Source organism: Sinohyriopsis cumingii, chromosome 19 (genome assembly GCF_028554795.1).
Source record: "Sinohyriopsis cumingii isolate HCF-2022 chromosome 19, ASM2855479v2, whole genome shotgun sequence".
In the NCBI taxonomy this organism is placed as follows: domain Eukaryota; kingdom Metazoa; phylum Mollusca; class Bivalvia; order Unionida; family Unionidae; genus Sinohyriopsis; species Sinohyriopsis cumingii.
The window spans coordinates 22,003,236-22,288,534 of record NC_142979.1 but is presented as its reverse complement, the minus strand read 5'-3'; the positions used below and the strand labels follow the sequence as shown (position 1 = coordinate 22,288,534).

The window sequence follows — 285,299 nt, the reverse complement described above, 5'->3', positions numbered from 1 at the left end:
TACCCCCACCCCCCTAGAAAAACGTTAAAGTCTGTGGTCTTTGAAAAAGAAGGGGACATATTAAAAATAAACCCCTACAACCTCCTCCATGTGGAGGAGGAGGATTAAATTCAAGGACACAAAACAGGAGATAGACCGGTCTATCTGATAGGGCTGAAACCCCTCACATCGACACACACACCCCAACAGAAAAGAAAACTGACAAATTCATCCTAGAGCCCCTCCCTAGAAGAGGAAATGAGTGGGGATACGTTTGTCATAACAAAACCCAACAAACCATCATTCCGCCGGTTAAGACAGTAATCATGACTAGACAACAAAAAAAACCCCAAAAAATAAACAAATGACACGGACAAAGACAACGACAAGAACAACGATTTGGTAAAAGACAAGCTGGAATTGAGCACGACGGACGAAACAGACACAGAACATGAAAATGATTTTAACTTAATAATCGAAGAAATAACTGATGAGGAAATTCAGAGATCTAAAGACACTCTGGAAATAGACCAGAGCTTTCCAAAAATATAAATAATTTGATTCCAGGCAACTTATATATATTCTAACACAATTTTGAATAGGAAAATATTATTAAGTGATACGGCACCTGGTAAAGTGTAGCAAAAATGGAGGGAATAAACTTCCAAATTATGACAATCAATAGCAATGGGATAGACAAAACAAAAGTAGACAAACTGACCAAAGAAACGAACATTGCCGTGATTTTGCTATAGGAAATTCATAATGGGATTACACCGGAATTAAAATACCTTTGGAAGACAAACAAAATTCAGTAGATATTTGTAGTGATTACATTAATGAAGACACCAGAGGACGGGTGGCCATAGTAATAAAAAATAAACAGGGCTTAAGTTGGGAATTAATGGATGTAGGGACGCATATTACATATTAAGATATATCATTGGCATATAACCAACGTATATTTCCAGCTAACAGAAGTAAAATAAATATAGCTTTTATTGAAAACTTATTCAACTATTTGTTACTTTTTTCAACGAAAAATTTGATTTGAGGGGGATTTTAACTGGGTATGTGACGAAATTGATAGGACAACTGACTTAACAGTGAATGATAAACTTTTTAAATCTGAAATGTTAAACCTATTTAACAAACACAATTTATATGATATATATAGGAGTAGTGAATGGGGTGAGATTAGCGACAATGGGAATTAGCATTAAAAACACCCCCCTGGGTAAGATTAGCGACAATGGAAATTTAACATGTGCAAAAAACCCTGGGTAAGATTAGCGACAATGGAATTTAACATTGGAGAAAGGAAAAAAAAAGGAAATATCCATTCTAGCGACAAAGGCATTCGAACAATGGAAAAAAATATCGATTCTAGGGACAAAGGCAATTGAACATGGGGAATAGAGTTTGGGTTTGTCTAGGGACAAAGGGGAATTGAACATGTTAGAAAAAAAAAACTACTTTAGGGACAAGGGGAATTGAACATGGGAATAGAGTTTGGGTTTGTCTAGGGACAAAGGGGAATTGAACATGTTAGAAAAAAAAAACTACTTTAGGGACAAGGGGAATTGAACATGGGATTTAAAAAAAAAAAAAAAATTAAAAAAGGGGTAGGCAATGGAAAGTCAGTCTCTTTTCGAGAAATGTGGGTGGCCCTGAAAAGGGCCTTTGGTTTTATGTTAATATTAACATAGACGGCATCTGTCACATCTTCTTCTTAAACTCCTTCTAACTGCAGGTCCATACACAAGTACCTTCTTGAGGCATCCTTGTCTTTCTATGTAAACTCTTCTCATCCATAGACTAGTATCTGTCCTATCGACAACAGTCCACTTGGATCGGACATACCTGGGTATGTCCGTCCTGAACATCATTGTTGACACAAGGGTGGAAGATTGAACGTCGGTCCACATCTTGAGGCTCCGAAAACAGGTGAGTGACTGCACTGAACTGCGCTTATTTATAAGGAGAGGAAGGATTGAAACGGATTGAGTTCATTGACCAATCCAAACACGCGTTACAAAATTCAGTCAGCCCGCATCCAATCCGAAGAGAGCAGTCTGTGACGTCACGTGGTCTATATAGATTCGCTAGCGCCTGTGTGCAGTCAATCGATGCGAGACAGTGATTCAACATGACGGAAACTCAGAAAACGATTCAGTGGGGTGCACCAGCAGTGGAGACCGCCCAAGGGAACCCGGACTTACTTTCAGAAGAGGTACATTGGGATTTTGTGGATTTTCTTACCTCGCAAGAATTTGTTCCGGAACCTTCGTCTCATTCTTCATTACCGCAAGTGGAGAATTTTAGACAGAGACAGAAAGAAGAATTGGAGAAATTTATGCAACGACAAAAGGAAGCGGAACAAGCTTTTCTCCTACAGCAACAGCAACAGCAACAAGAAGAGGTAAGAAAAAAACAAGAAGAAGAAGAAGTAGCAGCAAAGAAACAAGAGGGTGAAAATCAAACGGCCACGGTACTGTTGGACATTTTAGCGGAGTTAAGAAGTCTGAAACAAATGTATCAGACTTCTTTATCACGACCGAAGAGAATACGACCTTCCCGAGCTAAACACGCCAACCCTGTGACTAAGCCTATCGTACCACCCTTAGTGATTTCAACCCAATCATCATCATCAGAAGTAGGCCTCGGCCGTGGCAAAGGCTTAAGGCAGTTAAAGTTGATTGCTTAAACTCACCCCTACACCAAACAAGGCCCTTTTCAGGGCCACCCACTTCTCTCGAAAAGAGATAGCCTTTCAATTTGCCAATAACTCAAAAATCAACAAAAAAAACCCATATTACCCTTATAGTACATGTCTGTGTATGAGTGCGTGAGTGTAGCTTCTTATTTAAAATCAAAACTCAAAGACACTTACCTTATATAATTAATGTATTCTTTTCTCCATAGTTACAATCCAATTCACAATTCACAACAGAACACTTTATAAATTACATTCACTTCTTCTGTTTCTTTTTTTTACTCTCTCTTTTTCTTCAATTTCTTCACCGTCACAGTCTTTTCCTCCTCTTCCTCCTCACTTTCTTCCCTTCTTCTTTTCTTCTTCTGTTTCTTTTTCTTCACCTGGCTGCTTTCTTCCTCTGAAGAATCTCTCTCTTCTTCTGAAGAATTCCTCTTTTCTTCCGACTCCTCTTGTTTCTTTTTTGGGCAATCTGGAGACCAATGTCCTTTTTCTTGACAATAATAACAGGTATCTTGACTTTTGTCTTTTCTAGCCCCTGTTTTTGTTATTTTTTGACGGTCTGGACACTCTGAAGACCAATGCCCTTTCTTCTGACAGCTATAGCAAGTATCTTGACTTTTATCTCGAAAGGAAGGAGAGTAGTTCGTCGGCTGGTCTGAAGAGAATTTTCTAATGACCCCTCGCAAAGCTCTGATGAAACGTTCCATCTGGGTAGTCTCTTCCATCGTTGTGCTCGGTTAGAGAGTGAAATGAATAGTGAAAGGATAAGACACACACCCTTTTTATATACGCTGGTTTGCCATAACTATAAATTAGTCTATGGTGTTTAAACTTGAGTCATTTGACGTTTTGCACTCAAGATGAAACGATCCTATTCATTCGAGAAGAAAGTAAGAGGCAGAAACGTGATCTATCGCCTCGTACCAGAGCTGAAGTCTTCGCACAAATTCATGCCAGTGATTTTGAAGAGGACATGAGTGAACCAGAATCCGAACCCTCTAAACAAAGTTCACCTCCCTTAGTCAACCCTGAAAAGTACTATTCCATTCGAGAGACGGAAAAGCGCTCCTCTAGAAAATTTAGAACCACGGCTTACACCTACACAGTGAAGTTTAAAGATTTCAAGTCCGACGTACCATTGGAGAAAGCAGAAGGGTTTATCATCGAGATGTGGGATTCTTTGCTCACCGCACTCAAGCGACAATGTCAACCCAAAGAAGACGATCGCTTGACACTATCCATATATCACGACAGCTTGAAATCCCCTGTTTGGATCGAGTTTAGCAGACCCGCAGAACTAACCCCTTCCAAAGTCATGGACAAGATTCAACACGTACAACAATCTAATGACCAGTTTGACATCACCGATGGTAAAGCCACACTGAAAATGGCCCACGTCTCTCCTCCTCAAGGGACCGGACAACGCAATAAGGTGTTATTGGTGAACGACCTTCGCAACACCAAAAAGAGTCTCGTCCAAATTCACAATTCTCAAGACCAGATGTGTTTAGCCCGAGCCATCGTTGTGGGACGAACCTATGCCAACAAGAACGACACGGTAGAATGGAAAAGAGCCTGGAAAACTATTCAACGATCCGATCGAGCCAAACAACGAAACGAAGCAGAACTCCTGTTACAACAAGCCGGACTGTCCAAAGACACACCCTGTGGCAATCCTGAGATGCAGAAATTGCAAGATGTCCTAGCTCCACGATACACCTTGAAAGTGCACCCTCAAGAAATGCGCGGACTTCTGTTGTTTCGAGGGAAAGACTTTAAGGACGGAAAATACATTCATGTCTATTATCATGATGACCATTTCGATACCATTACCACTATCACTGGATTCCTGGGATACAGTTATTACTGTGAGAAATGTGACTATGGCTATAACAATCGAGAGCAACACAAACATTGCGGATGGAAATGCCCAGGATGTTTGGCCTATCCACCCTGTCTGAGCGAAGGACAAAAAAGAGTACATTGTCCTGCTTGTCTGTGCACGTTTGTCAGCCCTGCCTGTTACCAACAACATCTGAAGACGCAAGGTTCACAGCAGAAATGTGCTTGTCAGCTGCTGAGATTGTGCCCTACGTGTCGACAAGGCCTACGTACCAACAGTACCAAGACACACGTATGTTCAGGGGAAAAAAATGTCACATTTGTCACCACATCGTGGACCTGCAACACGAATGCTACGTGCAAAAATACCAACCCCCACCAGAGAAAGAGGACGGTCACAAGAAGAAAGGCAATTTCATCTTTTTCGATTTCGAATGCATGCAAGAGACTGGCATTCACATTCCCAATTTCTGCGTGGCTCATCGAGCGTGCGAGAAGTGCATCCTCACTGCAGCAAGATTCCTGGAGGGCGTGAAAAAATCTTTCGAGGACCGAACACGTTAGCCGATTTTGCCCAATGGGTCTTAGATCCCATCGACAAGACGTGGAGCCAAGAGGACATCGAACGTTACGGAGATTGTCATCGTCATGCCACAGTGATGGCTCACAATTTCTCCGGATACGATGGACAGTTTCTTCTCAGATACTATACGGAACAAGGCACCGAACGTCCTAAAGTGACTTTGAACGGAGCCAAAATCATTTTCATGCAAGTGGGACAAGTGCAGTTTAAAGATTCGATGAGCTATTTGGCCATGCCTTTGAGTCGAATGCCTAAAACGTTTGGAATGACAGAAATGGCTAAAGGGTACTTTCCACACTTTTTCAATACGGAAGCCAATCAACATGCCGTTCTACCCCATTTGCCTGAGGCTCACTATTACGACCCCGACAACATGCGTACCGAACAACGAGAAGCTTTCTACGCTTGGTACCAGACTCACGCCTCCGACCCTTTCGACTTTCAGGAAGAAATGCTAAAGTATTGTCGTTCCGACGTGGACATTTTACGGCGTTGCTGTGGAAAATTTCGAGAACTGTTCATGGAACACGGAGGGGTCGATCCTTTGAAAGAAGCTTGCACCATTGCCAAAGCGTGTTCCTTAGTGTATCGACAACGATTCATGCCTGAAAACACCGTGCTGTCATCAGTCCTCAAACGACCCACTATGTCAAACGTAGTCCTCAAACGACCCACTATGTCAAACGTCAATACTCGGTCAAAGCCCTACGTGGGTTACATTACTTGTGCGACAAGGAAGACAAATGGATTCAGCATGCCCGCAACGGAGGGGGCGAAAAGACCATCGGAACGTATTCGGTCGATGGCTGGGACTTAGAAAACCCCAAGATCGTGTACGAGTTTAACGGTTGCTTATTTCACGGATGTCCCGTCTGTTACCCTGATCGTAGCACTAAAAATCAGTTTTTACAACGAACCATGGAAGACTTGTACCAGGACACTTGTCAGCGACGCCTAAAGTTAGAACAGCAAGGATACCAAGTGGTGGAAATGTGGGAACACGAGTACCAACCTTGTCAGCACACCCAGGAAGAACGGGCCTTGACGGGAACCTGGGTCAGCGTAGAATTGTTCAAAGCTCTGGACATGGGATACCAACTGTTAGAAGTGTACGAAATTTGCCACTTTCCCAAGACACAACAATACCACAAGGGTGACCCCACGCAGAAAGGCATTTTCGCCGACTACGTGGATGCCTTTTTGAAACTGAAGCAAGAAGCCAGCGGCTATCCTTCCAGGTGTCACACTTCCGAAGACGAAAAGACATTCAAAGAGAAATACTATGAACAAGAAGGCATCTCTTTAGACCACATCGAGAAAAACGAAGGCAGGCGGTCGTTTGCCAAAGTGATGTTAAATTGCTTGTGGGGTAAAATGGCACAACGTCCGTGTTTACCCAAGACGGAATATTTGACAGAACCTTCCCGCTACTTTCAGATGATTCACGACAAAACCAAATACATGAAACACGTGGACGTCGTTCGCGAGGATTTGATCTTGGTCAATTGCGAAGAAGATCTGGACTTTGTACAAGACGACCCCTTTGGAAATGTCATCATTGCGGCTTACGTGACAGCTCATGCTCGCTTAAAATTGTACGAAGCTTTAGAACTGTTAGGGGAACGCGTCCTGTACTTTGACACAGACAGCTGCATTTACATCCATCACCCGAGTCAACAGCACCCTGACATCGAAGGAGACCGTTTAGGAGCCTGGACAGACGAACATCCCGACGACAAGATTCTAATTTCGTCAGTGGTGGTCCCAAAAATTACGGCTACGAATACCGGGACCCACAACGAGAATTGCACACGACGTGTAAAGTGAAAGGATTGACTCTGAATTATCGTACCAGTCGTGTGGTGAACTTTGGGGTATTGAAAGAAGCCTTGCAATCGGGAGAGGATGGAAACTTTAAAGTGACCACCTATCAACCCAACAAGATTGTACGTTTACCCACTCACCACATCGTCAGTCGACCCTTGGAAAAAGTCTATCAAATCGTGTACCAGAAGCGAGTGCGACTTTCCAATCATTTCACCTTACCGTATGGACACGTCGGTATTGGTCTGTATATAAAAAGGAACCCTAGGTAAGATCGATAGTTCATTGTGACTACCAAGACCGAGCGAACAAGATGCATACTTTTAGAGAAACTCAAAACAAGTTTAGACAGGCACAATTCAAGTGTGGGGCTTCTGAAGTGGAATGCGATTGTGAGCCTTGCGACTTTTCAACCTCTGTTAGTGACGGTGCCAGAAGAACCCATCACCCAGGACGGGACTGTCGTGGACAGGCCTGAAAGACCCTTTCGGGAGGACACTTGTGTGACCTTACCCCCTATAGAACTGGTCAGAACATTACCCAAAACATGTTGTACAGACACTTGTGTTTATTCCACGTTGATGGTTATCATGTGCCTTTTATCCTTGTACTTAAGCCTTTGGCTTTTATGTATTTTTTTGTCTTTCGTATTCATGTTTGAAACATTCAATAAACGTGTTCTGAAAAAAGTATATAAACTCTGGTCTTGTTTGTTTTCGTGTCACAAGTGACATTCCAGACACTATGGCTACCTCTGCTGTCTCTGCTCCCTCTTCCTCTACTGTCAAAGTCATCGACGAACACTTAGATCGTGCCAGTTGGGAGGCTTTGTATCTTCGTCATCTCTTTAAAATGCTCATTGCAGGACCTAGCGGTTCAGGCAAAACCGAATTCGTCAAACGTTTGATCGAACATAAACATCATTTGATCGATCCACCACCTCAGCGGATCGTGTGGTGTTACAAAGAGTGGCAATCGGCGTACAGCCTCTTGCGAGAAAGTCAAGGCGATTCCATCGTGTTTGTGGAAGGCATTCCTAAAGAAGACGACGGCATCGTGTCTGACTCCCGTCAAACCCATTTGGTCATTTTTGACGACATGTTAGGAGAAGACGAAGAAGAAATTAAACTGTGGTTCACGCGCAAAGGGCATCACCGTAATGCCAGTGTCGTTTACATCACCCAAAATTTGTTTCAACAAAGTAAAGCCAATCGCACCATCAGTCTCAATGCGCATTACGTGGTCTTGTTTAAAAGCCCTCGACATAAATCGCAAGTGCAAGTCTTAGCCAAACAGTTAGGGACACCTTGGCTGACTCAGGCGTACGACGATGCCACTCAAACTCCACACGCCTATTTACTCGTCGATTTGAAACCTACGACCCCCGAGGATTTGCGATTTCGTACCCACTTGTTTCACCACTGGTGCCAAGACGGAGGGCCTGTCCTGTACACGTCTCCGTCCTCGACTTAATTTCACTCCACAAAAAAAATCTATAAAAACCTCAGACCCTTTTCGTCTGTCTCACACACATTTTGAACATGACGTCCCTTCAGTCGCATCTTCCCGTCAAATTGATTCGTGCCTTGTATGGCATCAGTCGCGAAAAAAATCCACAAACACGAGCTCGTGTCTTAGAAGCTAGTCTCAAAGAAGTCTTACGATGGTTCACGGTGACGGCACGTCAATTACTCCAAGGAATCATTCAGATTCCTCATCAAACCAAACGTTTTTTTGATCGAAACAAAGTCGCTTTGACCCAACTGGCCGATCCCCGCATCGACACTCAAACCAAAAAACAAATCATTTTGAAACCTGGAGGGAGCGGTACTCTAGGAGGGGTCATCATTCGCTCACTCTTAAGATGGGATCCTAATGCCCCCAAACTTCTCCCCAAGAAAAAAGTCAAACGAAGCTCCAAGAAGAAGAAAAAGACCAGGTCCCCAAAGAGAACTTCTCCAGTGGCGGGACCCTCCTCTTACCAGACGCCACCCCGGAAAAAGAAAAGAAGCCCCCAGAAAAAGAAAAGTCCACAGAAGAAAACTAGTCGCAAGAGGGGCACTTCGGCCAGGACGCAACTTTTCACTCGCAAAGCACGACCTGCCACGGCGGTGACTGCGTCTTCGGCAGCCTCAAGTTGATCCACTTCTCCGTTGATGACACCAAGAACTGAAGAGTACTTGGAGACGTTGATCACACCAAGAACATCTCCGTTGATGACCCCAAGAAGAACTTCCCCAGTGGCAGGACCCTCCAATTTAGTGGCAGTGGCTGCTGCTCACAAAGTACCTTCTCCCAAAATCAAAGTCCAAGAAAGATCGGGCATGTTACAAAGTTTACTGGATTTGTCCAAGCAAGAACTGGCTCGATTTAGTCCGTTACGTACCCCTGCACGACGTGTCATGCCTGTCCTCAAACTGATACGACGTAAAGACAATCAGTGGCGACGCGTCCCAGTATAAAAAAGGTTTGTGACCAAGTAGGGGTATCAGTGTTTTTGGTGCTGAAGACTCAAAGATGTCGCCCTCCAGAAAACATCCCTCTTCTAAACAGCCCCAAGGAAAGAAAAGAAAAGGTCTGCCTCCTCGTTTAGTTAAACATGGGGACATGTTATCTGTCCTGTCCAAAGCTTCTCCACCCCTACGAAAACAACTCATTCAATCGGCCTCCAAAGAGGTCATCGATACCGTGTGCGAATGCTGCTTGAACGTCTTGAAAGGCACGATCCCTTTGTCCAAACACCAGAAACAATGCTTAGGTAAACATCGTCACGTTCTTCGCCAAATGGTTCAAAAGAAAATTCCCATTCGTCAAAAGAAGAAGATGTTGGTCCAACGTGGAGGCATTTTACCCCTCTTGTTAGGTCCCTTACTGGAAGGAGTCTTGGGAACCATGTTGGGAGAACTGGTGGGAGCAAGATAAAAAGGCCCTCGGAAGTCCCAATACCTCAGAATCGATCCCTGACAACCCCATGGAAGGACGAAAACTAGCTTTAGTGCCTTACAAACGATGGATGGAATACCATCGGTGGCAAGAACAACGCACCCCGCATTTACCTCCCAATCCCCATTTGAGCGAGATGTCCCAGTTACAACACGAATTGCAGTCCTTGATGGATCTCCAAGATTTGTCCGAAACAGAAAAATCGCAAAAGTACGATCAACTCTTGCAACGACTGCAACTCTTTCACCAGAAAGCTTTAGACGAAACAGCTCTACCCACTTTGAAAGATTTTAAGACCTTGATGAAAAGTCCAGCACCATCACCAGTACCAGTACCAGTTCCAGTACCACCACTACCAGTGACCAAGACAGAAAAAGGAGAAGAAGAAGAAGAAGGGCTTCAAACTCCACCGAAAAAGTACGCAAGTTAACAACACCACCTACCTCCAGAATTGGATGGATTAAAAAGATGATGGCCACTCCTTCTTCATCACAAGAGAAAAAGAAAGTGAAGACAGAAGTGTAGACAGAAGTGAAACAAGAACCGATATCCCCCGCTCAGACATCCTTCTCTTCAACACCTATTGCCGGTCGCACACGCAAAGCACTGCAATCCAAGAAAGTACCCCAAGAGAAAAAGAGTTGCATCCTCCAAGAGTGGGTGTCTGATTAACACACAAACACAAAAAAATGGAAAAAGTCTTAGCCAGCATTTACTACGATCCCTCTCATCCTGCAGGTTACGCAGGAGTTCAAAAATTGTATCGTGCTGCCAAAACTCGATTGAAAAGTCTCCGTTTACCTCAAGTGCAACGATGGTTACAAGAACAAGCTACCTACACTTTACACAAACCCATTCGACGCAAGTTTGCCAGAAGTCGCACCCGAGTGGAAGGCATCGATCATCAATGGCAAGCCGATTTAGCCGATGTCTCTCATTTGGCCAGCTACAATCGTGGCTACAAATATTTGTTTTGTGTCATCGACGTCTTTTCCAAATTTGCCTGGGTCGTGCCCTTGACTTCCAAATCGAGCAGCGAGTTAGTGCGAGCCCTGCAACGAGTGTTGAAACAAAGTGGTCGTCACCCTCTTCGATGGCAAACGGACAAAGGTACCGAATTTCTGAACCAAGCTTTCCAAAAAGAATTAAAGAAACGTGACATTCATTTTTTTACCACCGAGAATCCCGAAACCAAAGCCAGCATCGTGGAACGTTTTCAACGCACTTTGAAAGAACGCATGTGGAAATATTTTACGCATCACCACACTCTAAAGTACATCGACATCTTACCGTACCTGGTGCAAGCGTACAACCAATCTTACCATCGAAGCATCGGACGTGCCCCGCAAGAAGTGACTCCCGACAACGAAGTGTTGGTGTTTGAGCGCCTGTTTGGTACGTCCCCGACGAGGGTTGTCCCCACGAAAAGTGGAGAGTTGACCGTAGGAGATTGGGTGCGCATTGGCAAAACCAAATGCACTTTCGACAAAGGTTACTTACCTAACTGGACGACCGAATTGTTTCGTGTCACTGGACGAGTGCATGGCCGTCATCCTGCCCTCTATAAATTGGAAGACATGAACGGAGAAGTGCTCAAAGGAACGTTTTATTTGCCCGAGTTAGAACGTGTCACCAAAAAAGAAGACGACGTGTACGACATCGAACGCATTCTCGAACGCAGAACCCGTAAAGTAGGCAAACGAAGTGTCAAAGAAGTAAAGTACGTTGGAAAGGATATCCACCCAGTTTTGATTCTTGGATCGACGCTTCGCAAGTCATCGACTAAAAAAAGAAGTGACCATCATGCCCTTTCACACAGACGCAGCTACGTCGACCACTCCTTCACCTAGTTCTTCTCTGCAAGATTTACAAAAACAACCCTTGTGGCTGTGGTGCGGAGAACGAGTGCCTAAAACGCAAATCGTCTTTTTCTGCCAAATCTTCGTGGTGTATTGTGTCATCGGGGCAGCCATTGCCAATTTGAGTTTGCAACAAGGAGACAAACAATTGTGGACCATTTTATTGAGCAGTTGCATTGGTTACCTGCTTCCTAATCCCTCCCTGAAATTCTCTTCGAACGGGAACCACGGGAACCTTGTGTCCAGTGCCAGTGCCAGTCACCACTCCAACAACAACCACAACCAGAACCCCATTTTGGGCGGAGACACGCCTCTGACGTCCAGTAACCCCTCGGACAGCCACAGAACTCTGAAATTATGAGTCACCAAAACCAATTTTACTTAACCTTACCCAGTGACAGTTCCATGGAGGTGTTTCCCAACAACACGTTGTGCTGTTACATGGCCAAATTACCTCAGACCATCCCATTAGATCACGAAGCCCATTGGGAAGTGGCTTTAGTAGAAATCATTCACCCGACCCAAGTCCTCAATGTCCTTCCCGATCAAAATGTTTTTGATGTAGAAGTTCATGACGAACAATTGCAACAGTACTTGGATACCTATGGCAAATATGACAAGAAAACCCCTGGCACAAAAAATCAAAAGTACACCACCTATCACTTGTTCATTCCTCCAGGCTATTATTTTAGTGGTCAACATTTGGTGAGCACCATAACCTCCAGATTTAATGTCGTGTTTCTAAAAGCTTTGGAGAGTGTCAAAAAAAGTGTCACCATGGAATACCACAAAGCAGCTCGTCGCTTCTTGATGAAATTTGACGGGAGTAAAATCCTGTCCATTTTATTTTGTCCTGAATTGTTTGACATGTTGGGCGGAGACATGGACATGAGAATGGCCATGCTCAAGAAAAACGAATTACCAATCGTTTACGACAACGAGTCTTTTAGCAAGTTATTTCGTGCCCCGGTAGAACTGAACCAAGGACTGAATTTGATGTTTGTGTATTCCGATGTGGTGGAGTACAACGTGGTGGGACACACCTCCGCACCGTTACTGCGTGTCATTCCTTTTAAAGTGTATTCTGCCACGGTCACTGACGAGGAAGGTGGAAACACTTATCACGTTCACCGCGAATTTGTCCATCCTCACTATTTGCCTGTCAGCAAGTCGTATTTGGACACGGTCAACATTGCTATAAAAGGAGTTCTGGGACAAAATATTCCATTCACCAAAGGAAAAGTCACGGTGAAACTCCATTTTCGAAAACGGTTCTCTCACGACTCGTAAGTCATGTATCCAGTGTACCGAGGGGTTGCTCGACAGCGAGGACGCGGTTTAGGAGATATGTTAAAATCGGCCTTTCGTTCGGTGGCCCCGGTGTTGAAACCGATGGTGACACGCGGATTGCACGCCTTGAAAGATGCGGCACTGACGCAAGGCAAAGAATTTCTCCAAAATGTCATCATCGACAAACAAAACCCTAAAGAAGCCTTCATGAGGGCAGGCAAAAATGTCTTGCTGCAAACGGGCAAAGACCTTTTGGACCGACGCGAAACACCTATAAATGCCCTGCACGCTACCGAGTCAAGCATTCAGCAAGGACAAGGCAGAAAGAGACGACGAAGAAAACACCCTTTCACCAGACTTCACACGTCTAAAGCGAGAAAGACAAAGAAAAGAAGAACCGTTCGAGACTTAGACGTTTTCGATTATTGAGACACAGAACAAAATGATGCACCGAGAGTCTTGTGCTTGTTCCAAGTCGGAACTGGATCTCTTTGCCATGCTCCCTACCATGATGACGATGCAAGAATCCCAATGGGTGGAATTTCATCCCGTCTCCTCTTCGACGGATTCCGCTCCCATCGAGTTTGAAATCAAAGGACAACCCGAAGATTACATCGATCTGAATAGCAGTTACCTGTATTTGAAAGTGAAAGTGATCAAAACGGACAACACCAATCCAGGAGGCGATGCTAGAGTAGCTCCTGTCAACAATTTCATGCATTCCTTGTTCAGTGGAGTGGACTTGTACTTGAATAACAAACTGGTCATCAGCAGCATGGTTACTTACCCATATCGTGCCTACTTGGAAAATCTCTTGACGTACGGAAAAGAAGCCAAGAATACTCATCTGGATGCTTGCGTGGTATGGAAACCTGACACGGCAGGTGTAGGCACGTTTAGCGACACAGTCTTGACAGAAGATGACAATCCTCACAATGTGGGGTTTAACGAACGTCGTAAGAAAATTCTGCAAGGGCGAAGTTTAGAACTGATGGATCGTTTGCATTTGGACATGTGGTTACAAGAAAAGTATTTGCTGAACGGGGTGGATATCCGTCTGAGACTGAATCGTAGCAGTGCCGCTTTCCATTTGATGGCCCATGCCAACGAATACAAAACTATCATTCAAGAAGCCCGACTTTACGTGCGTCGTGTGGAAGTGTTACCTAAAGTGGGAAACGACGTCAGTCAGACGTTGAGCAGAACGACCGCCAAGTATCCGATACGACGCGTAGAAGTGAAAGCGTTCACCATTCCCGCTGGACAGCGATCTATGATCGAAGATCATCTGTTTCAAGGACAGTTACCCAAGCGTTTGGTTGTTGGTATCGTCAGGAATTCAGCCTTCAATGGAACCCACGATCAAAATCCTTTTGAGTTTCAACATTACAATGTGTCCAAGATCGAAGTCAGTCGCGACGGCAAGACCTTGTGTACCCGACCCTTTGAGCCCAACTTTGGTGTCGCAAAGAATTATTTGAGATCGTACTTGTCCCTGTACGAAGCCACGGGACAGTTAGGAACCAACACCAGTCACGGTATTTCGTACGACGATTATGCAGGAGGCTATGCTTTGTGGGGTTTTGATTTCACTCCAGACCAAGGCAGCGACGAGGGACATTTCCACCCTATAAAATCGGGCCAGATTCGTGTGGAACTTCAGTTTGCATATCCACCTCCAGATCACACAGTGAACGTCCTCCTGTATGCAGAATTCGACAATACCATAGAAATCAACAGTTTGAGAGAAGTCATTCTAGACTATTAGAAGCCATGGAAGACTGTTATCCCTCTTTGCCTAGTGGAGAAACTTTAGACATGAAATGTGAGGAGACCGTGGAAGGAGAATCCGAAGACAAAGACGAAAAGGACATCATGATCAAGTCGAGATGTCCAGAACAAGAACAGCAATTGGTCTCCTACTGTGCTACATACCTGGCAGACACAGTTACGATATGGATGAAGCATGATTACTATGAATGTCAAAACATCAGTCAAGAAGAAAAATTCAACGAATATCTGGACGAAGCTTGGAGTCTGTTTAAAAAAGACGTGTTACATTGGTGGTATAAAGACTTGCGTGAACATTTCTGTCCTCCATTAACGACTCAAGAAATCCATTACATCAAAGCCCTCTTTGACAAATTCAAAGAGAAAGTCGAGATCGAAATTGATCACTTATTATCAGCAAAAGAACATTTAGTGACTTATTTTGATCATGATTTTTCTAGAAACGATGAGAAAGTAAATCGTTGATTTTGTGACTAGTATGCTTATTTTGTTGTCTTCAGCTAGGAAACGTAGTGTCCATCCATGACTCAATGACTTGCAACAGTGGAAATCACAATTTCATTCACAACGTTGACAACCCTGTTTAAAGTAGAGTGTAAATTGAAAAAAATGTTTGTCATTTGAAAAAAATGTTTGATGTTATATTGTTGGATTATTGTTAAAAAATGTTAGAGTTCTTGGTTAATGTTAAGTGATTTTGAATAAAAATGTTGTGTTTTGAAAAAAATGCCTTTGTCTTTTGTTTGGCTATAAGAATGTTGATTCATGCTCTTTGACTTCTTACTATCCCTCTCATGACACTGATTGAACGTTGCGGCTCGAAAACCGTGGAGGGATGTTTTCCTTCACGTCCGCGCTTTGACTTTAAGAACCGGTGGGAGTTTCCAGTCTAACCATCCATTGTCGACTCATCCTCCTACGAAGATGTGCTCCAAACTAGCTAAGCTAAACGAAGCCTACGTGAATTTGCATAGGGTCAGACACAGTCTGATACCGAAGCCAGAAGAGATAGAGAATGTGAGAATGCTAAAAGTTACTGAAAACTTGATAGAAGAGCTCTTCAGAGAAGAAGTGAACAGGGAGAAAGAAGAATGGACAGAGAAGTACAGACTTCAGAGACAGCAGCAACAACAACAACAACAGCAGCAGCAACAGCAGCAGGAACCTGAACCTGAGAGAGGCTTTGTCGATTGTCGTATCGACACCAAAGAGTTCTTCTTCTCTTTCCGAAGAAGCAGACCTATCGTCAGAAAGTCTATCCTCAGAGGACATCGCATTCTTAGAAACTAAAAAGAATGCCATAGCAAACAAAAAAAAAAAAAAACAAAAAAAAACAGCCCTTTTCAGGGCTACCCCAATACTCTAGAAAAGAAATGACAATCGATTTGCCAATGTGTGTAGGTAGAGTAGTGAGAATATAAACACTGACTCTTTTTTATAGTGTGAGGGTATGTGTTTGTGTATAGGATTGTGCGTTTGTAAATGCTCACGTACGTTGGTGTGGATAGTAGATTAAGATCATGTTTTTTGGGCTGTTTGACGTGTGGGGAGAGTAGATTTGGGGTTTGATTGCTTTGCATATGTGGATAGTATATTGAAGTGATTAATGAAAAAAATTTTTAGAATAGAAATGGGTAGTATAAAAAAGTGAGTGAGTGTTTCTTTTAGGTCCGCGCGTTGTTTGGTCATGATCTAGGTAAGATCAATTTTATGTTTTTAGTGGGGATGTTTTCCTTCACGTCCACGCTTTCACTATAAATTGAAACTCGCTGGACAGTCTAGCTACCCTTGTTGATTGATCAACAATAAAAATGAGTAGCAGACTTGAAAAACATTTTGAACTCCAGATGCACCTGGAATATGCCAGATGCCTCCTGAACGAGCTGGCTGCGGAGGCCCTTGTGGAAGAAGCCAGGATAGAACAGGAGGAGGAAGAGAGAAAAATGAAAGAAGAGGAGGAAAGAAAGAGAGAGATCAGGTGTCACCCTATGATGAACCCTGTGTGCAAGGTGACACCTAAGGCAAGAACATCTCCCCAACCTGTAGCTACACCACATTTACAACAGGAGGTAAGGATGCCAATTCATCCTAGAATAAGAAATAGAAGAAGAGAAAGGGAAGTCTTCACTATTCCAGAGACAGAAGATTGGAATAGTGAAGCCACTCAACCCGCCTCTGCGCTTACAGCAACAAGGGTGAATTGGCAAGGAGACTGGAGTCGAAGATGTGTGTGTGGTGCCAGACCAGGAAGGTGCCAGCATTAGATAGGTGCATCTGGAGTTAAAAAACAGCCCTTTTCAGGGCTACCCCAATCTCTAGAAAAGATATAACAATCGATTTGCCAATGTGTGTAGGTAGAGTAGTGTGAATATAAACACTGACTCTTTTTTTCTTGTGTGTGTGTGTGTGTGTGTGTGTGTGTGTGTTTGTAAGCGCTCACGTATGTTTGTGTGGATAGTAGATTTGGGTTTGTTTATTGTTTCTTAGCGTATGTGGAGAGTATAGTTTGGGTTTTGTAACCGCTCACGTACGATTGTGTGGATAGTAGATTATGGATTTTGTTTATTGTTTCTTAGCGTATGTGGAGAGTATAGTTTGGGTTTTGTAACCGATCACGTACGATTGTGTGGATAGTAGATTTGGGGTTAGTTTATTGCTGATTCACTTATGTGAATAGTATATTATATGAAATGAGAAAGTAGGGGGATGTTTTCCTTCACGTCCGCGCTTTCACTATAAGAACCCACAGTATTCGTCGTTCAAACCATTCTACAAAGAATAAAAAAAGAAGATGGCTTCGAACCAGCTCGATAAAATGAAAACATTGCAAGACGTCCTGGACAATTTAGGTATGATGGAGCAAATGTTAGTGAGGTTAAACGAGGATCACTATTCTTATAGCCCACATAGAGTGAAGATGGAGATTAACAACTTAAGAAAAGTAAAGGAAATGATAAGTGCTGTGATGAAAGAAATAAAGGAGGAGAAGGAGGATGAAGAGGAAAGGATAAGGATAAGAGTATGGAACGAGAAAATTGAAAAGGAAGAAGAAAATGAGAAGAGGAAGAAAGAAGAGGAGGAGAAGCAGAAAGAAGAGAAAAAGAAGGAAGAAAAGAAAGAAAAGAAGAGAAAGAGTGTAGGAGAGAAAATAAGAAGCTGGTGGAGAAATAGAAGAAATTAGAAGAAGAAGAAACCCAAAGGCCCTTTTCAGGGCCACCCACATTTCTCGAAAAGAGACTGACTTTCCATTGCCTACCCCTTTTTTAATTTTTTTAAAAAAAAATCCCATGTTCAATTCCCCTTGTCCCTAAAGTAGTTTTTTTTTCTAACATGTTCAATTCCCCTTTGTCCCTAGACAAACCCAAACTCTATTCCCATGTTCAATTCCCCTTGTCCCTAGACAGACCCAAACTCTATTCCCCATGTTCAATTGCCTTTGTCCCTAGAATCGATATTTTGTTTTCATTGTTCGAATGCCTTTGTCGCTAGAATGGATATTTCCTTTTTTTTTCCTTTCTCCAATGTTAAATTCCATTGTCGCTAATCTTACCCAGGGTTTTTTGCCCATGTTAAATTTCCATTGTCGCTAATCTTACCCAGGGTGGTTAATGTTAAATTTCCATTGTCGCTAATCTTACCCAGGGGGTGTTTTTAATGCTAATTTCCATTGTCGCTAATCTCACCCCATTCACTACTTATAGGAAATTAAATCTGGTTGACGCGAACACACATATCAATACAAACAGGGACAGTGAAGCATGATATATAGATTTTACGAGCAAATTTCAATCCATTGATATATGAAAACGCTATAATATCCGATTTTTAATTATCTGATCACAAAATAGTTTATATTGAATTAAAAAGTTCGGAATAGGTGTAAGTGGGATCCGGGACATTGGAAATTAACATAATTTTAAACGATGCAGAATTTGTGGATATAATACAAAATGTAATTGAAGATTTTAAAAATGATGGAACTGCGGACATAATAAAACAATGGAATATTTTAAAAGACACAATACAAAAGAAAGCAATCCAGTATTCTAATACAAGGGCAGAAAAACTAAAGAAATATAAAAACCAACTAAAAATAACCTTAGGTATAACAACAAATGAGGAAGATAGGAAAATAATTGAACAAAAAATAAAAGAAATCGAAGAAGAAGAAACTAAAGGGATAATAATCAAGACAGGGAAATTTACCGAAATATATAATATAAAAAGCCCATAGCTTATACAAACGGGAAGAATTAAGGTAAGGAGGGGGAAATATTAGAAGAAAAAATAGAGTTGTAAATGTAACATATAGAGGAAAATCCGATATCCTAAATAGCATCTACTAATTTTATAAAAATCTATATACAACACAAAATACTGATCCTGACACAATCGACAGCTACCTAAATGAAGTCGAATGTGAGATGATATCAACAGAACGTAATAACGTATGTGATGATGTCATGTTCGATGAAGAAATATCAAACAATATTGCTGCACTTACAAAGAAGAAATCACTGGGGAAAAATGAAGGACGGTCTCACCGCGGAATTCTATAAACAAATTCCACGGTTAGCTAACGCCGATACTAAATGCTTTGTACAATAATATTTTCTTAAGCAAAAGGAAACAGATGTCAAAGTCAATGCGGGAGGGAATCATAACAATTCTTTATAAGGGGAAGGGTGATAGAGAGGATATTAAAAACTGGAGGCCAATTTCGCTTTTAAACACAGATTACAACATTTTAAGCAGAAGAGTAATGACTGGATTAGGAAAAATCATAAATGTAAATCAAACATGCGGGGAAACAAGGCGGGACATACAAAGTAACATTTTAAATATAAAAACAATCTTTGATTATATAAACGAAACAGGATCGAAAGGTGCCGTAGTACTTTTCGATCAAGAAAAAGCTTTTGACTGATTAGAACACAACTATATACAAAAAGTACTTGATAAATTTGGCTTGGTGACAAATTTCCGTAAGTGGACTGAAATCTTCACGGGAATAACCTCACGTGTACAGGTAAATGGAAAATGCACGAAATAATTTGATAAACAAAGATCAGCGAGGCAAGGATCCCCACTGTCAGTGCTATTATACCTAATAGCAATTGAAATTCTAAGCCACAAAATCCGAAATAACACACAAGTACAAGGTATTCAAATTCCTAATTTCAAAGAACTTAAAATGCTCCAACATGCTGATGATTGAACCATCTTTATAAAAGATGCTAAATCTTACGTTTATTTACAGGAAGAATTGGAAAATTTCGGTAAAGCATCTGGTTCCAAAATAAAATCATGACAAAACCGAAATACTAAAATTAGGTAACTGGCGCGGAAACCACACACCTACTGGGAGATAAAGTGAAAACTCTAGGAGTTTTCTTTGGGAAAAATAATGAACTAGAGAACTATAAACACTTAGTAAAAAAAGATTTAAAGACACTGCAAATACCTGGGCTCTAACGCCACTATGCATCATGGAGCGTGCACAAGTAGCAAAAACATATTATTACTCAAATATAAACTACACCATTAAATCAAAAGACATGGAAAATAAAAATCTGAATAAAATCGATAAATACATAATAGACTACATATGGAGTTATAAAATGCACTACATTATTAAAGAAACATTAATAAAGAGCAAATAATAGAGGGGGACTGGGGATGCCCAGAACTCTATTATTAAAGGTTTCAAATGTAATTAATAGATTTAAAAAAGTACAACCTGAACCTAAAACAGCTTGGGAGGTATTACATATCTACTGATTTGGTTTCACAATGAGAAACAGACCGGAAATATATAGAAATAAGAAATTTACAAAAAACTAGAAGTTCCAAGACGATTTAGATATATAAAAGAAATATTATTAAAGTATAGGGATAAATAGAACTATGGCAACTATACACAAAGAACACTTACCAAAGGATAAGAGAAGACATAACTAAAAATTAAAATGTAGAGTAGAACAGGATAAATAGGGAATAAACTGGACTCAAACTTGGGCAAATTAGGCAAAATTAAGGTCTTTAAAAACACAAAGTCTAATTTTTAAATATTTACACAACGCTTGGCGCACGGGCGAAGAAGCTGTTAGACGTCGCATGATTAGAACAATACCTAAATGTCCGCTATGTAAAATAGAAAACTTCACCAAACTACAAACGATAGCACAATGTGACAAAGCTAAAAATAATAGATTACTAATAATCATGGAAATATGCAAAGTATACAAACATCATAGAAACAATATCTTATATTTAAATGTACAATATGAAACTAAGGTAATTTGAAAAATAATAGATTACATTATTAAAACTATGCTATCATGTGGTCTAGTAATAAGAATAATAAAGTAGTTGAATGACTCATACTATACTAGGGGAGGGGGATGGGAATGGTGCTTCGGTTTACCGCACATGTAGTGGTGCGTTCCGTCAAGCACGGGCTGGAGCCCCAGTTTCATCTCTCTCTCTCCTCACGGTTAAAAAATGTTTTAATAAAAGTTTCTAATACAAAAATCCACAGCCACACTTTCTAGTATTGGATTTTAAAAAATAACTTAAAATCTTAAGCTTTATTACCTATATAAATAAATGGCCTCGGAATTGCGGTTTCAAAGTTTACGAACTTTATTTTAAAACATTCTAGAATTCGTTTAACAAATGACATTAAGTTTTCAAGACTGACCGGATGCTTATACTTTAAGCAATGTTTGGGTTTTGTAACAATATGATCGTAAACTATTAAATCTCAATTACCTCAGGATTTTGCAAACCAATACACAAACTAAGAATCTGTCAATTCTGTATAATTTATAATTCAATTAAATTACAACATTAAATGTAAAGTGTTACGTGGGTGGGGTGGGGTGTTGAACGGGAACAAGGGGGCTGGGATGGGATGAGAGGCTTTGGTTTGCTACCCACTAGGGGTGTACCACCGCCAGAGCGCTAGCTGCAGCCCTCATCTCATCCCTCAGATCGGATATACAGCTTCCCTTGAACATAACTAAACTTCTAAAAATTTTTTAGGAATATTAGTATTCTCTCTCTCTCTCTCTCTCTGTCTCTGTCTCTCTCTCTCTCTCTCTCTCTCTAAAATATAAAGGGTAACTCAATAGCATAGGACTAACAAAATACAAAATATAATTTTTTTAGTATTAGGAGTGAAACAGGCGGCCTTCTTGTGGATAAAGTACGATGCATAAACATTGCAGGGCTATGTCACAAGGCGCTACGCGAAGTGGACAGACCTGCGAAAGAGTATCAGAAAAACCCACATGAAGTAATTAAACAATACAACAAACACACGGGCACTTATAAGATACCCTCTATTAAACCAACTAACAAGTCTATAAACCATTTTGGAACTTCTTTTAGATTATAAATTAAATAATAGATAGAAGACCTAACTCGAATCGGGAGAAACACAAATAAATAAAACAAGTGCGGACCCCGACTCGAATACAGTCTGCCTCATTTTGGAAATAGACTTTAATGCGAGAAACGCCACACCATAGTCACTCACATAAAACACTTGGTTTTATTTTAATTTCAACTTGTAGTACACCGTTCATCTCGCCAAATTCTAAATTGCAAATAATTTCAAAATTAAGTAAATTTATACCAGGACTTACAAATGAATTTGTAAAGTCCATATAAAAATATATAATAAGACAGTTGGGACAAATTTGGCAAATAGTTTTGCTGTCCCTACATACAGACTATATAGCATACCCACACTATAGCATTGATACACATAGCATACACGGGACATAGGAGATCCTTGGCAAACATCACTAAAATTCAAGGACAGAAAATCCGGAAATGGGGATGAGACCCATGTTTCAGACTACTACCCTTTAGAAAACACCAGGATTCAATAACTTCCCCGTCAAAATTTAGTTATAAATTTAAATTATGATCAAAATTCTTTTTTAAAAACTTAAACAACGACACACATCTTGGGGTATACAAGAATACATGAAAACACTTTATTTTTGGGGTTCAGTGGGGGGTTGGCATCTGTCTGGTGCCCCCCCCCAAAAAAAAAAAAAAAACAAAAGCTGGGGCAGAACTTAGACGTAGATTCTAAGGAAAGACAAAGCTTCGAAAAGGTCAGTAAGTTATTTGCTCTATTTTTGCAGAATATTACATCATAATTGTAATTATTTGTGGTATGTACTCTTAATTACTAGGATTTTTTAGTATGTAGAATTATCTTTGTAGTGTTTCATTCAAATGCGTATTTGAGAAGTAGGCTTGAGTTTTACGTAGAGAATAATTAGATGCGAGGCGGAATTATGTACATTGTTAGCTTGTGGTCAGAATTAATCTTATAATTCGCTGTTAGGTTATTTCGTAGTAAACCAATACATTTATTAATGCGTTATGTTAGAATTTACACATGCTTGAATTGTGAATTTGGAAACATGGCTGAAGTATGTAAAATTAGTAACAATGGATAAGTGCATATATTTGAATGTTTGTGTACTTTGTATGACTTGTAAGATAATGCGTATGATTATTGTGATATTGTTTAGTATAATATGTACTGATGTGAAGGAATTTATTGATGTATGTATAAGAAGTAATCAATACCGTACGGTATTATGACGTTTGTTTTAGTAAACAAGAACGTATGGATATCTCGATGTTGACGAATGCGTGACCAAAGAAATTTAATAGCCGTTAGCTGATGAGAGGCATTGTGTAGTGTGAGATGAGAGGGCTAAGGAAAAAGATTGAACCGTACTTGTGTTTTCACAGGAAGCATTTTAGGGGACAGAGAACTTCCGGTTCCATTGGGTCCAAAGTCTTCAAGAGTTGGAGTCGGAAATGAGACTGTAGCCGAGACGGTCGAACTCGACAGAAGTGTAGTCGTTGGGGAGAACGTGGAAAAGGAGGAGGAAGAGCCTAGAGAAGGTCGAGGATGAGGAAGAGAATGAATTTGGAAAAAGGTCAGGGAGGAAGAGGAGAATAAATTGGGAGAAATAAGAGAGGGAAAGGTTACAACATATGAGTAGAAATACAAGGACGGGTGGAAATAAATCTCACACTGCCATCAAGTGATGCAATAGGCTTATTAAGGGGTCGAGCGGAATTAGTGTAATTGGAAATTGGAGTCATTTGATTATTGAATTGTTATTAAATTGTTATTCATTGAATTTAAACCTTTTTCGGTATATTTAACCATCTAAACGTCGGCATTGCTGACTGGGGCCTCAGAGCTTTACGTCTATCTTTCACTAAATTTAACTTCCAACAAAATAGAACCTGGGTGGGATTTCTATAATAGTTTAAATACAATTTTGATAGCACCCCACTCCAACCATATAGTTCGACACAGTGCGATGCGCTTTGAACGGTAAACTGCAAAGATTTATATGGAGTGTTTTGGTCATACTTCATATATTTCATGATTGTGAGCCCGTGTCAGCTTTCAAGTTTCTTCAACTTAAACACTCTAATTTTGTAAATCATAAACATAAAGAAAACGAATAACGTTTACAAGACCTTGAAAAGGAGATATACTTTCATAATTATATTTATTCATGTTAACATGGTTTATCGTCCTTAACTTCCGTCAAAAAGTACTTTCAGTACTTCTCTATGACTCACATCGCTAGATTCTGCTCATTATTTCACCTAATGTTTTGACGACCACAGTAGTGAATGGGGCCACCCTAGCCTCAATGGGAATTAGCATTACAGAGACCCCTGGGCCACTCTAGCCTCAATGGAAAATTAACATGGAGAAAAATCGTGGGCCACTCTAGCCTCAAGGGGAATTTAACATGGGAAATAGTCTTGGGCTACTCTAGCCTCAAGGGGAATTGAACATGGGATTTTTTTAAAAAATTTTTTTTAAATTTAAATTTAAATTTAAATTTAAAAAAGGGGTAGGCAATTGAATAAAGTCATTCTCTTTTCGAGAAATATGGCTGGCCCTGAAAAGGGCCTTTGGTTTTTCTTCTTCTTCTGCTTCTAATTTCTTCTTTTTCTCAACCAACTTCTTATTTGCTCTCCTACACTCTTTCTCTTCTTTTCTTTCTTTTTTTTCTCCTCCTCTTCTTTCTTCTTCTCTTCCTCCTCTTCTTTCTTCCTCTTCTCATTTTCTTCTTCTTTTTCAATTTTTTCGTTCCATTTGCGTATTCTTATCCTTTCCTCTTCATCCTCCTTCTCCTCCTTTATCTCTTTCATTACACCACTTATCTTATCCTTTACCTTTCTTAAGTTATTAATTTCCATCTTTACACGATGGGGACTATAGGAATAGTGGTCTTCAACGAGTCTTATTAACATCTGCTCCATCATTCCTAAATTGTCCAAAACGTCTTGCAATGTTTGCATTTTGTCAATTTGGTTAGAAGCCATCTTCTTTGTAGAATGGTTTGAACGACGAATACTGCGGGTTCTTATAGTGAAAGCGCGTACGTGATGGAAAACATCCCCTTAAAACATAAAATTGATATTACCTAGATCATGACCTAACATCGTGCGGACGTGAAAGAAAACATCCCCTACTTTTCTCATTTCATATAATATACTATCCACATAAGTGAAGCAACAATAAACAAACCCCAAATCTACTATTTACACACGCAAATCATTAAAACAAAATCCATAATCTACTATCCACACAATCGTACGTGAGCGGTTACAAAACCCAAACTATACTCTCCACATACGCTAAGAAACAATAAATAAAATCCATAATCTACTATCCACACAATCGTACGTGAGCGGTTACAAAACCCAAACTATACTCTCCACATACGCTAAGAAACAATAAACAAAATCCATAATCTACTATCCACACAATCGTACGTGAGCGGTTACAAAACCCAAACTATACTCTCCACATATGCTAAGAAACAATAAACAAAATCCATAATCTACTATCCAAACAATCGTACGTGAGCGGTTACAAAACCCAAACTATACTCTTCACATACGCTAAGAAACAATAAAGAAACCCATAATCTACCATTCACACAAACTTACGTGAGCAGTTACAAACACAAACACATAAACACATACCCTTGCACTATGAAAAAAGAGTTAGTGTTTATAATCACACTACTCTACCTACACACACACACACACACACACACACACACACACACACACACACACACACACACACACACATTGGCAAATCGATAGTTATTTCTTTTCTAGAGTATTGGGTAGCCCTGAAAAGGGCTGTTTTTTTTAAACTCCAGATGCAACTATCTAATGATTGCACCTTCCTGGCCTGGCGCCACACACGCATCTTCTTCCCCAGTCTCCTTTCACCTTTCTTCTGGGGAGCGAAGAGGGAGGATGATTCGCTTCAGCACCCCAATCCTCTGTCTCGGGAATATTGAACGACATCCTCTCTTCTCTTTTCTTTTCCTCCTCTTCCCTCTGTCTTCTCTCCTCCTCTTCCTTCTTTATTCTTTCTTCTTCTATTATAGCCTCCGCAGCCAGTTCATTTACCAGGCGCCTGACATATTCCAGATGTATCTGGAGTTCAAGAAGTTTGCTTATTCTGCTACTATTCATTCTTGTGTTGATCAATCAACAAGGGTAGCTAGACTGCCGAACGAGTTTCAATTTATAGTGAAAGCGCGTACGTGAAGGAAAACATCCCCCTAAAAACATAAAATTGATCTTACCTAGATCATGACCAAAAAAAAAAACAACAACGCGCGGACCTAAAAGAAACACTCACTCACTTTTATATTCTACCCATCACTATTTTAAAATTTTTTATAAATCACTTCAATTGACTATCCACATACTCAAAGCAATCCAATCTAACCCCGAAATCTACACCTCAAACACCAAATAAAGAGATCATTTTAATCTACTATCCACACCAACGTACTTGATCACTTACAAACACACAAACTCACAAACACATATCGTCACATTTTTTTAAAAAGAGTTAGTGTTTATTTTCACACTACTCTACCTACACACATTGGCAAATGGATAGTTATTTCTTTTCTAGAGTATTGGGTAGCCCTGAAAAGGGCTGTTTTTTTTTGTTTGCTATGGCAATCTTTTAGTTTCTAAGAATGCGATGTCCTCTGAGGATAGACTTTCTGGCGATAGGTCTGCTTCTTCGGAAAGAGAAGAAGAACTCTTTGGTGTCGATACGACAATCGACAAAGCCTCTGTCAGCTTCAGGTTGCTGTTGTTGTTGTTGCTGCTGTTGCTGCTGTCTCTGAAGTCTGTACTTCTCTGTCCATTCTTCTTTTTCCCTGTTCATTTCTTCTCTGAAAAGCTCTTCTATCAGGTCTTCAGTGATTTTTAACATTCTCACATTCTCTATTTCTTCTGGCTTCGGTATCAGACTGTGTCTGACTCTATGCAAATTCACGTAGGCTTCGTTGAGCTTAGCTAGTTTGGAACACATCTTCTTAGGAGGATGAGTCGACAATGGATGGTTAGACTGGAAACAAACCGGTTCTTAAAGTCAAAGCGCGGACGTGAAGGAAAACATCCCCCACACGGTTTTCGAGTCGCAATGTACAGTGAGTGTCATGAGAGGGATCGTAAGAAGTCAAAGAGCATCAATCCAACATTCTTATAGCTAAACAAAAGACAAAGGCATTTTTTTCAAAACACAACATTTTTATTCAAAAATCACTTAACACTAACCAACAACAACTCTAACATTTTTAACAATAATCCAACACTATAACATCAAACAATTTTTTCAAATCACCAACATTTTTTTCTCAATTCACAATCTACTTTAAACAGGGCTGACAACGTTGTGAATGAAATTGTGATTTCCACTGTTGGAAATCATTAGGCCATTGATGGACACTACGTTTCCTAGCTTGAGACAAAAGATAAGCATAATGGTCATAAAACCATCGATCTACTTTCACATCATTTCTTGAAGAAGAACGAGGATCAAAATGAGTCACTAAATGTTCTAAGGAATAGCCCAGGCTTCGATGATGCAGAAAATACACGCAATATTGTCCACACACCAAGGAATCTGTGCCTTGTAATTTCACATTATTGAATCGGGTGGTCTGAGCATTTCTTCTCATAAAGTCGATGATATCGTCTTCCAAAGGGGGCAATCCGTACGAATCGAAATATTCCACACATCCTTCTTGAGGAAAGTAGACGGCTACCCAGTGGGTTCCTGGGAGATGACTGTCGTCCGTGTTGATCACGTAAGCTTGATGGTCTTGAGGTTTGCGATGAGGGAGTTCATCTTTAGCACAGACGACAGGATTCCAAGAAGCCGTATACGAACTGTGGTTCAAAAGGTAATAAAGTTCCCAGGTATCCATTGATTTGTGTGTGTTTTTTTTCTTCTTCACAGGTAATAATAAGTCGTCAATTCGATCCTGACTTTTTGCTTGAAAATGTCTGACGAATAAACGGTTATTCGTTCTGTTTCCTCACTCTGATTCAGGAGAGCTTCGATACGATGGATCTCTTGAGTGGTTAATAGTGGACAAGAATGTTTACGCAAGTCTTTATACCACTGATGCAACTCGTCTTTGTTCGAGATGAGACTCCAAGCTTCGTCCAGATACTCGTCCAATTTTTCTTCTTGACTCAACATCAGGCATTTATCGTGTTGAATTTGACTGGGATGATCGTTTTGACATCCATAGCAATTTTTCTTGATCAATTCCGTCATTTTGTCGACCAAGTGTTTGGCAAAACAGGAGACTAAATGGGCTTCTTGTTCTGGCCATCTTGACTTCATCATGATCACTTCTTCTTTTTCCACGGTCTCCTCACATTTCATGTCCAAAGTTTCTCCACTAGGTAAAGAGGGATAATAGTCTTCCATGGTTTCTAGTAATCTAGGATGACTTCTCTCAAACTGTTGATTTCTATGGTATTATCGAATTCTGCATACAGGATGACGTTCACCGTTTCATCAGGGTCTCGGTCTTTAACTGAATTTCCACACGAATCTGGCCGGATTTTATAGGGTGGAAATGTCCCTCGTCGCTGCCTTGGTCTGGAGTGAAATCGAAAGCCCACAAAGCATAGCCTCCTGCATAATCTTCGTACGTAATGCCGTGACTGGTGTTGGTTCCTAACTGGCCGGTGGCTTCGTACAGGGACAAGTACGATCTCAAGTAATTCTTCTTGGTAAAGTCAGGTTCGAAAGGTCGGGTACACAAGGTTTTGCCATCGCGACTGACTTCGATTTTGGACACGCCAAAGTGTTGAAAGTAGAAAGGATTTTTTTCGGCAGCTCCGTTGAAGGCTGTATTCTCGACGATACCAACGATCAAACGTTTGGGTAACTGTCCTTGGAACAGATGATCTTCCATCATGGATCGCTGTCCCTTGGGAATGGTGAAGGTTTTCACTGCCACGCGTCGTATGGGATACTTGGCAGTCGTTCTGCTCAACGTCTGATTGATGTCGTTTCCCACTTTAGGTAACACTTCCACACGGCGTACGTAGAGTCTGGCTTCTAGGATTTTGGTTTTGTAACCGTCACTATCAGCCAATAAATGGAAAGCGGCACTGCTACGATTCAGTCTCAGGCGGACATCCACCCCGTTCAGCAAATACTTTTCTTGCAACCACATGTCCAAATGCAAACGATCCATCAGTTCTAAACTTGTGTCGACTCCCGTGATTCTCTTTCTTCGTTCTACAAATCCATCATTGTTGTCTTTCTTTTCATCAGTTTCCAATATTTCAAACTTGGTAGGTTCGTCAGCTTCCCATACCACACAGGCATTGAGATGAGTGTTCTTGGCATCTATTCCGTACGTCAAGAGATTTTCCAGGTAGGCACGATAAGGGTAAGTATCCATGCTGCTACTGACCAATTTGTTATTCAAGTACAAGTCCACTCCACTGAACAAGGAATGCATGAAATTGTTGACGGGAGCTACTGCTTCATCGTCTATAGCACCTCCAGTCTTATCTAGAATTTTGACTTTCAGGTACAAGTAACTGCTATTCAGATCGATGTAATCTTCGGGCTGTCCTTTGATTTCAAACTCGATGGGAGCGGAATCGGCCAATGAGGAGACGGGATGAAATTCCACCCACTGGGATTCTTGCATCGTCATCATCGTGGGGGGCATGGCAAACAGATCCAGTTCCGTCTTGGAACAAGCGCAAGACTCTCGGTGCATCATTTTTTTTTTGTTCTTTCTCAATAATCGAAAACGTCTAAGTCTCGAACGGTTCTTCTTTTTTTGGCCTTTCTAGCTTGAAGTCTGGTGAAAGGGTGTTTTCTTCGTCGTCTCTTTCTGCCTTGTCCTTGCTGAATGCTTGACTCGGTAGCGTGCAGGGCATTTGTAGGTGTTTCTCGGTGACCCAAAATGTCTTTGCCCGTTTGCAGCAAGACATTTTTGCCTGCCCTCATGAAGGCTTCTTTAGGGTTTTGTTTGTCGATGATGACATTTTGGAGAAATTCTTTGCTTTGCGTCAGTGCCGCATCTTTCAATGCGTGCAATCCGCGTGTCACCATCGGTTTCAACACCGGGGCCACCGAACGAAAGGCCGATTTTGACATATCTCCTAAACCGTGTCCTCGCTGTCGAGCAACCCCTCGGTACACTGGATACATGACTTACGAATCGTGAGAAAACCGTTTTCGAAAATGGAGTTTCACCGTGACTTTTCCTTTGGTGAATGGAATATTTTGTCCCAAATCTCCTTTTATAGTAATGTTGACCGTGTCCAAATACGACTTACTGACAGGCAAATAGTGAGGATGTACAAATTCGCGGTGGACGTGGTAAGTGTTTCCACCTTCCTCGTCAGTGTTCGTGGCAGAATCCACTTTGAAAAGAATGACACGCAATAACGGTACGGAGGTGTGTCCCACCACGTTATACTCCACCACATCGGAGTACACAAACATCAAATTCAGTCCTTGGTTCAGTTCTACCGGGGCACGAAATAACTTGCTAAAAGACTCGTTGTCGTAAACGATGGGTAATTCGCTTTTCTTCATCATGCTCATTCTCAGGTTCATGTCTCCGCCCAACATGTCATACAAATCAGGACAAAATAAAATGGACAGGATTTTACTCCGTTCAAATTTCATCAAGAAGCGACGAGGTGTTTTGTGGTACTCCATGGTGACACTTTTGTTAACATGCTCCAAAGCTTTCAGAAACACGACATTAAACCTGGAGGCTATGGTGCTGACCAAATGTTGACCACTAAAATAATAGCCTGGGGAAATGAACAAGTGATAGGTGGTGTACTTTTGTGTACGGGTTTTCTTGTCATATTTGACATTGCTATCCATCCACTGTTGCAATTGTTCGTCATGAACTTCCACATCAAAAAAATTTTGATTGGGAAGGACATTGAGGACTTGGGTCGGGTGAATGATTTCTACTAAAGCCACTTCCCAATGGGCTTCGTGATCTAAGGGGATGGCCTGAGGTAATTTGGCCGTGTAACAGCACAACGTGTTGTGGGGAAACACCTCCATGGAACTGTCACTGGGTAAGGTTAAGTAAAATTGGTTTTGGTGACTCATAATTCCAGAGTTCTGTGGCTGTCCGAGGGGTTACTGGACGTCAGAGGCGTGTCTCCGCCCAAAATGGGGTTCTGATTGTGGTGATTGGAGTGGTGACTGGCACTGGCACTGGACACAAGGTTCCCGTTGGAAGAGAATTTCAGGGAGGGATTGGGAAGCAGGTAACCGATGCAACTGCTCAATAAAATGGTCCACAATTGTTTGTCTCCTTGTTGCAAACTCAAATTGGCGATGGCTGCCCGATGACACAATACACCACGAAGATTTGGCAGAAAAAGACGATTTGCGTTTTAGGCACACGTTCTCCACACCACACCCACAAGGGTTGTTTTTGTAAATTTTGCACAGAAGAACTAGGTGAAGGAGGAGTGGTCGACGTAGCTGCGTCTGCTGTGTGAAAGGGCATGATGGTCACTTCTTTTTATAGTCGATGACTTGCGAAGCGTCGATCCAAGAATCAAAACTGGGTGGATATCCTTTCCAACGTACTTTGACTTCTTTGACACGTCGTTTGCCCACTTTACGGGTTCTGCGTTCGAGAATGCGTTCGATGTCGTACACGTCGTCTTCTTTTTTGGTGACACGTTGTAACTCGGGCAAATAAAACGTTCCTTTGAGCACTTCTCCGTTCATGTCTTCCAATTTATAGAGGGCAGGATGACGGCCATGCACTCGTCCAGTGACGCGAAACAATTCGGTCGTCCAGTTAGGTAAGTAACCTTTGTCGAAAGTGCGTTTGGTTTTGCCAATGCGCACCCAATCTCCTACGGCCAACTCTCCACTTTTCTTGGGGACAGCCCTCGTCGGGGACGTACCAAACAGGCGCTCAAACACCAACACTTCGTTGTCGGGAGTCACGTCTTGCGGGGCACGTCCAATGCTTCGATGGTAAGATTGGTTGTACGCTTGCACCAGGTGCGGTAAGATGTCGATGTACTTCAGAGTGTGGTGATGCGTAAAATATTTCCACATGCGTTCTTTCAAAGTGCGTTGAAAACGTTCCACGATGCTGGCTTTGGTTTCGGGATTCTCGGTGGTAAAAAATGAATGTCACGTTTCTTTAATTCTTTTTGGAAAGCTTGGTTCAGAAATTCGGTACCTTTGTCCGTTTGCCATCGAAGAGGGTGACGACCGCTTTGTTCAACACCCGTTGCAGGGCTCGCACTAACTCGCTGCTCGATTTGGAAGTCAAGGGTACGACCCAAGCAAATTTGGAAAAGACGTCGATGACACAAAACAAATATTTGTAGCCACGATTGTAGCTGGCCAAATGAGAGACATCGGCTAAATCGGCTTGCCATTGATGATCGATGCCTTCCACTCGGGTGCGACTTCTGGCAAACTTGCGTCGAATGGGTTTGTGTAAAGTGTAGGTAGCTTGTTCTTGTAACCATCGTTGCACTTGAGGTAAACGGAGACTTTTCAGTCGTGTTTTGGCAGCACGATACAATTCTTGAACTCCTGCGTAACCTGCAGGATGGGAGGGATCGTAGTAAATGCTGGCTAAGACTTTTTCCATTTTTTTGTGTTGGTTGGTGTGTTAATAAGGCACCCACTCTTGGAGGATGCTACTCTTTTTCTCTTGGGGTATTTTCTTGGATTGCAATGCTTTACGTGTGCGACCGGCAATAGGTGTTGAAGAGGAGGAGGATGTCTGAGCGGGGGATATCGGTTCTTGTTTCACTTCTGTCTTCACTTCTGTCTTCACTTTCTTTTTCTCTTGTGATGAAGAAGGGGTGGCCATCATCTTTTTAATCCATCCAATTCTGGAGGTAGGTGGTGTTGTTAACTTGCGTACTTTTTCTGGTGGAGTTTGAAACCCTTCTTCTTCTTCTTCTTTTCCTTTTTCTGTCTTGGACACTGGTACTAGTACTGGTACTGGTGATGGTGCTGGACTTTTCATCAAGGTCTTAAAATCTTTCAGAGTGGGTAGAGCTGTTTCGTCTAAAGCTTTCTGGTGAAAGAGTTGCAGTCGTTGCAAGAGTTGACCGTACTTTTGCGATTTTTCTGTTTCGGACAAATCTTGGCGATCCATCAAAGACTGCAATTCGTGTTGTAACTGGGACATCTCGCTCAAATTGGGATTGGGAGGTAAATGCGGGGTGCGTTGTTCTTGCCACCGATGGTATTCCATCCATCGTTTGTAAGGCACTAAAGCTAGTTTTCGTCCATCCATGGGGTTGTCAAGGGTCGATTCTGAGATCTTGGGACTTCCGAGGCCTTTTTATCTTGCTCCCACCAGTCCTCCCAACATGGTTCCCAAGACTCCTTTCAGTATGGGGCCTAACAAGAGAGGTAAAATACCTTCACGTTGCACTAACATCTTTTTTTGACGAATGGGAATTTTCTTTTGAACCATTTGGCGAAGAACGTGACGATGTTTGCCTAAGCATTGTTTCTGGTGTTTGGACAAAGGGATCGTGCCTTTCAAAACGTTCAAACAACATTCGCACACGGTATCGATGACCTCTTTGGAGGCTGTTTGAATGAGTTTTTTTCGTAGGGGTGGAGAAGCTTTGGACAGGACAGATAACATGTCCCCATGTTTGGCTAAACGTGGTGGCAGTCCTTTCCTTTTCTTTCCTTGGGGTTTTCTGGAGGGTGACATCTTTGAGTCTTCAGGAGCACCAAAAAACACTGATACCCGACTTGGTCACAGGCCTTTTTTATACTGGAACGCGTCGCCACTGATTGTCTTCACGTCGTATTAGTTTGAGGACAGGCATGACACGTCGTGCTGGGGTACGTAACGGACTAAATCGAGCCAGTTCTTGCTTGGACAAATCCAGTAAACTTTGTAACATGCCCGATCTTTCTTGAACTTTGATTTTGGGAGAAGGTACTTTGTGAGCAGCAGCCACTGCCACTAAATTGGAAGGTCCTGCCTCTGGGGAAGTTCTTTTGGGGGTCATCAACTGAGAAGTTCTTGGTGTGATCAACGTCTCCAAGTACTCTTCAGTTCTGGGTGTCATTAACGGAGAAGTGGATGAACGTGAAGCTGCCGGAGACGCAGTCACCGCCGTGGCAGGTCGTGGTTTGCGAGTGTAAGGTTGCGTCCTGGCCGAAGTGCCTCTCTTGCGACTAGTTTTCTGTGGACTTTTCTTTATCTGGGGACTTTTTCTCTGTTTCTTTTTCTGGGGGCTTCTTTTCTTTTTCCGGGGTGGTGTCTGGTAAGAGGAGGGTCCTGCCACTGGAGAAGTTCTCCTTGGGGACCTGGTCTTTTTCTTTTTCTTCTTGGGGCTTCGTTGGACTTTTTTCTTGGGGAGAAGTTTGGGGGCATTAGGATCCCATCTTAAGAGTGAGCGAATGATGACCCCTCCTAGAGTACCGCTCCCTCCAGGTTTCAAAATGATTTGTTTTTTGGTTTGAGTGTCGATGCGGGGATCGGCCAGTTGGACCAAAGCGACTTTGTTTCGATCGAAAAAGCGTTTGGTTTGATGAGGAATCTGAATGATTCCTTGGAGTATTTGACGTGCCGTCACCGTGAACCATCGTAAGACTTCTTTGAGACTAGCTTCTAAGACACGGGCTCGTGTTTGTGGATCTTTTTCTCGACTGATGCCATACAAGGCACGAATCAATTTGACGGGAAGATGCGACTGAAGGGACGTCATGTTCGCACTGAGAGTGAGACAGACGTAAAAGGGTCTGAGGTTTTTACAGATTTATTTTATGTGGAGTAAAATGAAGTCGAGGACGGAGACGTGTACAGGACAGGCCCTCCGTCTTGGCACCAGTGGTGAAACAAGTGGGTACGAAATCGCAAATACTCGGGGGTCGTAGATTTCAAATCGACGCGTAAATAGGCGTGTGGAGTTTGAGTGGCATCGTCGTACGCCTGAGTCAGCCAAGGCGTTCCTAACTGTTTGGCTAAGACTTGCACTTGCGATTTATCTCGAGGGGTTTTAAACAAGACCACGTAATGCGCATTGAGACTGATGGTGCGATGGGCTTTACTTTGTTGAAACAAATTTTGGGTGATGTAAACGACACTGGCATTACGGTGATGCCCTTTGCGCGTGAACCACAGTTTAATTTCTTCTTCGTCTTCTCCTAACATGTCGTCAAAAATGACCAAATGGGTTAGACGGGAGTCAGAGACAATGCCGTCGTCTTCTTTAGGAATGCCTTCCACAAACACGATGGAATCGCCTTGACTTTCTCGCAAGAGGCTGTACGCCGATTGCCACTCTTTGTAACACCACACGATTCGTTGAGGGGGTCGATCGATCAAATGATGTTTATGTTCGATCAAACGTTTGACGAATTCGGTTTTGCCTGAACCGCTAGGTCCAGCAATGAGCATGTTAAAGGGACGGCGAAGATACAAAGCCTCCCAGCTGGCATGATCTAAGTGTTCGTCGATGACTTTGACAGTAGAGGAAGAGGGAGCAGAGACAGCAGAGGTAGCCATAGTGTGAGAAATGTCACTTGTGACACGAAAACAAACAAGACAAGAGTTTATATACTTTTTTTCAGAACACGTTTATTGAATGTTTTTTTTTTAAACATGAATACGAAAGACAAAAATACATAAAAGCCAAAGGCTTAAGTACAAGAATAAAAGGCACATGATAACCATGAACGTGGAATAAAAACAAGTGTCTGTACAACAACCACATGTTTTGGGTAAAGTTCTAACCAGTTCTATAGTAGGGGGTAAGGTCACACAAGTGTCCTCCCGAAAGGGTCTTTCAGGCCTGTCCACGACAGTCCTGTCCTGGGTGACGGGTTCTTCTGGCACCGTCACTAACACAGGTTGAAAAGTAACTTTTTTCCTTGAATAACTCTCCTGCATACTGGGCTACCTCTAGTGTCCAAGCCTCAAAACCCTGGTCTCGGTGATGTCCAACATTTGACTCCTAACCAATCTGGTTTCTTCTTCGTCAACGACATGGTAAGTTACTTCAATGAACAATGAACTATCGATCTTGCCTAGGGTTCCTTTTTATATACAGACCAATACCGACGTGACCGTACGGCAACGTCAAGTGATTGGAAAGTCGCACTCGCTTCTGGTATACAATTTGATAGACTTTTTCCAAGGGTCGACTGACGATGTGGTGAGTGGGTAAACGTACAATCTTGTTCGGTTGATAGGTGGTCACTTTAAAGTTTCCATCCTCTCCCGATTGCAAGGCTTCTTTCAATACCCCAAAGTTGACCACTCGACTGGTACGATAATTCAGAGTCAGTCCTTTCACTTTGCACGTCGTGTGCACTTCTCCTTGTTTGTCCCGGTATTCGTAGCCGTAATTTTTGGGGCCGCCACTGACGAAACTTAGAATCTTGTCGTCGGGATGCTCGTCTGTCCAGGCTCCTAAACGGTCTCCTTCGATGTCAGGGTGCTGTTGAATCGGGTGATGGATGTAAATGCAACTGTCCGTGTCAAAGTACAGGACGCGTTCTTCTAACAGTTCTAAAGCTTCGTACAATTTTAAGCGAGCATGAGCTGTCACGTAAGCCGCAATGATGACATTTCCAAAAGGGTCGTCTTGTACAAAGTCCAGATCTTCTTCGTAATTGACCAAGATCAAATCCTCTCGAACGACGTCCACGTGTTTCATGTATTTGGTTTTGTCGTGAATCATCTGGAAGTAGCGGGAAGGTTCTGTCAAATATTCCGTCTTGGGTAAACACGGTCGTTGTGCCATTTTACCCCACAAGCAATTTAACATCACTTTGGCAAACGATCGCCTGCCTTCGTTTTTTTCGATGTGGTCTAAAGAGATGCCTTCTTGTTGGTAGTATTTCTCTTTGAATTTTATTTGGTCTTCGGGAGTGTGACACCACGAAGGATAGCCGCTGGCTTCTTGTTTCAGTTTCAAAAATGCATCCACGTAGTCGGCGAAAATGCCTTTCTGAGTAGGGTCACCCTTGTGGCATTGTTGTGTCTTGGGAAAGTGGCAAATTTCGTACACTTCTAACAGTTGGTATCCCATGTCCAGAGCTTTGAACAATTCCACGCTGACCCAGGTTCCCGTCAAGGTCCGTTCTTCCTGGGTGTGCTGACAATGCTGATCTTGGTTACACGTTTCGGCACAAGTATGGCACAATGGAAATATCAGTTTGCCTTGACAATGGTGAGGTAAGACGGGATGGTATAGGTTCGTGTGAGGCAAAACTTTACACTTGATCAAGCCTTCGTATTGTCGAATGTTTTTCAGGTCGATGTGTTCCGTTAACAATTGCGGGTGCCCTACAGGAAAGCGACAATATTTGCACACGTAGGGATACAGCGAACACACGTCCAAGTATTTGATTTCTTCTCCTTTCTCTTCGTCGGCTTGGTACAGCAAACAGGTGGCATTGGTCCTTCCTCCGTACAAACTATCCCTCGGGTTCAGCGGGTCCATGAACTGGTAACCTTCCACGAGGCGTTTAAACTCGGGATCGGTTTTCATACGGTGATCGTACTCGTGTTCCCACATTTCCACCACTTGGTATCCTTCCTGTTCTAACTTTAGGCGCCGCTGACAAGTGTCCTGGTACAAGTCTTCCATGGTTCGTTGCAAAAACTGATTTTTAGTGTCACGGTCAGGGTAACAGACGGGACATCCGTGAAATAAGCAACCGTTAAACTCGTACACGATCTTGGGGTTTTCTAAGTCCCAGCCATCGACCGAATACGTTCCGATGGTCTTTTCACCCCCTCCGTTGCGGGCATGCTGAATCCACTTGTCTTCCTTGTCGCACAAGTAATGTAACCAACGTAGGGCTTTGACCGAGTATTGACGTTTGACAAAGTGGGTCGTTTGAGGACTGATGACAACCACAGTGTTTTCAGGCATGAATCGTTGTCGATACACTAAGGAACTCGCTTTGGCAATGGTGCAAGCTTCTTTCAAAGGATCGACCCCTCCGTGTTCCATGAACAGTTCTCGAAATTTTCCACAGCAACGCCGTAAAATGTCCACGTCGGAACGACAATACTTTAGCATTTCTTCCTGAAAGTCGAAAGGGTCCGAGGCGTGAGCTTGGTACCAAGCGTAGAAAGCTTCTCGTTGTTCGGTACGCATGTTGTCGGGGTCGTAATAGTGAGCCTCAGGTAAATGGGGTAGAACGGCATGTTGATTGGCTTCCGTATTGAAAAAGTGAGGAAAGTACCCTTTAGCCATTTCTGTCATTCCATACGTTTTAGGCATTCGACTCAAAGGCATGGCCAAGTAACTCATCGAATCTTTAAACTGCACTTGTCCCACTTGCATGAAAATGATTTTGGCTCCGTTCAAAGTCACTTTAGGACGCTCGGTGCCTTGTTCCGTATAGTATCTGAGAAGAAACTGTCCATCGTATCCGGAGAAATTGTGAGCCATCACTGTGGCATGACGATGACAATCTCCGTAACGTTCGATGTCCTCTTGGCTCCACGTCTTGTCGATGGGATCTAAGACCCATTGGGCAAAATCGGCTAACGTGTTCGGTCCTCGAAAGATTTTTTCACGCCCTCCAGGAATTTTGCTGCAGTGAGGGCAATGACTGAAGATAGGTTCTTGAATGCACTTCTCGCACGCTCGATGAGCCACGCAGAAATTAAGAATGTGAATGCCGGTCTCTTGCATGCATTCGAAATCGAAAAAGATGAAATTGCTTTTCTTCTTGTGACCGTCCTTTTTCTCTGGTGGGGGTTGGTATTTTTGCACGTAGCATTGGTGTTCCAAGTCGACGATGTGGTGACAAATGTGACATTTTTTCTTTCCTCGACATACGTGTGCCTTGGTACTGTTGGTACGTATGCCTTGTCCACACGTAGGGCACAATCTCAGGAGTTGACAAGCACATTTCTTCTGTGAACCTTGTGTTTTCAAATGTTGTTGGTAACAGGTAGGGCTGACAAACGTGCGCAGACAAGTCGAACAAGGCACTGGTTCTTCGCTCAGACAGGGTGGAGAGGCCAAACATCCTGGGCATTTCCATCCACAATGCTTGTGTTGCTCTCGATTGTTATAACCATAATCACATTTCTCATAGTAATATCTGTATCCCAGGAATCCGGTGATAGTGGTAATGCTATCGAAATGGTCATCGTGATAATAAACATGAATGTATTTTCCGTCCTTAAAGTCTTGGCCTCGAAACAACAGAGGTCCGCGCATTTCTTGAGGGTGCACTTTCAAGGTGTATCGTGGAGCTAGGGCATCTTGCAATTTTTGCATCTCAGGAATGCCACAGGGTGTGTCTTTGGACAGACCAGCTTGTTGCAACAGGAGTTCTGCCTCGTTTCGTTGTTTGGCTCGGTCCGATTGTCGAATAGTTTTCCAGGCTCTTTTCCATTCTACCGTGTCGTTCTTGTTGGCATAGGTTCGTCCCACCACGATGGCTCGAGCTAAACACATCTGGTCTTGAGGGTTGTTAATTCGGACGAGACTTGTTTTGGTGTTGCGAAGGTCGTCCACCAATAACATCTTTTTGCGTCCAGTCCCTTGAGGAGGAGAGACGTGGGCCATTTTCAGTGTGGCTTTACCATCGGTGATGTCAAACTAGTCATTAGATTGTTGTACGTGTTGAATCTTGTCCATGACTTTGGAAGGGGTTAGTTCTGCGGGTCTGCTAAACTCGATCCAAACAGGGGATTTCAAACCGTCGTGATCTATGGATAGTGTCAAGCGATCGTCTTCTTTGGGTTGACATTGTCGCTTGAGTGCGGTGAGCAAAGAATCCCACATCTCGGTGATAAACCCTTCTGCTTTCTCCAATGGTATGTCGGCCTTGAAATCTTTAAACTTCACTGTGTAGGTGTAAGCCGTGGTTCTAAATTTTCTAGAGGAGTGCTTTTCCGTCTCTCGAATGGAATAGTACTTTTCAGGGTTGACTAAGGGTGGTGAACTTGGTTTAGAGGGTTCTGATTCTGGTTCACTCATGTCCTCTTCAAAATCACTGGCATGAATTTGTGCCAAGATTTCAGCCCTAGTACGAGGCGATAGATCACGTTTCTGCCTCTTACTTTCTTCTTCTTCTTCTTTCTTCTCGAATGAATAGGATCGTTTCATCTTGAGTGAAAAACGTCAAATGACTAAAGTTTAAACACCATAGACTAATTTATAGTCATGGCAAACCAGCGTATATAAAAGGGTGTGTGTCTTGTCCTTTCACTATTCATTTCACTCTCAAACCGAGCACAACGATGGAAGAGACTACCCAGATGGAACGTTTCGTCAGAGCTTTGCGAGGGGTCATTAGAAAATTCTCTTCAGACCAGCCTACGGACTACTCTCCTTCCTTTCGAGATAAAAGTCAGGATACTTGCTATATCTGTCAGAAGAAAGGGCATTGGTCTTCAGAGTGTCCAGACCGTCAAAAAAGAAAAAAAAACAGGGGCTAGAAAAGATAAAAGTCAAGATACCTGTTATTATTGTAAAGAAAAAGGACATTGGTCTCCAGATTGCCCAAAAAAGAAACAAGAGGAGTCAGAAGAAAGGAAGGATTCTTCAGAAGAAGAGAGGGATTCTTCGGAAGAAGAGAGGGATTCTTCGAAGGAAGAGAGGGATTCTTCAGAGGAAGAAGAGGAAGAAAGAAGACAATTCTGTTTAAAAGAGGCAAAGAAACAGGAGAAGAAAAGAAGAAGGGAAGAAAATGAGGAAAAAACGGTGAAGAAATTCAAAAAACAGAGAGACTAAACAAGGAGAAAGAAGAAGTCAATGAACTTTTAATTAAAGTGTTCTGTTGTGAATTGTGAATTGGATTGTAACTATGGAGAAAAGAATACATTAATGATATAAGGTAAGTGTCTTTGAGTTTTGATTTTAAAATAAGAAGCTACACTCACGCACTCATACACAGACACGTACTATAAGGGTAAAATGGGTGGGGTTTATTTTTGAGTTATTGGCATATTGAAATTGTATTTCCTTTCGAGAAATGTGGGTGGCCCTGAAAAGGGCCTTTTTTCTTTATGGTGTAGGAGTGAGTTTAACCAATCAACTTTAACTGCCTTAAGCCTTTGCCACGGCCAAGGCCTACTTCTGATGATTGGGTTGAAATCACTAAGGGTGGTACGATAGGCTTAGTCACAGGGTTGGCGTGTTTAGCTCGGGAAGGTCGTATTCTCTTCGGTCGTGATAAAGAAGTCTGATACATTTGTTTCAGACTGCTTAACTCCGCTAAAATGTCCAACAGTACCGTAGCCGTTTGATTTTCACCCTCTTGTTTCTTTGCTGCTACTTCTTCTTGCTGTTATTGCTGTTGTTTTTTTCTTACTTCTTCTTGTTGCTGTTGCTGTTGCTGTAGGAGAAAAGCTTGTTCCGCTTCCTTTTGTCGTTGCATAAATTTCTCCAATTCTTCTTTCTGTCTCTGTCTAAAATTCTCCACTTGCGGTAATGAAGAATGAGACGAAGGTTCCGGAACAAATTCTTGCGAGGTAAGAAAATCCACAAAATCCCAATGTACCTCTTCTGAAAGTAAGTCCGGGTTCCCTTGGGCGGTCTCCCCTGCTGGTACACCCCAATGGATCTTTTTCTGAATTTCCGTCATGTTGAATCACTGTCGCATAGATTGACTACACACAAGCGCTAGCGAATCTATATAGACCAACTGACGTCACAGACTAATCTCCTCGGATTGGATGCGGGCTGACTGAATTTTGTAACGCGTGTTTGGATTGGTGAATGAACTCAATCCGTTTCAATCCTACCTCTACCTATAAATAAGCGCAGTTCAGTGCATTGATTCACTTGTTCTCGTCGCTTCAAGATGTGGACCGATGTGCAATCTTCTACGCTTGTGTCTTCCATGATGTTCCGGACGGACATACCCATGTATGTCCGATCCAAGTGGACCGTTGTCCACAGGACAAACACCAGTCTGTGGATACGTAGGATCTACGTAGAAAGACAAGGATGCCTCAAAAGAGTCCTGATTTACGGTCCTACAGTGAAACGCAGCCTAAGGACAAGAAGAAGACCAATGCGGTGCCCTTTATGTTAATGGATACATTAACATAAACCCAAAGGCCCTTTTCAGGGCCAGCCATATTTCTCGAAAAGAGAATGATTTTATTCAATTGCCTACCCCTTTTTTAAATTTAAATTTAAGTTTAAATTTTAAAAAAAATTAAAAAAAAAAAAATCCCATGTTCAATTCCCCTTGAGGCTAGAGTGGCCCAGGGTTTTTTCTCCATGTTCAATTCCCCTTGAGGCTAGAGTAGCCCAAGACTATTTCCCATGTTAAATTCCCCTTGAGGCTAGAGTGGCCCACGATTTTTCTCCATGTTAATTTTCCATTGAGGCTAGAGTGGCCCAGGGGTCTCTGTAATGCTAATTCCCATTGAGGCTAGGGTGGCCCCATTCACTACTGACCACTAGGACAAGTTCCAGTTATTAAGTGAGTCCAATAATGTCCTTAAATCTTAATTGTACAAACTGATCAAAATATCAACTTTTATCGATTTATTTTTTCTTTATTCCACACTGTTATTCAAACAATGAATACGCGATTTGACTAAACTTGAGGCGTATTCTACCTAGGCCTGCTCGCTAGACTTGATAGGTATGAATGTACAATCCCGGCTATACAGTACCGTGTAAGTTTAGTTACCCCAAAAAGACACGCAACAAAGATAAAGCTAAAAAAGAAATGATAAAATCCAGAACAACATAGTCAATCTGTGTCTCTCTCTCTCTCTCTCTCTCTCTCTCTCTCTCTCTCTCTCTCTCTCTCTCTCTCTCTCTTTATATATATATATATATATATATATATATATATATATATATATATATATATATATATATATATATATATATATATATATAAAGGATGCGTGATAATATAATGACATTACAAGTTGAGGAAAATATTATTATACAGGTCAGATAATTTTTAATTCGTTCGTCCTTACTGAGATTCAAATCTGAGTCCGCGGGGTAGATACCAATCGCCTCCCCTGCACGCACTAAACCCCATATCCCCTCGATCATGCATAAATCCCTAAGAACGTGTGGAACATAGCGGTATATGTGAACATTCCTTCTCTACGAACAAACTCGCATGCCTATTCATAGATTTTACATTACATTAACGCTGTGAATTTAGCTACGTCACCTTAGTTATTTTTAAATGTCAATGCAACTGTGAAGTATTTTTTTCATCTGTTTTTTTTTCATTCCTTTTCGAATACAGATAATTAGATAGACATCCTAAACAAAGACGCTAGTAAAAAGCCACGCGTTGGTAACGTCAAAGATCACATCAGAAGTAGCAAAACAGGGAGTTTCTTACCATCTACAGTTTCTCTCTTCAAGTTTTTTAACTGTGTTAACAAGTATTAAGAGTTTGAAAATAATTAATTATTACCTATCAGAGGTTTGGATTATCTCGATATTTTATGTCTTAATTCATGACTAACTTGATACCTGACTCCAATAGCATAAATTTGGTATAATTTAGCTGTCATCGAACGATTATATAGATTTACTACTTTATTACGGTTTAACGAGCGTTAAATTATTTTACTTCCACTAAAGCTCTAATGTTCGCCTCGTCGTGTTGGCGACTACAGTTTATAGTAATATTGTCATGCATCAACTATTAATAAATAACCTTCGCCAAGTAAGATAAATGTGCCAAGAACGCTTACTCGTTCCATTATATGTCATTTTTTGACATTTGTTAGCGTGTTTTTTAAATTTGTTTTTACCCCCACAGTTTAAGCGCAAGGCATATATAGTTTTCATGTTTTTGGCACGACCCGTTCTTCGTCCTTCGTACCTTCATACGTAGTTGTTATCACTTATCTCCCTAATCGTCCCAAACTATTCCCATGAAACATTAAAAACCCATCCATCTCATGTTCTGGTTAGTCTTAAATCAAAATGGTATGGCTTAGACATCCAGTATGACACCTCAGCGACATTTCTGAAAATCGTATTATCGTTACTTGCTAAAATACTCTTTATGATATGTTTGGTCCGTAATGACAATGGTGCCAATCATGATTGAGTAAATATCACCCGCGTTCGGGAAATACAATTAAGGTTGCTTGTTTGTATTAAAATGTAAATGATTTTATTCAATTTTAAGGCTATTGCAGCAATTTTTCAATTTTCATGACATTTTAAAACTTGTTTGGACCTATTTTTGACAGAACTATTTAAATACAATGAAACAAAATAATAATAAAAAACTACAAAAAAACCTATAAAAAAACAACTTGAAGTAGACAATTGAAAATTCCCTTGCGTGTTGACATGCATATACACGTGACTTGATTGGATTATCATGTTATTACAGCACTGTTGCACTTTTTTCTTCTTCTGATTTGTTTTTGAATTTTGGACATGTGCTTGTTTTGGTCTTGTCAAGTTTTAATTTTGTGTTTTATCTCGTGTCTTAGTTAATGCTTACCTGTATTTCCAAATGTGTACAGCGTTGCCACCATTGGAAAAGTTTTATACTAGCTTTCAACTTTCCCAAGGTTAGACATACTTTATATTTTAAACAATTACTCCAATTTTCCAATTAGTTTTCTGTGTGGTTTTCCTTCAGATCTATGAAAGCACTGATATATTTCTTTTAAACAATTCATAAAATGTCAATATTTGTGTTTAAAAAAAACTCTAACATGTTCTTTGTACAAAAAAGTTTCAATAGATTATAGCGCATCAATTGGTCTTCTCTTTACCAGTATTTTGCAAACGCTTAGTCACGCATTTTATTTAAACTTGAAGAATAAGTTTTAGAGATTTTTGTAAGATCAGTTCTCCATTGAAATAAAAATAAACAGGTATTTCCTTGAAACAATCTGCACTTAAGGAGACGCCTCAACTTTAATATTAACAGACCTCTAACGTATTCATGTTTTACAAACTATTTCAATCGATTCTAATGCTTTTATGTTTTCCCCCTCCCAAGGTCTTCTAAATGTTTATTGAATTCATTTATTTTTATGTACGTATTAGAGCGTTGAAGGGAAATCAGTTTAAAAGAAGGGCATAGGCTCACTCTCATGAAATACATCAAGTATGAGCAAACACTCGATACAAATCTTTGATGTTAACCGTTCAAAAAGCATTTCACAAACGAATACATTCAGTCTGTGTTTTAAAAGACTATAGTAGTTAGAAATCTTAATCTTATGAAGCCATTTGTGGCACAATGTTGAAATGTTTTGAAGGTATGGATATAATTTAGGAGTTAAACGGGTTCTTATATTTAAATATTTGTTACAAATAGAGCGTAGCTCTGGTCGGTTGTTTTCGATCATCGCGTTTTCCGAGATGAATATTAGTTATAAATACGGATTCGCTAAAGTTTATTTATGTGTGCAGATCTTTTCATAATTTAGTGTGCACTACGACGGTGACAAAATCGATGCGTTTTCCAAGCAGCAGTAGTAATAGCATTAACAGTAATATGAGTTGTTGTCATCGTAGTACTAGTTGTTGTTGTTCCATTGGCATCGTATTAATTAAGGGGCTGAAGGTGGGGGGGGGGTATATCGTGCGGAGAGATCTCGAGGAATGCAAGTTTAAATAAAATGCGTGACTAAGCGTTTGCAAAATACTGGTAAAGAGAAGACCCAATTGATGCGCTATAATCTATTGAAACTTTTTTGTACAAAGAACATGTTAGAGTTTTTTTTAAACACAGGCATTAAGGGGCTGAAGGGGGGGGGGGTATATCGTGCGGAGAGACATATATAAAATTGATGGAAGGAAAGCAAAATCCGTTAGAAAGACCAGAAAAGTAGAAAACAAACAACACATCCTCTGTATTGTCTTATATTTTCGAGAAGCCCATACATATTCCCTGGCTCGAAGACGGAGTTAGCGGAAAACCAGGAGAAAAACATTAACGGCGTCAGGATGCGAGGTGGAAGAAATAATTCAAATCCAAACGAAAATAAGAAAAGAGGAGAAAAAGAACAACTCTTCCAGGCAAATGGACCTGCGAGAAATACCCAAACAAGCAATAGAATATGCAGAACGAAGGGAAACTCTCTAGTGAGAGATCCCAAACGTATACAAGAAATCAGAAACACGCATAATAATAAACAAAATCTAAAACAAGGGTAAAAGACGGAGGATGAGGGAGAAAATTAAGATAGGAAAGGAAACAACAACTTATAATTTATTGATGAAAAGAAAATTGCTCGTAGATAGAAATGAAATCCTACAAGAAGTTCATAAAAACTACGAAAATAAATATACAAAATTGGGTTATGCAGCCAAAAGTATATTTCCAATAATATATGGTATATGGTGAATACTAGAGCTTGGTACCATGACAAATTTTTGTATAATGGTATACCGCAGTATTTTAAATTAGGTACCAACAATTTAATTGTTGAGAAAAAAGAAAATAAACTATCTCGGCTCAAAGGAAAATTGCAGCCCAGTTTGGCATCTCCCTACCCCCACCCCCCGAGGAAAATTAAATGGTCAGTGCAATACACTTAACGTAGATGAATTTGTTATGTGTATGTTAAGTATAGCTGACAATCGGTGAATGTCATTTTGCTGACATTACAATGATTGTTGACAATCGGTGAATGTCATTTTGCTGACATTACAATGATTGTTGACAATCGGTGAATGTCATTTTGCTGACATTACAATGATTGTTGACAATCGGTGAATGTCATTTTGCTGACATTACAATGATTATTGACAATAACAGGAAGTGTTGACACTGAAAACTGAATTTCCAGCTACGCTATAGATGTAACAGGTAGACAAAATTTAAATGGGATTCTAACACCTGGTACAAGAAGTGTATCAGGGAGATCCAGTAAGCATAAAGCACAAAAACACAGCACATAACAAAATATTTAGTGGATTGGAGAAATTATGTAAAACTCAGACACAAAACTGATGCTTTCCTGAACTTCTTCGGGTGATTCTTACTCTTGCCAATTTATACAGGTATTTAACACATTAACTTAAGCTAGTAAATAACGAAACGAAATGACATTTTTTGTCTTGTTTTAATCCGAACATTTTCCAACAGTTGCATTTGGCACAAATATGTTTCACAACACCCTATTCGGCCGAAGTGTTGGCATATTTGACACGTGTCAATCGTACTTAAGGATTGATATAGTTATATCTTTAATATTCCAAATTAATTTTTGACAGATAATACTTTATTTTATAAGAAAACAGTAAAAAAAAATTTGAATTATTTTGTCGTGAGAGATGAAAACATTATTTTAATATCATTAAAGTTTTAACAAGATTTCTTGGGAACTTTCGTTCCGTTATTACTGACGGAAACTACCGAAACCGTACAGTGAAAAAGTACCGTGGCACGTAACACCTCTAATCGTTCTAGTGTATGCACAACGTAATTATCCATTCAACTTATTCAGCTCAGCGGTATGCAGTTTAGAGCCCGGTTTGTCATTTTTGTTTTACTATTGTATTTTGTCTACTACTATTATTTTTTTGCACACTGCCACATTGCGAAATTTATCACGGCCATGCCTGCTCCGGCAATAATTATCTTCAACAACCTTGGTAAAAAATGAGTGGACGTAGGGAAGTTTTCTCGGTCGAGCTGGAAAATAAAAGATATATATCTTGTTAGCAGATACATATTTTGTTTGGCCGATTGCCACATATCAATTTTGTTTGGCCCATTGCCACAGATCAATTTTGTTTGGTCCATTGCCAAAGATCAATTTTGTTTGGCCCATTGCCACAGATAAATTTTGTTTTGGCCCATTGCCACATATCAATTTTGTTTGGCCCATTACCACAGATCAATTTCGTTCGGCCGATTGCCACAGATCAATTTTGTTTGGCCCATTGCCACGATCAATGCTATTTGCGAAGGGCATACATACCTGTCTTTGTTGCAAGAAGAATTACCATTTAGTGCTAAAACTATTTTCATTATTAGATAATTCTTTACGTTTTGATATTTGAGTACCGTATTTTGTTTCATTCTTTAAGATGAAAGATATGCAAAATAATTAAAGTAATTACAAATGAGTTTATAGATTGCTGACACTTACATGATCAAGACAAACAGGATAATGTTAATTATGGAAGTAGATGCCACACATAAACAAAGATAAATGGCAGTTTTGAAATACAAAGTAAACATTGTTACTTTTAGATTGTATTTAGAGATAGTTCAATCTGTAAACTAAACATATGATTCTATACTATAGAACTCGCAACAACGTTTTGATTCATAGCTTTACAAAACCAGTCCGTGAACAAATCGCAGGAAGCTCTGAAGGTACCACGGCAGTGTGCAATAGACCTGCAAATGCAGGCAAGGAAGAAAGAAAAAAGAAACGGCTAAAAATTTCAAACATAGAATGATTAAACGACATAAGGACTACAGAAATAAAATATAGAAAAATTTGCCATACAATATATTTGAAGAAAGACAGACGTACGAACTAAGTCAGTAACTCATTAAGACATACTGATAAGATAAAATATGAATAATGTATTTGATAGAAAAACTTTGAAAAATATATAAAGTCAAAGATGCATTAATAATACAACATATTTAAAACGTACGGTAAAAATAGACAATAATAATAATAATAATAATAAGACATGCACACCAGCGACTGACTAATACTTACTATGATAATGAGGTGACTGTTAAATCAGGAATGTGTGTTTGCTTGTACTAAAAATGTTTTCAGCACCGACTAATTTTTTGACCGGGTTATATATGTACACAAAAGGCGAACGTTTACGAACGTCTACATGGTTAGCTTTGCATACGCATGGAACAGGTATAGTTGAAATTACTGCGGCTATAATGCGAGAGTGCAATCACCTTTGCGATAATCATAAAATCATTTTTATTATTATTTTATGTCACATTTGTTTCATGTATCAAACTATAAAGCTAGTGGCACGTGCTGTACAGGACCATACTTGTTGTTGTTGTTGTAGGGTTTAACGCCATTTTTCAGCACACGATAGGCTATACATGGCGGCCAGTTTTAATGGTGGAGGAAGAACCCAGGAAAAACTCGGAAAGAACCATCGACCATCGAGAAGCTACTGGCAAGCTTTCTCACATACCCACATTGGAGGACCATAGTTTATACCACTGATATCTAAATGCAAAGATTTAATATTTTCTAACCCACTTGAACTAACCCCCAGACGGTGATCTATAATATCTAAAGTTTTCCAGCACCAAGTTACACCAACATCTATGATATCCAAATAAACATGAAAACACATGTAGATCATATTATCCTCAAGATTTTATAATAAGAAGGCGAAGAATGACAGGCTGGTGTTACAATGTATCAGTCTTAAATATATGTAATACTCTCCTCACGTATCTTTATAACAAAATGACCGAAAGAAATGTGTATTTTGTTTTTATTCAGCTTAACTGTAGAGGAACATTGACTTCTACTTTACTTTTCCGACATTTAACATCAAACTGGGCTTAGCTCAGATACTTCATGATTGACCTGTTACACAGCTCGTACGTGTTTACAGTGTACAAGCACGCCGTTTTCAGTAGTTATATCAAGACGATATTTGACTAAATTGTGATCGTGTTAGGTTTGGTAGACATATTCTTAAACACTTCATATGCGTTCAACCACACACACGCTCGGACGCGCACGCATACAACGTTTTGGCAATAGCGAAACAGTATATTTTCTAGGCAAGTGAGTTTCCCTGAAAGGCCATGTGGGATAGTTCTACTTCTTCTTTGGCCACCATTGTTTCCATCAAGTCGTCCAATACTATTTTTGTTTTGGTACTTTCTTTTCTTCCTTGTATTTGTACTTGTATGATTTATATGTTGTAGGTTTAATTGCTACTTCCCTACGTCAGCGAATACATTTATATTAACTAGTGAATGAATCATATTATTCAATCACCTGGTCTACAATGGCGAGCCCGGCTGGACGGACGTAAAAGGGGGAAATTTTTGAAAACCAGAAATAGAAGACATTCAGTTCACGAGCAACCGACCGATAACTGGTAACAGTTCTATGTATCGTCAACTGAGAATCCTCCAGCTCAAGTGCTCCTCTGTGATAGATTAGCTAAACCTGCAGGAATTTCAAGTTTTTAGATCTAGGTCAATTTCTTTTTTTTTAGGCAAGTGTTTGGGAAATATGTGAGAATCCACAATACACTAGTAAAAAACGTCATCTGGATTAGTTTATTCCCCTAGAATGCGGTTACTCGGCCGGGGTTCAACCCGCGACATCCCGCATCCCAGGCGGACACTCTAAGCACTTAGGCAACAGGAGCGCTATGTATGTATGTATGTATGTATGTATGTGTGCATGCATGTATGTGTGTGTGTGTGCTTGAGTATTATACGATCATTTTATGATTATATACGATTTTCTAATGGACTTAATGCACCTAATCACTACAATTACCACATATTTAAGTACAGCGATACATAGAAATAGATTACCAGACATGTACCGAGACAGCTATGCACATAAACAGAAACAAACCGACATACATGTGTAAATAAATGCATAAAGATATGCATAGTAAACACTATGACACAAATATTTGCGAAGATTCTCAAAATTACCGGGAAAATATTTTCTAAATGTATTGCGAAAATTCGCAATGATCCCTTATGAATATTTACAAAAGTATTGCGAAGATTCGGAAAAGTACTGCGAATATTCTAAGAGCATAAGTATTGCGAACATCGTGAAAATATTACTTTCTTTTTTTTTGGGGGGGGGGGAGTTGAACATTGGCAGTAATGGATTTTTTTGTATTTTCGGTCTCATTCGATGCCATTGTACAGTCCGTAAAATGAGAGGGACATCCATTAGTTAATATAGTTATGAGACACAGAGACAAAATTTCGCTGCCACTTTGTTCCCAGTTTCGACGTCTTTGCTTCTAGCCGGTCTAAAAGTGTTGATAGATGAACTAGGCAAACCAGATTATTAAAGACGTTGTTCACATTCTGTGACCTATTCCTTCTTTTCAAATACAGATAAATTAACAGACGACCTTGAAACGATGCCCAATAAATAAATGTTCAAAAGCAAATATTTACATAGAAGGATCAATATAGTCCTTGGACCTTTTTGTCACTTATCTACCATCTGCAGTAATTCTCCCTACGTTATCTAGTGTGTAACCAATTGTTGAAAATAACTAATTATCGTTTAGTTTGAATTAACCTGAGCTTTTATTTCATGTCTTCTTTCGTGACTTATTTAATGCCTGACTACGCTCGCTAATGGCGTAACTTTGGCACCACTTAGCCACGATGGAATAACAAAAACAGATTTTTACTAATTTATCAAGGTTTAAAATACTTTAAGTTCTTTCAGTTACTCCAAAGTGCAAGAATTGTCCTTGGGTGGTGGTGGTGAGGTTCATGGTAATTTTGTCACGCATCGATCGTCAAAAATCAATTTTCGTAAAGTAAGATAAACATTTCTTCAGTTATATTAGATCGTCAATAACCACAAACGATTTTCAGAAGTTTGCATTTTTCTCAAATGTGTATTGTGCCACCGCTGGTAAAGAGAACGGAACTTACTGTTTTGGTGTTTTTAATTGGTGTTTGTCTGTGATTGGTATTTGTCTGTGTTTGGTTTTTGTCTGTGATTCCATAAGTTTTAGTAGTGCAGAAACTATTAACTTAGAAGCACATAATAACAAACACTTAGCCAGAAAATATTAAAAAACAATTTTTAATTGCTTGTTTTATATTTTTTAACAATCTTTGGGACTTTTTATATCTAATGGTCATACACCAAAATACACTAAAAATGTCTATAAATTAGCATGTTGTCCGTCCGTCCGTCCTCACGCACATGTTTGCTATTGTAACTACCTGTATGATTGCAGAGAGAGAGAGAGAGAGAGAGAGAGAGAGAGAGAGAGAGACAGAGATAATATTATATTTCATAGGCTATTGGATATATTTCATTCTGGGTACAAACCAATCCACCCACTCCAAAACCCCACAAAATGAAACATATCCGGTACTAACAAAAAATTCTGTTTGTGTTAAATGTCGAATGTGTTCCTGGGTCGAGGCTTATTAAATATAGCTAACTCTTCAGCACACACACACACACACACACACACACACCATCCAAAGTTAAGAACACCTTGTTAGAACTGGATTCGCTGGCTGATTATATAAAATATCACCACTTTAAGAGAGCGGTTGGGTCTCCATGCCCTACTATGCTGAAAGAAATCATATTTTTGACACTTCGTCAGCTATTTCACCCTTTTTGACCACAAAGCTAGTCCGATTTAGAAAATGAAGCATGCTGGGTTTTTTAATTTTTGGCAGTACAGAAGACAAAATTTCGTAGAGACATGAACGGTGTCGTGTGAAATTTCTTCAACGAAAGATGAAATACATGTCAGTAAGGCAATGCGGTTTACGTTTATATTTTTTAGCTCACAAAGTACTCATCGCAGGGCATGATGGGAGTTTCTGTATGCGATATATCGAGCGAGCAATTGACAATTAAGTTACTGCAGTTGTACTAGCAGTATTAGCAGTAGTAGTAGATGTAGTAGAAGTAGTACTGGTTGCAGTAGAACTTGTAACAACATTAGTTGTGACCACTGGCGTAATAAGGGTCATTTGCGCCAAAGGCGACGATGATGACACAAAGTGCATTTGGAACTCCAAGACCTGTGGCAATAATGATATTGGCGCCTCAAGAAATTGGGCGCCCTGGGCAACCGTCCACTCCACCCCCGGCCCTTTGTACTCTGCTGGTCCTAACAACTTTTATAAGCGCCGGCAAGCACAATCAGTGGAGGTGGGAGTAGTAAAGTGGGGCACATTAGGGACAATGGGACTTAGCATTAAAAAGACCCCTGGGTCAGATTAGGGACAATGGAAATTTAACATGGAGAGAAATCGTGGGTCACTTTAGGGACAATGGGAATTTAACATAGAGTTTGGGTCTGTCTAGGGACAAGGGAAATTAACAGGGGGAATAGAGTTTGGGCTTTTGGGATTTTTTTTTTTTTTAAATTTTTTTAAAATTTAAATTTAAATTTAAATTTAAATTTAAAAAAAGGGGTAGGCAATGGAAAGGCTATCTCTTTTCGAGAAATATGGCTGGCCCTGAAAAGGGCCTTTGGGTTTTCTTCTTCTTCTTCTGCTTCTAGTTTCTTCTTTTTCTCCACCAAGTTCTTATTTTATCTCCAACACTCTTTCTCTTCTTTTCTTTCTTTTTTTCTCCTGCTCTTCTTTCTTCTTCTCTTCCTCCTCTTCTTTCTTCCTCTTTTCATTTTCTTCTTCTTTTTCAATTTTTTCATTCCATGCTCTCATCCTTATCCTTTCCTCTTCATCCTCCTTCTCCTCCTTTATTTCTTTCAACAGATCACTGATGATTACCTTCATTTTTCGTAAATTGTTTATCTCCATCTTCACTCGATGGGGACTATAAGAATAGTGATCCTTGTTTAGGTTAACCAACATTTGCTCTATCATTCCTAAATTGTCGAGGACGTTTTGCAATTTTTCCATTTTGTCCATTTGGTTAGAAGCCATCTTCTTTTTTTATTCTTTGCAGAATGGTTTGAACGACGAATACTGTGGGTTCTTATACGAAAAGCGCGGACGTGAAGGAAAACATCCCCCTACTTTTTCATTTCATATAATAAAACCCAAACTATACTTTCTCATTTCATATAATAAAAACCCAAACTATACTCTCCACATACGCTAAGAAACAATTAACAAAATCCATAATCTACTATCCACACAATCGTACGTGAGCGCTTACAGAACCCTAACTATACTCTTCACCTACGCTAAGAAACAATAAAGAAACCTATAATCTACTATTCCCACAAACATACCTTAGCTCTTACAAGCACCAACACACAAACACATGCCCTCACACTATCTTAAAAAAGAGTTAGTGTTTATAATCACACTACTCTACCTACACACATTGGCAAATCGATCGTTATTTCTTTTCTAGAGTATTGGGTAGCCCTGAAAAGGGCTGTCTTTTTTGGAACTTCATGGACACCTGGTTAATGGTGGCACCTTCCAGGCCTGGCGCCACATACACATCTTGTCCCCCAGTTACTTTTTACCTTTTTGGGGGAGAGAGCAGAGGCAGGATATGTCGCTTCAGAATCCCAATTTTCGCTCTCTGGGATTCTGAAATTTCTTCTTCTTATCTCCTTTTCCTCCTCCTCCTCTTCTTTGTATCTTCTTTCCTCCTCTTTGTATCTTCTTTCCTCTTCTTCTTTATATCTTCTCTCCTCCTCTTCTTTGTTTCTTCTTTCCTCCTCCTCTCTTATCCTTCCCTCCTCCACAATGGCTTCCGCGGCCAGTTCATTTAATATGCGCCTGGCATATTCAAGATGCACATGAAGTTCCAACAGTTTCTCCAGTCTCGTGTTCATTTTTGGTGTTGATCAATCAACAAGGGTAGCTGGACTGCCGAACGAGTTTCAATTTATAGTGAAAGCGCGGACGTGAAGGAAAACATCCCCTAAAAACATAAAATTGATCTTACCTACATCATGACCAAAAAACAACGCGCGGACCTAAAAGAAACACTCACTCACTTTTTATGCTACCCATCACTATTTTAAATTTTTTTTATAAATCACTTCAATAGACTATCCACATACGCAAAGCAATCCAATCTAACCCCAAATTTACACCTCAAACACCAAAAAAAGACATCATTTTAATCTACTATCCATACCAACTTACTTAACCACTTACAAACACAAACACACAAACACATACCCTCACAATTTTTTAAAAAAGGAGTTAGTGTTTATTTTCACACTACTCTACCTACACACATTGGCAAATCGATTGTTATTTCTTTTCTAGAGTATTGGGTAGCCCTGAAAAGGGCTGTTTTTTTGTTTGCTATGGCATTCTTTTTAGTTTCTAAGAATGCGATGTCCTCTGAGGATAGACTTTCTGGCGATAGGTCTGCTTCTTCGGAAAGAGAAGAAGAACTCTTTGGTGTCGATACGACAATCGACAAAGCCTCTGTCAGCTTCAGGTTGCTGCTGCTGCTCTTGTTGTTGTTGTTGCTGCTGTCTCTGAAGTCTGTACTTCTCTGTCCATTCTTCTTTTTCCCTGTTCATTTCTTCTCTGAAGAGCTCTTCTATCAGGTCTTCAGTGATTTTTAACATTCTCACATTCTCTATTTCTTCTGGCTTCGGTATCAGACTGTGTCTGACCCTATGCAAATTCACGTAGGCTTCGTTGAGCTTAGCTAGTTTGGAGCACATCTTCGTAGGAGGATGAGTCGACAATGGATGGTTAGACTGGAAACAACTCCGGTTCTTAAAGTCAAAGCGCGGACGTGAAGGAAAACATCCCCACGGTTTTCGAGTCGCAACGTTCAATGAGTGTCATGAGAGGGATAGTAAGAAATGAAAGAGCATCAATCCAACATTCTTATAGCTAAACAAAAGACAAAGGCATTTTTTTCAAAACACAACATTTTTTATTCAAAAATCACTTAACACTAAACAACAACTCTAACATTTTTAACAATAATCCAACAATATAACATCAAACAATTTTTTCAAAACACAACATTTTTTATTCAAAAATCACTTAACACTAAACAACAACAACTCTAACATTTTTTAACAATAATCCAACACTAAAAGTTTCTCCACTAGGTAAAGAGGGATAACAGTCTTCCATGGTTTCTAGTAATCTAGGATGACTTCTCTCAAACTGTTGATTTCTATGGTATTATCGAATTCTGCATACAGGATGACGTTCACCGTTTCATCAGGGTCTCGGTCTTTAAACTGAATTTCCACACGAATCTGGCCGGATTTTATAGGGTGGAAATGTCCCTCGTCGCTGCCTTGGTCTGGAGTGAAATCGAAAGCCCACAAAGCGTAGCCTCCTGAATAATCCTCGTACGTAATACCGTGACTGGTATTGGTTCCTAACTGTCCGGTGGCTTCGTACAGGGACAAGTACGATCTCAAGTAATTCTTCTTGGTAAAGTCAGGTTCGAAAGGTCGGGTACACAAGGTTTTGCCATCGCGACTGACTTCGATTTTGGACACGCCAAAGTGTTGAAAGTAGAAAGGATTTTTTTCGGCAGCTCCGTTGAAGGCTGTATTCTCGACGATACCAACGATCAAACGTTTGGGTAACTGTCCTTGGAACAGATGATCTTCGATCATGGATCGCTGTCCCTTGGGAATGGTGAAGGTTTTCACTTCCACGCGTCGTATGGGATACTTGGCGGTCGTTCTGCTCAACGTTTTACTCCACCACATTGAAGTACACGAACATCAAATTCAGTCCTTGGTTCAGTTCTACCGGGGCACGAAATAACTTGCTAAAAGACTCGTTGTCGTAAACGATGGGTAATTCGTTTTTCTTGAGCATGGTCTTTCTCATGTCCATGTCTCCGCCCAACATGTCAAACAATTCAGGACAAAATAAAATGGACATGATTTTACTTCGTTCAAATTTCATCAAGAAGCGACGAGCTGCTTTGTGGTACTCCATGGTGACACTTTTGTTGACATGCTCCAAAGCTTTCAGAAACACGACATTAAACCTGGAGGCTATGGTGCTGACCAAATGTTGACCACTAAAATAATAGCCTGGGGGAATGAACAAGTGATAGGTGGTGTACTTTTGATTTTGTGTACGGGTTTTCTTGTCATATTTGACATTGCTATCCATCCACTGTTGCATTTGCTCGTCATGAACTTCCACATCAAAAAAATTTTGATTGGGAAGGACATTGAGGACTTGGGTCGGGTGAATCATTTCTACTAAAGCCACTTCCCAATGGGCTTCGTGATCTAACTGGATGGCCTGAGGTAATTTGGCCGTGTAACAGCACAACGTGTTCTTGGGAAACACCTCCATGGAACTGTCACTGGGTAAAGTTAAGTAAAATTGGCTTTGGCGACTCATAATTCCAGAGTTCTGTGGCTGTCCGAGGGGTTAGTGGACGTCAGAGGCGTGTCTCCGTCTAAAATGGGGTTCTGATTGTGGTTGAAGTGGTGACTGGCACTGACACTGGACACAAGGTTCCCGGGGTTCCCGTTCGAGGTGAATTTCAGGGAGGGATTAGGAAGCAGGTAACCGATGCAACTGCTCAATAAAATGGTCCACAATTGTTTGTCTCCTTGTTGCAAACTCAAATTGGCAATGGCTGCCCCGATGACACAATACACCACGAAGATTTGGCAGAAAAAGACGATTTGCGTTTTAGGCACACGTTCTCCACACCACAGCCACAAGGGTTGTTTTTGTAAATCTTGCACAGAAGAACTAGGTGAAGGAGGAGTGGTCGACGTAGCTGCGTCTGTGTGAAAGGGCATGATGGTCACTTCTTTTTATAGTCGATGACTTGCGAAGCGTCGATCCAAGAATAAAAACTGGGTGGATATCCTTTCCAACGTACTTTGACTTCTTTGACACGTCGTTTGCCCACTTTACGGGTTCTGCGTTCGAGAATGCTTTCGATGTCGTACACGTCGTCTTCTTTTTTGGTGACACGTTGTAACTCGGGCAAATAAAACGTTCCTTTGAGCACTTCTCCGTTCATGTCTTCCAATTTATAGACGGCAGGATGACGGCCATGCACTCGTCCAGTGACGCGAAACAGTTCGGTCGTCCAGTTAGGTAAGTAACCTTTGTCGAAAGTGCGTTTGGTTTTGCCAATGCGCACCCAATCTCCTACGTCCAACATTCCACTTTTCTTGGGGACAGCCCTCGTCGGGGACGTACCAAACAGGCGCTCAAACACCAGCACTTCGTTGTCGGGAGTCACGTCTTACGGGGCACGTCCGATGCTTCGATGGTAAGATTGGTTGTACGCTTGCACCAGGTGCGGTAAGATGTCGATGTACTTCAGAGTGTGGTGATGCGTAAAATATTTCCACATGCGTTCTTTCAAAGTGCGTTGAAAACGTTCCACGATGCTGGCTTTGGTTTCGGGATTCTCGGTGGTAAAAAAATGAATGTCACGTTTCTTTAATTCTTTTTGGAAAGCTTGGTTCAGAAATTCGGTACCTTTGTCCGTTTGCCATCGAAGAGGGTGACGACCGCTTTGTTTCAACACCCGTTGCAGGGCTCGCACTAACTCGCTGCTCGATTTGGAAGTCAAGGGCACGACCCAGGCAAATTTGGAAAAGACGTCGATGACACAAAACAAATATTTGTAGCCACGATTGTAGCTTGCCAAATGAGAGACATCGGCTAAATCGGCTTGCCATTGATGATCGATGCCTTCCACTCGGGTGCGACTTCTGGCAAACTTGCGTCGAATGGGTTTGTGTAAAGTGTAGGTAGCTTGTTCTTGTAACCATCGTTGCACTTGAGGTAAACGGAGACTTTTCAGTCGCGTTTTGGCAGCACGATACAATTTTTGAACTCCTGCGTAACCTGCAGGATGGGAGGGATCGTAGTAAATGCTGGCTAAGACTTTTTCCATTTTTTTGTGTTGGTTGGTGTGTTAATAAGACACCCACTCTTGGAGGATGCTACTCTTTTTCTCTTGGGGTATTTTCTTGGATTGCAATGCTTTGCGTGTGCGGCCAGCAATAGGTGTCGAAGAGGAGAAGGATGTCTGAGCGGGGGATATCGGTTCTTGTTTCACTTCTGTCTTCACTTCTGTCTTCACTTTCTTTTTCTCTTGTGAGGAAGAAGGGGTGGCCATCATCTTTTTAATGCATCCAATTCTGGAGGTAGGTGGTGTTGTTAACTTGCGTACTTTTTCTGGTGGAGTTTGAAACCCTTCCTCTTCTTCTCCTTTTTCTGTCTTGGTCACGGGTACTGGTGGTACTGGTACTGGTGCTGGACTTTTCATCAAGGTCTTAAAATCTTTCAGAGTGGGTAGAGCTGTTTCGTCTAAAGCTTTCTGGTGAAAGAGTTGCAGTCGTTGCAAGAGTTGACCGTACTTTTGCGATTTTTCTGTTTCGGACAAATCTTGGCGATCCATCAAGGACTGCAATTCGTGTTGTAACTGGGACATCTCGCTCAAATTGGGATTGGGAGGTAAATGCGGGGTGTGTTGTTCTTGCCACCGATGGTATTCCATCCATCGTTTGTAAGGCACTAAAGCTAGTTTTCGTCCTTCCATGGGGTTGTCAGGGGTCGATTCTGAGATCTTGGAACTTCCGAGGCCTTTTTATCTTGCTCCCACCAGTCCTCCCAACATGGTTCCCAAGACTCCTTTCAGTATGGGGCCTAACAAGAGAGGTAAAATACCTCCACGCTGCACTAACATCTTCTTTTTTTGACGAATGGGAATTTTCTTTTGAACCATTTGGCGAAGAACGTGACGATGTTTACCTAAGCATTGTTTCTGGTGTTTGGACAAAGGGATCGTGCCTTTCAAAACGTTCAAACAACATTCGCACACGGTATCGATGACCTCTTTGGAGGCTGTTTGAATGAGTTTTTTTCGTAGGGGTGGAGAAGCTTTGGACAGGACAGATAACATGTCCCCATGTTTGGCTAAACGTGGTGGCAGTCCTTTCCTTTTCTTTCCTTGGGGTTTTCTGGAGGGTGACATCTTTGAGTCTTCAGGAGCACCAAAAAACACTGATACCCGACTTGGTCACAGGCCTTTTTTATACTGGAACGCGTCGCCACTGATTGTCTTTACGTCGTATTAGTTTGAGGACAGGCTTGACACGTCGTGCAGGGGTACGTAACGGACTAAATCGAGCCAGTTCTTGCTTGGACAAATCCAGTAAACTTTGTAACATGCCCGATCTTTCTTGAACTTTGATTTTGGGAGAAGGTACTTTGTGAGCAGCAGCCACTGCCACTAAATTGGAAGGTCCTGCCACTGGGGAAGTTCTTTTGGGGGTCATCATCGGAGAAGTTCTTGGTGTGATCAAAGTCTCCAAGTACTCTTCAGTTCTGGGTGTCATTAACGGAGAAGTGGACAAACGTGAAGCTGCCGGAGACGGAGTCACCGCCGTGGCAGGTCGTGGTTTGCGAGTGTAAGGTTGCGTCCTGGCCGAAGTGCCTCTCTTGCGGCTAGTTTTCTGTGGACTTTTCTTTTTCTGGGGGCTTCTTTTCTTTTTCCGGGGTGGTGGTGGTGTCTGGTCAGAGGAGGGTCCTGCCACTGGAGAAGTTCTCCTTGGGGACCTGGTCTTTTTCTTCTTGGGGCTTCGTTGGACTTTTGTCTTGGGTATAACTTTGGGGGCATTAGGATCCCATCTTAAGAATGAGCGAATGATGACCCCTCCTAGAGTACCGCTCCCTCCAGGTTTCAAAATGATTTGTTTTTTGGTTTGAGTGTCGATGCGGGGATCGGCCAGTTGGACCAAAGCGACTTTGTTTCGATCGAAAAAGCGTTTGGTTTGATGAGGAATCTGAATGATTCCTTGGAGTAATTGACGTGCCGTCACCGTGAACCATCGTAAGACTTCTTTGAGACTAGCTTCTAAGACACGAGCTCGTGTTTGTGGATCTTTTCTCGACTGATGCCATACAAGGCACGAATCAATTTGACGGGAAGATGCGACTGAAGGGACGTCATGTTCGCACTGAGAGTGAGACAGACGAAAAAGGGTCTGAGGTTTTTATAGATTTTTTTATGGGGAGTGAAATGAAGTCGAGGACGGAGACGTGTACAGGACAGGCCCTCCGTCTTGGCACCAGTGGTGAAACAAGTGGGTACGAAATCGCAAATCCTCGGGAGTCGTAGGTTTCAAATCGACGAGTAAATAGGCGTGTGGAGTTTGAGTGGCATCGTCGTACGCCTGAGTCAGCCAAGGCGTTCCTAACTGTTTGGCTAAGACTTGCACTTGCGATTTATCTCGAGGGCTTTTAAACAAGACCACGTAATGCGCATTGAGACTGATGGTGCGATGGGCTTTACTTTGTTGAAACAAATTTTGGGTGATGTAAACGACACTGGCATTACGGTGATGCCCTTTGCGCGTGAACCACAGTTTAATTTCTTCTTCGTCTTCTCCTAACATGTCGTCGAAAATGACCAAATGGGTTAGACGGGAGTCAGAGACGATGCCGTCGTCTTCTTTAGGAATGCCTTCCACAAACACGATGGAATCGCCTTGACTTTCTCGCAAGAGGCTGTACGCCGATTGCCACTCTTTGTAACACCACACGATTCGTTGAGGGGGTCGATCGATCAAATGATGTTTATGTTCGATCAAACGTTTGACGAATTCGGTTTTGCCTGAACCGCTAGGTCCAGCAATGAGCATGTTAAAGGGATGGCGAAGATACAAAGCCTCCCAACTGGCACGATCTACGTGTTCGTCGATGACTTTGACAGTAGAGGAAGAGGGAGCAGAGACAGCAGAGGTAGCCATGGTGTGAGAAATGTCACTTGTGACACGAAAAACAAACAAGACAAGAGTTTATATACTTTTTCAGAACACGTTTATTGAATGTTTCAAACATGAATACGAAAGACAAAAATGCATAAAAGCCAAAGGCTTAAGTACAAGAATAAAAGGCACATGATAACCATGAACGTGGAATAAACACAAGTGTCTGTACAACATGTTTTGGGTAAAGTTCTAACCAGTTCTATAGTAGGGGTAAGGTCACACAAGTGTCCTCCCGAAAGGGTCTTTCAGGCCTGTCCACGACAGTCCTGTCCTGGGTGACGGGTTCTTCTGGCACCGTCACTAACACAGGTTGAAAAGTAACTTTTTTCCTTGAATAACTCTCGTGCATACTGGGCCACCTCTTGTGTCCAAGCCTCAAAACCCTGGTCTCGGTGATGTCCAACATTTGATTCCTCACCAATCTGGTTTCTTCTTCGTCAACGACATGGTAAGTTACTTCAATGAACAATGAACTATCGATCTTGCCTAGGGTTCCTTTTCATATACAGACCAATACCGACGTGACCGTACGGTAAGGTGAAGTGATTGGGAAGTCGCACTCGCTTATGGTATACAATTTGATAGACTTTTTCCAAGGGTCGACTGACGATGTGGTGAGTGGGTAAACATACAATCTTGTTCGGTTGATAGGTGGTCACTTTAAAGTTTCCATCCTCTCCCGATTGCAAGGCTCCTTTCAATACCCCAAAGTTGACCACTCGACTGGTACGATGATTCAGAGTCAGTCCTTTCACTTTGCACGTCGTGTGCACTTCTCCTTGTTTGTCCCGGTATTCGTAGCCGTAATTTTTGGGACCACCACTGACGAAACTTAGAATTTTGTCGTCGGGATGCTCGTCTGTCCAGGCTCCTAAACGGTCTCCTTCGATGTCAGGGTGCTGTTGAATCGGGTGATGGATGTAAATGCAACTGTCCGTGTCAAAGTACAGGACGCGTTCTTCTAACAGTTCTAAAGCTTCGTACAATTTTAAGCGAGCATGAGCTGTCACGTAAGCCGCAATGATGACATTTCCAAAAGGGTCGTCTTGTACAAAGTCCAGATCTTCTTCGTAATTGACCAAGATCAAATCCTCTCGAACGACGTCCACGTGTTTCATGTATTTGGTTTTGTCGTGAATCATCTGGAAGTAGCGGGAAGGTTCTGTCAAATATTCCGTCTTGGGTAAACACGGTCGTTGTGCCATTTTACCCCACAAGCAATTTAACATCACTTTGGCAAACGATCGCCTGCCTTCGTTTTTTTCGATGTGGTCTAAAGAGATGCCTTCCTGTGCGTAGTATTTCTCTTTGAATTGTATTTGGTCTTCGGGAGTGTGACACCAGGAAGGATAGCCGCTGGCTTCTTGTTTCAGTTTCAAAAAGGCATCCACGTAGTCGGCGAAAATGCCTTTCTGAGTAGGGTCACCTTTGTGGTACTGTTGTGTCTTGGGAAAGTGGCAAATTTCGTACACTTCTAACAGTTGGTATCCCATGTCCAGAGCTTTGAACAATTCCACGCTGACCCAGGTTCCCGTCAAGGCACGTTCTTCCTGGCTGTGATGGCAAGGTTGGTCCTGGTTGCACGTTTCGGCACAAGTACGGCACAAGGGAAACATCAGTTTGCCTTGACAATGGTGATGTAAGACGGGATGATATAGGTTCGTGGGAGGCAAAACTTTACACTTGATCAAGCCTTCGTATTGTCGAATGTTTTTCAGGTCGTTGTGTTCCGTGAACAATTGCGGGTGCCCTACAGGAAAGCGACAATATTTGCACACGTAGGGATACAGCGAACACACGTCTAAGTATTTGATTTCTTCTCCTTTCTCTTCGTCGGCTTGGTACAGCAAACAGGTGGCGGGGCCCCGAGTGGCCGAGTGGTCTAAAGCGCTCTTCGTTACGGATCACTGCCATCTCACCTCTGTCTGCGGCGGTTCGAGTCTAAGATTCAGCCAATGTGGGCATGTGAGAAAGCTTGCCAGCAGCTTCTCGTGGGTCGGTGGTTCTTTCCGGGGTTTTCCGGGTTCTTCCTCCACCATTAATACTGGCCGCCATGTATAGCCTATCGTGCTGAAAAATGGCGTTAAACCCCACAACAACAACAACAACAGCAAACAGCAAACAGGTGGCATTGGTCCTTCCTCCGTACAAACTATCCCTCGGGTTCAGCGGGTCCATGAACTGGTAACTTTCCACGAGGCGTTTAAACTCGGGATCGGTTTTCAAACGGTGATCGTACTCGTGTTCCCACATTTCCACCACTTGGTATCCTTGCTGTTCTAACTTTAGGCGTCGCTGACAAGTGTCCTGGTACAAGTCTTCCATGGTTCGTTGCAAAAACTGATTTTTAGTGTCACGGTCAGGGTAACAGATGGGACATCCGTGAAATAAGCAACCGTTAAACTCGTACACGATCTTGGGGTTTTCTAAGTCCCAGCCATCTACCGAATACGTTCCGATGGTCTTTTCGCCTCCTCCGTTGCGGGCATGCTGAATCCATTTGTCTTCCTTGTCGCACAAGTAATGTAACCAACGTAGGGCTTTGACCGAGTATTGGCGCTTGACATAGTGGGTCGTTTGAGGACTGATGACAGCCATGGTGTTTTCACTAAGGAACACGCTTTGGCAATGGTGCAAGCTTCTTTCAAAGGATCGACCCCTCCGTGTTCCATGAACAGTTCTCGAAATTTTCCACAGCAACGTCGTAAAATGTCCACGTCGGAACGACAATACTTTAAGATTTCTTCCTGAAAGTCGAAGGGGTCAGAGGCATGAGCCTGGTACCAAGCGTAGAAAGCTTCTTGTTGTTCGGTACGCATGTTGTCGGGGTCGTAATAGTGAGCCTCAGGTAAATGGGGTAGAACGGCATGTTGATTGGCTTCCGTATTGAAAAAGTGTGGAAAGTACCCTTTAGCCATTTCTGTCATTCCAAACGTTTTAGGCATTCGACTCAAAGGCATGACCAAGTAACTCATCGAATCTTTAAACTGTACTTGTCCCACTTGCATGAAAATGATTTTGGCTCCGTTCAAAGTGACTTTAGCACGCTCGGTGCCTTGTTCCGTATAGTATCTGAGAAGAAACTGTCCATCGTATCCGGAGAAATTGTGAGCCATCACCGTGGCATGACGATGACAATCTCCGTAACGTTCGATGTCCTCTTGGCTCCACGTCTTGTCGATGGGGTCTAAGACCCATTGGGCAAAATCGGCTAACGTGTTTGGTCCCCGAAAGATTTTTTCACGTCCTCCAGGAATCTTGCTGAAGTGAGGGCAATGACTGAAGATAGGTTCTTGAATGCACTTCTCGCACGCTCGATGAGCCACGCAGAGATTAGGGATGTGAATGCCAGTCTCTTGCATGCATTCGAAATCGAAAAAGATGAAATTGCCTTTCTTCTTGTGACCGTCCTCTTTCTCTGGTGGGGGTTGGTATTTTTGCACGTAACATTCGTGTTCCAAGTCCACGATGTGGTGACAAATGTGACATTTTTTCTTTCCTCGACATACGTGTGCCTTGGCATTGTTGGTAAGTATGCCTTGTCCACACGTAGGGCACAATCTCAGGAGTTGACAAGCACATTTCTTCTGTGAACCTTGTGTTTTCAAATGTTGCTGGTAACAGGCAGGGCTGACAAACGTGCGCAGACAAGTCGAACAAGGCACTGGTTCTTCGCTCAGACAGGGTGGAGAGGCCAAACATCCTGGGCATTTCAATCCACAATGCTTGTGTTGCTCTCGATTGTTATAACCATAATCATATTTCTCACAATAATAACTGTATCCCAGGAATCCGGTGATACTGGTAATGGTATCGAAATGGTCATCGTGATAATAAAGGTGAATGTATTTTCCGTCCTTAAAATCCTGGCCTCGAAACAACAGAGACCCGCGCATTTCTTGAGGGTGCACTTTCAAGGTGTAGCGTGGAGCTAGGGCATCTTGCAATTTTTGCATCTCAGGAATGCCACAGGGTGTGTCTTTGGACAGGCCAGCTTGTTGCAACAGGAGTTCTGCTTCGTTTCGTTGTTTGGTTCGGTTCGATTTTCGAATGTTCTCCCAGGTTCTTTTCCATTCTGTCGTGTCGTTCATGTTGGCATAGGTTCGTCCCACCACGATGGCACGGGCTAAGCACATCTGGTCTTGAGGGTTGTTAATTCGGACGAGACTCTTTTTGGTGTTGCGAAGGTCGTTCGCCAGTAGGACCTTTTTGCGTCCTGTCCCTTGAGGAAGAGAGACGTGAGCCATTTTCAGTGTGGCTTTACCATCGGTGATGTCAAACTGGTCATTAGATTGTTGTACGTGTTGAATCTTGTCCATGACTTTGGAAGGGGTTAGTTCTGCGGGTCTGCTAAACTCGATCCAAACAGGGGATTTCAAACCGTCGTGATCTATGGATAGTGTCAAGCGATCGTCTTCTTTGGGTTGACATTGTCGCTTGAGTGCGGTGAGCAAAGAATCCCACATCTCGGTGATAAACCCTTCTGCTTTCTCCAAGGGTACGTCGGCCTTGAAATCTTTAAACTTCACCGTGTAGGTGTAAGCCGTGGTTCTAAATTTTCTAGAGGAGCGCTTTTAAGTCTCTCGAATGGAATAGTACTTTTCAGGGTTGACTAAGGGTGGTGATGGAACGTTTCGTCAGAGCTTTGCGAGGGGTCATTAGAAAATTCTCTTCAGACCAGCCGACGGACTACTCTCCTTCCTTTCGAGATAAGAGTCAGGATACTTGCTATATCTGTCAGAAGAAAGGGCATTGGTCTTCAGAGTGTCCAGACCGTCAAAAAAGAAAAAAAAAACAGGGGCAAAAAAAAAGAGAAAAGTCAAGATACCTGTTATTATTGTAAAGAAAAAGGACATTGGTCTCCAGATTGCCCAGAAAAGAAACAAGAGGAGTCAGAAGAAAAGAAGGATTCTTCAGAAGAATAGAGGGATTCTTCGGAAGAAGAGAGGGATTCTTCGAAAGAAGAGAGGGATTCTTCAGAGGAAGAAGAGGAAGAAAGAAGACAATTCTATTTAAAAGAAGCAAAGAAACAGGAGAAAAAAAGAAGAAGGGAAGAAAATGAGGAAAAAACGGTGAAGAAATTCAAAAACAGAGAGACTAAACAAGGAGAAAGAAGAAGTCAATGAACTTTTAATTAAAGTGTTCTGTGGTGAATTGTGAATTGGATTGTAAAAAATGGATAAAAGAATACATGAATGATATAAGGTAAGTGTCTTTGAGTTTTGATTTTAAAATAAGAAGCTACACTCACGCGCTCATACACAGACACGTACTATAAGGGTAAAATGGGTGGGGTTTATTTTTGAGTTATTGGCAAATTGAAATTGTATTTCTTTTCGAGAAATGTGGGTGGCCCTGAAAAGGGCCTTTTTATTTTGGTGTAGGGGTGAGTTTAACCAATCAACTTTAACTGCCTTAAGCCTTTGCCACGGCCAAGGCCTACTTCTGATGATTGGGTTGAAATCACTAAGGGTGGTACGACAGGCTTAATCACAGGGTTGGCGTGTTTAGCTCGGGAAGGTCGTATTCTCTTCGGTCGTGATAAAGAAGTCTGATACATTTGTTTCAGACTTCTTAACTCCGCTAAAATGTCCAACAGTACCGTAGCCGTTTGATTGTCACCCTCTTGTTTCTTTGCTGCTACTTCTTCTTGCTGTTGTTGCTGTTGTTTTTTTCTTACCTCTTCTTGTTGCTGTTGCTGTTGCTGTAGGAGAAAAGCTTGTTCCGCTTCCTTTTGTCGTTGCATAAATTTCTCCAATTCTTCTTTCTGTCTCTGTCTAAAATTCTCCACTTGCGGTAATGAAGAAGGTAACGAAGGTTCCGGAACAAATTCTTGCGAGGTAAGAAAATCCACAAAATCCCAATGTACCTCTTCTGAAAGTAAGTCCGGGTTCCCTTGGGCAGTCTCCCCTGCTGGTGCATCCCAATGGATCGTTTTCTGAGTTTCCGTCATGTTGAATCACTGTCGCATAGATTGACTGCACACAAGCGCTAGCGAATCTATATAGAACAACTGACGTCACAGACTACTCTCTTCGGATTGGATGCGGGCTGACTGAATTTTGTAACGCGTGTTTGGATTGGTGAATGAACTCAATCCGTTTCAATCCTGCCTCTACCTATAAATAAGCGCAGTTCAGTGCATTGATTCACTTGTTCTCGTCGCTTCAAGATGTGGACCGATGTGCAATCTTCTACGCTTGTGTCTTCCATGATGTTCCGGACGGACATACCCATGTATGTCCGATCCAAGTGGACCGTTGTCCACAGGACAAACACCAGCCTGTGGATACGTAGGATCTACGTAGAAAGACAAGGATGCCTGAAAAGAGTGCTGATTTACGGACCAACAGTGAGACGTAGCCTAAGGACAAGAAGAAGACCAATGCGGTACCATTTATGTTAATGAATACATTAACATAAACCCAAAGGCCCTTTTCAGGGCCAGCCATATTTCTCGAAAAGAGATAGCCTTTCCATTGCCTACCCCTTTTTTAAATTTAAATTTAAATTTAAATTTAAATTTAAAAAAATTTAAAAAAAAAAAAAAAAAATCCCAAAAGCCCAAACTCTATTCCCCATGTTAATTTCCCTTGTCCCTAGACAGACCCAAACTCTATGTTAAATTCCCATTGTCCCTAAAGTGACCCACGATTTCTCTCCATGTTAAATTTCCATTGTCCCTAATCTGACCCAGGGGTCTTTTTAATGCTAAGTCCCATTGTCCCTAATGTGCCCCACTTTACTACTGTGGGGGTATAAGCCTGCCGCAGGGTTTCACCTCTAAACATGTTTTGGCGTTATATCTTAATAGCTGACCAACACATGTTCGCCGCAACCTCACCCCCAATAATTCTGCCAGCGCCCCTGACAGAAGGAGCAATATTAGTAACATTAGCGGTAATAGTAGTTGTAGCAACAGCAATGATCTCATACCCTGTTGATACACAAAGGTGAAGAAGCAAATGAGATATGATATAGCTGTGATTTTGGAGAGCGTTTGTCCTGGAGGTATATTTTCTGTATGTAGTTTGCAGATGATCTAGTAATGTTACAGTTGTAGTTACAGGACCTGATATTATTATTATTATTATTATTATTGATTATTGATTATTGTTGTTGTTGCTGGTGTTGTTCTTGTTGTTACAACTCTATGATCTTTACCTAAGTAACAGGGAAAAGCAAAAGGTTTTTGCAAAATTCAAAAATAATTTATTTCCCTAGAATATATAGTGATTTAAAAAAAAATAATACAGTATTGCAAATTAAATCCCAAATAGCCCAAAAGCTTCTATCACCAGTGGCTTTCGAAATAATATCGAGCGCTGAAGCTATTGATGTGCTTGTAGTTTTGAATGAGTTGATATACCAGTGGCTTGAAGTGTGATGATGCCTTAAGAGTTTTTCAATTGATCACATTAACATAATCCAAGATATCCTTGTCTGAATTAACTATAATTCAAAATGAATGTTTCTGTCCAAGAATATTATTGAACACTTTGTAAGTAATAATTTGAATAAATAATAATTTGAATAAATAATTCCACTCAAATAAAAAGTCTGAACACAAAACGCAAATAATTTTGCTTTTAATTCTTATCAACAATGAATAAGTTTCAAGTAAACACGACTGTGAAAAAGAACTAAGATGCAAAATTAGAACCAGGATGTAGGTTCAACGTTTGTTTCTAGAAAAGTCTAAGTTGTAAACGGATAAAATCTGTTAATAATATAACAAAACACATGGTAAGCGTCAGATACCGCAGGTTTTTCCATGGGGAATACCAATATCATAGACACAGACCCACATAAACATGTTTACCTTTATTAATAATGATCCTATTAGTTAGCAAACAATCCTGGAGAAATATTAACCAAATATTTTTTATTTGCAAAAAAAGAAAAAAAAAAAAACAAAAACAACAACACAACAACAGCATCAGTGTGTTAAGACAGGTACACAGTGAACGTCATTTTGAACATGGTCAAGTCAAAATTAATATTATATATAACAAATGATCATGTAGGGACAAAAATATAACTAATAAATAGAAATTAACTATACATAACAACTCTCCTCATAATATAAACTTCTACACTGAAGCCTTCTTTTAACTACTAGCCAAATATACATATAATTAAAAATTATGTAAGTTGAAGTCTTATAAATGACACAAAATATACATGAATCAATATGATACTTCTATACACTTGAAAGTTAGCCTGCAGTTAGATTTGGTCCCTTAATGTGCCTTGTGTCAATATTGTATTCATGCAACATCAAACTCTAGCTTAATAATCTCTAAATTTTGCTGTTCATCTTCCCAATAAAAGTAATGAGATTGCCATCACTGAATGTAATAATTAGAGTGGGATATGAACTAATACGCTCTTCAAAATATTGCAAAGCCAATATCAAAACCAGACATTACTTCTTGATTGTGGAATAATTGCCATATATTTTGAAAAGTACAAGGCGAACTAAATATTGCAAAGCCATTATCAAAACCAGACATTACTTCTTGATTGTGGAATAATTGCCATATATTTTGAAAAGTACAAGGCGAACTATTCATCCCAAATAGCATCACATTATATGTTTAGTCCATTCGGAGTTACGAATGCCAAAATTTCCTTTGCCCTTTCCGTGAGTGAGATTTGCCAGAATCCTTTATAAAAGTCAAATCTGGTGACATTTTTTATTTCTAATTTTGTCAATGCAGTTATCGATTCGGGGCTATGGGAATGAATCTGATTTTAGCACACTATTCACTTTTATATAGTCGGTTCAAAATGCGGAAAGAAACATCTTGTCCCGGCATGTGGTGAACTCCAGTCACTTTTACATAGCTTTATGAAATCATTCTCGAGCAAATACTGAATTTTTTCAATCATTCCTGTTTGAATGAGTTCATCGTGTACCGATGCTGTTTCACAGATATGGAATCCACAATTTCAACATCACGGTAGATTTTATTTGTTCGTGTCGGAACATCTAAAACAAGTGTTCCTGTTCAATAAGTCCACTCTTTTCTTGTGACTGCAGATGTGAAATGTTTTGGTTCAAATCTGAATTCTGAAGACCGGTTACACCAAAGTCGCTTCAGTACGATTTCATTCCATTGCTGAAATCTTCACTGTATTGGACAGGTACAGAAAGATTAATTATATTTACACCTATGCATATTTAAAACCAAGAGATCTGAACTCTCTCTGTGTCTTGAGCTCTAGCTGAGTAGCTATTTTTGTCAAAACTTTCTAAGCAATGTTCCTTATCACTGTTTATTAGTTCTACATAAGCAGAGAATCCATAATTATTAGAAAAGTGTCACTACGTTATCCCTTAGTTGTTGTATACTACGACATAAACAGGCAAAATGCTGAAATGGATCACTAATTTTACGGTATTAGTTAAGAGATAAAGAATATGTGGTGGAATATAATTCTAGCAGTGTTGCTTTCTTTAGCTGTGTCAGCTTTACAAAAATATAAAAATCCGAGTTAATTTCTTGAAACCAGAGTATGTTTTTCACATTGACGGACGGGTTAACCAACAATTCCGTGACAGCCCCATATGGAAACATATCGATATTTTGATGCGTCTCAATAGTATTGAGAAGATTCCGTTATCTTAACATTTCAAAAATATATTGGATATGTTATTGGAATATGTTCATAGAGTAAAGGTAATATGGTATGCACAGATTATTTAGATAATGCCTGAATTGGGAGATTGCAGTGCAGGGAGACAAAAACGTTCCCTTTTGTATTTCAGCTGGAAGTCTGCATATTCCAAAAAAATGGATCTACATATAGGCAAGACTTGTACGCTCATTCTGAGACAATATATTGAATTTTCAACAATATATATTTTAGTTTTTGGCATTGATATATTGTTCCGAATCTAACCGCCATATCATATAAAAAAGTACCAAAGATGTCTTGTACAATATTGTATTTGTGATTTGATTTAGACTAAAATGTTAAATACTTATCGACACAGCGAAACGAGAACCAACTATTCTTCAATTTTTCACGCAATCACATGATCACCGTAGTTTAAAATTTCTTGTTTCAGTTGTTCCGTAGCATCTGCATTGATCTCAAACTGTTGAGAAGGGCGTTGTAGTCGCTTTCGAGCAATCTCCAAACATAACTGCGTATCCCTTTTTCCAAAAACGACTCCCACTCGTACGATCTTCATATTCAAATAGCTCTAAGTAAGAAGAGAACTAGTTGTAATGAAATATCTCGACGTTTTAAGCATGGACTCACTCATCAGTCTCCACAAATAGTGAAACATATATGCAAAGGTAAAACAAAAAGTCTGAATGATTTTTCTTCCTAGTAAATGCACTACTGAGATACAACTAGAGTGTAAGCTCACTATTTACTTATGAATCCTACCCTGATCTTTCCTTCTGAGGCCATACAGTGACATTAATACACTTGCATTTGTGTGAACTTCTGGCGTCTATCATATTATATTCAATATACGAATATTTTCACCATTTAAGATACATCATACGGTAATTTTTCTTTTCTGACAATATGGAATTCACCAGAGGTTCTCGTAAGGAAACCAAACAGCGAAGCAACACCATCAAGCATTGCTGCCAATGGTATTACAACAATTGACCCGGTGCAGATCAAAACTTTCCGAATTAAACCGTATCTTTTTATACTGAATGATTTAATTGATCCGAAGAAAAAGAGAAATAATATAAGGCCACCTATACTCGTAAAGATAACGTTAAGAAAAATAGGCATTGGCGTTGGGTATATGAACGAACATGGAATATTAATTATATTCGCTAACAAAAGAAGCCAGCCTAGATCAGTTGGTATCAAAAGAATTTTGCACTTGAGCGAAATTTCGGGGCTAAGCAATGCATACATATGCCCAATAAACCATCTTTTTCTCTGCTTAATATAGTCTCCGATGGTAAAGGTGCTAATTTCCCACATTTCACCTTCCACAAAATTAAAAGAATATCCTTTTTTCCAGGCCATAAAAGCAAAAAATATATCTTCAGCTATGCTTCCTTTGGGTCCAAAGTCGAATCCAATTTCCTTCTCAACTGACTGTTTCACTAGAATATAGGAACCTTTGAAGCCAATGGCAGGACAGTGAAGGGCCTTGAAACTGAATCTCATCATTCCTAGGTCCACGGCTACTCTGACACTGTCAGCTAACGTTGTCCACCAATTTACTATCTCCTCGTATGCATACGTAATAACTCCTTGGCCGATAGATCCCGACTCCAAGGCAGCAAAGTTAGCAAGCCCAATTATAGATTCCTCTGTAAGAACAGTTTCCTCATCTAAGTGCACAATCCAGTCTTGATCAGACAAAATGTCAATCTCCTTCTCCAAACAATAATGTAAGGCTCTGGCCTTGAACAAAGAACCTTTTGGAGTGCTGTAATTTCGAGGCACAACAATCTCTCGGATCAAGTCAGATTTTGGCAGGTTAATTTGATTATCAGTTACAACTTCGAAGTGGAAACTAGATAGTCCCACTTTGTAACAGGCCTCGATATTCCGCTGTACATTTTTAGTGACCAAATAACGACACAGTCCACGTGTGACTACACGAAAACAAAGGAATGGGATTTTAGATTTTGGAACCCTTAGCCTGGTTGGCGGTGGCCACAAACTAAAAAACACCAGTCCAAGGATATTCATCACAGCAAATGGAACAGTGAGGATAGGAATCACATTTAGAATGTATAGGAAACCTGTTGGAATAAAACCATAGCGTTCTATTGGGTTAATCGTACAGTGTACACTAGATGATACAAATCTGACAAGGAAGTTGACAAGAACAATGCAGAATATCATGCATAGCACGGAAATAGCGTGCAGTATAAACGAAACAACGCATTGTTGATCAATGTATCTCAGAATAAATTTGACTCTCTCTTTAATGGAAGCTGTGCTTCTTGATATTTGCGACCTTCTCCATTTCGTCATGGCTGTAACTCGACTGGAATATTATTATTCTGCAATATATATATATATATATATATATATATATATATATATATATATATATATATATATATATATACACACACACACACACACACACACACATATATATATATATATATATATATATATATATATATATATATATATATATATATATATATTACACAAAAATCTCTTTGCTTGAATTTACTGTGAATGTTAAAACAAATCATTTAGCAAACCATTCGTCAAACAACATAGCTTTTATATATTCTTACATCACTTCAGATCATTAAATAAATGCTTACACTTCAAGAATTACAGAATTACAATCAAACAACACCAACAACATGTCTAACCACTTATAAATACTACTACCACTGCTCCTGCTGGTAATATTTTGCTGCTGTTGTTGCTTTCTACATTTCATCAAAGTATATATTATTAGGGTCCCAGTAATACACTTTTTTCTGCAACATATGAAAATATATGTTGTGTACTGTTTCCGCATACAGCATGGAGCTATTACAAAATTCAATTGATTTCGAAAGCGTCTTTGGACGTTACAACCATAAGACAGTGTCTGTAGTATTTGAGACCTTTTCAGGTTTAAACAACAATGTTGCATTTATGAAAATATATCATACTGCTAAATTTAAATACATTATCTTACTATTTATCTCATGCTAATGGAGGCTGAAGTACCACAGTGGAGTAATAAATGCAACAAGCAAGAAATGTATGCTTGAGAGGATCTGAGTATATCCTATTGTCAGATGCCGAGTACAAGAATTCTGACCAACAATGATGGTCAGTGCCAAATGATTGGCTTTTTACCTGATCGACTCATGTTGATAATACCTAATATTAGATTTTTCTATTAACTGCTTTTTCTCAGAAAATCAATTTTAATTTGACGTAACGAAACTGTTTTTTCTAAATCATTCCTACTAAAACGTAAACGATTTGCCACCGCGATCCAACTAGCACTGTCAGATTGCACGTTTTAAGTTATTTTCTATTTGAGTTCTGACACAAGGCCGCTGTCTCTATCTCCCATGATTTGAAAATCATGCAAAATACTGAAATGCGCAACCCAAGGATGATTAATGAACGAAAGAAGTCAAAGCGTATACACGTTCTTTAGCCTGTATAAGCCTATTTGACAACCAGCAGTGCCGAGTTGATGGATGATGCTTCGCTGGCTATTTGCTGTGACGCTACATCATCCGCGACAGAGGCAGATTCTATCAAAACGGTCGATCCTACTCGACTTTTATTGTCTGTAAATACGCAACCACACGTTTGTTTTGTGCTCGGAGTTGTCGATGATTTTCTATTTCCGATAGCACTATCTCAAACACAGCCGTCTAATTATTTAACCTCGATAGCCACCGAATACAAGTTACTAATCGTGCTGATACTGCTTTGTAAAATTGCAGGCAGCTTTGAATAGACACCTGTCCGTAATGTAATCGTATCGGTGTTTTCTAGCACCGCCAGGGACATCTGTTACTTTAGATATAGCCTCGACAATAATTCCCAGTGGTGCACCTACGATGGTTGCTCTTGTTATGACTCTAGACACACCAAGTCCAATAGCTGCTCATGCGGCAACAGCAACACCAAACAAGCGAGATTATATTTTATGATATTCGTGGTTCTCATAGTCATTTCATCTCATAACTGTTGCCCCGCTTCGAATAATTTTTCACGTCGGTAACATTTAGGGTCTATCATGTTCATCTATTAATACTACTACTGCGCCTTTCAATTGCTCGACTGGCAGCCCCTTGTTTACACTCATGAAGTCCAGGTACGAGACGCACACACACTTCTATCAATTACCATTTTTAACTGTAATACTTGTCATACAAATTATAGAAAATATCAGCCTCGGAAATTTTTAAATTTCCATCGATTGTACGTTCAGGCGGTTTTGCACCCCTTTGATATAAAAACACAGCGATTACGTCTGTACCTTTTACATCTAATCATCGTCTTTGCCCAATAACTGTTACTCGAACAAGTGTGTCCTTCTTGAATAACAGTCGAGATCGTTCATGTTTCCATTGAGTCAATGTTGGTGTAAAATTTCCAAAACAATCCTAGAGTGGTTTTGCACCTGGTGGTGCAGTGAACTTGCTGGCGTGTGCCTATGCGATTAGGTCAAGTTGACTTCGAGTTGGTTGTGGTATACCAGGGGGATTCTAACGGGCGATTTTTACTTGACCCTAACCAACATTATGAGAGTTCATACGAAGGTTTAGTTGGGCCGTCTTGACGCAGATATACATCGAAAAGTGAAGCAAAATTGCTGTCGTTATTAACATCCGCTCTCAGCTGATCTAACAGGCCGACGGCAGATACCTCAACCTCCTTACCGCGGTCAGAATCCATCACTTAACAAATAATAATGAAACTATTCTTAAACACAAACGCCTAAGACGGATATGTATCTGTCAGGATATAAGTTGATTGCTTCAAATCCATAATAGCACCGTGTCGTCAAGCTGGGTAACGTCCTTAAGCGTTTATAGATATGTATTATATTAAAGGTACTTTAATGTGGAATCTGTAAGTGCTTGTGGGGTTGCTGAACGCTCAAGTGTACACAACGCTTTAACAACAAGGTGACCACATAATGAAAGCTCGATATATTTCAGGAAATCTAGGTTAGTCTATAAGAATCACACTAATTAAGAATTTACACATTTCAAAACTTAGTTGAAGCAAATCATGACTGATATGAAACTACAGTAATCGATGAATTTAAAATTTCACTTTGTAATCGGATAATAAAACCTTCTCCCAAATATATGGGCTGTAATACTGTAACATTTTCAGTATTGTTTCTATCTGATTTTAAATTCTGATGCTTTTAAATTCAGCTATCTCTTTTGAAACAACTTTATAATCGCCCAGGTGTGTTTGTTCTTTTAAACAAAAGATATTGTATTGTGTATTATTTGTCAAAACATTTCAATGGAGTAAATTAAGAAATATAAAAGCCACAAAAAGGGCCTTTCGGTAACGGTTTGACAATGCAAATTTGATAAATTGCTATAAAATATTGTCAGTCTATAAAACTATTCTAAAGGAAATAGACAATTTTGCGACATAAAATAAGGCTTCGTTATTTCTGCTTATCTAATTAATTCTATTAAGATATTTTACGACATAAGGAACTCTTTAATAATTAAAAGGAGATATGAATAAATAATTTTAAAAAGTAAAAACAAAAAACATATTTCAAGGCTAAGTTTTAATCTACCATCGCTAATATGAAAACGTATTGATTCAATCGGTACTTACCGTTACATTCACCCCTCACCAGTACCAAGCACGAAAACTACCGACAAGACTCGGTTTGTGGACTCTTTTTTATGTACAACACGTATTATGACTGCAAAATACGTCATCCATGTTCAGGCACCTCTTGTCAAAAGAAAAGGTATCGTTGATATTTGAAATGAAAACAGGTATACGATTGAACAAAAAGAACTGTAAAACTATTTCGTGCTGAGATAAGAGCCTTTTTGATAATAAATTCTATGGTTAAAGTCTTCAGGCCTTTTCAATATATATATATATATATATATATATATATATACATGGAGTATATGTACAGTTAGGAATATATATACAGTTAGGAAAGACAATTCAAGATTTGATATTTTTAAAAATAAATTCTTTCATATCCGCTGCTGAATGCTGAAGTTGAGCCGTTGTCTGGGAAGAGACATATTTATAAACCGTATGAGTAAAGTTGATTACAGGGTTATAAGCGAAAAAAAGTAAATTTTATTTTATATTTGTTACATCCCATTCGAGTTCGTATATCTTCTACTGATGAAAATATCATTCGTGTGTGTGTGTGTGTGTGTGTGTGCACGTGCGTGTGCTTGAGTGCATATTTGTGCATGTATATTAGTTAAATCAAATTTTGGATAACTTGGATGTATTGATTATCATGGTTAGGCTTGTCTTACTGAAATTTATGTCATACCTATATTTAATTAAAATAATTGAGCTACCTAACGCTTAAGACGATGTCAACCTGGGTATTGTTGATTATACATTTGTCATGACTTCTGGAGTATATGTACAACTTTTATTTTCATTTTCGAAATAAATATTTGAGTTATTAATTAATGCGCTTGTCAATTTTATTAAAATAAACTCATCGAAGCAGTAAAGATCAAACCTTAATGAAACACGTATAAGAAGAGAAAAAAGATGAAATACCATAGTCCAAATACCATAGTCCAAATACCATAGTCTAAATACCATAGTCCAAATACCATAGTCCAAATACCATAGTCCAAGGTCAACATGCTGCTCATGTTGGACTGATAACAAACTAACAAACGGTTCCACATATGCGACCACTCAGATGTAGTTTGCTATCTGCATATATATATATATATATATATATATATATATATATATATATATATATATATATATATATATATATATATATATATATATAATGGTATATATATAATGGGGGGGAGACCGTTGCTGCTCAGTGACCAGCAATAAGGGAAGATATTGCTGCTGTTTAATGGTGCCATTTTGAAATTAACGAGATCAGTCTTAACATACGCTGATCTTTTAACAGACTGCGAGTCTCAATAAAGAATGCTTATTTGAGAAAGCTTTGGAAATATATAATTATTCACATGCAAGGGTCTACGATTGGAAAACTGCACCCGACGTTGAGAGGTGCGTCAGACACGAAGCTTGCCAGATGTCTAGGGCAGATTTCTAAACCTGATGGGGAAGTTTCCTTTCCATCAGCACAAGATACGCTTTACATGGCGGCCAGTATTAATGGTGGAGGAAGTACCCGGGAAAACCCCGGAAAGAACCACCGGCCCACGAGAGGCTACCGGCAAGCTTTCTCACATATCCACATTGGCCGAGCCCGAGACTCGAACCCACGCAGACAAGGGTGAGATGGCAGTGATCCGTGACGGAGAGCGCTTTAGACCACTCGGCCACTCGGGGTCCCCCGAGGCATACTGAAAGTATTTTCTTCTCACAGCCATAAACGAAAACGAGGATGAAAGCCAAAACGGCACACTGAGAATACCGATGTAACTATGAAACAGCTAAATAGTCATTGCCATTTTTCTCACTTTATGATACACCTTAAATAATTTAGTTTCACAGTGCACATATAAACCATATCAGTATTCATTAAAATGTGGTAAAGACCGTTGAAGTAACGGCAATACACACTGTTCGAATACTGTACATGAGATATTCCAAAGATGATACAACGTGTACAGGTAAAAGTAAAGACGTGATTCCACGATTAAACGAGAAAGTTAACAAAATCATGAGATAGTTCTTGATTTAAAAAAAAACAAAAAACAAAACATTATGCTTACGTCTATATCGACTCCAAACACATTATACACGTGACTACATCAATCTCTGCAAAATACCATGTTCGCAGGACAGTTTTTTTTTTCAACCGCTAAACATTTCAAGACGTAAATGTGTTGCAATTAAATGTTTGTCCTAACTTATTGTGAATGAATGTTACTGTTGAATGGACGTCACTAATCCTTCACCGGTGTTCTACACCGGAAACTGCAATCATATAGATATAGTAATGTAAGAATTAATAGTAGCATATGAGTGAATGACTCTGCTTCAGGAACATAGTCATTACCTTTATACACATATATTATAGAAGTATTTCCACTATTTAACCTGCTGGTTTCTAATTTATTTTCATTTAGTTCTTTTAGAAAGGAATTTAGTCGAAATACCTTTGCAAGTAATATCTATTGATCTTAAAATTACTATAAACTTTATATGCAGCTAATATGAGTTATTCAATAAACTTGACAAACTTTTCGCGTGACAAGGAGTACCAGTAACGCTATAATAATTAAAATACGGATTATGTAGCCATTTATCAGTCGATCATTACAAAGCTCCACCGATTAGAAAGTACAAATCCACTGAAGCAGAAGATCAAGAATCGAAAAGGAAAACCATATCCAATCAACATCTACGTTCCAAAATCTACAAATAGGAAAACCATATCCAATCAACATCGACGTTCCAAAACCTACAAATAGGAAAACCATATCCAATCAACATCGACGTTCCAAAATCTACAAAAAGGAAAACCATATCCAATCAACATCGACGTTCCAAAATCTACAAATAGGAAAACCATATCCAATCAACCTCGACGTTCCAAAATCTACAAATAGGAAAACCATATCCAATCAACCTCGACGTTCCAAAATCTACAAATAGGAAAACCATATCCAATCAACCTCGACGTTCCAAAATCTACAAATAGGAAAACCATATCCAATCAACCTCGACGTTCCAAAATCTACAAACTACAAAATAATGAAAAGAAATGGCTATTTCATTTGCCGCATTCAGTATACATTTAAAAATATATATTACGTTTAAAAAGTTAAACGACCATCATAAGGTGAAACGTTTAATCATCTGGTGTTGTCCGTCCGTCTGTCTGTTACTAATTCCATTGGTGCACATTAATTCGAGTTGCCCACTATCTGCATTCACAATCTTTGTTCATAACTTGAATTTCGGTTAAAACGAATCAAGTTGATATTTGGATCAAAAGCTCAAAGGTCAAAGTCACTATGACATAAGAAGAAAAAAAAATGTTTTGAACGATAACTTGAGTTCTCCACCATTTACAGGTGTCTCCTTAGTAGATTTATGGCTTGAGGCAAGAAAAAATTCAGTCGATTATAAGGCGAACAGATCAACGGTCGCTGTAACTGAAAGAAAACCAAAATGGTTTACAATAACATTTTTTTTTACATCACAAATAGAGACAAAGCATTGAGGATGGCTTACACTTTCTGATATTGGGTCAAAATTTTAAACGTGTGGTTATTCTGACTGAAAGTATGTGTATATATATATATATATATATATATATATATATATATATATATATATATATATATATATATATATATATATATATATATATATATATATATATATATATATATATATATATATATATATATATATATATAATGATAACAATAATGAGGACTTTGTATAGTGCGTAATCTTTAGAAGCTCTAAGCGCTTTACAACATTAGACAGCACCTATAACGTAAATAACATACATAATAATATGAATACAAAAACAAACACCATGAAATTAGAAAACAAAAAAAAAATGCTAAAAATATTTAAGTAGGAAAACTATATTAGGTCTTTAAGTTTCTTCTTGCATAGAAATTTCAGTCATCAGTATAGTTGACTATAAACTCGATATGAGTCATAAAACAGTCGAATCGTCTGGAAGTTTCCTTTGTAGCTTTAAGCAATTGATCTGATCACAGTATAATTTCTATTGGTATGAAACATGTTGTGATGACAGAACTTTGTGTCTAACGAATGTCTTCTCCAGGGTCGGGTAACTCTGGGTGAAACTGTTATCGAGGGTTTCAACATAACTGAACGAGTAGTTGCGCCTTACAGAGGGGCGGACGCATGGTCGTCTAACAAGAAGGGAAAGCGGCACGACACGAGGGTATTATTCTCTGTGTCGAAGGAAATGTAGAATCTTGCTACTCTTACCTCATTTGTGAGCTTTAAGCAAATCATGAAATTATTTAATTTTGTATGAAGCTCTAGACGACACAACAGTGGCGGCGCGAGGTCTCAGGGCATCCGAGAGCAATGTTATTTAGTGACGCACCTACTTTGCTAAAGAGACCAATTTTTGTGTCTGTTGCCATCCCCACTCCAAAGTTTAAATAACAATTGCCCACGCTATACTAAAGTAAAGGTGACATATTATGAAACATTCAGTTGCAAGAAAGGCTCACGACGTTACCCTATTTGCCTTGCTCCTGGGAACAATTAGCCCTTGTCATCCCCCAACAAACCTCGCGCTGCCACTGTTACACAAGTTTCATTGACCATAGGTAAGAAAACACCTGATCATTTTTCTCATTAGATTTTTGAATTTGTTTCTCATTATTGAAAGAGGAAAAAAAATACGTGCGATATAAAATTTAAAAAGCCGACACAAGATTTGGCATTGGGAGCATAATTTGGCAGTTAGTGTATACTACTTTCAAAAAGGACAAAATATAAGGTAATCAAATATAAAGAAATAACACATTTATAGTTTAGGTACTTTATACCCATAGGAAGACCATTTCAAGTTTCAGTTCATATTGGTTATTGCTTAGCAGCAGTGGCATCTAAGAAGGCCTAATCTTTATGGCAGCCAGTCAGAATACGTTGCCTGAGATTATGAGCAGGACTAGCGGTCTTCAGATAATATTATTTATACGAGTTCGAGCCTCTGGCCCCATTTAATTCGCTGCAAAATCTTATCGACTTCAACCTAAAACACCTCAGTATCTCCCTGACCTGGCAGTGAGTGGCGTTATGCCCGTGTGCTGTAATGTTTATGTGATTTCCATATACATCTGTGCCTGTTTTGTATGCGCGTGCGACGATTAAGGAATTTTAACCCGTAACTGCCCTGCTGCTGAACAAAGATAATGGACAGTCCACCGTGGTTAGTCTTGGGATGTTCTAGTATTACAACAATGCCCCATTGCAAGTATACTTATGTTGCACCTCAATGTAATCTTAGTATGTGATCTCGTGCAAACTGTTGGAGTTTATTCACAGTAGGCATAATTGTATAATAAAATCATTGTGTAATTGTTTATTCAGGAAATTGCATTTTGGCATATAATTTTTACATGGCTGACATAGCTGATTACGACATTCAACTCAGATGCGTCTACACAGGAATGGTCGGGAACTACTATTGTCAGGGCGTCATTTGAGTTAGTATTATCTTTTCTGTCATCACTATCTCCGTTGGTCGGATGTGGGAGGTAGCGGTTTCGAACCTCGGCCGAGTCATACCAAAGACTTACAAAAATGGTACTAACAGCTGCCTCGCTTGGTGCTCAATGTGACTGGGTGGGACATCATGCTACATGTCTGCGGCATGATGCCCCATTGCTAGACATCACTATAAACTGCCACAAAGCATATGTTATAGCGATAAGACTGAAATATTGTTCAAGCTACGTTAAAAATCCAGATCACATACACACTATCCCCGTTGGGTATAGGAGGCATACCGCAAAGTCAATGTCTTCAAGCTATCTTGCACATTATCATGATATGACCTTTAACGTTGTTCATTATATTCATCATCTAGTTTTCGGCGTGCAGGTTCTAACGAAATTCCTTATTTGATGTAGTTTTCAATGGGTTCTGAAAACTTATACATCTCTTTCAAGCGTCTTTGATAAACCGTTATGATACATTAGGGTTAAACAGCGACTTGAGCTTTTCTGTTAATGCACAAACACACCACCCATCGTTTTAATTCCCGTATCAAGCTCAGACCAAACTCATTCATACTAATACACACATCAAGCAACAATATCGACTGTTTTTATCTGTTTCTTTTCTTGCTTTTTCAGTGCAAACGAAATATTTTTAAAGAAGTATAATTTGGAAGGATTCAAAGCTACACTTACCTATTGAAGCCTTAAGTGGTGTGACTTTTTTATCATACTTTTTATGACACTATCGACAGAAGGCAATCTGTATAGGTGATGCTTTACTAGGGTCAAATTTACTCCTGCCTAGTATATAATGTACAAGAAAATACGAACATAATAGCTCCATATCTATCCTCCCATAATGCAGTAGTAAATCAGTCTACGCTGTTTGACTGAAAATATAAACCGACAGAACGACGTTACGCATATGTGTGCAAAGTTCGCATTTGTTGAGCATTATCGGCACGTGAATATATCAATATATTTTACTGAGTTTTTTATACAACAAATTGGACTAACCACTGTGTTCAGATTTCAGTTTCATAGGCACCGTGTTGGCTCATACACATACACACATATGCATAACGGTGCAAAACTAGCACCTAACTAGCCTGAGCGATTTCGACTCTAAATGAGTCTCTTTCAAAGACAAATACAAGGCAGAGACAAAACAAACAAAAATGTCGTCATAAAAGTTTCTTGTGCCCACTCTAAATTGCATGTTTTATAGGAAACAAACACACCCCTGACTCAAAGACACAGGTATTAAATGTCTCTTATCATCGTCTGTCTATTAATGCTATAGCATAAGCCCCCCACCCGCCCTTTTATTTTGTACCCCCCTAACGATTTTTAAAATGATAAGCATCAAAGATATTTTTAAAAAACCTGCACAAGTGCAATTTTCTTCTAAGCTCTAACCTGATTTTTGCCAGCTGGCCCCTGACACTATCAACGTAGTGGCGTTTCGAATCAAACGAGGATTCTTTCAGCAACATGCTCGCCATATTTGCTTGATCCAGCTTATGTTTTCAAGCATATGATGCGATGAACTTCGCCATCTTTAAAATACTCCATAATTCCGTAAATTTTGGATTTACATATTGTTACACGCACACGGGTATTTACTTGACCGAGCGGTTGTCAAACCCTGGCGCGATTCTCGCTAGAAGTCATAAGTTTCCCCGACTTTCCAAAGACTTCCATACAACCTCAGTTGTAAATCAGAAAGCCTGACGTGTCTATTCTATACCTAAATTTTCCTCTAATTAATGCAAGACCACAGATAAACCAAACTGCCAACTATCTATCAACCGTACATCTGCGTGTTTTGGCTTCATTATGTTTCTGTACCACCAACCGTTCACGCCTTAGAACATATATGAGTACTCCCTAACAATGGGAACTATTTTAACTCCGCCACCTTAGGCCACTCAATGATGCTTTCCAGGCACATTTCGCCGATATAACTGCACCATATTCACCCACATGGCGACATAAACGGTGTCTGTCAAGTCCCTTTTTATTTATTCCCTTGTGTAATTTACCGGTTTAATACCGTAAGTACTATCCTTGCAGTCACGCTACCAATGTATACCACTAGATTTTAATATGTACTATTTTACGACAGGGACATTCATTCGGTTTTGGTCGGAATTCACTACTAGTGAACCAGGACATCATGGAAACACACTAACACTTCACCCCGTGACGTTTGCTCCTATTCATTAGCTCATTAGTTCGGGCCAGGAATATTTCCATGGCGCCGAATTCCAATAATCAAACAAGTAATCACACAAATCTAAGAATTGCTTAAAACGGGGCACTACAACCAAGTGCACATACTCTAAATTTACTACAATATCTTTTAACAAGGTACACAATATTTAATCGTATGCATTTATTTATTTTTTTGGGTAGAAATAGTAAATCTAGACATTGCAGATATTGGACTCAGACGACACAGTTTTTACTGACATAGACTGTACAAGAAACCAGAAAGCAGAAAGCGAGTATTCTGTTAGCTTGCTTACATAAGGAACATCCTTTTCCGTTGAAACGCCAGTATTTCGGCAGAACTGTACATGAAGCTAAATGTTGCTTCTAATTTTCGTTATTAGATGAACATATTGGAGATTAAGTAGAGGATTTCAAAGGGACATTTATTCACCTGTCATTGCATCATTTCTTCCACAGTGCCATACAGCAATATTTTTTTTTCTCCGTGTAATGACCTCTTCGTAATGTTTCATTTATTTTCTTTTCATTGCGGTCTAACTTTCAACTGCCTTTCAACATTTCAGGACACAAGAAACACGCTAACCTCGTGAGTATTGAGAAAGAGCCACCTTTAAATTTTATAAACTACACTAAAGGCAAGAGAAATAACCATGATATATGTCGATTTCCACTTTTTAAGTGGTGCTTCTAAGATATTTAGATAATAAGCATAGACATATACATATATCTTCAGATGAATTAAAAGACGAAAAGAGGTAAGACTATAATGAGTTCAACCCACTAATCAAAGTCAGATTGTTAAAGTTGTAAAATATCGTAAAGATAACAGACATTGACACTTGTTGCTGATCTGACCTTGACCGAGGTACGAGTTTCTTCATCTGACGGAGTGAATGTGTAAGCTGTATACGAAACCCCTCTCTATACAACGCATCGCAGCAATCTCTAGTGAGATATTTTGTATCATCGGGGATTTCCGTGAATCATCAGTTATTTCCGTTATAATTCAGTATTAGACATCATCAATGATTGATGGTAAATAATAGAAGTGCATCATCAGGGATTCTTTATCGTTTGTGTCAGGGATTCATCATGGCTTCTTACCCCCTTCCTTGAGTCTTGTGACACTATGAAAGAATCGTTACTACAGCTCCTCCTCTTCTTCTTCCTCCTCCTCCTCCTACTACTACTATTACTTCTACTGTTTTTCCTACTACTACTAGTACTTCTACTGCTACTACTACTACTAATAATAATAGTACTTCTACTTCTCCTATTACTTCTACTAATAGTACTTCTACTTCTCCTCCTCCTCCTACTACTACTACTAACAGTACTTCTACTTCTCCTCCAACTTCTCCTACTACTGGTACTTCTACTGCTTCTCATAATACTACTAATAGTACTTCTACTTCTCCTACTACTACTACTAACAGTAATTCTACTGCTTCTCCTACTCACCGCTCCAGCTGCCGAGTTGTTAGAGCGTCCGCATCAGATGCGGGAGGTCGTGGGTGCGATCTCTGGCCGAGTCATACAAAAGACTTTCAAAAATGGTACTTACAGCTGCCTCGTTTGACGCTCAGCATTAAGAGGTTAGTGTTAGGTCTGGTCGGCCTGGTGCCTGGATAATGTGACTGGGTGGGATATCGTGCTGCATGTCTGCGGCATGATGCCCCAGTGCTGGACATCACTATAAACTGCCACACTGCAGACATCGTAGCAATATGACTGAAAATATGTTAAAGCTACGTTAATAATCAAAATAACACACACACACAAACGCGCGCTTCTCCTCCTCCTACTACTACCAGTACTTCTACTTCTCCTACTACTGCTACAACTAGTACTAATACTGCATCTACTCATGCTGGTACTTGTACACCGTTAAAACTCAATTATTAGTCAAGGGTCGGCTGCCTCGCTGTAACTTTGGCGAAATGAACATATTCCTGTTGCTTCTGTATGTTATAGTCAATAATATGTTAAAAGTGGCCGTTAAAAAAATCACTAGTACCACCGGCAACACTGTTACTACTACAACTACTGCTACAATCAATACTGTTTTGTGGTTAATAAGAGTAGTGAAGGTTTCGGGACAAGGTAAAATATTCTATCATTATGCATTCCCGTTGCATTTTATGCAATTTTAAAAGGAATTCCATGATGGCGCAAAATAAATAATTAAATAAATAAATAAAGGAAAAGGAGAAAGTGTTTTCATGTGTACAGATTTATTGCAATTTAAACACTAGAGTGCAATTATTACTATAATTATAATGGTGGCATTAGTAGCTTAAACTCTTATGACAATGCAAATCACAAGATGTCACTATAAAACGTGTTGCTAAAGGGTTGATGTTTGGCTTGATTGAGAAGGTTTAACTTCAATTTTCCGTACCTAATTGGATGTACGTTGCGGATGGTAAATCTGGTGGAGGAAGAATCCGAACAGACCCTGCTGACATCTTTCAACCCAAAGCAAGATACTGTAAGCTTTCTCCCTAGATTCAAACCCACGCGGACAGAGGTGAGATGCGAATAATCTCTAAAGGCGTTACCAACATTATTACGCGAGTCCCTGCTAAAAAAAAGTTAAGTGTTTGTGTGCCATCACAATTGCCTAGCTTTTATCTTACTATAATCAGAAGGACGTGAAATGGATGATTTATATGAAATTTGGACACAAGATCCTATGTTCCATAAAGAAGTTTTCTAGCAATAACTGAAATACTTACACTAGATGTGCATTTGTTCTTTGTGTGGGTGGGTGTGGTGTATTTTTAAAACCATTTCTTTTAGTTCTCCAGCTAGGAAGTAATTTGTTTCCAGTTTATTGCTTGACATCAATCCTTTGAAGTTTCATAAGCAATTTTCACTAAATGTATCCAAAGGAAATAAGCAGTAAAGTTAACATCCGCTATATTTATCCTGCATTGAACCATGATCATGTGCCGTTGTTATATATAGCACAGAATACAATATATGCCTTTTTCTTTGAACAATTATATGTTCATCATCAATGTAACAGGTGATAGGAAATGTATGCATAATAAAATACTTTCACATCAATGCAATGAGCTTTACGTTTGAATGTAGCATCCTTTGACTAAAAACGAAACTAAATAAATAACGGAACGAATAAATTAAACAGACGCGAATCGTTTCCATTATTCGATGTTGGCTAATAAAAAGAGTGCAGACTGTGATATTCGTAATGGAGTGGAGCTATTCTATATCTGGACGGACCTTATCGTGAAGGACCAAGGCATACATTAGGTAGGCAATCTTAAACATTTTTCATCTTTGCTACAGTTATATCATTTCGCTATTTGACGTTTATTTTGCTTTTCAGCGTACTTAATGAATACTATTTTCGATTTAGATTGAAATATACGTATGTAAGATAAAGAGTACATAGCGATTAAATTTTGTTCGATTTAGATTGAAATATATGCATAAAAAAGGAGAGTGTTAAATATGCTCCATTTAGTTTGTCATATACGTATGTGAGAGAAGAGCATGCTATTCACTTCGTTTATACAAAACTGTTAACTTTTCAGTTATTAGAATCTAACCATAATAAATATAAGAGAGAGAGAGAGAGAGAGAGAGAGAGAGAGAGAGAGAGAAATATCAAGTCACATATGATGGAGGAGGCAAAGCAAAATATTGTGCATTTATTTGTAGAAATTTGTTAGAACTTTTTGTATGACTTGTAAATAATGAATTTTACAGCAGACTTTCCGTAAACGAGAGCCATTTTTTGGCTGAAGGAAAGACCACACTCAGTCTGTTCGCCTTTCGTACATACTTTATGCAATAAGAAGTACCATAGTTTATCCATCAACACACCCATTGTTCTAGGTATTGGCAGATCTGATTTATCCAATTACGTAAGGTGGCACAAATTGATCAGTATTTTGATATGAATTATTCTGAAATTGTTTAGTGTGAAAAATGTAAAATCTATTTGCATTGCTTGGACTGGCCACAATAAATCTACATCAGAAACGGACGAGTGTACGAGGCTCTAATATCAAGAAAATGTCAAGAACTGTCTTTGGGACACGTACTAACAGTACCATATGTTATATGTATCTATATTGTGTTTAACAATTGTGTCCATGATTTCAGATTGTAAGGGTCATTTTTATAAATCCTATTTCATAGCTAATATTGGTATACAAATGTAGATTATGCTATAAAATAATTATCACAAGTAGGTAAACATATTTACTTTGGGATGAGTTCTAGATAGAGCATTGAATCTGAGCTTACAATTTTCAAAGAAATAATTTGTTGACAGTGTAAGGGAAATTTCCATTTAGATGGAAGATTAATTTCAGAAAATGGCTGTTGCAAAATATGAAAAGTGGGGATCTATATACGCTTGTTTAGATTATAATTGATTATTTTTTTAAACTCCAGTTGTGTTCGTATTTAATGTGAGAGAATTGGTTCATTTAAATTATAAACGGGAATTACAAAGTACTCGATGAACCCTTAAGAAAAAGAACACGTTTTGAGGATTATTGTGAAATCATTCAAGGATGCTTTGGATTCTATCATTCTGTAACATCAAGATTATTAGCACATCAAACTTTTCAAGGTCATTATCACATCAAGCAGCAAAGAGGCTGAGTAGGCTCTAATTGACTTTATCTTAAAATCGCAAAATAAGTCTTTCTCTGAAAATCGCAAAAACTCAAATTGACGCACTCTCAGATCTAAAAAATAAGCCTTCCTGAAAATCGCAAAAGAAAAGGATCGCGGCGCTGGCTGGGGGTGCCGAGACAACACCCTCGTTTGCTGCTATAATTAAATAATATTATATCGAACAATTTCCCCAGCGCAGGAATTTTACACAGTTAGATTAGCTCGAGAACGACTAGAAGCAATTAAGAAATATATTCCACTGAGAGATTATGTTAAAGAAAAAGAGCGAAAAGAAGCACAAGTTGAATTTGCAGATAGCACAGAACAATTGTTTAGACCTGTCACAACAGTTGCTGAAAGAGTTGCAACGGCTACTGAAAAATCAGCAGAAAGAACTAAGAAAAAGAAGATTTTACGAGATCTTCCAGCTGATATAGCTGCAGCTCAACCTCCACCCCAATCTCCACCTCAACCAACTCCTAAACTTGAAGGTGCGGAAGAACCAAAAAAAGGTAAAGGGAATTGGTTTCACGGAGAAATTTACTGAAGGCGATATAGAATCAATAAACAAAATTCAACTAGTGAAACCGGATGATATATACAAGCATGGTGCGTTTGCTGCCACAAGTTATCACTGGAAAGATACAATTTAAAAACCTGAACACGTTAAAGGTGTAGGTCGTACCACATGGATCGATTGGATGTATAAAATAAACCAAAATGTTAATCAGATAGACAAACAAGACATGTATATAATACATATTTAACCGGAGTAGACCAATATGTTGAAATGCAACGAAAGGAAAGGTACCAGAAACAAGATCAACAATGACAACTAAAGCAACAACGACAACAAGAAAAACAACAACGACAACAACGACGAAAAGAAAAGCAAGGAAAAAAACTCCACAGCAAGAGCCCTCCTATCAACGTCATCCACCTCTGCAAGAAGAAGAAATGTACTATTCATGTGAAGAAGAATGATAATTTCACGATGCACCTACAGGAAGTGGTTTTATTACACAAGGAAGTGGTCTTACTCCATGCCCTAACAATATTCTCGGTGGCGTGTAACGACTAGAAGTCCTCATAGGAGGAAAACGAGCCGGTAATAGTTGTCCAGAAATAATTACTGAAGCAGCTGATATCTGTTGACGATTATTTCAAAGTGGTATCGAAGACATCGATATTTATCGGGAACTTACTGATGAAATCGCGGACGGCTACTACAGCAATTAAACGAATGAATAACAAATAAGATGATCATACACAACTCCCACCGCAGAAACGTGATGGTCAGAGTAGTTAACTCACGATTACCTGTTTACAACACGTATTACGGAAATGGACTCGGTAATGTTATCCAGGGATTATTTGCAAGGATGGCTCCCAAAGCAGCACCAATCGCGAAACAATTATCAATGAAAGCCATCGACATTATTCGTGAAAAAGCTCCTGGTGCAATCAGCAACGTTGCTGGTAAGGCGTTTCGGCAATCAAAGACAGAATAACACGATTAATAGGTAAACGTCAAGAGGTTTGCCGCGAGTGGTTCAACAACAACCAGTGCAATTACCAAGCACCGAAGCCCGCGAATGTCAGTAAAATAATAAATCAGGCTGCAAATAATAAAAACTAGAGACTTGGCTGGTGTACCATCCGCTAAAGAAACAGAGACAAAAATATAACTGCAAGTCTGATAGCAGGAAGTGGTCTTCGTGTTAAACGATAACAACTATAATAAAAATGTTGAAGCGCATACCCGATACAGCATTTGACATAAACGCACCAATTCCCAAAGACGAGTTTGTACGTGATTATCAGTATTATTCTTATGATGCGCGCACACCAGACGCATATGGGAGAATTGAATTACAAGTTCAGGATACAAGTAGATATTTCCTACCCTCTGAGGTATCTATCGAAGTTGAAGGTAGACTCAAAATCAGATGATACAGCATACGGAATTGGTGATCGAGATGGTTTTGTTAATAATGGCATAATTGCGTTATTTAACACAGCCACATACTGGATTGCTAGAAAAGATATTGAATCATGTCTTGAAAATGTCAATGTTGCCACGACGATACTTGGTCTTGCAAGATACTTCGACGACTATACGAGATCGGCTAGTCCAATAATGATGTTTGCAAAGGACACATCAGATCACCCAGAAAACAGAAACGTAACAATGGATGTGGCCACAACTGAGGTTGCATCAATGAATGAAAATTATAACGTAGGTTTTGCTGCACGTCGAGCTAAACACCGACAAGGAGTTTTCATGTGCAATTCCACTGTCTCATACTTTTGGATTTTGCAGAGAGATTAGAAAGGTTATATTTGGCGCTAAACACACAGTAGTACTTGTTAGAAAACCCACTGATAATGATGCAATATGGCATCCTGCTGGAATGGATAGTGGTAAAGTAACACTAACAAAACTGTCACTGTGGATGCCAGTAATGACTCCATCGCTTGATGAAGAACAGCGATTGCTTTCTTTCATGAACGCAGGCGGTAAATCGTTGTTGTCATGGTTTACAATGACCACATATAGTACCCCCGTTAACGCCGCTGGTTTGTTTACGCGCACATATTATCATAGCAGGGGGTGTTAGCTTCAGCCAATTATTAGAGTAGGCAGACAACAAGGAAATCCAACGGTATTTGACTCATTTGGATATCTGAATAAATATTGCTGGATTTTGAACACAAGCATGATGCCGTGCATATCATCGATTAATGTCGTCTATGGGACGTGTTCAAAATGTAGACACTGGTTTGCAAACATCTCAGCGCGATTTCACAACACTGTATCCGATCTATTACTTTTCGTTGGAACATTTTAATTTATTCAGACAATCTGTCCTTGATATACAATTCCAAGCTCGTGTAGCTCGAATACCAGCAGCAGTAGCTGCTCCAACGGCTCTTCCTGGTGGGGCTAGAGCAATCGCGGTTATACTTACCGACAAAACAATGTTTCGTGAAGCTATTGGTGGTCGAATGAGAGTCATTGATGCACCAGTAGAAAATATGTGATTTCAAAATACAGTATTATCATAAAATGTCATCCTATCAACAAGTTAGTGTGAGTCTGACTCCTGGTTAGATTAAAAACTACAATCTACATCAGTAAAAAAAAACAGGAACCACAATAACCACAATAACACTAAAAATAGTCATCATTGCCAGAACGCCAACTTAAACATTTTAATGAAGCCAAACAATTCAAGACTGGAATACGATTTGAACTTTCTGCTGGTGCTATCAAAGATATTGCTAAGACCAGCGGTATATTTCCACTTCTCGCGACGTTGCCAGCGTTAATAGCCGATGCAGCCCCAGTCCTCGCAAAAACAGCTTCGCTTGGTGCTGTTTCAGCAGCTGGTGGAATGACATTATAAAAAAGCAGTAGGGCAGGGACTAAGACTTTCAGGAACTTATTGAGAAAAGGGTTTGAGACTTCCAGGAATACTGTGTTGAGCAACAATAGTTTTACACCGATGTCAAATTTTGATTTACTCGATGCTGCTAAGCAACTAAAGATAAGAAAACTTCAGAGGTGTTTTTTATCAATTACCACAACGACCAAACAATACTGAAACCGGTATAATTAATCTCGATAACAGCACTGGACCTGGAACACACTGGGTAGCATACGCGATTGACCCCCGTGGAATTATTTATTTTGACTCATACAGGTTGGCTCCACCTCGCGTGTTTATTAAATATGACGCATTAAACTTGGGCGTGAAAACCTGGTACTCAACATTGTCAACACAAACACTGACCGATCCACTAATATGCGGCCGTGAAGTACTTGCGGTGTTCGATACCTTATCAAAGTCATCAAAACCACCTCACAAAGTTGTGCATGGTTATACAAGTGAACGTTACAGAACTGTGATTTAGATGAACTACAAAAGTATAATGCTAGATATTTACGGAAGATCTCGTGTTATTACTGAGAGAAAAAAAGTTGACGAAACAGATCTGTCAAATTACGCGACCAAGGATGAACTCGCTTATATTATGAAAGTCTCTGGAGTTGACCGAGATGATGTTGTTATTTTTCAGGATAAATACGGCGTTCTAAAACGAGTAATACCAAATGGAATGATATAGTTCGTAGAGTACTCTGTGCTACCACAGATAACATTCCAGTATTTACTGACGGGGGTAGAATCAGAGACTCAAATATATCATTTTCAACCATCAGAGATGAAATTGCAAGAAGCGTTGCTAATCGTTTGAAGAATACCGGTGACACAATGACAGGCGAACTCAGCATGAACGGAAATAAAATAGTTGTGATAAGAGATTCAACATCAAACAAAAAAGTATGTAGACGTTAATTGCAGCACCGTAAATGTTAAATTATCCACGCTGCGAGCCGAGTATGACGTTCATGTAAGTGCGTTTACAAATCTCCGTAGTAACCTTCGGAAACTTAATGAAACCGAAGAGGAATTCTTTGGCACACCTTTGACCGTTGACGTAAAAATCTCTGATATCAAGACGAGCATTTATACAATTAATAAAATGCTAGAAGATGTCATAAGTGGAATTCCTCATATCGTTAACAAAATTAATCTGATTAAAATTCCTCACAAGCAGATCACCAATATAATATACACAGTGTAATCGGGATCATCAACATGGTCACAGCAAAATAATACTCTCAAACATACCACGGAAGTCATTGTTGTGTAAAGGCTGTCTGTGTTCAGTGCTGAAATTTTTTGTATACACACTACATATCCCAGGCGGCATTCAATCGATAAGTTTTCCGGGGTTGTATTTTTGTGTTAAATAGTGGAGATGAAGAAACATTTATACTGGAAGCAGCTGATAAGAAATTTACCGCAATATCTTACTGGTGGTGTCTGGAATTTGTTGCTGAAACGCCTCAATTGTTTACTGCGTAAAGTATGATGATCATATCAATTGATGTTCAAAAAATTAGATATGATCAAGTGCATGATTGGCAAATAACGTTGAAAGCCATCATTGACAAGTATACAACGAAAGCTAAAAAATACCGAAGACGTGCAGTTCTCATTGATGTTGTTGTGTACTCAGTATCTGCACTCGTTGCGTCCACCGGTGTGGCGTTATAAGCGCCAACACCAGTAACAGCAGCTGCAGCTGTGACAATATGTGTTTCATCATCGGCGACCATCGCTGAGGTTTTTAATATTATCGCGAAATATACATCCACGTGCACGAGCACAAAAGTGTACGATTATGTTGTAAAATTTCAGCGGGTAACAACAGCGTATTCTAAATTGTCGTTGCTGATATCATCAAGCCTTAACGATACAACGATATCATATTCTGAATTTGATGTGATGCTTAAAATATACAATAAAGTCGAAGATTTGGAAAACCACCATTAGGAAAATGGAAATTTAAATATTGACAGAACTACTTCAGCAGATAGCCGCAAATACCACCCCGCTGAAAACCATGATGATAACAGTAAACTCCACTAACCCTGAGTACGGTATTAAATTTTTAAATTTTCAGTAAAAGAAATCGCCCTTGCGCTGTTGCGAGTATAGTACAGTTGGCCAAATATCTGTTCAAGACCGTTTGGTCGACTACAGTCAAATAATTTGCTGGTATTTGCAAATAAAAATAAACCGGATGGAACACCTGACTGGCAAATTATTGGAATACCCACAGGCAGTTATCAGATTGAACAAATCAACGACGAATATCAACATAGAATCCAAGATCGCCATAACAGAACGCGAACCAACACTGGTCGCCGAGATAGAAATAAATTCACCGGATTACGCCGTTGATATATATCAGCAATCGATCAGAACAGTGCTAGGATGGCTGAAGTTACTCCACCAGCGCCTAGATTGATACTTGAACCAGCGCGGTCTGATTTTAGCTCAGCAAATCACTCGTATTGGAATTATACCCCAAATTATGAGAAAAATCCGCTGTAGAAAGTTATTAAAGATAACCCAGACGGCGGTGAATTAAAATACATCTATAATCATATATGTTGGATATACGGAATACCCCCAAAAACGTATTGAGCAAGACATCGGGATTACCTTTGATAATATTAATCGTGAGCACAATCAGTAACGCCAATTATTTACTGAGTATATTTTTTGTTTAACGTTTACAAGCAAACAAATCGAACTATTAAACCAAATTGCATTTGACCTAGAAATTATTTATCATAGTATTATGAAGTCAGTAATCGAGTAAAAAACTAGAATCGTTAGTACAGATAAAACTGTCTCACTCAAACAACTATTTCTTGATAAATATAAAATAACAGAAGCAGATCTACCGACATTTAAATTTCCTGGATATAACCCAGACGAGTTGAGGAAATCTATCAGCGATACAATCGATGAATATTTCCCTAAAATACTCGCTGAGTGGAGAAATATAACACCACAGCAGGATAACATCCCCAGATACAATAATGGACAAAAAGGGGACGGCCGTCACATTTCTCCCGGAATCGAAAATATAACCTCAGCGATCGCGGTCAATAATGTTTTGTGATGCAAGTGATGGCATCTATCAGACAAACACAGAAATATAAAATCAGGCACAGCAGGGACATATCTTATATATTTTTACACCGCAAGTCCCACCCTGATTTTTGATTGTGCAAGAACCGATCAATCCGGTCTATCTACGATGTCATAATCCTCTATTATCAAGAATAAATTTCAAACTAACTGACCAATCCGGCAACTTGTTTGACCTAAGAAATAAAACGTTGAGTCTGAATTTATATTTGAAATGTTAATGATTTTTAATATTAAAAATCTACCATTTTCGAGGAATTTTCATCGTAGAGTGTTGTCTCCCTTTATCAAGGACAAAAAGAACAACACATACTTTAAAAATGCAGCTGACGCGTGATACACGTTAAAAACAGTATAAAAAATATCCACCCAATGATTTTATCAAGGACATAGGAGATTATTTTCTTTTTACTGACACAATGAATAAAATCAGTGGAAAAAAAAGACTTAAATCTGATACACTTTCACTTTCATTTCCACTTATGACTTTAACTTTCATTTTCATTACCACTGACAGTTTCTGATATAATTTTTCTTAATTGTCTTTTGCGAGTATTGATTATCATTTTTGCTTTGTATTCACGAGACAGATCTAATCTAGAGAGAGAGATAGAGACAGAGAGAGAGGGACGAATTCCCTCACCTCATTTTTTTAATACTGTAGCTGACGATTGAAACATCCTCGTTTGAATTCGTTTTACGAACTTATATTTCGATGGTAGTGTGTGTCCACCTTCATATATACGTTCTTGTAATGTTTCAAAGTCAGAAATATTTTTTTTTTCAGGATTATTTAATCAGATATATTTATGACGTCTTCCAGAATTTTTTAATAGCACAAATAATATCATTGATATTTTCTTAAATCTTTTCATAGTATATAACATTTATTAGATTTATATTACTCATATATATGATATAATAGAATTATGTAAAACGCAACCTCTAGATTACTGAAGAAAATATTTCACTTACCTCTACCAACTTCAGTCCGGATTGATCGAACAATTTTGCTTCTTTTTTATATACATATTTTTCCAGTGACATACGCGAGTTATTTTGGGAATTCACATGATGAGTTATTTCAGGAATACATATGATGAGTTTTGGGGGGGATTTAAGCATTGAAATATTTCGGTTACACTTGTGTATGTCTATAATAAACGGAGAATCGCGACCTTTTGGTCAGTCCGGACTAAAGTTGGTAGAGGTAAGTGGCATATTTTCCAGAAGTTTTACATCTACCAGTATTACTACTTGCATATAGCTCTGTAATAGCTTGAAGGTTGTGTGAAGAGTTATTTAGTTTTTTCGTCAACATGATCGATAGCAAGACCGTCTTTGATCATCCCAAAGAAACATTCGAATATAAATTTATGACAGAGATACCTTTTGCCCCCAGCGGTGAATCTAAGATAACCACCGTTATCAACAATACCGACTGGTCTTTTTAGTCGACATTTTCTAATCACACCATCACGAGATGCTTCATAATTCGTGATGAAAGGATGTCGGACAAGTTCTTTTGGTTCCATTATACATAATATAATTTGTCTAAATTATAATTTGCTTTTTAAATTTAGCTATATCATCATAACTTTATTAAGAGCAGAATCCTTGATAGAGTCAGGTTTTTTTTATTATTATCATAATATCGTTTCAGTTCTCTATATTTGTTACCACCACTGTGCACACACAACTGCGTTTTTACTCCATCACCACACCATAAACAGGGCTTTGGATCAAGACTACACCTCATCACGCTTTGCAAATGTTGATCGCAGAATTTATTTGCACAGGATTGTTTACAAGGAGTTGAAGACCTTATCATCAACCACTTGCACTGATTCCTTATTTGCGTCATTGGATATATAATATTTTTATTTAGATACTTGTCTGAAATATAATATGGAAGAGTTTGAGAGATCGTCTACAATCGAGCCCTGGAAAACGTCGTCTTCTAAATCCAGATTCGATCTAGACAGAAGAACCTCAGACTTGCGGAGGTGAGCTTTGGTTAATCCGACGAATAATATTATTAATAATATTCAGAATGCTAAAAGAGAATTTCGTGATGATTGAGCATCTCACACGTGTTCGACATACAAAGTCATACTTGATGATAAAGTCATTGATGTTAAAATAAACGATGAGCCGGCGACCAAGATTATTGATTATCAGAACCATCAGAGATATTTTTTTCAGAATAAAGCTTATTGTGCTAGCAGTAACAGATTACACTGAGTGGAATGTGATCCTGTTTTTCATAATAGAAAAACCGCTGTGCTAAGTAAACATTACAAGGCAGGAATGTTCACTGGTATTTATAAACCATATTACGAACGAGCGTATCCTATAACATCAGTTATTTATGGAATTTATCAACTAAATTATAACCCCAACATTAATGATCTTGCATCAATGAGATTTTCAAAGCTGCATTGTGTAGCCGAACGAGTAATCGAACCTTATACAAACGCGATGCGTGGAAATCGGTTAACGGATCTACTACGTGAAAAAAATAAATAAATAGTTAAGGATACCAGAGGTAAAATAAATGATGTCGCCGAGTTAGGAAGTAAATTAAAATTTGCAATAAAAGTAGCAACCAATACCAAAGAGATTTAATACGAATCAAAGAATAAGTCGAGAGGAGCTCCAATTGAAATTATTGATTATAATGCGCACGCGTGGACTAGCGCACTAACAATATTTCCACGAGATCGGACAGTAAGATTTTACCCTCAAGACACTGGGAGAAACATGATTGATTTTGTTCACAAAATAAGTAAAAACGATCGTCTATCAGTATGGCTATTAAAGAGTTCAGATGATTAAAAATATGATCAATTTGTACGACCTAACGGCGAAATATATCGTAAATAATCTCTCCACAACGAAATAAAAGATCTTGCGCAGAAATTATCAACAGAGAATATTGAGCAATTACTAAATACTTGTTTCACCGTTCCATCAGTTGCTGATCACTTTGCAAGAGAGAAACATTCGTAGAAGCCAACACGATTTGAATTTATCGCAAACGTACAACTTAGTTGCTGTGCATACGGACACGGTGGGTTGTGGAATGCCAAGTATGACCACAACGATGCTATTTCCGTGGATATAGTGGCTGGAAGGCTGTATCATGAATGCCAAATACATGCTGGAGATGGTGAAGCAATATACCATGGTCTGTTGTGTCAAATGCTGCAGACGAATCAATGAGACTGAGGACTGTAATATTTCCGCTATCCAAAGCAGAGAGAATGTCATTAACTACTTTTAGAAGAGTAGTCTCAGTACTGTGGCAAATGCGATATGCAGATTGTACATTGCAAAAAAAAACTGTTTTTAATTTAGATCAGATACAAGAAGGGATAGAACAACCTTTTCTAAGATTTTATCTGCAGAGGCTTTACAATGGCAGTTTTGAAAAATTATGGGAATTCCCCGGATGACAGTGAGGTATTAATTAAATCAGTTAGTGAAGGTAATACTGGATCGAAGCACAAAGGCAGCAGTGATGTTGGAATTGGATCTAGTTCACGTGACTTTGGTGCACTCTTCATCAGAATTGTACGTACGAAATCCATAGAGACAGTTTCAAATGCTGCAAATGGTTGCCGCTCAAATTCTGTATCCCAACTGTTTGGTGACGACGAGTCAATTGAAACTGTGGTTTCAAGCTTATCTCTAATAGTTTGTACTTTGTCACGGACGAAATTTGCAAACATGTCCGGAAGGTCGACATCTCTAGTCAAATCTACATACAAGGAACAAATCTACACCACTTTCAACTACCTGGTGAAGATTTGTTCCTTGACATTAGCTTGTTAGCAATCTCCAGGAGCTCTTTGCAGCTAGAATTTTCCATGATCTTAGTAGTGTAGTGGGCTGATTTCGCTGCATGGACTATATTTGTGACATTCCTCCTAGTGGCTTCATAGGTTTGCTTATGAATAATTGAGTCTGGTGGAAAGCCAAAGCCTCTCACCTTTGCGGCGGTCTCTTTCAGCAGTGCTAAGCTGGTCCCTAACACTGATACACCATGGAGAACACTTATTAATTGATACTCTGCACTTGGTAGGTGGGACATGTTTGTCGAGCAACGAACGCAGGCAGTTATCGAGTTGTTCTGCTGCAGGAGGTAAGCAAGTTGTTAAAGTTGCCTGTATGTCATGCATTAGTGTGGTAGTATTTATCATACGGAGGTTTATGTTAGTAGCAGATAAAGGTGAAGGGTTAGGGACTGATACGTCAAGATGGCATATAAGGCAGAGGTGATCTGATACAAGTTCATGGGATACCAGGGAGGACCGTAGAATGTTATCATGAGGTCTATGAAGAATCCAGTCTAAAATGTGGCCATGTTTATGGGTTGGTTAGTTAACTGGCTGTTTGAGGTTGAAAACATTAACGGATTCTAGGAATTTTGATATGTTTGTGTTTTCGGAACAGTCAAAGTGAAAGTTGAAATCTCCAAGAATAATCAGATTGCCACCTATTAAACTTCCATACTCCAGGAGATTCGGAAACTGCTCCCAAAAGAGAGATTGAGTAGGAGGAGGGCGGTATAAGTAAAAGAAATGGACTGACCTTTGCTCCAGTGTGAGTGTGATTTGGACTAGTTCAAACGATTTGTGGTCGAAACTGAATGATGTGGTGTGGTTAATGCGTTTAATCATGTATTTCTTTGTGATGACATGAATTCCACCTCCGCGAGAGTTACAGGGGAATGACTTGATGGAGTAACCGGTGGGTGTTAGATCAGCGCACTTGGGCTTATCGCCTGATGTTTTTAGCTATGTTTCTGTCAGGGAAAACACGTCGATATTCTGGTCGTTGGTCAAATTGAGTATTTCTGTGTGCTTTTTGGGTGGTCCTACTCATTGGGCATTGAATAATGCAATACGCAGTGGTATCTCTTGCATAGTTTACACAAAGGTTGACGATTTAATAGGCTAGCTAACCAATGTGATAGCTGCATGAAGATTCGCGAAGAATGGCGAAATTATCAAGATCTAAAACTGTACTTTTATATATGTCAGTGTCTCTAGGTAACCCATTCAGTTAGTCAAAACCTTGTTCGTCCGCCAAACAATACCTGTACAAATGCTACAGAAGCACCAAAACCGAAGAAACACTTAGGATTCATTATGATACTAATTGTGCAACATCAACTGTTATTTATTTGATCACGAGTAAAAACTGTGGCATAGAATATATTGGACAAACCATTCAACAAAGATCAAAACGCATGAACAAACATATAAAAGACATAAATAAACTATATGGAACTATCTTGTGTCCTCTCATGTCGCCGCACACTTAATGACAGTTACCATACTTTGTAAGATTGTTCATTTCAGCCTATTGATATAGTATATTCTGAGATGGAACGTCTGTTAAAAGAAACATTGGATTCACCGTCTTAATATAAAATATCAAAAAGGTCTAAACTAAAAGAAATATTTGATTGAGATTCATTAATAAATAAATTCAAATTTCGTGTTGTTTTTCTTCTTTTCTTTTTTTATTGGTATTCATAGAGATTTATTAAATAAAATATACATTTGATTATCACGATGTATCTTGTCTTCATACATGGGTCTATTTATTCGAAGTTTCTGTAAACTACGGAATCCAGCAAAACTGGCCCCAGGCTATTAATAATCATATTCGGTAAAACAAATGTCTCATCAGTTTTCGGGTAAGCTTTTATCGAAGGCTTTCTTGATATACTGCACACTATTTATAGCTCTGTTGTTTCATGGATTATTATTAGAAGAGAGATAGAGAGAGAGAGAGAGAGAGAGAGAGAGAGAGAGAGAGAGAGAGAGAGAGAGAGAGAGAGAGAGAGAGAGAGAGAATGAATTTATGTGGTATGTTATGGTTAGGCGTAAGGAATTCACTGATTTCGTACGAATATTTTTAGAGGAACAGGAATGACGCTTCTTACTTCACACTTACCATACATTTATAATGAGTTTAAGGGTCCCCTAACTTTAGGTAAAATCTTCATCGTGACTGTGCGTTGCTGAGGTGAACAGATGCAGGTTGAAACGATACAGTTCGTCCCGTGGTATATATAAACAACATGCGGCAACGACGAACGGCAAAAAATTGTGTTGTACTGGTCTACACAAACTATCTTATAAGAACAACATAACATTTACAGATTACATAGCTTGTTTCTACAAAGTTTTTCATAGTCTCCAGCGGCCAAAATGATCGGGACCTACAAAATGTTGGCCCCTGCAACAAGCATAAAATACACAGAACACTAATAAACCTTTTTCATGGTAAGAAAGTATAGGTACCATAATGAGTTGATGAAAACCAAAGTTTTCTTCCTTATTTTCTTCTCGAATCATCGGTAATAAAAACTAACTTCAGAAACTATTAATAGTGTTCACCTTAGAAGAAACGACGGTTGTTATGCAACTCGTTACTCTACAAAATGCATGTGCAACGTCATCAAAGTCGTGAGCCGGAAATAGAGAATTTTCAAGCCACGCTTTATGAAGTTGTTGTTGTAGGGTTTAACGCCATTTTTTCAGCACACGATAAGCTATTTATGGCGGCCCAGTATAATTGGCTGAGGACGAAACAGAGAAAACCCAGCGAAAAAACACAGACCCACTGGAAGTTACTTGCAAACATTCTCATGGATGCACACTAGCTGAACCCCAGACTCGAACCCTAACAAGCAGAGTTGAGATAGCAGTGAACGCTTCAGACCACATGACCACACTCATCCCACCCCCTAATGTAAATAAGGATAAGAACAGGTCGTAATCTATAGGGTGCCTTGCCTGTTCTAATGATTACTCATTCACATGTTACTGAGATTAATCTACAATAGTATACATATCTGGACATAAATATTACAATTGAATAAAAATATTTATTCCATTTATCATCTGCACCGAATGCATGATTATATGAAGTGATTTTTTAGACATGGGGAAAGAATGGTATAATACAGACTGAAAAATGTTTAACTCTACTGAAATTCGAACCAGTGACCACGAGTTACGGCACCCATCGCATTGTCTGCACATGCCAACTATCGTGCATTATTTAGACCTGTCTTGCAACAGCTGATCAAAAGGCATTAAAAACAATTCCGCGAAAGTAAAACGAATGCCATAAGGAAGAAAATCATTATTTTTATAATCGATACCGATGGAATTCTAATTGTGAGTAGAGAAAACCTGAACTTTCATATATATGTAATATATAAACTGTTCTTGATATTATCAATGTGTGCACACTTACAATAAAATAATACATGTTTTGAAACATGAGCATATTACAAATCCCAGGACTGTGCTTCCATCTAAACACATATATGAACAGTATGGAGTCACAAGCCTGCCACATTGTTGGTTGAAGTAACAATTAAAGACGGATGCCTTAATTAGTGAAGAGATAATCATAATGTGATCGGCTTTTTATTCTGGAAACGGTTAAAAATATTTCTGACATGAAAAAATAAACGAACCGCAATTACATCTGAGTGCGCCAAGCTTCTTAGCCTGAACAGTTTATAATATTTCTCTACATTTTCATTCCGCAAGATAACGGGAATCACAGCTGACTATGACGTCACATTGTCTACAGTTTCCATGTTGTGGTCAATGTGCCTCCTTAATTTGCATGAATTATACATAATATTTGTGTAAACGTGTGCGTCCTCGCTTGCATTGCTAAATTTCATATTCCTTAGAACTGATAGTACAGTTCCCTCCTTGACACATCATTATTTTCTACTAATTTACTGCTGAAAAATCTATTTGTTTTCGCTCTAAGATCGTCAGAACTAATGTCCTCGAGTTTTTCATATCCGCCAAATACAAGAATGTGTGTGTTTGTGTATTGGTCTTTGTTCGTCCCATAAAATCTCCATTTGATCCTATCAAATTCATTTCACCCACATATCTACCTACAGTAGCGCGTATTCATGTCAGACACTTGCAACACTGTTGCCATTTTCCCTCTAGTATCCAGTATTGCGTCATTGCAGCTAGAAATTGTGAGGCTATAAATATAGACTTGGGTTTTCCATAGGAATTTCCACAGATTGTAGCGATAAATAGATAATAGGTTTTTAAACAGGATAGTCACACGTTGAGGCTTTAAACATATAATTGGTTTATCCATTTTAGTCTAAATCAATGTAACCTAATGTTCAGGGATATGTTTAATCTCCGTTAAATTCTGGGACAATTTCGTAATTGTAGCGTTACTTCTAGTCACATTCATTTTGGAGATGGGCTTCTTCTTTATTATAGCTATTAATAACATCATTCAGATTATGCAAATTTATGAAAACCGCCAACACAGTTTCAGGTTTTGGTTATATTATATTATATATATATATATACATCTGTTGTGTTTGGCCCTCTACCATCCTTGTCCCTAGATAGACCCCCTTTACAATCTCCCCAATGACCCAAGACAGACCCATCCATGTTCGAGGTCCCATTGTCATTAGATTGTCCCATGTTCAATTCCCATTTTCCCTATAGAGTGCCAACCATCTTAAATTTCCATTTGTCCGTATAGTAGTCCACCCATATTAAATTTCCCTTGTCCGTATAGTAGCCCATCGATTTTCCATTCGGCCTTGTCCATATAGAATGTTTGTGCGATAGAATTATGTCGATAAATCTATGTATGTATATGTCTCTAACAATGTCTGTATGTCTATGCCGCTATTGTGTTTGTTGACAATTGATAATATTAATTGTAATAATAAGACTTAAAATGGCGCCTATGGAGTGATTTATTGTGACTGATGAGATATGGAAGCTTCAAGACGAATCATGTGGATTCCCACTGGTTGCGCGAGGTCATATAAAAATATATAGTTTAACGTAAATCAATAGTAAACGTTGTCGCATGGGGTCTATCGCGAACTACGTAACAAGATACGGTGTATATAAGGAGAAAATTAAGCATTCAGTTTCATTCCGCTTTCTGGAGTCATTTGCTTTTGTGTGTTCCTGATGAGAGTCTGTAGACGTAATTTATGTTATACTTATATATTTTTGAGAGGAAAAACATTTGCTTAGACTGCTGGTGATAGAAAGTGCTAATTATTTGGACTCTGATATTATTCTGGAACTGTTATAAATTATTCAAAAGAATTCTGGACAACGCCATCTGGACGACGTCGTGGTTATTTGAGGACCAATACGTTTCCGGTATTGAAAATATAAGGGACATTTCATTCGCGTAGGACTTTCATTGACTTTTATAAGGATTAAATTTGATCCACTTCATTATTCTATCAGCTCATCTTACATGTTTAATTTATTACTTTAATAATCAAATTGTCAAGTTTTACAGAATTACAGACCATGTTGGTTTTCCTTCTTTTCTGTTGTGTAAGTTTGTGACCATATATATATATATATATATATATATATATATATATATATATATATATATATATATATATATATATATATATATATATATATATATATATATATATATATATATATATATATATATATATATATATATATATATATATATATATATATATATATATATATATATATATATATATATATATATATATATGTATATATATGTATATATATATATATATATATATATATATATATATATATATATATATATATATATATATATATATATATATATATATATATATATATATATATATATATATATATATATATAATTGTGTCTGTTAGTGTTTGCGTGTGTGTGTGTGTGCATAGTCAGGCAAATACGAGAAAAAAGTGTTGGTTTCGTACTTGAAAGGCAAATAATTTCTCATATCCTAAAGGCACATGTAAGAAATTCACATACGATCAGTTTTGGTTATATTCGATGTATTCACATTTAAATCAACGTAGCAGCAGCAGAGAGGGCGAATAGACTCTAACTGACTCACCCTCGATGTGCAAAAATAAGCCTTCCTGAAAATTGCAAAAAAGACATCGCGGTGACTGGGTGCCAAGTATGAGACTTCGCCCTCTGCTGCTATAATTAAATAAAAATCATATAAAATAATGGCACCAGCGTTGAAGACTCATACAGATAGATTAGTTCGAGAACGACTAGAGGCAATTAAGAAATTTCTTCCTGTTCGTGATTCTGTTAGACGAAAACTACAAGAATATCAAGAATCTCAAGTTGAATTCGCAGAAAGTGCAGAACAATTATTTGCACCTGTTACAAAAAGTTACTGAATTAGCCACAGCGGCCTTTAGGGAGGATATTCTTCCAGTATCAAAACAAACCGCTGAGCAAACCGCAAAAATAGCAGAAATAACTTTTAGAAAACAAGAAATATTTTACTGATACTTCCAACTGATATAGTTGCAGTCCAACCTCCTTCTGTAGGTGACGAAATACTTGAGAATATTCGTACTAAAATCGCCGACGTGAACACAAAAGATCTTGCGCCTAAACCTAAAGTAAGAAAAGAAAATATTTAACTGATTAGTAAATTTAGAGAAGGTGTTGTTGAAAAACTTGGAGAAAAAGTTAAATAGAAAGATATTTATCGTGCTGCATTTGATAGTTTTCCTCAGAAGTCTAAAATTTTAAAACCTAAGTACGCTAACATAAATACTGATGGCTATTTTAAATGGCGATATCGCGTGTATTATAAGAAACGCCATTCTAGAAATGATGATGAATTATACATTGAATATATTAACGACATACATACATTTTATTTGGAGTCACAACTTCAAGAAAAACAAAGACTACAAACACCCCCCCCCCAGCAGGAACCTTCATATCAACTTCCTCCACCGCAGCAACAAATAGAAGAACAACAATCTTTTTCACCGCAGCAAAAGTTGATGTCGGATCTTGAAAGGTCTAAAGAGCTACTTAAGAAAACAAAAGTAGAAAGATCACCCTTAAAACTATTTGAGAAAAAAGCGGAAACAACAAGTGAAAAAGAAGGAGCAACAGGAAGTAGTTTTTCTACTCGAGGAAGTGGTATTGTTATTCCATGTCCTAACGCTATTCTTTCTGACGTGCAACGACTAGAGTTCTAACAGAAGGAAGACGTGCTGATAATGATTCTCCAGAAATAACCAATGAAGCAGCTGATATTTGTCGACGATTATTTTAAAGCGGTATCATGTATATTAATCTTTATAGATCTATTATTATTATCATCTCCGTTGCTGGTAAAGCATTCTCGGCAATCAAAGATAGACTAGCTCGATTAATACGCAGACCACAACCAGTCAAATTATCAAGCACTGAAGTAATGCCTGCAAATGTCAGTAAAATAACAAATCAAGCCGCAAATAAAACAAATTGCACAGTTGGCTGGGGAAGCAGAAAAAATTATTGTTTCAAGTTTCATAGCAGGAAGCGGAGTTTCCCGAAGTAATCCTCGTTTTTTTGACAGGCCTACGCGACTAAGATTTAGATCTACGCGGTTATAATAAAATGTTCAATCGTATATCCGACACAGCATTCGACATGGACGCACCCGTTCTCAATAATGAATCGGTACGTGATTATCAGTTTTATTCGTATGACGCACGACTACCAGATCAAAGTGGAAAGATTGATTTCAAGTCCATGATACAAGTAGATACTTTCTACTCGCTGAGGCTTTTATTGAGGTAGACGGTGAAATTATAACAACAGACGATACTGTATATGCTGATGATGTTATAGTTCGTTTTGTCAATAACGGCGGCATGGCGTTGTTTGACAGCGCTACATACTCGATTGATAGAAACAACATCGAGACAATTCAGAAGGACATGTAATCGCGTGGTGATTTAAAAATGCGAGTATTTTATAAATGTCATCATATTATAATGTTAGTGTCAGTCTGACTCCTAGTCAGATTTAAAAAAAAAATCTACAGTCCGCATCAATAACATTAACCGGAACCACAATAACGTTAAAAAACAATACAATCAGAGGCGGTGAAAATAAACTGTCGTTGACTTCCAGGAACTCATCAAATAAAGGGTCTAAGACTTCAAAGAACACTTTGTTACTTTGACAGATGTCAAATTTTGATTTATTTGATGCTGTGAAACAACTAAAAATAAAATATTTTAGAGGTGTGTTTATGCGAGATCAATTACAACAATGACTAAACAATGTTGAAACCGATATTATTAATATCGATAACAGCACTGGACCTGAAACTCATTGGGTAGCAAACGCAATTGATGCCCGTGGAATTGTTTATTTCGATTCGTATGGGTTAGCTCCACTGCAGGAATTTATCAACTATGTCACGCCGTACAAAGTCGGGCACAGAGTGTTAATCTGGTACTCAACGCTACCGACACAAACAGTAACCGATCCACCAATATGCGCCGTGAATCAATTGCTGTACTTGACGCTGTATGATCGACGCCATCGTTGCCACCTCACAAAGTTGTGCACAATTATACAAATCAACAGTCTGACAAATGATTGATTTAGATCAGAAAGAAAACAATAATGGTATATACTTACGGAAAATGCCTAGTTGATACTAAGTGTAAAAAGATTTTCGACGAAATAGATTTGCCATATTATTAACCTCTCTAGTTTGACCGAGATGAAGTTGTTGTTTTGCAGGATAAATACGGCGTTTTGAAAACGAGCAATATCAAATGGAATGATATATTTCGTAGTTCTCGGTGCTACCACAGATAACATCCATGTGTTTACTGACGGCGGTTAAATCAGAAACTCAAATATATCGTTCATAACCATCAGAATAAAATAGCAAGAAGCTTTGCTAATCGTTTGAAGAATATCGGTGACACAATGACAGGTGAACTCAGCATGAACGGAAATAAATAGTAGTGGTCGGAGATCCTACATCCAACGAAGATGCCGAAATAACATCAAAAACAAATGTTAACTACAGCATAGTAGATGGTACATTATCCACGGTGTGGGCCGAGTATGATGTTCACGTAAGTACGTTTACAAATCTCCGTAAAAACTTTGAAAACGTAATGAAATCGCGGATGATTTTCTTGGTACCCCGTTGACTGCTGACGTGAACCTCTCTGATGTCAAGACGAGCATTGAAACGATTAAACAAAAACACTTGAAGATTTTGTAAGTGGAATTCCTGATATCGTTAACAAAATTAATCTGATTAAAATTCCCCACAAACAGATCACCAATATAGTATACACAATATCATCAGGATTCTCGACATGGTCACAGGAAAATAAAATACTGACAAACATACCGCGGCGGTCAATGGTGTGTACAGGTTGTCTGTGTTCTGCACTGCAACATTTAGTATATACACTCCATATCCCTGGCGGCATTCAAACGATACGTTTTCCGGGGTTGTGTCAGTTGTGTTAAATAGCAATGACGAAGAAACATTTATACTGGAAGCAGATGATAAGAAATTAACCGCAACATCTTACTGGTGGTGTCTAATTTATTGTTGAAACGCCTCATTTGGTAACTGTGTAAAATATAATGGACATTCAAAAATTTAGATATGATCAAATACGTGAATGGCAAACAGCACGAAAAACCATCGTTGAAAAGTATATAACAAAAGCTTAAAAAATACCTAAGACGTGTAGTTGCCATCGATCTCATTGTATACTCAGTATCTACAGTCGTTGCGTCCACCGGCGTGGTATTATCACCGCTAACACCATAAACGGTAGCTGTAGCAACGATATGCATCTCATCACCAGCAGCAACTGCTGTTTTTTTATACTATCGCGAAAAAGATATCCACGTGCACGAGTACAAAATTGCACGATTATCCTGTAAAATTACACACGGCAACAACAGCGTATTATAAATTGTCGTCGCTGATATCATCAAGACTTGACGATACGACGATATCAGATTCTGAATTTGATATAATGGTTAATACATACAATGAAGTAACTGATTTTTTATAACCGCCATTTGGAAAATATAAATTTAAATAATAAAAAAACTACTTCAGCAGATAACCGCAAATACAAGTCCGCTGAGAACCGCGACGATATCAGTAAGTTCAACCAACCCCGAATTCAGTTTTAATTTTCCAACCGCGATTCCAGTAAAAGTAATCGCTCTTGCGCCGTTGTGAGTGTACTACAGTTGACAAAATATCCGGTCAAGATCGTTTGGCGGACTGCAGTCAAATAATTCGTTGGTATTTGCAAATAAAAATAAACCAGATAGAACACTTAACTGGGTAGTTGTTAGAATATCCACAGGCAGTTATCAAATCGAACAGATCAATGACGAATTTCAACGTAGAATAGAAAATATTACAGGGAAAGAATCCAAGATAGCCATAACAGTCCATGAACCAACATCGTCAATGGCGATGTAGATAAATTCAACTGATTAGGCCGTGGATATCTATCAGTCATCGAGCAGATCAGTGTTAGCATGTCCTGATGTTACCCTGCCAATACCACCGCCAATACCAGAACCAACCCGGGCAGATTTAGCCACTGAAAAACAATCATATTGGGACATTAACCTATGATACAAAAGACATTTGCTGGATATAAAAAATGCAATGATGGGCAGTGAATTTGGCTTCAGTAGTAAGGACTATATGTGGTGGAATTGTATAATTGAACAATCTGCTAGATAAGGAACTCATTATTTAGTTATTCACCTAGATCAAATTACTGAATATTTTGAAATCATTAATCAAGAACATAAAATACAACGAGAAAAACTACAGCAAAGTTTCACTGAATATCTTTTTGATATAGCAAGTTCGAGCAAGGAAATAATTAAACAAATAGAAATATTAAATCAGCTCGTATCTAATATGGAATATATTAATTAAAGAGTAACCAGGCAACAATTGATTACAATGACAACATAAATCCTTTTTTTTTTAAATGCGTGCTCGAAAACAGAAACTGATCTACCTAATTTTAAACTTCCCTGGTATAACCCAGACGAATTAAAAAATCAGTCAGTGATATCATCGATGATTTTTTCCTAAAATACTTGAACAATGGAGAAAAACACTACCGCCGGCAACTGTTCTCAGGTATAATATTGAACCATACGGACAAGTCCGTCATATTTATCCGGGAATTGTATATATAACGTCAACGATCGCGGTCAATCTTATGTGTGATGTAATTGACAGAAGCTATTAGACAAACACAGAAATATCAAATCAAGCACAGCAAGGATATATTCTTTATACTTTTACCCCGCAAGTCACACCCGTATATCTGATTGTGCAAGAACCAATTAACTCAGTCTATTTACGATGTCATAATCCGCTCTTATCAAGAATAAATTTCAGACTAAAAGACCACTCTGGCAACTTGCTTGACCTTCGTGGAGAGGCGCTGAGCCTGAATTTATCTGTGAAATAATAATGATTTTTAATGTTAAAAATCTACGATTTTCGAGGATTTTTAATGATAGAGTGTTGTCTTCCCTTATCAAGGACAAAAAGAACAGCACATACTTTAAAACTACCACGTGATACACATTAAACACTGTAAAGTAAATATCAACGGGTACGAAACACAACAATTTACTATGTGAATCCCTAGCTTGTCAAGCAACAGTCTAGCAGGCTTAAGAGGGCGTGGAGGAGGACGGCACAGTACATAAATCTTAATTCTAAGGACGACACAACCACCCATGTGGGTCCCTAGATTGTGAAACAACATTCTAGCCGGCTCAAGAGGGCGTGTTTCCAGTAAATACAACACAGTACGGAAACCTTAATTCTAAGGACGGCACAAAATTCCCATGTGAAACTCCTAGATTGTCAAACAACAGTCTAGCAGGCTCAGGAATATATATTTGCAGTATACCTTAATTCTAAGGACAGCACAGTACTTGTAGCACAAACATTCTTAATTTTAAGGACTGCACAGTACATGTAATATTTACAGTATTTTCAGTATTTACAGTACGGACGGCAAGTACATGTAGTATATACAATTTTAATTAAGGACGGCACAGCATAAGCGGTAGCCATTGTCTACATTCAACAGATTTTTATACACCCTCCCCCGAAATCACCCCCAGGAGAGTACAAAAGGGCACCCACCTCGTGGTGACTTGGCGGGAATGTGTGTGTTTGTCTGTTAAGTTTCAAGCAATCAGGAGAGGACTCCAAATAATAAAACGGGTCGTATAGTATATATGCTAGCTAATACTTGGAACTTTGAAAATAGCTTATTTGCTGTTTGTATTCTCATTTGTCTTAATTATAATCGCAAAAATTATAGATGAAACAGGAAATCGTACGGATTAAATAAATATAGAATATTGTTTCTGAAAATAAAACATCATGTATCCTTAATAAAAGATTATACCAGCCTTTACTGGTAGTTCTTGATAGAAATCAACGGAGATAACTGATACTTCCCCGAAATATGGTGCCAACTGTTCTCTTAAGATTGTATTTATTTACTTCCGTGTTTATCGAATTAACATTAGAGTAATAGGTCTGTCTACAATTCCATATTATTGTGCAATCTATCCCCGTTGATTTTATCAAGAGACACGTCCTTGACAGAGTGAAGGGAATAACTCTCTCAACCGCGTTACATATCCGCGGCAGAGTTGTCTCGGTTGTTTTTATCAGATGTTGTTGGTATCTAACGCTATTGGAACATACAAAATGAAATCCATTGTTCATTCTTCTGAGAAAACGCTGATTTTTGTATTGTATATGCAACACGTTGTACCCGGTGCGAGTGAAGACCGAAATACTTACCAGCCGCGGTCATTGAAAAATATTATTTCTTCACCAGTAGAATATTTATAGATTTGACGGGTCTCTTTGCAATAGTCCTCCAGAATTCCTACGTGCAGATTTCTCACTCTGTGTTAGTTTGTAAGTTATTCAAAGAATTGTTTTTTTTTATCAGAGTCAATATAATCGATCACAAGACCATCTTTGATCTGCCCAAAGAAATATTCGATTATAAATTTATGAGAGATAAAAACATTCCCCTTTTCTGCCATGAACAGGTAATAACCGGCATTATTAACAAAACCGAGAGGGATTTTTCCGCTGAGTGTCTGGGTACACCATCAGACGCTTCATAACTTTTGATGATAGTATGTCTGACAAATTCTTTTTGCTCCATTATATATAATAATATTTGTCTAAATAATAATTTGTTTAAATTATTACTGTACAGAACCTTGATATATAGTCGTCAGAATTGTTTTTTTTTATATCATGCTACCGATTTAGTTCTCTGTATCTTTTACCACCACATTGCACTCACAACTGCGTTTTCTCTCTAACTCCAACACTACACCATAAACATGGTTTTGGACCAAGACTCCATCTTCGCAGAATTCATTTATGCAGGATTTTTTAGAAGGAGTTAAAGACCTTACTATCAATTACTTGTTTTAAATATAATATGGAAGAATTTTAAAGATTATCTACAAGCTAGCCTTGAAAAACTTCGTTTCATGAATCCAGATTCTATCTTAACAGAATAACTCCTGGCTTGTGGAGGCGAACCCTGGCTGGAACGACGAATATTCGGATTAATAATATTCGGAATGCTTAAAAAGAATTTCGTGATGATGGGGCATCCCACACGTGATCGACATTCAAGGTCGTACTTGATAATAAAACCATTGATGCTACAATGAACGATGAGCGAGCGAAAACGATTATTGATTATCTCAATGATCAAAAATATTTTTCAGAAAAAAATATGTTGTATTATCAGAAATAGATTCCACTGAGTAGATTATACGTGACAAACGTGACCCTGTCCTTCCTAATGGAAAAACAAATGTGCTAAGTAAAAATTCCAAGCCAGAAATGCTGACTGTAATTGACATACCATGTTAAGCTCGATGGTATCATATGACCCCGGTTATTTTTGGAATTTATCAACTACATGATAACCCCATAATTAATGATTTTGCGCCAATGAGATTTTCATAGCAAAACTGTGTAGCCGAACGATTAATCGAACATTTTACAAACGCGATAAGTGGAAATGGGTTAACGGATCTACGACGTGACAAATTAAATAAATGGGCCGAATCTGTCAAGGATACCGGAGCTACAATAAATGATGTTGTCGAGTTAGGAAATAAATTAAAATTTCCAATCAATGTACAACGATAACCGGAGAAATCTGGTACGAATCAAAGAATAAATCGAGAGGAGCCCCAGTTTAAATTATTAATCATAATGCGCTTGCGTTGACCAGCTCAGTCACAATATTTCCACGAGATCGAGCCATAAGATTTTACCAATCAGGTATATTTGATTTTATTCATGAAATAAGTAAAAACGACAATGTGTCAGTATGGCTTTTTAAGAGTTCAGATGATGAAAAATATGATCAATCTGTACGATATAACGGCGAAATATATCGTAAAGAATCTCTCCACGAAGATGTCAAAAATCTTGCGCAGAAATTTTCAACAGAGAATACTAAGCAATTACTAAATAATTGTTTTACAGTTCCGTCAGTTGCTGCTCATTTTGCAAGAGAGAATAATTCGTGGAAACCAACACGATATGAATTTCTCGAAGACGTAAAACTAAGTTGCTGTGAATACGGACACAGTGGATTATGGAATACTAAGCATCATTACAGTGACGTTATCTCGGTTGATATGGTCGCGCGTGTTGTTCGAGAAGTTTTCTGGGTTATGGAGAATGTTCTGGATATTTTAAAAGACTTGGATACACCACAAACTAAATGACCAGAGTATCGATAAATGGACCACTACCTGATTTTACTCTGACCGGATTCGCTCTTATTGTATCATTCGAGTTTGCTAAAGGTCTTCATCCGATCCGTTAAGTTTGGTTTGGTAGGCACTTTTCAGAAAAACGCTGGGCACCAACAGTTTTATTACGATATATGCTTGATTGTAAAATACTGATATTGTTGATTGTAAGTGAGGCAATTATATCATATCGGAAGCAGACCGAAGTTTGGTTACCACCTTATGATGATGACAAAACCGCAAAAGATTTCGGTAGAAGAATAGTCGGTAAATTTACTCAAGGTGGGGCATATGATCATAAACGACATTATGCAGGATTAATTCTAGAATGATGCTAACTATGATTTTATAATTGCCGATGCAATGAATTGAGATATATTTGTAAGTCGAGAAAATGCCTACTTGTTTAACGGAATACGATTAGGTACAATTGTTGATGGTGCGTCACCTCAGTTTAGTCATTTAAGATCCTGTATGCTCGTTTATGTTTCTATAAATTTATTATCGATGATAAATAGATTCCCTACCACTGCAGTAAGAGTTGCTACGGATTCATTTTATATTGAAAAATAATATTCAGAATTACAGACTCAATTTGCAAGTACTGATGCATCATGGGGCGAATGGACAATAAAACAAGAAATGTTAAATAGTTATTCTGAATCCGCAGATGTTACGATTAACGATATTTATTACCAAAATAATCAGATATGATCCACTATTCAGACACGTGTCGGTCTATCTAAACGGACCTGGGTGTTCTGGTAAGACGACTCGAATGATCGAATTACTTCGACATAATTCAGATAATATGGTTGTTTTAACACTTACAAACAGACTCGCAGGAGAAATTAAACAACGAGGAGTGCAATCATGTACTTGTCATAGCTTTTCTCAATACAAGGGTGACGCATGGACTCCTGATCGAATGGGAGAGAAATATATTCCAAAGATCATCATTTGGGACGAAGTATGCACAGTGTCGCTAGATACATTAAAATGTTTCTCAATTGGCTGTTATTGAAAAGTACAGCTGTGATGATGTGCGACGATCACGGTCAACCATCACCGTTTGTTGGGCTATCTCCGCACGGGTGGCTAAAGAATTGTGTGGATTATTACGAGGAGATAACTGATGATCATAGGTTTCTTGATGTAGATTTAAGAAATTAATCAGACTACAACCTAATAAAATTCTTTGTGAAATAATTCGTAAAATAATTTCAGAAACTTCTATGAACAACTTTCTGCAATTGTGGAGACCAAATGATTTGCTAGTTGCAAGTAGAAAGACAGTTCGTGATATATTTCAACAGCGGTTATTTCGGCTGCATAAAGAAAAGTTTTCAGACCTATGTGTACCATTGTTTGATAGACCAGCTGATACACGATGACAGAATATCGACGTTGATATACCAAAACTGACAAACAGAATCTCGTATTAAATGATGTTGTCGTAGTTGATTGCAGTGTTGTTGTGGATGCGCTGAACGGGGATAAATCGCCGCGGATACTGGGATACGCATTGACAATTCACTCATCTCAGGGGCTAACTATCTCTGATACGCGAGTTTGGGTCATCGATGATTGTGTCGAATGGTCAAACTTAGTTTATCTCTCAGTGTCTCGAGTCAGAAAAATATCTCAGCTGCAGATAATGGTCATATACCTTACAGAAACCATCAATGATGTCCTCGATGATAGTGATTTAGTAAGAACAAAATTTGCTGGTTATAAAAAAGTGACAAAAAACAACCCAAACGCGACTTTGATCTCGATGCTGAATTTGTCATAGCGCTAAAGCAGCAGTATAATAATCATTGTGCGATCTGTAATACAGTAATGTTGTGGCAGTATTCGAGTTATAATCCAACACAATTTACCGTAGATAGAAAAGATAATAGTCTTGGTCATACACGCGAAAATGTAATGCTGACATGTCTTTAGTGTAATCGGCGTAGGGTTGCTAGTTATGTGATCGCGGTGGTAATTGTGTCTTCGGGAATTATTTGCAATTGTTCACGTGTATATCTATGTTGAGGAGGAGTTGAATCTAGTCTGTAGATTGCAGGTCAACCCGTAGATGTAACCACACGAAATTTTATATGTCGTAATACTCCAATCAGGATCAGTTACTCTCTTTTCTACCGCCTTCAAGTTCATCGGGTTCATATAAATATCTTACAGTAACATTACTCAGTACTATCTGCGCTCAAAAATCACGTTGTTGAACATGTATATGTTTTTGATGATCGCGTTAATAGGTTTCATGGTAGTTGTATGAGTCACTTCATTATTTAATGCCGCTATCACACTTGGTAATCTTGCAGCACATTCGCGAGATCTTTTATCTTGAATTATTTCTTTCGCGTATTGATATCCTAATAACCGCTCAGAGAGTGTTCGATTAAATCGCTCAACAATTGCCTGATCACGACGAATTGCAGTATGTCCTTGTCTGATTGTCACATTATGTTTTTTCATCAGCGATGATACTGCACCTTGAATTTCTCTGACAGGATAAACTTGTAGCAGCGTGGACATTGTAAGGGTCCACGTCGATAAATTCGTTCAAACGCGGAAGCTACTTCAGTTCCTGTCTTTGTTGATAACGGCTCTGCTTCATTGCATCTACTTGCAACATCAACGACAGTTAACTCGTATTTGTACGTTAATCGGCGTCGTCCAAGTTTAATAATATTATGTGGTAGAAACAAAATTACCGCCTGATGAACTTAATTTGGAACGCTGACATGAAAATGTGCGTACTCTATTATTTTTTTAGGTTGTGGTAGATAAAATTTGCCATATTGTCTGTCGTGCTAACTATTTTTCAGCAGCAACATGTTCGACACCGACTGCTTCGGTGAGTTTACTAATCGCTGCTCTACCCCTCCAGTATCCTCTTGGGCTATAATAAATCGACTCCATTATGATAATAATCGGTTGATTAATTACCAGCTCCTATTACAAGCTTGCACTTTATCGCAGATCTCACCAACCAATTAGCTAATGATTCTGTGAAAGCTTTATTTTTTATGGAATTTAACGCATAAATTAATTTCACATCTGCGATATGTCTATCTTGTTGGCTTTTACTTTAATAAGCTACATCATGAGCGTGATACGCTTTATCAATAGCATTTACTGGATATTCACCTGGTTTTGGTTGATCTTGGTTATCAAGCCTGATATCAAGTCGAGTACCAGGACCACATTAATTATATCCTGGAAGATGTGTTTCTCCTGGGTACTTAGCCCATGGTGTTCCTCATAACTTTGTTAACTGTGCGGCAATATCACCTCCTTTTTAAATATTGTTTGGATAAGAAATAAATTTAAATTTCTTTTTAACACATTGTTCACACTTACCTGTAACTGCTGATCTGTCATTTTTTTGTTGTTGTAATAGTTGTTAGTCCACTTGTGGGGAGTAAGCGCCCTGCATTTCACACAATATAAATCCCTATTATTTATTATATTTTTACAACATGAATGGAATGTGATTTCTCAGCGACACAAAAGCAAGAGCCGGACAAGCATCATGCTGCGCTACCAAATTCGGTCCGAGTGATCATAATAGGTCCGTCTGGGTCTGGTTAAACGCAACTACTGTTTAATTTGATAACGAGAGAGATCAAATGGGACAAGTTCTATTTTAGTAGTTCCGTCTGTAGATGATCAGCGATGCTACGATGTACTTAAAGAGTTCAATGAAAACGCAAAATTGTTGGATGAACACGGCGATGATGTTATTGAATTTATTACTGATAACATTGAAGCGCCATCTGAAAATTATATTGATGGATTTGTTAATAATTTAGTTGTATAAGACGACGTAGTGCTGGATAAGCAATTTAATCCTGCTAGAATATTTTCACGCGGTAGATATGAAAAACATAGATGCATTTTATGTAACCCAGCGGTACACACAAATACCAAAGGTGATCAGAGATAACTGCAATATTTTAACTGTATTTAACATAGTTGATACACATGCTCTGCGAAATATTAATCATGGTGCATCGGTGATATGGACAAAATTAAATTTAGAAAATTGTTTAGTCAGGCTCAGTTACCCCCCCCCCCCATGGTTTCATAACCATAAACTTGTATGATCCACGATCACGTTATCGAATCGGTCTTTTTTTATAAAAAAAATTAATTAATAGCAGCAGAGAGGGCGAAGTCTTCTACTCGGCACCCAGTCACCGCGATCTCTTTTTTTGCGATTTTTTGTTGCGATTTTCAGGAAGGCTAATGTTTGCAATTCGAGAGTGAGTCAATTAGAGTCTGTTCGCCCTCTCTGCTGCTGTAGCTCGGAGTTGTTGCTGTCCATATTCAGATATTCACGTAATGTTCAGCAGTCGCTTTAGTCTACATGACAGTGAGTTTTACTTGTGTTTACATTTCAATACAAAGGTACATTTTGCTCAATTAAGAAATGAAAATTAGAACATATATTGGTTGCATGATTGTGACAGTGGAAGAAATCAATATAAGGTTCAGTTCTGTGTAATACTTTGGTAATGATGGAAAGTAAACAATTACGTGTTTTTCTTCTTCCAATTTTGTCAATTGCTTTTCTTTGATAACAATTCATCTCTCAAATATTACACTGATACGGACAAAAAATGTTAAGTTATCTGTATATTGAAAACAGTGTTTATTATGGAAGCAAATCAAATCGGTAATGAGACCATTCGAAACTTTTGTATTGCGCAATTAAAATAATATATGCGTCTTTCGTTTCTTATGAAATAACTGGAATGGTTGTTGAAAGGATCTTAACCTAATTTTCGAGAAACCCAATAAGATATCATTGAAATATAGATTAATCATTGTTTCAGTTGTACTGACTATTGTATTGGTTAATCGGACAGACAGGTGTCTTTGCAGGGTAACTAGCTTGTCAATCTGATGTTTCCATAGTCAACTGCTTTTTGAAAATTTTGCTACTCCTGTAAATTATATATGTCTGTGGGTAGGTAGGTAGGTAGGTGGGTAAGTAGGTAGGTAGATAGGTAGTTATGCATGTGACATAATTTGCAATAAATCCAAGGTTAAAATTGGGCATGATTTGATTAATCACTGCCGAAATTGGATTGGACGTGCATATGAGTAATCATACAACCAGATGACTTTGCTGGGCAACAATATTTTTCAGTATTTCTGTCCCTTAGGCAAGTATGCTTTTGGAAAGGATTCTACCCTTGCATATATGAATGCATGCATGTTTATATCTATATATGGCACTGTGTATATAATTCTCTGTGTCAGTCCCTATTGCTTTCATTGTCTCCTCTTTAGTCTTTTTCTAAAGAATTCAAAATCAAGAAATTCCCCATAAAACTATGCATGTTTTTCTTAACTGACGGGCTCCAAAATTAAGTTCAATATTAGTTATTTCATTCACTGGAGAGGTTGAATAGGGATGAATACGTCGCTCTGATCCTGGATCAATTTGTTCCCAAGCTAATTGTAAATCAGAAACAATTCTGTTTTAGAAATAGTCGATGACAAGTACTGTCTTATAGAGACAGAAAGATTATAGCGGCTAGCGGCATATTGGCAGACGTTTTGGGTCTTTGACAATTAAAAGAACAATGCAATGATAATATAATGTAGTGATCTTAAGTATAGACGACGACGCACTGCATTGTATGCTCTTTGCTGTAGAACATACTAAATTATGCGATAATAGAAGATAATATTACACGTATTTAAAGATTAAGTTAAAGTTGATATTTAGGTTTGTAAATGACATATATGTTAATCAGCGTATTTGAGTCTCATAGACGTCCGGAATTACAATGCGTACAAAGATTAGGGACTTTACCCCACCCAAACTGAGCATCGACAACTCCCTACGTACAAAGATACATGGGCACGGATTTTAATATTTTACGTATGCAGCATAATTTTGCACTGTCTTTCTTGCGTTAGTTGAAGTTGGATACATATTTCACTGACCATAAACTCCACAAGGATATGGAATGCTGAATAAATGATACTCCCTTCCACGTCAGTTTATTCAAGAATTACGTGCAGACGGACAATTTATTTTAGCAAAGCGAATGTCTCTGAAACCAAAAATTGTTTGACCAAAATCAAATAAAAAGGAATTGACCATAAGCGAGGTAACATATCGCATCGCCAATCCACATGTGACATACCGGCCTGTTAACCTCCGACAAACATGCAGTGCTTTGCAAAGAATTATGTCTCAATTTCAGTGATATATTTATTAAAACTGATTTTGGATTAATTTTATACATATGAAAAACATTTACCAAGTTTCATAACTTCTAGTTCACTACAAAATATTTATAGTTGTATGTCAAGTTCGTATAATACTAACTACGTCTTTTATTTCTGTAAATCGTGGAAATCAACTTGAAATAACATATTAATGTAAACGAAAATTCACTCATCAACATTTTAATGGATTAAAAATAGTCTTATCATATTAATTTTAACTGAATCATGTGTATGCTGTCTTTGAGAAAAATGAATTACAAATATGTAACAAATTATTGTTTAGATGTACACAATACTTTTTAAAGTTCTATTCTTCTCATGAGACGGAATTTTGTTTAATGATGCATGCCGATTTAGACATGTAGAATTTATGCTAAATGTACAGATGTATAAGAAAATAAATGTCTGACACCATTGTATTCTTATGTTTCATTCTTAGTTACGAATTTCTAGAAACGTTCATTTTTAAATATATTTGTCAATTTCTATTTTAGTACTTGTTTAAATCCAAGTGATAATTACAATCAATTATGTCCTTGAGGGCGACCACACATTTTCGTGTAACTTTGGGGAAACAAATAAATCTAACTCAACAAAAGATACAATATGTATATCGACTGCTAGAATTACAAAGGCCCACACTCATTACGTTTCACCATTATCGAGCGAAAAATGTATTACCACGATCGTCAGCTGGTCGGAGGAAAATGGTGGATGGAAACGGTACCTGGAGGTGTATCTAATGATACGATTGAGTAATTGAACAGCATGGTTGACAAGTGGCGATAGGTCGATTACCAATACCGAGAGAAGAAAAAAACCGGGAAATTTACTATCACAGTGACATACCCAACAACAACGAGTTGTTTGTTTTAGCAAAAAGAAGAACTCTCTGAAGAACAAAAATGAGCGAATCTGTATCAGTCATGACAATGAAAGTATCGACGTGTGATTATCAAATACTAAATTGTTATATTGGTCACATTAAAAATGTTACCGATTTTGAAAAATTACGTTAGTTACTTTTCACGTGACTATTTACAGAAGTACTTAAGTAATTCTCCTTATAGTTTATGCAGAAATAAAGGCAACTGGGTCTGAACACATGGATATATTCTGACCAATGGAAATCTTCCCAATACTGATCAACTTATGGAACTGCAAGTATGTATGTATGTATGTATGTATTAGTAGGTTTTTTTCTATATTTATCTATGATTTTCTATCTGATTTTGACTCTTTCTTCCATTCATTAGGATATTAAGAAAGTAATAATATGAACAAAAAGAAGAAATAGAATATTCCTCACTATAATCAAGGCAAATTCTGGTTCAGCATCCGTCAAGTCTGGTGCAACATTGTCTCATATGGGATATGTGCATCAAAGTGACATTTGTCTAGTTACAGTGACCTTTTAAATAATGGACAGTGGTTATAAAATCAGTGATAAAGAAACTTGTGCTGTATGGGGACTTACTGGAAAATGATACATTTTCTAATGAGTAGTTAACTCTCAAAACAATATGGACTTGACAAATAACTTTATATTTTATTTTGTATTGTGATTGATGTTTACAATTATCAGATTATTTTTAAGGTTTATATTTCTGAAGTTTTGGGTCATTTGTTATTTTACCCTTTCAATCCCTCCATTTAGTTGGCACCATATATGCAAGGGAGGTAAATTAGCCCATAAGTTCGATCACGATGACTAAAACACCTAACATCGTTCTACCCCCCCTCCCCAAAAAAAAAAAAAACCCAAACAAACCACAACCCTACAAACAGTGAGCTGTCAGTGTTAGATAGTGTCTGTTATATAAGGACATTATGGAAGGTTTCCATTGGGAATAAGACAGATTGCAATGTACATTCCAGAGTACAATGAATCAGAAACAGTATATTAGTTGGAAAGATTCGCATCTATCGCCCCGCTCGTAAAGACGAACATGTTACCATGTATTTAGTTTTTAGCCTGCTTTATCGGTGTAAAAAAGTCGTTGGTCCCCCAGAGTGTGAACTTAAATTGATGAATAATCATGGACTTCATTATGTATTGTTGTATTAGACAAGACAAGACAGTTGATATAAGGAGATCGTACTATCTGTATTAAACATGAATGTAGACAAAGACACAGACAGATATTTTGGGGTTTTTATTAAGCAAAGAACAACACAACGGTATCTAGTATAGTAATCTAAATTATAGATGGTCACGTACTTCATTACGTCGTATTTGTTGTAGAACGTACGTTACATGTTTGAAATATTAAAGTACAAATAAAACAAGCGGTTAATGTATAGACTCGTGTTTGTCACATATATCAATCAGGGTATCTATGTCTCATAGCCGTTCGTAATTCAGATGCTTACAAAGATTAGGGAATTCCACACACCACTGTTATAACTCTTAAGCCAAACAAGTTAACCCGATTAATTTCCTATAGCTACAACAAACTGTATTAGTATCTATGGATCTACGTAATGATATATATATATATATATATATATATATATATATATATATATATATATATATATATATATATATATATATATATATATATATATATATATATATTGATTTTAATAGCACATTGAACATAGTATTTGTTATAGAATGCTGAAGACATGGCAGCTAAGTACATTTTCGGAGGATACTTCAAGACAGTAGTCCATGGCTGGCCCGGACGAGTGTCAAGTGTTTTGCTCAACCATTTGAACTTCGACGGTTCCATACGTACAAAGATAAAAATCGCCAAAGGATTTAATATTTTGTCAAACTGCTTTTATTTTCAAAATAGCGTAGGCGTTTTTTCCTAGATAAGAATGCAAATATAAATGCACACGGTGTAATGTTTTTGCAATAATATCAAGACTTAGTGAATTTGGTAAGATTCGAGTACATATTTTGATGAAAATAATGGTAGATATTCATAATATGTCCATTTATTTTAAAATAATGCTATAGAAAAGAGAAATTCATCCTTATTGATACAATTAGAAGATCATGCCCACTATTCATATCATACATACTGAGTGATTATATATGAACCAATAAAATGCAGAACGCATCGTTTCTAATTAAAAGGAATGACTTGTACATTCCTGATTGCTCGTTTGATTGATTATCACGTAATTCAGGTTCATGTTTCCCGCATTCAAGGTTCTAACTTTTGTATAGTTTTAAATAATTTGTGTTTAATCCACACGACCAGATTCGCAAAAGTTAATAAAAAAAAGCTACTGAATACAACGTGTCTGCAAGATTTAGTACAGGTCTCATCTTACGCTCACGATCCAACCATTGCTGAGACAATGTGATATAGAAGTATGTATCATAACAAAAACGTTCCCATATAGTTGTCAATTTGATAACTCTATTCCATAATAAAAGGAACAAGCGATCACGTCCCCAAGGGATCAACTTAAGTTAGAAAACAATCACACATATTAGTATATACTTTTATATTAGAAAAAGACGAGATATGTGATATGAGGGAATTGTTGATATGAATGTATAAATAGATGTGAGGGTTGACATAGGGATTTGTGTAGGTACCTCATTGACTGTGGGATCGACATATGTGCAGGTGATTCACACATCGAATGAACCTGTAATTTTTAGGGTTGTTTTTACATCACTGCTGAAGTTTATTCCTTGATAATAATTTAATCATGAACATAACTAGAGTAAGAGAGTTTGGATTTTTTTAAAAGTGTACTGATTTGCTGATATTGTAGGAGTAATATACTATGAGGGGATTACGGGAACCCATTGATACACATGGGTTTATTTGTTACATAGATTGGGAAAAAATACCGAGGACTTTCATCCTTAATAAGAGAATTCGAGGAACATTCCCATTGTGGTCTGCACACAGGTATATTGAATTATTTATCTATGAACCAGTACAAAAGTGGAGCAAATCGTTCCTAATTTAGAGAAATGAACAGTTCATTGATTGATTGATTGATTGATTGATTGGTTGAATGTCCGCTAATTCAGTTTTATATATTTCTCGCATTCAAGGCACTAACAACTGCATACATATTATAAGAAACAGCTCAACCGACATGGCGAAGGTTTGCAACTGTCGATAAGAATGTAAACAAATACGATGTGTCTGCAAGATTTAGTCCCAGTCTCAAGTGGATCAAGTGTGCTATGCTTGAACTATGCAGGTCATCTTTGTGTAGAAATTATAGTTGTTAATAAATATGCATTCCATGCATAACTCTGCAGTGCTGTCTACAATTCTCAAAATAGATGTTCTGTTATTTTCGTAACATCTTTAATCTTCTAGTGCTCATTCTGTGCCTTCCTCACTTCTCTCTCTCTCTCTCTCTCTCTCTCTCTCTCTCTCTCTCTCTCTCACACACACACACACACACACACACACATTGTGCTTATCTATGCAGTTATATTCTGAACATTTGTCCATACGCGAGAGGCAGATTGACAGTTGAACTAAATCCATATAAGAACGAAGCAGGCTGTTGTTTTACATCCACATCTGGTGGTGACTGACAATTGCTTTACATCCGTTTCAGAGAGAGGTTTATGTCATATAACCATGACAGGTAGCGATTCGATGTGAAACATCCGTATGAGATGGAGATTGGCTGTTGCTATGCATCCATATCAGTTGGGGATGGTTGTAATAGATCAGTATCAGAGGGAGGCTGGCAGTTGTTAGACATTTATACCAGAATGAGATTATACATTCTCATCAGAGGGAGATCGACAGCTGTTACACGTATATATCAGAGGCAGACGTTTGAGTTATACATCCGAAGCTTTAGTCTTAACATTCGTGAGAGGAGACGTTTACCTCCGAGGAAACCTAAAGAGAATAGTGCTTTCCTTGTCAAACAAGAAAGGGACCAAGTGGCAGTCTTGTGAGAAAAGACCTGGTTTAGTGCTAGCACGAACAGGTTCTGAAAGAGAACAGCATGAAGGAATAGTTTTCTAGGAGAAAGACGGGACAGTCTGAAGACAGAAGTCTGTGAAGAAAGATGGACGAGGTCTGAATAAAGGGCCAGGAAGTCCATGAAGGGCGATGCATAGAGAAACGGAACTCGATGAAATAGGAAGGCGTTGGGACACCGTCAAGGGATGAAGGTGATTCAAAACAGTCCTGAACATTACGCTCTTTTCTCCACTCGTTATTATGATAAATTAAATCCAAACTAGACACTGCTATTAAATTCTGAAGACATATTTTATATTGAATTGGAATTGCCGTTATTAATTTGTTTTGAATACATTTGTTATTTTGCTTGTCTAATTGGGCTCGTATTGCTTTATTTCTTCCCAATATTCTTGCTCGGTTTTCTTTTGAAATTTTATTCTCTTCAATTCCACCGGGCTATAACATCGAGGGATGTAATCCTCTAGACAACGGCAGACAAATTCAATTAACCTCCCGTCTTACTAAAAGGGCGACGTTACACTATAATTCCGGTATGTATGTATGTATGTATGTATGTATGTGAAGGTATGCATGGATGTTTTTAACTATTTGCGTGTGTATATGTATGTATGTGCGCATACATGTATGTATGTATGCATGTATGTATGTATGTATGTATGTATGTATGTATGTGTGTGTATATGTATGTATGTATGTATGTATGTATGTATGTATGTATGTATGTATGTATATATGTATGTAAAGTGTTTTTAAATTTTTGCCTGTGTATGGATGTATGGTCTCATATTTGTATGTATGTATGTATGTATGTATGTATGTTTGTATGCATGCATGCATGCAGTCACTTACATATGTAAGCATGCGCGGATAAATGGATTTATGGATGAGTTAAAAACGGATGGATACATAATGGAGAGAACGAGGGAGGTACTATTGTTAGGTTTGTAACCGCAATTTTAAGACAAGACGCATGGCTATATCATACAGGGTCACAATGTCTTCCACGTTTATGTTAAGTGTAACCTTTACCACAATGATTCCATCTCTGCTCGATATTTGTACTTTGGCAATATATACCACCTGAAATAAGACGTTTTTATCGTCTATTCATTCAACCAAGTTATTTTATCGTACACAATGAATAGTACGCGGTTTTGAATGACGCAGCACAATCAATGGATTGATTTGAATCACAAAAGGAATGAATTCTAATAATAATTTATTATGCTGTTTTTACCGTACCCCATCATAAAACTACCAACAATTACCAAACTATGCGCTCTTTTTAATCATCAGCTATACTTTAAAAAAACGAATAATATGTCCACTAACTTTTTACTTTACGGTACACATATTCGGCTGAGAACGTAGATCAGACCCTTTTGGTTTCCACGTGACGCGAACAAAATTATCTAAGATTAAGATAGGGTCTTTGTAGTTGTTATTGAACTACAATAAACATTATTCTGAAGGATATGCGACTGAATCCAAATGATATAATTAATTTAATAACGGAAAGGCACGACTGAATCAAAATGATATTATTAATTTAATAACGGAAAGGCACGAGTGAATCCTAATAATAATATTCGTCTAATAACGTAATGGCACTACTTTTCAACTAGTTATCTTTTTCTCTTTATCTTTCTGTCTAGTTTTTATCAGAGCTCGATTCCATCTATTTTGTCTTCATAAACTTTGGTCCTGGTCATACGTTCTCTCCGATAAATTCAGTCACCTGAACAAGAAAGTGAAAGTAGTATAGAAAATTAAGGAACAATGACATATTTCCCCCGAGTTAAGATAGTCTCTCTCTCTCTCTCTCTCTCTCTCTGAAAGATGTATAAGTAAAAAGTAAAAACAGGAAACTGAATATTTATTAGAGAAGAGTAGTCTCCCCCTTCCACACTTCCTTATACAGACACTAAGACTTCTAAGACGGTCGTGATCATTTATCAGGACTTAATCGTCTTAAATAAGTAAACGAAAAGAGTTAGAAGCAACTGATTTGTAGAATTCAATCAATATTTTATTCACCTATAATACAAGCGAAAATGTAAAAAAGGAAAAATGAATAATCTTAAAAGTATTAGTACAAGTCTTATTTTTAAAGTAATGAGTAATATTTAGGGATATTCCAAACAATCGATGTGTCAGTAGTGGCCGTTAGTCTCTAATGTATTAATGTACCAATCACCTGCATTGTATTGATGTGCCAATAGCCTTTTGTTGAAGGAAAGTAATGTAATTTCTTGTTCCTCTGTTTGAATTCCCTATAATTCCCAATTAACTTGTTTTCCCAAGAATATAACAGAGCATTTTGTATTGCCAGGGAATAATGAATAATTTCACCCAAATAAAACTTTGAAATAAAACCGTATAAATGATTCATGCCCAAATGTTAAGTAACTTTTCCAGTAGACACTATAACATTAACAGAAAAAAATAGTAGCTACATATTAGCAGGTTACATAATGTCAATAATACTACCCAGGTTGACAACGAACTTGATTTAGGACACGGTCAGCTACAACGTACAAGCTTACACAACCGGTAGCATATAATAAAAGAACTAACAAACAATACAAATTAAAGATAAACATTTCACCGCTCCGGTGGCCTATTGGTTAGAGCGTCCGCCTCGGATGCGGGAGGTCGTGGGTTCAATCTCTGGCCGAGTCATATCAAAAGTGGTCCAACAGCTGCTTCGCTTGGCACTTGCCATTAAGAGGCTAGTGTTAGGACTGGTCGACCTGGTGCCAGGATAATGTGATTGGGTGGGACATCATGCTACATATCTGCAGCATAGTGCCCCAGTCACTATAAACTGCCACACTGCAGACATCGTAGCCGTATGACTGAAACATTGTTGAAGCTACGATAAAAATCCAAATCACACACACACACACATACACACACACACACACAAACACACGATTTCAAATTCAACTTCAGATGCACTTCGTTGTTTGATGCCTCTGTCCTAGTGGTTCTCGTTTTTTTTTTAAGAATGAGGACTTATTTCATAACTTCGAATACGTTCGCGGATCCCAACATACTAATAATTGGAAATGTAATATTTTAAAATTAGAAACATACGATTTCCATTCGTTTCCTCATTTAATTTGTTAAATCCTTTATTAATTTCCTTTCTTTTTCATATATTGTTTTTTTTTGGGGGGGGGGGGGAGATTAGCTATAGGTTAAGGTTGTATGTTTTTAGCATAACAGATCCTATGAAACATTGTGGTATTTGCCAGAGGTGACTCCATCGTGCGCTTATGTGATCTTAGAATGTGATGTCGTGTTGGTTTGCCTCTGCGTATGTTTCTTTAAGATACGTGTTCATGCAATCGTTATTATAAGAATTAACATTACGAAATAGAATTTAAAAGTTCTCGTTTGAACGACATTCATTTTATCACATAGGTGGTACACTTCGCATAAATTTTGTGCAGTTAAACATTTTATGTTAGTGTCACGGAATTGCATAAATCCTTTTATCTATTAAATACATTATTTTGATTTCGTTGTATGTCTACAACGATATCCGAGGGTGATTTATGTATGTTGTAAAATAACTCGAAACAGTGAGTTCGGTTCATCCTATGCGAAAAACCGAGTGCTTCCAGCGCAATGACAATGTATAAAGGCTTCGTCTGAATATAAATGCATCACCGTAAGATTAAATCTTTACATTATGGAATGTCTTGTCAGTGAGCGGTATACTTTAAGGACTTGCACATCTTCAGCTGTAGAGCTGACCCGAGTGATCACTGAATGACCAGATTGATCGGAGTGGTCGGAGGGGTCGCACTGACCCGAGTGACCGGAGCGACCCGAGCGACCCGAGTTATTGGAGTTATCGGAGTCGACATGGTGCCAGGTGCAGAGCTAACCAGAGAAGTCGACCATAGCAGCTGTGACGCTGAACCATAGCAGCCGTAGAGCTGAATAAATGGTGTAGAAGGTGGAGCAGCAGGTGATCGGGCGTTGTTGACCGAGATTAGTGGGTGCTGATTGCCTGATTGACCAACCTGGAAAACTGATGGCTTGATTGGCCAGTGTGATGCGTAGCAGAGTGTACTGATGACGGAGTGTATAACTCCATACATGTAATCCTTTAGCCATGGGCTAATCTTTGCGGTTTGTAAAACCCAGTGTGATTTTGGGACTGTAAAGATAATTAGCACATCTGTCCCTTTTGTTTGCATAATTTCACTATTTGAGTGAATACATTTTACTTTATGAGTAAAATACTATATTTGTTTTACTATTTGACTAATACACATAAATCTTTTCGTTGTGAAATCACAGTGAATCATTCACCCCTTGTCCTTGTACTGTGTAAGGTCATTTATTTGTATTTCCACTATTACGTCCGAGTTTTCTTTACTGTTAATTGATGAAATATTTGGATCATATACACGCACATAATAATCATAATTAATTGCTCATTCAAGTCGATCGTTATTAAACATTGTATTTGTATCACCATCAAAAGTGTTATGTTGTGAATCTGATCGCCCACCCGGTTATCTTGTCACAGTCAACATGTTAACATATCACTTTATTTGAATCTGATTGGTTCAGAAACGATAATAAAATTAGTGCACAGGTTTCTCATAACTGACTGGCTACGACCTTGGGATATTTCACCGCCCCGAACGTATGGACCTTTTTTAATAGTATTTTCATCAGCAATTGGATGGCAATCGTTGCCACATGGCATTGGGAGTAAAATGTTACGACTGTTGGAATAGGGCCAATTTAATCCACAGAGGCTCATTCATTACAAATGAAACTATGAGTATATGTGAATGGTTAGTACCCCACCCCAATGACAAACGTGGTTTAAATGTCACCCTATATGCATACATGAACTCGCCACTCTTTTGAAAATAGTATAAACAAATGGAGACCTTAAAACCTGAAGAAGAAAATAAACTCTCATTCCCTCGAAATCAAATAATGAAAATATCCGGTCACAAAAACACCTAGTCAGTTAATCATTAAGGCCAAATTAATAAAATGAGCACGGCAAAGGTCCTCAATTGTTATTACCATTTCTATATCTAGCACAGTCTCTGCTTCCAGTAATACTGTCTTCAGAGAAAAATCCAACAAAAGGAATTACATGCATTCTCCCATAGTGGAATCAACTTACTGTTTGGTGTCAACTTTCTTCACAGCCACACGTGGCTTTACCAGTGAGGGGTTTCCGGCGGCAGTCCAATTTTGAAAAATTATCCTGTTCGTGAAATATGTTTTACTGATTAGCGTGATGTATAATAAATTTGTATTGTGTGTGTGACGTTTTTGTCCACAACATGCTACAAATATTTAGTTTCCATCGTGTGATTGACCTTTGCCCATGATTGAGGGTAGGAGTTGATTCTAAGTGACTAATGTCTTTTTTTATAAACAACATTTAACATAGCTACTTTTCGTCTACGACTTTGCATTATTTAATAATGTCCTTATAATATTAATTCAGGAAATGGGCTTTGCTCTTGGGGAATTCTTTGTGTACCTGCCGCTTGCCACATTTTTACTAAAGTTTTAGTAAGAGACCTGATATTGTTGAGAACTGAAAGTTTTCGAGAAATGAACCTTTGATCCTCATTCTGGTTCTCATATTGTTACTTAGGTCTTTATATAAAGGAGAAGCAAAAATACATTCTTGATTCTTATCTTAACAGCAGTCTTTAGAGGATTTTATTTCAGTTGTGTTTCAGCATCTTTTTAAAAGAGGATCTGAAATGGGTAATAATTTAATATTGAATTAATAAAACGAGTTGAATAATGTACAGTATTGCAAGTTTTGGTGAACAAGATCTTGACATTATTCAACGAGTTTCAAAACTCAAATATTAAATCATTATCCAGTTGAGATTATGTTTATCGCATATTATTATTTTAATGGAAATTGTTAAGCAAGAAATTAAAATGAATAATTTCGCTCAATTCGACTCAAGAACTGCACTTTTCATTTGTTGTGCGTAAAAAATAATCCCAGACGCAATACTAGAACCAGTAACATTTAAAAGTAGATTTTTGAAACAAATTATAAATCAAAAAGTAAGTGTCCTTCCGAATAATAGAAGATTTTATCCGACAAAATCATTTTTCAAAACAGAAGGTCCATTGCATGTGATGTGACATAGTTGGATACCGGCTAGGGTAGACAATCAATTGTTAACACTGAAGTGTGTCAGTTTCACTACTAAACATTCCATTGAAACGTGTGAATTTACGATTACTGCATACAGATATTTCCAGATTTACTGTAATATTTTTGCGCCCCGATATTTTCATTATTTGATTTGGAACAGTAGACTAAAGAAAACATAAACGAATTTTATTTAGAGTTGGAATTGCATCACATTAGAAACATTAGGTTAATTTAGCTCTTTTGCTGCGTAAAAATGCTGTAGTTGAAATTTCTCATTGTTGAGAGACTCTTTTATGCTGGTAGTCCTCTGTGAACGGAGGTGAGTGTTTTTACTTTTATAAGTTAATATTTAAACCGCGCTTGCTAATAAGGCTGATTACATGCTTCGGGTATACCTCCCATACTTCTACACACCCGCCATCAGATGACCAATACCCTTAGATTTTTTTGCTGGTTCTCTTGCTTTTGGGTTGAATGCCATATTTCCGGGTATGATATGCTATACTCATGCGTGTTAATTTCATTTCGGGATTCGATTCTTACAATGGCATCCGAAATGCTGATGTTAATAGTAAAAACAAACATTTGATGAAGGTCGGGTTAGGAAAATATTCCAACTATCGCAGCCATTCAGTAAAGAAAATACTGCGTCAGAATTTCGTGAGCTTATTTGGACTAATCAGAATCACATAAAGTGATATGTTAACATGTTTCAATATCAAAATATCAAACTCCACACACACTATATATATAGCGAACCTAGAATGTGGTAAGTCAAATTATTCACTACTGGAATTACAAATTGTTCAATAATAGTTTCAGACTAAGTAAATATTTTCGGATTATTGTGAATTCATTTAGAGACAGTTTTTATTATATCATTGTGAAATATTAAGGATGTTAGCGCATCAAAGGCTATGCCAATAACAATAATATAAAGACTTCAGATAAATACACATATGCCTAATTCTCGATATAGTAGACTGTCAACATAAAAATTGATTCTTAAGCATTTCCTACCGTACAAATTATAAAAGACACATACAAAAATAGAAATGCTTAAGTATACATGCACAAGGCCAACAATGGCTAACTCTGCATAGTCCAAAACTATATATTCAAATAGAAACAAGTGCAAATTCTAACACACCTCACTGTAAAATTCATTTATGCACCACGATGCAACATCATAGCAGATTACACCATCCACATCGATTCTACCCTGACAACTACATACAATAATCTTGTTCATTTTTAATGCACTATGTGCTACGTTACGACATGTTGATAACTCAACTATACACAGAAGATTAAATTATATGCACATAATAACGTATAAATCGCACGACACCTAGTAAAGAAACAGATTCGAGCGAAGGTATTTTACACGAGAAGCCATTGTTCCAAATCTCGTTAGAATTTCCTAGAACTACGTATTCCCTCTCTTTTATACGAGTGAAAAATTTGCTCTCGGAGAACTGTGATGTTGCTTTAGTGAAAATCCTGTCCAAAATTTGATTGGATACCGGTGGTCTTTTTGAAAACTGCCTTGGGGTAGGTGCACTGACATGTTATTGTGTCAGTTTTTCCGGTCTCTAAGCCTAAGCCGACTGGTGGCATCACTTTTCTGATCGCACAGCTGACTGAGTTTCTCACCACAGCGGCAAGGTTCTCTTTTTTAATTAACCGCGAACAAGTAATTCTTTGTTTCATAATCGGTCTAACGTCAAAATATTATATAACACGTATTGACATTACCCAAATACTTTGAATGACGAATTCAATCAGAAGACATTTTTAAACATGATACAATAATTGCTAGCAAATTTTCTCACACAACGTGACACACTCTAAAAAAAAAACATGATACATTGTGTCATTTATTATATTTTCTTTTACATTTGTTTGATAGTTTCTTTTATATTTTTGCTTTTGGTATTAGAGTGTTGCCCCGTTTCCACATACAGGATCCTTCAGGGGTTCTTAAACATGATGTTTTGCATGAGGATCCATCCGACCCCGCTTACATTCCTTCACAAGTTTCTTTAGCTGTCTCAAAGGGGCACCTACAAACCTTTTTTAAAATCATCTTGGATATTTTCAGGATCAAGCTGATGCGCGAAACCACCCTTATGTAATTGTTAATCGTAAAAATAATAGCGTTGAAGTTTTCTTGATTCATTTTATAATAAAAATATTTATTAAAATAAGCGAATCCAGAGTTATCCAAAGAAGATTGGATTACTTGGGTTTTGCCCATCAGCGATATATATATATATATATATGTATATATATATATATATATATATATATATATATATATATATATATATATATATATATATATATATATATATATATATATATATATATATATATATATATATAATTTATGAATAAATAGAGATAAACAGTTTAATATATATTTTATTATGTATAATGTACATTTTAAAAGCATAAAAAATTAGAAAAGAAATAAGTATGAAATTTTTTAAAAATTCATAATATCTTGATATATTACTGACGAGTGTTCAATATTTCATCAGAATTCAATTTATATAATAAAAATTATGGTGTGTATAATACTTATAATCAAGTATTTTACAATTAATTAATCATAATGTATTGAAAATTATTTAAAAATGAACTTTCATTTTTAAAGAAAAAGTAAACCTATTTTTATGATATTAGTTTATACTTTCATTAGCTAAGTTATTCTGTAAATTAGAATAACATAAAAATATTCTTAACTAATTTTAAACAGGGGACATAATTTGTAAAAATGATTATTGAATGTCGTATAGTGTTTTCGAATTTAGACGTTTTGGATATACCGTATTAAGGCAATGAATCCAGTAGGACTAATATTTAGTAGGAATAGACCCATAAATTGTGTGTGTGTGTGTGGGGGGGGGCATTCGTTGCTATCTAGTAGTGTATGTCACTGCCAGTGCACGGGCTGGAACCCTCACTCCCAATTTTTTTAAATTATATTACTATTATTATTAAACCAATTAACAGAATAGAGCCTTCTATAATACAAAGGGACAGGGAACCTACGCGTGAGAGAAGTACGAGGCGTAGACGTCATAGGGCGTAGGACATGGATAAACAGACCAACAAGACAGGGGAAACACTTCACCTAGGTCCTTAGGTCCTTCATTTTTCATTCTCCCTCTTGTTTATTTTTTATTTTATTTTTATAAATAGACAATTTTCGGCCAAATAAATTGATGGATATGATCGTGCCCCTTTTATGAGACGAATGGGTGAAATAAAGAAAATGAGGATTCTGACTGAGGACGTGGCTGTCCATCACAAAAATAATTACGGGAAGATTTTGTTTCTTCAAAATGTAGAAATGCAAACGTTTCCCTTCCAATTCAGAATTCTAAATTAAATATAAATTTTCAAAAATAAAACCAAGATGCCGGACTCTTATGGGCATATTTGATATACTTGCCGTCCTAACACACACATCTACAGCACACAAACAATATAGCATTACACATAAAGCGTACATACGACGTAGGGGACCTCTGGCAAAGGTCACCTGTGAAAAACAAGGGAAGGAGACTCCGACTAGGAATTACACCTAGATCGGATGGACTATCCTTTAGATAACACTAGAGAAAAAATACACCATCAAAAATTTCTTTCAAATAAATGTTTGATCGAAATTCTTTTTATAAAAGATTACAAACATACACACCTTTGGGGGAACAAATACACATACAACACTTTGTTGTTATTTTAAATAAAGTTTTGATCGAAATTCTTTTTATAAAAGAATACAAACATATACACACCTTTGAGGGAACAAATGGAAATGTGTTTGGGGTGGGTGGGGGGGGGGGTGCATCTGTCTCATGCCATAATGATAGACCAGAGAGCCAAGATGATTATGGATCGACTTCCTGTCGGTGATCCCGATCACCCCGATCAATTATTTTTTTCAGGATCAAATTTATGAGAGAGGATGAGAGGATACATTTGAGTAGATTATAGAAGACAAACTCGTACCTGTTCGTGAATCACATCATACCAAGCATGTTGTTTGTTATTCCAAATTCGTGTTCGTTTCTTCGTGATAGAAATTCCACGTTTGACTTCGTTGCTTAGTGCAGCTATTGCTGTTGTTAATCATACACCCAATTCGACTGTTATAACCAGGGTGTTTCTTCATCAGTAATTCCTGAGCATACTGATGCATACTGAGCATACTGATGTCCAAACAATCGCTCAGACAGTGTTCGATTAAATCGTTCCTCGATTTCCTTGTCACGATGTATTGTTATGGGTCCAAGTAAGATTTTAATATCATCTTTCTGCATCAGCGATGATACCACAACAAATAATTCTTTGCTACGATCAATATGTAGCAATCGTGGCCAATGTAGACCAGATAAGTTATTTTAAACGCGGCTGCTACTTCAGTTGCTGATTTAGTTGATAATGGCTCCGCTTCCTTGTATCTGCTTGTGCGACATTTTCGTGTACGTGCTTTGCTAGTCACAATAGTGTCGTTGGGCAAAAACTATATCTGCCCGATGAACTTCATTTGGAGTGCTGACATCAAACCATCTATAATGAATCGTGTTAGGTGCTGGTAAACAAATCTGCCATATTTTCTGTTGGGAAAATCAATCTGCGGCAACATTATGCTTGATAGATACGGCATCAACGAGTTTGCAAATCGCTGTTGTGCATTTCCAGTATCCTCTTGGACAATAATAAATCGAGTCCAGTATTATAATTATCGGATATTGAACTGTATGCCCAACTCCATCTGCTAATTTACCGCTCATATACGTTCTTGTCCGCCAGTTAGCCATTGACTCCCTCATAGTTTTAATTTTAAAGGAATCATCTTGACATCAACCGAATTCAATGGAAATTCGCCAGCTTTTGGTCGGTTTCCCTCGTCAAGTCTGATATCAGGTCGGATTCTAGGGCTACAATAATTATATCCCGGAAGATATTTTTCACCAGGATGAGTGGCCTATCGTGTTCCTGGTGATTTCCCAGAGCCTCGCAGCAATAGCGAAACGCTCAGATACCCAAAGTGATCAGAGATAAGGGGCCGTCCATTTAGTACGTACGCATGAAGTGTGGAGGGGGTAACCCAAATGCATACGTTTTCATGGGGGGGGGGTCTGCTGATAATGTACGTGAGCATAGGGAACGGGGTGTGGGTGAAACCTCGATAATAATTTGTCTAATACGTAACCTGTTCGACTGGCTTTAGTCAGCGTTTGAATTTTAGCGGACACTAGAGACCCTGTTTAAGGTATAACGGTACCAATTGCGCAAGTCCAGGTGGGCGGAGCTTAAGGTGTATGGAACATTGTATTCAGAATTAAAGAACAAAACTAGCTGTGATTGGTGCATTATGTAAGACTTGTACTTTCTGTTTGGCTTAAAAAAAAGTTGAGCCTCTTGGCAACATGTGAGTTTGTGTTAATTTCTATCTAGATCATATTTTGTATTTTTTATGATTTTTTTAAAATATGGTACACATGACTGAAAATGTGCTTGTTGTGACTAGATAACTCTTACCCCTGTCTAGTTCCAGTAGAGTTATCTCTCTTAAATGCAATGGAGTACCTGGTTATGTCATTGTCAAATTGACAATCTAGCATTGTTCTATATGACAGCGTGTGACATGCATGCCCAAGTAGGACAGAAAGTATATTTATTTCACAAAACATTAGCATTGAGGTATATGGAAAAACAATTGGTACCGTGATACCTAAAGGAAAGAATAGCCTCACAGTGTTTCCATAGAAACGCATACATGTGGGCGGCATTTATGAACTATACTAGTTTGATGTAGGAAAACAAATGTGTGCTGAACACTTTTGGTCAAATATTGAAAGTTCTTTAAGAATAAAATGTATAAAATCTTTAGAAAATAGCACAAGATGGCTTTGGATGGGGACTTTTGATAACTATAGCTATGATAGATATAGACTTGTGTTACCTGATGCCTTTATGTATGTGCTGTTACCTCCTAGATTGGAATGCATGCAACAAAATAAGTTATGTAAACATAATATAGTTGATTTTGGCCAAATATTGGCTATTGTACCTGCAAAAGATGAAAAATCATGTGTACAAAAACAACTATCTTATTCTTGTAAGGCATGCCATAAACCAGGATAGAGAACACTCTAAGTACACTTGTAGATAGATCACTTGTACCATGTGGGATGTTCTGGCATGAGTAATTTTTAGGTAATTTATTAAGGATTTGGTATTCCTTCCCATTTTGATTTGAATTGTCCTGCTCTAATTGTCCCTTTTTTTTTACACTCTCCTGCTTTGAAATTGTTCATGTAGTTAGTTCAGTTCTCTTGCATTCCCTTTTGTTGAAGTAGCAGTGAATACCAACAAACAAGAACAGTTTCCTTAAGTCAGCATTTCCCATTGGCACTTGTATAAGCCCAATTATAATCTACTATTGACTTTCAATTAATCCTATTTCTTTCTGTCAAGCTGCTCCTGTGGAATTTCCATGTTTGGTCCAACATTACAAGAATGATAACCATTTTAGTCACACAGTGCGTATTCATTCCATTCAAATCCACACTGTTCTTGAAACTTTGCATCCCATCGCAAGAATCCAAATTGGCATGAGATGATATCTGCATGGTTATGGAAGGCTGCACTCTACATGCCGGCATTGTAGAAAATATGAACTATGTGATATGAAAGAGCTGCGTCATCTTAGAAATTAAAATTACATGACTCTTGAGGTCTCCACTAAACATAGGAGTCTAAATGTTAGGTTCTCACTTTGTCAGTAATGTATTTTGAGATAATTTAATTGCAATGAAGTTAATACAGGTTGTTGATGAACTCATCTATATTACATGGATAATGTATTCAAGGTTACCACACCTTATGTATATCATTCAGTTATCTCCCTTACACCAGTCATAACATTTCAAGGAAATAAAATCTCACATTTTCAGTGACTGATTATGAAAATAAAGAGAAGATTTGTGAAGTATTATATTAGCCCTCAATCTTGACGCAAATGTAAGTAGAAGCAATTTGATAATTTCTCACAGTAAAGTTTACAAGTTTAAAAACTGATAAGGTATGTTCTGCTTGGCTCTGAGATAAGTTTCTCTCTATCTTATGCCAATTATTATTAAATTCTTATGTAGAAGAAATATACTTTATATGTATCTATATTATCTAAATTATTCACCCTTTTATATTAGATGGAAATGAACACAACTTCACTTGAAATTTGGGTCCTGTAAGGGATATTATAGCACAGTTGCCTTTGGGCTGTCCTTGGACCTGTTGGGCCCTGCCCCATATATTTGTCCAAGGTAAGGTCATCAAACTTTCACTTCTCATTTTTCGCATTGCTGATTTTGCCACCTTTAATTCCTTTATCATAAGCTACCTCTCCCTTTTAGATAAACACTTTCCTCCTGTTTTTAACTCCATTTGATGTGCTATACTTAGTGTTTATATTTGGCATTTTTCTGTATTTTATTCCCCTAATTTCACCTCCCAATCCAAACATAACCACTTAGAAGCTGCGATTTACTATATTTGGTGACTGACTGGCTTATTGAAACAATTTTATTCACATTACAAAGGAGGAAAGCTTACTATTTGTGTTACAAAGAGGATGGGTAGGTGGACCTTTGTGTGAGGACTGGTGGTTAGTGACCTCTTGTATCTATAGATAGTGTAAAGTGGTCAAAGCTTATACTTTATAATAAGATTGGGTCATGTCCACCTGTCTCTGATGTTAAGTTCTGCACCTACCAAACAAATATAAATTCCTTTCTTTTAGGTGAATTGTACATTTTGAAGTAGGACAGGTGCATACTATTTGGTACATTGACCTTTGACCTAGTTATTACATAATATGATATAATGTGATTTATCCCATATCACCTATGTGAAGTTCAATAATTGCTGATATGAATAAGATACAACTCATAGTTGAAAGAATTCATTTTATTTCAAAAGATGATTTTGATAGTGAAGCAAAAGTATGAAAACAATAAAATTTTACTGACGAAAACAATAGTTCAAACAGCTCAATGACATTTCTTTACACATTCATATAAGACATAGGTTAGTACCTCATCAAATTGTTTTTCACAAGTGAGACTAAGTATATTTGTTACTTATACAGTCCCGAACTATTTCACAGATTATTGGAAAAATTAAGGTTTGCTATAGGTATAACGGTACCAATTGCGCAAGTCCAGGTGGGCGGAGCTTAAGGTGTATGGAACATTGTATTCAGAATTAAAGAACAAAACTAGCTGTGATTGGTGCATTATGTAAGACTTGTACTTTCTGTTTGGCTTAAAAAAAAGTTGAGCCTCTTGGCAACATGTGAGTTTGTGTTAATTTCTATCTAGATCATATTTTGTATTTTTTATGATTTTTTTAAAATATGGTACACATGACTGAAAATGTGCTTGTTGTGACTAGATAACTCTTACCCCTGTCTAGTTCCAGTAGAGTTATCTCTCTTAAATGCAATGGAGTACCTGGTTATGTCATTGTCAAATTGACAATCTAGCATTGTTCTATATGACAGCGTGTGACATGCATGCCCAAGTAGGACAGAAAGTATATTTATTTCACAAAACATTAGCATTGAGGTATATGGAAAAACAATTGGTACCGTGATACCTTAAAGTTACGCAAATTATTTCTTTCATGCAGCCAGACATTCAACGGACTATCTGTTTTATTAAACACCTTACTATTTTTATTCCTTGGATGATTTTTGCGTGGATGAAATATAGGCCGTTCTATACAATTCGGGGTAGGGTGTGTCAACGGTGCGTACGCTGTGGGGGTGTGTGTAAAAAAAGTACGCATGTGTACAGGTAAGGAGCAAAGGTCAAGCTTTGCCAGATTTTTGAGTGCATACTAAACAGATGGCCGCTAACGGTAATTTTCTGGTTGTCTTAAACGGGGTTGATACACATATACTGCTAGATATTCATCAAACTTGTTGTCCTGGTTGTATGGACAAAACATCTTTGCACATGCTCAAAAATCCCGCATGGATTCATTTAAATCAATTTACATGATACATCAACACAATATCGCATTGGTCTCGATAATACCTTTGAATGAGAAACACATTGTTTATATACCGAAATGTACTACATCGTCGTCAAACATTAGTAAACCCAACGTTGTGAACATTCGTATTTTTTTTTTTTTTTTAGGGATACTCATTACTGAGTACTTCTTAGTTCTAATAACCAACCCATTTTGCTTCTGCTCAATGATAAGTCAGTTATTTTATATGAAAAAGGCATAAAACACTACACCGGGGAACAACTATATTTTTTTTACCCGGGAAACTTTGAGGGGTGGGGGAGCGATCCTTGGTCAAGTAATAGTTGATGGAAAGATAGTTGTTTTTTTGCAATAGACAGTGTGATGTGATGTGATTTGGATTTTTAACGTAGCTTTAACAATTTTTCAGTCATATCGCTACGATGTCTGCAATGTGGCAGTTTGTACTGATGTCTAGCACTGGGGCATCATGCCGCAGACATGTAGCATGATGTCCCACCCAGTCACATTATCCTGACACCGGGCCGACCAGTCCTAACACTAACCTCTTAATGCTGAGCGCCAAGCGAGGCAGCTTATACTACCATTTTTGTAAGTCTTTGGTATGACTCGGCCGGGGATCGAACCCACGACTTCCCGCATCCGAGGCGGACCCTCTAACCACTAGGCCACCGGAGCGGTTGCAATAGACAGCGAGAAAGTCATAGCTGGGGGTCCACCCTCCCTTCTGCTGGGGCGTGGTGCATACATATAGCCTATTTGGCGTTCCCACGCTTCCCATAAGATAATTTCTTATTTAACGGTTAGAAGGTCATGGGGGGAATGAGGTCGGTCAAAACTCCCTGCTGCTGGATTATTTCTTTTTATAAACAGGACCTGAAATTTGAAAATTACTTGTCATCTCTAAATCAAAATGTATATCTATCACTGTTCAAATTGAGAACCAACAAACACAAATTTCCACTGGGGCTTCTACATTGTGGAAATAAACCAAGTCATGACAGAAAGTTTAATCTTTTTTAAGACATATTATTTGTTCGTTTTTGCATTCAGTTGAAAAGAAAGGTCCTAAATTTGATTACATCTGTATCTTAGAATAAAGGCTGTTAAATTTAAAGAATTGTTTTCAACAAGAAATGTTTTTACACTTTTAAAATTATCAAAAATTACCAAAATTGTAATGAAGAAATGTACAGAATTCATATAATTGCAAAAGCGTTCAGATAAAATTAGTTTTTCCATGCATGGCATCTGTGTGGTTTAGTATTTTTAGCAGATTGGGACATAAACATTCCGTGATTGAACCTGCTCGATATAAAACATACTGTAATTCTGACATTCGAATGTCTTTTTACCTCATTAAAGGAAAATAATTACATTATCTTACAGACTGCATAACACTTTATTGTTCTTCTGTATGTTCTTGTTGTTGTAGGTTCAACGCCATTTTTCAGTACTTGATAGACTAAACAAGGCAGCCAGTATAGCTGGTGGAGAAAAACCACTGACCCACGAGAAACTACTGGCAAGCAGCAAGGTTTCGCACAAACCCACATTGGACGCGCCGGAGACTCGAATCCACGTCAGCATTGGTGAGATGGCAGTGATCGGTAAGAGTGGGCGCTTGACCACTCGGTCAATAGGGACCAACCTTTCTTAAGCACGAACTTACTACTTATATCTTATTGTAATGTACTCCCGGTATGGAAAGCTAAAGACGTGAAAATATTGATATGAATGATGAACAATACAATTACGATTGTTTTTGCTTTTATCAAAGACATAATATCATCCTCGGTTTCCACGAGAAGGTAGTAATAATTTGGTAAATGTACTCGTATTTTCGGGGTGATCTTGTGTAGGAGTAAAATAATAATCAAATATAAATAATTTATAAACGTTACTGGTGTTTCCATGGTGATCTCGTGTAGGGCTGCGTGAAGACCTGTTTTTATCATTTGGAACTTATAAACCGACTATCAGATGTTCGTCTGTAATTCAACACATTTAGGCTACTTAGGTCTATTCCCAATTTTTTTTTACAAAGTTACTTAATTCTGCGTTTCCTACAAAAATAACATTCCAAAAAAGAATGGAGTCTCATCTTCGTATCCGTTAAAATATCTTCTCTTAAGCTTCTGTATATAACAGTTTCAGTTCTTAACATATGAAATGATAATCTTGAAGTCGACAATGACATTATATATTTTTTCTTTTCGTAATACATCTGGACATAACTCGTGGTAAAGTGTACATGATTTAGTTATTCTTTTAATAAAGTATTTCGAAATCATTTTGTAAAGGAACCATGATCATTTCACCGTTTCAAAACTGAAGAATTACTCAAAAACAGGTAGAGTAACTATGTGTTGGTACAGGTATATTGCCATTTAGTTATGATTGTCCTTGAACGACCATATGTAAGGGATGCCGTATGCATAGAAGTTTGATTTTTCGTTATTTTATTTATTTATTTATTTTGTAATCAGAAAAATTAGATAGCAAAATATTTAGTTTGAAATAAAACAAATGGTTCAAAAAGGTATTGTCACAGTAATAAACAGGATATTAGCCATGTGAATTCACCATTCCTCATCGCCATCCCCTAGACCTAAGGAAAATCCAATATATGGACATTAGCAGCTTTGCGAGCACTATGTATGGGCTGCGTGTATGGTATTTGCATGGACGGATAATAAAATAAATTAAAACAAAGGAATGAATGAATGGAACGTTTGTTGAACAATATTTTCGGGCGGTTGCATAAGAATTGGATAAGATCAAGCAATACATAGGAGTAATCCTGAATGTCATTTGAAGAAAAACAATTATATGCTACATGCCCTTCAAGACAAGTGTAGATATGTCATCTGCACGTGGCAATACGAATGTGACTGACATGGGATTCTCAAATTTATATCATGAATGCCAAGGCCTGTTTGTTCTTACTGTGCCAAATGTTGTATTTACAAGTGGCTCTTATGCGTTGTAAACGTGACTACTATGTCTCACTCGCTGAGCAGTAAGATATAGACCGGGGACTCTGATTTAGTTATACTGTCTTTTGACGTTATAACACATTGAAATATTTACCTCAACTTCAACTAAGTACCTGCTTGCGAAAAGACATATTTCTCTTAATCATGTTGATTGCAAGGAACTGCTTACATGTATACAGATATTTTAATTTCATAAACCCTAGCTCCATGCAATGGCAGTCTTATATTCATCTCCATAATGTATTGGACATGAATTATTTGCGGAAGGGGTGGGGTCGATGGGACAATTACAAGTCAATCTGCATATACATTTTACACTTATTAAAAAGTCTGTTGCATATTATATTGTGCCATATCACGAACTAATTAAAATACAGAAGCGTCCTGCATGGAATAGATTCTAACAATCGGTACATCCTCTGCCTTTGCCGTCAAGTCGAGAAAGAAACTCTAGTACTGTATGGCTATAGATGGAGAAAACAGTCAGAACATTGTCGACCTTTGTCGTGTGTGGTACACTTCGCTGAAAGCGAATTTCCCAACCTATCAATTTGATGTGTATTCCTACAACTACTTCCGAGTTTATTTATTGGCTAAATGGAAATGGCCGAGCGATCTTCTGATCGGCACATCAAATATCAATATATAGGCAGGTGTCCCAGATTCCGAAACGTCATAGCCATTATCAAACAATTGCCGCAACTGCTTTATTGCCTGCCTGTGAAAAGACACAATATTTTTTATAGCCGTATATTGAAAGAAACCGATTGATGTTATACTGATATTTGAAAAGGTCTTTTAAACAAAATAGTTTTACTGCATAAAACCACTGATTAAATGCAATGGCCGCTTTATTTTCCTCTCCATAAAGTAAAGGATATGACGAGGTATTTGCTGGACGGGATAGGTTGGGAGGGTGGAGGCGATTATAACAAATCATGATGCATATAAATTTAACATCTGTCCAAAAGTCGTTCAACTGTATGTGCGATTAAGGCGATTAATTGTAATATACGTTATGGTTGGTATCAAAACTGGTACCCAATCGGTTATTTTAGACAATCGTCAAACTGCACCGCCTCTTTTCGCCATTTTTTCTCCAGGTAACCATTTTTATATTTTCTCTGCCATATTTTGCGTCTAGTAGATATATAAATAGCGCATAAAAATAGTGGGCAATCGTGGTAGGCAGAATAGGAATTCATTATCTCAATGAAATATAAATCATTATTAACACAACAGACAAACAAAAAACTCAAATGGAAAAAAGTAGAAAAACTGGTCTTTCTTGGTCCCTGCGTCATCATACTTATCTCATAGGACACTATTTACTCACCGTGCTGAATCTTAGGCACGTGTTCAATTTTAATGTTAAGATATTTTCGTGTCTGACTGCGTGACCTTGCCTCTCACGGAATCGGCAGTTTCGATCCAATGAATTATTCATTGACCATGCGTAGGTCTAAGTCTGTGGCATAGAAACAATGATTTTCGAGTCCAATGACCATTCTGTTTAGGGTATTTAAGAAATCACGCAGTGAAAAACTGGTGGCCGAGCAAGACGTTCAGAGAAAGTATATCGTAACAAGTATTAATGAATTTATTTTGTTTTAGTGTATTTGTTATTATAATTGATTGCATTTTTGCTTGATTTTAATTATTTAGGTCGGTAGCCGAGTAACTAGGTAACTAGATGAATGAACTTGGGTGTATAGATGGCATGGTGGATTGATAGATGCATGTTTTTATTTTTTGGAAGGTGTTTACTTTTGTTTTGTTTTTTAATGAATAATTCTTATTTTAGCGTTGGCAAGAAAGAGAAGCCATATAGCGTTCCATTCATTATATAGAGACGAAGAAGTTGCGAATTTTAAAATAAAATTTTACTGACGAATATAAAATGACTTTAAAAAATAGAGCATGTCAATTGTCTTGGCTTGAAACAAATATAGACGCATCAGATGGGATCAAGCACATCAATTGTCCTGGCTTGAAACAAGGATAAACGCAGACGATGGGATCCAGAAACAGACGCATCTTTAATAGTCACTGAATATTTCTTCAGATGGTGAAACCGACAAGCGGGATGCTGAGAAGAGAAAAAATAAGGTAAACTGGTCATGTTTATACCACGCGCAGTCATAACTAATTTGTTCAGGGGCTCTATTTTCATAGGATGACTCTTGAAACAGAATTTCACCCTTTCAATCAGGATTGGAAACATATTAAAAAAAATATATGCATAACGTGTAATTCAAGACCATTTTCAAACTGCCCCGCAATTTACCACAACGTCTGCTATCTGTGCATGCATGCTGAAATTCGTTATATTATTATGAATCTGGATGAAATCTGTGTCTGCTAGACCAAAATTTACGAATATTTCTTTTTTAAATCACATTTGAATTACTACCACATTTTGTTAAAAACATGAATAAATACAATTTTTTAAAGGCTTCAAACTGGATTCAGAATATGCTATCCTGAGAAAAGCACTGAAATAACCTTACAATAATAATTATAAACAATTGAAATTTAGAAAGCTTCAAAAAAAACATATTTACCTAGCAATCGGCTAATCTTATGGCGATACATTTTACGCATGCGTCGTTGGCACAAATATTGTGCCATACGTTAGTACTTATTTTCTTCAAACCTAGGTAAAACGCCCTCTTTTTGCTGATGTCGCGTTGCAGTTGATTTCCATGTTGAATTTCCTTATTGCCTGGTCAATAGCTTTCACTTTTCAATGACTTGTACACGATGCTATTGTAGATTCTCTTCATTGGCTGTGATACGCTAAAAACTGAATAATAAGAATTTGATTTACTTGAAACATAACGCTATATTAAAATTACCAGTAGCTTCTAGTCCTGTTCTTACACTTATATGCAATTCCGGACATCCCTTCTCTGTCTCTGTCTCTGTCTCTCTCTCTCTCTTTAAAATATTATGGATTTTGTAATGTATTGCCACAATGCATGGTGTGATTTTGGAAATTGTGTTTGATACAGTTGCTTTTTATGTTATGTTCCTGAGGCAATAAATATATTGAAACTAGGCTACTGTTGCCTCCACTGCTGTAATAATAATACTAATAATAATAAATTGCCATTTTATTATTATTAGTAGTAGTATTAGTATTATTATTATTACAAGCTTAGCCATCCACTTTATCAGGTTTATGTTGATACGTTTGATAAACTAACGCATACACGAAACAACTCTTCATATTAACATATTTAACATATATATGTATATGTATGTAACCAAAACGCAAACAAAATTTGCAAAATAAATAAAGATGCTAAGTTTCTAGAACATCTGCTATTTGATGTTTTATATATCTAGTCCAAACTATTCCTTTGTACATGATATCAGAGACAGACAGACATACAGATAGACAAACAGACAGAGAAAGAGAGAGACTATATTTTCCCTACTATTGTTCTTTGTAATAATTTTAATTAGTGTTTAAAAATTCAGAGACTAAGTCAACGTACACATTTATTATATAAACTTTGTGCAAGCTTTATGGAAATACATGAACTAGAAGCAGATTGAAAGAGTAATACAAAAATTACTTTTTTTAAACCAATTTGGTATAATTGACTTGGGACACGTAAGAAACACTGCAACTGAAAACACTTCTGCAGAAATGGTTTGCATAATGTCATATGATAATCAGGAATTTTCTTCTTCTGAATTAACTGAAACTAACTTGTCTATGCTAATTGTCTGCCACTAGATACATTCCTAGAAATAATATTTGATAAAATAAAAATTACCAACTTTTGAACTGGTGTCAAGAAAGTAAGCTTATTTTATGCAACGTCGTTTTAGAAACACAGTGGAAAATGTAGCGTTTAAAGCGAGGTGTTGTGTTCAATGTGTAATAACATAATAATACAGTAAGGAAAACTCGAAAAACTTCGCCAAAATTCCCTGTTCTCCCAGTTATTTTTTTTTTCCTTCTCTTTTCCATATAGGAAGCTGGTGAAGTTCGATAGTAGTAAAGTGGGCCACCCTAGCCTCAATGGGAATTATCATTACAGGGACCCCTGGGCCACTCTAGCCTCAATGGAAAATCAACATGGAGAAAAATCGTGGGCCACTCTAGCCTCAAGGGGAATTTAACATGGGAAATAGTTTTGGGCTACTCTAGCCTCAAGGGGAATTGAACATGTGAAAAAACCTGGGCCACTCTAGCCTCAAGGGAAATTGAACATGGGATTTTTTTTTTTTTTAAATTTTTTTAAAATTTAAATTTAAATTTAAATTTAAAAAAGGTGTAGGCAATTGAAAGGCTATCTCTTTTCGAGAAATATGGCTGGCCCTGAAAAGGGCCTTTTGGTTTTCTTCTTCTTCTTCTGCTTCTAATTTCTTCTTTTTCTCCACCAAGTTCTTATTTTATCTCCTACACTCTTTCTCTTCTTCTCTTCTTTTTTTTCTTCTCCTTCTCTTCTTTCTTCTTCTCTTCCTCCTCTTCTTTCTTCCTCTTTTCATTTTCTTCTTCTTTTTCAATTTTTTCGTTCCATTTGCGTATTCTTATTCTTTCCTCTTCATCCTCCTTCTCCTCCTTTATCTCTTTCATGACACCACTAATCTTGTCCTTTGCTTTTCTTAAGTTATTAATTTCCATCTTTACACGATGGGGACTATAGGAATAATGGTCTTCAACGAGTCTTATTAACATCTGTTCCATTATTCCTAAGTTGTCTAAAACGTCTTGCAATGTTTGTATTTTGTCCATTTGGTTAGAAGCCATCTTCTTTGTAGAATGGTTCCAACGACGAACGTGGTGGGTTCTTATACTGAAAGCGCGGACGTGAAGGAAAACATCCCCCTAAAACATAAAATTGATCTTACCTAGATCATGACCAAACAATGTGCGGACGTGAAGGAAAACATCCCCCACTTTTCTCATTTCATAAAATCAAACCCAAACTATACTCTCCACATACGCTAAGAAACAATAAAGAAACCCATAATCTACTATTCACACAAACTTCCTTTAACATTTACAAACCAAAACACACAAACACATACACTCTCACTAATAATAAAGAGTTAGTGTTTATATTCACACTACTTATACACATTGGCAAATTAATAGTTATTTCTTTTCTAGATTATTGGGTAGCCCTGAAAAGGGCTGTTTTTTTGGAACTTCATGGGCACCTGGTTAATGGTGACACCTTCCAGGCCTGGCGCCACATACACATCTTGTCCCCCAGTTACTTTTTACCTTTTTGGGGGAGAGAGCAGAAGCAGGATATGTGGCTTCAGAATCCCAATTTTCGGTTTCTGGGATTCTGAAATTTTTTCTTCTTCTCTTGCAACCACATGTCCAAATGCAAACGGTCCATCAGTTCTAAACTCTTTCCATCTTTGATTCTGTCTCTTCGTTCTACAAATCCCGCATTGTGTTCTTTCTTTGTATCAATTTCCAATTCTTCAAACTGGCCTTCATCGTCACCTTCCCATACCACACAGGCATTGAGATGAGTGTTCTTGGCGTCTATTCCGTACGTCAAGAGATTTTCCAGGTAGGCACGGTAAGGGTAAGTACCCATGCTGCTGCTGACCAGTTTGTTATTCAAGTACAAGTCCACTCCACTAAACAAGGTGTCACGGAATGGTGTAAATGTTGTTAATTAAATACATGTACTCGGGTTTCGTTTCTTTTTCTCTGTACAACGATACCCGAGGGTGATTATAATATGGTCTATGTATTTCGAAATCGTGAGTACGATTCGTCCTGTGCCACACGTGCAAGGTGCCTTTGATAAAGAATAACGAAAATTCTAAAGGTATAAATACGTTACTACATGTAAAGGACCTTTACAATACTAATGGTTTTGTCAGCAAGCGGCCTGCTTAAAGGATTCGCACAACTCCAGCTGTAGGGGTAGGTAATGTTTTGGGTTTTAAGTGATAACTAGTGTATTACCATATTTGCCTTTGCATGTTTGTTATTGTTTTCTTTACATACCATAATGCGTGCATTTTTTATTCTTGTTGCGACGTAGTGTAGGACTTATATTGGTAATGTAAAGCTACATTTTTTAAAAAAAGAATTGGTTACTATTGTCTTATCAAGCAGGGTTAGGTTTACTATTGAACCTCTGTTTTGTAATTGCCATTATAATATAATCTTTTTAACTTACCATGTATAACGTCCTTACGTTATGTCTGTATCAAGTTTAGTACACTGTATCGGGTATATTTTCAGCTGAGTTTTTGAGGGTAGGAATATCCGGGGTGTCCGGTGTTGTCAGAGTGTAGAAACGTCCGTGTGTCCGGAGCGTTTAAGGTGCCGGAGCGTCTAATGTCTAGCGTCCGGAATGTCAAGAGTGACTAAGGTGACCCAGCTGTAGAGCCGTCAAAGGACCAGGGGGACCGGAGGGTCTAATATTTCAAGTGTCCGGAGGGTCTAATATTTCAAGTGATCATAGTATTCCGAGGGTCCGGAGTCTATATTGGTTGTGAAATTGATTCGGAGGAGCTGTGGAGCGGATATGGTGCACGGGTGACGGAGTGCATCTCCACAGATGTATTTTTAGCTGTATGCTAATTTTGGGTTAGTAAGACCCAGTGTATCATTCAGGACTGGAAGGATAGATCGTATATCCGTTCTTGTTTAGTGACATAATTTCGCTACCTGAGCGAATACATTTTTTTACTATGTGTAAACGCTTACATTGTTTACTATTTGAGTGAACTATATTCATCTTTCCATTATTGAATCATTTGTGAAATCATTTATCCTGTGTTTTAGGGTTACTGACCTAAATTTATTTGTACATTTTTTTTCATCTTTGAAACTGTGCGGTTTTTTTTGTTAAATAGATCCAATATTTGGATTATAAATACGCACATCTTCATCATCCACTACTCATATAAATCGCCACATTAAACCATATATCTGTGTCGTCAAAACGTGTTCTGTTGTTAATCCGAAATATCCCACCCGGTTATCTTGTTACACAAGGAATGCATGAAATTGTTGACGGGAGCTACTGCTTCATCGTCTATATTACTTCCAGTCTTATCTACAACTTTGACTTTCAGGTACAAGTAACTGCTATTCAGATCGATGTAATCTTCGGGCTGTCCTTTGATTTCAAACTCGATGGGAGCGGAATCGGTCAATGAGGAGACGGGGTGAAATTCCACCCATTGGGATTCTTGCATGGTCATCATGGTGGGTGGCATGGGAACCAGATCCAGTTCCGACTTGGAACAAGCGCAAGACTCTCGGTGCATCATTTTTTTCTGTGTTTCAATAATCGAAAACGTCTAAGTCTCGAACGGTTCTTCTTTTCTTGGCCTTTCTCGCTTGAAGTCTGGTGAAAGGGTGTTTTCTTCGTCGTCTCTTTCTGCCTTGTCCTTGCTGAATGCCTGATTCGGTAGCGTGCAGGGCATTTATAGGTGTGTCTCGTCGACCCAAAATGTCTTTGCCCGTTTGCAGCAAGACATTTTTGCCAGCCCTCATGAAGGCTTCTTTAGGGTTTTGTTTGTCGATGATGACATTTTGGAGAAATTCTTTGCCTTGCGTCAGTGCCGCATCTTTCAAGGCGTGCAATCCGCGTGTCACCATCGGTTTCAAGACTGGGGCCACCGAACGAAAGGCCGATTTTAACATGTCTCCTAAACCGTGTCCTCGCTGTCGTGCAACCCCTCGGTACACTGGATACATGACTTACTTACGAATCGTGAGAAAACCGTTTTCGAAAATGGAGTTTCACCGTGACTTTTCCTTTGGTGAATGGAATATTTTGTCCCAAATCTCCTTTTATAGTAATGTTGACCCTGTCCAAATACGACTTGCTGACAGGCAAATAGTGAGGATGGACAAATTCGCGGTGGACGTGGTAAGTGTTTCCACCTTCCTCGTCAGAATTTGCGGCAGAATCCACTTTGAAAGGAATGACACGCAGTAACGGCACGGAGGTGTGTCCCACCACGTTGTACTCCACCACATCGGAGTACACGAACATCAAATTCAGTCCTTGGTTCAGTTCTACCGGGGTACGAAAATACTTGGCAAAAGTCTCGTTGTCGGCAATGATTGGTAATTCGGGTTTTTGTTCTACTTTCTTCCTCAGCTCCATGTCTCCGCCCAACATGTCAAACAATTCAGAACAAAATAAGAAAGACATCATTTTACGCCCCTCAGGAAATTTTATCAGGAAGCGACGCGCTGTTTTGTGGTACTCCAGGGTGACGATACCTTTATTGACACTTTCCAAAGCTTTCAGAAACACGCCATTAAACCTGGCGGCTATGGTGCTGACCAAATGTTGACCACTAAAATAATAGCCTGGGGGAATGAACAAGTGATAGGTGGTGTACTTTTGTGAACGGATTTTCTTGTCATATTTGCTATGGGTATCCATCCACTGTTGCAATTGCTCGTCATAAACTTCCACATCAAATTTATTTTGATTGGGAAGGACATTGAGGACTTGGGTCGGGTGAATCATTTCTACTAAAGCCACTTCCCAATGGGCTTCGTGATCTAAGGGGATGGCCTGAGGTAATTTGGCCGTGTAACAGCACAACGTGTTGTGGGGAAACACATCCATGGAACTGTCACTGGGTAAGGTTAAGTAAAATTGGTTTTCGTGACTCATAATTCCAGAGTTCTGTGGCTGTCCGAGGGGTTATTACTGAACGTCAGAGACGTGTCTCCACCAAAAATGGGGTTCTGGTTGTGGTTGGACTGGTGACTGGCACTGGCACTGGACACAAGGTTCCCGTTCGAGGAGAATTTCAGGGAGGGATTGGGAAGCAGGTAACCGATGCAACTGCTCAATAAAATGGTCCACAATTGTTTGTCTCCTTGTTGCAAACTCAAATTGGCAATGGCTGCCCCGATGACACAATACACCACGAAGATTTGGCAGAAAAAGACGATTTGCGTTTTAGGCACACGTTCTCCACACCACACCCACAAGGGTTGTTTTTGTAAATCTTGCACAGAAGAACTAGGTGAAGGAGGAGTGGTCGACGTAGCTGCGTCTGCTGTGTGAAAGGGCATGATGGTCACTTCTTTTTATAGTCGATGACTTGCGAAGCGTCGATCCAAGAATCAAAACTGGGTGGATATCCTTTCCAACGTACTTTGACTTCTTTGACACGTCGTTTGCCCACTTTACGGGTTCTGCGTTCGAGAATGCTTTCGATGTCGTACACGTCGTCTTCTTTTTTGGTGACACGTTGTAACTCGGGTAAATAAAACGTTCCTTTGAGCACTTCTCCGTTCATGTCTTCCAATTTATAGACGGCAGGATGACGGCCATGCACTCGTCCAGTGACGCGAAACAATGCGGTCGTCCAGTTAGGTAAGTAACCTTTGTCGAAAGTGCGTTTGGTTTTGCCAATGCGGACCCAATCTCCTACGGCCAACACTCCACTTTTCTTGGGGACAGCCCTCGTCGGGGACGTACCAAACAGACGCTCGAACACCAGCACTTCTTTCTCGGGAGTCACGTCTTGCGGGGCACGTCCGATGCTTCGATGGTAAGATTGGTTGTACGCTTGCACCAGGTGAGGTAAGATGTCGATGTACTTCAGAGTGTGGTGATGCGTAAAATATTTCCACATGCGTTCTTTCAAAGTGCGTTGAAAACGTTCCACGATGCTGGCTTTGGTTTCGGGATTCTCGGTGGTAAAAAAATGAATGTCACGTTTCTTTAATTCTTTTTGGAAAGCTTGGTTCACAAATTCGGTGCCTTTGTCCGTTTGCCATCGAAGAGGGTGACGACCACTTTGTTTTAACACCCGTTGCAGGGCTCGCACTAACTCGCTGCTGGATTTGGAAGTCAAGGGCACGACACAGGCAAATTTGGAAAAGACGTCGATGACACAAAACAAATATTTGTAGCCACGATTGTAGCTGGCCAAATGAGAGACATCGGCTAAATCGGCTTGCCATTGATGATCGATGCCTTCCACTCGGGTGCGACTTTTGGCAAACTTGCGTCGAATGGGTTTGTGTAAAGTGTAGGTAGCTTGTTCTTGTAACCATCGTTGCACTTGAGGTAAACGGAGACTTTTCAGTCGAGTATTGGCAGCACGATACAATTTTTGAACTCCTGCGTAACCTGCAGGATGGGAGGGATCGTAGTAAATGCTGGCTAAGACTTTTTCCATTTTTTTGTGTGTTAATAAATCACCCACTCTTCGGTGATGCTACTTTGGGTGGGACGGAAGGGTGGTTTGGAAACGGATTTACGTGTCCGATGGGCTACGGGAGTAGAAGTCGAAGGTAGTGGTGGAGGTGGAGGTGGCAATGGAATGGCTTTGGTTTTCTTTTCTTTTTTCGCTTCTGGTTTCCCTTCTTTCTTTTTCACTTCTGTCGAAGGAGGCGTGGACATCATCTTTTTAACCCAAGCTTTCATTTCTTCTCGTTGGGGTGTGGGGGACGGTGTCAACAAGGATGCTGCAATCTTACTTGAAATGGGAGCTGCTGACGGTGTTTGAAACACTTCTCGCATCTCTTCTTCCTCAGGTCTTCGTGGGGTAGCATCTCTGGTGACCCCTGGGGATGGTAGTAGTGGTGGTGGTGGTGGTAATAATGATGGTGCTGGACTTTTCATCAAGGTCTTAAAATCTTTCAAAGTGGGTAGAGCTGTTTCGTCTAAAGCTTTCTGGTGAAAGAGTTGCAGTCGTTGCAAGAGTTGACCGTACTTTTGCGATTTTTCTGTTTCGGACAAATCTTGGCGATCCATCAAGGACTGCAATTCGTGTTGTAACTGGGACATCTCGCTCAAATTGGGATTGGGAGGTAAATGCGGGGTGCGTTGTTCTTGCCACCGATGGTATTCCATCCATCGTTTGTAAGGCACTAAAGCTAGTTTTCGTCCTTCCATGGGGTTGTCAGGGGTCGATTCTGAGATCTTGGGACTTCCGAGGGCCTTTTTATCTTGCTCCCACCAGACCTCCCAAAATGGTTCCCAAGACTCCTTTCAGTATGGGGCCTAACAAGAGAGGTAAAATGCCTCCACGTTGCACTAACATCTTCTTTTGACGAATGGGAATTTTCTTTCGAACCATTTGACGAAGAACGTGACGATGTTTGCTTAAACATTGTTTCTGGTGTTTGGACAAAGGGATCATGCCTTTCAAAACGTTCAAACAACATTCGCACACGGTATCGATGACCTCTTTGGAGGCTGTTTGAATAAGTTTTTTTCGTAGAGGTGGAGAAGCTTTGAACAGGACAGATAACATGTCCCCATGTTTGACTAAACGTGGTGGTAGTCCTTTCCTTTTCTTTCCTTGGGGTTTTCTGGAGGGTGACATCTTTGAGTCTTCAGGAGCACCAAAAATCACACTGATACCCCCGACTTGGTCACACACCTTTTTTATACTGGAACGCGTCGCCACTGATTGTCTTGACGTCGTATCAGTTTGAGGACAGGCATGACACGTCGTGCATGGGTACGCAACGGACTAAATCGAGCCAGTTCTTGCTTGGACAAATCCAGTAAACTTTGTAACATGCCCGATCTTTCATGGACTTTGATTTTGGGAGAAGGTACTTTGTGAGCAGCAGCCACTGCCACTAAATTGGAGGGTCCTGCCACTGGGGAAGTTCTTTTTGGAGTCATCAACGGAGAAGTTCTTGGTGTGATCAACGTCTCCAAGTACTCTTCAGTTTCTGGTGTCATCAACGGAGAAGTGGATAAACGTGAGGCTGCCGGAGACACAGTCGCCGACGTGGCAGGTCGTGGTTTGCGAGTGTAAGGTTGCGTCCTGGCCGAAGTACCTCTCTTGCGACTAGTTTTCTTCTGTGGACTTTTCTTTCTCTGGGGACTTTTTCTCTGTTTCTTTTTCTGGGGGCTTCTTTTCTTTTTCCGGGGTGGCGTCTGGTAAGAGTAGGGTCCCGCCACTGGAGAAATTCTCCTTGGTGACTTGGTCTTTTTCTTCTTTGGGCTTCGTTGGACATTTTTCTTTGGGATAACTTTGTGGGCATTAGGATCCCATCTTAAGAGTGAGCGAATGATGACGCCTCCTAGAGTACCGCTCCCTCCAGGTTTCAAAATGATTTGTTTTTTGGTTTGAGTGTCGATGCTGGGATCGGCCAGTTGGACCAAAGCGACTTTGTTTCGATCGAAAAAGCGTTTGGTTTGATGAGGAATCTGAATGATTCCTTGGAGTAATTGACGTGCCGTCACCGTGAACCATCGTAAGACTTCTTTAAGACTAGCTTCTAAGACACGAGCTCGTGTTTGTGGATTTTTTTCTCGACTGATGCCATACAAGGCACGAATCAATTTGACGGGAAGATGCGACTGAAGGGACGTCATGTTCACACTGTGTGAGACAGACGAAAAAGGGTCTGAGGTTTTTATAGATTTTTTGATGGGGAGTGAAATTAAGTCGAGGACGGAGACGTGTACAGGACAGGCCCTCCGTCTTGGCACCAATGGTGAAACAAGTGGGTACGAAATCGCAAATCCTCGGGGGTGGTAGGTTTCAAATCGACGAGTAAATAGGCGTGTGGCGTTTGAGTGGCATCGTCGTATGCCTGAGTCAGCCAAGGCGTTCCTAACTGTTTGGCTAAGACTTGCACTTGCGATTTATCTCGAGGGCTTTTAAACAAGAGCACGTAATGCGCATTGAGACTGATGGTGCGATGGGCTTTACTTTGTTGAAACAAATTTTGGGTGATGTAAACGACACTGGCATTACGATGATGCCCTTTGCGCGTAAACCACAGTTTAATTTCTTCTTCGTCTTCTCCTAACATGTCGTCGAAAATGACCAAATGGGTTTGACGGGAGTCAGAGACGATGCCGTCGTCTTCTTTAGGAATGCCTTCCACAAACACGATGGAATCGCCTTGACTTTCTCGCAAGAGGTTGTACGCCGATTGCCACTCTTTGTAACACCACACGATTCGTTGAGGTGGCCGATCGATCAAATGATGTTTATGTTCGATCAAACGTTTGACGAATTCGGTTTTGCCTGAACCGCTAGGTCCAGCAATGAGCATGTTAAACGGATGGCGAAGATACAAAGCCTCCCAACTGGCACGATCTAAGTGTTCGTCGATGACTTTGACAGTAGAGGAAGAGGGAGCAGAGACAGCAGAGGTAGCCATTGTGTGAGAAATGTCACTTGTGACACGAAAAACAAACAAGACAAGAGTTTATATACTTTTTCAGAACACGTTTATTGAATGTTTTTTTCAACCATGAATACGAAAGACAAAAATACATAAAAGCCAAAGGCTTAAGTACAAGAATAAAAGGCACATGATAACCATGAACGTGGAATAAAAACAAGTGTCTGTACAACAACCACATGTTTTGGGTAAAGTTCTAACCAGTTCTATAGTAAGGGGTAAGGTCACACAAGTGTCCTCCCGAAAGGGTCTTTCAGGCCTGTCCACGACAGTCCTGTCCTGGGTGACGGGTTCTTCTGGCACCGTCACTAACACAGGTTGAAAAGTAACTTTTTTCCTTGAATAACTCTCGTGCATACTGGGCCACCTCTTGGGTCCAAGCCGCAAAACCCCATTCTTTCCAGGCACGGACATCTGTCCAATGGGGATGTAAATCACAAGCTACACACACATCGTAATACACGTCTTGGGTAGCTAAAAGTTGACGAATCTTTTTTTCCTGTTGAGGTCGAGAAGTATCCAGATGAAAACGCAAGGCTTTGAGCAAAAGGAGTTTTTCGTGACCATTTAAGGCCATGGACGTGATAAGTACTGATCGTAAAGAGTCCACAAAGAATCGGCTGGTAAACGAAATCCCAGAAAACAAGTCACTAAGACACACACCACTTGTCGACCTAAATTGAATGGATACAGTTCTTGTAATAATTTATGGTAATGATCCACGGTTTGAATATGGTCATTGAGTTCCTTCCACGGAATCTGTTGGATTACATACGACATAAGTCGTGGCATGGCAGCCTGTTTTTATAGTCTCTTTGTTTCGGAAGCAATACACGTACTTTCTAGCCAGTGATGTTCGTTCTCGAGATGGGAATGTAAATCTTGCATACTGTAACCTGAACTTCAGATTTCGATTAGAAGTTTCCTCTTCCACTAAGTAGATTCCACGGAAAATATGTTGGTAATCCTTTACCTCGTCTTCCTCAATGCGTTGCTCTAGGTGAATCTCGAAGTAACCAAAATGATCAACACGTGGATCATCGGGGGCCTGGAAGTATTGAACAAGGTCTGACCACTGAAACAATTTCTGACGAATCAGTTCTCTTATACCATTCAGCTACCAGTGCTTAAAGATCTGGTGACGTAACGGATGCAATTGTTCTTTACGTTTGACTTGTATTTTGACCAGCTCTCGGTAAATGCATTCTCTCAATTCCACAGGCAAAGCACGAATGTTCTCTTGTAAAGTATCCATGAATAGGTCAGTCCGTACAATTCACAATCTTCTCATAGAGAGCAAAAGTAATCCACATAGTGAGTAATTTCTGACCACTGCCATTCAGGGTAACGTCCAAGAATGTCACTGAACTCTTTTGATGTAAACGGTCTAAAGCGATATAATAGGATGAATGCACCCTTGACCCAAAGAAATCTAACACACTGGTTGACTTTTTTCACTTTCCTCTTGTGAATTTCTCGACACAAAAGTTCTACAGTGACCCATTGAGATTTCACTCTGGCAAACCCCTGCCAAACTTCTTTGTAAATCTTCTCTTGTAGTTCTTTAGGTAATGATTCAATATCGTTTTTGAAATGAAGTTTAAATACTGGTCTCGGTGATGTCCAACATTTGACTCCTAACCAATCTGGTTTCTTCTTCGTCAACGACATGGTAAGTTACTTCAATGTCTCGGTCCCACTAAGGGTAAGTAATGACAATTCGGTGACCATCGAGCATGTTCTACGTAGGCCGAATCTTGCGGTTCCCAGTGGTGAAGTGACACACCGCAACTGAAGCACTTGACTTTATCTCCTTCGCCCAAGTAGAAAAATCCGGCTCTGGCTAATTCTTCGTGGGTCGGTCCTCCCAGATACTTAGGCCATTTTCCTTTGAACGATTGAAGACGATTTTCAAAGTCGCAGTATTCCGACAAACGCACAGGGAACGAATATTCGTCTTTCACAGGTTCGTTTCGATGAGGGTTGGGTGACAAGAACAGGAGTTTGCTCAGGGCTGGATGACATCCGTAGGGGGGTAGACGTGAAGGTGAACATTCCCCTTTAAAACGAAACCCAGTAAAATGTCCAAGAGGACGAGCGGCATCCCTTTCGCATCCCTCAGGTTTGACACGCACAGCATCACTTTCCATGATAGGGGTAGGGATACTAAAGTTCCCATGATGCTTTACGACATCGCTCAGGTCACAACGTACAACATCGTACCCATCGCAAGGCTCACAATCGCACTCGCTGCAAACTCCGTTACGCAATTACAATGGTAACCACATGGACAATCGCAGTTTCCTTCCGGACATTTTCCGTCGCAATGCCTGGGTCTTATCCATCCAGTATTAGTCACACTAGAGGAAGATACAACTTTTTTACAATACCCAAACTGGAACGATGTCTCTTTCAAAGTATTCATCTTGTTCGCTTGGTCTTGGTAGTCACAATGTACTATCGATCTTGCCTAGGGTTTCCTTTTTATATACAGACCAATACCGACGTGTCCATAAGGTAAGGTGAAATGATTGGGAAGTCGCACTCGCTTCTGGTACACGATTTGATAGACTTTTTCCAAGGGCCGACTGACGATGTGGTGAGTGGGTAAACGTACAATCTTGTTCGGTTGGTAAGTGGTCACTTTAAAGTTTGCATCCTCTCCCGATTGCAAGGCTTCTTTCAATACCCCAAAGTTGACCACTCGACTGGTACGATAATTCAGAGTCAGTCCTTTCACTTTGCACGTCGTGTGCACTTCTCCTTGTTTGTCACGGTATTCGTAGCCGTAATTTTTGGGACCACCACTGACGAAACTTAGAATCTTGTCGTCGGGATGCTCGTCTGTCCAGGCTCCTAAACGGTCTCCTTCGATGTCAGGGTGATGTTGAATCGGGTGATGGATGTAGATGCAACTGTCCGTGTCAAAGTACAGGACACGTTCTTCTAACAGTTCTAAAGCTTCGTACAATTTTAAGCGAGCATGAGCTGTCACGTAATCCGCAATGATGACATTTCCAAAAGGGTCGTCTTGTACAAAGTCCAGATCTTCTTCGTAATTGACCAAGATTAAATCCTCGCGAACGACGTCCACGTGTTTCATGTATTTGGTTTTGTCGTGAATCATCTGGAAGTAGCGGGAAGGTTCTGTCAAATATTCCGTCTTGGTTAAACACGGTCGTTGTGCCATTTTTCCCCACAAGCAATTTAACATCACTTTGGCAAACGATCGCCTGCCTTCGTTTTTCTCGATGTGGTCTAAAGTGATGTCTTCTTGTTCCCGGTATTTCTCTTTGAATTGTATTTGGTCTTCGGGAGTGTGACACCAGGAAGGATAGCCGCTGGCTTCTTGCTTCAGTTTCAAAAAGGCATCCACGTAGTCAGCGAAAATGCCTTTCTGACTGGGATCACCCTTGTGGTACTGTTGTGTCTTGGGAAAGTGGCAAATTTCGTACACTTCTAACAGTTGGTATCCCATGTCCAGAGCTTTGAACAATTCTACGCTGACCCAGGTTCCCGTCAAGGCTCGTTCTTCCTGGCTGTGCTGACAAGGCTGATCTTGGTTGCACGTTTCGGCACAAGTACGGCACAAGGGAAACATCAGTTTGCCTTGACAATGGTGAGGTAAGACGGGATGGTATAGGTTCGTGGGAGGCAAAACTTTGCACTTGATCAAGCCTTCGTATTGTCGAATGTTTTTCAGGTCGATGTGTTCCGTTAACAATTGTGGGTGCCCTACAGGAAAGCGACAATATTTGCACACGTAGGGATACAGCGAACACACATCCAAGTATTTGATTTCTTCTCCTTTCTCTTCGTCGGCTTGGTACAGCAAACAGGTGGCATTGGTCCTTCCTCCGTACAAACTATCCCTCGGGTTCAACGGGTCCATGAACTGGTAACTTTCCACGACACGTTTAAACTCGGGATCGATTTTCAAACGGTGATCGTATTCGTGTTCCCACATTTCCACCACTTGGTATCCTTGCTGTTCTAACTTCAAGCGTCGCTGACAAGTGTCCTGGTACAGGTCTTCCATGGTCCGTTGTAAAAACTGATTTTTAGTGTCACGGTCAGGGTAGCAGACGGGACATCCGTGAAATAAGCAACCGTTAAACTCGTACACGATCTTGGGGTTTTCTAAGTCCCAGCCGTCGACCGAATACGTTCGGATGGTCTTTTAGCCCCCTCCGTTGCGGGCATGCTGAATCCATTTATCTTCCTTGTCGCACAAGTAATGTAACCAACGTAGGGCTTTGACCGAGTATTGACGCTTGACAAATTGGGTCGTTTGAGGGCTAATGACAGCCACGGTGTTTTCAGGCATGAATCGTTGTCGATACACTAAGGAACACGCTTTGGCAATGGTGCAAGCTTCTTTCAAAGGATCGACCCCTCCGTGTTCCATGAACAGTTCTCGAAATTTTCCACAGCAACGCCTTAAAATGTCCACGTCGGAACGACAATACTTTAGCATTTCTTCCTGAAAGTCGAAAGGGTCCGTGGCGTGAGCCTGGTACCAAGCGTAGAAAGCTTCTCGTTGTTCGGTACGCATGTTGTCGGGGTCGTAATAGTGAGCCTCAGGTAAATGGGGTAGAACGGCGTGTTGATTGGCTTCCGTATTGAAAAAGTGTGGAAAGTACCCTTTAGCCATTTCTGTCATTCCAAACGTTTTAGGCATTCGGCTCAAAGGCATGGCCAAATAGCTCATCGAATCTTTAAACTGTACTTGTCCCACTTGCATGAAAATGATTTTGGCTCCGTTCAAAGTCACTTTAGGACGCTCGGTGCCTTGTTCCGTATAGTATCTGAGAAGAAACTGTCCATCGTATCCGGAGAAATTGTGAGCCATCACTGTGGCATGACGATGACAATCTCCGTAACGTTCGATGTCCTCTTGGCTCCACATCTTGTCGATGGGGTCTAAGACTAGCGTGTTCGGTCCTCGAAAGATTTTTTCACGCCCTCCAGGAATTTTGCTGCAGTGAGGGCAATGACTGAAGATAGGTTCTTGAATGCACTTCTCGCACGCTCGATGAGCCACGCAGAAATTAGGAATGTGAATGCCAGTCTCTTGCATGCATTCGAAATCGAAAAAGATGAAATTGCCTTTCTTCTTGTGACCGTCCTCTTTCTCTGGTGGGGGTTGGTATTTTTGCACGTAGCATTGGTGTTCCAAGTCCACGATGTGGTGACAAATGTGACATTTTTTCTTTCCTCGACATACGTGTGCCTTGGCATTATTGGTAAGTATGCCTTGTCCACAGGTAGGGCACAATCTCAGGAGTTGACAAGCACATTTCTTCTGTGAACCTTGTGTTTTCAAATGTTGTTGGTAACAGGTAGGGCTGACAAACGTGCGCAGACAAGTCAAACAAGGCACTGGTTCTTCGCTCAGACAGGGTGGAGAGGCCAAACATCCTGGGCATTTCCATCCACAATGGTTGTGTTGCTCTCGATTGTTATAACCATAATCACATTTCTCACAGTAATATCTCTATCCCAGGAATCCGGTGATAGTGGTAATAGTATTGAAATGGTCATCGTGATAATAAACATGAATGTATTTTCCGTCCTTAAAATGTTGGCCTCGAAGCAACAGAGGTCCGCGCATTTCTTGAGGGTGCACTTTCAAGGTGTAGAGTGGAGCTAGGACATCTTGCAATTTCTGCATCTCAGGAATGCCACAGGGCGTGTCTTTGGACAGGCCGGCTTGTTGCAACAGGAGTTCTGCTTCGTTTCGTTGTTTGGCTCGGTCCGATTGTCGAATAGTTTTCCAGGCTCTTTTCCATTCTACCGTGTCGTTCATGTTGGCATAGGTTCGTCCCACCACGATGGCTCGAGCTAAACACATCTGGTCTTGAAGGTTGTTAATTCGGACGAGACTTGTTTTGGTGTTGCGAAGGTCGTCCACCAATAACATCTTTTTGCATCCAGTCCCTTGAGGAGGAGAGACGTGGGCCATTTTCAGTGTGGCTTTACCATCGGTGATGTCAAACTGGTCATTAGATTGTTGTACGTGTTGAATCTTGTCCATGACTTTGGAAGGGGTTAGTTCTGCGGGTCTGCTTAACTCGATCCAAACAGGGGATTTCAAACCGTCGTGATCTATGGATAGTGTCAAGCGATCGTCTTCTTTGGCTTGACATTGTCGCTTGAGTGCGGTGAGCAAAGAATCCCACATCTCGGTGATAAACCCTTCTGCTTTCTCTAAGGGTACGTCGGACTTGAAATCTTTAAACTTCACCGTGTAGGTGTAAGCCGTGGTTCTAAATTTTCTAGAGGAGCGCTTTTCCGTCTCTCGAATGGAATAGTAATTCTCAGGGTTGACTAAGGGTGGTGAACTTGGTTTAGAGGGTTCGGATTCTGGTTCACTCATGTCCTCTTCAAAATCACTGGCATGAATTTGTGCCAAGATTTCAGCCCTGGTACGAGGCGATAGATCACGTTTCTGCCTCTTACTTTCTTCTTCCTCTTTCTTCTCAAATGAATAGGATCGTTTCATCTTGAGTGCGAAACGTCAAATGACTCAAGTTTAAACACCATAGACTAATTTATAGTCATGGCAAACCAGCGTATATAAAAAGGGTGTGTGTCTTGTCCTTTCACTATTCATCTCACTCTCAAGCCGAGCACAACGATGGAAGAGACTACCCAGATGGAACGTTTCGTCAGAGCTTTGCGAGGGGTCATTAGAAAATTCTCTTCAGACCAGCCGACGGACTACTCTCCTTCCTTTCGAGATAAAAGTCAAGATACTTGCTATATCTGTCAGAAGTAAGGGCATTGGTCTTCAGAGTGTCCAGACCGTCAAAAAAGAACAAAAACAGGGGCTAAAAAAGACAAAAGTCAAGATACCTGTTATTATTGTAAAGAAAAAGGACATTGGTCTCCAGATTGCCCAAAAAAGAAACAAGAGGAGTCAGAAGAAAAGAAGGATTCTTCAGAAGAAGAGAGGGATTCTTCAGAGGAAGAGAGGGATTCTTCTGAGGAAGAAAAAAGACAGTTGACGAAAAAGAAACAGGAGAAGAAAAGAAGAAGGGAAGAAAGTGAGGGGGAAGAAGAGGAAAAGCGTGTGACGGTGAAAAAATTCAAAAAAAACAGAGAGACTAAACAAGGAGACAGAAGAAGTCAATGAACGTTTAATTAAAGTGTTATGTTGTGAATTGTGAATTGGATTGTAACAATGGAGAAAAGAATAAATTAATGATATAAGGTAAGTGTCTTTGAGTTATCATTTTAAAATAAGAACGGACACTCACGCACTCATACACAGACACGTACTATAGGGGTAAAATGGGCTGTTTGTTTTTGGGGTTTTTTTTGAGTTATTGGCAAATTGAAATTGTATTTCTTTTCGAGAAATGTGGGTGGCCCTAAAAAGGGCCTTTTTTGGTGTAGGGGTGAGTTTAACCAATCAACTTTAACTGCCTTAAGCCTTTGCCACGGCCAAGGCCTACTTCTGAACTGCGTAACGTTGATGATGATGATTGAGTTGAAATCACTAAGGGTGGTACGGTAGGCTTAGTCACAGGGTTGACGTGTTTAGCTCGGGAAGGTCGTATTCTCTTCGGTCGTGATAAAGAAGTCTGATACATTTGTTTCAGACTTCTTAACTCCGCTAAAATGTCCAACAGTACCGTGACCGTTTGATTTTCACCCTCTTGTTTCTTTGCTGCTACTTCTTCTTGCTGTTGTTGCTGTTGCTTTTTTCTTACCTCTTCTTCTTCTTGCTGCTGCTGCTGTAGGAGAAAAGCTTGTTCCGCTTCCTTTTGTCGTTGCATAAATTTCTCCAATTCTTCTTTCTGTCTCTGTCTAAAATTCTCCACTTGCGGTAATGAAGAAGGTAACGAAGGTTCCGGAACAAATTCTTGCGAGGTAAGAAAATCCACAAATCCCAATGTACCTCTTCTGAAAGTAAGTCCGGGTTCCCTTGGGCAGTCTCCCCTGCTTGTGCACCCCAATGGATCGTTTTCTGAGTTTCCGTCATGTTGAATCACTGTCGCATAGATTGACTGCACACAAGCGCTAGCGAATCTATATAGACCACGTGACGTAACAAACTGCTCTCTTCGGATTGGATGCGGGCTGACTGAATTTTGTAACGCGTGTTCTGATTGGTGAATGAACTCAATCCGTTTCAATCCTTCCTGTACCTATAAATAAGCGCAGTTCACTACATTGATTCACCTGTTCTCGTCGCTTCAAGATGTGGACCACAGTTGAGTCATCCACCCTTGTGTCTTCCATAATGTTTAGGACGGACATGCTCATGTATGTCCGATCCAAGTGGACCCTTGTCCACAGGACAAACACCAGCCTGTGGATACGTAGGATCTACGTTGAAAGACAAGAATGCCTGAAAAGAGTGCTGATTTACGTGCCAACAGTGAGACGCAGCCTAAGGACAAGAAGAAGACCAATGCGGTGCCCTTTATGTTAATGAATACATTAACATAAACCCTGTAATGATAATTCCCATTGAGGCTAGGGTGGCCCACGATTTTTCTCCATGTTAATTTTCCACTGAGGCTAGAGTGGCCCAGGGGTCCCTGTTATGATAATTCCCATTGAGGCTAGGGTGGCCCACTTTACTACTTTCGATACGAAGACCATCCTATACTAAGGCAAACACAGGACAGTGTTATCGGCCATGACCTAATTACAGACGGACCATACGGGCCTAGAAAAGGTGATCCTCTTATTGACGTTAACATAGACACCGAACCGACTATTTTTAAAGCCAGTCTTTAACGTTAATTTTACTAGGGGTATGTTGTTGTTGTTCTTGTTGTTCTAGGGTTTAACGCCATTTTTGAGCACAAGATAGGCTATACATGGCGGCCAGTATAAGTGGTGGAGGAAGAACCCCGGAAAACCCAGGGAAGAACCACCGACCCACGAGAAACTACTGGCAGGCTTTCCAACGTACCCACGCTAGCCGAGCCTGAGACTCGAACCAACGCAGACAGAGGTGAGATAGCAGTGTTCTTTTATTTCAATGTCCATGTTTTGTGCCAAAATCTATTTGTGACTTAGTGGGATGGGGTATTGTGAGGTAACTGTGATTATAGCCCATAAATATGGCTAAGATTTGGATAATAATGAATGTGACCATGGGCATTTAAATTAGAGCTGTTTTAGATAGATCTATTTATTAATGTATTAAAATCTTACAATTTCTTATACAAATCCTCATTTCCAGCACGCAAAAAATGGCATCTAGAAGTATTTGGTTCATAACGCATCGCCATACACACACACACACACGTATATATATATATATATATATATATATATATATATATATATATATATATATATATATATATATATATATATATATATATATATATATATATATATATATATATATATATATGTGTGTGTGTGTGTGTGTGTGTGTGTGTGTGTTCTTCTTTGATCTTTAATCAAATAGACATGCAGAAACTGAAATACATATTTCAACAGAACTCTAAAGGAACAGTAATGTAAGCTTGCGTAGAATTTGCATTATTAAGGAATGCATGTAACATCATTCTTCATTGCAGGGCGTTGTCTTTCATAGAAGATTTCATACGAGAAAATGTGTTACCTTTTTATGCTAATACTCACTCCATCACAGGGATAAATGCCAAGCAGACGACAAAATACAGGACCGAGGCAAGGTATTGTTTCTTGAACTAAAATAGACTTCTTTGTTTGACTGTCTTATTCATGGGTATAAGGAAAGTCTACCATAATAGCTGAGTGGAAAAGGCAGGTATAACGTAAACATGATGCTGTTTTCTGCTTTTATGTAAGACGAAATATAAGAAGCGATGTACACGACAAGAATGAACTATATCAACAATATTGCGTTCCCTTTCCTATTCTTTGCATTTAAACCAGAGAGGGCTGAGGTCTCGTGAACAGTAGATAGCAGTAGTTTTAAAGGAAAATGTATGCTATAGAAGGAAATTTGCTTACAGTAAATTGATAATATTTACTCGATAGACATCCATCTAAACTCCACGTGGATTTTAAAACATTTGTTTACTGTTATGCTGCCAGTTAAAATTAAAGAGAACACTTCATGGAGCGTTGCTCGATATATTTTCATGACTTTAACTTTGCAATTTTTTTTTGTTTGGATACAAACTGTGGAAAAATCGTAAGTTTAAGATTGTGTCTAAAATAAAACACAGACAATTACATTAAAAAGGTCGAGCATTGACTTTCATTTTCCCGTCTAAACTAGAGCTTGACAATGAGTAGTATGGTCACGTGACACATTTGTCAAACTAGAAAACTAGTCGCAAAGAGAGAGAGAGAGAGAGAGAGAGAGAGAGAGAGAGAGCACTTTGATGTTTTCATGTTACCTTCTGTCGTAATCAAGACTATTTGCTACCAATGCCTTTGGAATGAACTGTTTGATGTACAGTAATGTTATCTACTAGGTGTAAATTAAAAGTCAAGTCTTGTGCTGTACAATGCGATCCTAATGATATTCTCAAGATGGTGCCTTATGAAAGATTACGCTATAACATTCACACACACACACACACACACACACACACACGCGCGCGCGCGCGCGATTTCTTGGTCAAAGTACCCCAGACAGTCTTTGTTGCATGTATCTCAGTTTCCAAATCACAGTATAGTCACGCAGTTTCATGTGTGCCATAACATTTATTATGACCCGTAAACTGTAGTTCTAATGACCTGTTTGTCTTGCTGTTACGACAAGTAGACGACAGGATAAACGGACCATAGTTTGAGCCATCGTTTGCAATTTTCGACTTTAATCCCATCATCACCCTTACCACCGTTGGCCATCTTACGACCGAAATGTATGCTGATCCTCAGCGACCACAAAAAGATGATCAATAAGATCACGGATGACCACAACATGAGCCCCCCCCCCCAGTGTCCAATTGTGTCAGTGTATCATTTCGTTTCTTTACAGTGAATTTCGCTAGGTTCACCTGGCTCTATGTGCAAGTAATACACAGGAGCATCGCCTTCTGGCTGCCTGGGTTGCTTCATTTTCACTCATGGCAGCTCATTTGACTGTGTATTAGAATGATCCAAATTAATTTCGTTTTCTTACGGACAATGACTGCGAATCATGCATGGGACCAGCACATTCCAATAGCCTTTCTGGCTTACCTAGGTTGTTTCTTTTACTTAGCTCTTTATGCAAACATAATATGGGACCACCACCTTCCCAATCTATTACAAATATCCAACGATTTTTGTTTTCATGATTGTCTCACGAACTTCAGCTTTTCCGCCGACTATTAATTCGAGTTTGCCCACTTCGCCAATTATGACCGAAGAGTATACCTTATGAGTGTTAGACAGTACTTCGCTTTTCATGGACGTATATTTGTCGACTTTACCGAGGATGAAATTGAACTCTATCGCGTAGCAACTTTGAGACTGAGTTGAGCTTTGTTTCTACCTAAACGCGAACTTAATATTGATATTTAAATTTCACAAAGTGTTGCCAGTTGATAAAATTTCCAAACAGAGAATCTAAAGCGTATCCCAATGCTATAATCTCAAAGTCAACTACGAATTATGTGGCTTTGTCTGTTAATGACACTACAATCCTCGTTACAAAGGTGCCCACAGACAATGCCGTCACCGCTGCGTGTATGATGCACCTGTATATTCTGTGGAGGGCGTGCCACTATTCATCCTCAGCTCTTAATGCGAAAACCAAACATGCGCACAGTGGCCAAGAAAGCTGTCGGCTGTGCGCCGATATTGTGCCCAACACATTTAATGATGTATCTTCCCGTCAACAGAGATGCAAAGATAGTTGTAAAACTTTCGTGTGAAGCATTTGCCGAAACAGGTGTACTGCCATTATGTAACTTTAAGGCCCCATTTACAAGGGTTTAAAGCACTGCCCACATAACGTCAATGCATCTCCCGGGTAGGTCAACGAAAAAACAAACAGCGCCTGTGACTGCAATATTGTTATTGGCGTAGCTGAGTATAATACCACCAATGTTTTGAAGGTCTTGCATTGAATTCCAGAGATAGCAACCATACGCATGCTTTGGTGTAAGCCCACCAACCTCGCAGCCTGAGATATAGAGCATTTTGAACAAACGGAAGCGATTGCTATTAGGCGACTGTAGATTGGGACTAAAGAAGCCTAGACACCGTGCGTTTCTCGTCGCGCTAGCACAAGAGCATATTGTTAATTTCAAGGGTGATTCTACACCATAGCATATCAACTGGTGTGCTTTTTGTCGAAAGAATCTATCGGGAGTTCATGGATGAACCAATGTGGTTTTCCGTAGGAGACAGTAAGCACGTTCCAACAGGAATCATTACTCACAGAAATAAGCTGTAGCATGATGATGTATTTCCCATCATGAATAATTTAAGTTATGTTCATCTGATCTAGGTTGACATTGACCTACATAAGGTTGATTAAAGCGATTAAATGTGATGCCATGTGCGTGCTTCGTCCTAAAACACAAGTCGGATGAAACCCAAAGATGGGGGCGGAAGGCCTTTGTTACAGTAGCTATGATGCTGACCATCCCAGTCGCAGCGTTGTATTACGCAGATATTCGACAAAATGAATAATAGCCTTTTAATTCAAGTGTCCTTAGGTAGTGGCTTTCCAATCAGGAAAGGTAGAGGCTTTAGCTAGGCTGTCCAAATACACGTTTCACATAAAATTAGTTGTTACCAAGCTGGGCTGAACCATTAAATCCCCGTGGTCTGTTCAAATTTCCAGGAGATTACTTGAATCTGTCTATATCGCTTATTCTAGAACCACGGTACCAACTTAAAAACTGGTCAATATAGTATACATCATTAGAAACAACATTTGCACGAGCATGATTTTGCCACAGGTAATTCGTTTTAATCGCGACGAGAAATATAGCGTTAGATGTGTATTTAATTAGAGAGAGAGAGAGAGAAAGAGAAAGAGAGAGAGAGTGTGTGAGAGAGAAGATCCACAAAATGTTGCTCAACCTCGACATGTATGTGAATGATAACATCTGATTCCAGAACGACATACCTCTTAAAGTGTTCGAAAAATACACTTTAACTCAAGTCGGGACTAAGGTGGTTTATAACCACCGCAGTTTAGAAAACGCAGACAATGAAACTAGGATCTGCTAAAATCAAGTAAACATTGCCATACGATGCGCGGCCACCGCATTCGTTACCATCTGTGGCCAACCGTTTCGACGAGAACATCAGAGCTGTTTGCGTTGGCGCAAACCTTCTATCCCTTTTTTATTTACTACCAGATGAAAACGATCCTCATTCAGGGCATTGTAGAATGGTTCACCTTACTATATCTGAGAAATCCTTATGGCAAGAACACGCCAAGGAGATTATCCCAGCCACATCCTCGGACAGCACAACTACAAAACATGCCACTGAATGGGTTATCCGGACTCCATGTCCAGCCGGGGAGGTGGATTAGCGTGATGTAGAGTCGGTTTCAAACCGAATGGTCTCGATGAAGAACGTTTCAGCATGCTGATGGAGCGGATGCCCAAACATTCAAGTATCGACGCCATGGGTTGGTTATACCACAGCTGTGAGACGTCTTAGTACATGATAGAATTGTCTCTACCAGAAACATCGGCAACACCGTACCCAGGCTTGCTGAAAGGCCAGGAAAACTACGCGAGGTCAATTGGGGTGCCGGAAGGCCTAAGCCTGCATCTGTGAGAACATTTTTCGGCTCTCCTTGTCATCAGTTTGCAGTAGTGGCCAAACTGTTTAAAATACGGGGCTCACTCTCCCATGCCAAGGACGCTGCGAAGACAACAATCGGCCGAGAAGTAAAGACTTACTTTATCTGACAAGTTGTTGCCACCAGGCTCTTCCAGAACCCATCAAAAGCAAACTCGAAGCATGCCGGCTGGACGTCCTCCAGAATTGATTCGGACATGGGGTTTAAACCGTATCGTTCTCTCTCTCTCTCTCTCTCTCTCTCTCTCTCTCTCTCTCTCTCTCTGCGCTGATGTTGGTGACGGTGTACCTGCAGTTTTCCATGGGTTGTAATGCAAGAGCATCTGACTGCACGAACTGTTCGGCTCACCTGGGATTCAGCATTTTGTATTTCTTCTACCCGCCAAAACTACATTCGGGTCAGTAGCCGTTGCTAGCTAAACAGCCTCCCAAATATCATCCTCATAAAACTATTTGTGTATGTCATGGTAGATGATCTCGACCACCCGTAACCTTCAGCGACAGTTCTCGTTGTTGTAGAAATATTTTAGGATTATCACTCGCTTGAGGCTTTCTTCAGGTTAATATTTCGTCAACAGTTGCGTTCCTTCGTGGACTCGCCCTTTATACACCTGCAGAAGGTTATGGCGGTAGGAATATGTTAGTATCTGCCCTCTTATGATCTCTTCCAAGTGTTCTAACACCCTTAGAGCAATGCATTTAAAATTTAAGATCGGTCTCAAGACCTTACTACTGACAATGGGCAGATATTATTGCAGTAGGTATTGTCGACGTCATTGAGAATATCAAGCTTGATTGTAACCATCATCACTGTCACGCGCTCCACAAAACACTTATTCATTTTGGATCCCATTTGTAGATACACAGTAATGGAATCTTAGCCGTTGTTGGTGCATCTTGCAGTAATCAATCGTGTCCTGCGGCCCGCAATGATCTTTTCCCTGCAGTGGTCACGTTTATAGTTAGATAGGTCCATTTTGAAATATATACAATGAAATATGTTTGTGTCATAATCAAATATTACGCCTACTAGTGGAGATTTTTTTGATTAGAAAAGGGAATGATGCCTTTAAACTGATGACGCAATGGTTGGAGGTGGAATAGGACAAAACTCGTACTTAAGGTGACGCACCGTGAAGGTAGTTTCAGTCATGCTATAATAACTATATTTAAGACAAATTGGGTACTCCTCCTTTGCATGTGCCATCATATCATAGTTCAGCATATCAAGCATTATTGCGAAAGCACAAACCGATCTGAGATTGACAATACTTTCTTTAATATAGTGGTCTACCAGCCTGTAAAAGTGGCGAACTGGGCGATATAGTTTGATTTTTCGTAGGAAGCTATTTCATGCATTATTTCCACGTCTTCAACGCGAACTTACTTTAGCTATCCATGTGTGCGTGAGCTGCATATACCTTACAACAATTTATGTCCAAATGAAAAATATTAATCCGCATCGTTTTCAAGTGTGAGTTGGGCCTGTAAGTCAGGAGATGAGGCAGAAAATGGCGAAAGAGGGTTTGAAATGGTGGTCTGTTCACCCTCCTCGTTGCTTGTCAAGTTTGTGGATTATGAACTTGTACAGGTGAAGCAGGCGAGACGTATCATTCAACAGAATTTCCGATTGTTTCATTAATAGCACAGACCTTCCAATGTGTATCCAATTCTTATGAATGAAAGAAAAAAAAAACAACAAATCTTTTGTTTGCATCAATTTCATTTTACGCCCTAAAATGAATAATATACTCAATTGATAAGAATTAATGTGGTTTACTTTGGTCTACCTACTTGTAGGAGAAACAAAATCGAATATAATCACTAAGCTTGCTGCTTTTACATACCTAATAGTGAAAAATACATTTAGTGGATCAAACATGAAATCAAAAAAACAGAATCGTTAGTATACAAATATTTATTAACGAAAAAGGGGTTGAAGTGACCCTGACAAAAAGAAAAGCCACAACATGAGGAAGAAATCTAATTATAATGCTTTGTATGATATGTATTCATTCTTGCCATGTTTTCTCTATTGTCGTTTGTAGACTATAAAATATCGTTAGTTTCTACATTACTTATGAACGTATTCTAAATATTGAAAATTAAAATAACTCTGTGAACGTAATTTTCATATTTTAAAAACTGCAGATTTGTCTCTTTTTCTATCATTTCAAGTATGGGGAAATAATAGTTAAAACTTCGCCGCATGTTTGTACTTTTTCCCAGGCAAATCATCAAACGTTGCGTGAATGCATCAAAAGACGATACTGTTATCTTCACTGGAAGTGGAGTAACGTCCGCCATACACAAACTGGCAGGGGCTCTCAAGATCAACCAACCACGCGTTGCCGAGGAAAGGGTATATTCTCGATTTCTCTGATGCGTTTCAGTGGGGCTGTATCAGAAAAAATGGTTACGTCACATTGTAATATGAGGATTGCCCACGAGTACAGCCGATGTACATATCATGCTTCAGCTTGAATATTTTATCAAAATAATGGTTGTATTCGTATGAAATAGAATAATATTTGTGTTTTTTATAACACGATTCATGTACGGATTAACATTGTTGGGGGTGGAGGTGGAAGGATCTAGAAACATAACAGAGTGGCTGTATCTGATAGACAACATAGCGTAACATCTTTAAATAAAATATTTTGATCATTGAGAGGTTACCTTTATTTTCGTTCTTTAATTTGTTTATTTCTACATTCAAATGTAAATTTTGTATGGCTTTGGCAAGATTGCAGTCGAGTTCTGTAGCAGATGCGCATATGAAATTTCAATTGTCACTTATATTTTGTTTGCAATAAACACCAATCAATGACAGATGTAAGGATCATTTACAAACGCGATTATAAAGCGAGTTAACATTGATACTTAAAAACATTTATTACTTCATTTAATCAGGACTTTTGTTTCTAAAATATATGCACCGCTAGCCGTAGAGTATTACATATATTGGTAACACAGATCAAAAGGTCTTGTAAATATTGCCACTGACAATTTCCATGATTCATGCACAAATATAAATATAAAATGCTGATACTCGAGGTCTCCTTTTTGCTGTTTGGAGCTTGTCGTTATGCATTTCAATATGGCACCTCACTCATTAATTGCATAGATGCATACCAGAGGGTCTATAGCGGATGCATTTTGATATGTGTAGAGAGAGAGAGAGAGAGAGAGAGGAATACTTTCACTATCACTATCCGTATTGTGTGCAAGCCTTTCGTAAGGAAACATCAGCCACTGCTGCCTTAGACGCATGCAACACTCGAATCATCGAGAGTATCTTTAACATCAAATAAATCGGTGAGAACTCGTTTATCCGGAGATAGTGTGATCACAAAAAACAGATGGCTTACGTCCAAAAAATTACTGAGACCTTATCAAGAACTTTCTAAAGTTGAACTGGTGCATGAGCGAGATTCACACACAAAACAAAATTTAAATCGCAGAACCCGCGCCTGAATGCGACTCAAATTCCTTGGCATTTTAGGTTATTCCTGAACAATCGATGTTGGGGACAAATCTTTTGTAAGAAGGAAAATTCATGGGAAGACATTGTAGCCATAAATGGTGTTGGATAACCCCTCGGAACTTACTGAGGAGAATGACCTCTCATGAACGATTTATCTAATATTGAACACTAATTTTGTTGTAGGTAATATGTATTCGCGACATCAAGCAGGGCTCGCTCGACTTGAACCACCTCGAAACAGAATTGAAGGTAATACTACTTTTTACACTAGTCGCCCTTAGCGGCGTAGAACACGTTCTCATCTACTTCACAATCATTTCCAATGAACAAGAAATTACATTATTCGGATGATTGTTGATTTCTGTTACTAAGGACTCGTGTTAGGTAGTTAATGCAAAATATCTGTTATAACGACCCAAAAAAACAATTCTGCAAACTCCTCCAGTTAGAAAATGTGTTAATTTAAGAAAATTCCATATCATATGGAATAATTACTTTTTTAGTTTTATCCAAAGACCATCATGTTTTTAATCCATTTCGTGTAAGTAAAGGGATTATATATCGATCTCTTACATCTTTGTTGAACGGCTCAGTATGCTTGACTCCAGTAGTATATTGAAAGTTTTGAGGACGCGGTTATATTTCCGATTGGCGTGACTGACTCCAAGGCCGCTGCCATGTTATCTTGAAAAGATTCTTACGTTTTTCACCGACTTTTACGCAGTATGTGATGACAACCTTTTTAATGCCAGGATCAAAATGAATTCGGATACCCACCTTTTGTTTCATTGCGGATTTTACAGCACGATTGTTGTTGTTCTATTTTGCTACATTTTACTGAATAAAATCACGTGTTTCCCGTAGATCTGGAAAGAACGCGAGCGACATATGCTGGTGTCAATGTCAGCAGCGAGCAATATTACTGGAATTATGACGAACACCGTGGCCGTTGCTAAACTTGCACACAAACATGGCGCCTTGGTGGCATTTGACTTCGCAGCTGGCGGTACGAGCTTTCATGGTTTATATCCTTTTGAGATATGTTTAACATACAACTTTGACTGCTATTAACATGGAGAATTCCTTCGTTCTTGTTTACTTCTTTTCCTCCTAAACCCATATTAGACCGTCTAATCTCTCATTCCGAGGCTTATAAATAAAAAGGTAACTCAATAAATAAATTTGTGAAATAAAACTACTAGCAGAAAATATAATTTAAACTTTACCCAGCTATGTCTAATTGCGGGTATTTCCCATAATTATTTCAGAAAAAAAAACAAAACAAAACAAAACAAACAACGGAGCAATAATAACGTTCTTTGCAGTCAAAATACTGAAAAAAGAAATTTTTTTCCGTCCCAGTCGTCTTCTAACTGTGTCGGCAGAGTACCTCAGCAACCTTATCATTGTCTTTAATTTCCGGGAACCGAATGTTAATGTATATCATATATATAGTATATGTTAATGTATATCATATATAGCATATGTTAATGTATATCAAATATAGCATATGTTAATGTATATCATATATAGCATATGTTAATGTATATCATATATAGCATATGTTAATGTATATCATATATAGCATATTTTAATGTATATCATATATCATATATTAATGTATATCATATATAGCATATGTTAATGTATATCATATATAGCATATGTTAATGTATATCATATATAGCATATATTAATGTATATCATATATATCATATATTAATGTATATCATATATATCATATATTAATGTAAATCATATACAGCATATGTTGATGTATATCATATATAGCATATGTTAATGTATATCATATATAGCATATGTTAATGTATGTCATATATAGCATATGTTAATGTATATCATATATAGCATATGTTAATGTATATCATATATAGCATATGTTAATGTATATCATATATAGCATGTGTTAATGTATATCCTTATTTATGCTTTTATATGTTATCATGACAATTGTACATACAATGAAAACTCCCCCCCCCCCACTCCTTTAATATTTATTTGGAAATACATATGGGTAGGCTTTGAAACGGGAACACTAAAACAAAGTCCCGTCTTTGCTGCTTTTGTGATCTGCAATCGACATAAAATACGTAGTAAGCTTTATAAAAATTTGACAGAAAATACTTTTTATTACACGTGATGAGCCCTATTTGTTATCAATATATTTCAGGTCCCTATCTCACAATAGATATGAATCCGCCTGGGAGGCTGGCGTAAGTCGTTAGTAATATATATAAAATTGATACATGCCTCGCACAATCGATTTGTCTGTTTGTTTAAAATGATTAATGATGTTCATACGTTCTATAATAATATCGCCTTTTGAGAACTTGTCCCTAATAAACTCTCTCTCCCTGATAATTTCCTGTCCGTTTACAAATATTAAATATCACTGGATTACATGCTTACAGAGTTTAATTACATTTCTGAACTGTAGCACATTTTATTATGGAGATCACCAGCTTGAAAACAAAGCAGATACTGTTGAGCCGTATTTACAAGGTGGACAATAACCCTGTACATAAAAAGTAAATACAGGTCATTTATGCTACATTTGTCATTTCTGTCTCCAGATTCAAAGATGCTGTATTTCTAAGTCCACACAAATTTGTTGGCGGACCAGGCACTCTAGGTATGCGAATTTTGTTTACATAATGTCATAAAGTTTTATAATTAATTTTACTGAAAAGTGCTTAAGCAAAGAGGAATATAATATTTTTACGAGTCTATGCTCTTAAAATAAGTAACGAAAAAGTGTGAAGAGAACAATCTTTGTTAAATTTAACAAATACTTTTTCTTCCCTAGAATACGAAGTGAAAATTGAGACAAAAGAACTTAAGGTATTGCGAATTAAATATAAATTGTAACCCAAGAATTAAAACCCCAAGTACTAGTAATAAAAGGTCCCGAATGAAACTGAGTTCAAGCCCTGATTAGATCCAAAATTGAAGGCGATGGCGTATCTGGTATGGTCAGCGAAGAGCTGATGTGTCAACAGTCTTTTGTTGAATCAAAGAAATATTATTCCAGGTTTGAATTCAGTATAAATCCAGTGAATGTCTTTATACAATAATTTCGTCAGGGCTCTTTTGCATTTGCAGAGAAAATAAGTACTTAAATTCAATAATTTGAAGAAAATAAAATTTAGCCCAAACTGGACACAACATAATAAAACTTAACGTTCTATATGTTAAAGCATAACTTGTAAAATCTTCATAGTCACAACATAATATAGTTCTCTGCTTGACCTCAGGTCATAGTAGCATTTTCTAAAATCGAACATTACCTAATGGAAAATAGCCTTCTAGAATGATCTTAATGAGCCTTGTTTATTACAACACAAAATCCTATAACATTCACATGGGAATCTCGACAAACCCTGACCCTGATCAACATGTTTACCACTTCTTGTTTACCTGAATAATAATGTGATTAATAATCTCATAAACATAGAGTATAATGAAGCTATTTCTAGTTGTTTACATAAATGAAATATTTTTTTTAAAGAGTCAGTCATGTAAAGCAGAAATCAACTCAATTTTTGACTAGGTCAAGTCCAGCAAACAATGTTACATTACATCACATATAATGGAATACAAATATTAAAACTAACAAACGAACAATTCAGATAAATATACATAATAATATACAGTGTATCTCAGAAACCCAATTGATTTCGATATGATCTATGTATTGTGTATTTACTTGTTTACAGCCTTATTTATTTACCAGCATGGAAATGTTAACCTCTAACTATACTCGCAAGTATCACCCCATAAAAAGGTTAAGCATTTAGCGTGTCTAAGATTTGAAACAATTCTGAAACAAGTTTATATTTGCAATGCAATGTTAAAATAAAGGAAAATGTTTGCTTCGACACAGTTATTATCCGTGGAAGTTTAAATTTCATTCCTAACTGACAGATAGACAATCTCTTTTTTTTATAAACAAGGGATGTTATAATTATTTTTATCATTTTTCCCACGATACTGTAGGTGTTTTAATTGCAAAGAAGTGGATGTTTCGGAACTCGGTGCCAGACAAAGTTGGTGGTGGAACAGTTCGCTTTGTAAGTATTCAACCATAACAAACAAAAGTACATATTTCGAAGATATTTTTTTTAATCAAAGTTGCATGCGTCTATTTACCAAAATTCAAAGAATAAAATCATTATTTCTCGTATATTTACTCCAAATTGTAATAATAATACTAATAATAATAATGAGGACTTTGTATAGCGCCTAATCTTTAGAATGCTCTCAGCGCTTTACAACATTAGACAACATCTAAACATTAAAAACATATACAATGATATGATTAAAAAAACGCCATGAAATTAGAAAACATAAAAAACATCCTGAAAATATTTAATGTGGGAAACATTATTAGGTCCTTAAGTTTTTTCTTGCAGTCGAAATAAGTGAGTTTTAAGAGCACTCTTGAATGGGATCACTGTGTCTGTGTGTCTAAGTTCAGTGGGCAATTCATTCCACGTTGCTGGGCCCTGGTATGCAAAATAAAGGTGTCCATATGACTTTGTTTTCATAGTGGGAATAATGAGTATACGATTGTCCGAAGAGGAGCGTAAGTATCTTGCTGGTGTGTACACATGGGTGAGGTCGGATAGGTATGTTGGACTGGAGTCCGTCAGTGAAATGTAGCACAGAGAACAAATGTTGTTTTTGATTCTGGATCGAATGGATAGCCAGTGTAGGGTACAGAGCAGCGTGGAGGTGTGCTCTGATCGTGGTACTTTAAGTATGATCCGAGCATCTGTGTTTTGAACTTTGTGAAGTTTCTTGAGTAGATATTGAGATGAACCAGACAGAATTGAGTTACAATAGTCCAGTCTTGAAAGTACTAATGAACACACAAGTGTTTTAGTGGCATCAGCTAAAAAATATGTGCAAATGGAGCTGATGCGTCTCAGCTCAAGATATGCAGTCTTGCATATGTTCATGACATGCTGGTTCAATGTGAGAGTACTGTCCAGAGTAACACCTAGGTTTCATACTGACTGTGTGAATTTAATGTTGGTGTTGCTGATATTTATTGTTTGAGGTAAAGGATGTGAATGAGAAAGTCTTTTTGTTGTGATCAGAATGGTTTCAGTTGTATCATCATTCATCTGCAGCTTGTTACATGTCATCCATATTTTCACATCAGAAATGCACCTCTCTACACCTTGGATGGTAGCATCAACTTCAGATGGGTAGCTAGATTTGTATATTTGGGTGTCATCAGCGTACAGATGGTGAGACACTGGATGATGATATACGACACTTGAGAGCGACTGAGTGTACATAATGAAGAGAACGGGTTCAAGAAGAAACCCCTGTGGAACACCACAACATAGATTAACTGCGCTGGAGTGCATTTCATTTGCAGACACAGTTTGTGTCCTGTTGACCAAAAGTTGGACTTGAACCACAGTAAGGCTGTATCATGGATGCAAATACATGCTGGAGACGGTGAAGAAATATATCATGGTCTATTGTGTCAAACGCTGCAGACAATTCAAGGAGGGTGAGGACGGTAATATTTCCGCTATCCTAAGCAGAGAGAATGTCATTAACTTCTTTTGGAAGAGTAGTTTCAGTACTGTGGCAAGGGCGATATGCAGATTGTACATTATCATATTGGCTCTATGTTCTACACCCATAATACATTATTATGTAAATATTGTGTCATCTTGATGTCCAGTCTTCGCAATTGTAATAATGATTAATGAATCAATTTGTCTATGACGCATATGTTTTCATCTTGTTGACGCAGTAGCTTGACAATAAAAGGGGATACTTACATTTGATTTTAGCTTGAGAGATTTGTTAGATTTAATTTTTCCATAGTCTTCAGTATTCGACGTCCTCAAAAATTAAGATCATCTGTGAGCATTTGGGAGACCCTTTAAAACGGCGTTATTTAGTCACGAAAATCAAGCATTCTACACCGTAGGAATTTATATTATAGCTTAAATTATAATGTTTCTATATGTTTCTCCTATTGTAATAGGATAGTAAGTTTTCATTAAAGGGTAGATTAACATTTCCATTGTTCTTTGTAGTTTAGGGCCACACTTATACTTATGATAGTGGCTCGTTCGCACGAATCAGTCGTTCCAGGGCACACGTTTAACCATCTAACTTAAAAGAAAACTTACTCTAGGAAGTTTTTCGGCTGTTCGCTCTCAATTTATTAGGAACTGGGAGTGCAAGTTGAGCAGTGGTTGTCTGCTCTGCCCCATGCCCAGATCCACCACTGATGGCCATCTTATAATATCATCATGCTGGAAGTGTAATCATATCAGCCTTTGTAAAATTAAGACTTCACTGCACATATTAAAATGAAGCGTTCATTGCTTTTCTTACATTATTAATGTGGCACCACCTGTTACCTCAGTGTGTCATAGCGTTGTGAAGTCTAACAGAGATTGGACGAATGTCGATATTGCATCTTCTTTCTCATCTCTACAAATTAAAAAATGGAGAAAATGCATCTTAAGTACAAATTAAATAATCGCATGAACAGTGCCGTCAAAATGATAAAGTCAACGGAAAGTGCCTGGCACCTTGCGAAATCATATGCGATTTACGGCCATAATTCAATCTCAAAGGTGTATAGTTTTGAAGTTCGTGTGTGAGTTCGATAATTGCGTCATAGTGAGAACGTATTTATTCACCGTCATTCATTTTTCTCGAATATATCTGATAGTAAGAATATGTGATTTTTTTCCCATGCAGATTCAATGAACTTATTAATAAATAAGTTGTGCTGCCTTAATGCGGCTCAAATGGGGAGTAATAACAATCAGAAAAACTGTACATGGAAAAACTATGGATTATTATGTTGTTGCGCTTTCAATGGATAAATACAAAATATGAATGTATTGCACAAACCAATAAAATAACGCTGAAAGCCATGAAGAAGATAAAGCTAGATTTTAGTTACATCATTATTTAGATCTCACAGAGGTTCTGAATAAAAGGAACCGTATACACTTGTATAGTCGAATGCCATCAAACACACCATTCGAAATGTCCAAAATGTTTTAGCTTTTATATGTAAAATATAGTCAGTTAGACTTGACTAGGATCCATATATCTTGACGAGAGAATCCTGAATAGCATGCAAAATTCTTAATAGGTGGATCGTGCCGCATTGATAAACTGTATAGCCCTGGCGTATCATGTATATGCAAGATTGTATATATAATTGTTTGACCAGAAAGAGTTGAAACAACATAATGAAAGCACTATACGAAACAATTAACACATTCACAAAGGGCACTCCATGACTGCAAATGGCTAAGATAACGATTTATTGTCGCAAATTTATATTTGCATGCATGAAAAAAGGGGGGTGCGTGGCCTGGGCCTGACGTCCCGCTTGCCAAAGGAAAGTGAAGCGTCTCTCATAGCCTCTCCTTCCCAGGTGTAGTGATCGCCGCAGGACCACTGTCTCGCTCTGCGGAGCAGGAGGTTACTTGCATATGGCCTCTCCTACACTATTGTGTCCACAGCAGCACCTTCACGCGGTGCCCCCTGTTTTAACAGAGCCTGCTGTGTGGCGCGACCGAGTACCCGGCGGTATAACTGGGTGGGCAGACTGGGCTCATTAGCCTTGGCAGGCAACCAGTCTAAGAGAAGGGAAACTCTGACCCCAAACCCGGGCAGATGAAGCTCGTTAGCCTTGTCAGGCAGTTCATCTAGGAGAAGGAAACTCTGATTCAAAACTAACCAAGTCCCATCCATTGGATTATGGCTCCACTGCCTTGTGGATATCTTCGGGAGAAGGAAAGGCTACGGGAGTAAACCCAGACAGAAAATCAGGAGTGGAGCCCCTAAGGCGGCTGGGGGTCGACTACGACCTCCTTCCGGCAGCTCCTGCATCCAAACTGGTGCCAAATGTCATGCTCAGCATTCCTTTGGACCCCACCAGCAAGGACGAGAGGGGGATCCTGACGTCTGGGCAGCCCAGGATCTCCATATTCCACGCCCAGGCTTGCGCCCTGGAGAGGACACTCCAGTCTCGCTACTGAGTGAGGAAACAACACGGAAGCTGACAGTTTACGGGTTATAAGTCCCACCCAATTGGCGTAGGGAAGGGGCGCCACGGGTCAGCTTTGACGGTGGGAGGGATCATCGTGTCCCACTGGCCAACTATCGCCCGCCTCAAGCCGGGCAGCCCCCCGTCAATAAGGTGTTGACCCGCCATCGTCTGCCTGCTCCAGTGGGTGTCTGGAGCTCAGTGTGTTGTTCAGCATGACAAGCAGATGGTAATTCCACACCAGACAAAAGAAACAAGAAACCAATAAAGAAGACTCCAGCTCTTCCATTTGCAAGCTGGAATGTGCGCACCATGTGTACAGGCATCTCCGACGACCTCAGAGAAGTGGACGATACCAGAAAGACGGCCATCATCGATAGAGAACTCACCAGACTAAATATCAGCATAGCTGCCCTCCAGGAAACCAGGCTCGCCTCTAGTGGCTCCCTCAGAGAGGAAAACTACACCTTCTTCTGGAAGGGTGGAGAACCTGAGGAGCCCCGTCAGCACGGAGTGGGCTTTGCCATCAAAAACAATCTCCTCGCCTCGGTTGAACCTCCAACAGGGGGCACTGAGCGTCTCTTGTCCATCCGCCTCACCACTACTTCAGGTCCTGTCAACATCATCAGTGTCTACGCCCCAACCCTCACGTCATCAGAAGACGTGAAGGATCAGTTCTATGGGCAGCTGGATGAACAGATCAAAGGATGCCCCAAAAATGAACCACTATTCCTCCTTGGCGACTTTAATGCCAGAGTAGGTGCGGACCACGAGTCCTGGCCTACCTGCCTCGGATATCATGGCACTGGAAAGACCAACGAAAACGGCCAGAGACTGCTGGAGCTATGCACCTACCATGGCCTGTGCATCACAAACACCTTCTTCAAGTGTAAGCCACAACACAAAGTGTCATGGAAACACCCCAGATCTCATCACTGGCACCAACTCGACTTGGTCATCACCAGGCGCTCTGCCCTTAACAGCGTCCTCTCCACCAGAACCTACCACAGTGCAGACTGTGACTCTGACCATGCCCTTGTGAGCAGCAGAGTGCGACTACAGCCACACGTGCTACACCGCACAAAACCAAAAGGATGTCCTCGCATAAACACTGCACAGATGTCAGTCCCTGCCAAGGTGGAGGAGTATGTGTCTGCCCTGAACAAGGCTCTCCAGGACCTGCCTGAGTATGACGCTACAGCCAAGTGGAACACCATGAAGGGTGCCATCTACAGTACAGCTATGTCAACGTTTGGCAAGAAGGAACGACCCAGCCAGGACTGGTTCAATGCACACCTATCAAGGATGGAACCACAAATCGAGGAGAAACGAAAAGCCTTCATAGCTTACAAAAAATGCCCTAATGAACGGACGCTTGCTGCTCTCAGAAGTGCCCGAAGTAACACCCAACGCATTGCTAGACAGTGTGCGAACGAGTACTGGCAACAACTGTGTGAAGGGATCCAGCGCAGTGCCGAGTCCGGACACATCCAAGGCATGTACAGTGGCATCAAGAAGGCTCTAGGCCCTACAGTGAAAGGGGTCGCTCCCCTGAAATCCCTGACGGGAGAGAAGATCACAGACCGTGGGCAACATATGGCCAGATGGGTGGAGCACTACTCAGAACTATACTCCAGAGAAACGTCAGTCACTGATGCAGCCCTCAGCAGCACAAAGAATCTGCCCACCATGGAAGAGCTCGACAAAGTGCCAACCTTAGAGGAGCTCAGCAAAGCAATCGACTGCCTTCCAAACGACAAGGCACCAGGTAGTGACAGCATCCCGCCCGAAGCTATCAAACGTGGAAAACCAGCATTGATTAAACCACTGCACGAGCTACTTTGCCGCTGCTGGGAGGAAGGAGTAGTCCCCCAAGACATGCGTGATGCCACAATTGTGACCCTTTACAAAAACAAGGGCGACCGCAGTGACTGTAATAATTGCAGAGGGATCTCGCTCTTGAGTATTGTTGGTAAAGTGTACGCCCGCATCATACTCAACAGGCTGCAGTTGCTGGCAGACCGTGTGTACCCGGAAATACAGTGCGGCTTCAGAGCAGGCAGGTCGACGACAGACATAATCTTCTCCCTACGACAACTCCAAGAGAAGAGCAGAGAGCAAGGTCAACCACTCTACATGATGTTCATCGACCTCACCAAGGCCTTTGACTTGGTCAGCAGGAAGGGCCTTTTCGAACTTCTGAGTAAGATCGGTTGCCCCCCAAAACTCCTCAGCATGATAATCTCTTTCCATGCAGATATGAAGGGAACAGTCCTGTATGATGGATCATCCTCAACTTCCTTCCCAATTAACAGTGGTGTGAAGCAGGGCTGCGTGCTGGCGCCAACACTTTTTGGGATCTTCTTCTCCCTGCTCCTGTCCTACGCCTTCGACACGTCCACGGATGGCATATATCTACACACCAGGTCTGATGGGAGCCTGTTCAACCTGGCACGACTGCGCTCAAAGACCAAAGTGAGAGCTGTGCTCATCAGGGAGATGCTTTTTGCAGATGACGCAGCTCTTGTGGCCCACACCGAGGAAGCCCTCCAGAGACTGGGAGACCGTTTTGCTGTTGCCCGCACGCACTTTGGTCTCACAATCAGCTTGGAAAAAACAAATGTCAGCGTGCGAGATACCACCATTGCCCCTTCAATCAAAATCAACGGTGTCACCCTGGAAGCAGTCAACAACTTTACCTACCTAGGGTCAACCATCAGCAACACTCTCTCGATTGATATGGAGCTGGATAGAAGGCATGGAAAGGCAAACACCATCATGGCTCGATTAACAAAGAGGGTTTGGGAAAACAACGCGCTGACAGAGCACACCAAGGTCCGAGTCTACCAGGCCTGCGTTCTCAGCACCCTTCTATATGGAAGTGAGACGTGGAGTACCTACATGAGGCAAGAACGCCGGCTCAACTCCTTCCATATACGGTGCCTAAAACGCATCCTGAAAATCAGCTGGCAAGACCGTGTTCCACACAGCGAGATCCTGCAGCGTGCAAGTACCCCCAGCATGTACTCCCTGCTAATTAAACGCCGCCTTCGATGGCTGGGTCACGTCCGACGCATGGAGGATGGAAGGCTGCCAAAGGACATCTTATATGGACAGCTGGCCACTGGCATGAGAAGAGTCGGACGCCCCTCACTCCGTTTCAAAGATGTGTGCAAGAGGGACATGAAGGCATGCAACATTTCACCCGATGGCTGGGAAGAGCTGGCTGAGGACCGAGGCACCTGGAGACTGATGGTAAACAATGGCATATCAGTCGCTGATGCGAGGAGAGGCCAGTTGGTGGCAGAGAAACGTAAGAGAAAGAAGAACGCAACAGCAACCACAGTAATGCAGACTTCCCAGTATGTCTGCACCAACTGCAGTAGGGACTGTCACTCAGGTATAGGCCTGCACAGCCACAGCAGACGTTGCCAACAGAGACAGGCAACACCCCAAGGGCGCTATTCGCATGGTCTTTCGAGACCGAGTCGCCAATGATGATGATGATGATGAAAAAAGCAAACAAAATGTGGGTCTCTGTGTGTAAAGTCTGCGTAAAATGTACTGTGTACACCGGTAAGCGGTTAATAAATGAAATGTTCTGGGCGTGATTACAAAGTCTGTAAAATTTAATGCCTACACCTGTAAGCGGTTAATAAAGGAAATCTTTTGGGTGGGATTGTAAAGTCTGTGTGAAATTTACTGCCTTCAACGGTAAGCGGTTGATAAGGGAACTGTTTTGGGTGGGATTGTAAAGTCTGTGTAAAATTTACTGCCTACACCGGTAAGCGGTTAATAAAGGAAATGTTTTGGGTAGGATTGTAAAGTCTGTGTAAAATGTACTGCCTTCACCGGTAAGCGGTTGATAAGGGAAATGTTTTGGGTGGGATTGTAAAGTCTGTGTAAAATGTACTGCCTTCTCCGGTAAGCGGTTGACAAGGGAAATGTTTTGGGTGGGATTGTAAAGTTTGTGTAAAATTTACTGCCTTCTCCGGTAAGCGGTTGACAAGGGAAATGTTTTGGGTGGGATTGTAAAGTCTGTGTAAAATTTACTGTCTACACCGGTAAGTGGTTAATAAGGGAAATGGTTTGGGTGGGGTTGTAAAGTCTGTGTAAAATGTGCTGTCGAACCGGTAAGCGGTTGATAAAGGAAATGTTTTGGGTGGGATTGTAAAGTCCGTGTAAAATTTATTATCTACACCGGTCAGCGGTTAAATAAAGGAAATATTCTGGGTGGGACTGAATGTAATTTCCAAATACGGCTGCTTGCTTCCCGCCAGCCGAAAAGCAAATTTAAAACTGAAGATAGTTACGGTCCTGGGGGCTAGCATATTATATGCCATTTGTTAAACAACTTTATAGCTGAATAACGATTGGTCAGTTCCAAATCAAAATGAATGATTCTGCTTGGAGTCAGTAATGGTAACAATGGTAAGCTTATGGTGTCCCACTTCCGGTCTGATTTATCTCTAACTATTTAAGGTAGTCTGCTGGGAACAGGTAATATTAATAACTGTTGAAATGCATTAATCTTAACCTAAAATGCTCCATCATCTGTTATTGTATTCAGAGTTGGTGACTGCGCACCTGTTTCTAAAACAGCTATAAGTAATTGCCGTTACACAAAGAAGCAAACAAACATATTTTGTTGCTAGAAAATGACATCAACCTATACATGTTTGCTTTTGGACTGCTTGTACCCTTAACAGTGTATTAGTATTTATTCTTTGCACGACATTGCCAACATTTCTCAAGCGATTATCACTCCCAATCTTGTGTATTTGTTAATATGCAATCATACGTAGATTTACCATGACAGGTCACAAGTGATCGACAAGTCTATCTGGCAAATATTGAGGAAAGAGAAGAAGGAGGTACGCCAGCCATCATCGAATCAATTAGGGCAGGACTGGTTTTACAGCTGAAGGAGGTAGGAATATATACATACCCAAGTATCTAGCAGCCTGTATATCTATTTTGCCTATCTTAGACGCTGTGCACATGCTAAATATATTGTCGATTGCCTCATAGAATGGTCGCGCAAAGATGCTCTTTCATGGAATTGCATTTCACTTCGTGACTGTCTTGTACGTTTAATGAGTGGGTCAGAAAGAAGCTGCATACGTCAGTATACAACAAGTTGGGGTGGAAGTGGACACATGCACATGATGATAATAACACCGATTTAAAACAAAAAGGATTCACAGTAGAGTATATAAAAAATCTTAATCTAAGATAAAAAAAAGTCTCAAAAGTTGATAAAGATAGAGTCTTTGAGCAACTTCTGTTCTTAAGCATTTCAAACAACGATTTCTCTCCTGTATAGTTAGTTCTTGATGATAGTCTCTGGAAAAGAAAACAAAAAAGCAAATCATGCAAGAATATAGAGCTTGCATTTTATTTAATGATTTATATAGAGAGAAAAAAGAAAAGAAAAGGAACCATAAATTAAGATAAACACATCTTTGTTACTACAGCCACCGACCCATCGACCCATCCACACACACACCACAAGAAATATTTCTCTTTTCAAAGTTGAAGAGATAAGTATCATTCTTTTTCTCCTTGTAGACTGTCGGACCACACTTAATACAAAGAAGAGAAGATGATCTCTGCAGGTTTGGTTATTCATTGAGACATTTAATTTCATAAAGCTAAAATTAACAGTAATGAAACATTACTTCAAACGATAATTAAAGTAATGTTTCAACAAATTTAAACAGAATAGAAAAATTATTAAAGAATCCACAAGTCGAAATGGTTAGGCATGAGCCTCATGTAGACTCTTGGTCCATGTGTTAAGAAAATAATAAAATAATGAATTGAGAAAGATGTGCATAGAATATGCGAGTAAATAAAATTGAGAGTGAACTTATATATATATATATATATATATATATATATATATATATATATATATATATATATATATATATATATATCCTCGTACTTAAAAAAGTTGAAGACCACATAGACAGAGACATCAAACAGTCAAATACGTCTGATATTGAATTTGAAATCTTGTTTGTGTGATTAGGATTTTTAACGTAGCTTTAACAATTTTTCAGTCATATCGCTACGATGTCTGCAGTGTGGCAGTTTATATTGGTGTATGAATGTATGTATGTATGTATGTATGTAAGTAGTAAGGGGGGATGCATTAGCGTCAATGGGAATTAGCATTACAGAGACCCCTGGGACAGATTAGCGTCAAGGGAAATTTAACATGGAGAAAAATCGTGGGACAGATTAGCGTCAAGGGAAATTTAACATGGAGAAAAATCGTGGGACGGTTTAGCGTCAAAGGAATTTAAACAGGGTGGGACTTTATAGCGTCAAGGGAAATTGAACATGGGATTTTTTTTTGATTTTTTTTTTAAATTTAAATTTAAATTTAAATTTAAATTTTTTAAAAAAAGGGTGGGCAATGGAAAGGCTATCTCTTTTCGAGAAATATGGCTGGCCCTGAAAAGGGCCTTTGGGTTTTCTTCTTCTAATTTCTTCTTTTCCTCCACCAAGTTCTTATTTTATCTCCTACACTCTTCTTCTCTTTCTTTTTTTTCTTCTCCTCCTCCTCTTCTTTCTTCTTCTCTTCCTCCTCTTCTTTCTTCCTCTTTTCATTTTCTTCTTCTTTTTCAATTTTTTCATTCCATGCTCTCATCCTTATCCTTTCCTCTTCATCCTCCTTCTCCTCCTTTATTTCTTTCAACAGATCACTGATGATTAACTTCATTTTTCGTAAATTGTTTATCTCCATCTTCACTCGATGGGGACTATATGAGTAGTGATCCTCGTTTAGGTTAACCAACATTTGATCAAACATTCCTAAATTGTCCATGACGTTTTGCAATTTTTCCATTTTGTTAAGGTGGTTCGAAGCCATCTTCTTTTTTATTCTTTGCAGAATGGTTTGAACGACGAATACTGTGGGTTCTTATACAAAAAGCGCGGACGTGAAGGAAAACATCCCCCAAGACATAAAAATTGATCTTACCTAGATCATGACCGAACAACGTGCGGACGTGAAGGAAAACATCCCCCTACTTTCTCATTTCATATAATACAACCCTAACTATACTCTTCACATACGCTAAGAAACCCATAATCCACTATTCACACAAACATACCTGAGCTCTTACAAACACAAACACACAAACACATACCCTCACATTTTTTAAAAAGAGTTAGTGTTTATATTCACACTACTCTACCTACACACACTGGCAAATTAATAGTTATTTCTTTTCTAGAGTATTGGGTAGCCCTTAAAAGGGCTGTTTTTTTCAACTCCAGATGCACCTATCTAATGGTTGCACCTTCCAGGCCTGGCGCCACACACACATCTTTGACTCCAGTCTCTTTTTACTTTTTGTCTTGAGAGTGCAGAGGCGGGATGATTCGCTTCAGCACCCCAATCCTCTGTCTCGGGAATATTGTATGACATCCTCTCTCCTATTTTCTTTTCCTCTTCTTCCCTCTCTCTTCTCTCCTCCTCTTCCTTCTTTATTCTTGCTTCTTCTACGATAGCCTCCGCTGATAGTTCGTTTACTATGCGCCTGGCATATTCCAGGTGCATCTGGAGTTCTAGCAGCTTCACAATCCTTGTATTCATTCTCTTGCTGTTAACAGGTCGACGATGGGCCCAACTGACGATTAGTTTTTAATTTATAGTGAAAGCGCGGACGTGAAGGAAAACATCCCCTAAAAACATAAAATTCATCTTACCTTAGTTAGTTAGTTATTTGGATTATAGTGGTTTTCGTTCTTTTGAACATGTACCACTTTTTTATTCACGCACTGCGTGATTTTTAATTACTCCTGGGGGAAGGAAAAGGAGCCTCATCCCCCAGGCTTTTATGTACTCAAAGAGTACTTTTTAATTTAGCCACTCAGGTGTAGGACTAACTAGTCCTTAACAACCTGACTGAAAGGCTAATAGACATGAGTGGGAATAGTCACACCACACACTCGTGTTTCTTAGTTGGATTGAAATGCCCCAGGTGTCAAACCAAGCAGTATGTGACTCCCGCCACGATTGGTCGGCAGCGATGAGGTCACATTAGGACACCCGGTCTTGTGGCATTGACGAAGTGGCCCACTTTTTTGATATCATCAATTGCCTTTCCCAGTCCGATATTCCGGTAGACAGAGCCTTCCTTTTTTCCACTCTGTTTAGGTGGTGCAGGTTCATCAGCTTCATCGCCGCTGGATGATGATACTTCCAGGGCCGCTGCCAGCGTGGAAGTTTCAAATTCTTCAGTGTCGTCTGCCAACATTGCCTGGATTTGGCTGAGTATGTTAGTAGAAATAGCTGTGGAAACTTGATTTAAAAGTTCAGCCAGATGTTGTTTAAGAGACAAGGAGACGGTTAGGAGTATTTTTTTTTTTTTTTTTGTTTTTTTTTTTTTTTTTTTTTTTTTTTTTTTTATTCATCAATTCCTTATTTATTTTGATTCCCTATCTTATTGGTTTGGAATGAAAACTTGTTTTTATGGTTGTTTGTATGTTATTATGGAGTCCTGTTTTAATTAATTCCTATTTTCCTATTTTAATTTTTTGTGGCCTTAATTGGTTTTTATTATTCGGGGTATGAACGGCTGTGTCAGTTTGTGAACCTACGAGACCTAGCAGGCCGTCATAATTCCCAAACAGTGATTTTGTAATATTCGTCCTTAACTGGTTTTTATTATTCGGGCTATGAACGGCTGTGTCAGTCTGTGAACCCACGAGACCGAGCCGGCCGTCATAATTCCCAAACAGTGATTTGTTATATTTTTAACTGGTCTTTGATTTACTTTCTTAGATTTTTTTGAGTAGATTGGATTCGTGTATAAAACTTATGATATTTTTGAATGTTAGATTAATATTGGGGTTTGTGTTCATCAAGAATTCTGGGTATGTTGTAGGGGATCCAATTTTATGCTGTTTAACTTTAAACTTAGCCCTTTCTTTTTCAAGTGTATGGCAGTTGTTAAAAATATGCTCTATGTCTTCTGGGACCCTGCAGTGGTAGCAGTTAGGGTTATGTGGTTGTGGTCCTATGTACTGTCCGAAGCTGTTAGCCAGCCTGGTTTTGCCCGTGAGTATTCTATTTATGAATTTTTGTTCACTGCCTTTTGTTTTGGGTGGTTTCCTATTTCTACATACTTCTTTAATGATGGTTTTTAGTTTCCTGCCTTGAGTGCTTGTGTTCCATAATTCCTGCCATTTATTATCAATGAGGGTTTTAGATATGCTATTGAGTTCGCATATGCTATAATCTAGGTTGATGTGAGTGGTTTCGTTTAGTTTTTGTTTAGCTGTTATATCTGCCATATCGTTACCTGGTATGTTAATATGGGATGGTATCCACATAAATTCTACTTGTAAGTTATTATTGTTCAGTATTTTTAACAATAAATTGGTTTGCCTAAGATAGTTTTCTCTTGATTTGGTGTTGTTATTAAGTATTGAGTTTATGACGCTTAGCGAGTCACTTATTATTACCGCTTGGGGTATTTTGTTCTCTTTGATCCATTTGAGTGCTTCAAGTATGGCCCAGAATTCAGCTGTGTATATAGAGCAGAGGTTAGGTAGTCTTCTTCCTACTTTAATGTTAAGTTCGGGGATTACGTAAGCTGCTGCTGTTCTGGGTGGTTCTGTAATTTTGGATCCATCAGTGTAAATCTTAATGTAGTTGCAATATTTTGAGTTGATTTCTTCTGTACAGATTGTGTTTAGTTTGAGTTCCTGTTCGTTTTTATTGCCATATTTCGTAATGAGGGTGTTAACTGTGGGGTTGATATTTATCCATGGTTCTTTGTCATAGTGATTTGCAATTTCTGCTTGGAGTTTGTCTATAGGAAGTTGTTCAACTAATTGATGGACTAATTTCCCTGCTGGTATGTTTTGTGATAATTTAGTTCTAAAAGGTATGTTGCATTTATTTATAGCTAGCCGGGTGGAGTGTGTGTCGGGGTGTGTTGTTAGCCTGGCTGCATATCTGAGGGTGAGTTCTTGTCTTCTAAGGTGGAGCGGCAGTTCTCCAGTTAAGATTTGAAGTTCCACTAGTGATGTGGATGGTAGTGCACCAGTGCAAATAATTAGGGCCTTTCTTTGTATGCTATCTAGTTTTTTGAGGTTATTTTGCGGTGCCGAGTTGTAAATTTGGCATCCGTAATCTAGTTTAGATCTAATTAACGATTTATATAAAGCTAGTAAGGTTTCTTGATTGGATCCCCAGGTGGTTCCTTTAAGGGTTGTAAGGAGGTTAAGGTCTTTATTACACCTTTTGACTAGTTCGTTTATTTGGTGTCCCCAGTTTAGCTTGGAGTCATAATGCATTCCTAAAAATCGTGCTACATTTACGAATTTAATTTCTTGATTTTGGATGGTGAGTTTGGGAAACTGATTTTGTAATTTACGTTTGGTGGTGAATAATACTGCTATGGTTTTTTCATGGGATATTTTGAAACCCCATTTATCAGCCCATTTCCCTATTTTGTTTAAACTTGTTTGAATATCGCTGATTACTTTGTGGTTGGAAGGGTTTCCTGCTCTCCATAATCCACTATCATCAGCAAATTGTGAGAGTTCAATTAGTTTTGATGTTAAGTTGGTGTCCAAGTCATTAATCATGATGTTGAAAAGGGTTGGGCTGAGTACGCTCCCTTGTGGTGTACCGTTTTCAAGTGTGTGTGGTTCAGAGTAGGTGTCGCCGACTCTGGTTGATATTTTACGGTCAGCGAGGAAGTTTTCAATGAATTTAAACATTCGACCTGTGATGGCGTAGTGGTTGAGTTTGGCTAATAAGCCTTTGGTCCATACAAGGTCGAATGCCTTTTCGAGGTCAATAAATACTGCAATTAAATTCCTATCAGCTTTGCGTTTGGAGTTGAACGCCAATTTAATTGCGGTTTCTAATCGTATTAGTTGATCCGTGGTGGATCTTTTGTTTCTAAATCCGCATTGATTATCGGAGATTAAATTATTGCTCTCTAGGTGGTGTTTGAGTCGGTTGGTGACTATGGTTTCCATGATCTTACAAATGTTGTTTGTTAGGGAAATGGGTCTGTAGGAGCTAATATCGTTAGGGTCTTTTCCTTGCTTGGGTATTGGAATTACTATTGCGTGTTTCCATTTATCGGGTAGTTTGCCTGAGGTCCATATTTGGTTTAGTAATTTAATAATTGTTTGTTTAATGTTATTTGGGATATTTTTGTATATTGTGTATCCTATTTGATCTTCCCCTGGGCTAGTTTCGTTTTTGGTTTTCAATGCTAGGTCCCATTCGTAAGTTGTAATGTCTTTATTTAGGTTCGAGACTTTGGGACCGAGGTCTTTAAAGAGATTACTATGGGTTCTTTCTACTTTGTCCCTATGTAATTGAAATGCTGGGGTGTGGTTGGTGTTGCTACTCATATCTGAGAAATGCTGAGCTAGTCGGTCAGCCTTTTCTTTATTAGTAATGGCTCCAGCTATTTTTGGAGTGGTGTTAGTTGTCTTTCCTCTAATTGATCTAATCTTATCCCAGACTTGTTTGGTACTAGTTGTGATATTGATATTCGTGCAGTAATTATGCCAAGTTGATTCCTTTGCCTGTTTAATTATGTTTTTAAGGTTTTTCTCCTTTTGTTTATATATAGTGAAATCAATAGAGTTTTTAGTGCGTTTGAATTTATTGAGGGCTTTTTTCTTATCAGTGATGGCTTGTTTGCATTCATCATTCCACCATGGGACTCCTTGTTTATGTGGGTTACCACTGGTTTTGGGTATGTTAGTGGTGGCTGCCTTTAGTATGGTATCAATCAGGTCTTCGTAATATTTATTAATATTATCATTTTCTATGTTTTTGGTGTCTATTTTGCTTAGTGTTTCATTAAATGAGGTCCAATCTGCTTTTGAATATATCCATCTAGGGGTTCTTTTTAGCGAGTTGTATTGGACCGTCATCTGCAGGGTGACTATTACTGGAAAGTGGTCACTGCCCAAGGGGTCAGTTTGATCCACTCTCCAGTCCGCCACCTGGGTTATTGATGGCGAGCAAATGGTGAGGTCGATGGCGGACATGAGACCGTTTTCTGGGTTAAGGCGTGTTTTTGTACCGTCATTTAAAATGGCTAAGTTAGATTCTGCGGTCCATTCTTCAATCAATTTGCCTCTTTTGTCCGTCACACCGCCCCCCCATAGCTCGTTATGGGCATTGAAATCTCCACAGATGACGATCTGATTTACTCGTTTGTGATCATTTATTTGTTTGTAAGTAATTAAGTTAGCTGTGCCTGATGTTCCCCCTGGGTCATAAATATTGAATATTTGTATTTGACCCTTGCCTGTATGAATTATGAGGGACTGAATTTCGAATGCTTCGTTGCTACCTGGGGTTGGTGTTATGGTTATTGTTGTTACATTCGGGATGTTATCTGCTATATAGATGGCTAAACCCCCACCTCCTTGTCCCGTGGTTCGATTTTTGAAGTGACCTGGGGCATATCCTGGGAGTTTGGGTATTTGTTTGGTTCTACTTGTTATTTTTGTTTCTTGAATGCATATAATATCTGGTTTGTGTTCTAAGCTTTGTAATTTGGCTTTGAGTTCACTGATATTACTTATTAAGCCTCTAGCATTCCATTGCCATATTATAATGTTCCGGTTTGTTGTATAATCCATTATTGGGGTGGTCATTTATTGATTCTTTTGTGTTGAGGGTTATTATGTTAACTTCAAATTTGATTCGATTTTGCTTATTATCTGTGTTATTTTATCCACGATGTAGTGGTGGTTGTTGATAAGTTCGGCTTTGATCTCTGTGAGTAACTTTTCTATTGTCGGGTTTGACAGTGATTTGTTTTTGGTGTTAGTGTTATCTGATTCTTCGGGGTGGAGTTGTGAGTCTTTGTGGGATTTGATTAAGAATGTACCTTGTTTATTTAATCTTGTTTGATCTTGTTTGACCTTGTTTGACCTTGGTAGGTTGGGTGTTTGGGCTGTGGTTGCTTCAGTTGCTGGTTTGTTTGGGGTCATGATGTGGTAATTTTTATTACTGGGGGTTAGTTTTTTCGCCGCATGATACGTGATTTGCTTGTTGTTCATGATATCTATGGTTTGATATTCCTTGATAGTGTTGGGGCATTCGTGGGATTTAGGTAGGTGCGGGCCCCTGCAGTTGGTACATTTGGGTGTGGTTCTACAACATACATCTTTGTGGTTTCCCCCACATTTGTAGCATAGTTGGGTATATCTACATCTGTTAGAGAAATGTCCCCAGTGTTGGCAGTTGCTGCAGAACCTGGGTTTGTTTATGTATGTCTCAAGGCGGTGGCGTGCCCCAGAGTGATCTAGTCTTATCATGGTTGAGAGTGGAGAATTTGATTCTAGTATCGCTGTATTGGTTTCCTGTCCTAAATGATTTTTGAGTTTATACGCCCTATTTATGGGGTTACCACTGTCTTTGAGTTTGGCAGTGAGGGTTTCATTGTTTATCCCTTTATTTTGTCCTGTGAGTTTTAGAACTGCTTTAAATGTGGGGGTGTTCGTGCGGGAGTATGTGGCTAAGTCATTTGTTCGTGTGTTATTGTTTATTGCCATGAGGGTCTGGTTGCTATTGTGTGTTTTGGTTATTATGTTCTTTGTCCCTATTTGTTTGTGTCTTTCGACGTTAACCCTAATGTTGTTAATAATTTCAATTTCTAGGAATTTGGCCATTTGACTGCGAGTGCTGCAGTGTACTATTATGTATCTTGTGTTTGGCCTAAATATTTTGAATTGTCCTTGATGAACCCTAAGGAGGGCCTGTGTGAGACTGTTAACAGTTAAGTTTATCAGTTTATTGGAGTTGCTACTGATATAAAGTGTGTGTTCTATGGGGTGGTATGAAAATTTGGTCTGTTTCTTTGGTTCTTTGTGGGGGTGTGAGTTTGAATTATTTTGGGGGGCAGGTTTGTTCTTGGTAAACATGGGTCCCTTCCCTTTACCCTTGCCATCCCACACGTTAGGTTTTGATTTAGTGGTTGGGTTAGCTTGTGTTTTGTTTCGGCTGCTGAGTAATTGTTCTTCAGTTAAGGGTTTTGATGGTCCAGGGGTCTGACTGTTATGATATTTCGGTTTGTTGTTACTGATATGAATGGGTGGAGTTATCGTTACCATGGGCCCCATTTTGGGTGTAGTTTTTCCTTTGTTACATGAGTTGGGCCCTATTTTCGGTGGGTTTCTTATTATCATGGCTATATGTTTTTTTTCCGGGGATTGTGCAATGACCATGTATTTGGGGGTGGGTGGCTGGTCTTGTTTTTGGAGTGGCGATATTGGTGTTTCTATAGGTATTGTATCATCCAGGTCCTTGTTTGCCGATGGATCTAGTAAGTTTTTGAAACTTACAGTTGAGTTGATACTTAAGTCGGCTGCTGATATTTGAATTAGTTCATTTCTCTCAGGGGTGGTTAGATGCGGTGTTGTTAAATCTTTCCTTTCAGGAGTGGCTGAGAAGTTGAGATTCTTCTCGCAAAGTTCAAGGTGCTTGGAGTTTTCACTGAGATCCAATTTCCCCGTGATTATTTGCGGGTTTGGTGTCATAGGGGTGGGAGGTTTATGTGATTTCATTTCCTTTTCAAGCCTATTGTTTCTCAGAATTTGTTTTCTAGTGTTAAAGTTAAGTTTGTTTGTGATTGATTGAGACATTCCTACTTTGGTTTTGAATAAGGTTTAGGTTACTTATTGTTGTTAATAGTGGTTGTGGTTATGAAGAAACAATGAGAGATGAGATTCTGTTACGTTCCGTGAATCGGAAAATCTCACAGCGGTTAGCTTGTGCTTGTAATTTGTGAGATTCTGACCAGGCGTGGTATCAGTGTGTTTCCTAGTGCCTGTTTTCGGGAACAGTGCTAACAGCTAGAGTTGTTATTATAAGAAAAAGGTAGTGGTTAGTTGTGTAATTTGTCGAATTTATTCTCTATGATTGAAAATCACACAATGATATTTGGTGCTTGTATCATGTGTGGGTTCAATCCAGTCGGTTCTAGTATGTTTCTTAGAGACTGTTTAAGAGAATAGGCGGCAAATTGAGTAGATACGGAATTTAGTACAAGTAAGGTAAAATATATTATAGTGAGATGTAAACAGCATAGAGTTTTAATTGCCCGCAGGCTTAGTAATTTTCCTACCTTGTACTAAAGTACTTAGCTTTTATACGAGGTGGTATGATCCAAAATGGCTGCGTGGCGGGCTGCTTGGCTGGATTTCCTTTGTCTGATATATTACTATCTTACTGCGTGTTCCTATCGTTCCTTTGTGAGAGTTCCTTAGATCTGTGCAATTCCTTTGTTCACGGCTTGCCGGGTTGCTAATCGTTTCCTCTTCTTAGCATTATTTCTTTGCACAAGTTGTCCTGTTCCTTTTTTCTATATTAATTGGTGTTGGTGGTGGCCGCACTCAGTAGAAATTTTAAAATTATACACCAAGCCGGTTTTAAACAGTAAACAAGTCATCTTACCTAGATCATGACCAAAAAAAAAAAACAACGCGCGGACCTAAAAGAAACACTCACTCACTTTTTTATGTTACCCATCACTATTTTAAAATTTTTTATAAATCACTTCAATAGACTATTTACATACGCAAAGCAATCCAATCTAACCCCAAATATACACCTCAAACACCAAAAAATACATTATTTTAATCTACTATTGACCTAAACTTACGTGAACTGTTACTAACACTAACACACAAACACATACACTCTCACTATCAATAAAGAGTTAGTGTTTATTTTCACACTACTCTACCTACACACATTGGCAAATCGATCGTTATTTCTTTTCTAGAGTATTGGGTAGCCCTGAAAAGAGCTGGTTTTTTTTGCTTGCTATGGCATTCTTTTTTAGTTTCTAAGAATGCGATGTCCTCTGAGGATAGACTTTCTGGCAATAGGTCTGCTTCTTCGGAAAGAGAAGAAGAACTCTTTGGTGTCGAAACGACAATCGACAAAGCCTCTGTCAGCTTCAGGTTGCTGCTGCTGCTGTTGTTGTTGTTGTTGTTGCTGCTGTTGCTGCTGTCTCTGAAGTCTGTACTTCTCTGTCCATTCTTCTTTTTCCCTGTTCATTTCTTCTCTGAAGAGCTCTTCTATCAGGTCTTCAGTGACTTTTAACATTCTCACATTCTCTATTTCTTCTGGCTTCGGTATCAGACTGTGTCTGACCCTATGCAAATTCACGTAGGCTTCGTTGAGCTTAGCTAGTTTGGAGCACATCTTCGTAGGAGGATGAGTCGACAATGGATGGTTAGACTTGAAACAACCCCCGGTTCTTAAAGTCAAAGCGCGGACGTGAAGGAAAACATCCCCTACGGTTTTCGAGCCGCAACGTTCAGTGAGTGTCATGAGAGGGATAGTAAGAAATGAAAGAGCATTAATCCAACATTCTTATACCTAAACAAAAGACAAAGTCATTTTTTTCAAAACACAACATTTTTTATTCAAAAATTACTTAACACTAAACAACAACATTTCTAACATATTTTTTAACAATAATCCAACATTATAACAATAAACATTTTTTTCAAAACATCAAACATTTTTTTCTTCAAATACAATCTACCTTGAACAGGGCTGACAACGTTGTGAATGAAATTGTGATTTCCAATTTTGGAAATCATTAGGCCATTGATGGACACTACGTTTCCTAGCTTGAGACAAAAGATAAGCATAATGGTCACAAAACCATCGATCTACTTTCACATCATTTCTAGAAGAAGAACGAGGATCAAAATGAGTCACTAAATGTTCTAAGGAATAGCCCAGGCTGCGATGATGCAGAAAATACACACAGTACTGTCCACACACCAAGGAATCTGTGCCTTGTAATTTCACATTATTGAATCGGGTGGTTTGAGCATTTCTTCTCATAAAGTCAATGATATCGTCTTCCAAAGGGGGCAATCCGTACGAATCGAAATATTCCACACATCCTTCTTGAGGAAAGTAGACGGCTACCCAGTGGGTTCCTGGGAGATGACTGTCGTCCGTGTTGATCACGTAAGCTTGATGGTCTTGAGGTTTGCGATGAGGGAGTTCATCTTTAGCACAGACGACAGGATTCCAAGAAGCCGTATACGAACTGTGGTTCAAAAGTAATAAAGTTCCCAGGTATCCATTGATTTGTGTGTATTTTTTTTCTTCTTCTTCTTCTTCACAGGTAATAATACGTTGTCAATTCGATCCTGACTTTTTGCTTGAAAATGTCTGACGAATAAACGGTTATTCGTTCTGTTTCCTCACTCTGATTCAGGAGAGCTTCGATACGATGGATCTCTTGAGTGGTTAATGGTGGACAAGAATGTTCATGCAAGTCTTTATACCACTGGTGCAACACGTCTTTGTTCGAGATGAGACTCCAAGCTTCGTCCAGATACTCGTCCAATTTTTCTTCTTGACTCAACATCAGGCATTTATCGTGTTGAATTTGACTGGGATGATCGTTTTGACATCCATAGCAATTTTTCTTGATTAATTCCGTCATTTTTTCCACCAAGTGTTTGGCAAAACAGGAGACTAAATGGGCTTCTTGTTCTGGCCATCTCGATTTCATTATGATCACTTCTTCGTCTTTGTCTTGAGATTCTCCTTCCATGGTCTCCTCACATTTCATGTCCAAAGTTTCTCCACTAGGTAAAGAGGGATAACAGTCTTCCATGACTTCTAGTAATCTAGAATGACTTCTCTCAAGCTGTTGATTTCTATGGTATTATCGAATTCTGCATACAGGATGACGTTCACTGTCTTGTCCAGTGGATTTGCAAACTGAAGTTCCACACGAATCTGGCCCGATTTTATAGGGTGGAAATGTCCCTCGTCGCTGCCTTGGTCTGGAGTGAAATCAAAAGCCCACAAAGCATAGCCTCCTGCATAATCTTCGTACGTAATGCCGTGACTGGTGTTGGTTCCTAACTGGCCGGTGGCTTCGTACAGGGACAAGTACGATCTCAAGTAATTGTTCTTGGTAAAGTCAGGTTCGAAAGGTCGGGTACACAAGGTCTTGCCATCGCGACTGACTTCGACTTTCTTCACCTTGAAGTGTTGAAAGCGGAAAGGATTTTCTTTGTAAGCTCCGTTGAAGGCTGAATTCTCGACCATACCAAGGATTAAACGTTTGGGTAACTGTCCCTGAAACAGATGATCTTCGATCATGGAATGATGGCTAGCGGGAATGGTGAACGTTTTCACTTCCACCCTTCGTATGGGATACGTGGCGGTCGTTCTGCTCAACGTTTGATTGATGTCGTTACCCACTTTAGGTAACACTTCCACGCGTCGTACGTAGAGTTTGGCGTCCTCGATTTTGCTTTTAGGATTGCCAGCAGTATTATCAGCCAACAAATGGAAAGCGGCACTGCAACGATTCAGTCTCAAGCGGACATTGACCCCGTTCAGCAAATATTTCTCTTGCAACCACATGTCCAAATGCAAACGATCCATCAGTTCTAAACTCTTCTTATCTAAGATTTTGAGTTCTCTTTGCTCAAAGCCGGAATTGCCTCCATCCACTTTGTCGAACTTGCCCGCATCGTCAGGTTCCCACAGCACACAGGCATTGAGATGAGTATCCTTGGCATCTATTCCGTACGTCAAGAGATTTTCCAGGTAGGCACGGTAAGGGTAAGTATCCATGCTGCTGCTGACCAGTTTGTTATTCAAGTACAAGTCCACTGAGCTGAACAAGGAATGCATGAAATTGTTGACGGGAGCTATATTCTCAGTGTCTTCTACTGCAGCATTATCCTTATCTAGAACTTGGACTTTCAAGTACAAGTAACTGCTATTCAGATCGATGTAATCTTCGGGCTGTCCTTTGATTTCAAACTCGATGGGAGCAGAATCGGCCAGTGAGGAGACGGGATGAAATTCCACAACACAAAGATCAAATTCAGTCCCTGGTTCAGTTCTACCGGGTAACGAAAATACCTTGCAAAATGCCCGTTGTTGTCAATCTCTGCGATGTGAATCTTTTTGGTCTGCTTATCCGTGACCAAATTGAGGTCTCCACCTAAAATGTCATACAATTCAGGGCAAAATTTAATACGTATACTTCTATCCTCACTTTCAAATCTTATGAGTAGACGGTGAGACTGTTTGTGGTACTCCATGATCACACGTTTATTTAGTTTGGTCAGAACTTTGTCAAAGGCTGCATAGAATTTGTCCGCGATGGTCTCCACCAGATGTTGACCACTAAAATAATGGCCTGAGTTAATTTTAAAGTGATACACGTAAAGAGGAGGAGAAGTGTCACTGGTGAGTATTGGGGCCTTGGGAAGTGATTTATGTTGAGGAGTGGTCGTCATGGTTTGCTGCACTGTTGGGTCCAGAATTTCGACGTCAAAAGTGTTTTGAGTTTCAGTGATGTTTTTGATTTGTGTTGGGTGAATCATTTCCACTAAAGCCACTTCCCAATGGGATTCGTGATCTAAGGGGATGGCCTGAGGTAATTTGGCCGTGTAACAGCACAACGTGTTGTGGGGAAACACCTCCATGGAACTGTCACTGGGTAAGGTTAAGTAAAATTGGTTTTGGTGACTCATAATTCCAGCGTTCTGTGGCTGTCCAAGGGGTTATTACTGGACGTCAGAGGCGTGTCTCCGCCCAAAATGGGGTTCTGGTTGTGGTTGGACTGGTGACTGGCACTGGCACTGGACACAAAGTTCCCGTGGTTCCCGTTCGAGGAGAATTTCAGGGAGGGATTGGGAAGCAGGCAACCGATGCAACTGCTCAATAAAATGGTCCACAATTGTTTGTCTCTTTGTTGCAAACTCAAATTGGCAATGGCTGCCCCGATGACACAATACACCACGAAGATTTGGCAGAAAAAGACGATTTGCGTTTTAGGCACACGTTCTCCACACCACACCCACAAGGGTTGTTTTTGTAAATCTTGCACAGAAGAACTAGGTGAAGAAGGAGTGGTCGACGTAGCTGCGTCTGCTGTGTGAAAGGGCATGATGGTCACTTCTTTTTATAGTCGATGACTTGCGAAGCGTCGATCCAAGAATCAAAACTGGGTGGATATCCTTTCCAACGTACTTTGACTTCTTTGACACGTCGTTTGCCCACTTTACGGGTTCTGCGTTCGAGAATGCTTTCGATGTCGTACACGTCGTCTTCTTTTTTGGTGACACGTTGTAACTCGGGTAAATAAAACGTTCCTTTGAGCACTTCTCCGTTCATGTCTTCCAATTTATAGACGGCAGGATGACGGCCATGCACTCGTCCAGTGACGCGAAACAATTCGGTCGTCCAGTTAGGTAAGTAACCTTTGTCAAAAGTGCATTTCGTTTTGCCAATGCGCAAACAAATCTCCTACGGTCAACTCTCCACTTTTCTTGGAGACAGCCCTCGTCGGGGACGAACCGAACAGACGCTCAAACACCAACACTTCGTTGTCGGGAGTCACGTCTTGCGGGGCACGTCCGATGCTTCGATGGTAAGATTTGTTGTACGCTTGCACCAGGTGCGGTAAGATGTCGATGTACTTCAGAGTGTGGTGATGCGTAAAATATTTCCACATGCGTTCTTTCAAAGTGCGTTGAAAATATTCCACGATGCTGGCTTTGGTTTCGGGATTCTCGGTGGTAAAAAAATGAATGTCACGTTTCTTTAATTCTTTTTGGAAAGCTTGGTTCAGAAATTCGGTGCCTTTGTCCGTTTGCCATCGAAGAGGGTGACGACCGCTTTGTTTCAACACCCGTTGCAGGGCTCGCACTAACTCGCTACTCGATTTGGAAGTCAAGGCACGACCCAGGCAAATTTGGAAAAGACGTCGATGACACAAAACAAATATTTGTAGCCACTATTGTAGCTGGCTAAATGAGAGACATCGGCTAAATCGGCTTGCCATTGATGATCGATGCCTTCCACTCGGGTGCGACTTCTAGCAAACTTGCGTCGAATGGGTTTGTGCAAAGTGTAGGTAGCTTGTTCTTGTAACCATCATTGCACTTGAGGTAAACGGAGACTTTTCAGTCGCGTTTTGGCAGCACGATACAATTTTTGAACTCCTGCGTAACCTGCAGGATGCGAGGGATCGTAGTAAATGCTGGCTAAGACTTTTTCCATTTTTTTGTGTTGATTGGTGTCTTAATAAGGCACCCACTCTTGGAAGAGGCTACTCTTTTTCTCTTGGGGTATTTTCTTGGATTGCAATGCTTTGCGTGTGCGACCGGCAATAGGTGTTGAAGAGGAGGAGGAGGAGGATGTCTGAGCGGGGGATATCGGTTCTTGTTTCACTTCTGTCTTCACTTTCTTTTTCTCTTGTGATGAAGAAGGGGTGGCCATCTTCTTTTTAATCCATCCAATTCTGGAGGTAGTTGGTGTTGTTAACTTGCGTACTTTTTCTGGTGGAGTTTGAAACCCTTCTTCTTCTTTTCCTTTTTCTGTCTTGGTGACGGGTATTGGTGGTACTGGTACTGGTACTGGTGATGGTGCTGGACTTTTCATCAAGGTCTTAAAATCTTTCAGAGCTGTTTCGTCTAAAGCTTTCTGGTGAAAGAGTTGCAGTAGATGCAAGAGTTGACCGTACTTTTGCGATTTTTCTGTTTCGGACAAACCTTGGCGATCCATCAAGGACTGCAATTCGTGTTGTAACTGGGACATCTCGCTCAAATTGGGATTGGGAGGTAAATGCGGGGTGCGTTGTTCTTGCCACCGATGGTATTCCATCCATCGTTTGTAAGGCACTAAAGCTAGTTTTCGTCCTTCCATGGGGTTGTCAGGGGTCGATTCTGAGATCTTGGAACTTCCGCAGGCCTTTTTATCTTGCTCCCACCAGTCCTCCCAACATGGTTCCCAAGACTCCTTTCAGTATGGGACCTAACAAGAAAGGCAACATACCTCCACGCTGCACTAACATCTTCTTTTTTTGACAAATGGGAATTTTCTTTCGAACCATTTGGCGAAGAACGTGACGTTGTTTGCCTAAGCATTGTTTCTGGTGTTTGGACAAAGGGATCGTGCCTTTCAAAACGTTCAAACAACATTCGCACACGGTATCGATGACCTCTTTGGAGGCCGTTTGAATGAGTTTTTTTCGTAGGGGTGGAGAAGCTTTGGACAGGACAGATAACAGATCCCCATGTTTGGCTAAACGTGGTGGCAGTCCTTTCCTTTTCTTTCCTTGGGGTTTTCTGGAGGGTGACATCTTTGAGTCTTCGGCACCAAAAACACTGATACCCCTACTTAGTAACAGGCCTTTTTTATACTGGAACGCGTCGTCACTGATTGTCTTTACGTCGTATTAGTTTGAGGACAGGCATGACACGTCGTGCAGGGGTACGTAACGGACTAAATCGAGCCAGTTCTTGCTTGGACAAATCCAGTAAACTTTGTAACATGCCCGATCTTTCATGGACTTTGATTTTGGGAGAAGGTACTTTGTGAGCAGCAGCCACTGCCACTAAATTGGAGGGTCCTGCCACTGGGGAAGTTCTTTTGGGGGTCATCAACGGAGAAGTTCTTGGTGTGATCAACGTCTCCAAGTACTCTTCAGTTCCTGGTGACATCAACGGAGAAGTGGATAAACGTGAGGCTGCCGGAGACACAGTCACCGCAGTGGCAGGTCGTGGTTTGCGAGTGTAAGGTTGCGTCCTGGCCGAAGTGCCTCTCTTGCGACTAGTTTTCTTCTGTGGACTTTTCTTTTTCTGGGGGCTTCTTTTCTTTTTCCGGGGTGGTGTCTGGTAAGAGGAGGGTCCCGCCACTGGAGAAGTTCTTCTCTTTGGGGACCTGGTCTTTTTCTTTTTCTTCTTGGGGCTTCGTTGGACTTTTGTCTTGGGTATAACTTTGGGGGCATTAGGATCCCATCTTAAGAGTGAGCGAATGATGACCCCTCCTAGAGTACCGCTCCCTCCAGGTTTCAAAATGATTTGTTTTTTGGTTTGAGTGTCGATGCGGGGATCGGCCAGTTGGACGAAAGCGACTTTGTTTCGATCGAAAAAGCGTTTGGTTTGATGAGGAATCTGAATGATTCCTTGGAGTAATTGACGTGCCGTCACCGTGAACCATCGTAAGACTTCTTTGAGACTAGCTTCTAAGACACGAGCTCGTGTTTGTGGATTTTTTTCTCGACTGATGCCATACAAGGCACGAATCAATTTGACGGGAAGATGCGACTGAAGGGACGTCATGTTCACACTGTGTGAGACAGACGAAAAAGGGTCTGAGGTTTTTATAGATTTTTTTCATGGGGAGTGAAATGAAGTCGAGGACGGAGACGTGTACAGGACAGGCCCTCCGTCTTGGCACCAGTGGTGAAACAAGTGGGTACGAAATCGCAAATCCTCGGGGGTGGTAGGTTTCAAATCGACGAGTAAATAGGCGTGTGGAGTTTGAGTGGCATCGTCGTACGCCTGAGTCAGCCACGGCGTTCCTAACTGTTTGGCTAAGACTTGCACTTGCGATTTATCTCGAGGGCTTTTAAACAAGACCACGTAATGCGCATTGAGACTGATGGTGCGATGGGCTTTACTTTGTTGAAACAAATTTTGGGTGATGTAAACGACACTGGCATTACGGTGATGCCCTTTGCGCGTGAACCACAATTTAATTTCTTCTTCGTCTTCTCCTAACATGTCGTCGAAAATGACCAAATGGGTTTGACGGGAGTCAGAGACGATGCCGTCGTCTTCTTTAGGAATGCCTTCCACAAACACGATGGAATCGCCTTGACTTTCTCGCAAGAGGTTGTACGCCGATTGCCACTCTTTGTAACACCACACGATCCGTTGAGGTGGCCGATCGATCAAATGATGTTTATGTTCGATCAAACGTTTGACGAATTCGGTTTTGCCTGAACCGCTAGGTGCAGCAATGAGCATGTTAAAGGGATGGCGAAGATACAAAGCCTCCCAACTGGCACGATCTAAGTGTTCGTCGATGACTTTGACAGTAAAGGAAGAGGGAGCAGAGACAGCAGAGGTAGCCATGGTGTGAGAAGTGTCACTTGTGACATGAAAAACAAACAAGACAAGAGTTTATATACTTTTTTCAGAACACGTTTATTGAATGTTTTTTTCAAACATGAATACGAAAGACAAAAATACATAAAAGCCAAAGGCTTAAGTACAACAATAAAAGGCACATGATAACTATGAACGTGGAATAAACACAAGTGTCTTTACAACAACCACATGTTTTGGGTAATGTTCTAACCAGTTCTATAGTAGGGGGTAAGGTCACACAAGTGTCCTCCCGAAAGGGTCTTTCAGGTCTGTCCACGACAGTCCTGTCCTGGGTGACGGGTTCTTCTGGCACCGTCACTAACACGGGTTGAAAAGTAACTTTTTTCCTTGAACAACTCTCGTGCATACTTGGCCACTTCTTGGGTCCAAGCCTCAAAACCCCATTCTTTCCAGGCACGGACATCTGACCAATGGGGATGTAAGTCACAAGCTACACACACATCGTCATACACGTCTTCAGTAGCTAAAAGTTGACGAATCTTTTTTTCCTGTTGAGGTCGAGAAGTATCAAGATGAAACCGCAAGGCTTTGAGCAAAAGGAGTTTTTCGTGACCATTTAAGGCCATTGAGGTGGTAAGTACTGATCGTAAAGAGTCCACAAAGAATCGGCTGGTAAACGAAATCCCAGAAAACAAGTCACAAAGACACACACCACTTGTCGTCCCAAATTGAATGGATACAGTTCTTGTAATAATCGATGGTAATGATCCACGGTTTGAATATGGTCATTGAGTTCCTTCCACGGAATCTGTTCAATGACATGTGACATAAGCCGTGGCATGGCAGCCTGTTTTTATATTCTCTTTATTTCGGATGCAATACACGTACTTTCTAGCCAGAGATCTTCGTTCTCCAGTAGGGAATCTAAATCTTGTATACTGTAACCGAAACGTCAGAGTTCGTTTAGAAGTTTCCTCTTCCGCTAAGTAGATTCCACGTAACAAATGTTGGCAATCCTTTAACTTGTCTTCCTCAATGCGTTGCACTAGGTGAATCTCGAAGTAACCATAATTATGAACATGTCGATCATTAGCTACCTCAAAGTTTTGAACAATGTCTGACCATTGAAACAATTTCTGACGAATCAGTTCTCTTATACCATTCAGGTACCAGTGGTTAAAGATCTGGTGACGTAACGGATGCAATTGTTCTTTACGTTTCACTTGTATTTTGACCAGCTCTCGGTAAATCCTTTCTCTCAATTCCACAGGCAAAGCACGAATGTTCTCTTGTAAAGTACTCATGAATAGGTCAGTCCGTACAATTCACAAAAGTAATCCACATAGTGAGTAATTTCTGACCACTGCCATTCAGGGTAACGTCCAAGAATGTCACTGAACTCTTTTGATGTAAACGGTCTAAAGCGATATAATAGGATGAATGCACCCTTGACCCAAAGAAATCTAACACACTGGTTGACTTTTTTTACTTTCCTCTTATGAATTTCTCGACACAAAAGTTCTACAGTGACCCATTGAGATTTCACTCTGGCAAACCCCTGCCAAACTTCCTTGTAAATCTTCTCTTGCAGTTCTTTAGGTAATGATTCAATATCGTTTTTGAAATGAAGTTTAAATACTGGTCTCGGTGATGTCCAACATTTGACTCCTAGCCAATCTGGTTTCTTCTTCGTCAACGACATGGTAAGTTACTTTAATGTCTCGGTCCCACTAAGGGTAAGTAATGACAATTCGGTGACCATCGAGCATGTTCTACGTAGGCCGAATCTTGCGGTTCCCAGTGGTGAAGTGACACACCGCAACTGAAGCACTTGACTTTATCTCCTTCGCCCAAGTAGAAAAATCCGGCTCTGGCTAATTCTTCGGGGGTCGGTCCTCCCAGATACTTAGGCCATTTTCCTTTGAACGATTGAAGACGATTTTCAAAGTCGCAGTATTCCGACAAACGCACAGGGAACGAATATTCGTCTTTCACAGGTTCGTTTCGATGAGGGTTGGGTGACAAGAACAGGAGTTTGCTCAGGGCTGGATGACATCCGTAGGGGGGTAGACGTGAAGGTGAACATTCCCCTTTAAAACGAAACCCAGTAAAATGTCCAAGAGGACGAGCGGCATCGCTTTCGCATCCCTCAGGTTTGACACGCACAGCATCACTTTCCATGATAGGGGTAGGGACACTAAAGTTCCCATGATGCTTTACGGCATCGCTCAGGTCACAAGGTACAGCATCGTACCCATCGCAAGGCTCACAATCGCATTCCACTTCCGAAGCCTCACACTTGAATTGTTCCTTTCTAAACAACTTGTTCTGTGTTTCTCTGAAAGTATTCATCTTGTTCGCTCGGTCTTCGTAGTCACAATGAACTATCGATCTTGACCATAGCCCCCTTTTTATACTAGTCGCAATGCAGTCTCCAGCTTGTACATCTTTCATTTTTTACGTTTTTTATGTCTTGTTTCGGAAGGTACCGTCTCTAAGGTACCGTCAACATTGTACCGTAGTGTGATGGGTGGAAAGGCCATAGAAAGGTAAGGACAGTGCGGAGACCATCGAGTATGTTCCAGAATAGCTGAATCTTTATAGATACATAGATCCATTCGTAACTTCAGTCCGCAAGCGAAACACTGTACCTCGTATCCCAATCCTGACTCAGGTCCCAAGTAGACAAATCCTGTTCTATCCAAAACAAGCGAAGAAGGTAATCCTTCCCTATCCGTAGGCCATTTCTGAAACGTGTCCAATCGATGGGCACAATCACAATAGTCAGGTAAGAAGACTGGAAAATGGTAGGGTTTGAACTTGGAGTTCTCATTGGGTTTCTCACTCGATTCTTGCTGTGGCGAAGTCATCCTTCTGGTGGGAGGCTATCCTCTTACAACCAATGTTTTATACCAACGTGTCCATACGGTAAGGTAAAATGATTGGGAAGTCGCACTCGCTTCTGGTACACGATTTGATAAACTTTTTCCAAGGGTCGACTGACGATGTGGTGAGTGGGTAAACGTACAATCTTGTTCGGTTGGTAAGTGGTCACTTTAAAGTTTGCATCCTCTCCCGATTGCAAGGCTTCTTTCAATACCCCAAAGTTGACCACTCGACTGGTACGATGATTCAGAGTCAGTCCTTTCACTTTGCAAGTCGTGTGCACTTCTCCTTGTTTGTCCCGGTATTCGTAGCCGTAATTTTTGGGACCGCCACTGACGAAACTTAGAATCTTGTCGTCGGGATGCTCGTCTGTCCAGGCTCCTAAACGGTCTCCTTCGATGTCAGGGTGATGTTGAATCGGGTGATGGATGTAAATGCAACTGTCCGTGTCAAAGTACAGGACGCGTTCTTCTAACAGTTCTAAAGCTTCGTACAATTTTAAGCGAGCATGAGCTGTCACGTAAGCCGCAATGATGACATTTCCAAAAGGGTCGTCTTGTACAAAGTCCAGATCTTCTTCGTAATTGACCAAGATCAAATCCTCGCGAACGACGTCCACGTGTTTCATGTATTTGGTTTTGTCGTGAATCATCTGGAAGTAGCGGGAAGGTTCTGTCAAATATTCCGTCTTGGGTAAACACGGTCGTTGTGCCATTTTACCCCACAAGCAATTTAACATCACTTTGGCAAACGATCGCCTGCCTTCGTTTTTCTCGATGTGGTCTAAAGTGATGCCTTCTTGTTCGTAGTATTTCTCTTTGAATTGTCTTTGGTCTTCGGGAGTGTGACACCAGGAAGGATAGCCGCTGGCTTCTTGCTTCAGTTTCAAAAAGGCATCCACGTAGTCAGCGAAAATGCCTTTCTGAGTAGGGTCACCCTTGTGGTATTGTTGTGTCTTAGGAAAGTGGCAAATTTCGTACACTTCTAACAGTTGGTATCCCATGTCCAGAGCTTTGAACAATTCTACGCTGACCCAGGTTCCCGTCAAGGCACGTTCTTCCTGGCTGTGCTGACAAGGTTGGTCTTGGTTGCACGTTTCGGCACAAGTACGGCACAAGGGAAACATCAGTTTGCCTTGACAATGGTGAGGTAAGACGGGATGGTATAGGTTCGTGGGAGGCAAAACTTTACACTTGATCAAGCCTTCGTATTGTCGAATGTTGACCAGGTCGATGTGTTCCGTCAGCAATTGCGGGTGCCCTACGGGAAAGCGACAATATTTGCACACGTAGGGATACAGCGAACACACGTCCAAGTATTTGATTTCTTCTCCTTTCTCTTCATCGGCTTGGTACAGCAAACAGGTTGCATTGGTCCTTCCTCCGTACAAACTATCCCTCGGGTTCAGCGGGTCCATGAACTGGTAACTTTCCACGAGGCGTTTAAACTCGGGATCGGTTTTCATACGGTGATCGTACTCGTGTTCCCACATTTCCACCACTTGGTATCCTTGCTGTTCCAACTTTAGGCGCCGCTGACAAGTGTCCTGGTACAAGTCTTCCATGGTCCGTTGTAAAAACTGATTTTTAGTGTCACGGTCAGGGTAACAGACGGGACATCCGTGAAATAAGCAACCGTTAAACTCGTACACGATCTTGGGGTTTTCTAAGTCCCAGCCATCGACCGAATACGTTCCGATGGTCTTTTCACCCCCTCCGTTGCGGGCATGCTGAATCCATTTGTATGGGAATGACGCAACTTTTGAGCAAAATGACGTTACTGACTAACCAACCGGAAGACAGATTTAATAGTTACCAGCCTATATGCTAAACTGTTAATTAGGCTTCGCACCAACGAATAGTTTTGTTGAACCAGACCTTTCTGACTCTGAGAAATATTGAGCAAACAAGAGTATGATAAAGGTCTGTACAGTTCATTGTTACCAATAGGAGTTGTTCATTTCCGTTTTTTTTTTCTTTTTCCCTTCATTCTTTTGACCGAAGATACACTATCCGAACCCTAAGGTCATCCATATTATATATTAAGAAGTAATACATGTGAAAAGCCAAGATGTCACTCAACAGGTGTAGAACTTCTTTTATTGTTCCAATTTATTACGCCCATTGTTGGGCAAAATTAGAAGGGAAATTTGTGCAAGAAGCTTGACCTTTTTGAGCAGATATAATATACAATTTAGTCTCTGAATATTCTGACCTTTGACATATAACAGATTGCTTATAATGCAAAACACACACACACAAGCACATACATACATACATGCATGCATACACACACACACACATACATACATACATACATACATACATATATAAGTAGTAAGGGGGGATGCATTAGCGTCAATGGGAATTAGCATTACAGAGACCCCTGGGACAGATTAGCGTCAAGGGAAATTTAACATGGAGAAAAATCGTGGGACAGATTAGCGTCAAGGGAAATTTAACATGGAGAAAAATCGTGGGACGGTTTAGCGTCAAAGGAATTTAAACAGGGTGGGACTTTACAGCGTCAAGGGAAATTGAACATGGGATTTTTTTAAAATTTTTTTTTAAATTTAAATTTTTTTTAAAAAGGGGTAGGCAATGGAAAGGCAATCTCTTTTCGAGAAATATGGCTGGCCCTGAAAAGGGCCTTTGGGTTTATGTTAATATGCCCTTAACATAAAGGGCACCGCATTGGTCTTCTTCTTGTCCTTAGGCTGCGTCTTACTGTTGGTCCGTACATTAGCACGCTTTTCAGGCATCCTTGTCTTTCGACGTACATCCTACGTATCCACAGGCTGGTGTTTGTCCTGTGGACAACGGTCCACTTGGATCGGACATACATGAGCATGTCCCTCCTGAACATCATGGAAGACACAAGGGTGGATGACTCAACTGTAGTCCACATCTTGAAGCGACGAGAACAGGTGAATCAATGCAGTTAACTGCGCTTATTTATAGGTACAGGAAGGATTGAAACGGATTGAGTTCATTCACCAATCCGAACACGCGTTACAAAATTCAGTCAGCTCGCATCCAATCCGAAGAGAGCAGTCTGTGACGTCACGTGGTCTATATAGATTCGTTAGCGCTTGTGTGCAGTCAATCTATGCGACAGTGATTCAACATGACGGAAACTCAGAAAACGATCCATTGGGGTGCACCAGCAGGGGAGACTGCCCAAGGGAACCCGGACTTACTTTCAGAAGAGGTGAATTGGGATTTTGTGGATTTTCTGTCCTCGCAAGAATTTGTTCCGGAACCTTCGTTACCTTCTTCATTACCGCAAGTGGAGAATTTTAGACAGAGACAGAAAGAAGAATTGGAGAAATTTATACAACGACAAAAGGAAGCGGAACAAGCTTTTCTCCTACAGCAGCAGCAAGAAGAAGAGGTAAGAAAAAAAACAACAGCAACAACAGCAAGAAGAAGAAGTAGCAGCAAAGAAACAAGAGGGTGAAAATCAAACGGTCACGGTACTGTTGGACATTTTAGCGGAGTTAAGAAGTCTGAAACAAATGTATCAGACTTCTTTATTACGACCGAAGAGAATACGACCTTCCCGAGCTAAACACGTCAACCCTGTGACTAAGCCTACCGTACCACCCTTAGTGATTTCAACCCAATCATCATTATCAACATTACGCAGTCCAGAAGTAGGCCTTGGCCGTGGCAAAGGCTTAAGACAGTTAAACTTGATTGCTTAAACTCACCCCTACACCATAAAGAAAAAAGGCCCTTTTCAGGGCCACCCACATTTCTCGAAAAGAAATACAATTTTCGTTTGCCAATAACTCAAAAAAAAAGCCAACCCATTTTACCCTTATAGTACGTGTTTTTGTATGAGTGCGTGAGTGTAGCTTCTTATTTTAAAATCAAAACTCAAAGACACTTACCTTATATCATTCATTTATTCTTTTATCCATTGTTACAATTCAATTCACAATTCACAACAGAACACTTTTTAAAAAGTTCATTGACTTCTTCTTTTTTCCTTTTTAGTCTCTCTGTTTTTTGAATTTCTTCACCGTCACACTCTTTTCCTCTTCTTCCTCCTCACTTTCTTCCCTTCTTCTTTTCTTCTCCTGTTTCTTTTTCTTCACCTGTCTGCTTTCTTCCTCTGAAAAATCCCTCTCTTCTTCCGAAGAATTCCTCTCTTCTTCTGAAGAATTCCTTTTTTCTTCTGACTCCTCTTGTTTCTTTTTTGGGCAATCTGGAGACCAATGTCCTTTTTCTTTACAATAATAACAGGTATCTTGACTTTTGTCTTTTTTAGCCCCTGTTTTTGTTCTCTTTTGACGGTCTGGACACTCTGAAGACCAATGCCCTTTCTTCTGACAGATATAGCAAGTATCTTGACTTTTATCTCGAAAGGAAGGAGAGTAGTCCGTGGGCTGGTCTGAAGAGAATTTTCTAATGACCCCTCGCAAAGCTCTGACGAAACGTTCCATCTGGGTAGTCTCTTCCATCGTTGTGCTCGGCTTGAGAGTGAAATGAATAGTGAAAGAACAAGACACACACCCTTTTATATACGCTAGTCTGCCATGACTATAAATTAGTCTATGGTGTTTAAACTTGAGTCATTTGACGTTTTTCACTCAAGATGAAACGATCCTATTCATTTGAGAAGAAAGAAGAAGAAAGTAAGAGGCAGAAACGTGATCTATCGCCTCGTACCAGAGCTGAAATCTTGGCACAAATTCATGCCAGTGATTTTGAAGAGGACATGAGTGAACCAGAATTTGAAACCTCTAAACCAAGTTCACCACCCTTAGTCAACCCTGAAAAATACTATTCCATTCGAGAGACGGAAAAGCGCTCCTCTAGAAAATTTAGAACCACGGCTTACACCTACACGGTGAAGTTTAAAGATTTCAAGTCCGACGTACCGTTGGAGAAAGCAGAAGGGTTCATCACCGAGATGTGGGATTCTTTGCTTACCGCACTCAAGCGACAATGTCAAGCCAAAGAAGACGATCGCTTGACACTATCCATAGATCACGACGGTTTGAAATCCCCTGGTTGGATCGAGTTTAGCAGACCCGCAGAACTAACCCCTTCCAAAGTCATGGACAAGATTCAACACGTGCAACAATCTAATGACCAGTTTGACATCACCGATGGTAAAGCCACACTGAAAATGGCCCACGTCTCTCCTCCTCAAGGGACTGGATGCAAAAAGATGTTATTGGTGGACGACCTTCGCAACACCAAAAAGAGTCTCGTCCGAATTCACAACCCTCAAGACCAGATGTGTTTAGCCCGTGCCATCGTGGTGGGACGAACCTATGCCAACAAGAACGACACGGTATAATGGAAAAGAACCTGGAAAACTATTCAACAATCCGACCGAGCCAAACAACGAAATGAAGCAGAACTCCTGTTACAACAAGCCGGCCTGTCCAAAGACACACCCTGTGGCATTCCTGAGATGCAAACATTGCAAGATGCCCTAGCTCCACGCTACACCTTGAAAGTGTACCCTCAAGAAATGCGCGGGCCTCTGTTGTTTCGAGGCCAAGATTTTAAGGACGGAAAATACATTCACCTTTATCCTCACGATGAACATTTCGATACCATTACCAGTATCACCGGATTCCTGGGATACGGTTATTATTGTGAGAAATGTGATTATGGTTATAACAATCGAGAGCAACACAAGCATTGTGGAATGAAATGTCCAGGATGTTTGGCCTCTCCACCCTGTCTGAGCGAAGAACCAGTGCCTTGTTCAACTTGTCTGCGCGCGTTTGTCAGCCCTACCTATTACCAACAACATTTGAAAACACAAGGTTCACAGCAGAAATGTCAACTCCTGAGATTGTGACCTACGTGTAGACAAGTCATAGTTACCAATAATGCCAAGGCACACGTATGTCGAGGAAAGAAAAAATGTCACATTTGTCACCACATCGTGGACTTGGAACACCAATGCTACGTGCAAAAATACCAACCCCCACCAGAGAAAGAAGACGGTCAGAAGAAGAAAGGCAATTTCATCTTTTTCGATTTCGAATGCATGCAAGAGACTGGCATTCACATTCCTAATTTCTGCGTGGCTCATCGAGCGTGCGAGAAGTGCGTTCAAGAACCTATCTTCTGTCATTGCCCTCACTGCAGCAAGATTCCTTGAGGGCGTGAAAAAATCTTTCGGGGACCGAATACGCTAGCCGATTTCGCTCGATGGGTCTTAGACCCCGTCGACAAGACGTGGAGCCAAGAGGACATCGAACGTTACGGAGATTGTCATCGTCATGCCACGGTGATGGCTCACAATTTCTCCGGATACGATGGACAGTTTCTTCTCAGATACTATACGGAACAAGGCACCGAGCGTCCTAAAGTGACTTTGAACGGAGCCAAAATCATTTTCATGAAAGTGGGACAAGTGCAGTTTAAAGATTCGATGAGTTACCTGGACATGCCTTTGAGTCGAATGCCTAAAACGTTTGGAATGACAGAAATGGCTAAAGGGTACTTTCCACACTTTTTCAATACGGAAGCCAATCAACACGCCGTTCTACCCCATTTACCTGAGGCTCACTATTACGACCCCGACAACATGCGTACCGAACAACGAGAAGCTTTCTACGCTTGGTACCAGGCTCACGCCTCGGACCCTTTCGACTTTCAGGAAGAAATGCTAAAGTATTGTCGTTCCGACGTGGACATTTTACGACGTTGCTGTGGAAATTTTCGAGAACTGTTCATGGAACACGGAGGGGTCGATCCTTTGAAAGAAGCTTGCACCATTGCCAAAGCGTGTTCCTTAGTGTATAGACAACGATTCATGCCTGAAAAGACCGTGGCTGTCATCAGTCCTCAAACGACCCACTTTGTCAAACGTCAATACTCGGTCAAAGCCCTACGTTGGTTACATTACTTGTGCGACAAGGAAGACAAGTGGATTCAGCATGCCCGCAACGGAGGGGGCGAAAAGACCATCGGAACGTATTCGGTCGATGGCTGGGACTTAGAAAACCCCAAGATCGTGTACGAGTTTAACGGTTGCTTATTTCACGGATGTCCCGTCTGCTACCCTGACCGTGACACTAAAAATCAGTTTTTACAACGGACCATGGAAGACTTGTACCAGGACACTTGTCAGCGGCGCCTAAAGTTGGAACAGCAAGGATACCAAGTGGTGGAAATGTGGGAACACGAGTACGATCACCGTATGAAAACCGATCCCGAGTTTAAACGCCTCGTGGAAAGTTACCAGTTCATGGACCCGCTGAACCCGAGGGATAGTTTGTACGGAGGAAGGACCAATGCCACCTGTTTGCTGTACCAAGCCGATGAAGAGAAAGGAGAAGAAATCAAATACTTGGACGTGTGTTCGCTGTATCCCTACGTGTGCAAATATTGTCGCTTTCCCGTAGGGCACCCGCAATTGTTAACGGAACACATCGACCTGAAAAACATTCGACAATACGAAGGCTTGATCAAGTGTAAAGTTTTGCCTCCCACGAACCTATACCATCCCGTCTTACCTCACCATTGTCAAGGCAAACTGATGTTTCCCTTGTGCCGTACTTGTGCCGAAACGTGCAACCAAGACCAACCTTGTCAGCATAACGAGGAAGAACGTGCCTTGACGGGAACCTGGGTCAGCGTAGAATTGTTCAAAGCTCTGGACATGGGATACCAATTGTTAGAAGTGTACGAAATTTGCCACTTTCCCAAGACACAACAGTACCACAAGGGTGACCCTACTCAGAAAGGCATTTTCGCTGACTACGTGGATGCCTTTTTGAAACTGAAGCAAGAAGCCAGCGGCTATCCTTCCTGGTGTCACACTCCCGAAGACCAAATACAATTCAAAGAGAAATACTACGAACAAGAAGGCATCTCTTTAGACCACATCGGGAAAAACGAAGGCAGGCGATCGTTTGCCAAAGTGATGTTAAATTGCTTGTGGGGTAAAATGGCACACGACCGTGTTTACCCAAGACGGAATATTTGACAGAACCTTCCCGCTACTTCCAGATGATTCACGACAAAACCAAATACATGAAACACGTGGACGTCGTTCGAGAGGATTTGATCTTGGTCAATTACGAAGAAGATCTGGACTTTGTACAAGACGACCCTTTTGGAAATGTCATCATTGCGGCTTACGTGACAGCTCATGCTCGCTTAAAATTGTACGAAGCTTTAGAACTGTTAGGGGAACGCGTCCTGTACTTTGACACGGACAGTTGCATTTACATCCATCACCCGATTCAACATCACCCTGACATCGAAGGAGACCGTCTAGGAGCCTGGACAGACGAGCATCCCGACGACAAGATTCTAAGTTTCGTCAGTGGCGGTCCCAAAAATTACGGCTACGAATACCGGGACAAACAAGGAGAAGTGCACACGACGTGCAAAGTGAAAGGACTGACTCTGAATCATCGTACCAGTCGAGTGGTCAACTTTGGGATATTGAAAGAAGCCTTGCAATTGGGAGAGGATGGAAACTTTAAAGTGACCACCTATCAACCGAACAAAATTGTACGTTTACCCACTCACCACATCGTCAGTCCTCCCTTGGAAAAACTCTATCAAATTGTATACCAGAAGCGAGTGCGACTTCCCAATCACTTTACGTTGCCGTACGGTCACGTCGGTATTGGTCTTTATATAAAAAGGAACCCTAGGTAAGATCGATAGTTCATTGTGACTACCAAGACCGAGTGAACAAGATGAATACTTTCAGAGAAACACAGAACAAGTTGTTTAGAAAGGAACAATTCAAGTGTGAGGTTTCTGAAGTGGAATGCGATTGTGAGCCTTGCGATGGGTACGATGCTGTACCTTGTGACCTGAGCGATGCCGTAAAGCATCATGGGAACTTTAGTGTCCCTACCCCTATCATGGAAAGTGATGCTGTGCATGTCAAACCTGTGGGATGCGAAAGTGATGCCGCTCGTCCTCTTGGACATTTTACTGAGTTTCGTTTTAAAGGGGAATGTCGACCATTCACGTTTACCTCCCTACGGATGTCATCCAGCCCTGAGCAAACTCCTGTTCATGTCACCCAACCCTCATCGAAACGAACCTGTGAAAGACGAATATTCGTTTCCTGTGCGTTTGTCGGAATACTGCGACTTTGAAAATCGTCTTCAATCGTTCAAAGGAAAATGGCCTAAGTATCTGGGAGGACCGACCCACGAAGAATTAGCCAGAGCCGGATTTTTCTACTTGGGCGAAGGAGATAAAGTCAAGTGCTTCAGTTGCGGTGTGTCACTTCACCACTGGGAACCGCAAGATTCGGCCTACGTTGAACATGCTCGATGGTCACCGAATTGTCATTACTTACCCTTAGTGGGACCGAGACAGTGAAGTAACTTCTTACCATAATCTGTTCATGGATACTTTACAAGAGAACATTCGTGCTTTGCCTGTGGAGTTGAGAGAACGCATTTATCGAGAGCTGGTCAAAATACAAGTGAAACGTAAAGAACAATTGCATCCGTTACGTCACCAGTGTTTGAACCACTGGTACCTGAAGGCTATACAAGGACTGATTCAATTGAAAATGTTCCATCGGACAGACATTGATCAACGATCCTCTAGTTTTAAAAAGGATTGGTTTGGTATGGGCGATTCTACCTACATCATTGTAAACGTACTGCATCGACTTCCAGAGGAAGAGTTAACGAATTACCAACATCTTGAACACAATGTCAACTTGGTGAAAGAGGAAACTTCTGAACGAATTGTAATGTGCAAATTAGTGACTGAACGATTTAAATTCGACACTGAAGTAAAACCATGTTTGTGCAAACAGTACATTTCTTGTGTCAGACCAAAGAGGATTTAGTATGACCTATTCATGGATACTTTGCTAGAGAACATTCGTGCTTTGCCTGTGGAGTTGAGAGAACGCATTTACCGAGAACTGATCAAAATACAAGTGAAACGCAAACTCAAAGTGATTCGTCCGTTTTTAAATTATGCTATGTTCCAAAGTACAAGAAGACTGATTATGAGTGGATATTACATTAGGCACAAAGTTAAACGAGGCTATTGGCCACCACCCAACGATTCCAAAAACAGTGTATATACTTATGGATACTTAACAAGAGAACATTTTGGGCTTACCTGAGGAGTTGAGAGAAAGGATTTACCGAGAGCTGGTGAAAATACAAGTGAAACGTAAAGAACAATTGCATCCGTTACGTCACCAGATCTTTAACCACTGGTACCTGAATGGTATAAGAGGACTGATTCGTCAGAAACTTTTTCATTGGTTAGACTTTGTTGAACACTTTCAGTGTATGAATGATGATGATGATGGACTAGACGTTCGTAATTTTGGTTACTTCGAGATTCACTTACTGCAACGTATTGAGGAAGACGAGTTAAAGGATTACCAACATTTGTTACATGGAATCTGCTTAGTAAAAGACGAAACATCTAGACAAACTCTGACGTTTCAGTTACAGTATGTAACATTTAAATTCCCTACTGGAGAACGAACATGTTTGGTTAGAAATTACCTTTATTGCTTCCGAAACAAAGACACTGTAAAATCAAGTTGCCATGCCACGGATTATGTCACATATCATTCAACAGATTCCGTGGAAGGTACTCAATGACCATATTCAAACCGTCGATCATTACCATCAATTATTACAAGAATTTTATCCATTTAATTTGGGACGACAAGTGGTGTGTGTCTTAGTGACTTGTTTTCTGGGATTTCGTTTACCAGCCGATTCTTTGTGGACTCTTTACGATCAGTACTTACCACCTCAATGGCCTTAAATGGTCACGAAAAACTCCTTTTACTCAAAGCCTTGCGTTTTCATCTGGATACTTCTCGACCTCAACAGGAAAAAAAGATTCGTCAACTTTTAGCTAGCCAAGACGTGTATGACGATGTGTGTGTAGCTTGTGACTTACATCCCCATTGGACAGATGTCCGTGCCTGGAAAGAATGGGGTTTTGAGGCTTGGACCCAAGAAGTGGCCCAGTATGCACGAGAGTTGTTCAAGGAAAAAAGTTACTTTTCAACCCGTGTTAGTGACGGTGCCAGAAGAACCCATCACCCAGGACGGGACTGTCGTGGACAGGCCTGAAAGACCCTTTCGGGAGGACACTTGTGTGACCTTACCCCCTGCTATAGAACTGGTTAGAACATTACCCAAAACATGTTGTACAGACACTTGTTTTTATTCCACGTTCATAGTTATCATGTGCCTCTTATTCTTGTACTTAAGCCTTTGGCTTTTATGTATTTTTGTCTTTCGTATTCATGCTTGAAAAAAACGTTCAATAAACGTGTTCTGAAAAAGTATATAAACTCTTGTCTTGTTTGTTTTCGTGTCACAAGTGACATTTCTCACACAATGGCTGCCTCTACTGTCTCTGCTCCCTCTTCCTCTACCGTCAAAGTCATCGACGAACACTTAGATCGTGCCAGTTGGGAGGCTTTGTATCTTCGCCATCCCTTTAACATGCTCATTGCTGGACCTAGCGGTTCAGGCAAAACCGAATTCGTCAAACGTTTGATCGAACATAAACATCATTTGATCGATCGGCCACCTCAACGGATCGTGTGGTGTTACAAAGAGTGGCAATCGGCGTACAGCCTCTTGCGAGAATGTCAAGGCGATTCCATCGTGTTTGTGGAAGGCATTCCTAAAGAAGACGACAGCATCGTCTCTGACTCCCGTCAAACCCATTTGGTCATTTTCGACGACATGTTAGGAGAAGACGAAGAAGAAATTAAATTGTGGTTCACACGCAAAGGGCATCACCGTAATGCCAGTGTCGTTTACATCACCCAAAATTTGTTTCAACAAAGTATAGCCCATCGCACCATCAGTCTCAATGCGCATTACGTGGTCTTGTTTAAAAGCCCTCGAGATAAATCGCAAGTGCAAGTCTTAGCCAAACAGTTAGGAACGCCTTGGCTGACTCAGGCGTACGACGATGCCACTCAAACACCACACGCCTATTTACTCGTCGATTTGAAACCTACGACTCCCGAGGATTTGCGATTTCGTACCCACTTGTTTCACCACTGGTGCCAAGACGGAGGGCCTGTCCTGTACACGTCTCCATCCTCGACTTCATTTCACTCCCCATAAAAAAATCTATAAAAACCTCAGACCCTTTTTCGTCTGTCTCACACAGTGTGAACATGACGTCCCTTCAGTCGCATCTTCCCGTCAAATTGATTCGTGCCTTGTATGGCATCAGTCGAGAAAAAAATCCACAAACACGAGCTCGTGTCTTAGAAGCTAGTCTCAAAGAAGTCTTACGATGGTTCACGGTGACGGCACGTCAATTACTCCAAGGAATCATTCAGATTCCTCATCAAACCAAACGCTTTTTCGATCGAAACAAAGTCGCTTTGGTCCAACTGACCGATCCCCGCATCGACACTCAAACCAAAAAACAAATCATTTTGAAACCTGGAGGGAGCGGTACTCTAGGAGGCGTCATCATTCGCTCACTCTTAAGATGGGATCCTAATGCCCCCAAAGTTATCCCCAAGACAAAAGTCCAACGAAGCCCCAAGAAGAAAAAGAAAAAGACCAGGTCCCCACGAAGAACTTCTCCAGTGGCGGGACCCTCCTCTTACCAGACACCACCCCGGAAAAAGAAAAAAAGCCCCCAGAAAAATAAACAGAGAAAAAGTCCCCAGAAAAAGAAACGTCCACAGAAGAAAACTAGTCGCAAGAGAGGTACTTCGGCCAGGACGCAACCTTACACTCGCAAACCACGATCTGCCACCACGGCAGTGACTGCGTCTCCGGCATCCTCACGTTTGTCCACTTCTCCGTTGATGACACCAGGAACTGAAGAGTACATGGAGACGTTGATCACACCAAGAACTTCTCCGTTGATTACCCCCAAAAGAACTTCCCCAGTGGCAGGACCCTCCAATTTAGTGGCAGTGGCTGCTGCTCACAAAGTACCTTCTCCCAAAATCAAAGTCCATGAAAGATCGGGCATGTTACAAAGTTTACTGGATTTGTCCAAGCAAGAACTGGCTCGATTTAGCCCGTTACGTACCCCTGCACGACGTGTCATGCCTGTCCTCAAACTAATACGACGTAAAGACAATCAGTGGCGACGCGTTCCAGTATAAAAAAGACCTGTGACCAAGTAGGGTATCAGTGTTTTTTTGGTGCTCCTGAAGACTCAAAGATGTCACCCTCCAGAAAACCCCAAGGAAAGAAAAGGAAAGGACTGCCACCACGTTTAGCCAAACATGGGGACATGTTATCTGTCCTGTCCAAAGCTTCTCCACCCCTACGAAAAAAACTCATTCAAACGCCCTCCAAAGAGGTCATTGATACCGTGTGCGAATGTTGTTTGAACGTTTTGAAAGGCACGATCCCTTTGTCCTAACACCAGAAACAATGCTTAAGCAGGCATCGTCACGTTCTTCGCCAAATGGTTCGAAAGAAAATTCCCATTCGTCAAAAAAAGAAGATGTTGGTCCAACGTGGAGGCATTTTGCCTCTCTTGTTAGGCCCCATACTGAAAGGAGTCTTGGGAACCATGTTGGGAGGACTGGTGGGAGCAAGATAAAAAGGCCTTCGGAAGTCCCAAGATCTCAGAATCGACCCCTGACAACCCCATGGAAGGACGAAAACTAGCTTTAGTGCCTTACAAACGATGGATGGAATACCATCGGTGGCAAGAAGAACGCACCCCGCATTTACCTCCCAATCCCAATTTGAGCGAGATGTCCCAGTTACAACACGAATTGCAGTCCTTGATGGATCGCCAAGATTTGTCCGAAACAGAAAAATCGCAAAAGTACGGTCAACTCTTGCAACGACTGCAACTTTTTCACCAGAAAACTTTAGACGAAACAGCTCTACCCACTCTGAAAGATTGTAAGACCTTGATGAAATGTCCAGCACAGTCATCATTACCACCACCACCACCACTACCATCCCCAAGGGTCACCAGAGATGCTACCCCACAAGGCCTGAGGAAAAAGAGATGCGAGAAGTGTTTCAAACACCGTCAGCAGCTCCCATTTCGAGTAAGATTGCAGCATCCTTGTTGACCCCGTCCCCCCACACCCCAACGAGAAGAAATGAAAGCTTGGGTTAAAAAGATGATGTCCACGCCTCCTTCGACAGAAGTGAAAAAGAAAGAAGGGAAACCAGAAGTGAAAAAAGAAAAGAAAACCAAAGCCATTCCATTGCTACCTCCACCACCACCACTACCTTCGACTTCTACTCCCGTAGCCCATCGGACACGTAAATCCGTTTCCAAACCACCCTTCCGTCCCACCCAAAGTAGCATCACCGAAGAGTGGGTGACTTATTAACACACCAACAAAATGGAAAAAGTCTTAGCCAGCATTTACTACGATCCCTCCCATCCTGCAGGTTACGCAGGAGTTCAAAAATTGTATCGTGCTGCCAAAACGCCACTGAAAAGTCTCCGTTTACCTCAAGTGCAACGATGGTTACAAGAACAAGCTACCTACACTTTGCACAAACCCATTCGACGCAAGTTTGCCAGAAGTCGCACCCGAGTGGAAGGCATCGATCATCAATGGCAAGCCGATTTAGCCGATGTCTCTCATTTGGCCAGCTACAGTCGTGGCTACAAATATTTGTTTTGTGTCATCGACGTCTTTTCCAAATTTGCCTGGGTCGTGCCCTTGACTTCCAAATCGAGCAGCGAGTTAGTGCGAGCCCTGCAACGGGTGTTGAAACAAAGCGGTCGTCACCCTCTTCGATGGCAAACGGACAAAGGCACCAAATTTCTGAACCAAGCTTTTCAAAAAGAATTAAAGAAACGTGACATTCATTTTTTTACCACCGAGAATCCCGAAACCAAAGCCAGCATCGTGGAACGTTTTCAACGCACTTTGAAAGAACGCATGTGGAAATATTTTACGCATCACCACACTCTGAAGTACATCGACATCTTACCGCACCTGGTGCAAGCGTACAACCAATCTTACCATCGAAGCATCGGACGTGCTCCGCAAGAAGTGACTCCCGACAACGAAGTACTGGTGTTTGAGCGCCTGTTTGGTACGTCCCCGACAAGGGCTGTCCCCAAGAAAAGTGGAGAGTTGACCGTAGGAGATTGGGTGCGCATTGGCAAAACCAAACGCACTTTCGACAAAGGTTACTTACCTAACTGGACGACCGAATTGTTTCGTGTCACTGGACGAGTGCATGGCCGTCATCCTGCCGTCTATAAATTGGAAGACATGAACGGAGAAGTACTCAAAGGAACGTTTTATTTGCCCGAGTTACAACGTGTCACCAAAAAAGAAGACGACGTGTACGACATCGAAAGCATTCTCGAACGCAGAACCCGTAAAGTGGGCAAACGACGTGTCAAAGAAGTCAAAGTACGTTGGAAAGGATATCCACCCAGTTTTGATTCTTGGATCGACGCTTCGCAAGTCATCGACTATAAAAAGAAGTGACCATCATGCCCTTTCACACAGCAGACGCAGCTACGTCGACCACTCCACCTTCACCCAGTTCTTCTGTGCAAGATTTACAAAAACAACCCTTGTGGGTGTGGTGTGGAGAACGTGTGCCTAAAACGCAAATCGTCTTTTTCTGCCAAATCTTCGTGGTGTATTGTGTCATCGGGGCACCCATCGCCAATTTGAGTTTGCAACAAGGAGACAAACAATTGTGGACCATTTTATTGAGCAGTTGCATCGGTTACCTGCTTCCCAATCCCTCCCTGAAATTCTCCTCGAACGGGAACCACGGGAACCTTGTGTCCAGTGCCAGTGTCAGTCACCACTCCAACCACAATCAGAACCCCATTTTAGACGGAGACACGCCTCTGACGTCCACTAACCCCTCGGAGAGCCACAGAACTCTGGAATTATGAGTCACCAAAACGAATTTTACTTAACCTTACCCAGTGACAGTTCCATGGAGGTGTTTCCCAACAACACGTTGTGCTGTTACACGGCCAAATTACCTCAAGCCATCCCGTTAGATCACGAAGCCCATTGGGAAGTGGCTTTAGTAGAAATAATTTACCCTACACAAATCAAAAACATCACTGAAAAGCAAAACTTTTTTGAGGTGGAAATCCTGAATGCCCAATTGGAGGAAGAAATCAACAAAATCGGGTTTTCAGGGGACACAAGACCAGCCAGCAATCCAGCCTTCAGTATCCACACCTTGAAAATTCCGGCAGGGTTTTATTTTAGTGGCCAACATTTGGTGGACACTATTGCGGACAGGTTAGAGTTAGCCTTTGGCAAAGCCCTGAACAAACAAAGTAAACGTGTCACACTGGACTACCATAAAGTGGTTCGTCGCTTACTGATGAAATTTCCGGATACCCAAATGTTGTCCTTCAGGTTCAATGGTAGTTTGTTTGAAATTATTGGTGGACATCCAACAATGGTCGCAAACAATTGGAGCCCCAAGATCAACAGTAATATGGATTTTTACAGAGCGTTTGGAAAACCGGTAGAACTAAATCAAGGACTGAATTTGATGTTTGTGTACTCCGATGTGGTGGAGTACAACGTGGTGGGACACACCTCCGTACCGTTACTGCGTGTCATTCCTTTCAAAGTGGATAGTACCACAACCAGTGACCAGGAAGGTGGAAACACCTATCACGTCCACCGGGAATTTGTACATCCTCATTATTTGCCTGTCAGCAAGTCGTATTTGGACACGGTCAACATTGCTATAAAAGGAGATCTGGGACAAAATATTCCATTCACCAAAGGAAAAGTCACGGTGAAACTCCATTTTCGAAAGCGGTTTTCTCACGATTCGTAAGTCATGTATCCAGTGTACCGAGGGGTTGCACGACAGCATGTCACGGAATGGTGTAAATGTTGTTAATTAAATACATGTACTCGGGTTTCGTTTCTTTTTCTCTGTACAACGATACCCGAGGGTGATTATAATATGGTCTATGTATTTCGAAATCGTGAGTACGATTCGTCCTGTGCCACACGTGCAAGGTGCCTTTGATAAAGAATAACGAAAATTCTAAAGGTATAAATATGTTACTACATGTAAAGGACCTTTACAATACTAATGGTTTTGTCAGCAAGCGGCCTGCTTAAAGGATTCGCACAACTCCAGCTGTAGGCCTGAGAGTTTTGATGGTAGGAATATCCGGGGTGTCCGGTGTTGTCAGAGTGTAGAAACGTCCGTGTGTCCGGAGCGTTTAAGGTGCCGGAGCGTCTAATGTCTAGCGTCCGGAGTGTCAAGAGTGACTAAGGTGACCCAGCTGTAGAGCCGTCAAAGGATCAGGGGGTTCGGAGCGTCTAATATTTCAAGTGTCCGGAGGGTCTAATGTTTCAAGTGATCATAGTATTCCGAGGGTCCGGAGTCTATATTGGTTGTGAAATTGATTCGGAGGAGCTGTGGAGCGGATATGGTGCACGGGTGACGGAGTGCATCTCCACACATGTATTTTTAGCTGTATGCTAATTTTGGGTTAGTAAGACCCAGTGTATTATTCAGGACTGGAAGGACAGATTGTATATCCGTTCTTGTTTAGTGACATAATTTCGCTACCTGAGCGAATACATTTTTTTACCATGTGTAAAGACTTGCATCGTTTACTATTTGAGTGAACTATATTCATCTTTTAATTATTGAATCATTTGTGAAATCATTTATCCTGTATTTTAGGGTTACTGAACTAAATTTATTTGTATATTTTTTCCATCTTTGAAACTGTGCGTTTTTTGTTAAATAGATCCAATATTTGGATTATAAATACGCACACATCTTCATAATCCACTACTCATATAAATCGCCACATTAAACCATATATGTGTCGTCAAAACGTGTTCTGTTGTTAATCCGAAATATCCCACCCGGTTATCTTGTTACACAGCGAGGACACGGTTTAGGAGATATGGTAAAATCGGCCTTTCGTTCGGTGGCCCCAGTGTTGAAACCGATGGTGACACGCGGATTGCACGCCTTGAAAGATGCGGCACTGACGCAAGGCAAAGAATTTCTCCAAAATGTCATCATCGACAAACAAAACCCTAAAGAAGCCTTCATGAGGGCAGGCAAAAATGTCTTGCTGCAAACGGGTAAAGACATTTTAGGCCGACGAGACACACCTATAAATGCCCTGCACGCTACCGAATCAGGCATTCAGCAAGGACAAGGCAGAAAGAGACGACGCAGAAAACACCCTTTCACCAGACTTCAAGCTAGAAAGGCCAAGAAAAGAAGAACCGTTCGAGACTTAGACGTTTTCGATTATTGAGAAAAAACAAAAAAAAATGATGCACCGAGAGTCTTGTGCTTGTTCCAAGACGGAACTGGATATGTTTGCCATGCCCCCCACCATGATGACGATGCAAGAATCCCAGTGGGTGGAATTTCACCCGGTCTCCTCATTGACCGATTCCGCTCCCATCGAGTTTGAAATCAAAGGACAGCCCGAAGATTACATCGATCTGAATAGCAGTTACCTATACTTAAAAGTGAAAGTGTTCGAACCACCCAACGCTGACCTAGCCGATGATGATGTAGTAGCTCCCGTCAATAATTTCATGCATTCCTTGTTTAGTGAAGTGGACTTGTACTTGAATAACAAACTGGTCAGCAGCAGCATGGATACTTACCCTTATCGAGGCTACCTGGAAAATCTCTTGACGTACGGAAAAGAAGCCAAGAACACTCATCTAGATGCTTGCGTGGTATGGAAACCTGACCAAGCGACTAGGTTCAACAGCATTACAGTTGCTGGGGATGCTCAAAATACAACGGGATTTGTAGAACGACGAAAGAAAATTCATCGAAGTCGTAGTTTAGAACTGATGGATCGCTTGCATTTGGACATGTGGTTACAAGAAAAGTATTTGCTGAACGGGGTGGATATCCGCTTGAGACTGAATCGCAGCAGTGCCGCTTTCCATTTGATGGCTGCAGAAAATTCCCCTTACAAAACCAAAATCGAAGAAGCCAGACTCTACGTGCGTCGCGTAGAAGTGTTACCTAAAGTAGGTAACGACATCAGTCAGACATTGAGCAGAACGACCGCCAAGTATCCAATCCGACGCGTGGAAGTGAAAACCTTCACCATTCCTGCGGGACAGCGATCGATGATCGAAGATCATCTGTTCCAAGGACAGTTACCCAAACGTTTGATTGTTGGTATCGTCAAGAATTCAGCCTTCAACGGAGCCTACCACGAAAATCCTTTCAACTTTCATCATTACAATGTGTCCAAGATTGAAGTCAGTCGCGATGGCAAGACCTTGTGTACCCGACCCTTTGAGCCTAACTTTGGTGCCGCGAAGAATTATTTGAGATCGTACTTGTCCGTGTACGAAACTACCGGACAGTTAGGAACCAACACCAGTCATGGTATTTCGTACGACGATTATGCAGGAGGCTACGCTTTGTGGGCTTTCGATTTCACTCCAGACCAAGGCAGCGACGAGGGACATTTCCACCCTATAAAATCCGGCCAAATTCGTGTGGAAATTCAGTTTGCAGAAGCTTTACGCGCAGAAAACACAGTGAACGTTATCCTGTATGCAGAATTCGACAATACGATAGAAATCAACAGTTTGAGAGAAGTCATTCTAGATTATTAGAAGCCATGGAAGACTGTTATCCCTCTTTACCTAGTGGAGAAACTTTAAAGATGGAATGTGAGGAGACCGTGTAAAAAGAAGAAGTGATCATGATGAAATCGAGATGGCCAGAACAAGAAGCCCATTTAGTCTCCTGTTTTGCCAAACACTTGGTGGAAAAAATGACGGAATTGATCAAGATAAATTGCTATGGATGTCAAAACGATCATCCCAGTCAAATTCAACACGATAAATGCCTGATGTTGAGTCAAGAAGACAAATTGGACGAGTATCTGGACGAAGCTTGGAGTCTCATCTCGAACAAAGACGTGTTGCACCAGTGGTATAAAGACTTGCGTGAACATTCTTGTCCACCATTAACCACTCAAGAGATCCATCGTATCGAAGCTCTCCTGAATCAGAGTGAGGAAACAGAACGAATAACCGTTTATTCGTCAGACATTTTCAAGCAAAAAGTCAGGATCGAATTGACAACGTATTATTACCTTTGAAGAAGAAAAAACCACACAAAACAATGGATACCTGGGAACTTTATTACCTTTTGAACCACAGTTCGTATACGGCTTCTTGGAATCCTGTCGTCTGTGCTAAAGATGAACTCCCTCATCGCAAACCTAAAGACCATCAAGCTTACGTGATCAACACGGACGACAGTCATCTCCCAGGAACCCATTGGGTAGCCGTCTACTTTCCTCAAGAAGGATGTGTGGAATATTTTGATTCGTACGGATTGCCCCCTTTGGAAGACGATATCATCGACTTTATGAGAAGAAATGCTCAAACCACCCGATTCAATAATGTGAAATTACAAGGCACAGATTCCTTGGTGTGTGGACAGTACTGTGTGTATTTTCTGCATCATCGCAGCCTGGGCTATTCCTTAGAACATATAGTGACTCATTTTGATCCTCGTTCTTCTACTAGAAACGATGTGAAAGTAGATCGATGGTTTTGTGACCATTATGCTTATCTTTTGTCTCAAGCTAGGAAACGTAGTGTCCATCAATGGCCTAATGATTTCCAACAGTGGAAATCACAATTTCATTCACAACGTTGTCAGCCCTGTTTAAAGTAGACTGTAAATTGAGAAAAAATTGTTTGATGTTATAGTGTTGGATTATTGTTAAAAATGTTAGAGTTGTTGTTTAGTGTTCAGTGATTTTTGAATAAAAAATGTTGTGTTTTGAAAAAAAAATGCCTTTGTCTTTTGTTTAGCTATAAGAATGTTGGATTGATGCTCTTTCATTTCTTACTATCCCTCCCATAACACTCACTGAACGTTGCGGCTCGAAAACCGTGTGGGGGATGTTTTCCTTCACGTCCGCACTTTGACTTTAAGAACCGGGGTTGTTTCCAGTCTAACCATCCATTGTCGACTCATCCTCCTAAGAAGATGTGTTCCAAACTAGCTAAGCTCAACGAAGCCTACGTGAATTTGCATAGGGTCAGACACAGTCTGATACCGAAGCCAGAAGAAATAGAGAATGTGAGAATGTTAAAAATCACTGAAGACATGATAGAAGAGCTCTTCAGAGAAGAAATGAACAGGGAAAAAGAAGAATTGACAGAGAAGTACAGACTTCAGAGACAGCAGCAACAGCAGCAACAACAACAACAACAGCAGCAGCAACCTGAAGCTGACAGAGGCTTTGTCGATTGTCGTATCGACACCAAAGAGTTCTTCTTCTCTTTCCGAAGAAGCAGACCTATCGCCAGAAAGTCTATCCTCAGAGGACATCGCATTCTTAGAAACTAAAAAAGAATGCCATAGCAAACAAAAAAAACAGCCCTTTTCAGGGCTACCCAATACTCTAGAAAAGAAATAACGATCGATTTGCCAATGTGTGTAGGTAGAGTAGAGTGAATATAAACACTAACTCTTTTTCAAAAAAATGTGAGGGTATGTGTTTGTGTACAGGATTGTGTGTTTGTGTGTTTGTAAGTGATCAAGTAGGTTGGTGTGGATAGTAGATTAAAATCATGTCTTTTTTGGTGTTTGAGGTGTAGATTTGGGGTTAGATTGGATTGCTTTGCGTATGTAAATAGTCTATTGAAGTGATTTATAAAAAATTTTACAATAGTGATGGGTAGCATAAAAAAGTGAGTGAATGTTTCTTTTAGGTCCGCGCGTTGTTGTTTTTTGGTCATGATCTATGTAAGATGAATTTTATGTTTTTAGGGGGATGTTTTCCTTCACGTCCGCGCTTTCACTATAAATTAAAAACTAATCGTCAGTTGGGCCCATCGTCGACCTGTTAACAGCAAGAGAATGAATACAAGGATTGTGAAGCTGCTAGAACTCCAGATGTACCTGGAATATGCCAGGCGCATAGCAAACGAACTATCAGCGGAGGCTATCGTAGAAGAAGCAAGAATAAAGAAGGTAGAGGAGGAGAGAAGAGAGAGGGAAGAAGAGGAAAAGAAAATAGGAGAGAGGCTGTCATACAATATTCCCGAGACAGAGGATTGGGGTGCTGAAGCGAATCATCCCGCCTCTGCACTCTCAAGACAAAAAGTAAAAAGAGACTGGAGTCAAAGATGTGTGTGTGGCGCCAGTCCTGGAAGGTGCCACCATTAGATAGGTGCATCTGGAGTTCAAAAAACAGCCCTTTATAGGCTACCCAATACTATAGAAAAGAAATAACTATTAATTTGCCAATGTGTGTAGGTAGAGTAGTGTAAATATAAACACTAACTCTTTTTTCATTGTGTGAGGGTATGTGTTTGTGTGTTTGTGTTTGTAAGAGCTCAGGTATGTTTGTGTGAATAGTGGATTATGGGTTTCTTTATTGTTCATTTTGTGTGTTTGTGTTTGTGTTTGTGTTTGTAACTGCTCACGTAAGTTTGTGTAAATAGTAGATTATGGGTTTGTTTAATGTTTCTTAGCGTATGTGGAGAGTATAGTTTTGGTTTTATTATATGAAATGAGAAAGTAGGGGATGTTTTCCTTCACGTCCGCGCGTTGTTTGGTCATGATCTAGGTAAGATCAATTTTATGTTTTTAGGGGGATGTTTTCCTTCACGTCCGCGCTTTTCGTATAAGAACCCACAGTATTCGTCGTTCAAACCATTCTACAAAGAATAATCTAGACAAGATGACGCAAGTGACTGATTTATTTAATCAATTGAGGCATATCTATTTCTGGATAATAGATGCAGAATACGCTATAGAAAGGATACAAAAGGAATAGGAGTATGAAGATAAAGAACACTTGGTAACCAGTCAAGTCGAACGTATAAAGACTGCCAGACATATAATAGAAGGAATGATAGAAGATGAAGTCAACAAATCAAGAGGATTTATTGACCCACCGTATGTCAGAGTGGGGAGTTTGAAGGAAGCACTGGATTATGTCATCCAAGTCCGGTGCTTCCTAGAACATATAGTGTATTGGACGGAGTTGTCATATATGAAGAGGGGACTGAACAAGTTAAAAAAGGAGAAGAAATAATGAAACAAGTGATGACTGAAGAGGTGAAAAAGATAAAAGAAAAATGGAGTCAAGAAAAACAGGATGAGGAAACAATAAAGAAGAAAGAGGCCTTTGACAAAGTCAATCAAAATTGGATCAAGATACAAGAGAAGTTCAGGGCTATGGGTCACCCAGACTGATTACCTGAAAAAGAAAAAAGGAAGAACAAAGGAATTTGGGGAAAGATTAGGGGATGGATGAGGAAATGGAGGAAATAGAAGAAGCAGAATAAACCCAAAGGCCCTTTTCAGGGCCAGCCATATTTCTCGAAAAGAGATAGCCTTTCAATTGCCTACCCTTTTTTAAATTTAAATTTAAATTTAAATTTAAAAAAAATTTTTAAAAAAATCCCCATGTTCAATTTCCCTTGACGCTATAAAGTCCCACCCTGTTTAAATTCCCTTGACGCTAAACCGTCCCACGATTTTTCTCCATGTTAATTTCCCTTGACGCTAATCTGACCCACGATTTTTCTCCATGTTAAATTTCCCTTGACGCTAATCTGACCCAGGGGTGTTTTTAATGCTAATTCCCATTGACGCTAATGTATCCCACCTTACTACTGACCGACATTGTCATTCGATTTTCTTTCAGAACATGTGTATCCTGTCACAGTGAAGCGATAGAAGTAATGAAGTAAGTTTACCCTTTTGATATTCATGTATTTTCATGTGATAATTAACATGATTTCATTACGTTCCATGTGTGTATTGTAATTTCGTCTTAAACCCAAGATACACCGATTTACTTTTTAAAACCATACGTAAACGTCATACATACGTTTTAAGGTAATTTCAAATGCCCATGACATGTTAACAACGTCAAGGCAGATTCGATAGATATATTACCGTGATCTAATTAGCCTTTATTTTGTTCGCTTGTTTCTTGTTTGCTTTTTCCATAACACACAATATATTGGTCCGTCTCTCAGTTGTTTTCAAGAAAGATTTGAATAAGTTTTCAAAGATTAGTTTTGTAGCTATTACAATGTTTCAGTCATATCGCTACGATGTCTACATTGTGGCAGTTTATAGTGATGTCTAGCACTGGGGCACCATGACGAAGACATGTAACATCAAGTTCCACCCAGTCACATTATTCTGACACCAGGACAACCAGTCCTGACACTAACCTCTTGATGCTGAGCGCCAAGCGAGGCAGCTGTTAGTACCAAGTTTATAAGTTTTTGGTATGACTCGACCGGGGTTTGAACCCTCAACTTCTCCCATTCTAGGCTAACGCCCTTTACCACTTAACGGTGTCAAAAAATATCACGCAGAAAGAGGACCGCCTGAGTCTGAGTTCGTGTTATCAATACATAGTGCGTTATCATACAGCATTGTCTCCGAAGCAAATGATTGGTCCTTTAATCAATGTTTAAGGATACTAAGTGGGGAGAAGTAACTCATTTTGAAAGTAAAACAATGACAATCAATCTGAATGTGGTATTGTAGTTTATTCGTGCTACATATGTACATATAGTCTCGAGATAAAAAAATATTATACACTTTTTACACTGTAACACAAAAAATGCTTTGTTGTAATGTGGGTCTGACCCATTATAATTATCACTTCATTACATTATAAAGGGGGGAGTGAGGTGAACGGAATATAATTAACACACAAAGAGATTTTACTGCCTCTTATATGTGGTATTACCCATCCGATGTAAACCAATGTTTTCGAAAAGTCTTAAAAATGATATATGTATAATTTAGTGATGGGTACGATATATTATACTCTTGACTGTGCACGCCACATTCGTAATGAGATTCCAGCTGATTATTTTTGAAACATGTTGTATATATGTAATTCTTCTAAAGTGCACGATTCATTAAGCAGATTCTAACACTGTGTTTAATTTTCTTAGGCCTGGATTCACAAGAATCAATCTTCCCTATTTCTATGATGACGAAACATGCAACTTTATTATAAATGCTATCAACATGGTTGCAACATATGGCTGGAGACTGCTTCCCCAGGTTGGTATTACAATTTTGATACGAAGACCCAATGGGATTCACCAATACATCATTCCCTCAGAAAGCTTATTTCTACATCGAATATTCAGATTTCCTGACTTTGAGGCTTCAATAATCAGCATATCTTTTTTACATCCGAGGACCAGTCTAGAAATCACACAGTACAATTGTGCCACCTAGCAACATTCCCAAGTATTGTGTTATTTCAGGAAATATTCAATAGTAAATTTGAGATGTAAATATTAGTTGAGGAATGTAATTTAGAATATGGGGCATGTCACGGAATGGTATATATGTATCGTTTATTTATGATTTAGATTAAATAAATGTACCTGGGTTTTGCATTTTTGTGTGCGTACAGCGTTTCCCGAGGTTGGTTTATGTATATCGTATATTATTTCGAAATGGTGAATTCGGTTCATCGCGTGCTGCACGAGCAAAGTGCTTACGATGTGAAAACCGATATACCTAAAGCGCACAGACAGTGTATGGCTATATGGTCTGTGAATAACTTACCTCATCGCAGAGTAAAACATCACATTGTCAGTGAGCAGTCCACTTAAATGATGTGCGATCTCCAGCTGTAGAGGTATGTAAGTTACATATTAGTTTCTTATTTGTATTATATGATGTAATTGATTTACTATCGCATTTATCTTTTATTTTAGGTAATTCCGTATAATGTAATAGTATAGTCTATTTTCTAGTTCACCTGTATGTAACTTAAAAGAACGATTATATTAGCAATAATGTTGTATTTATTAAAGAAGAGAAGGTGTCACATTAAGTACTACAAGATTCTTGTCAGATACAGGTTCACTTTTGAACATGATTATCACCTTGCACAGTAATCCCGATAATATAATTTGTATAAAATAATCAACTCGAATTTACATTATATAATGTCATCACGTGCTGTTGTTATACGTGACCGTGCCATTTGTAGTACACGGATTCGGATATTATATTTTGAGCTGACTGATTGATCACTGATGACTGATTGGTGATTGATTGATTGATGGCCGGTGACTGCTGAATGGTAACAGTTAAATGTTGAGTGTAGTGCTGAAGGAGTGAACGAGGGACGTAGTGATAGCTATGCTGTATATTCGTATATGCACCGTATTGTAGGTATTGTTTAGCCGTGGTGCTAATTTGATTTGTGTTATACCCCAGTGACGTTCGCCCGGAAGAAGATAAAAGGCATCACGTGGTGATGAACCAAGGCTTCTGGACCAACGGGTCTGCAGAGAACAAGAGATTATACGTATCTTTAGGCAGACCAGGAGGGGCAGACCGTTTGCGGTGGCTCCTCAACCATTCGACTGAGCGTTGGGGCTGACAAGACCTTTCGGATTTGTTAAACTCCGCAAGATATATGTCCCAATGTTTCATATCCTATTTCACAGTTTGAGTGAAAACTCTTTAACCATATTTCACGATTTGAATGAGAAACTAATCATATTTCACAATTTGAGTGAAAATTCATCAATCAGTTTTCACTATTTGAGTGAAAACGTGTCATATTTCATTATTTGAGTGAACTAGATCATTTTCGTGTCGGCATTGTCAATGTTTATGCATTATCACTTTTTTCCATTGCTTTTGTGGAGTTGTTTTGAATCAGTAATCATTGTATATTTTTACTATTTAAGTTTTTCTTGCATATTAGTACCCATTTCATTTAAATCACAATATTATCTGGTTCGTGCATATTTTGTTAAATATCCAATATTTTGATTTTGTTGGCGCACGAATCAAACAGTCTTTTTTGTCATTGAATCATTCATAAAAAAAACATTGCATCTTGTCACCATCAACAGTGTTCTGTTACGATCCGACCCAACGATGTTATCTTGTTGAATATCAGCTACATTAAAATGCAAATGACTTTAACCCAGTATGGCTAGTCTTATACTAATTAACGTTAGTATGCATTTACATTACAATTTATGCCATAAATCTGCCATATTTGATGTTCTTACAGTACACGTTTGACTGCTACAGCGGTTCATGGCGGCATAAAGAATTTTTCGAAGATGATGCTCAGAAAAATCTGCTAAGTTTGAACAATATTGACTACGATAGAAGTGGAATAGAACAAACCAAAAAGTCAAAGAACCAACCCCAAACTAAACATATTTCCTATGAGGTACGGTGTTATTTATCGAATGTAGGGCAACGTCGAAATATGCATATGAAAGAATTTGTTTTAAATTGTATGCGGAAAATCTAGCTATGTTAATAGTTCAAATCGTTATTATTAACTCATAGGAATAGTTATCATTAGGTTGGCATACCTGAAAATGTAATCATATATATATATATATATATATATATATATATATATATATATATATATATATATATATATATATATATATATATATAACCAATATCGGATTAGTTAGTATTTGTACTTATAGACAGCATTAATATCTTGATTTCTATTTTCACCATGATATATATATATGTATGAATAGGCATGAAACCTCCATTTGAAATCTTGAAATGAACGGCCCTTTTATTAGGAGAGAAAAGCATGATGTTTCTATGGAAGATATTGACAGAAATTTCATCTGTTATCACTCATCACTCCTAATCGTACACACTTTGAGAAGAAAAACAACAACTTAGATTTAGCTCAGTTTCGATCCAAAGTGAGCCAGTGAGTCTTTTGCATGTTGATTATTCCTCGAAAACGTTTTACAACCCATCCTGCATATTGTTTTGCTGGCATGTAATCCAGTATTATGAAACGTGCACAGTTGAAACACATGTGCTGCTTATAAACATGGTCTATTGTCCGGGACGTCTTCAAAGTGATTCATAAAACGTTTGATAAAGGTTTAATAGTCATCGATGTCAAGGATGTATGACGGAGGATCATCCCATTCTCTGATGGTACTTGGGAAAGTACAAAACGTAAGATATTATATATATATATATATATATATATATATATATATATATATATATATATATATATATATATATATATATATATTTTATTGCAGGAGACGCTTAGAATTGCAGAAAAGTTGTACAGTGCAGCAGATCATGCGGACAATGTAAGACTTCCAATTTCATTTATCACTTATTATATTCTGTCCTAAATGTTTAGTAATTGCCAAAGAAAATATTAAATTCGATACTAATTTAATTTAAAAAAGTCTTTTAGTGTTCGGGTGCTTTTCGTTTGTTCAGGTTTTAGGTGATTTGCCTATGTGAACAAGTGTAATCATATCGTCCCAAGAGAGTCGATATTACAGTTTACCTTGCGATAACGTATTCCTAACATAGTGGTCATTACAGTTTGCCTTGTTGTTGTTGTTATAGGGTTTAACGCCATTGTTCAGCACAAGATAGGTTATACATGGCGGCCAGTATTAATGGTGGAGAAAAAACCCGGGAAAACCCGCGGAAACAACTACCGACCCACGAGAAGCTACCGGCAAGCTTTCTCACATATCCACATTGGCCGAGCCCGAGACTAGAAACCACGTAGAGGTGAGGTGGCAGTAATCCATGACGGAGAACGCTTTAGATCACTCGGACACTCGGGACTCCCACAGTTTGCCATGCGATCACGTATTCCCAACATAGTCTTCATTACAGTTTACCTTGGGATCACGTATTCCCAACATAGTCGTCATTACAGTTTACCTTGCGATCACGTAATCCTAACATAGTTTGAATTACAGTTTACCTTGCGATCACGTATTCCCAAGATTGTAGTCATCGCAGTTCACCTTGCCATCACGTATTCACAACATAGTCGTCATTACAGCTTGCTTTGGGATCACGTATTCCCAACATAGTCTTTATTACCGTGTAACATGCGATCACGTATTCCGAACATAGGCATCATTACATTTTACATTGCGATCAAGTATTCCCAACATAGTCGTCATTACCTTGCAATCACGTATTCCCAACATAGTCATCAATACAGTTTGTCTTGCAATCATCAAAACACCTAATAAACGATATTTATCTCTAGTTTCATTAATATCCCATGTTATAGGCATTCACCATTATATGGATAATCCGTCCATAGGTGTTTTTATTTCAAAGGACTAGTATTTCTTCAAATGTAAGTGACATTTCGTGCAAATTGAGTTTGTCCCTCCGTTTGTCCCACTGTCCTGTCCATACAATTAATATCTTCATTGTTATTGGATTTTTATCAAATAGGTATGCTCCTTGATATAGATAAACCCATAACCCCTGTACTTTTGTTCACATTTTACGAGGTTGTTTTGCAGATTTGAAGTCCTTGATTTCGTGACCCAAGTTCTCTCCTTGCTGCACCATACCTCAGATTATTGTTATGAAATTTCAAAAGAAGTTGGTGAGCGGCCAAATATTTTGAGACCTTGTCTTGTTTCCATTTTCATTTATATGCATCATCGTTAAACTGACTTCTAGCCGATCAATATCAGGCTCATTGTTTTACGTTTCAACACATTAACTCCCTTGATTATTGTTGGACTTCATCCAAACATCTTTTGTGGCTTGAACTTCTAGAACCTTTCCTGAATACAATTGTCAACATTCTATATCGCCATTTAGCCGTGTTACAGCCCCGAATGTGCCATTTTCACCAAGTAACTCTCTTAGACATCAACCAATCTTGGCATACATTTGCGGCGTTTAAGTTTCAGCTCTCTGGGTCAACGATGAGTTTTGTTACTGTCCCTAATTGACAGACCCATTTACTTTCGTTTCAGCACCATAACTCTCTAAATTATTGTTAGATGTCAACCAAAATGTTTTAGAATCCGTATATTTAGCCCTCTTTTGAACCTTCTACTACATCGTTTAGAAGAGTTCCTGCTTTTCAGACCCTTACACATTCGTTTCTGATCAATACATCTCTTGATCAGTATTCATCTGAAGCCAGGCCTGAGCTTGATTTTCTGCTTTTAAAGTCATTTTCTGTTCGATGTAACAGTATCTGAGATTGTAATCCATCAACATCGGTTTTTGAGCAAAAAACTCACAGAATCGTGTCTCCATTTCTACTATATATATATATATATATATATATATATATATATATATATATATATATATATATATATATATATATATATATATATATTCAACTCTTAGTGGAGTTATAGCCCCTATATTACGTATCATTCCATTTTTATTTGGTAAATATTGTTTTATTATAGTCATAAGTCCTTGGCGGAATTTGATCACAAACTTCTACATAATTATTTAGCAATTTTATACCTCTAAAGATTTAGATGCATTCGCTTTCAGTTGTCGACATGTGAAAAATATAGTTACCTGCATGATAATATTGACAAAAACTACCGTGAGTAAAATTACGACGTGATACGGCCACTGATACGCATACCCACCCGCTATCATTTGTGCACAATGATTCCCTTTCTGAAGTTCAAATTTTTGATATTAATGAAAACGGTCTTGAATTTTATTGCTAGTGTTGCTTTAGGTTTTGCTCAGCACTCTTTTGGAGTAAGTATGGTCCCTGCTTGTTGGGTTATCCAGCTCCATATTGATTTAACTTAACTGTAAGTTTAGTAATATCATATTATGTCATCGTTTAGTGGAGTTATAGGTCCTGAATGACAGGTACACATTTTTCAATGCAGCTTTACATTAATGAGACCTGACTCGGATCGATTGTTAGTGTTCTACGTTATCATCATTCTTCCATTACAAATTATATCTTAACTCATTTCGCATATCACCATTATCATCTAGTCCCTTCTTCTATAAATCTACACTATGGTGCTTTCAACGAGGTCAGGGTGGTGGTTGGGGATCGTGGAATCCGTTATTGAAGTTTTCTTGTTTGTGGCTTTATAGTTTTTGTAGTTTGGCCAGATAAATACAAAACTTATGTCTCATATTGTCATAGGTTTTTACGCAAAGCTTATATAAAACAAAGGCGACAAGGGAGCTACAAAAACCCACTGAGGTTTAATTGTTGTTTCATATTTTATAAACGATTTTTTTAATACTGAAATCGCTTTATGTCACTCATCTTGTATAAGGATATATTTATAATATGGACGAGAATGATTGTAAGGCGAAGTGATCTGCAAAGACATTTCGCCTTATAAACTTCATGTCATCTGAACCATTTTAATGTCCCCAAATAATCTGGGATACAAATGTTATATCCAAATCTATAAGCAGTTCCATACAGTCTAGGCTATTTACACACAAAAAGCTTGACACGTGCTATTCATTCCTTCAGATTCGGCCGTCATCAGCGACTGATACGCTTCGTGAACTGCTACCTAGAGAAAAGCAGAAATACATCTGGTTTCTTACGCCCCAGGAGGCCGTAGAAATTCTTTCTGGTAACGAGGATTCAATCAGGAAGACAAGGTACTGAAATTCCTAATGAATAAAGTTTTAATAGCATTCAATTTATCTCATTTATTTTATACTTGTTTGATATACCGATCATGCATAGTGTAGTTTCATTGCCAATTCATACATGCCTAATTGACATACCATGAATATATCTCTTTAAAGTCTGCCGCGCTGTATGACACTTTATATGTCATGGTATTTTGATGTGATCACTGAATGTGATTCAAGCAAATGTTGTGTCATTATCTTAAGACAATTGTCAATATTAGAGCATAGTTGCACGGTAGTTTTTGTTATCTAATTGAGACAATGCTCCCTTGAGTACTGTGAAACACAGTTGTTTTAAGCCCAAATGCCGCCGTTAGATTAAACAAAATCATAAATGCAACGTCATTTGAATAATACTGAATCATGAAAGATGTTGGGCTTTAACATAGTTGGGTTTCATTAAAACCAGTTAATTTCGATGTTTCGTCACATTAAGAGCCTGTAAGGTCTCCCTCGAACTGAGATACCCTGCCATTTTCCACATGTGTACGAATTAATCCAATGTTGATTAGCAAATCCGTGAGTCAGTGGATTTCAATCGAAGGCTAGCACACCAGATTTTATGACGTTATTGATGTGCACATAACAAGCTAGGAACAGTCTTTGTCGGATTGTCTTCAGCCTAAATTTGCCCTTCAAAGTATATTTAAAAACCCCAAGTGATCAACATGTTTCATCTTACTTTTTATATATGCTTATTCTTCGAAGATATGCTTAAAAGAAAGATGCCTGCCTCTCTTCAACCCCTCTAAAATAAATTTGTGCGCGATGCGAATGTTGTAGTTATGCGAGTAGTTATTAATGGAATTGTCGAATGTATCAGATTGAAGCATTCCGGAAAAAGATAGTAATTATATATATAAAAAAAATATTTTTTTTATTTTTTATTTTTTGGGGAGCGTGCGCTCCCGGGTTGATCTTCTCGTTCCATTTAGGGAGGCCCTCCTGCCCTGCTTGTGCTTGTATGTGCTATATTTTTCTCTTTATTTATATTTTTCTACTTTTGTATGAGTTTCATGGTATTCTATTTGTATACATTTATATTTAGTATTTATTTGTGTGTGTGTGTACATATCGTATCTTTTTTTGTTCTTGAATAAGATAATTTTTCTAATCAAAGTATTCGTCGTCTTCCAGGAGGTAGGTTTCGTTCATGTTTGTCTCTTCTCTCTTTTGTCTCTTTAATGCTCTCCTTATACGTCTGTCTCTGTTTAATTCTTCTTCTGGCGGTGTTGTTGGCTTTGTATCTTTTGATTATTCCGTTCTGGTTTCCTGGTTATCCGAATTTTCTTCCAGGCAATCATCATAATCTTCCAGATAAATTTCATCTCATTTTGCATTGTTTATCTCTTTTGTGTTTTTACCGGTGTTTTTGTCTTTTAGCTACTCTGTTCTGATTTTGTTTCCTGGTTGTATCTTTCCTTAAAATTTTCGTTCATGTTAGCTTCCAGATATTTTTCTATCTAATTTTGCATTGTTTCCGTTGTTTTTTTCATTTTGCTACTCTCTGCTCTGGTTTTGTTTCCAATTTTCCTTATTTTATGTTTATCTTCTTCATAATTGGCGTTGTATGTTTCTTTTGTTTCACTTGGAGTATTTCTGCTGGTTTCCTCCTACTTGTTGTTGTGCCTTCTGTTGTTGTTGCTGAGTGTTTTTTGTGGTACTAACTGGTGTGCTAACTGGTGTTGTTGTTTCTTCTGTTGTTTTAGGCTCCTAGTTTCTTACTTTCCTTGTTGTTTTAAACGCTGTGTCTCTTGTTTTTGCTGCTGTAGTTGTAATGTCTTTTGTCCATTTTTTGTCCATTTTGTTGTCTTTGTTGTTGCCCATATTGAACGTTTTCTTTTTCTACATTGTGTTGGCGTTCCTGATCACATTGTTGTTGTTGTTGTTTTTGTTCATGTTGTTGTTGTTGGATTACGCTTTGTCCTTGGTGTTGATGATACTGATCCTGTTGGTGGTGTTGTTGTTATTTTTGTTCTTGTTGCCTTATAGTCGAGAGGATTTCCATCGTAGTTGTTCATACTTGTTTTGTGTTCGTTAACTGGTTTTCTCCCGCAGTTTTGGGGCATTTATGTGGGGTGTGACCTGCCTCCCCACATCTGTTGCACTTCCGGTGGATATTCATCCCTTATACCAAGCTTTCGTCAGAAAACTATGTAAGAAGAAAGCTATTTTGACCCCTCTTAGTTTTGTTTTTCAATTTCCAGTATTCTGATTCCGTTGTATATGGAGAATCATGGAACCGTTGCCAGTCTATACTTTTCTATCCTTATACCCAATTGTTTTTCGAAACAGGCGGCAGTTCTTCCAATGGTATTTCCATGGGTATATCCGATAAATGGAGTTTTCCTATCTGTTTCATGATCTTATTTTTAGAATTGGTTCTGGGTCTTTAACTATTACTGTCTTTCCCGAAATACTTATTTCTCCAGACTGTAATACCGGCAATTTCATCTTGGTCGTATTATGTATCCCTCATATACTTTCCTGTTGATGGAATAAATTTGTTCTAAAATGTCCTGATTCCTAATTTGTAGGGCTATTATTACTGTGGACGTAGTAGGTACTCTTTCCCTCGGTATGTGTCTCATATCTAATTCTTGGGTATCTTCCTGATGGTTGCATTCAAGATATGGCCCTTCTTCAGTCTCAATTATTCTTGTTTTAAAAAATATTTATGGTTTCCTTATTGCGTTGTAAGCCTGCGCTATGTTTTCTCGTTTTCCTTGCTCGTTTTCCTTGCTAGTGAGTAGTATTCCCTCTTATGTTTTCTTTTTCTGTATTTTTGTACGAATTCGTGTTTATGGTATTATACTAACGTATATAATTCCATCGATTCTGTTTCTCTATCTTGAGAGTTAGTGTGCGCTCTTACGAGCTGCCTTGGTTACCAATTGCTTTCTGAGAGCCTTCTGGGATAAGTGTTTTACGAGAAAAAGTATATTTCAAATTCCTCTCGGAGTCTACGTACGTTTGCTCTTGCAGCAAAGCTTAGACTCTCACAATTACGAGAGACTTCTTTGATTATATTAATTGGTGGAACCTCTTAATTCTAAACTGAATATTTAAACATCGTTTAAATTTAACATCTTGATTAGTTCAAAGAACGGTATTTGTCAGAGAACTTTTTTAATAAATCATTTCCTTCCTTCCCAACTTTTGTTACATCGACGGAAAGGTGACATTTATGATACAAGGCGGCATTGGGTTTAAATTTTAAATGTTATTAGACGACTTGCTGAGATAACATCTCATACGTATGTGTTTCTTTTTTGTGTTACTGAGTTCTTTATTAATGTAACAGCAAGCGATATAAATAAATCACCTCCAAAACAAATAGTAAATAAAGAAATAAACCATATAATTTTACGTAAGTTATCTTTAAAGCCAGTCATTTGAAATGGGTGAAGACCTGATGAAGGAGCGCAGTTACAGTTGTCACGTTGCCTGGCCGCGATTACGTCAAGAACAAAGGAATTGGTTAGAAGCCATGTATATATGTTAGATCCCGCTGCTATAGTGGCCCTGTTTGTAATTGTTTCGAGAGCCCATCTTGTTGGGTGTCAAAAATCACATGTGGACGTTGAAAACTTTGTTCAAAAACAAGGGACCCTTATTGGCGTCGTAAATCTCAGCACGCTGATAGACGGTCGGAGCATTGTCTAAGTTGAATAGAACAGGGTAGAATCGATATCCAATCGCAAATGAGAGAGGGTCTGGTCACCATTTCAACCCGAATTTAACTGAGTACGATAGACTAGAAACCCAAGTCATTGTGAAACGTGCTGTGAAGTTGTAGCAATAACTCCGGGAAGCCACTCGTGAATTGGCACGAAAAGATAGGAAATTCTAATAAAAGACAAAGCTACGTAAAGGAAGCTTTTGGGGGCGGGCTTCCGGTGTGGTTTAGTTCCGAGTCTCTAGGAGAAAGACGGAATAGAGACTAGTGTAGAAGTCGATTGTGAATCGAAGGATAGTCGGAGAGTCAAGGAGGAGGGCGTTAAGGAATCGAGGAGGAGACGCTGGAGAAGAGCAGTCAAGGAGAAGGAGCTAGGAGGGACATCGGAAGGAGAGAAGGAATTCCCTACAAGGGCCCAGCAATGTGCAACGAATTGCCCACTGAACTTAGACACAAAGACACTGTGATCTCATTCATGAGAGCTGTAAACACTCACCTATTTTGATGCAAAAACAACCGTAAAGACCTAATAGTATTTCCTATCTAAAATATTTTCAGCATGGTTTATGTTTTCTAATTTCATGGTGTTTAGTTTGTAATCATATCATTATATATGTCTTTTATATGTTGTAGGTGTTGTCTAATGTTGTAAGGCGCTTAAAGCTTCTTGAGATTAGGCGCTATACAAAGTCCTCATTATTATCATTATTATTATTATTATTATTATTATTATTATTATTATTATTACTGTTATTAATAATAATAATAATAATAATAATAATAATAATAATGATTATCTGGCAGTTGCAAAGGCTCGTGTCCGAAGTGTGTTGTGTTTATGTATTATTTTGTTTCCTTTTCATCAACGACAACATCCAACTAATAGGCTCAGTTGTCAAAAGGACTTCTTTTAAGTACTATGATCCGTTATAAAGTCTATGCAGAATAGATAATTTTCAGGCAAAATGAACAGAGTAAGGGAAATGAGTCAAACTTTAATTTTCTTTCCAGGCTGCCATTTCGCCTTCGTGTGCAAACCCCATTGTGTAGTATGTTTAGAAGCCAAGATAAAGAGATCCCGCCCCCTTTGGATCAAAAATCGTCACCAAAAAACCCGACCCCTTTGGATCATTGTTATTGTTGTTACAGGGTTTAACGCCAATTTTCAGCACAAGATAGGCTATACATGGCGGCCAGTATTAATGGTGGAGGAAGAACCCGGGAAAACCCCGGAAAGAACCACCGACCCACAAGAAGCTACCGGCAAGCTTTCTCACATATCCACATTGGCCGAGCCCTAGACTCGAACACACACAGACAGAGGTGAGATGGCAGTGATCCGTGACGGAGAGCGCTATAGACCACTCGGCCACTCGGGGCCCCAAGAATCGTCACCAAAAACGGAACAAGATATATCTCAGTCTGTACATCGAAACCTAGGTCAATCAGAAATGGATGCGTCCTTACCTCCAATTAGAAAGGAAAAGAATGTCGTCTACACAACGATGTCAAACAAAAGTTACCACATTTTCCGGTTTACAGAACACCGAGAGACGTTTATCGTCATGAACAACCTGCAAGATAGTAATCAATTCATGTAGACATATGTTATGTGTTACTGTATACTGTATTCTCTTTTGTATTATCATGGCAATAGTTTGTGTTCACACTACCAGGGAAAGATTTACTGATTTGCAGTTTTTCTTTCGATCTAAAAGTAATAAGTTTTGCCAAGCCTATCGTTTTAACGTTTGGCTTTACGTCTATTGTTTTTTTCTTGATAACGGATTCGTTTTTGTGCAACTGTACCGGTAAGCAAAGTTGATAAATAGAATTGCATGTTTTGCATTGTGATATACAGTACATCAATTTGCATCCAGAGTATATATGATATATCTCTGTAAATAATAATGTGTACATTCATTAAAAATATGTAGTATACATGGTACGCTCTATTTTTACAAATGTAGACAATATTGTGAAATATAGTTTCACGTTGCATGCTAATCAAACTGGCGAGCACTATCATAAGGCTAGATCTTATAGCGTGTTTTGACAGGTCAAAATTATTTATGTACGCCACTGTTACGGGGTACAAACGTTGCAGACAATAACATCCAACACAAAGTAGATTCCCACCCAATTTTTAATGTACACCCAAGCTAGGCTCAAGACGACTACCATTTACAGAGAACAGATTGGTAGTTTTACACAATGGCATTAGTTTATCAAAACTGCAGAATGGTGACCAAGCTAGAGTTCATTAACAGTATAAATTCTTGCTTATACAGAGATGACAAATACAGACTCCAAGTCCTATGGGTCAGAATCTTTATCAGTATCAGATATGTGAACTATGTGAAATGTGTTTTTAATATTACCATATCTGACTGTTTAAAACCCTTTAAACTTAAACTACCATATAAACCCGTATCTCTTGTCTCAATGATAATCGACACTTGCACAATAAATTGGAGGGAAATTTTAAGAATTAATATTACAGTAACAGCCACGTTTGGTAGGTTTGCCTAACTTTTTTATAAGCTGGTTCAATACGAATGTTGAATATTTTCGTAAGCTTTCTACATGCAGAAAATTAAATTCACCGAACTTTTATGTTGCCTTTGTAACTTGAATCCGTTATGTAGAATATACAAGAATTTGTTATCGAATGTTTTCTTGCTAATTGCATCAAGTATATGTACATAACTCATCGAAACCTTACAAATCTCCATGCAGATAAAATACAAATATTAAGGATGGCGTAGTTTTCTGGTTTTGTTTTCTCGTCTTTTGATGAACTAATGTTTACAATCTGAGCAGCGGTGTGTGTTGAATTTAAATTTGTAAGGCAGTTTTAGCAGTAATAATCATATTGCTGGGAGACGACTGTACTTTGCGGTACGCATCGAACTCGGTTATTATTTGCACTAGTCCCTTTATTCTGAATATATCGTGTTGCATCCATTCAATTGCCATCTCTGCGGTATAGGCTAAGAAAGGTTTTCCCTACGGCAACTCTTCAGACTCAAGATTTGTCGAAAGAGGCTCCCTTGATGAAGCAGTGGATGGTTTCACTAAAATAAATTTCCAGCATGATATAGCCAATATAATTTTGAAACTGTCCTAGGAACCAGCAAAACCAAAACCAAAACACCTATTGACATAAAGAGTTTATATTCCTAATGATTTTATGGTAACACACACACACACACACACACACACACAGATATATATATATATATATATATATATATATATATATATATGTATGTATATATACATACATAAAGACATAGAACACATCCAGCTCACTTTTGTGCCAATCGTTTACAGAACGCATGCGATGAGAAAAACGAGAGTTTATAAATATATTTTAAATGCTGCGTTCTGTTGCTGCAATAAGATAATATCATTTCGAGTGGGGGTGGGGGGTGGGTGTGTGTGTTCGTGAACTAGATCTTTAAGGTAGCTTTTTCGGTCAAATGTCTACAACGTCTGCAGTGTGGCAGTTTATAGTGACGTCTAGCACTGGGGCATCATGCCGCAGACATGTAGCATCATGTTCCACTCTGTCACATTTTCCTGACACGAGGCTAACGAAACACTAACCTTTAATGCAAAGAACCATGCAAGGCAGCTGCTAGTACCATCTGTACAAGTGTTTGATGTGACTTGGCTGCGGTTCGAACCGCAACCTCCCGCATCCGAGGCGGACGCACTAACCACTTAGGCCACAGGAGCTGTGCTCGGAAGTGGTGATCATCTCTCTTACTTCTGAGTTCCTCTACAATATACACTCATATAAATATCATATTATATTGTGAACTGTACAATATGGATTTTTATTGAACTGATCCATATTTCATTGAGAAACCTGTAATATTGTTTTCTATTTTAGTTTCACATGGGGGGACCATACTATTTTCAGCGCTTAGGGCCCTTTAATCCGACCCAGATTCTAGTTTCGTGTTATAGCATAAGCAGTTATTTGAGGAGAATGGGGGTCAAAAGAGACACTTGGGGGACATGTGAGAAATCCTATGGTAAATGGGCCCATATATATATAACTTACGAGAGACTCTGTATGGACAAAAATGTGTACAACGGGTCACTGTGTTCAAGTGATTGCCCTTAGTGGAGTGACTTTGTAACAGTTTTACATTTGACCTCAATGGCCGCCATTAAAGGTTATTATGGGAATTCCTATGTGAAAGTGGTCCATAGGTTTAACAATGAAAAGTGTGTATAGGGACATAAGGGTTTGTAGCGACAAAAGGGTTTATGGGGACGAATCGGTCTATGATGACAAACGGGAAAGGTAACGTGACTATCACAAACAAGCAAACACATACACGTACAATACAACACCCGCTTTTTCATTACTATCCAAGCACACCACATATACAATACAGCACCCACCGTTTGATTACCATCCGAAATGTATAGAGGTCTACGGGAATTTAGCACAAGATACATGTTTACTGAATGTCTACTGTCTACCGAGGCTTCGAACTTTCCGAGAGTCTCCCTGGAGGTTAGTTTTCTGTTACTTTTTTTCGCGTCGTCGTTTTCGAAAAACATATCGTCAGTTTTACCACTTTGACGCTTTATCGAGGTCGCACCCTCTCTGCTGCTATCAATTAAAAAAAATTATATCAAATAATGACAAACCTCGGAGAATCTTATACAGCTAGATTAGCTCGAGAGCGACTAGAAGCAATTAAAAAAATTCTCCCCGTGAGAGATTCTTTCAGGAAAAAACTACAAGAAAGGGAAGAGTCTCAAGTTGAATACGCAGAAGGCACACAACAGTTATTTAAATCTGTCAGAGAAGTTACTGAAAAAGTCGTAACGGCTATTAAGGAGGATCTTCTTCCAGTATCAAAACTAACTGCTGAGCAAACTGCAAAAATAGCAAAAGAAACTAAAAACAAAATGGATTTTAAGAAAGCTTCCAAATGACATATCTGCCGCACATCCTCCGCATGTCGTTGAAGAAATACTTGAAGGTATTGGCAAAGTTCGTACTGAAATTGCCGATGTGCAAAAAAGGTCGTGCATCTAAACCCAAAGTTAGGAAAGGAAAATATTGAGTTGATTGAAAAATTGAACAAGGGTGTTGTTGAATATATTAAAAATACTAAAGAACGTGAATTACCTGAAAACAAATACTACTTGGTTTATATGATAAAACTAAAATATTAAAACCGGGTTATAAATCCGTAACTGACGAAAATTTATTACATGGATATATCGTATATACTACGACAAACAACAAGGAAAAAAATATCAGATACGACCTCTTTGTTAAAGAAGTAAAAAAAACTTGATAGGGAGTTTCGTAAAAGGATACAGCAACCTTCTGCACCTTCTTCTCCACCACCGCAGTATCAACCTCCACCACCGAAATAACAAATACCCCCTGCTGATATATTTACTGATTATGCCCTTGAACAATTTTCCAGAAAAAATCCAATAGAAAAAATTGGTATTGCTGCATTTGGGATGGTATCAGAAAAAGATACCTAAAACCCGAATTTAACAAACCGAAGATAAAGTCAGTTAAATGGATTCCTTTAGTATTTTGTGCTGCTAAAAATTATCAAAGGTTGATGCAAATCATCCAGACTAGAGCCTGATTTTACAACATGTAAAAGATTTTCGTCAAAAACGGATAGAAGAAATTCGACATGAACTTTGTCAACAGCAGCGTGTTTCGTCACAACCACTATTACGACTTCCTCCACCGCTGCAACAGACAGAGCAACAGGACAACAACAAACGGAAGATACAGATTTTCTTACTGAACTGTTAGGAGAACCTCCAAAAATGGGAATTGCTTTTGTTACTTGTCCCAACAATATTCTCGATGACGTGTAACGAATAGAAGTTCTCATAGGAGGAAAACGAGCCAGTAATAATTATCGGGAAATAATTAATGAAGCAGTTGATATTTGTCAACAATTATTTACAGGTGGTATGATGGATATTAGCGTTTACCGGGAACTTGTCGATGAACTCGTTGACGAGCTGACGACCTTGACTCAGTGATTAGTTGTCACCATGATTCGATAAATGGCAAGTAAAATAAGATGATCGTATACAATAGTCCGCGGGGATCCGTAAGGGTCAGAGTAATAAACTCACGATTACCAACATACAGAGCGATTTACCCAGATGGACTTAATGATTTTGTTCAGGGATTATCCCGAAGGTAAGCTCCAAAAGTAGCACCTGTTGCGAAACAATTATCGACGTTGTTCGTGAACAAGCTCATGGTGCAATCGTCAACGTTGCTGGTAAGGCATTCTCGGCAATCAAAGAAAGAAACCACTACCAGTAAAATTACCAAGCACTGAAGTCATGCCTGCAAATTTCAGCAAAATAATAAATCAATCCGAAAATTAAAATTAGCGACCTTGATGTTCAGCGGGACAGTGAAGCAGAAAAGAATATCGTTTGATACCAGGAAGCGGAGTTTCCCGAAGGCGGTAATTCTCGTGTCAGACGACAATAATTATAATAAAAATGTTTAAACTTATATCCGACACAGCATTTGATATGGAAGCACCAGTCCTTAAAGATGAGTCTTTGCGCGATTATCAATTTTATTCTTATGACGCAAGACAATCAAATCTGCGTGGAAGAATTGAATTACAAGTTCATGATACAAGCAGATATTTTTTACCCACTGAGGCTTTTATTGAGGTAGAAGGTGAAATTATAAGAACAGATGATACAGAGTATGTAAATGAAGTACGAGTTGGCTATGTCAACAACGGCATCATGTCATTGTTTGATAGCGCTACATATATGATTGGGAAAAATCATCGAGACAATTCAGAAAGATGTTGACGTTGCTACAACAATACTAGGATTGGCAAAATACTCTGATGACTTTACAAGATCAGCCGGCCCCAAATGATGTTTGTGAAAGACAATACCGATGCTCCCGACGACGATCAGTATAATATAAAACGGCAACGAAATTTTGCCGGGAACTCAGCCGCGGATATGACGCCGGTGGTTCATGGTTCTAATCCAGAATTTAACCTAGGATTTGCAACACACCGAGCAATGTTGGAGGGGAGGTCGTATACATTTTTCATGCGCAATTCCACTGTCACTTATCTTTGGATTTTGTAGAAATGTTAGAAAAGTTATCTTTGGAACTGAACACTCAGTTGTTCTTGTGAGAAAGTCTACCGACGATGACGCTATCTGGAGACATATGAATGATGGTGGTAAGGTAATACTGATAAAACTTTCGTTGTTTATGCCGGTAATGACTCCACCGATGCAGAAGAACAGCTATTATTATCTTTTATGGACAAAGGTGGTAAATCACTATTGTCATGGTTGACAATAACCACGTACAGCATGCAAACTAACGTTGACGGAGTATTTATGCGGCACATAGCATCACAGCACCGCGACATATCTTTATTGCTTTTCAGGAGACTTCTCGATTAAACTCACAAATCCGTACCCATATGATATTTGACAGACAGGGTGTTACCGAGGTTTCTTTACGGATAAATGGAAACATGAACTGACAGAAAACACACTACTGAATTATGAACAAAATCGTATAGCCCGTGTATATCATCGGTTAATGACGTTTATGGGGTTCTAACAAAACGCAGATGCCGGTGTACAAATCTCACAGATGGATTTTAAAAATCGGATTCCGATCTATTACTTTTCACTGGAGTATCTTGACTTATCCAGACAATCTGTCTTGATATACACTTCAGAGCCAGCGTGAATACAGGGGCTGGTGGTGCTAATTACAGAACAATTGCGGTTATACTCAGCGACGAGGCAATGTTACTTGAAGGTGCTGATGGAAAAATGCGAAATCTTGATGCACCAGTAGAATATATGTAACTAGCGGTGAGTTAAAAGCACTAGTATAATCATAAAAATGTCATCATATCATTATGTTAGTGTCAGTCTGACTTCTGGTCATATTAAGGAGCTTCAAACTGCATAAGTTAAAAAAAAACAGGAACTACAGTGACGCTAAAAAAAATGTCCGATTTACTGGCGGTCAAATAAACTATCGTTGACAGGCCGCCAACATGAACATCATAATAAAGCCAAACTATCCCGAACTGGAATAATATTTGAACTTTCCGCCGGTGCAATCAAAGATACTGCTAAGGCAGGTGTCATATTTCCACTTCTCGCGGCAATACCAGCATTAATAGCCACTGCAGCTCTAGCCTCTGCAAAGGCGGCCGCGTTAGGTGCTGTTGAAACCGCTGATGAAATGGCATTAAAAAAGCAACGGAACACGGTTTAAGACTTCCAGGAACCATGGAGAAAAAGGTCGGAGACTTCCAGGAACACTTCGTTGAAAACCAGCGATTTACTTGATGCTGCTAAGCAACTAACAATAAAAGATGTTTGAGGTGTTTCTATACTAGATCAATTACCACAACGACCAATCAATATTCAATCCAGTATTATTAATCTCGATAACAGCACTGGGCCTGGAACTCATTTTGTAGCATACGCAATTGATCCCCATGGAATTGTTTATTTCGACTCCTATGGGTTAGCTCCACCGCAGGAATTTATCAAGTATGTCACGCCATTACAAATAAAACCCTGGTACTCAACGCTACCAACACAAAAATTAAAATATCCACCAATATGCGGCAGTAAAGCACTTGCTGTACTCGATGCTGTATCAAACACACCATCGTTACCACCTCACAAAGTTGTATTTAATCATACAAGTCAACAGTTTCAGAAATCATTGATTTAGATCACCGTTAAGAAAATAATGGTACATATTTACAAAAGATCCCGCGGTGATACTACTGCGAGTAAAAACACCACATAGATCTTTCAAATTACGTGACATAAGATGAACTCGCTGATATTATCAACCTCTCTGGAATTGATCGAGATGAAGTTGTTGTTTTTCCAGGATAAATACGGTGTTTTAAAAACGAGCAATATCAAATGGAATGATATAGTTTGTAGAGTTCTTGGTACTACCACGGATAACATTCCAGTATTTACTGACGGCGGTAGCATCAGGGACTCAAATATATCATTTACAACGACTAGAGATGAAATTGGAAAAAGCGTTGCTAATCGTTTGAAGAATACCGGTGACACAATGACAGGCGAACCCAGCATGAACGGAAATACAAAAAAGTAGTGTTCAGAGATTCAACATCCGACGAAGATGCCGCAACAAAAATATACGTAGACGTTAACTACAGCGCCGTTGATGGTAAATTATCGACGCTGCGGGCCGAGTATGATGTTCACGTAAGTGCGTTTACAAATGTTCGTAGAAATTTTAGAAAGTAATTCGTTGGCACTCCGTTGGCCGCTGACGTGAAATTATCCGATATCAAGACGAGCATTGATACAATTAAGAAAACACTAGATCATGTCATAAGCGGAATTCCTGATATCGTTAACATACTTAATCTGATTAATATTCCCCACAAACAGATCACCAATATAGTATACACAGTGTCATCAGGATTCTCGTCATGGTCACAGCAAAATAATACCATCAAACATACCGCGGAAGTCACTGGTATGCACAGGCTGTCTGTGTTCAGCGCTGCAAAATTTAGTATATACACGACATATCCATGGCGTCATGCAACCGATTAGTTTTCCGGGGTTGTGTCGGTTGTGTTAAATAGCAACGACAAAGAAACATTTATACTGGAATCAGCTGATAAGAAATTAACCGCAACCTCTTATAGAAGGTGTCTGGAATTTGTTGCTGAAACGAGGAGTTTCAATTTATCTAATTGATCTAACATAGAAACACCTCTAACGTTTTTTGTTGTTAGTTGCTTAGCAGCATCAAGCAACTGAGGCAATTGTTACTGTGTTTAATATAACGGACGTTAAGAAATTTAAGTATGATCAAGTTCGTTTATGGGAAGCAGCACTAAAAACCATCGTTGACAATATAAAACCGAAAGTAAAAAAATGTACCGAAGACGTGCTGTTCTCATCGATGTTGTTGTACGATCGGTATCTAGGCTCGTTGCGTCCACCGGCGTAGTGTTATCAGCGCTAACACCATTAACGGTAGCAGTAGCAACGACATGTTTCATCATCATCAACGATTGCTGGTGTTTTTAATAATATCGTGAAAAAAATATCCACGTGCACGAGCGCAAAGCTGCATGATTATGCTACGCAATTACACACGACAACAAACGCGTACTCTAAAATATCATCAAGTCAAGCAATATAATCTTCAGGGTTTCTTATAACTTTATCAAGATCAGAGTCCTTGACAGAGTCGGGGTTGTTATTTTGTTATCAAAATATCGTTTTAGTTCTCTATATATTTTACCATAACATTGCACAAACATCTGCTTGTTCCCTCTAACTCCATCACCACACCGTAAGCACGGTTTTGGACCACGACTCCCTCTAATTACGCTTTGCAAATGCTGTCCGCATAAATCATTTACGCAAGATTTGTGACAAGGAGTTGAAGACCCTATCGCTAGCCACTTATATTGATTCATTATTTGGGTTATTGTATATATAATGTTTGTTTTTTTAAATACTTTTTTAAAATATAATATGGAAGAATTTGAGAGATTATCCATAATCGAGCCCTGGAAATCTTCGTTTCATCAATCCAGATTCGATCTTGACAGATGAACTCCTGACATTCGGAGGCGAGATCTTGCTAATTCGACGAATAATCTCCTTACTAATATTCGGAATGCTAAAAAATAATTTCGCGCCAATGTTTGGCATCTCACACGTGCTCGACATTGAAAATTATACGCAACACCAAAGGTGTCGACAAAACCATTGATGCTACAATGAACGATGAGCGGGTGAAATAGATTTTTGATTATTTCAACGATCAAAGATAATTTTTCAGATCAAAGTTTATTCTGCTAGCAGAAACACATTCCGCTGAGAGGATTATCCGTGACAAACATGATGTTGATTTTCATAGTGGAAAAACCGCTGTGCTAGGTAAAAATTCCAAGCCAGGAATGTTGACTTGTATTAATAAACCTTTTTACGAACGAGCGTATCCTATGACCGCGGTTATCTATGAAATGTATTCGCTAAATGATAACCCTAATATTAATGAATTAATGATCTTGTGCAAATGAGATTTTCTAAGCTGAAATGTGTAGCCGAGCGAGTAATCGAACATTGTACGAACGTAAAGCGTGGATATTGGTTAACAAATATACGACGTGTACAAATAAACAAATGGACTGAATTAGTTAAGGATACCGGAGCTACAATAAATGATGTCGCTAAGTTAGACAAAACACTAAAATTCCCAATATGCGTAGCAAAGATAACAGGAGAGATTTTATACGGTTTGAAACATTATCAAAAAAGAGAGCTCCCATAAATATCGTTGATCATAATGACCACGCGTGAACTAGTGCAGTAAAAATATTTCCACGAGATCGAACCGTAAGATTTTACCCCCTAGAGACCTCTGGGAGGGGATATATGTTTGATTGTATTCGCGAAATAGATAAAAACGATGCTGTATCAGTATGGCTATTTAAGAGTTCCGATGATGAACAATATGATCAATTTGTACGACCTAACGGCGAATTATATCGTAAAGAATCTCGCCACGAAGAAATGAAAAAATCGTGCGCAGAAATTTTCAACAGAGAATACTGAGCAATTACTAAATAATTGTTTCACCTTTCCGTCATTTGATGCTCACTTTTCAAGAGAGAAATATTGGTGGAAGCCAAGACGATTTGATTTCTCGAAAACGTACAACTAAGTTGCTGTGAATACGGACACGGTGGATTGTGGAATAGCAAGTATAATTCCAGCAAAGTTATCTCGGTTGATATGATCGCGTGTTATCCGGGCAGTTTCTTTGGTTACGGAGAATGTTCTAGATATTTTATATTTGGACACCCCACACGAGATGACAAGATTATCGATAAATGGACCCCTACCTGTATGTAATCTAACTGGATACGCTCGTATTGTATCATTTTAGTTTGTTAAGGGTGTTCATCCGATCTGTTATGTTTGGTTTAATAGGCATTTTTCAGAAATACTGTGGGCACCAATAGTTTTATTACGATATATGCTTGATTGTATTAATATCGTTGATTGTATGTGAAGCATTTATATCATAATGTCCTCAGGCCAAAGTTTGGTTACCACCACCTAATGATGATAAAATCGCAAAAGATATCGGTAAAAGAATAGTCGGTAAATTTACTCAAGGCGGGGCATGTGATCATAGACGATGCTGAATGTGATTTTATAATCGCCTATTCAACAAAGACAGATATATTTGTAAGTCGAGAAAACCTGTACTTGTCCAACGGAACACGAGTATGTACAATTGTTGGTTATATTGATGGTTAGTCACCTCAATTTACTCATTTAAGATCCTCAATGATCGCTGATGTTTCTATAAATTTATTATCGATGACAAATAGATTTCCTGCCACTGCAGCCAGGGTTGCTACTGATTCATTTTATATCTAAAAAAAATATACAAAATTACTGACTCAATTTACAAGTACTGATGCATCATGGGACGAATAGAGAATAAAAGAAGGAAGATTATATAATTATTCTGAATCCACAGATGTTGCGATTAAATATTAAATAAATATACCTGTGGGGGTACGCGTACTGTATTTTACACAATATACATCCATATTATTTATGATATTTCTACATCATGGATGTAATTGATTTTTCTGCAACAAAAAAGCTAGAAGAGGTCAAGCATCATCCATCATTATCAAATTTTATCCAAATGATTATAATTGGGCCAACTGGAAGTGGTAAAACGCAACTGTTCCTTAACTTAATAATGAGATGGCACAAGTGGGATAAGTTGTATTTAGTAGCTCCGTCTGTAGTTGATCAGCTTTTCTTGGATGTAATTAAAAACGTTAATGTAAACGCAATATTGTTGGATGAAAAGGGTGATGATGTTTTCGTATTTATTACTGATATTAATGAAGCACCATCTGTAGATGATATTGATGGACTTATAAATAGTTTAGTTGCATATGACGATGTGATGCTGAATAAGCAAACAAATCCTGCTAGAATATTTTCACGCGGTATACATAAAAACACAGATAGATATGGACATAATAAAGTTTAGAAATTTTTTTAGTCAGGCTCAGTTATCCCAGCATGGATTTATCACAATAAACTTATCTGACCCACGGTCGAGATACCGAGTCAGTCTTGATAAAACGTTTGGATGAGAGAGCAGCAGATATGGTGCGACCTTCGATAAGGCGTGAAGGTAGTAAAACCTACTTGTTTTTCGAACACGATGACGCGAAAAAGAAGTAACAGGACGCTATCCCCCTGTGAGACTCTCGGAAAGTTAGAAGCCTCGGTTTCACGTTATCAACCTATGTTTTTGGTTTATTGTATAAGCCTTAGTTTACCGAAATAACGCTTATAAAATGAGGTCGGTTTACCCTCTCTGCTGCGAGGTTAAAGAAAAAAATTGAACACAACTTCTGAAAGAAGTGATTTTCTTTCTCTAATACTTGCCAATCAAGTACCTTAATGTCGACAAAATTAGCATCTCGAAGATGTAAACAATTCTAAGGGATCAATTACCTTTCTCACGGCCTCATTTGATATTTTATTGTTGCATATAGTGTTAAAAATGTGTTGAAAAATCTTTATGAATATTTCAAACCCATATTGGCGTATTATATAGTCGACTGAAAAAATGAGCGGGGTTCAATCGGAGAAGACAAGTTTACTAAGTATGGAGTTGAGCGTTAAGAAACCTGTTTTGTAAAACTAGGTAGTACTTTTATGTTTATGTAAACATAGACGCTAGGGTTGATTTAACATTTCGCTAAATAAGTTGTATTCAATGTGTCCTTATTCCCAAGCATTGCCTAGTTTAGAAGAGAAAAAAAAAACATGCGGTTACCAGCTGCACTGAGATAAATTTCATATTTAGAAACGAACATGAGCATTGTCTACAATGCAAGTAATTTGAACGAAATGCGACATTTTGATTTTCATGATGCAATAATTTATAAAAGTAGTGACGGGAAATACATTAAATAAATTAAACAGAGAGTCTTCATAGCACCCATAATATAAGAACGGTACAAAAAGAGAAGGTCTTTAGTTTCATTTATACATAAACCAAAATTAGTATATAAAGACGAACTAGTTATAAAGACCACGTCAATACTGTGTGTGTTTGTGTGTGCGCGTGATATGGATTTTTAACGTAGCTTTAATATTTTTTCAATCATATCGCTGCGATGTCTGCATTTGGCAGTTTATAGCGATGTCTAGGACTGGGGCCTCATGCCGCAGACCCAGCTACACCCAGTCACATTATAATGACACCAGGCCGACCAGTTCTAACACTAACCCTTTAAAACTGAGTTATTTTTCTCGTCACACTGTTTATAGCTGTTTTCTTACTATATCATTGTTAATAACATCGCAATTACCAGCAGTTTCCGTGAAGTCTTCGACAAATCTGCTCAGATGAGATATTCTTCTGACTCGAAACACTGCGAGATAAACTAAATTTGTCCATTAGATACGATCATCGACGATCCAAACGTTTGTATCAGAGATGGTTAATCCTTGTGATAAATGAACTGTCTATGTGTATCCTATCGTCCTTGTAATTTTTCCCATGCTTTAAGCACTCTGAACAACATTGACAGGAACTAAGAAAATATCATTTAATTTTGTTCTTCTGATGACCCTGGTATATCAAGGTTGATATTCTGCCGTGGCGTATCAACCGGTCGATAACACATAGATACAGGTAGATTTGAAAATATTTCTTTATGTAACTGAAATAATTGTTGTTGAAGTGTATCACGATCCATCGTTCTACTTTTAACAATCAAATCATTTGCTCTCCGTAAGTTCCAAAAATTATTGATAGGAATTTCAGAAATTATTTCAAACGTTATTTCACATTGATTTTTTTTCGGTCGTAGTCTGTTTAATTTCTTAAACGCTCTCCATTCTGGATCAAGTACTCTATGATCATCAGTTATTTCTTCATATTAATCTACACAATTCCTCAGCCATCCATGTGGAGATAATCTATCAAAAGTTGGTGGTTGACTATGATCGTCATACATTCTTACAGCAGTTGTCAATAACCAATCAAGAAATATTTTTAACGTTTCTAATGAAATGGTGCATATTTCATCCCAAACAATAATCCTTGGAATATATTTCTCTCCCTTTCATTTAAAAGTACGTTTATATCCCTTCTTTCGAACGAATTTATGACAAGTGCATGATTTAATACTCCTTTCTCTTGCGAGTCTGTGTGTAGCTGCTATACAATTATTTCTGAACAACTGTTCAGGATTAATTCGATCAAGCGAGTTGCTTTACCACAACAACCAGGCCCACTGAGATAAACTGGTTTATGTCTAGCTACAGGATCAAATATATATGGTGCAGATGATATTTTGATAATTGATCTTGTTGGCAATAAACACGCTTAATTTCAGCGTCGGCGGGCTCAGAATAAAATATATTTTCTTGTTTAATTTTCCATTCACCCATGAACATAAGTGCCGATATGTAGTTCTTCTATCAATCCTGTATTTTTTATTAATATAAAATGAATCCCTAGCGACAGCGAACTCAGAAACTCTGTTTATCATTGATAATAGATAAATCGAAATTTCGCGACCACTGAAGATCTTAAATGAGTAAACTGGGGTGAGTCACCATCAATATAACTCACAATTGTATTTAATTTTGTTCCGTCTTATAAATTAACATTACTTCGGCTAATAAACGGATTTCGATTCTTTGTATCAGTAATTATATAATCTAGTTTAGCATCATCTATAATCAATGTTGTACAATGTCGTTTATTATCATATGATCCTCCTTGGGTGAAATTACCGATTATTTTTCTGCCACGATCTTTTGCGATTTATTCACAAAATTAGTAATATCCTGATTTTCATCATCATTATATTTCTTTAGTTGTGGCAGCCAAACTCTTTTCTGCGGACGATATGATATAATTGCTTCACTTACTGATAACAATAATAGTATTTTTGCATCGAGCATATACCATAATAATAATGTTGTTGCCCACATTTTGGCTCAAAATTTTTTCCCAAACCAGACATAACTAATCGAATGAAGATTTTAAGCAAACTTAAATCACTCGATACAAGCGAATCCAGTCAAATCAAAATCTGGTAATGTCCATAATGTGACACTCTATTCATTTCGTGTGTGGAATGTCCAAATATGTTTAAAAATTTCATCGGTTTTAGATTATTAACGCTGGGTTTATCATTTATCGGATGAATTACATAAATATCCGCGGTCGCTGGATACGGTCTTTCATAATACGGTTTGTCAATACGAGTCAAAATTACTGGTTTGGAATTTTTACATAATAGGGCACTTTTTTCATTATGAAGGACAGGGTAACGTTTGTCACTGATAATCCAAGTATTGCTTATTTCTGCTACTACAATAAACTTTACTCTGCAAAAATATCTATGATTGTCAAGAATTATGAAGCACCTCGTGACGTTATCATCAGACACTATCGATTAAAAAACCCAGTCTGTAATATTAATAGTACTTCTGGTTATCTAATGTTTGGTGTTGATGGAAAGAAAAAGTATTACTCTCATAATTTATTTACGAATGTACTCAAGGAGTGCTCGAGCATGGTCTTGTGATCGATCATATTGATTCAAATCCAAAAAGTAATGATTTGTGTTATTTGCGAGCCATCACACAAAGCCAAATTGCAGATGTGGAAATACTGGGAGATATAAAACAGTTACAAAAAGGGTGGTTAAATCTACAAATACAGAGACTGGCGAAGAAAGGATATTACAATCAATGAACCCACCTGGTAAATATTTTCATATTTGCATGCCTTTGGTTCAGCGCGTCGCTGATAACATATATAAATCTGCTTTCTCTAAGAAATATAAACGAAAGATAAGTTTTAGTTATTGTTGAAGGAAGAAAACTCTGTCTCTCTCGGGTAGAGTAATTAAGTAGTTATGCCGCTTGTTCTAATATGATATTACTACTTTGAATTAGTTGTCATCTCTCAATAGATAATTATTATCATATAACATTTTTTAAAATCAATTTGAGGGTTCTATCATCGATCTGGAGATTATCTAAACATATAGTATATTTGTATTTAGGATAGTTTCCGCAATCATTGTTAGAATAATTGGTTATTTATATTGATGCCTCTATCGTTGGTATGACAGTGTACAATTTCAGTATTATTGAAGGGAGATAACTCAAAGCTCTCTGCGGCGGACGAATTCAATAGTAGTATTGCTTTTTGTTAGGTATTGATCTCAAGAAGGGAGATAACACTGTAGCGTATCTTTGTGCAATAGAGCGTAATTTTTTAATGATCTTACTTAATTATTAACCATCTGTTTTATAATATCAGTGGACATTGGAGTAATGTAATTTTATAAGAGTTCAAATTAGTAGAAGTGTTTTTACACTTTCTATATTAAGGCAGAAATTATGTCACACACCGTTACATGTACATTACAGTTCAGTTATTTGTTCTGTTATACTGAAATATTTTAAATCTGACTTTGTCAAAGGCTGAATATATACAGTATACAATTCTTTTAATAGAATATGGAAAATAAATCCACGCCGTGGATATTTGTAGGAAAATCCAGCATAGGTAACGTTATAATAATTTCTGAAACATACATCAGTAAGATTGGAATGTAGCCATTGGTAGCGCGAATGATTATCATAATTGGGGGTCGGCGTTCGAAACTTGTTTTTGTACATATGGCTTTGTGTCGATAATATTCTATGTCTTACTGGTTAAAACAAAATCTGGTATCGTTGCTGTAATTTATTTTTATTTACAGATTGTCTGTAAAGCGGATGACATGTACACAATTTCAAGTGCGCGTATACTGATAAAAATCGTACGTCATTTTCCATTGAGGTCAATGGAGCAGAGTGGGAGAAAATTAAGCAATGCAGATATGTCAGTAATTTTCCATTGAGGTCAAAATGGAACAGTAACCGATGCCAGTAATTTTCTATTGAGGACAAAATGGAACAGTGACCAGTGCCAGTAATTTTCTTTTGAGCTCAGAATGGACTAGAGTGTGAGAAAATCACGCAGTTATTTTCCGTGGACAGTAAGCGCCCAATGTCACTGAAGGGTCCCACACAAAACCATCCAGACAAAACGTCGGCCAAACTGAAAACCCTCGTGCGGTGCCGTGAAGATCATAAGAAAGATCTCACAAAAGGACCCCCTACCAAAATCACAAAGGCCAATGAAGGGACCCCATGAATAATAACTGCTCATCATGCTGCGATTTATTTAAATATATATTTAAAAGCGTAAATTTGAAAATAAATATACACTACCATAGGAATATAAATTCATAAAGATAATACAACAAGCTTTGTTCCAATATTTGACTACTGTAAAAGATAAGGAATTTAAAAAAATCGTATCCCTCTCAAGCGTGATAAAAAAGTAGATCAGAAATAGCTCACGAATACCTAACGAAGAAAATTATTAACACGCTCGTGAGGCAGTTACAAAAGTTTATGTGAGATCGTGAAAATGAAAACAACGACAAATTTATTAGAGAAAGTAGTTACGATAGTGAAAATAGTAAAGAGGATTTTGAAAGCATTGACAAGGTCATTGATAAAAATGAAGGTTATAGCAATGTCATGGTTAATTATCCTCTGACTTTTATTCTACCTGAGAAATAAATATAAACAATTTATGTTATAATATTTTTATTTGTTATTTGCTTTGACTTTGTCAAGGATTAATATGTATTGTTTTCTTCATTTGTTTCTCTTTTAATGAGGTTTTACTATTTTAGTACTATTTACCCTATCAGTTTGATGAAATTGTTTGATAGTCTGAAAAGGTATGGGTAATATACACATTAATTTGATGAAATTGTTTGATAATCTGATTTAATTTGGGTCATATCCCCATCAATCCCGGTCAACTCCAGTGAGGTTCATAATATCGGCAAGTTCATCTTTAGTCGCCTAATTTGACAAATCAATATCATCTTTTTCCTTATCTTTGACAGAAGAAGATCTTCCGTAAATATCAACTGTTATACTTTAAGATCTGTTTAAAACGATTAACTGCTGCTTGTATAATCATGCACGACATTAAGAGGTGTTAATATTAATGATGATATAGCGTTGAGTTCATTATTACTGCACGCCGGCATACTACCAGATCAGTTAGTGTTTATGTTGGCAATGTTGAATACCAAAATGGAATGTTTCTGACGTGTTTTGAAAATTCTATTGGCGGAGGAACCCCATATGAATCAAAATAAACAGAACCGCGTTGAACAAATGCGCATGCATCCCAATGAGTACCAGGTCCAGAATTATTATCAAGATTAATAATTCATGTTTCAATAGGGTTTGGCCATTTTGGAAATTGATCACGTATAAAAACTCATCTAAATTTCTTTATTTTCAGTTTATTAGCTAAATCAATTAAATCGTAATTAGACATTGGAAAAATTAACGAAGAGTTTCTTGAATTTTCAGACCTTTTCCGTTTCGATAAGTAGTTTCTGTAAGTCTCAGGCCTCTTCCATTTTTTAAAATCATTTTCCTCTTGCTGTATTTAGTGCCATTCCAGCAGCAGTTCAAACAGCACCAAGTGCAGCTGGCTTTGCTACAGCTGGAACTGCAGCAGCTATTAACGCTGGCAAAGCTGCAAGAATTGGAATTTTACCGCCCGTTTTAAATGAATTTTAATAGCACTAGCATAACGACTGTCTCATGTCTGTTTTTGTTTTTCTTGGCGTCATTGAAGTGTTCAAGTTGAAGTTCAGTCAGCGATAAATTATTTTGACCACCTGTGATTTGATATTTTTTTAAATGATATTTTTATTCCGCATTTCTTTGCTAAATTTCATCGAAGTCTTTTAATCTGACCAGGAGTCAGAGTAATGTTAACATGAGTATTCGACATCTATGAATATCATTCGACCACTAGTACCTTTAAGTAACATTGGTTTGTCGCTGAGTATAAATGCGATTGCCCTGTAATTAACACCAAATGAAAATGAATATCAACAACAGATTGCTTAGACAAAATAAGATGTTCCAACGGAAAGTAATAAATCGGATATAGTGTAGTAACATCCCGCTGAGATATTTGCAAACCAGTATCCAACAACAGATTGCTTAGACAAAATAAGATGTTCCAACGGAAAGTAATAAATCGGATATAGTGTAGTAACATCCCGCTGAGATATTTGCAAACCAGTATCTACATTTTGATCACGTCCCATATATTTCATTAAACGATAATATACACGTGCTACATGATTTTTGTCAAAACTTAATAATATACCTTGAGACGGTTCTTGATGTCCATTTATTCTTTAAGAAACTTCTCTAACTGCAAGTGTGTCAATTATCATATTACTACGTTTTTGTGAATTTAATCGACCAACAATTTGTAAAGCAATACATATATGCCTTGGAGCAGAAACTCCTTCTTATGATGCTATATGCCATGTAAATAACCCTGCAACATTACTTTGAATGCTATCTGTAGTTAATGTTAACCATGATAACAATGATTTTCCGCCTGAATCCATAAAAGAGAGTAATCTTTGTTCTTCAGCAATTGATGAAGTCATTACCGGCATCCACAGTGAAAGTTTTGTTAATCTTACGATACATTTATGGACAGCAGCTGGACGCCAAATTGCAACGTTGTCATTAGTTTTTCTTACAAGTACAAAGGTATGTTTAGTTCCAGAAAAACTTTTCTAACATCTCTACAAAATCCAAAGATATGATATAATGGAATTGTGCATGAAAACTCTTCTTCATCGTTTAACATTGATCGACGTATAGCAAGGCCTAAGTTGTAATTTTCGTTCATCGAAGCAACTTCAGTTTCAGCTGCATTCATTCTCACGTGTGTATGATCAGGCGGATTAAATGTGAACATCATTGATGGACCGGCTGATTTTGTATCATCATCTGAATATCTTGCAGGACCAATTATCGTTGTAGCAACATCAACTTCTTTTTGAAATGTTTCAATAATTCTTCCATCAATCATATATGTAGCGGTGTCAAGCAACGCCACAATACCATTGTTAACAAAACCAGGAGTATCACCAATTGCAATTCCTGTACCATCATTTTTCAAAATTTTACATTCTACTTCATCAAAAGCTTCAGAAAATATTTAAAAAATATCTGCTTGTATCGTGAACTTGTAATTCAATTCGACCACGTTGATTTGGTATGCGTGCGTCGTAAGAATAATATTGATAATCACGTACAGATGAATCTTTGAGAACTGGTCCATCTATATCAAACGCTCTATTGGATGTACGTTTAAACATTTTATTTTAATTATTGTCGTCTAAAACGAAGACCACTTCCTGCTATTAAAGTTGTTGTTATTTTTCTTTCTTTTTCTTTTTTTCACTGGTATATTAGCCAACTCTGCTAGTTTTTTATTTCCAGCTTGCTTTGTTATATATACTATTTGCATGCATAATTTTGGTGCTGGGTAATTTTACTGGCTGTGGTCTTTTTCGCACTAATCGAGGAAATATTTCTTTAATTGGCGAAAAATCCTTACAAGCATCATTACCAACAGCAATTATGCCTTTATCACGAACAATATTAATAGCTTTCATTCATATTTGTTTTGCAATAGGCATTGCTTTTGGAGACATTCTCTTAAATAAACCCTGAAACAACATCACCAAGTCCATCTTCGTAAATCATTCTGTATGTTTGTAAAAGTGAATTTACTACCGTAACCGTAATAGGATTGCGTTGAGAATTGCGTATAATCATTTTTTAATTACATGTTGATTAATTAGTCGGTATATGACCCTGTCGCCATACATAAAACAGCTTACTTAAACGGACCAGGAAGATCAAGAAAGACAACACGTGCATTTGAATTCTTTCGTCAGAGTTCGAAAACCACTGTTGATATAATTATGTTAACCCATAAACATAGACTACCAGTCAAATAAACGAACCACGACTAAAATCTTATATTTATCATAGCTTTAACCGATAAAAGAGAGATAAATGGACTCCTGAACGAATGAGTGAAAAATATATTCCAAATAGTATTATCTGGGATGAAGTATGTATCGTTTCATTAGAAACACTAAAAACAGTTCTTTATTGTATTTTTAACAAACAGAAAATGGTTGCTGTAATAATGTCTGTTGATCATGGTCAACCCCAACCTTTTGTTGGATTGTCTCTGCATGAATATTTTTAAAATATTGTAGATTATTATGAGGAAATGACTGATGATCATGGAGCGCTTGACTCATAATTAAGATAGCTTAAAAGCTTAATCAGACTACAACCAATAAAATTCAGTATCAAATAATGCGTGAGATAATTTTGGAAACTCCAATGAATGACTTTTGGAATATGTAATGACCGGATGATTCAATAGATGCAAGTAGAAAGATAGTTCGTGATACACTTCAACAACAATTATTTCTGTTACGTAAATAATTTTTTAAAAAATCTACCCATATAATTATGTTATCGTCCAGTAGATACTCGACGGCAAAATATTGACTTTGAAATTCCAGGTTGTGGTAGTAAACAAAATCTTGTGTTAAGTGATATATCTTTGGTTCATGTGAGTGTTTTTTAGAGCGCGGTGGACAAAATTCCGTGGGAATCTAGATTATGCTATAACGATTAATTCGTCACAAGGATTAACTATTTTTGATACAAATATTTGGATTGTTGATGATCGTATTGAGTGGTCAAATATAATATATCTTACAGTATCTAGCGTCAGAAGAATATCTCATTTGCATAGGGTTATTATAGACTTCACAGAAAATAATAATCAAACTCAGGAAAGCAATAGAGATTATATAGTAAGAAACAAGTTAGTTAGTTATAAGGAGTGTGATAAAAAAAATAAACGCGACTTTGATCTCGACGGTGAATATATCATACCATTACAACAATGACAGCGTAATCGTTGTGCGAGCTGAAACACACTAATGTTGTGGCAATATTCAAAAAATAATCCAAGACAATTTACCGTAGATATAATTAATAGTAGTCTTGGTCATACACTCGAAAATATGATACTGACCTGTCTTTAATGTAATCGACGTCGGGGCGCCAGTTCACAAAAGTGAATGCGGTGTTAATTGTGGGTCTTCAGGAATTACTTGTAATTGTTCATGTATATATCCCCTTTCAGGAACAGTTGGATCTACTCTGTAGATTGCAGGTCTACCCATGGATCTAACCACACTGGAAACTGTATGTGTCCTTACACTCCAAATAGGATCAGTAGCTCTTTTTTAACCTCCTTCTAGTTCACCAGGTTCATATAAATGTTTTACAGTCACTTTACCTAGTACTGCTTGTTCTTATAAGGAGTCATGTCTTTGTATTGGTATAGGATTTTTGTGATCTCATTGGTAGGTTTCATATAATTTGCACGAGTAATTTCATTATTTAACGCAGCTATTACACTTGGTAGTCTTGCAACCCATTCACGAGATCTTTTGTCTTTATGAATTATTTCCTTCGCATATTGATATCCAAATTACCTCTCAGCAATTGTTCGATTAAATCGTTCAACAATTTTCTGATCACTATGAATTGCGTTATGTCCTCGTCTGATTTTGACGTTACGTTGTTTCATCAGAGATGATAATGCACCAATAAATTCCTTGTCAGCATTAACCTTCAGCAATTGTGGCCATCACAAGGGTCCTCTTTGATAAATTCGTTCAAACGCAGATGCAACTTCAGCTGCTGTTTTAGTTGATAATGCTTCTGCTTCTATATATCTACTTGCAACGTCTACGACAGTTAACGCATATTTGTATGCATGTGATTGACGCCTACTAGTTTTAACGGAAACGTGTGGTTTAAACAAAATATCTGCTTGATGAACTTCGTTTGGAGCGCTGACAGCAAAATGTGCATACTGAATTCATTTAGATGGTGGTAGGTAAATTTTCCATATTGCCTGCCATCCGAGTCAATTTGCAGCAATAGAACGTGTGACATTTGCTGCATAAGCGAGTTTACGTTTGTTCTTTAATAAATCGATTCCATAATCATAATCGGTTGATTAATTACCGACCCCTAATACTAATTAACCTTTCATCGCAGATTTTACTAGGAAGCTAGCAAGTTTTTCTCTGAGAGATTTTTTTGGTGGAATTTAACGAGTGAATTAACTTTACATCTGCAATATGTTGTAAATCCTTATTTTCATACGCTAGATCATGAACGTGACATCCGTTATCAATTGCATTTATTGGATACTCTCCATGTCTTGGTTGATCTTGCTTGTCAAGTCGGATACCAAGTCGGGTTCCAGAACCACAATAATTATATCCAGGAAGATGTTTTTCTCCTAGATACTTAGCCCATGGAGTTCCTGGTAATTGTCTAATGAAGCAGCGATATCAACTCCTATCTTCATACGAAATGAAATAAATTTATATTTTATGTACCACATTTCACACACTTGCCTGTAAGTGCGCGGTTTTTTATTGTTGTTATTATTGTTGTTAAACCACTTGTGGTGGTGGATGCTCAGCATGAAATGCAATATAAATCCATATTATTTATTATACTTGTACAAAAGGATGTCATTAATTTTTTAGCAAAACGAAATCAAGAGCCAGTCAAGCATCATCCATCGCAACCAGATTCTATCAGAGCAATTATCATATGCCGTTATTGGTCTTGTAAGACGCAATTATTACTTAATCTCATAATGAGATGGTTAAAGTGGGATACGTTATAGTTAGTGGCACCATCCGAAAAGGATCAGAAATGGACTGATGTGCTTAAAGATGTTAATAAAAATGCAAAATTGTTGGACGAGGATGGTAATGATATTATTTTATTTTATCACCGATATTGATGAAGCCCTATCTGTAGATGACCTTGATATATTTATTAATAATCTCGTAGTAAACGATGATACGATTCTGGACAAACAATCGAGTCCAGCTCGAATATTTTCTCGAGGCAGACACAAAAAACAGACGTGATTTATGTTACTCAGCGATATACACAAATACCTAAAGTGATCAGAGATAACTGTAATATTTTAGTTGTGTTTCATAAAGTCGATATACATACTCTGCGAAACATTCATCATATTTGGTAATAAGGGATATGGACATGATTAAGTTCAAAAACGTCTTTTCAAAAGCACAGTCTACCCCACACAGATTTATGACAATAAATTCGCATAATCCTTGATCACGATATCGTATAGGTCTTGATAAAATCTTTGTATGAAAAAGACACTAGTTTTGATTATTTTTAGATTTATCATCAGTATCTTTATAAGCCAACTAGCTGTATCTAACTCTGTTTTAGAATCATTTTAGACTCGACATATTATTTCATTTATTATACGATTTACTTTTGCTTCATCTATAAATTGTTAAAATTTATTTCCTGATTCACGTTCGGGATTAAGAGACATTATAATAATTCTTAATTCAAATTCATTATCTAAATTTAAACCTAAAGATTAAATAGAACAGCAACAGAGAGGGTGCGACCAAAAATGAGTGTCCGGATGGGTAAACAAAAACATACAAATTTTTAACACACGAGCGACAAAGATAAAGTTACAAAATAAACTGACCCAATTAGAAAAACTCTCGGTGTTGGTTAGCAGCTTCAGTTTTGAGATATTACGCTTCTATTTTTCATAAATAGACCTTCCAGCAAGCGGTCTGTTCACCCTTTCAGCTGCTCAGGGACATATCAGTTCATTGTTACAGATAATGTGTTTGTTACCCAGATCATGGAGAAGGGTTTGCATCAGACATTAAAATTATATTTGATTTAAAATATTTACTACTGAAACTTGACTTTAACGTTAATTATCATATATTTATGAGGCAAGATTATTCAAATGAAGTTTTTATAATGTTTAAATACGCATTACGTTTCTTCATAAACGTAATAATAACTTAGCGTTTTGCAAGAAATATTGTGGTATTCGATTGTCATTGTAGTAAAACCAGTCGAATCGAGAGATTTTAAATCACTCTTTGTCACAGTGTCCTCTGGGACATTTGATTTGATACCGATATATACAAACTTGATGACGTCCCATCTTTGGGGGAAATCTTTTTTTTTTCACCATCTTGATTATTATGTCACATGACCTCAAGATGACTGTAACAGGGAGAAAAATTGAAAAATATGTTATAAATATATTATCTCCAAAGCTGCTTAATAACTGTACTAAAACAAAAGTTGAAAAGCTTTATAAAAACATAATGTCTGTTTATTTACCTTTTCCTGCTGTCCTTGATGAGTTCCCAATGAATTCTACGCTACGGACTCACTGACCATGGTGATAGCTGTATCATGGATGGTAGGACATTTTGGGTAAGAAAGCAACGTAAGAATGAAGAATAAGCTGGTAGACACCAAGAAATATATATATATATATATATATATATATATATATATATATATATATATATATATATATATATATATATATATATATATATATATATATAATAAATTTAAATAATCTGGTTACTTTAGAGATTTCTACTCTATATTTATTGGATTTTTACTGTTCATACTTGTCGAATTCCTGTTGCAGGTTATTAAAAAGGTATTGGATAATGTTGTGTTTCTTTGGCATGATTTACATCTTAATTACTGTCAACGTTGGTGCTAAAGACTAAATCCGGAAAGCCGAGAATATTGTTTTATTTGCATGTTATCTCACAATTATTTTCAATCTTCAAAGTTGTTTTCGCCTCCTTAGCAGCATAATCCCAAAATGAAACATCACTATACAAGAAAATATACCTGAATGGCCGACATTTTGAACAAGCTTTCGTGTCCAACTTTGTACATTCTAATATGCATTGCCATTATAACAAAGGATGTCATGCAAATTGTGGAGACAGACAGAAGACATTACCAGTTTATTGAAATCAGGTCATGACTATTGTACAGTTATTGAGTCCGATGCAGTACCTATAGTCCCAATCTGTTTTATTTTTCTCTCCAAGTCGGCCTCTCAAAACTGCAAGATATCATAAGACTAGAAAATCACAGTTAGTTCATCTTCGAAGAGAGTTTAGATTATCACGTAATTTCTTAGGGTACCTACATAGCAGGAAGTTAAATACTGAAAAACAAATGAAAATTATATATATATATATATATATATATATATATATATATATATATATATATATATATATATATATATATATATATATATATATATATATATATATATATAATAATTGTGATTTGAATTACGAGTATTATGGATAAAGTGACCGACAGTCAGGCAAAGTGCATGCGGACAATATATGGGCAGTAGTGTCAAAAGAAAAAAAAAATGTAACTAAAATGTACCAGAATCAAGAATTATTGGTATTGGAATTGAGAGAAGATAATAACAACTCAATCACGAGGAACATGAACGAAAATACATCGGACCACATTTGATACAAAGCAGTTAGAAATTCCTTCGCAGAGCAAAAATGTGGTAAGCAGAATACAAAGAACTGAGCTTGAATGTGACAAACAACAAACAATAACAACAAAGATCTGCTTTCGTAATAGCCTGAAAACAAGGTGATGTAAAATGAAGAAAAAAATCCAATTGGTGGAATTTCACTGTTTCGTACCCTTTCTGGCAATTAATAATAATAATAATAATAATAACAATAAATATGCTATTATGATTTTCTCTCTCTACACGACTTTAAACTCCTTTCTTGATATAAATGATAGTTTGAAGTTAGTGTCTGATTTATAATGATGGCATTGCAGTAATTACATTGGTTATTATAAACCACCACGACATTTTTCTAAAGATGTTCCTTCCTTGTTTTCGAGTTTGGGCTTTCTCCAGTTCATTTCGCTTTCTCATCATTTCTATATTTAAACTGGTTTGTGAACAAGGTGCCAAAGCAGAATACATTAGACCTGCAAATGCAGGCAAGAAAGAAAACAAAACGGCTTAAAAATTAAAAACTTAGAATGATTAAACGAAATAAGGACTATTGAAACAAAATATAGAAAGATTTGCCATACATTATATTTGAAGAAAGACAGACGTACAAACTGATTCAATAACCTGATTAAGACATGCTCATAAGATAAAATATGAATAATGTATATGATAGAAAAACTTTGAAAAAATATATAAAGTCAAAGATGCATTAAAACTACAACATATTTAAAACGTTCGGTAAAAATATACAATAATAATAATAATAATAATAAGACATGCACACTAGCGACTGACTAATACTTACTATGATAATAAGGTGACTGTTAAATCAGGAATGTGCGTTTGCTCGTACTAAAAATGTTCCCAGCACAGAATAATGTTTTGACCGGGTTATATATGTACACAAAAGGCGAACGTTTACGAACGTCTACATGGTTCGCTTTGCATACGCAGGGAACAGGAATGGGTGAAATTACTGCGGCTGTAATGTGAGAGTGCAATCACCTTTGCGATAATCATCAATTCATTTTTTAATTATTTTATCTCATACTTTTTACACGTATAAAAAAAGAATGCCAGTGGGACGTGATGTATAGGACCATAGTTTATACCACTGATATCTGAATGCAAAGATTTAATCTTTTCTAACCCACTTGAACTAACCCCCAGACAGTGACCTATAATATCTAAAGTATTCCAGCACCAGGTTACACCAACATCTATGGTATCCAAATAAACATAAAAACATATGTAGAGCATATCATCCTCAAGGTTTTATAATAAGAAGGCGAAGAACGCCAAGCTGGTGTTACAATGTATCAGTCTTAAATATATGCAATACTCTCCTCTTGTTATCTTTATAACAAAATCACCGAACAAATGTGTCCTCTCTGCTGGGGTTTTGTAAATGGTTGGCATTACAGAAGACAGTGAAATTTCTTCAACGCAAGATAAAATACGTGTACGAAAGGCAATGCGGTTTACGTTTATGTTTTCAAGCTCACAAATTACTAGTCACAGTGTATGATGTGAGTTTCTGTATGCGATATATCGAGCGATCAATCGACGATTAAGTTACTACAGTTGTACTAGCAGTATTAGCAGTAGTATTAGATGTAGTATAAATATTATTGGTTGCAGTAGAACTTGTAACAACATTAGTTGTGACCACTGGCGTAATAAAAGATCAGTTGGGCCCGGTACGACGATGATGACACAAAGTGGTTTTGGAGCTCCATGACCTGTGGCGTCGATGATGTTGGCGCCCCAAGATATTCGGTGCCCGGGGCAAACCCACCCCCAAGCCCTTTGTGCTATGTTGGTCCTAACACCTTTCATATGAGTCAGCAAACACAATCATTGGAGGTGAGTATATTAGCGTGCCGCTAATTTTCACCTATAAACATGTTTTGGCCTTATATCTTAATAGCTAACCACCACATGTTCGCCGCACCCCCACCCTCAATAATTCTGCTGGAGTCCCTGACAGAAGCAGCAATATTATTAACATTAGTGGTAATAGTAGCTGTAGCAACAGCAATGATCTCATACATTGTTGATGCACGAAGGCGACAAAGCAAATGAGATATGATATAGCTGTGATTTTGGAGAGCTTTTGTACTGGAGGTATATTTTCTGTATATAGTTTGCAGATGATTTAATAATGTTACAACTGTAGTTGCAGGGCCTGATATTATGATTATTATTATTATTATTATTGATTATTGGCCGCTCCGGTGGCCTAGTGGTTAGAGCGTCCGCCTCGGATGCGGGAGGTCGTGGGTTCGATCCCCGGCCGAGTCATACCAGAGACTTAAAAAATGGTACTAACAGCTGCCTCGCTTGGCGTTCAGCATTAAGAGTTAGTGTTAGGACTGGTCGGCCTGGTGTCAGGATAATGTGACTGGGTGGGACATCACGCTACATGTCTGCGGCATGATGCCCCAGTGCTAGACATCACTATAAACGGCCACATTGCAGACATCGTAGCGATATGACTGAAAAATTGTTAAAGCTACGTTAAAAATAAAAATCACATCACATCACATTATTGATTATTGATTATTGTTGTTGTTGCCGGTGTTGTTCTTGCTGTTACGACTCTATGATCTTCAACTAAGTAACAGGGAAAAACAAAAGGTATTGTAAAATTCAATAACTAATTTATTTCCTTAGAATACACAGTGATTTTATTTTAAAATACAAACACTCCTCGAGATATATTAATCATATATTCTTTGTTTTTAAAAAAAACAGCATCAGTGTTTTCAGTCAGGTACACAGTGAACGTGATTTTGGACATGGTCAAGTCAAAATTAATATTATATATAACAAATGATCATGGAGGGACAAACATATAACTAAAAAATACAAATTAACTATACATAACAGCTCTCCTTATAATAGAAACTTCTACACTGAAGCCTTCTTTCAACTACTATCCAAATATACATATAATTAAAAATTATGTAAGTTGAAATCTTATAAATGACACAAAATATACATGAATCAATCTGATACTTCTATACACTTTAAAGTTAGTCTGCAGTTAGATATAGTCATTTAATGTGTCTTGTGTCAATATTGTATTCATGTAACATCAAACTCTACCTTAATAATCTCTGAATTTTGCTGTTCGTCTTGCCAATAAAAGTAATGAGATTGATATCACTAATTGCAGTAATTGGAGTGGGATATGATCTAATACGCTCTTCAAAATATTGCAAGGCCAATATCAAGACCAGAAATTCCTTCTTGATTGTGAAATAATTGTCATATATATTGAAAAGTACAAGGCGAACTATTCATCCCAAATAGCATCACATTATATTTTTAGTCCATGCGGAGTTACGAATGCCAAAATTTCATTTGCCCTTTGAGTGAGTTGGATTTGCCAGAATCCTTTATAAAAGTCAAATCTGGTGACATATTTTTTATTTATAATTTTGTCAATGCAGTTATCAATTCGTGGCTATGGGAATGAATCTGATTTTGGCACACTATTCACTTTTGTATAGTCGGTTCAAAATGCGGAAAGAGTCATCTGGTCCCGGCACAAGGTGAACTCCAGTCAATTTTACGTTTCTTTATGAAATCATTCTCGAGCAAATACTGAATTTTTTCAAACATTCCTGTTTGAATGGGTTCATCGTGTACCGATGCTGTTTCACAGGTATGGAATCCACAATTTCAACATCACGGTAGATTTTATTTGTTCATGTCAGAACATCTGAAACAAGTGTTCCTGTTCAGTAAGTCCACACTTTTCTTGTGGCTGCAGATGTGAAAGTTTTTGGTCCAAATCTGAATTCCGAAGACCGGTTGCAGCAAAGTCACTACAATACGATTTCATTCCATTGCTGAAATAGTCATTGTATGGGACAGGTACAGCAAGATTAATTATATTTACACCAATGCATGTTTAAAACCAAGAGATCTGAACTCTCTCTGTCTTGAGCTCTAGTAGAGTAGCTATTTTTGTCAAAACTTTCTAAGCAATGTTCCTTATCACTTTTTATTAGTTCTACATATGTAGAGATTCCATAATTATTTGAAAAGGGTCACTACGTTATCCCTTGATATACTACGGTATAATAATGCAAAATGCTGAAATGGTATTAGTGTGTGTGTGTGTGTGTGTGTGTGTGTGTGTGTGTGTGTGTGTATATAGGATTTTTAACGTAGCTTCAACAATTTTTCAGTCATATCGCTACGATGTCTTCAGTGTGGCAGTTTATAGTGATGATGAGCACTGGGGCATCATGCTACAGACATGTAGCATGATGTCCCACCCAGTCACATTATCCTGAAACCAGGCCGACCAGTCCTAACACTTACCTCTTAATGCTGAGCGCCAAGCTAGGTAGCTGTTAGTACCATTTTTTTAAGTCATTGGTATGAATCGAACCCACGACCTCCCGCTTCTGAGGCGGACGCTCTAACCACTAGGCCACCGGAGCGCTTACGGTATTAGTTAAGAGATAAAGAATATATTGTGGAAGAAAAGTCTAGTAGTTTGCTTTCTTTAGCTGTGTCAGCTTTACAAAAATATAAAAATCCGAGTTAATTTCTTGAAACCAGAGTATGTTTTTCACATTGACGGACGGGTTAACCAACAATTCCGTGACAGTCCCATATGTAAACATATCGATATTTTGATCTGTCTCAATAGCAATGAGAAGATTCTGTTAATATACAGACATTTATGTTATACCTATATTCAATTAAAATAACTGAGCTACCTAACGCTTAAGACGATGTCAACATGGGTATTGTTGGTTATACATTTGTCTTGATTTCTGGAGTATGTCTACAACTTTTATTTTCATCTTCGAAATAAAAGTTGAGTTATTAATTAATGGTTTTGTCAATTGTATTAAAATAACCTCATTGAAGCAATTAAGATTAAACCTTAATGAAACACGTATAGAAGTGAAAAAAGAAAACGAAATACCAGTCTAAAGTCAACATCGATTCTGCTCGCGTCTGTTTGATAACAAACTAACAAACAGTTCAACATATGCAACCACTCACATGTAGTTTGTTATCTGCAAGATATATATATATATATATATATATATATATATATATATATATATATATATATATATATATATATATATATATATAAACGAGATCAGTCTTAACACAAGCTGATCTTTTAACAGACTGCGAGTCTCAATAAAGAATGCTTATATGAGAAAGATTTAGAACAATACATGTATTCACATGCAAGGGTCTTGGATTGGAAATCTGCATTCGATGTTGAAAGGTTTGCGTCAGACACCGATCTTGCCAGATGTCTGAGGCAGAATTATAAACCTGATGTGGACGTTTCCTTTCCAACACCAAGGCATACTGAAAGATTTTTCTTCTCACAGCCATAAACGAAAATGAGGATGAAAGTCAAAACCGCACACTGAGAATACCGATGTAACTATGAAACAGTTAAATAGCCATTGCCATTTTTCTCACGTTATGATACACCTTAAATAATTAAGGTTCACAGTGCACATACAAACCATATCAGTGTTCATTAAAATGCGGTAAAGTCCGTTTAATTAACTGCAATATACACACTGTTCGAAGACTGTACGTGAACGGGTAAAAGTAAAGACGTGATACCACAATTAAACGAGAAAGTTAACAATCATGAGATAGTTCTGGATTTATATATATATATATATATATATATATATATATATATATATATATATATATATATATATATATATATATATATATATATATATCATTATACTTACGACTTTATCGACTCCAAACTAAAATGCACATTATACACGTGCATGACAGTTTTTTTTCTGCAACCGCTAAACATTTAAAGACGTAAATGTCTTGCAATTAAATGTTAGTCCTAACTTATTGAGAATGAATGTTAATGTTGAATGGACATCACTAATCCTTCACCGGTGTTATATAGTGGAAACTGCGATCATACATGTATAGTATAGTGAGAAATATCTATAGCATATGAGCGAATGACTTTGCTTCAGGAACATAGTCATTACCTTTACACGGCAGAGACAATCACAAAACCAATAAAAATCTCTAGTACATACACCACTGCCAAGCATGTTGTAATACACATATGTTATAGAAGTATTTCCACTATTTCTATTTGGTTTAATAACCTGCTGGTTTTTAATTTATTATCATTTAGTTCTTTTAGAAAGGAATTTAGTCGAAACACCTTTGCAGGTAATATCAACTGATCTTAAAATTACTTTAAACTTTATACGCAGCTAATATGAGTTATTCAATAAACTTGACAAACCTTTCGCGTGACAAGGAGTACCAGTAACGCTAAAATAATTAAAATAAGGATTATGTAGCCATTTATCATTCGCTCATTACAAAGCTCCACCGATTGGTAAGTACAAATCCAATGAAACAGAAGACCAAGAACCGAAATAGGAAAACCATATCCAATCAACCTCGACGTTCCAAAATCTACAAATAGGAAAACCATATCCAATCAACCTCGACGTTCCAAAATCTACAAACTACAAAATAATGAAAAGAAATGGCTACTTCATTTGCCGCGTTCAGTATACATTAAAAAATATCTTTTACGTTTAAATAGTTAAACGACCATCATAAAGTGAAACGTTTAATCATCTGTTGTTGTCCGTCCGCCTGTCTGTTATTAATTTCATTGGTGCACACATTAATTCGAGTTGCCCACTATCTGCATTCACAAATTTTGTTCATAATTTGAATATCGGTTAAAACGAATCAGGTTGATATTTGGATCAAAAGCTCAAAGGTCAAAGTCACTATGACATAGGGACAAAAAATATGTTTTGAACGATTGAACGATAACTTGAGTTCTCCTCCATCTACAGGTGTCTCTTTGGTAGATTTCTGGCAAGAAAACCAAAATAGTTTCCACATAATAACATTTAATTTTCACCACAAGCAGAGACAAAGCATTGAGGATGGCTTACATTTTCTGATATTGGGTCAAAATTTGAAACGTGTGGTTATGGTTATTCTGACTAAACGTATATATATATATATATATATATATATATATATATATATATATATATATATATATATATATATATATATATATATATATATCTTTAGAAGCCCTAAGCGCTTTACAACATTAGACAACACCTATAACGTTAAAAACATATATAATGATATATTACAAAAAATAAACACCATGAAATTAGAAAACATAAAAATCTTGCTGAAAATATTTAATTAGAAAACTAGATTAGGTCTTTAATTTTCCTTTGCATATAAATTTCAATTATCAGTATCGTTGACTATAACCTCGATATGAGTCATAAAACAGTCGAATCATCTGGAAGTTTTCTTTGTAGCTTTAATCAATTGATCTGATCACAATATAATTTCTATTGATATGAAACATGTTGTGATGACAGAACTTCGTGTCTAACGAGTGTCTTCTCCAGGGTCGGGTAACTCTGGGTGAAACTATTATCGAGGGTTTCAACACAACTGAACGAGTAGTCGCGCCTTTACAGAGGGGTGGACAAATGGTCGTCTAACAAGAAGGGAAAGCGGCTCGACACGAGGGTATTATTCTCTGTGTCGAAGGAAATGTAGAATCTTGCTAATCTTATCTAATTTTGTATGAAGATCTTTAATCTAGACTACAAAACATTGACGGCGCGAGGACTCAGGGCATCCGAGACTAATGTTATTTAGTGACGCATCGACTTTGCTGAAGAGACCAATTTTTGTGTCAGTTGCCATCCTTCACCCAAAGTTTAAATAACTATTGCCCACGCTAGACTAAAGTAAAGGTGAAATATTCAAAACACATAAAGTTGCAAGAAAGGCTCACGACGTTACCCTCTTTGCCTTGCTCTCGGGAACAATCGCCCCTTTCCATCCCCCAGCAAATCTTGCGCTGCCACTGTTTCACAAGTTTCATTGATCATAGGTGAGCAAACACCTGATCACTATTCTCATTAGATTTTTGAGGTGTTTTCTCATTATTGAAAGCGGGAAAAATAAAACTTGCAATATAAAATTAAAAAAGCCTGCCTCAAGATTTGGCATTGGGAGCATAATTTGACAGTTAGTATATAATACTTGCAAAAATGATTTTTTTAAAGGAAAATCAAATATTAAGAAATAACACATGTGTAGTTTAGGTACTTTGTATTCATAGGAAGACCATTTCAAGTTTCTGTTCATATTGGTTATTGCTTAGCAGCAATGGCATCTAAGAAGGTCTAATCTTTATGGCAGCCATGGAGTTCGAGTAAACGTTGCGTGAGATTATGAGAAGGACTATCGGTCTTCACATAATATTATTTATGCGAGTTCGAGCCTCTTGCCCCATTTATACGGGTTCGAACCTCTTGTCCCATTTATACGAGTTCGAGCCTCTTGCCACATTTATACGAGTTCGAGCCTCTGGCCCCATTTATACGAGTTCGAGCCTCTGGCCCCATTTATACGAGTTTGAGCCTCTGGCCCCATTTATACGAGTTCGATCCTCTGGCCCCATTTATACGTGTTCGAGCCTCTGGCCCCATTTATACGAGTTCGAGCCTCTGGCCCCATTAATACGAGTTCGAGCCTCTGGCCCCATTTATACGAGTTCGAGCCTCTAGCCCCATTTATACGAGTTCGAGTCTCTGGCCCCATTTAATTTGCTGCATAATCTTATCGACTTCAACCTCAAACACCTCAGTATCTCCCTGACCTGGCAGTGAGTGGCGTTATGCCCGTGTGCTGTAATGTTTATATAATTTCCATACACATCCTTACCTGTTTTGTATGCTTGTGGGACGATTAAGGAATTTTGACACGTATCTGCTCTATTGCAAGTATACTTATGTTGCACCTCAATGTAATCTTATTATATGATCTTGCACAAACTGTTGGAGTTTATTCACAGTAGGTATACTTGTATAATAAAAACGTTATGTAAGTGTTTATTCAGGAAATTACATTTTTTCATATTCTGTTTACATGGCGGACATATCTAATTACGTAATTCAACTGAGATTCGTTTCCACAAGCTTGTTCGGGAACTAATATTGTCAGTACGGCGTGCGAGTTAGTGACTGTTATCTATTCCATAATCACTATCTCCGTTGGTCGGATGTGGGAGGTCGCGGTTTCGAACCCCGGCCGAGTCATATCAAATATATAAAAATGACACCAACAGCTGCCTTGCTAGGCGCTCAGCATTAAGAGTGTTATTGGTCGGCCTGGTGCAAGGATAATGTGAAATCACTATAAACTGTCACACTGCAGATATTATAGCGATAAGACTGAACAATTGTCCAAGCTTCGTTAAAAATCCAAATCACACACACACACACACACACACACACACACACACACACTATCTCCATTTGGTATAGTAGGAATAAAGAATGACGCAGAGTCAAAGTCTTTAAGCTTCCTTGCACATTATCATGATATGACCTTTAACGTTGTTCATTATATCATCTAGTTTTCGGCGTGCAGGTTCTAATGAAATTCCTTATTTGATGTAATTTTCAATGGGCTCTGAAAACTGATACATCTTTTTCAAGCGTCTTTGATAAACCATTTTGATACATTAGGGCTAAACAGCGACTTGAACGTGTCTGTTAATGCACAAACACAGCACACATCATTTTAATTCCCGTATCAGGTTCATACCAAACTCTTTCACACTACAACATACATCAAACCGCAATGTCGACTGTATTTTGTTCTGGTGTTTTTTATTTGTTTCTTTTCTTGCTTTTTCAGTGTAATCGAAATATTTATAAAGAAATACAATTTGGAAGGATTCAAAGCTACACTTACGTATTAAAGCCTTAAGTGATGTGGTTTTTTATCGTACTATTTATGATACTATAGACAGAAAGCAATCTGTATAGGTATGCTTTACTAGGGTCAAATTTACTCCTGCCTAGTATATAATGTACAAGAAAATACGAACATCATAGCTCTATATCTATCCTCCCATAATGCAGTAGTAAATCAGTCTACGCTGTAGGACTGAAAATATAAACCGACAGAAGGACGTTACGCATATGTGTGCAAAGTTTGCATTGTTGAGCATTATCGGCACGTGAATATATCAGTATTTTTTACGAGGTTTTTATACAAAAAGTTGGACTAACCAGTGTGTTTAAATTTCAACAAACAAAAATTCCGCCATGCAAATCTTTTGTGCGACCTCTAAATTGCATATGTTTTTATAGGAAACAAAGACACCCCTGACTCAAACACACAAGTATTAATTGTCTCTTATCATCACCTGTCTATTAATGCTATAGCATAAGCCCCCCACCCGCCCTTTTATTTTGTACCCCCCTAACGATTTTTAAAATGATAAGCATCAAAGATATAAAAAAAATACTGCACAAGTGCAATTTACTTCTAATCTATCACCTGATTTTTGCCAGGATGCCCAGACACTATCAACTTGGTGGCGTTTCGAATCAAACGAGGATCCTTTCAGCAACATGCTCGCCATATTAGCTTGATCCAGCTAATGTTTTCAAGCATATGATGTGATGTACTTCGCCGTCTTTACAATTCTCCATAATTCCGTAAATTTTGGATTAGCGTTTCTTTTAAAAAATGTAATTAGTATTTCCTCCTATATATTTATTCAATTTGTTGCAGAAATAGTAAATCTAAACATTGCAGATATTAGACGGAGACGACACAGTTTTTACTAACATAGACTGCACAAGAAACCAGAAAGCAGAAATCGAGTATTATGTTAGCTGTTAACATCCTTTTCCGTTGAAACGCCAATATTTCGGCAGAACTGTACATGAAGCTACATTTTCCTTCTAATTTTCGTTATTAGGTGAACATATTGGAAATTAAATAGAGGATTTCAAAGGGTTATTTATTGACCTATTATTGCATTATTTATTCCACAGTGCCATACAGCAATATTTTATTTTCCGTGTAATGACCTCTTCGTAATGTTTCACTTATTTTCTTTTCATTGCGGTCTAAGTTTTAACTGCTTTTCAACATTTCATGACACAAGAAACATGCTAACCTCGTGAGTTTTGAGAAATAGCCACCTTTAAATTGTATAAACTACATTAAGGGCAAGAGAAATAACTATGATATACGCCGATTTCCACTTTGTAAGTGGTGCTTCTAAGATATTCATATAGTAAGCACAGATACATACATACACATCAATATATCTTTAGATGAATTAAAAGACGAAAAGAGGCAAGATTATACTGAGTTCAACCCACTAAACAATGTCAAATTGGTAGCCTTGTACAATATCGTACTGATAACAGACGTTGACACTTGTTGCAGATCTGACCTTGAATGAGGTACTAGTTTCTTCACCTGACGGGGTGAATGTGTAAGCTGTATACCGAACCCCTCGCGATACAATGCATCATAGCAATCTCTAGTGAGATATTTTTGTATCATCGGGGATTTCCGTGAATCATCAGGGATTTCCGTTATAATTCAGTTTTATTGGCTTCACTAGATGATTGATGGCAAATAATAGAAGTGCATCATCAGGGATTCTTTATCGTTTATCAGGGAAACATTGTCGCTTTTTACCCCCTCCCCTCGAGTCTTGTGACACTATGAAAGAATCGTTACTACTGCTCCTTCTCCTCCTCCATTTACTTCTCCTTCTACTACTACAACTAGTACTAGTACAACAACTACTCATGCTGGTACTTGTACACCGCTAGAGCTCAGTTATTAGTCAAGGGTCGGTCTCCTCGATGTAACTTTGGCGAAATGAACGTATTACTGTTGCTTCTGCTCGCTATAGTCAATAATGTGCTAAAAATGGCCGTAAAAAAGATCAATACTACCACCGGCAACACGGCTAACACTATGACTACTGCTACAAGCAAAACTTTTTGTGGTTAACTAGATTAGTAAAGGGTTCGGGACAAGGTAAAATATTCTATCAGTATGCATTCCTGCCATAAGTTATACATTGTAAAAGGAATTCCATGATAGCGCAAAATAAATAAATTTAAGAAAGGAAAAGGAGACGGTGTTTCCGTGTGTACAGATTTAGTGCAATTTAAACACTAGATTGCAACTATTAATGCAATGATGGTGGCAGTCGTAGCTTAAACCCTTATGACAAAGCAAATCACAAGATGTCACTATAAAACGTGTTGCTAAGGGGTTATTGTTTGGCTTGGTTGAGAAGGTGCAACTCCAAGTTTCGGTACCTAATTGGTTGTACGTTGCGCATCTGGTGGAGGAAGAATCCGAACAGACCCTGCTGACATCCTTCAACCCAAAGCAAGATACTGTAAGCTTTCTCCCTAGATTCAAACCCACGCCGACAGAGGTGAGATGCGAGTGATCTCCAAAAGGGTTACCAACATTATTACGCGAGGCTTAAAAGGTTAAGTGTTTGTGTTCCATCACAATTGTCTTGCTTTTATCTTACTACAATCAGACGGAATAGAAATCGGGGATTTAGATAAAAGTTAGGCACAGGATCATATGCTCCTTAAAGAAGTGTTCTAAGAATAATTGAAATATTTATACCACATGTGCATCTGTTCTTTGAGTGGAGTGTGTGGTGTATTTCGTTTAATTCTCCAGTTATGCAATAATTTACGTCTAGTTTATTGTTTGACATCATTCCTTTGAAGTTTCATAAGCAATTTTCACTAAATTTATCCAAAGGAAATGAGCAGTAATTTAGCATCCGCTATATTTATCTAGCATTGAACCATGACCATATGCCGTTGTTAAATTTAACACAGAATACAATAGATGCTTATTTTTGGAACAATCAGATGTTCATCATTACGGCAACAGGTGATAGGAAATATATGCATAATAAAGTACTCTCACATCAATGCAGTGAACTTTACGTTCGCATGTAGCATCTTTTGACTAAAAAAGTAACTAAATAAATAACGGAACGAATAAATTAAACAATCGTTTCCATTATTCGATGTTGGCTAATACAATAAGAATGCAGACTGTGACATTCGTAATGGAGTGGACTTATTCTATATCTGGACGGACCTTATCGTGAAGGACCAAGGCATACATTAGGTAGGCAGTCTTAAACATTTTTCATCTTTGTTACAGTTACATCATTTCGCTATTTTATAGCGAGCGTTTGACGTTTATTTTACTTTTCAGCGTATTTAGTGAATACATATTTTCGATTTAGATTGAAATATTCGTATGTAAGATAAAGAGTACATAGCGATCACATTTTGTTCGATTCAGATTGAAATATACGATTGTAAGAGAATCGAACTTAGCGACTAAGTTTGTTCGATGTAGATTGAGAGAAGAAATTGCGTTTAATAAATATTAATTAATATTATATGTAAGAGAAGTAGCTGAATTTGTTCGATTTAGTTTG

At 38.9% G+C, this 285,299-nt stretch overlaps 1 protein-coding gene and 1 pseudogene across 1 annotated transcript; one reads left to right on the top strand and one right to left on the bottom strand.

Moving 5' to 3' along the window:
* Window positions 1-72,106: 72,106 nt before the first annotated feature.
* LOC149775266 (glycolipid beta-1,4-mannosyltransferase egh pseudogene) lies at window positions 72,107-73,438 on the bottom strand (annotated as a pseudogene).
* Window positions 73,439-91,465: 18,027 nt separating this feature from the next.
* LOC149775265 (uncharacterized) lies at window positions 91,466-247,012 on the top strand. The gene is made up of 17 exons (XM_089944380.1): window positions 91,466-91,564; window positions 165,786-165,897; window positions 166,245-166,263; window positions 166,757-166,873; window positions 173,157-173,289; window positions 174,598-174,663; window positions 175,279-175,420; window positions 176,606-176,648; window positions 177,009-177,067; window positions 178,432-178,505; window positions 187,302-187,412; window positions 188,054-188,100; window positions 234,176-234,287; window positions 236,275-236,439; window positions 237,305-237,358; window positions 240,529-240,662; window positions 245,389-247,012. The coding sequence occupies exons 1-17, from the start codon at window positions 91,466-91,468 to the stop codon at window positions 245,531-245,533; spliced, it is 1,632 nt and encodes a 543-aa protein (XP_089800506.1). The 3' UTR covers window positions 245,534-247,012.
* The last annotated feature ends 38,287 nt before the right edge of the window (window positions 247,013-285,299 follow it).

Coding starts and splice junctions, on each gene's coding strand:
- LOC149775265 (XM_089944380.1), top strand. CDS start 91,466: ATGATGTTTGCAAAGGACACATCAGATCACCCAGAAAACAGAAACGTA. Junction 175,421..176,605: donor ATTTGACTTCGCAGCTGGCG/GTACGAGCTTTC, acceptor AATATATTTCAG/GTCCCTATCTCACAATAGAT. Junction 187,413..188,053: donor TGGTTTTACAGCTGAAGGAG/GTAGGAATATAT, acceptor TTCTCCTTGTAG/ACTGTCGGACCACACTTAAT.